The sequence below is a fragment of the Stomoxys calcitrans genome, chromosome 4 (genome assembly GCF_963082655.1).
Source record: "Stomoxys calcitrans chromosome 4, idStoCalc2.1, whole genome shotgun sequence".
NCBI classification, from domain to species: domain Eukaryota; kingdom Metazoa; phylum Arthropoda; class Insecta; order Diptera; family Muscidae; genus Stomoxys; species Stomoxys calcitrans.
This window is the reverse complement of record NC_081555.1, coordinates 25,403,843-25,692,200: the sequence shown is the minus strand read 5'-3', so window position 1 is coordinate 25,692,200 and position 288,358 is coordinate 25,403,843. Positions and strand designations below refer to the sequence as shown.

At 37.0% G+C, this 288,358-nt stretch overlaps 10 protein-coding genes across 15 annotated transcripts; 6 read left to right on the top strand and 4 right to left on the bottom strand.

Annotated features, from left to right (window-relative positions):
• Nucleotides 1-22,433: 22,433 nt before the first annotated feature.
• LOC106090521 (open rectifier potassium channel protein 1) lies at nt 22,434-84,033 on the top strand. Of its 2 annotated transcripts, none has more exons than XM_059366698.1 (7): nt 22,434-22,932; nt 57,126-57,404; nt 67,795-68,096; nt 68,327-68,578; nt 68,679-68,782; nt 76,612-76,759; nt 81,331-84,033. In XM_059366698.1, exons 2-7 carry the CDS (start codon nt 57,260-57,262, stop codon nt 83,482-83,484), a joined length of 3,105 nt encoding a protein of 1,034 aa, XP_059222681.1. In that variant the 5' UTR covers nt 22,434-22,932; nt 57,126-57,259; the 3' UTR covers nt 83,485-84,033. The 2 variants fall into 2 exon arrangements, with proteins under 2 accessions (XP_059222681.1, XP_059222682.1); XM_059366699.1 differs by having other exon boundaries at nt 57,108-57,404.
• A 2,739-nt stretch (nt 84,034-86,772) lies between these two features.
• LOC106090519 (putative ATP-dependent RNA helicase DHX57) lies at nt 86,773-92,111 on the top strand. Its single transcript, XM_013256746.2, has 6 exons — nt 86,773-86,988; nt 87,056-89,157; nt 90,026-90,230; nt 90,293-91,049; nt 91,112-91,310; nt 91,381-92,111. Exons 1-6 carry the CDS (start codon nt 86,918-86,920, stop codon nt 91,944-91,946), a joined length of 3,900 nt encoding a protein of 1,299 aa, XP_013112200.2. The 5' UTR covers nt 86,773-86,917; the 3' UTR covers nt 91,947-92,111.
• Nucleotides 92,112-96,969: 4,858 nt separating this feature from the next.
• Nucleotides 96,970-112,371, top strand: LOC106082921 (protein suppressor of sable). 3 transcript variants are annotated; one of them, XM_059366860.1, is made up of 6 exons: nt 96,970-97,054; nt 103,128-103,857; nt 107,146-108,410; nt 108,487-108,680; nt 108,753-108,871; nt 108,948-112,371. In XM_059366860.1, the coding sequence occupies exons 2-6, from the start codon at nt 103,294-103,296 to the stop codon at nt 110,742-110,744; spliced, it is 3,939 nt and encodes a 1,312-aa protein (XP_059222843.1). In that variant the 5' UTR covers nt 96,970-97,054; nt 103,128-103,293; the 3' UTR covers nt 110,745-112,371. The 3 variants fall into 3 exon arrangements, with proteins under 3 accessions (XP_059222843.1, XP_059222844.1, XP_059222845.1); XM_059366861.1 differs by lacking the exon at nt 96,970-97,054 and adding an exon at nt 97,071-97,909; XM_059366862.1 differs by lacking the exon at nt 96,970-97,054 and adding an exon at nt 98,137-98,336.
• A 5,259-nt stretch (nt 112,372-117,630) lies between these two features.
• On the bottom strand, nt 117,631-130,809 carry LOC106082912 (zinc finger matrin-type protein CG9776). Its single transcript, XM_013245668.2, has 10 exons — nt 130,491-130,809; nt 129,806-130,429; nt 126,568-126,858; nt 125,961-126,148; nt 124,741-125,165; nt 120,823-120,997; nt 120,595-120,762; nt 120,339-120,517; nt 118,771-120,284; nt 117,631-118,640 (listed from the first exon to the last, which is right to left on the bottom strand). The coding sequence occupies exons 1-10, from the start codon at nt 130,594-130,596 to the stop codon at nt 117,937-117,939; spliced, it is 4,374 nt and encodes a 1,457-aa protein (XP_013101122.2). The 5' UTR covers nt 130,597-130,809; the 3' UTR covers nt 117,631-117,936.
• Nucleotides 130,810-131,710: 901 nt separating this feature from the next.
• LOC106082905 (RNA polymerase II subunit A C-terminal domain phosphatase SSU72) lies at nt 131,711-137,098 on the top strand. Its single transcript, XM_013245657.2, has 3 exons — nt 131,711-132,021; nt 132,103-132,361; nt 136,892-137,098. The coding sequence occupies exons 1-3, from the start codon at nt 131,795-131,797 to the stop codon at nt 136,991-136,993; spliced, it is 588 nt and encodes a 195-aa protein (XP_013101111.1). The 5' UTR covers nt 131,711-131,794; the 3' UTR covers nt 136,994-137,098.
• Nucleotides 137,099-139,714: 2,616 nt separating this feature from the next.
• LOC106082911 (glucose-6-phosphate 1-dehydrogenase) lies at nt 139,715-170,319 on the top strand. 2 transcript variants are annotated; one of them, XM_059366459.1, is made up of 4 exons: nt 139,715-140,131; nt 162,035-162,312; nt 168,509-168,726; nt 168,793-170,319. In XM_059366459.1, the coding sequence occupies exons 1-4, from the start codon at nt 140,098-140,100 to the stop codon at nt 169,853-169,855; spliced, it is 1,593 nt and encodes a 530-aa protein (XP_059222442.1). In that variant the 5' UTR covers nt 139,715-140,097; the 3' UTR covers nt 169,856-170,319. The 2 variants fall into 2 exon arrangements, with proteins under 2 accessions (XP_059222442.1, XP_013101121.1); XM_013245667.2 differs by lacking the exon at nt 139,715-140,131 and adding an exon at nt 157,483-157,630.
• A 2,640-nt stretch (nt 170,320-172,959) lies between these two features.
• On the bottom strand, nt 172,960-176,307 carry LOC106082924 (beta-1,3-galactosyltransferase brn). Its single transcript, XM_013245682.2, has 2 exons — nt 175,981-176,307; nt 172,960-174,030 (listed from the first exon to the last, which is right to left on the bottom strand). The coding sequence occupies exons 1-2, from the start codon at nt 176,282-176,284 to the stop codon at nt 173,120-173,122; spliced, it is 1,215 nt and encodes a 404-aa protein (XP_013101136.2). The 5' UTR covers nt 176,285-176,307; the 3' UTR covers nt 172,960-173,119.
• A 1,699-nt stretch (nt 176,308-178,006) lies between these two features.
• On the top strand, nt 178,007-188,666 carry LOC106082923 (sex determination protein fruitless). 2 transcript variants are annotated; one of them, XM_013245680.2, is made up of 3 exons: nt 182,905-182,991; nt 183,087-183,192; nt 185,749-188,666. In XM_013245680.2, exon 3 carries the CDS (start codon nt 185,971-185,973, stop codon nt 187,411-187,413), a length of 1,443 nt encoding a protein of 480 aa, XP_013101134.2. In that variant the 5' UTR covers nt 182,905-182,991; nt 183,087-183,192; nt 185,749-185,970; the 3' UTR covers nt 187,414-188,666. The 2 variants fall into 2 exon arrangements, with proteins under 2 accessions (XP_013101133.2, XP_013101134.2); XM_013245679.2 differs by lacking the exons at nt 182,905-182,991; nt 183,087-183,192 and adding an exon at nt 178,007-178,282.
• Nucleotides 188,667-197,310: 8,644 nt separating this feature from the next.
• Nucleotides 197,311-198,740, bottom strand: LOC106082904 (uncharacterized). Its single transcript, XM_013245656.2, has one exon. The coding sequence runs from the start codon at nt 198,649-198,651 to the stop codon at nt 197,431-197,433; it is 1,221 nt and encodes a 406-aa protein (XP_013101110.2). The 5' UTR covers nt 198,652-198,740; the 3' UTR covers nt 197,311-197,430.
• Nucleotides 198,741-202,250: 3,510 nt separating this feature from the next.
• LOC106082903 (S-adenosylmethionine decarboxylase proenzyme) lies at nt 202,251-203,801 on the bottom strand. Its single transcript, XM_013245655.2, has one exon. The coding sequence runs from the start codon at nt 203,561-203,563 to the stop codon at nt 202,499-202,501; it is 1,065 nt and encodes a 354-aa protein (XP_013101109.1). The 5' UTR covers nt 203,564-203,801; the 3' UTR covers nt 202,251-202,498.
• Nucleotides 203,802-288,358: the final 84,557 nt, after the last annotated feature.

Below are 288,358 nucleotides of genomic sequence, written 5' to 3'. Positions count from 1 at the left end.
TAACGAAAAGAACTATTTTCTAAAAAAGTGCTGTAAAGACAACATTTCTACAAATGTACTGTAAAAACCAGATTTTTGAAAATGTACTGTAACGACAAATTTTCTTAAACATGTACTGTAAATATTTAAAAAAATCCCTAGGTTAGGTTAGGTAAAAGTGGCAGTCTGCCATCAGACTCACTTTGACGTTTTCGTCCATTGTGATACCACAGGAACAGAAAAAGGAAATTCCTTCTATTTCCTACCGTTGAACCATCCAGATCGCTTTAAAAAGCCCAATAACTTGCGAATGTTCACATCCGCTAAATTAGACAGGTTCTCAAAGAAATGAGAACCTAAAGTGGAACTCCTTCTGACCGCCAGTGCGGGACACACACACAGAAGGTGTTTTACAGTGTCTTCTTCTTCGATGTCCTCACAGCTTCTGCAAATGAGAACCTTAAATGGAACTCCTTCTGACCGCTAGTGCGGGACACACACAGAAGGTGTTCTATAGTCTCTTCTACTTCGATGTCTTCACAGCTTCTGAAAAAGTCGTTGCTGGCCACCTTCAGTCTATCAAGATGTTTTCCGATTAGACAGTGACCTGTCATGAAGGACACAATGACTGAGACGTCTGTTCCAGCCAATGGCAGCAAAGCAGTAGACCTCTTCAAGTCTAGATTATGCCATTTGTGACGATCTATTTTGAAAACATAGCCTACGTTTCGCTAGAGCCATACCCACAAATCCCAGTTTCTCTGGAATGTGTAGGGTAGTTCCTAGTCTCGCAAGCACGTCCGCTTTACAATTCCCTGGGATATCTCTGTGGCCCGGCGACCAGAACAGGTGAATTTTGAATTGTTCAGCCATCTCGTTGAGAGATCTGCGACAGTCGAAGGCGGTTTTTGAGTTCAGAAATACGATCTCCAGGGATTAACTGGCTGCTTGGCTGTCTGAGAAGATATTTATGCCAATTATCGTTATGACATTATATCTTCCAAGGATCTCCGCTTGATACACACTGCAGTGGTCGTTTAACCTTTTCGATTTGACCAATTCTAGATCTTCAGAGTACACCCCAAAGCCCACCTGGTCTTCTAGTTTGGAACCATCCGTGTAGAAGTCTATGTAACTTCTATTACCAGGGATATCGTGGTTCCAATCGGTTCTATTAGGAATAGTGGTACAGTATTTTCTCTCAAAAAGCGTCTCAAGCAGGGTGTAATCCACACTGAATGGAAAACATGCCACATGACCAAAGAGACCCTTAGCCTCACGGCAGTGGTGGCAGCAATTTGTATAGCCACAATGTTCAGGGGCATTAGATGTAGCATTTAATTCAGTGCATCAGATGGTGTCGTCCTCAGTGCGGCTGTGATGCACAAACAAGCAATCCTTTGGATCCGGTTTACTTTTGAAGCGCCGTCCACCAGACCACAACACCATATAGCATTATAGGTCTGACAATTGCAGTATATACCAACTGCATGACGCGTGGTCTAAATTCCCAACTTTTGTCAAAGGCTCTCTTGCAGGTGTCTTTCGGCCTTTCTTGCCGTGTCCGAAATGTTGGATTTGAAGTCCAATTTCCAATCCAACAAAACACCCAGGTATTTTGCGCTTTCTGTAAATGAAACATTCTCTCTTCCCAAGAAGACAGGTGCTACTGTAGGTAACTTGTATCTCTGACTTGCACGGATTTACGCCTAGCCTAATTTCGGTAGCTCACTTCGCTGTTGCACGTAAAGCTTTCTAAAGTATATCTCTTAGAGTGCTGGGAAACTTTCCCCTAACCGCAGCATCAGCGTACGCGACCACTTTTACACCTTTTTCTTTCAGAGACAATAATATATTTTTATTGGTTATGTTCCAAAGTAGAGGAGACAGTACACCTCCTTAAGGCGCTGCCGTTATGCATCTTTTAGTAAGCAAGTTATTAATAAACTTTCTTATGGTGGAGTTGATGCCTAGAAACTCCAACTCCTTCATGATTGACGTCGGTTGTACATTATTGAAAGCGCCTTCAATGTCAAGAAATGCTGCCATTGTATATTCTTTGACAGCGAGAGAACCCTCTATGTAGCCGACTAGGCCGAGAAGGGCTGTTTCAGTGGATTTGCGTTTACTATATGCATGCTGATGCCGCGACAGGCGATCTCCAGGGATCTTTGCCATCAACCTCTCAAGAGTCTTCAGCATAAAGGCTGACAGACTAATAGGACGAAAATCTTTCACCTTCCTGTGGTAGGGTTTTCCTGCTTTCGGAATTAAAATGATATTCGTGTCCCTTCATCCCACATGTTTATATGACATGGTGATACAATCAGAGTATATCTCCCTAAGCCAGGGAACCAGTCTATCAGACACAGCTGGTAATTCTAACGGTGATACATCATTAGGGCCTGGCGATTTAAGGAGTCGATATCATAGCCCAAAGGATTTTCGGCTCAGACACAATTTCCCCAATAACCTCCGAAGAATGCATACCAGTGACAATCTCTTCTGGCGCCACGTTGTCCATTAGAGAATTTTCCGGGAAATGTGTATCAACGAGTAGTTCTAGTGTTTCCTTACTAGACATTGTCCATATATTTCTCTGATTTCTGAATATACCCCATCGTAATAGGTCTTGAAACAGAATCTTCCTTAGCCTGGAGGCCTCAGATGTATCCTCCACCGAGCTGCAAAATTCTTCGCAGGATTTGTTCTGAGCCTTTCTCAGCTCGCCCTTATATTTTCTTAGCTCAGCCTTATAGATGTCCCACTCGCGTGGTGCTCTTATGGCTTATGCTCTGATGAAGAGTTTTCTGCAGTCCTTTCTTAGACCAACCATCTCTGGGGTCCACCATGGCGGTCGCTGTTTGCCCCTTGGCTTGGGACTAGGACAAGCTGACACAAGCGAGTAATTCAGGGCCTTCGTGATCCACTTGACCATTATGTCTATATCCTGCGCAGTTGCCACTTCCTTTTCTGGTCCAGAAGGGATAGACGTGCAGAATTTGCGCCAAAATTTATCCCAATCCGCCTTTTTTCTGTTTAGCCGAGAGACCACTTCTCCAGACCGGAATTTTTAGTCCACGAACCATTCCTTCACACACCCATGCTTCCTGGATAAGAAACACGTCAAATCCCCCTGCCATCAGGAGGACCTTTAGTGCATTAAGATATCGATAATTTTGTATACCTTGAAGTACAACTCTGTAAAGTAATTTTATTTACAACCATGTAATTTAATTATGATAGTAGTAGTCGAGTAGTTCAAGTAAGGAGTAAAACGAGTGTTTCTAACAGTGCTGCCGAAGCGGCCTTACAATGGTGGAGATTTATCTGTAGAAACCGGACCATAGTCAGGATTCTAAACTTCCACCACTGTTGTGTTAGCCTCGTCTTCTGATTGCAGCAGGAGTTCATTCTTATAAGATTCGTTAGATCTTGTCATGATGAGGTTCCGTACGCATCCAGGGGCAGGTGAGAAAGCTGTGGAACCACTCTTCCTCAAGACACTGAACACTTGCGGTGTGGACGATTCCTCCTTAGATGCTTCACTAGCTGCTACTGTCGAAGTACTTTTTGAATTCCGTGCTTCCCCGCTGGCGCACACCTTGCGCCCAGTCCATCTGGATGACCCACCCACACAGGGCTTGTCGGGTCCCGTATCGATGCCATCCCCTCCTGTCTCGATTGTGGCGGAGGGATTTTCAGTCTCCTACAATCCGGCAGACCTTAGCGATATGATCGATAATTCCTCATACAAGTGTTCAGCAACAACTGGTGGGTCGTCTTCTGATTCCCCACCGCTTCTAAAGACCTTCAGTTTCAGCTTGTTGAATTCGTAGGATACAACCCCTGCAGACTTGTTGAGGTCTGCGAGACAGCCTGTCTCCGGTCACCATCAGCCTTATCCAATCTACTAATCTCCCATTCGGTGGTTGAAAGATTGGGTTTACATTCCCTTAGTCTTTCAAGTATCGATTCAGGATCTGAGAGAATCCTTGGCATTTCCATGTAGCGTTGATCCCCGGAGGTAATTAGTCTATATCGGCTCCGATACCAGCCTGCATCGTCACAAACTGGAGAAGACCCAGGAAATTCCGCAAGGACATCGGAGTATACTGATGACAGTCCATTTACTTCACTACTCCACTTCAATTATTCGTAGGTATGCAGCCCTGTTCGTCTTCTTGTCGACCACTGCCATCACCAAACTGTCCCTAGCGACATTAGCAAAGGTTTTTTGGCCCATCTTACTGTTGTTCGCCCTAGTTCTTTTAGGCATGGGATGCCCTCCAGGTGACCGCAGCCTTTTGACCGACTGCGGAGCAGTTTCCGAATCTAGACGTGTAGTCTTTGGGGTAGCCTGTGCAGCGAATTCCCGAGCCCAATTTAGGGAGTCTCTCCCTATTAGTGACCGCCTTAGGATCATTCGCACCAAGTCTCTCAATAAACCTGAGAGCGACTTGAGAGCGATGCGTCTTCTATTATTCCAACCTTTTAAAGAGTGTGTTGGTTTGCCGGGGAAGGCCGATGGCCTAGGCCAATTATAGGCATGCGAAGAAAGAATAGGTTCGGCCTTCTCCTTAAGACTCGAACCAGGCGTCTTCGTCAAAAGCCCCTGCTGACCAGTCGGCTAGTAGAGTCTGGAGCAGCCGCTCCACCAGTCGAGGTTTCAGTAGCAGACAACATGCTGCGGCCTCATACTACCACCGCAGCTGTTGGGTCTTTGGAGTCCATTCTAAGCCTACTCCAGAGTTCTAGATCTGCCGATCCACTGGAAACAGACGCAGATCATCAACCGCCTAATGGATACCTCTATCGCAGCTATCCTTGAGTGACTTAAATTTTTCTTCCAAAATTAATGACCCATTAGGAGTTACGGGAGAATTTTTTCGGAGGGATATACAAAACGTCCGCTCCACTCAACGGTTCAAACAAGAATCTCAAAAAAATTCTGACGGAGGGGAATAACAAAACCTCCGCTCTACTCCATTTTGTCCAAAGACAAAATTTCTAAGAAATTTGGTCCAACGACAAAATTTCTAAGAAATTTGGTCCAAGAACAAAATTTCTAAGAAATTTGGTCCAAAGACAAAATTTCTAAGAAATTTGGTCCAAAGACAAAATTTCTAAGAAATTTGGTCCAAAGACAAAATTTCTAAGAAATTTGGTCCAAAGACAAAATTTCTAAGAAATTTGGTCCAAAGCCAAAATTTCTAAGAAATTTGGTCCAAAGACAAAATTTCTAAGAAATTTGGTCCAAAGACAAAATTTCTAAGAAATTTGGTCCAAAGACAAAATTTCTAAGAAATTTGGTCCAAAGACAAAATTTCTAAGAAATTTGGTCCAAAGACAAAATTTCTAAGAAATTTGGTCCAAAGACAAAATTTCTAAGAAATTTGGTCCAAAGACAAAATTTCTAAGAAATTTGGTCCAAAGACAAAATTTCTAAGAAATTTGGTCTAAAGACAAAATTTCTAAGAAATTTGGTCTAAAGACAAAATTTCTAAGAAATTTGGTCTAAAGACAAAATTTCTAAGAAATTTGGTCTAAAGACAAAATTTCTAAGAAATTTGGTCTAAAGACAAAATTTCTAAGAAATTTGGTCTAAAGACAAAATTTCTAAGAAATTTGGTCTAAAGACAAAATTTCTAAGAAATTTGGTCTAAAGACAAAATTTCTAAGAAATTTGGTCTAAAGACAAAATTTCTAAAAAATTTGGTCTAAAGACAAAATTTCTAAGAAATTTGGTCTAAAGACAAAATTTCTAAGAAATTTGGTCCAAAGACAAAATTTCTAAAAAATTTGGTCCTAAGACAAAATTTCTAAGAAATTTGGTCCAAAGACAAAATTTCTAAGAAATTTGGTCTAAAGACAAAATTTCTAAGAAATTTGGTCTAAAGACAAAATTTCTAAGAAATTTGGTCTAAAGACAAAATTTCTAAGAAATTTGGTCTAAAGACAAAATTTCTAAGAGATAAGGTCCAAAGACATAATTTCTAAGAAATTTGGTCTAAAGTAAAAAATTCTAAAAAAATTTGGTCTAAAGGCAAAAAATTTAAGCAATTTTCTTTATAGACATACATATCTAAGATTTTTTAAGATAAAAAATTGCTAAAAACAGTTTCTAAAAACAAAATTTCTGTTTTAATTTTTTTCTTTCCTTCTATTTACTTTCAGAAGCAAACGGAATGCATCATGAAATGGAGTGTAAAACTTTTCAGTTCAAATATCTTCCCTAAAAACAAATATAAGGTAAGCTCCATGCATGCATTTTATTATTCAAACCCATCTTTCAAAATATTTATGAAACTCAAAACCCCATTCTTGTAATTTTTCAATAAAATTTGCCATTCAAGTCATTAACCCTACTATACGAGTATATAGTTCTCTTGAACCATGAATTGACTTGTGCCCCCCTTAATATTTCTTTGATGTGCTTAACATTTTTCCGAATTTCATTATTAAATGATCGATATTAAAATGATTAAACACACAAAAATTTACTACTTAATTAGCATAATGTTGTTCAATTGCAAACAATTATTTAACAATTTATGTATTTAAGAAAAACGTGGTCACAGTTGAAGAGCAAAGGCATTGAATATTTGACAAAAATTTCTATAGAAATAAAATTTTGAAAAAATTTTCTTTAAAGTACAAATAAAAACGCCTTACGATCACCTGCGCTGATATACGTGATGTACATTTTTTTATTAATTACGTTAACATTAGTGAATCTAAGAATTTTTCCGGGGTCTCGGTCTCTATCGGGGAAAGATGTCGAAGGGACCAAAATTACGCACTATTCTTAATTTTATCAAAATCGCCTTACTACGGTGTAATGCAAAATACAATTCTACGAAATTGGGTGAAAATGCATTTTCTATAGGCTCACGACTCTAAATCGATGAGTCGATTTCGACCATACTCGACACGGGTATCTTGAGGTCTAATAAAACTCACCGTTCCAAATTCCAGGGAAATCGAGAAAAAATGTGCCTTCTTGGGCCAAAAAACCCTAAATCGGGAGATTGGTCTATATGGCAGCTATATTCAAATATAATTCGATTTCGACTGCACCTGGACCGAGTATCGTGGGACCTATCACAACTCACTGTTCAAAATTTCAGCCAAATCACGTAAAAATTTTAAATTTTAGCGAAATCACACAAAACCCTAAATCGGCAGATCGGTTTATATGGGAGCTATACCCAGGTTAGGTTGGGGGACACACGACAAGCAACTTCGGTCACTAGCCGCTTCACTCGGAGACCTTAGGTTCCTTGTGTTAACCCCGAGTTCACCCTGGGAGAAAGTAGAAAAGAAGAAAATGGAGAAAAAGTTTATAAACATACACCACAGAAAGATGAAAGACCCCAGCGGGGAAAAGCAGCCACTTGAAGGCCTGATATCATGCCTTGCTTTGCATCCGTAGAGACTGGTCTCCGAATTCCATATTTATATATTTTTAACATTGTTGTGCCAGTTTGGTACTGGCCTTTCACATTAAATACATGCCCTTGAGAGGGAAAAAAATACTGGTTTAAAAAAATCAGACACTAACATGTGTCCCATATATTTTATGGGGTATTTCAGAAAGCATACATAAAGACGGTAGATGCATGCCTTGCCAAACTTTAGAAGTTGCAAGGCTAGTCCTCTTGGAAGCTTACTTTAGAAGTCATACGGTCCTTCTATTAGAAGGCTTTGAAGCGCTATTATCAGGCCTGATTTAAGCAGGCCTTATTAGTTTTTCCACTGGGACATCAAATAATAAAGAAAAACGAAAATAACTCATAAGACAAGAAGAAACAAAAAACTCACCGTTGAGAGTATGGTCCAGCCAATGCAGGTGTCTACAGGAGTCCCAGTTGGCAAAAGGGCTAGGAGCCTGTAGGGTATTCATCGTCTCCTGCTCCTTTTTGTCATCGCAAATCCGGCAGAAGTCTGCCCCTCCCTGCAACCAGCATGACGTCTCAGACCTGACGTTGCAATTACTAGTCCTTATTCGCGCAGTCATCGTTGAAGCTGTACAAACAAGCTCTTAAAGTGTAGGTCTCACTAAACCTATACCAAGACTGCGGCAATCAACGATCCATTGCTGGCCAGCTCATCTGGCACTTCCTTTCCGCCACACCTTCATGGCCTGGGACCCAGCAGAGCCTGACACCCTTTCCCATGGTTCGAGGAAGCTCCCCGCATCTTCTAATCAGTTTCCACTTCACGCAGCCCGAAGCCACACCCTTCAGCACCGAGATCGAGACGATCTGATCGGCCCGCCGCTTCCACATCAACATCGTCTCCAGTGCCTCCAGAATCGCAAAAACCTCCGCCTGAAAGACGCTGCACATCCAGAAGTTTTTAAGATTCCCTGATTCCAAGGAATTCAATGAAGACTCCTGCTCCATTGCCTCTATCCAGTTAAGACCCAACCCTGTATACAGAGGCTTTGGGCAAGGGCGGAATGCCTTCAATCCAGATATCTCTTTTCGGGGAAACGACTTCCAACCCATCAACAAGTAAGGACTCCCCTGGTATATAATCATTCGGGCAGCATATAGCAAGGTGCCAAACGGCAACACCATCGCCCCACAGAGTTAGAGGAGCGCCATTTACCTGACTGTAACAGTCTCATGGCGACCTATGTTGCCACACTCTCAACATATAGGTACAAAGGCATAAGATTGAGCATGGCATTCAGCACCTCTCTCGGGGCTCTTCTCCTTGCCCCAAAGATTAGCACTGCCTCGTTACCCTGTACTTTCTCGATCCAGTTGTCCAGAACTTTGTGCCATACCAGACAACCATATGTGAGAATTGCCCGTACGGCTACCGTAAACATACAGTGCACCGTCCCCAGCCTCAGTCCCCAACTTCTTCTTCTAATCTTCTAATCTTCTAGCCCCAGCCTCAGTCCCCAACTTCTTCTTCTAATCTTCTAATCTTCTTCTAATCTTCTAGCCCCAGCCTCAGTCCCCAACTTCATCTTCTAATCTTCTTCTAATCAGTTTCGACTTCACGCGGTCCGACGCCAGAGCCTTCAGCACCGCCTGACTATCCACGTATATCGTGACGGTCTGATCGGCCCGCCGCTCCTGCATCAACATCGTCTCCAGTGCCTCCAGGATCGCAAAAACCTCCGCCTGAAAGACGCTGTACATCCAGAAGTTTATAAGATTCCCTGATTCCAAGGAATTCACCCTTTTGACGCTTTCTTGGAAGTTTCTTCGAATAAAGCGGTAGCGGTACTACATCCAGGACATGTCAAGCCAAGCCCGTTGGTTACCGCTCAACCGGATAGCTTCCGCACAGTTCCCTGAACGAATTACGTTAAAATAGAGAGGAAACGGCCACCCACCATGATAACGTCGTCCGCGTAGGCAATGACCTTCGCCCTCTCCCATTGGTAAGCCAAAAGCAATAAAGAGTGGATAAAACCCCTCCTTACGGAGTTCTTCAATCCGCTTTCTTCCTAAACCGCCCTCGACTGTCGCACATCTCTCTCTTAACGAGATGGCTGAACAGTTCAAAATTCACCTATTCTGGGCGCCGGGTCACAGATATATCCCACTGTTTTATCGGAAAACATTTTGATAGATTGAAGGTTGCAAGTTATGACTTTTACAGACGCTGTAAGGACGTCGAGGAAGAAGAGGCAAAAAAATACCTGCTGTGTGTGGACGTCGAGGAAAAGAGACTAAAGAACATCTGCTGTGTGTGTGTCCCGCACTGGTATTCAGAAGGAGTTCCACTTTAGGTTCTCATTTCTTTGAGAACTTGTCTGATTTAGCGGAAGTGAACATTCGCAAGTTGTTGGGCTTTTTAAAGCGATCTGGATGGTTCAACGGTAGGTAGTAGAAGGCATCTTCCTACTCCTGTTCCTGTGGTATCACTATGGACGAAAACGTCTAAGCGAGTCTGATGGCAGACTGCCACTTAACCTAGGGGACAGGTGAAGTAAAAAAGACATTAGCCCGAATGGAAGATCTGGACTTGACGTTTTGAGAACCCAAGGGGTTTTTTCACCTAAAAAAAATATTTTGAAGTAAATATTGCATCCGTTTAAGTTGACATATCTCGTTCAAACTTCACTTAAAACACATCTACAATATAAATGGTGATTTTTAAGAGGTATAGGAAAGTTTCTCTAAAAAAAAAACATATAAAATTCAGAAAATGCATGAAATCTTTATTTGTATCGATAGTACGGTCCATATAATTCAATGTTTGAAGATTATTTCATGCAAATGTTGACTGTGACTGCTCCTCAATTTTGGCATACTCTTTCCAAAATTTCGCCCAGTATCTCACGAATAAATGCTTCAATGTTGTCTTCCAGTGCGTCAATTAAGCGGGTTTGTCTGTATAGGCATGAGCTTTAACATAGCCCCAGTTACTTTACGATTCGCATCAACTTTGAAGAAGTACGGTCCAATGATGCCACCAGACCATAAACCCATCAAACTTTGACTTTTTCTGGATGCATTGGTAGCTCTTGCAATGCTTCTGGCTGATCTTCGATCCGAAATCGATAATTCTGCTTATTTACGTAGCAATTGAGCCAAAAATAATTTACGTAGCAATTAAGCGGGTTTGTCTGTATAGGCATGAGCTTTAACATAGCCCCAGTTACGTTACGATTTGCATCAACTTTGAAGAAGTACGGTCCAATGATGCCACCAGACCATAAACCGCACCAAACTCTGACTTTTTCTGGATGCATTGGTAGCTCTTGCAATGCTTCTGGCTGATCTTCGATCCGAAATCGATAATTCTGCTTACTTTCGTAGCAATTGAGCCAAAAATAAGCTTCGTCGCTGAAGAAGAACTTTTTAATGAATTTTTTTTTAAAATTGCACGCATTTTGATAATAAAATTCAATAATTTGCAAGAGTTGTTCGTTTTTAAGACGATTCATGGTTTAATAATAGATCAAACTGATATGAAACATGCGTGTGCTGTTTAAACCAGTGTTGCCAAAAAGATAATAGCTAAAAAAAAACACCTTTTATATATATAATATGAGAGCTATATCTAAACCTGAACCGATTTCCATGAAATTCATCAATAATGTCGAGAGTCAAGAGAAAATCCTACCACCAATTTTCGATAGAATCGTTTAACAAATGACCACATTATTGCAATATTAGTCCAACTCGGACGAACATATATATTGGAGTTATATCTAAATCTGAACCGATTTCTATGATATTCAACCAATAATGTCGTGATTTATAAGACAACCCCTTGTACAAAATTGCATGTGAATCGGTTTACAAATGACGATATAATTGCAATTTCAGTCTACATATGGGAGCTATATCCAAATCTAAACCGATTTTTTCAAATTTCAATAGGCTTCGTCTCTAGGCCCAAGAAAATGCTTGTGTCAAATTCGAAGACGATCGGATGAAAATTTGCGACCTGTACTTTGCACACAAATTAAGGTGGACAGACATACAGACAGACGGACATAGCCAAATTGGATCAGAAAATTATTCTGAGTCGATCGGCATACTTATCAATGGGTTTATCTCTCTTCCTTCTGGGTGTTACAAACAAATTTACTAAGTTATAATACCCTGTACCACAGTAGTGGTGTAGGATATAAAAATAATACACTTTTTTTACACTATTTGACTTCCCAACTGTATAACTTTTAACTGAATTATCGGATGTAGACGGATATTGAAGCAAAGTCATTATAGACATTGTTTCAAAATGAGAATCGAGCCACCAATGCCGTGGTAAATTGCAAAATACCAAATACAATCTCTGTTAAAATTTCAAAAAATTAAAAATGAAAAGGCAAATATTCCCGAAACCCGTGGACATATTGTATACCTCAAGCGGACTTTGTATAGATTTTTTAACACTATCCAGCAAAAAAAGAATTTTGGAAATCGGAACACAAATGAATTTGGCAGACCGAAACATTTTTCGAAATGCCGAAGTGACTTCCTAGGGCATTGAAATTTTGCCACTTGGTCCAAGATCCGACGCTCGCCTAGAAACAGACCCGGTGTTGGCCATTTGTTATTTGAAAGCGCCAATAACATGCCCTTTCATTTCGTGTATCATTGGCACATAGTATTTAAGTAAGGAGTCAGTGCCACCTGACCCCTCACTGAGACTTTTGTCTCGCAATCGCTGACTGCACGCGGCAACATTTGCAGCTACTCCGCATAAATACGAAACGTTTCACTATCCGTAACCTGTGGACGCGCTCGGTAGCTTTCAGCTAAGCTTCCCTTGATAACGATGAATACCACACAAGTTGGAGCTCAAAGTTCCAGCCCGTTATCTCTTGTCGGCCGGGAAAATTTTGAGCTCAAGGTGTCCTCGAGCTCAATATTTCTTCTTTTGAACTTGACGGTGGAGGCCATCGTGGCGCAGAGGTTTGCATGTCCGCCTATGACGCTGAACGCCTGGGTACGAATCCTGGCGAGACCATCAGAAAAACAAATTTTCAACGGTGGTTTTCCCCTCCTAATGCTGGCAACATTTGTGAGGTACTATGCCATGTAAAACTTCTCTCCAAAAAGGTGTCGCACTGCAGCACGCCGTTCGGACTCGGCTATAAAAAGGAGGCCCCTTATCATTGAGCTTAAAACTTAAATCGGACTGCACTCATTGATATGTGAGAAGTTGTTTCGTGTTTCTTAGTGGAATGTTCATGGGCAAAATTTGCATTTTTGAACTTGACTACATTTTCAGAGAAATTCAATTTAAATATTTTTTTAAAAAATTAAAATTTTTTGAAACAAAAATTCATATCAGAAAATGTTTAAGAAAAATATAATAATAATAGATATTCTTCAAAATTTTTTCTGAATTTTGCACAAAAGAGTCCTCTAAAACCAAGAAATAATGGAAGATTTTTTACAAATATTTTTTGCACTCATCCCACTGTGCGACTTAGATTTCCCTAGCTGCTTCATAAAAAGTTTTTCCAATGACTTTTTTTCGTTATAATGTGATGATTTTTTTTTTCTGTGTAGACAACAACAAATCATATCAAATTTGTTTCCCCATATTCTCCTAATCATTGTGACGAAATTCGTTAATCAATCAAACCGAATATTGATTTATGTTCACGGCAATCATTTAATTTCACCTTGCACTGCAGTTATACAATGAATTTATTCATTGAATACACGAGCAATTCATTTACAGCTGAAGGCATCAATCAATGCATCTGGCCAGGCAATTAATTAAAGAGTTATCATTAGCAAATAATTAGACGATATATTTCTTCAGCATGATAAAAAAATAAAATTTTTGGCGAAAATCAAATTGAAGAAATCCGAGCATTTATTGACATTGTCCGACTATTTATCGTCAGCGGAGTTAAAAAGACCAATGAAAAGAAAAAAATTTGATTGATGTTTGAAAAGAACAAAAAAAAAAAATCCACAAAAACACTGAAACACTTGTTCACCTGAGTACGGCGAGGGTATAACCACCTACCATCTGCCTGTATAACAGTTAGCAGCGCCTTGGTTCGCAGTAAAATTTATTTGTTCTACAAATGGCTCTGCTGGAGGTAGGGCGGCATTTTTATGCCTTTGTTTGGCATTTGAATTAAAATCAAACATTTCGAGGGGGATTAGGGTGGATGGGTGAGTCTTTATACTGTGACATGGTTTATTTGTTTTTATTATTTTTCTCTAAATAAAAATTCTATTTGCTTTGCTTAAAGCTGGTCTTTATTCTTGTGACTGTTTAATACCCCTCAACATATTCTAAATTAAGCAGTTTAATACAATTCAAATCGTCAATCAAATGTGCGTTCGAGAAATTTTCGCCAAAGTCGCTTAGTTTCAAAACAAAAACAAAAAAAATATGAGATTGGTTTTATTTCCCATTGTCCTGGAATTTTTCGATTGGTTTCTATTTGAATGTATGTGGATAATGAAATAGAATATGAATTTATTTGAGTGAAGTGTTACGATAACTAGTATAACAGTTATTTAAACATAAAATTGCGTTTTGGAATCAATTGGAGAGTTTGGCCATACAAAAAATAAACAAAATAACATTTTATAAAAGTTATGAAAATCCTATACACTTTGTTCAACATATTCTTAACCAATTTTTGATTTCTGTAGAAAATTTTGCCAAAATTTTATTTCTGTAGAAAATGTTGTCAAAATTTTATTTCTACAGAAAATTTTGTCAAAATTTTATTTCTATAGGAAATTTTGTCAAAATTTTATTTCTATAGGAAATTTTGTCAAAATTTTATTTCTATAGAAAATTTTGTCAAAATTTTATTTCTATAGAAAATTTTGTCAAAATTTTATTTCTATAGAAAATTTTGTCAAAATTTTATTTCTATGGAAAATTTTGTCCACATTTGTTTCTATAAAAAATTTGGTGAAAATTCTATTTCTATAGGAAATTTTGTCAAAATTTTATTTCCATAAAAAAATTTGCCAAAATTTTATTTCTATATGAAATTTTGTCAAAATTTTATATCTATGGAAAATTTTGTCAAAATTTTATTTCTATGGAAAATTTTGTCAAAATTTTATTTCTATGGAAAATTTTGTCAAAATTTTATTTCTATGGAAAATTTTGTCCACATTTTTTTTATAGAAAATTTTGTGAAAATTCTATTTCTATAGGAAATTTTGTCAACATTTTATTTGTATAGAAAATTTAATCCAATGGCAATCCCATGGCAGCCGGTTCTACGCACCGGATTGACCCGATGGAATCCTTCATCGGCAAGGGCTGTCGCCTCATTGTACGTGTTCCTCCTCTTTTCGTCATAGGAGAGGCACATCCCGTAGTGCCTTCTCCGCACGCTTCTGATCCATGCTGAGATTGAAAAGAACCCCGGACCCTGGTTCTGTTCGGTTTACCAGAACTGCCTTCATCATCGGTCGGTGTCGGTGAGGTGTAACAGGTGCATTGGGTTTATACTGCAGTTGTCAAACCTATAATGCTATATGGTGTTGTGGTCTGGTGGACGGCGCTTCAAAAGTCCACCTACTACTCAATATTTAACCAAGTCAAAAGGATGGCTTGTTTGTGCATCACAACTGCACTGAGGACGACACCATCTGATGCACTGAATTTAATGCCACATCTTTTCGAGGCACAGCTGGCAGAGGCACAGTCTTGGATTGACGGAAACCTAGTATTGCCATCTGGAAGATCATGTTACACGGATGGATCAAAGCTAGAGGACAGAGTGGGCCTGGGGGTTTACATTGAGAACCCAGGGACTGAGATCTGTTTTACACTGCCTGACCATAATACGGTCCTGCAGGCGGAGATCCGGGCGATCACGGAATCTTTACCGACAGTAAAATTGCCATAAGGGCAATAACAACCAGGACGGTAAGGTCCCGAACAGTCTTGCAGTGTAAGAAGGAGATTAACGCCTTCTCCGAGGATGGGAAAATCCGCATCGTTTGGGTGCCGGCTCATAACAGAGTAAAGGGAAATGAAAGGGCAGACGATTTGGCGGTGAAGGCTAGAGGACTGCCGTCAATAAACTTGGTTAACCCGAAGCCTTTCGGATCGACGCAGTGGGAGTTAAGAAAGTGGGCGACGAATGCACATGCAACATTGTGGAACAGCGAAACAGTTGGTAGGACGGTGAAAATCCTATGGGGGGATCCAGATCGTGAGAAGACGAGGCTATTACTGAAAGGAAGCAAGAAGGAGGTCAGTGTAGCGGGACACATAGGACTTCGAGCTCACTTATGTAAAATACGTGCAGCAAGTGATAGCATGTGTAGGGCATGCGAGGAAGATGATGAGACGTTGGAGCATTTCCTTTGTCATATTCAGATCTGCCAAAATGCCGCCCTTTGAACTGCGACGGGCTGTCTCTTCAGTTCTCACATGGACCACCTACATCGGGAGACAAAGATCCTATTCGTGCGAAGATATAACTACATGCTGTCTAAGTAATACCTTCTGGGCTGTTAGTGCAGTGACCATCCAAATCATCATCTTGTGGACAGGTTTTCACCGACCAGAAGCCTTAAAGCAGATTTACCTGACTTGGAGCGTAAGGTCCAGCGCTACAAGGGAGAACCTCTAGCGGTGTATCAAGCGGGCCTAGACAACATTCATTCAGGCACGATAGCAGATGCGGTGAATAGCAACCGGGTAAACGTAATCCTTGGAGAACAACCGCATCCCATTGCACCTGAAGAAATTGACCTCCCCCCGCAAACCAGAATGGTTCTGGCACAATTACTATCTGGCAGATGCAGTCGCCTCAATTCCCACAGAGCAAGAATTGATGCCATCGTGCAAGATGTATGTCCCGCTTGTGGCCAGAGACCACACGACACAAGTCACCTATTTAACTGCCCAGCCCGATCTACTCGTCTCAGACCCAGATTCCTCTGGACGCACCTCATCCTAGTCGCAGAGTTCCTGAAGCTGGAACAACAGAATCAAGCAGGTGAAAGATAAACACAACACATTGCTACAACACAGTGCTGCGGAGTCGAGTTTTTGAGACCGGAGTCGGACTTTGCGTGCTCAACTCCGAACCGCTCTCCGACTCCTGCTTAATACTCCGACTTCTCTTTTGCCATACAGATAGACTCTCTTCCATTTGGAAGACAAACAATTTACATTGAATTGTGTTGAAATAAGATAATTATAAACTGTTATACAATTAACTGTTATAAAATCATTTTCATATAGTAATTGTGTCTGCTTCACCTGTTTACTGTTCTTTAAATTAGCTTACAACAGCTACAGATTATTTTTACTTCATTAGCACCTTAATGAAAAGTTATTGACATCTCAGTGCTCTGCCACTGTACGTTTAATAGTGGGTTCCATTTATGCCTCCCTTTTGTCAATTATGTCCATTTAGCATGTGGACAAAGCAAGAGTCGTTTAAAAGCTGGTGCGGCAAACGTGTGAATGTTTTTCTACAACATTGATAGGAAAAATGACATAACCACCAAAAATAAAAACATTTTGTGTACTTTTATGGCTTTTTTAACTTTTTTTATAAATAAGATACCTTTCATGAAATTATCCATGGGGTTGGCTTATTTTTAAGAAATTGTATGAAATTTTATAGAAATGCAATTATAATTTCCAGAAATCTTTGTTACTTCCATCATTGGGCAATCTTGCTTTGCCTGCACCCACAAATGGCTATGAATTAAATTTAGTTGCATTCCATACCATCTTGCCTCAAAGTATCAAATGTGGATTTGCATATGAAGAAGCGTATAATCTGGCCTGTGGGTGTTGGAGAATAATTGTATGTCATTTATATACTAGCCAAACTTGGCCCTCTCCGCTGTGCCTTCGTTTACAATAAGGGGAACAAACATTTCCTTTGTATATTTGTAATCTACATTTATCGCTTTTAGTGAAGTACCTTATAGCATAAAAGTGGGAATCGCATAAATCTTGTATCCAAATTATTGGTATCCATTTTTCTGTTCCAAACGTTGCCAAATTACCTCTGCGCCCTCATTCGATGCTTCAGCTTACATTTATTAATGTTTGTGGTTTGGTTCAGAAGATTGACTTGGGGATGTTGGAAACCAACCAACGGTTCTGATTGGTTTTAACTTTGCAAAATCCAGACCAGGGAGGCCAGGAAGGCCAAGGTAGCGCAGAGGTTAGCATGTCCGCCAATGACACTGAACGCCTGGGTTCGAATCCTGGTGGGAAGATCAGAAAATTTTTCATCCCTTCTAATGCTGGCTACATTTGCGAGATACTTTCCCATTTAAAAACTTCTTCCCAAAGAGGTGTTGCTCTGCGCACGCTGTTCGGACTCGGCTATAAATAGGAGGTCCCTTATCATTGAGCCTAAAATTGAATCAGACAGCACTCATTGATTGGTGAGAAGTTGGCCCCAGTTACTTAATGGAATGTTCATGGGCAAATTTGCAAAATCCAGGCTTATCTTGGCCTTCCTTCATCTCAAATGTGGACACAAACCTCACCTAGGTAGCTACCTTTAACATCTCTTAAGGTAGTGAGCTAAAATATGCCACGTGTTCACCTGTACAACGATAAAAAGATGAGTTGGGGCGTCGGGCTAGTAGCTAATCACAAGGAAAATTTGACAAGAGATTACTTTAATACAAGTAAAAGCGTGCTAAGTTCGGCCGGGGCGAATCTTGGGTACCTACCACCATGGATTCCGCTAAAAATGTTCCCTTATTAACTGAGTTTTTATTTGAATTATTTTGGGATATCTATACTTAGGGGCCTATATCACCAAATTTACCGATTCTGTTAAATCTTGGCACTGATGTTGTAAGTCATAAGATAGGGGTTGGGCCAAATTTCAGCCAAATCAAATGAAAATTGAGGCTTCTAAGGGCTTAAGACGTCAAATCGGGGGATCGGTTTATATGGGGTTATATCTGTTTATTGACTGATTCGGATCATACTTGGCATGGATGTTGATAGTCATAACACAAGTCTTTGTTTCAAATTTTGGCCAAATCGCATGACAATTGAGGCTTTTAAGAGTTGAAAGAGTCAAATCCGGGATCGGTTTATATGGGGGCTATATCTGTTTATAGACCGTTTCAGATCATACTTGGCTTGGATGTTGAAGTTCATAAATCAAGTCTTTGTTCCAAATTTTAGCCAAATCAGATGAAAATTGAGGCTTCTAAGGGCTCAAGAAGTCAAATCCGGAGATCGGTTTATATGAAGGTTGTATCTGTTTATAGACCGATTCGAATCGTATTTGTTATGGATGATGAAAGTCATAACTCAAGACTTTGCTGCAAATTTAAGCCAAATCGGATGGAAATTGAGGATTCTAAGGGCTCAAGAAGTCAAATCCTGGGATCGGTTTATATGGGGGCTATATCTGTTTATAGACCGTTTCAGACCATACTTGGCATGGATGTTGAAAGTCATAACACAAGTCTTTGTTCCAAATTTTAGCCAAATCGCATGAAAATTGATGCTTATAGGGGCTCAAGAAGTCAAATCGGGTGATCGGTTTATATGAGGGCTATAACTGTTTATAGACCGATTGGGATCATACTTGTCATGGATGTTGAAAGTCATAACAGAAGTGTTTGCACCAAATTTTGGCCAATTCGAATGAAAATTGAGTCTTATAAGGACTTAAGAAATCAAATCCGGGGATCGGTTTATATGGGGGCTATATCTGTTTATAGACCGATTCAGATCATACGTGGGTTGAAAGTCATAACACAAGTCTTTGCTCCAAATTTTAGCCATATCGGATGGAAATTGAGGGCTTAAGAAGTCAAATTGGGCAATCGGTTTTTATGGGGACTATACCTGTTTATTGACCGATTGGGATCATACTTGGCATGGATGCTGAATGTCATAACTCAGTTCTTTGTTCGAAATTCTAAGCAAATCGGATGAAAATTGAAGCGTCTAGGGGCTCAAGAAGTCAAATCCGGGGATCGGTTTCTATGGGGGCTACCTCCTAATCTGAATCGATATGGCTCATTTGTAATCCCCAACGAGCTACATCAATAAGAAGTATCTGTGCAAAATTTCAAGCGGCTAGCTTTACGCGTTCAATTGCTATCGTGATTTCGATAGACCAACGGACGGACATGGCTAGACAGACTCAGAATGTCGAGACAATCCATAATGGAAAGAGGTTTTCACGCATTATCCTGTGTCTTCTCCACGCAATTGCGGGACAGTGACACAATAGGTCCTCGACCGTTTCCAACATCTCGTCATCGCACATCCTGCAGAAGTCTGCTTATCCCTGCAACCAGCGTGACGTCAAAGACCTCACGTTGCTATGACCAGTCAGGACACCTATTAGCAATACTAAGTCATCGTCGCAGATCAATATTTCGATCGAATAAACGAAGAAGACTAAAAACGGGTCCCTCCTATGTTGACGACCCCCGCAAACGTATTAAGGACCATGATTTGCGTATCTGCACCAGTAATATCCGCATTCTTTATAAAGAAGGCGCAGTATACGCACTGAATATTTTGGAGAAATACAGGGCCGACATTACTGCCATACAAGAAGTGCGATGGCTTGGGAAGGGCTCCACAACAACACCGAGAAGTGAAGCCCTATATTAAAGGCAAGCACAAACAAACAGGCCAATGATATTTTCTACAAGCACCTAGGAAGAGAATATGATTATCAGCTTTATTTGCGCCCATGCCCCTGCGGAAGACGAGCAGCAACAGACCAGGGATATTTTCTACGAGAGAATATGACCGTTGTCCCGCCCATGACATTAAAATCTTTCTGGAAGATATTATTGCGAAAATTCTGAAGAAAAATATCTTTGGCCCAACAGTCGGAAAATTAAGCCTACAAGAAAAAACTTCCGATTATGAATTGAGGTGGAAAGACTTCACCGCGCCAAAGAATATAGTAGTTAGCTGCACCAGATTCCAACATCGAAGGATTCACACGGCCACATGACTGTCACCCGATCAAAACACGAGAATCCAAATAGTTTATAGTTTTGATAGATAGAAGGCATTCAACTAGCGTGTTAGATGAACGATCGATTCGAGGGGCGAACATCGTTTCGGATCATTACCTTGTTGCAGCAAAGGTTCGCACTAGTCTAAGTGTGGCGAGAAACGAACAATCTGACTCTCACGGAAGCTGGACATCGGAAAGCCGCGAACACAACAGGTGGCTACGGCATACTCCACTCGGTTGACCCAATTGCTTGAAGAAACCACTCCCTGTCCCGATATTATAGCAGCGCAATGGCAAACAATTGTCCACTCCATAAAAAATCCCGTGGAATCCGTACTTGGCTACCAAAAGCCTCCCCCAAAGTACCCATGGTACGACCAGCAGTGCAAAAAATCTACAAAAGCCAATGGTGTACATGGCAAGCTTATCGTGAGAAGAAACGCCCCAGATGAAAAAGCAGTATCGGGAAAAAAGAAACGAGAAAAAACGTCTCTTCCGCTAGAAGTAGAAGAAGATGGAAATTGAAAGACATGGGTGTGAGCGAATTGAGATGTACACCACAATGAAGTCAGGAAATTTTACCAAAAAATCAAACTTCAAATCGATGGCTTTGGTGGGGGCACATACCTCCTCCTGTAGAGACAAAAAAAGGAAATCTGGTACTTTACTTTAACTTCCCCAGCTTCTAGTGCCCGAAAGTTGCGTCGAGGGGTTATCGCAGAACCCATGACTAATAATAGTATAGAATGTTAACCGCCTAGTCAGAATGAGGTCCAAGTAGCAGTGACTCGACTGAAGAACAACAAGGCAACAGGAGCCAATGGGTTGCCACTTGAACTGTTTAAGACCGGAAGTGACTGGCTGAAAAGGTGTATGCATTAGCTCGAACGCGTAAAGCTAGCCGGTCGAAATTTTGCTAATAATGCTAACCTCTAAGCTATGGTGGCCTCCAACTATGCCCTTCAATTAAGTTAATGTGTGTAACTTTGATCAGAATCCATGATGGTGGGTGGGTTCACAAGATTCGGCCCAGTCGAACTTAGTAAGTTTCGTCTTGTTTTTATTTGTTGTACTTCACTAATAAATTTCCTAAGAACATTCTATTTAGGAACAGGGGATACTTTTTCCATATCAATGATTGCAGTCCGATTAATGTTAAGCTCAATGCCGAGTCCGAACGGCGTGCCGTAAAGCACCATCATTTGGTGGAGAAGTTTTAACATGGCAGGATACCTCACAAATGTAGCCAGCAATAGTAAAGGGATAACCACCGCAGAAAATTCAATGACTTAGGTTGTTGTTGTAGCAGTGTGTTATACACTGAGGCGGTTGCCCTTGCTGACGAAGAACTCCATCTGGTCAATCCGGTACGCACAACCGACTGTCATTGGATTGACTGGCTTAGGTACATGCCTTTGTTGTGTTAAATTCTCTAAATAGGCCCCTTGTGGCTATATAATTGCATAATAGATAAATAAAACCCGCATCCTTTTCTTCAACCTTGCCTTATCAAACTTATCCGACAGTTGTTGTTCTTCTCTACAAAAAAAAATTAGGCTTGGTATTGGTGCAGTAGTTTGCTTTTACTTGCTGTTCTCATAGAATTCCCTTGAGAGATTTTTATTGGGGAATCAACAGTGTTGCCTACTTTGTGTTTTTTTTAAGGTAATCATTTTCCTTCAGTATACATACATGTGTGAATGTATGTGTTCTGTTCATTTGACGGTATGCTTTGGTTTGTTTTTGAAAATCACGCTGTGCTTTAAACCCCGAGCTTTGTGTCTTCTCCCGGCTTTAATACTCTCTTTGATTTTTTCGCAAATAAATTGTAACACAAATAAAAAATACAACAAATTTTCGAATTTCGAGTGTGAAATTCCAACAACAACAACAAAGACACTTCCCCATACGTTAGTGATTGCGGAGGTGGTAGTGGTGGGTGTTAGGGCGGTAATAGTCTAGTGCTACTCGTGGAGCCCTCTACACAACAATAAGAACAACCACAGTAAACAAATCACAACGACAATCACAGCAACAACTTTGTGCCGACGATCAGCAAAAAACGCGAAATGGAATTGAATGAAAAGAAGAAACGACAGAAAAACCAAACGAAGACACTACAGAATGTGAAAATCATTTAATGTTCGTAGAATTTGCCCGTTAAACGGCAGTCAGATGACGAACTCCATAACGATCGTACACTAGAAATACACCACACAAAAAAAAAAACGAGCGAAGCGATACGATTTCCGTCAAAGGAAGCTAACGGGGTTTCCGTTTGTAACGGATAAAAATTTTTTGAAACGCATTTCATATATAAGAGAAGAAAATAAAGGAAAATAGAAATTTTACAATAATAATAAAATAAGAAAAGAAATATAGAAATTAAAACTGCAAATAAAGTGCACTCAAAAAATTTTTAAAATTCTTGTGAAAATAGTTTTAAGCAAAAAGTGTCTTATTTAAAAAAAAAAACGAAAAAAAATAAAAGTGTGATATTATAAAAAAATAAAACCAGCACCAATTGTGTTAATAAGGTATTTAAAATTCCTCAAAAAGGCAATGCTACGTAATTTGTCAAAAAAAAATTGCAAAAAGGTTTATGATAAAAGTTTTTTTGTTAAATTTTTTAATAAATTTTATCGTGAAAGGCTTTTCAAATCTGTTATTATAAAATTTTTATTAAATTTTAACCCCATATCAATTGAGTTAGCTTTCATGCAGGAAAAAAAAGAAACTACCTAATAATAAATTATTGCACTCTATTGCTAATTGCTTTGTAGACGAAAAATCCCTGCTAAAGCAAAAGAAGAAGAAAAAAAATGACGTAAAGTGTAAACAAAGATGCAAACAAATATTTTCGAAATAAATGAAAAATCACCTTTTTTCTAAGGTAGATTTTTTTCAGTAGAAATTTCGTTTGCGATTATTGTTCAAATCAAATTTTATAACCCGAACTCGTTTCTAAGTGTGCCTGCCTTTTGGAATATTTTTTACGCTTGAAACTGTAACAGAAAGCGTGAGAAAATTTAGTTTTCGCTTAAATATTTTACATTCTAAATATTTATGTGCTTTGACTTTTATTACCTGTGTTTACTTGTTATAATTGCTCGAAAGAAATTTTGAAATGTATCGAGATGTCTTTCTCAACTTGGTCTTTCCGTCGGAGTTTTGGTCTTCCCCTTCTGTGTGTACCAACAGGTTCTTAGCTGGGGTTTCTTCACACAAAAATTTCTTTAATGAAAAAAAATGTATGGCATCTAAAAAAAAAACAATTTTTTTTTTAAATTTCTAAAATAAAAAAAAGTTCTCGAAATTTCTCTTAAAAATTTTTTTATAATTTTTTTCTAAAAAATTAAAAAAAGTGTTTCCAAAGACAACATTTGATTGAAATACAAGTTAAAGATAACATTTTACTAAAATATTTCCCAACGAGAAATTGTAAAATAAAATATTTTTATAGACAAAATTGCAATGAAATCTTCCCTCCCTAGAGACTCTCCCATCTGCTTTCGCAAGCACTCATCGGAAGCTTCGAAACCTTACAACAACTTTCGTAATATCAGTGTCTTGTATAGTGTAATTTTTCGTCTGTCGTAACTTTCGTCTAACAATTTTTGTCTGCCCTAAGATGACTTGTTCCCAAACCTCGTGCTAAGTCCAAAGTCGCACACATTTTTTTTCGTCTTATTTCAAAACTGGTGCCTTTTTATACCCTCCATCAAAGGATGGGGGCATACTTATCTAGTCATTCCGTTTCTAAAAAACCTCGAAATATTTTTCTAAGACCCCATAAAGTACATATATACTTGACAGTCTCGACGTTCGGAGTCGATCTAGCCGTCCGTCCGTTTTTCGAAAGCACGCTAACTTTCGAAGCAATAAAGCTAGCTGCTTGAAATTTTGCACAAATACTTCTTATTAGTGTAGGTCGGTTGGAATTGCAAATGGGCCATATCGATCCATGTTTTGATATAGCTGCCATATAAATTAAACAGGGATCTTGACTTCTTGAGACAATAGAGGACGTAATTCTTACCGATTTGGCTGAAATTTTGCATGACGTGATTTGTTATGACTCTGAATTACTGTGTAAAGTATGGTTCAAATTAGTCCTTAACCTGATATATTTGCCTATAAACCGATCTGGGATCTTGACTTCTTGAGCATCTGGAGAGCGCAATTCTTATCCGATTTGGCTGAAATTTTGCATAACATGTTTTGTTATGACTTCCAACAACTGTGCTAGGCATGGTTCAAAACGGTCCATAACCTGATATAGTTGCCATATAATCCGATCTGGGATCTTGGCTTCTTGAGCCAGTAGAGGGCGCAATTCTTATCCAATTTGGCTGAAAATTTGCATGACGTGTTTTGTTATGACTTTCAACAACTATGCTAAGTATGGTTCAAAACGGTCCATAACCTGATATAGCTGCCATATAAACCGATCTGGGATCTTGATTTCTTGTGCCTCTAGAGGGCGCAATTCTCATCCGATTTTGCAGAAATTTCTTACAACGATTTCTCCCATGACCTTCAATAAACGTGTCAAATATGATCTGAATCGGTTTATAGCCTGATACAGCTCCCATATAAACCGATCTCCTGATTTTACTTTTTGAGCCTCTCAAGGGCTCAATTCTTATTGGAATTGACTGAAATTTTGCGTTAGTTCCGTCACTTTCTGTTCCGGTTCACAGAACGTTCCGAGCGTTGATACCATCAACTTTTTTCTTTCATCTGATTTGATCTATTATGGCTGTAGAAGCCCGATTTTGGAAAAGGAAAAAGGAAGACTTGGTGAAAAATTATTATAATAAAAAACCTGCCCCACATTCAGTCTCGAAGGGGAGAAAGACAGATGACGAGATATCAGAAATATAGGAATACAATAAGGAGCAAGCGCCTACCCATCACTTCACCATGAGAGTGCTTCCACGGCACATAAGCCCACACTCACTCAAGTATTCACTTGCCAAGTGCCAAGCATTGCTTGTTTTAGCAGTGTGACGGCAGCCCTTGTCAATGAAGAACTCTATCGGGTCAATCCGATACGTACAACCGGCTGCCATGGGATTGGCAAACATTGGTGCTCCGCGTCTGTACATGCATGACAGCGTGTTCAAGATTTCATCGTGTCCCTCTTCGAATTAAACCTGTCTTATCAATGTATCAATTGGTGTTCGATCGTCTCCTTCTCATCCTCTTCTAGACATCGTCCACAGTAGTCGTGTTGCGGGACTCCATGCGCGCTGCCATATGACCTATCGCACAGTGTCCGGGTATGACTCCTGTATAGAAAATATTGATATTTTGATATTTTCGAAACCGGGTTTCGGTTATTTACTTTACTTTCCTTTACTTGGCTATAACAGAACATTTGTTCCACTAGCCGAACGTATTGGGTCGCCCAAAAAGTAATTGCGGATTTTTCATATAGTCGGCGTTGACAAATTTTTTCACAGCTTGTGACTCTGTAATTGCATTCTTTCTTCTGTCAGTTATCAGCTGTTACTTTTAGCTTGCTTTAGAAAAAAAGTGTAAAAAAAGTATATTTGATTAAAGTTCATTCTAAGTTTTATTAAAAATGCATTTACTTTCTTTTTAAAAATCCGCAATTACTTTTTGGGCAACCCAATAGATTAGCGATTCAAGCCCCTCGATCTTCTGCGCTCATTTTATGATCTCTGACATCAAGTTTCGAGGTGTCTCCCACCACTTGGTATTTCTATGAATAAAGCAAATGCAATTTGGCCCAGGAACATTTCTTTGAGCAACAGGGGCAAACTTCTCACATATCAATGAGTACTGTCCGATTCAAGTTTAAGCTCAATGATATGGGGCCGCCTTTTAAAGCCGAGTCCGAACGGCATGCCGCGATGCGACATCTTTTTGGGGAGAAGATTTTACATAGCTTCAATGAATGGCATAGTGTCTCACAAATGCCACCAGCTTTAGGAGAGGAAAAGCACCGTTGGAAAAAATTTGTTGACGTTCTCGCCACGTTTCGAACCCAGGCGTTCATGAAGCTGAGGAGGACATGCTAACCCCTGCGCTACGGTGGCTAACCAACATAAAAAAACGGTTTAACCAAAAAAATCTTCTTTCGGTTTCCGGTTTCTGACCAATTTTCTAAAAACCGATTTCGGTGGAGACATCAAAAAACCGGTTAACCGACATCGCAAAAACCGGTTAACCTACATAAAAAAAAAACGTTTTTTTTCGGTTTCTGACCAATTTTCTAAAAACCGATTTCGGTGGAGACAATCGAAACCGGTTAACCGGGTTTCGGTTTTGACAACCCTACTACTGTAATCGTAATTAGTGACCCCTTGACAAGGGCCATCAACTCCCTCGTCCTTTTCCGAACAACAACTGGCCTGAGTGTCCTGGCAATCTAACATCCATCCATAGACTTATATCTCGCGACCGCCTTCGCACTGAGCATCTCCTTTACTAAAGATGTTCAGTAGTTCGCCAAAAGGCATCTATGTAAGACCAGCCACAGGTCTGCTTGCCGTAGAGGATCCTCTCCTCTCCTGGATAGCGATAACACATACAGCAGCAAATTTTTTGCCACCAATCCAAATCATGCACCAAAATGAAAATCGGGCCACAAATGCCTTCGCAAATCGCCCAAAATTTCAACGAATAACATTTGAAAGTCGAATATCCGCGATGCCAGTGGAGTTATACCTTATAAAGGGTGATTTTTTAGCTATTATCTTTTTGGCAACACTGGTTTAATCAGAATAGACGATTTGGGTTGAAGATCAGTCAGAATCATTGCAAGAGCTACCAATGCATCCAGAAAAAGTCATAGTTCGGTGGCGGCATAATTGAACCGTACTTGTTCAGAGATGATGCAAATCGTAACGTAACTGTGAATGGTGAGCGCTAATATCCAACTTTTTTTGCCCAAAAAAAACAAGAGCTTCACTTGCATGACATGTGGTTTCCACAAGACACATGCAACACAGCACGCGTAATAATGTAATAATGAACTTATTGAGAGGCTAGTTCGGTTAACATTTTATTTCACGTTCGGGACCGGTCAATTGGTCGTCTAAATCGTGTGATTTAACGCCTTTAGACTATGTTTGTGGGGCTATGTTAAAGCTCATGTCTGTACAGACAAGCCCGCTTCAATTGACGCATTGGAAGACAACATTGAAGCATTTATTCGTGAGATACCGGTCGAAATGTTGGTAAGAGTATATCAAAATTGGTGGATGGACCATTTGAGGCGTAGTCACGGTCAACATATGCATGAAATAATCTTCAAACATTAAATTATTTGGACCGTACTATCGATTCAAATAACGATAGCATTTTTCTGAATTTTACGTTTTTTTTTTTTTTTTTTTTTGAAAATAAATCTTACAGCTCTTAAAAAATCACCCTTTGTTTTTGCAAAACTTGGTGCAGCTCGTACGAATGGTAGCGTCTTTTTATTTTGCCAAACCAATATTTCGAGGTGTTACAAACGAAATGACGATGTTTGTATACCCCGTTCCAATGGTGGAGGAGTTAAAAACAAGTAAAAAGGCGTTAAGTTCGCCCGGGCCGAACTTTGGATACCCACCACCTCGGATATATATATAACAAAATATTGGTCTTTTTAGTAGTTATATCTAAAAATAAACCGATCTGAACTATATACCACACAAATTTCAGTGCAATCGGATTCAAAATGCGCCTTTTATGGGGCCAAGACTTTAAATCGAGAGATCAGTTTATATGGTAGCTATATGCAAATCTTGATCGATCTAGACCAAATTGCAGAAATATGTGGAGGGGCTTAACTTAACTCTTTGTCCCAAATTTCGGCAACATCGGACAATAAATGCGCTTTTTATGGCCCCAAAACCTATAACCGAGAGATCGGTCTATATGGCAGCTATATCCAAATCTGGACCGATCTGAGCCAAATTGACGGAGAATGTTGAAGGGCCTAATACAACCCACTGTCCCGAATTTCAGCAAAATCCGATAATAAATGTGGCTTTTATGGGCCTAAGACCCTAAATCGGAGGATCGGTCTATATGGCAGCTATATCAAAATCTAAACCGATCTGAGCCATATTGACGGAAGATGTCGAAGGGCCTAAGACAACTCACTGTTCCGAATTTCAGCAAAATCGGATAATAAATGTGGCTTTTATGGGCCTAAGACCCTAAATCGGAGGATCGGTCTATATGGCAGCTATATCAAAATCTAAACCGATCTGAGCCATATTGACGGAGGATGTCAAAAGACCTAACACAACTCACTGTCCCAAATTTCAGCAAAATCGGATAATAAATGTGGCCTTTATTGGCCTAAGACCCTAAATCGGCGGATCGGTCTATATGGGGGCTATATCAAGATATAGTCCGATATAGCCCATCTTCGAACTTAACCTGCTTATGGACAAAAAAGAACCTGTGCAAAATTTCAGCTCAATATCTCAATTTTTGAAGACTGTAGCGTGATTTCAACAGACAGACGGACAGACGGACGGACATGTCTAGATCGTCTTAGATTTTTACGCTGATCAAGAATATATGTACTTTATAGGGTCGGAAATGGATATTTCGATGTGTTGCAAACGGAATGACAAAATGAATATACCCCCATCCGTCGGTGGTGGGTATAAAAATAGTAAGAATGTAGACATCCTTGACAAACATTAGCCACAATAGACCTGCTTTATTTTTCTACTGCATACCTCAAGCCGTGAATAACAAATATATAACGCAAAATGCAATGTATTTAGAGCACGTCTGTTTATATGATATGAAGTGGTAACGCCATTTACAAACCTGTCACAAAAATTCAAGATAAAAAGTGAAAATATTTTCAAATTTTGTAAACAAAACTTGTAAACCATGTGTGGCATTGCAATGGAATACAATTTAAAAAGATTTTTGCACATAAATTTTATAAATAATTGGTTGAAACTTTTCTCTGCCCTCCACCATAGAGATATTTCTTCGGCAATGTAATGCAAATATTCCCTCGAACCTTCCATTAAGGAAGAGCATTGCTGTGCGATTTGAGTTATAAAGCCATGAGCATCATTTTTATTGCTGGTCAACTGGCAACAGGTCACAAACAGTCTTGGAGGCGAATTTCGTTGCGGTGTATGCACATATCCATTTTCAATGTCCTAACATTCTAGCTCTTTGTGAGACCCAGGTATGTGAGGATTCTGATCCACAGGATTTTCACATCCCTGGTTATCACACTCTATCTCTTTTTATTTCTTACAGATCCCTCGTGGTATATATATATAATGATGTAGTGTTCCAAAGAAGACAACACCTGGATTCACAGGATTGGAACACATATACTGCACTTCGAATTTCTATATAGAAGTCCAAACGCAAAAAGGAAGGCTTCCATGAACGCTCTTTCTGATTCCATTACAAAAATTTTAGAGGGTTATCTGGGCCGTGAAATCGTTGTGGCTGGGGATTTCAATGTTCACCACACCTCCTAATTTTTCCATTCGAGCCATACGTTGAGCTTTTCGCTGCGCACATTGGTTTGGCGCAACTAGTGAACGAACCGACACGACAGGATATTGCTTATCGCTTACAGGTGCTTAGAAAGCATGAATTCGGACTGCAGATAGGCGTCATTTGCAACATCAGGTCTTTGACATAGCCATGGACAAAGGGAGATTTCTACAGTGTGTGCGATGCCGAGGATTTTAAGAGACGCAAAAGCATTTTTTGTGTCACTATCCCGCAATTGCTTGGAAAATAGACAACATAATTTATGAAGAGCCTTTTCCAAACCTGCAATTCCTCGGGGCACTTAGTCATTTGTCTTTGCACCTTGGGATGGTGGTAGTCGAATATAGTCATTCTGTTTGTAACACCTCGAAATATTCGTCTAAAACCCTATAAAGTATTGGGTTGCCCAAAAAGTAATTGCGGATTTTTCATATAGTCGGCGTTGACAAATTTTTCCAACGGCTTGTAACTCTGTAATTGCAAACTTTCTTCTGTCAGTTATCAGCTGTTACTTTTAGCTTGCTTTAGAAAAAAAGTGTAAAAAAAGTATATTTGATTAAAGTTCATTCTAAGTTTTATTAAAAATTCATTTACTTTCTTTTAAAAAATCCGCAATTACTCTTTGGGCAACCCAATATATATATTTTTGATCGTCATGACATTTTAAGTCGATCCAGCCTTGTCCATCCGTCTGTCTGTCGAAAGCACGCTTACTTTCGAAGGAGTAAAGCTAGGCGCTTGAAATTTTGTACCAATACTTGCTATTAGTGTAGGTCAGTTGGGATTGTAAATGGGCTAAATCGGTCAATGTTTTGATATAGCTGCTATATAAACCGATCTCCCGATTAGACTTATTGAGTTTCTAGAGGGCGCAACTCTTATCCGATTTGGCCGAAATTTTGCGAGAGGCGTTTTGTTACGATTTCCAACAAGTGTGCTAAGTATAGGCTAAATCAGTCCGTAACCTGATATAGCTCCTATGTAAACCGATCTACCGATGTAACTCCTTAGGCCCCTGGAAGCAATTGTTATCCAATTTGACTGAAATTTTTGCTCAGTTCAAATCGGGAAATAAAATCTAGGCCGATCACCCGATTTGACACACAGATTAAAATCATTTTGAAAAACAACTTTTGTCGAAAAAACAAAGACGATATTTGTTCATTTTCCTGCAACAATTTATTTCGAATTTCAGCGACCGAAAGTACAAATTTGTTGTTGAAAGGCATTCTTTGCGAGCCAACATATAACAACAACAACAATACAAGCCAAAAAAAACATTTAACCAGCCACCACATGTGCTTTGCTGCACAGCTTCGGCGTGGAGGTGTTTTGTATTTTCCTTTGTTCGGCTCGTGCTGCTTGTCTCGTTCGTTCACTGCTTTTTCTCTCGGGTTTTTTCTCTGTAACTCTCTACTATTACCCTAAAATCCAATTTTACTACCTCTACAATGCCGCCTGCATTAGAAGGGGATAACCACAACTGCAAATTTTTTGTCATTATTTCTCGCCAAGATTCGAATTCAGGCGTTGAGCATTCTAGGCGGACATGTTAACCTCTGCGCTATTGTTCCCATAAAAGCCGATCTCTCGATTAGTCTTCTACGGCCTCTAGAAAATTCAATTTGTGACTTTTTTTCAAAAATTTGATAGCCCAAATATATTTCAACTTGTGTAGGGTACATAAGGAATTTTAAATTTGCGTTTTCTTTAGACAATTATTTTGAGCTTATGTTGTTATTTCTTTGAAGAAAAAAAAAACGTGCACAGACTCTTGGTGACATGCTTATCAATGGCACTTGGCATTTGTGCAATTTCCAATGGGAATGAGCCATTTTCGATGTCATCATTGTTTACAATTAATCGCTCTTATCTCATGCTCGTAATTTTACTTGCGAGCATTCACCTCCAATGCTGCTTCTCATAATGATGACCTGCTTTATTATGGTCAAGTTTGACCATTGATTTACTTCTTTAGCCAGCAAATTTTTTTGTTCATTATTTTATACGATAATATAATATTTGGCTTGCATAAACAATAAATATCATATTTGCATATACAAGATAGCAACAACAACATTAATTGCAAAAAAAAAAACTGATTTAATCGTATTAAGTTAAGATTTTTCATGGAAGTCTTTGGTAGTGAATTTTTAAAGTTTCTTCTCACACTTGAGTTGGGATTTCTTATAAAAGGTTTAGAAAATGCTATTCACAGCCACACTGTAAAATAATTTGTGGTAAGTTTAAAGATTTTATGGTTTGTTTCTCTTTTGAAACGAGCCTAATGATAGGAGATTTTTTGCAATGGAAAATGAAAGCCAGAGATCACAACATACCAACCTTTATGGGTCACGCTTCGTCTTTGGTTAGAAGACTTTTCAACCATATTAGGTGTGGAGGCTTCAATGCAAGATTTTAGACTTCAAGGCAAGATTTTAGATTTTAGTATTTTGTAACATTTTAAGGATAAATTTCCTTTGGCGAAAAAAATTTTACTTGGTGTTAAGGAATAAATAACTAAATTTAAAGATGTATTTCCTCTAATTTTGTAAGAAATAATTTCCTTTGGTGAAAAATTTCTTACATGATGTTAAGGTACAAAGAATTTAAAATTGAACCATCTCTTTTGTAAGAAAAAAATTTTACTTGGTGTTTAGGAATAAATAACTAAATTTAAAGATGTATTTTCTCCAATTTTTTAAGAAATCATTTCCTTTGGTGAAAATTTTCTTACTTGATATTAAGGTACAAAGAATTTAAAATTGAACCATCTCTTTTGTAAGAATAAATTTCCTTTGGTGAAAAAAATTTTCCTTAATCTAAAGAAATAAAGAAATCTAAAGATGTAACATCCTCTGTATTTTAAGAACTGATTTTCCTTAGCAAACAAAAATTTTACTTAAAATTAAGTAATTTTTTTACTAATATATAATTGAACTAATAATGCCATTTTATCCTTTATTCTCCAACTTTCACCCAATCTTTCTTGCATATCTTTTGATATTTCCAAGGTTAAACAAAGGCAGAGCCCAAAACAACATTGTAAACCCACATATCTCTTGTTCGCACCCACGCAAAGTCGTTATCATTTTGAAAATCTGTTAAATTATCTTCTTTTGAAATCATAAAACGTTTTAATTAATCGTGCAGAGATAATCAAAAGCATGAGTATATCAAAGTTTTACAATGGACAAGTGATAATTTTCCAAAAAAAAAGCACCCTCACGAGACCAATTAACAATTTAATCAAATAATAAAAAGTGTTATGACGTATATCAATTCAATGTAGTAAATTATGAGACAACACTTTTTAAAATAGATAGAATATAAGTATAAAACATTTATTTTATTATACACTGTGAAAACAAACAACTAAATAACAACGTCAATCGCCTTTCTAGACCATGCGGGGGTTACCCTTAGATGATGGTATGATTATAAGGAGGGTATGTGATAAGAGAGACGCCTCAAAAAGACAAGTTCTCGCCGATTTTCTGGAGCCTAGTAAAAAACAAAATGCTAATGGATCTCAACAAGGAACGCACACAATCGCAATCCAGGATTTTAAGCAATTACTCTCAACAATTAGAGGCGCTGAGAAAGTAAATCTGATAACTGAGATACCATAATTTAGACTTTCGTTTCTTGATGGGGTTTCTCTGCAATTGTTAAATGAGGTAAATTTCTCGATTTGAAATTATCCTGACAAAGTATTGAGGTGAATAGTAATATGCAAATGAGGGCTGATCTGGATCATATTCGATTCAGGTTCCGGGAGCTATTTTACAAGATTGGTCTATATGACAACTATATCTAAATATAGTCTGATCTGGACCAGAGAATAGCAGCAAGCCACTTTAAAATGGCAACTATATCTAAATATAGTCTGATCTGGACCAGAGAATAGCAGCAAGTCACTTTAAAACGATAGACATGAAAGTGAATGACACGCTCACACCTTATACCAGCAACCGTTGTTGAAGCGTAAGATTCTCAACAACCAAAACATAAAATGCCATTTTATGATTCGTTGAGCAACTAAGTGGTTTTGCTAATGAGCATAAAATGATTGCTGGTCGTATTATACATTGTGAGCAATACTCACGGGGCTCACATGGATCGCAACTGAATAGATGACACACACACACACACACACATACAGCTATAGTTGAAAAAGATCGTTGACATTATAGTGCGTGCTTTGTTTTGGCTTGGGTAAAGAACTCGGTAAAGGTACAGAATAAAACTATGGATGTCGTGGGATCAAATACTGCTACGAGGGGTCTCACTGCTTAAAATTTTAGGAAAAAGGGCGTTAGTCTGATCTGGACCAGAGAATAGCAGCAAGTCACTTTAAAACGATAGACACGAAAGTGAATGACACGCTTACACCTTATACCAGCAACCGTTGATGACGCTTAAGACTCTCAACCACCAAAACATAAAATGTCATTTTATGATTCGTTGAGCAACTAAGTGGTTTTGCTAATGAGCATAAAATGATTGCTGGTCTTATTATACATTGTGAGCAATATTCACGGGGCTCACATGGATCGCAACTGAATAGATGACACACACACACATACAGCTATCGTTGAAAAAGGAGCGTTGACATTATAGTGCGTGCTTTGTTTTGGCTTGGGTAAAGAACTCGTTAAAGGTACAGAATAAAACTATGGATGTCGTGGGTTCAAATACTGCTACTTAACTGCTTAAAATTTTAGGAAAAAGGGCGTTAGTTCTGATATTGACTTTAGCTTGTACGAGTGATAAGGAATCTTTTCGAAATTTCGGAAATACTGGGTAATTAATGCGAGATTTTGTGCGTTCATTAGCTCCAATCGCTAAAAAAATGCTATATGGCAGCTGCATAGAAAAATGGTCAAATCTGGTCCATACTCATACTCAGATGTTGGGGTAGTAAAAGCGCATTTTTTGGCTCATATCCTTAAATAGGGAAATATTTTAATCCAAACTCGGGACGGTTGTCTATTGAAATCGGAACAAAAATACGACTTTTATTAACTCTATCAACTCTTGCTCTATTGCCATATGAAGAGCATTTCTAGCTAAGATTGTTTGATGTGGTATGTATAACACAAGTGGCATTTGAGTGCCAAATTAGGAGTCTCAAGCAGTTCTTTGATTCGGACCATAACTAGTCGGTTGATGGGAGGTATAAAACAACTCACTTCTTCAAGTTTCAGCGAAATCGGGTACATGCAGTTTTTATGGGTTCAAGACCCTTAATCGGCAGACCGTTCTATACGGCAGCTATATCTGAACATACACCGATCTAAACCATATTTAAGTCGCATATCGGGAGGCTTTAATCAACTCATTATTTCAAATTTCAGCGAAATCGGATAATAACTGCGTCTTTTAAGGGCTTAAGACCCTAAATCAGCAGATCTGTCTATATGACAGCTACATCTAAATATGGTCCGATTTTAACCATGTTTGAGTCGGATGTTCGGAGGCTTAAAACTACTTACTGTTTCTAATTTCATCAAAATCGAATGCGCCCGTTACGGGCTTAAGACCCTAAACCGGCATATCGGTCTATATGGTAGCTATTGGGTTGCCCAAAAAGTAATTGCGGATTTTTTATATAGTCGGCGTTGACAAATTTTTTCACAGCTTGTGACTCTGTAATTGCATTCTTTCTTCTGTCAGTTATCAGCTGTTACTTTTAGCTTGCTTTACAAAAAAAGTGTAAAAAAAGTACATTTGATTAAAGTTCATTCTAAGTTTTATTAAAAATGCATTTACTTTCTTTTAAAAAATCCGTAATTACTTTTTGGGCAACCCAATATATGTAAATATATGGTTTGAATATCGGGGCCCCTAGTACAACTTCCTGTTTAAAATTTCAACGTAATTGGACAAAAAATTAGTCTTTCACGGACTTTAGACCCTAAATCGCCAGATCGATCTATATGGCAGCTATATGAAAATATGGTCCGATTTGGCCCATTCAAGAAATTAACCTGCGTTTAGAAAGCTGTAAGCCTACTACTTTTAATAGTAGGTGCGATTTTATGCCAAAGTCATAAAATCTACTTTTCTTCGCTTAATGGTCCGGCTCGAAGGACCATGTACAACTCTGGTAGACCCTTCTAGTGGACTGAAGCTGGATGAAATAAATCTCACGGAAGTGTAAGGAACCCAAATGAAATGAAGAAAAAAGGCACAGTTGTAGTTTCCAAATGTTGAACAGTTTTATTGGCTGATGGCCCTTACCGCTTTCTATCGTTGCTGCTGCACAAGTGAAAGATGGCAGTGGCAAAGATAACCAAGGCGTCGTATAAAATATATCGGTTAACATAAGAACTGTATATCAGCGATTTGAGTTGAAGTTTAAAGGAGACATGTATGTTTAGTACAAGTTAACATGGCTAGGGTTAACATTTTGCAAGTATGAATTCAGATATTGGTAAAAAGGGAAGATTTGGAAGTATAGACAGATGTTGTCGTTGAACTGGGTTCAACACAAAAGTCGGGCTGTGCCGGCTGTATAATACCCTACACCTACCCTATAAGTAAAATGTGGGAGTTATATCCAATTCTGAACCAATTTTGATGGACCTCGGCGGATGTTTTCAGGTGGGTTATTAAACAATCCCTATTAAATTTGAAGCAAATATGTTCAAACTGTAATAACTACGGTTGACAAATGACAACATTATTACAAAATCTGACGAACATATATATGGAAGCTATATCTAAATGTGAACCAATTTGGAGCAAAATTCTCAGATATTGTGGTAGTTGTCGAGAAAAGCGTTGTACAAAATTTTGGCAAGATGATCAATAAATGCGCTTGCCGTGAATCTAGAAATTAAAATCGGGCGATATATATATATATGAGAGCTACATCTAAATCTGAACCGATTTCCCCAGTAATGTTGAGAGTCAAGAGAAAATTCTTCCTGCCAAATTTCGAGAGAATCGGTTTACAAATGACCATTTTATTGCATTATTACTGCACATCGGACGAGCATATATATATGGAGTTATATCCAAATCTGAACCGATTTCTTTTTTCTATTATTATATTGTTTTCAACACATCTTTTCCGTTTTGGTGCTATTCTTCAAGAGTACCGTTAGAATGAGTCAGTCACATTAACAGTCCTAAGTCATGCTTTCTCGGTCCCAGGATAAGCGATGTCCTGTTTCGCAAAATTCTCGCCCACAAGGCCTTTGGCCTGGGACCCAGCAGAGACTGACAGCCTTTCTCATGGTTCAAAAAAGCTCTTTGCATTTTCGAACCAGTTTTGATCTCAGACGGCCCGATGTCGGAGCCCTCATCGCCACCTGACTGTCCACGTATATCGTGATAGTGTAATCGGAGCGCCGCTCCCTCATAAACATTGTCTCCAGTGCCTTCAGGATCGCGAAGACCTCCGCCTATAAGACCCTGCACTCATCCAGAAGACTATAAGATTCCCTGATTCCAAAGAATTCAATGAAGACTCCTGCTCCAATGCCCCCATCCAATTTAGACCCATTCGAGTATACAGAGGTTTCCGGGAAGGGCGGAGTTCCCCCAACTCAAGAGACCATTTTCTCATGGTTCGAAGAAGCTCTTCGCATCTTCGCTGCTTCCGCCCAGAATTCTATAAGATTCCCTGATTCCAAGAGTTCCCCCAACTCAAGAGACCATTTTCTCATGGTTCGAAGAAGCTCTTCGCATCTTCGCTGCTTCCGCCCAGAAGTCTATAAGATTCCCTGATTCCAAGACTCCTACTCCAGTGCCTCCATCCAATTTAGATTCATCCGTGTGTAAAGAAATTTCCGAGAAGGGCTGAGTGCCCCCAACTCAGAGATCACTTTCTCGTAGTTCGAAGAAGCTCTTCCCATTTCGCTGCCCCCGCCCAGAAGTTCATAAGATTCCCCGATTCCAAGGAATTTAATGAAGACTCCTGATCCAGTGCCCCCATCCTCGTATGCAGAGGGTTCCGGAAAGGGCTGAGTGCCTCCAACCCAGAGACCACTTTTCGGGAACATGACTTCCTACCCCCCATTAACAAGGAAGAACTCCCCTGGTATATAATCAGTCACGCCGCATATAGCATGGTACCACGTGGCAACACCTTCCCCCCCGCAGAACATAAGAATGGCCGAATTTAGAGGAGCGCCATTTTTCTGATTCCCTTAGTCTCATGGCGATCTTTGTCCACCAGAGCGCCATTTATGGACTATAAATTCACGTTATTAAAAGCCCATTCTATGTTCCAAAGGGCGTTCAAAGTAAAGTCGCCCATGGCCAAATTCAATTCGATGTAGCAACCCACATCAAAAGGCCACTATCAAGAGCACTACCAAATACAATATGCCTGGTAATAGAAGTTACGTAGACATCTACACGGATGGTTCCAAACTAGACGGGTAACCTTCTCGATATGATCAGTTCTAACTTGTCAGAGTACACCCCAAAGCCGACATGGCTTTGATCATATCGAGAAGGTTACCCGATCACTTTATCAAACGGAGATCCTTGCAATTAAGAAAGTGGTGAAATGGCTAAGATAAAATGTCATTACGACGATTGGCATAAATATTTTCTCAGACAGCCAGGCAGCCATTAAATCCCTGGAGAACGTATTTCCGAAAACCGTCCTCGACTGTCGCGGGATCTCTCATCGAGATGGCTGAACAATTCAAAACAATCCAAAATTATGTGGCCTAATCTAGACTTGAAGAGGTCTACCGCTACGCTTTCACTGGCTATAAAAGCCGTCTCAGTCATTGTGTCCGTCATGACAGGTCACTGTTTGATCCGAAAACATGCTGGCAGACTGAAGGTTGCCAGTAACGACTTTTGTCGAAACTGTGAGGACATCGATAAAGAAAAAACTATAGAACATCTGCTGTGTTTATTCCCACACTGGTAGTCAGTAGGAGTTTCACTTTAGGTATTTATTTCTTTGAGAACTTTTGTTGGGCTTTTTAAAGCTATCTGGATGGTTCAACGTCAGAAACTAGAAGGAATCTTCCTTCTCCTGTTCCTGTGGTATCACAATGGACCATAACATCTAAGTGACTGCCACTTCAACTTAACCTTGCCTTTCTTATTGAATAGGATTGTCCGGTTTACGGTTTAGCACATTGATAGGGGTCAATAATTATAGTCATTAGGTATTTTCATGAATAACTACAGTACTGAAATTATGCGTAAATTTTGACCATATTATTGGGCTGCCCAAAAAGTAATTGCGGATTTTTCATATAGTTGGCGTAGACAAATTTTTTCACAGCTTGTGACTCTGTAATTGCATTCCTTCTTCTGTCAGTTATCAGCTGTTACTTTTAGCTTGCTTTACAAAAAAAATGTAAAAAAAGTATATTTGATTAAAGTTCATTCTAAGTTTTATTAAAAATGCATTTACTTTCTTTTAAAAAATCCGCAATTACTTTTTGGGCAACCCTATAGTAAGGGAATAAACATCAATAAAAATATTTTGAAAACCCCAGACTCGAACCCAAGCGTTTAGCGCCACATGCAGATATTCTCTCCTATATACCCACCCATGTCTTTTTAAAATCACCTAGGGTTTGTGGTAAAGGTTGATATTATCATTTCATAACAAATTTATTGTCACCCATATACATTTGTTCTATAACTGGCTAAATCTAACCACAAGACAATTTTATTTTCACACTAAATTATTGGAGTTTGAAAATTATGCCATAAAATCCGGTTAATGTTAATAAACCTATTGATATTGTAATACCATTATTTACTATGTTTAAAACCCTTATACTGGCCGCCATCTATTTACTAAGCTCTAGTACCTGCTAGTAGTGGGTATTTAGTAGGTCACATGAAACATCTTTGCTGCATTTACCTTTCGTACAATCAATGTGTACTTGTGCTTACTTTTAATACCGATAACAAAAGAATAGGTAACTGGCGACTTACTTTCTTTGGGGACAGACAATGGGGTTTCATTAGCCACCCCTTAAGGAGGAGAGGTTGTTTTGGGGGCATACCAGACAAATGAAGCTCTGTTATTCACCAATCGCCATTGTCAACATGCGAACACGAATAGTATACCCATACAATATGGGGTGAAATAAAGAGATAAACAAAGGCGCTAATATTTTATCATTTGTTCGCTCACATTCCATGTCATGGTTGATGTTGAAAAGAGCTAAAAGCCTACATAGTACCTCGCCTGGTGTCTGTATCAATAAGAGAAGTGATTACAATGCACTTGCACATTATCTGCAATATCAGGAAGAGCCATAACAATGCTGTATAGAGAAATTATGAAATTTCTTTAAATAATAAAATAAATAAAAATAAGTTTCAAAATAAAACAAAGCAATTAAATCTAGGCCATAATCGACTAAAGATTGTTGGTAAATATTTCTGTAGAAAGAAGATGCAGCGGAAACTATAAACAACACAGAAGAAGTTCATTCCACTTTAGGTTTTCATTTCTTTAAGGACTTTCAATCGACTCTAATAGGTATCAGTCAGTGGTACAGTAGGTTTTTATTAAGTAGCAGATCAGATAATGAATAATATGCACCGCCTGGCATATATAAAGTTACAGCAGTACCCGGCCCGCTCTGCTGTGCCTTTATTAGCACCACACGAAAATAAGTTTCTTACTTACTAGCATATGTATCTCCCCAGTACAATTTGTATATCTACTACCAAATACCTTTTATTGAACTCCATATAGCCATGATTGAGAAATATTCACATTTTGGAAGGTGTTTTGAGGGGTAGGCAACCTCCTATCACTTGAACCTGATTTTTAATACCATGTTCATAGTCTACTAGAGAATAACTTTTATTTTAGTCCCATATTATCATGGTCGTCTTATATATCCATTTGGAACGGTTTTGGGGAATTACACTCAATTTTTAATATTCGAAAATCATACTCGTACTCTACTCTCAAATACCATCCATTATAATCCCATATTGTCCCGATCGGTTCACTTTTGATTTTGGGTGGTTCTTTTGGTGCGGTTTTGGGCCCTAGGTACTTGGATTAAATTGTTGACATCATATTCATATTCTACTCCCGAATACCTTTCATTTGAGTTCCATATTGTACTGATTGGTCCCCTTTGATTTTGGGGTTGGGACGGCTCCCCAGATACTTGGATCCAATTTTAAATATCATATTCATACTCTACTCCCGAATACCTTACATTTGATTCCCATATTGTCCTGATTGGTGCACTTTGATTTTTGACAGTACTTTTGAGGCGGTTTTGGGCTTGGTAAGACTCCTTAAGTACTTGAACCCCATTTAAAATATCATATTTATACACTACTCCCAAATACTTTTCATTTGAGTCCCATAATGTACCGATCAGTCCACTGTGATTTTGGACACTATTTTTGGGGTGGTTTTGGGCCTGAGGCGGCTCCCTAGATACTTGAATCCAATTTTAAATATCATAATCATACTCTACTCCCAAATACCTTTCATAGGAGTCCTATATTGTCTCGATCGGTATACTTTTTGTTTTTGGCGGAACTCTGGGGGCGACCCCCTCGGTATTTGAATCCAATTTTTGACATAATATTTCAATTCTACTCCCGAAACCCTTTCCTTTGGATCTCATATTGTCCCGATCGGTTCACTTTGATTTTTGACAGTACTTTTGAATCCAATTTTTGACATGATATTTCTATTCTACTCCCAAAAACCTTTCATTTGAATCCCATATTGTCCCGATCGGTTCACTTTGATTTTTGACAGTACTTTTGGGGCGGTTCTGGGTCTGGATCGGGCCTTCCAGGTACTTGAACCCAATGTTTCATACCATATTTGTATTTAACTCCGAAATACCTTTCATTTAAGTTCCATATTTTCCCAATCGGTAAATATGTCCTGCTGGAGGCTTTTGGGGCGGGAAGGCCCCTCAGACACCAAGGAATAAATTTTTTGTCAGATGTGTACTCTACTTTTAAATACCTTTCATTTGATACCCATATTGCCCAAAACGGTAAAAGTGTCTTGTTGGGTGGTGTTTTTGGAGGTGGGGGACCCCCCGACACTTAGTCTGGCATTTTTGTACCAAGTTCGCACTCTACTCTTAAATGCCTTTCATTTGATACCCATATTGTCCCAATCGGTAAAAATGTCCTTTCGGGTGGGTTTTGGGATGGGGCGTCCCCCCAGGTTATTTGATCCCAAAATTTCATACCAATTTCGTGTTTTTGGGGTACCTTAAAGTGGCATCTTGGAGATCTGACGTTTTAGAAAATTGTGGTAAGGGGAAGGGTCCGCTCCATATATATACAAAAGAGTTGGTAACTGAGAGATTGCTGACTGACTGACAGATCATCGTCCAGCCCAAACGGCTAAAGCTAGAATCACGAAATTTTTGCACGAATGCTGGTAATGGGTCAAAGCCACGACATAAGGCTGGATTTGGTGATATTTGTACGTTCAGATGCAAATTTGTCCAGCGCGAACGGAAAGGGCTAGAACTATGTTCTTGCTCAAATTAAAGAGTGTCTTGAAAAAATAAGGTTTGGTTAAAAAAAAATTTGGAAAATAGTACGTTTAGTATCGCAATTTGTACTTTTTGGTACCTTTTTTGTTAATTGAGCTAAAGCTTTGAATTTTGGAACTTAAGTACACTATGGCAACCTAAATTGGAAGGCAAAATGAGTTTTTGTACTTTTGGACATTTAGGTACTAAAAAGTATAGAACTTCGAAATTTGGCTTAAATGATTGTTGTTGTAAATATTGGGTTGCCCAAAAAGTAATTGCGGATTTTTCATATAGTCGGCGTTGACAAATTTTTTCACAGCTTGTGACTCTGTAATTGCATTCTTTCTTCTGTCAGTTATCAGCTGTTACTTTTAGCTTGCTTCAGAAAAAAAGTGTAAAAAAGTATATTTGAATAAAGTTCATTCTAAGTCTAATTAAAAATGCATTTACTTTCTTTAAAAAAATCCGCAGTTACTTTTTGGGCAAACCAATAGAAAAAATAGTTCTGGAAACGGGGAAAACGTACGTTTAGCACCGTATTTGGTACCATTTCGTACTTTCGTTACGAACTGAACTAGAGCTCTGAAATTTAACATGAAGGTTCAACTATCTGTTGGCTGACTAAGTGATATTTTCACAAATCGTACATTGTGGTACCAAAAAGTACTAAATAGTACGAAATAGCTTACTTACTTTTACAGTGAACGGGGACGGATCATATTAAATAATTTGTTAAAAATTATCGGAGTCTTGGCAAAAATACAATAAGTTGTATTAAGTACGAAATGCCTGAATCGTATCAGGGGTGGAAGAAAACGTACTTAAGAGATGTAATTGGTACTATTTGGTACTTTTTATTATAGATTGAGCAACAGCTCTGAAAATTGGGATAAAGGTACATCTTGAAAGCAAGTACCGGGCGACTAAAAGATTTTTTTGATATTTATACATTTTGGTACTAAAACGTACAAAATGGCACCTTCTTTACGGATTGAGCTTCATCTCTGAAATTTGGAATACGATTACATCTTGGCAATATGTACTGGGCGACTAGAACATTTTATTATTATTCGTACATTTTGGTACTAAAACGTACAAAATGGTACTCTCTTCACAGACTAAGTTTGGAATACGATTACATCTTGGCAATATGTACTGGGCGACTAGAACATTTTATTATTATTCGTACAGTTTGGTACTAAAACGTACAAAATGGTACTCTCTTCACAGATTAAGTTACAGCTCTGAAGTTTGGGATACAGATACATCTTGGCATGAGGTGTTTTGTTATGATGAGGTGTTTTGTTAAGATTTCCAACAACTGTCCTAAGTATGGTTCAAATCGGTCCATAACCTGACATAGCTGCAATATAAACCGATCTTGAATCTTGACTTCTTAAACCAATAGAGAGCGCAACTCTTATCCGATTTGGCTGAAATTGTGCATGAGGTGTTTTCCAAAACAAAAAATGTGGTTTAAATCGGTCCATAGCCTGATATAGGTGTGTATGGGTGGGGTCTTGACTTCTTGAGCCTCTAGAGGGCGCAATTACTATCCGATTTGGTTGAAATTTTTTACAACGGCTCCTCTCATGACCCTCAACATACGTGTCAATTATGGTCTAAATTGGTCTATAGCCTGATACAGCTCCTATACAAACCGATCTCCCTATTTTACTTCTTGAGCCACTAAAGGGCGCAATTTTAATTCGAATTGGCTGAAATTTAACACAACGACGTCTACTATGGTCTCCAACATTCATTTTAATTATGATCGGAATCGGACGATAACTTGATATTATAGCTCCAATATTATAGCAATTCGTTTCTTTTATCATTTGTTTGCCTAAAAAGAAATACCAGGAAAAGAACTCGACAAATGCAATTCATGGTGGAGGGTATATAAGATTCGTCCCGGCCGAACTTTGCACGCTTTTAACTGTTCTTATATAATATATATAAAATTCGACCCAACCAAACTAAACTCAGTTTTACTTATTTTAAGTACATACAAGGAGGCCACCGTCGCGCTAAGGTTAACATGTCCGCCTATGACGCCAAACGCCTGGGTTCAAATCCCGGCGTAAACAGCATCATTTGCAAATAATCGAAAAACGGTTTTGCAAAATATCAATATTTTCGGTTAAACTGAAACCCGGTTTTCAAAACACCATCGGTTTTTGACAATCCTATGAGGTATCCTGACGTGTTAAAACTTCTCGATTAAATGGTGTCGCCAAGCGGCACATCGTTCGGACTCTGCATAAAAAAGGAGGCCTCTTATAATTGAGCTTAAACTTTAATCGGAGTGCACTCCTTGATATGAGAGAAGTATCTCCTGTTCCTTAGTGGAATGTTCATGGGAAATTAAGAAGTTATAGTAGTAAGATTTTGTTTAAGAAGCCTCCCTCTTATTTTAAGTTGCAGGCACGCGCATTTGCTCTCAAATAGAGAACAGAAAGTATATTCCCATGTCTTCTTAAAAAAAAATAGAAATAGAAAATCACTGAAACAATCAACTAACAGTTCTATTAGACTAGACGAAATTTTAGGGTACTTGTACTACATTTAAGTGTGGCTATTACGTTATTTTGGGATTTTTTGCGATCACAACGTCATTAAAATTCTAACGTATAGTCTGAGTTTCGTCATATCCACTTTAAACATATATGTGTGTGTGTGCATACGTACTTGCCGACGTCAACAGTTGGTGATAGTCAAAATCTTTGTTTAAGTACCATACAAATTCGGGTAAATTCTGTTAACAATGATTTGGTATAAAATGTTTGGCTTTTTTATTGACATTCCAGTTAAACTCAGTAGCGGCGAGTGAGTCTGTTGTGGTTGCCAACATGTTATCCATAACAATAAATCATTGTCGCTGATTTGTCTAGGTAAATAAACACACACAATCACACACACATACACGTAAATACAAATAAGTGTATAAGTCGATGCAAGTGTATGTACTTAAGAAATTTATACCAACACGATAAGAGCAGTCAAGGCATAAATTTTTGACGCATACCATTTGACATAAATTTGATTTTAATTATCCCAAAATTGATTCCTGTTTGATTGATTTAAAACTTTTGTTATAGAGTTGGACAAATTAAGACTCTAGCAATACTTTTCAGTTAAGATGTCTTATAATAAGTATTACTGTCATGGCGATATTATACTGGTTTCCATTGAAAACCGTATAATTTATATTTGTTGTGGAGAACTACCTAGCGTATGATTCATATAATTTGGAAATAACTTATTCGAATATGTGGTCACTTACTTATTTAAGGTGTTGTCATATGTTTTTTCAAATGTGGCAACTCTGGAAGTTGTACACCTCCATCGGAGAGAAATGGCTACGTACGATCTGATGGAAAATCGAGGGCAAGATTTATATTGCATTAATTCAGGAGCCATGGACGACCCGAAACAAAGTTTCTGAAAGGAATCATATCAACTGCTAACACTCTCACTTGTCATAAAATTTAAAATTTTATATTTTCCCAAGTTGAGTTGTCAACGTCAGATGCAACAGTGATGAGACGGGGAGATGGTGTAGCATATCTGACTTCACTTTATCTGCCTTTGGACTATCCGACACCGCCACCCACGTCGGAGCTGCAACGGCTGATGGGAAGGCAAAACAGACAGGAAATGACGTACTAATGGGGTGCAATGCGAACTCTCACCACATTTCGTGGGGTAATACCAACATTATTAATTTCATCAAAATAGGATGAAAAATGCTCCTTTTATGAGCTTAATACTCCATATCGGGAGATCGGTCTATAGGGCAGCTATATCCAAATATGGTCCGATCTGGACGATATTCAGCAAAAACGCACTGTTTCAAATTTCATCCAAATCAGATGAAAAATGCTCCTGGACTCAATACTCTATATCGGGAGGTCGGTCTATATGGCAGCTACATCCAATTTAACAAAAAGGTTAAGAGGGGTACCAGAACTCGCTGTGCCAAATTTCTTTGAAATCGGATGAAAAGTGCTCCTTTTATATGCTCATGACACTGTATCGGGAGATCCGTCTATATGGCACCCACATCCAAATATGGTCCGATCTGAACCACATTTGACAGGAATGGGTAAGGGTCTACCAGAACACACTGTTTTATCGAAATAGGATGAACAATTACCAACGTATTGCCTCAAGACTTTAAATCTGGAGATCGGTAAAATATTGGGTTGCCCAAAAAGTAATTGCGGATTTTTCATATAGTCGGCGTTGACAAATTTTTTCACAGCTTGTGACTCTGTAATTGCATTTTTTCTTCTGTCAGTTATTAGCTGTTACTTTTACTTGCTTTAGAAAAAAAGTGTAAAAAAGTATATTTGATTAAAGTTCATTCTAAGTTTTATTAAAAATGCATTTACTTTCTTTTAAAAAAATCCGCAATTACTTTTTGGCCAACCCAATATAACTCAAATCTGATTTTACGAAATCAGAAGATCAGCCTTATATACAAAGAATACGAAATCATCAACAATTTTTTTGAAAAATTTTTTTATACCCAAAATATATGCAAACATATAAATACCCAGCTTTTGGGTATTTACACATCGCCCATCTCTATTCATTTGTGATCAAAATTTAAAAATGAAAATCGAACCACAAATGCATTTGTAAATTGCAAAATACGAAGCCAATCTCGGCCAAAATTTCAACAAATAAAAATTAAAACTCAAATATTCCCGAAACCAGTGGAGATATTGTGCACCTCAAGCCGGGTTCTTTGTAGGGATTTTTGAGGACTATCCAGCAAAAAAAAAGAATTTTGAAAATTTGGACCATAATCCAATCTCGGCCAAAATTTCAACAAATAAAAATGAAAACTCAAATATCCCCGAAACCAGTGGAGATGTTGTACACCGCAAGCGGACTTTTTTGTAGGGATTTTTGAGCACTATCCAGCAAAAAAAAGGAATTTTGAAAATCGGATCACAAATGAAGATTTGTCAGCCCGAACAATTTTTCGAAATGCCGAGGTGACCAACTTAAGGGCCAAGATACGCCCGGACCGCCTAAGGCCTTGAAATTTTGCACACAATCTCGCTAACACCTCAGCCCTAACCATTTCAAATTTCAAAGAGACAACTCTAAACCATTCTCACACGGCATATTTTTTACTAGTTTTTTTTCGATTTTCTCCCACTGTGCGTCGGGGCATGGACGCAAATAAAACTGATATGTATAAAAACAATTTGGCTTTTATACGAAGACTAATCGTCTTTCATTCGACGGAGTAAATCTAAAGACAAGGTGTTTCCATCTCCGATTAACTGTAAATGCAATGCCATTAGAGATGTGGAAAAGATGAATTATGCTGAGATTGATCGTACTTGGACCTGGTGGTAAGCCGTTTGCTAAGGATAGGACTATGTGATATGACATCTGCGGTTTTTCAATGTGGCGTTATGCGAAATGTAGTAATCATTTACCCTGACTTGATTTAATTTTTTTGTTTTGTTAATCTATCCCACTGTGTCTTGGTAAGCACAATTGTGAAGCCTTTGTGGCCGATTGTTTTCAGTTTGAGGCCTTTTATACATCCCATTTTATAATTTCGCAGTTGTTATAAAGTAATTAATTTAGATTATTCTTAATCAAATCAAGTCAAATCGAAATGTTCGATATGATAAGCAATTCAGGGGCAAATTAACTTTAAATGGAAACTTTTAACTATCTGGTTGACAATGGTAACTATTAGGCACAGTTTTTTTTTTTGTTGTTGTGTTGTTAACTAATTTTAGCCTTAAGTAGCACCAAAATATTAGCAACAAACTAAAAAAAATAAAACAGATGAAAACGATAACAGTAAAGAAAACAGGGCCGATTGTGGTCATTGTCCATATATCTTGCTACTCAAGTGAGTTTGATGGCTGTTGTTGTTATTGGGAAGTTTTCCAAAGTGTGAATTAACCTTAAACAATATAACTTAGCCAATCACATCGTAATCGATTGTGTGTGGCGTTCATCGTCACTTGCTTGCAGTGTAAACAAAGCTCGTTGACCACAATACTCAATGCTCTCTTAATATTGAGAGAGAGAGTGAAAGAGAGAAAGGGAGAGAGCATAATCTAAGCCGCAACCTCTGTCAATTTCGGTGTTGTTAAATTTGGCTTTTAATCGCATTTGTACTGTTGTAAGCAGTCATAACAGCTGATACTACAAATTTGTATTTCTTTCTACAACTTGAGATTATTTAATTCATTTTTAATCTGTCATTAAAATGTCTCGCGCCTTATCAGAAAAATTTCAATTTGACAAGTGAAGGAGATAGTATATATTTGATTTTTCTTAGACATTGTGCTAGGTTTACTTAAAATAAATAATGTTATTATCAAAAAAAATGCTCAATCTTATCAAGCCTAAGATCGTATGAACAATTTAGAAAACAAAACTAGAAGCCCAAGAGGTCTAATCGGGAGATCGGCTTATATGGCGGCTTTACCAGGGATCTAGTCATGTCCGTCCGTCTGTCGAAATCACCATAGCGGTCTAACGCATAAAGCAAGCCGCTTGATTAAGCACAGGTAAATTCTATTGATGTAGGTCGTTGGAGACTGCAAATGGGCCATATTGGCTCTGATTTGGATATAGCTCCCATATAAACCTATATCCCGATTTGACATATTTGGCTCCTAGAAGCCGTAATTGTTATCCGATTGGGCTGAAATTTTGCATGTAGTGTTTTGTTACCACGTCCAGCAACTGTGCCAAGTACAATTGAAATTGGTCTATTACCTGATATAACTCCCATATAACACGATCTCCCGATTTGACATTTTGAGCCCGTGGAAGCTGCAAATTTTGTCCGATTTGGCTAAAATTTAGCATGTAGTATTCTGTTATGACTTCCAACAATCGGTCTATAACCTGACATAGCTCTCTCGATTTCACGTCTGCATTCCTTAGAAACCACAATTTCGGTACGATTTGGCTAAAATTTTGCACGTGGTGTTCTGTTACGACCTCCTCTATTATCCTCATGCGTCCGTCTGTCTATCGAAATCACGCTAACTTTCGAAGGAGTAAAGTTAGGCGCTTTAAATTTTGCAAAAATACATCTTATTACTGTAGATCGGTTGAGATCGGACCATGTTTTGATTTATCTACCATATAAACCAATATATGGTAGATAAATTCTTATCTGATTTGGCTGAAATTTAGCATAAGGTGGTTTTGTTATGACTTCCAACAACTGTGCTAAGTATGGTTTAAATCGGTGCATAACCTGATAAAGCTGTCATATAAACCGATCTGGGACCTTGCCTACTTGAGCCACAAGAGGGAGCCATTCTTATCCGATTCGGTTGAAATTTTGCATTTGATGTTTTGTTATGACTTCCAACAACAGTGCTAAATATGACATAAATCGGTGCATAACCTGATAAAGCTGTCATATAAACCGATCTGGGATCTTGACTTCTTGAGCCACTAGAGGGCGAAATTGTGCATGAATTGTTTTATAATGACTTCCAACAACTGTGTTAAGTATGATTTAAATCGGTGCATAACCTGATATAGCACTCATAAAACCCGATCTCCCGATTATACTTCTTTAGTCTCTAGAGGGCGCAATTCCTATCCAATTTGGCTGAAGTTTTGTACAACAACAAGATAAAAGAGTTAATTTCTTTACATTTATTTTAGTCCGCAATATTTGATGACCCAACTTGTTCTTCTTAAATGGCCGCGCAATTTTAGAAGTGTTGCAGTATTATGTATTTAATTTTAAATTAATTAAATATATACGTATAAGAAATGTCATTTTACAATTATTTGCTTACACCTTTACTTAAGTGTTTACAACTTTCGCCAGACCATATATTACATTTTTAATTAAAACCAATTGATAATTGACATTTCATCTCATAGAATTGCTGGTTTATTTATTAATGACGTAGTGAGCTCTCTCATTCTTTCTCACTCTCCCTCTCTCTCTCTCTGTCCTTTTACATTGACACTCAGAGAATTAAATGATAACATTGCAATAGGGGAAAAAAATAACAACAATAATCCCCATGTGGCAGCTATCATATTTGATTGCATTGTCAATGTAGACTACGCCACTTAAAATAATCTTTACAATATATGAATGCATGTAAGTACGTATATCAGGCAATGCTACATCACCCTCTCAAGCTATTTAGACTTCTTTATTTACAATACATTGACCACTACTACCAATGCGTTTGCTACTGCTGCTGCTGCTTCAGTTGTTTGTTACTGTTTTTTGTTTTTGTTTTTTTATCATGATGATGATTTCTATAGCAATTGTGATTGTTTAACACTTTAGGATAACGATCATTGTGACAAATAAATAAACAAATGTACATACATATCGTACATATGTAATGTGTTTACTTTTTTATGCTTCGTTGCTGTTCTTGGTTATAAGAAAAGACAAAAAATTCCTTTAGCTTTTTTTTGTGTGAGAGCAGCTTTACACTACCTCACCACCACCCCCACAATTTGAGTACAATTCACCACTTACCAGTTGACACATTTCTTTATCGAGTTGTTAAAGCGAGTATGTGTGTGTGTGTGTGCTTGTGTGGTGGGTGTGTGGAATTTGTGCAGATAGATAATTTGCAATGGCTGAGAGTTTTTGTGACAAATGAACTCTTTGAGGATTTTGTTATATTCGAAGAAGCTTTCAAATTATTTAAATAAATATGGAAATATTTTGGTTTTTTATCTCAAACATACTCGTGTACTAGTGGACGCCGCCGTTGTTTGTCAATCGAAAAATTTCTCTCTAGATTTAATTTAAAGTTTATTAACACTTAAGGTTCATGCTAAATAGGCATCGCGTTGTTATCGTTTTCGCATTTTGCTTTGATGTATAACTTGTTTCGCAGGAAACCATGAATATTTATCTAGGTAAATAGAAATTTATTATATTTAAATTATCTTATTCTATATGTAAGCTATCGTTGGGAGTGGGTAGGATTAGTGGGTAGTGGGATACATGGAAATTTGCCCAGGAACATTTCATTTAGGAACAGGGTCAAACTTCGCATTTATCCGTGAGGGTTGTCTGATGCCAGTTTAAGCTCAATATTAAGGGGATTCCTTTTTATAGCCGAGTTCGAACGGTGTGCCGCAGTGCGACATCTCTTTGAGGAGAAGTATTTACACGGCCAGCATACCATTTTTTCAAATGGCATAGTACCTCACAAATGTGGCCAGCCTTAGGGGGCTGTTCTCGCCTGGATTCGCACCCAGGCGTTCAGCGTCAAAGGCGGACATGCTAACCTCTGCGCTAGGGTGGCCTATACTGCCAATTAAATCCAATACAGCTAATGATGTTGCCAGATCGATTATAAGACTTCATCCAAAGACATAAAATATGTAAAGATAATGTATATCATTTGCGCTTTTTGGATGCCAGATGTCGTTAGTAAAAATATGTACCATCTTTCAGTTTTATTTTAGTTACATGTAGTGGTCAATAGATGTCGTTGCTCAAAAAAGAACCAATCTGTTTTAGCGATTTTTCTAAAATTTGATCGCTAGGATTCCAACCCAGGCCTTTAGCGTCAGAGCAGGACATGCTAACCTCTGCTCTATGGTGGCCTCCAATTTTCTTATGACCAACTTTTTATACCGCTCCCATTTGTCTCACATAAATGTATCACTAGAACTGTCGATAACATTATAATTTTGTTGTTAAATCTTTCGCGTAAAAAAAAACTCAAGTAGTACCATGCACTATCTTCAACGAAAGCATTGCGTGTAACCACTCTGTAAAGATTAGGAACCTTATTCCTCCGGTGCTTCACGATAACCTACTTCCTTTATACGAAGAAGGTTATTAAAACATAAATAATATTTTTGTTACCATCGAAGCGATTGCCGTTGGAAGCCGCTGAGAAATTTAAACTGATATAGATATAGACTTTGGAGTTGAATAATACTGGCAAAATAAGTACTACGTCATCGTAAATCAAAGTTTAACCATCCCAGCACTGAAGAAAAACATCAAATGCGGTTACCGCCAAAGAAACAAACACTCATGAATTGGAATCACCCAGTGACGTTTCACTAGAACTGTCAACAATGCGATCACTTCGACTTTTATACACCTTATAAAAAAATCACCATAAGTTGTACATCACTCTGCAACATCTGAAATAGTCAAAAGAAATATCTCAAATCTGCACCCAAAAAAAAACGTTTGGTATATTTTGGAGACAAGCAAATCTGTTTTATTGGGGAAGTACTATTTTAATAGTAACTGTCCAGTATTTCCTCCTCCTTTGAAAGTTAATCGTGAATATGCCACATTTTGATGCAAAAGTCACTTCGGTTATGGTAAAACCGCATTTCGTTTGTGGTAAAGGATGACACTTTTACGCCAAAATTCAAAACTTCTTTCAACCGAAAAATTATTCTTTTGGTTTGTTTACATTTTATGTATCTCTTATTTAGCAGAGAGTATACCTAGAAAAAACTTGTTCGGGCGAAAAGTCGAACTCAGTACAAAACAGAGATGGTGTGTATGTCGGTTTTTTAGGTTTTCGACTGTCAAAAAGTTGCAAATTTCGAAAACGTCATATACTTGTATAGTATAAAACGTGTAAAAAGTAGTAAACGTCATAAACCTTGAAAATGCTCCGCCACATGTTTAGTTTCGACTTTATATCATTGTTTAAGATTTGTTTGTTGTTGATATAGCGCCTATTGCAGAAGTGGTGGAATATACAATGGTAGCATTTCTTGAAATTGAAGGTGCTTTCAATAATGTAAAACCGACGTCAATCATGAAGGAGCTGGAGCTTCTAGGCATCAACTCCACAGTAAGAAAGTTTATTAATAAATTACTTACTAAAAGATGCATAACGGCAGGCTTGGGATCTATGAATCTAAAAAGATGGGTCAGCAGAGGAACACCTCAAGGAGGTGTATTGTCTATCATCCTTGGGAATATAGCCATTAACAATATATTATTGTCTCTGGAAGAAAAAGGTGAAGGCTACCGTAGCGCAGAGGTTACCATGTCCGCCTATGCCGCTAAACGCCTGGGTTCGAATCCTGGCGAGACCATCAGAAAAAATTTTCAGCCGTGGTTTTCCCCTTTGTGAGATACTATGCCATGTAAAACTTCTCTCCAAGAGAGGTGTCGCACTGCGGCACGCCGTTCGAACTCGGCTATAAAAAGGAGGCCCCTTATCATTAAGCTTAAACTTGAATCGGACTGCACTCATTGATATGTGAGAAGTTTGTCCCTGTTCCTTAGTGGAATGTTCATGGGCAAAATTTACAAATTTTGGAAGAAAAAGGTGAAAAAGTGGTCGCGTATGCTGATGACTTTGTAATAGCGGTGAGGGGGGAAGTTTCCCAGCACTCTAAGATAATACCTAGACCATTTTCAGTAGCCCACGTAGAGCTAAGGATTGACGCCTAGACCATTTTCAGTAGCCCACGTAGAGCTACTGAAAATAGTCTAGGCGTCAATCCGTGCAAGACAGAAGTAGTTCTTTTCAGTAAGAGATACAACTTACCTACTGTAGCACCTTTCTTCTTGGGAGGAGAGAATGTTCCATATACAGAAAGCGCAAAATACCTGGGTGTTTTGCTGGACAGGAAATTGAACTTCAAATCTAACATTTTGTAAAAAGCAAGAAAGAGCCATTGGCAAAAGTTGGAGGTTTAGACCGTGCGCGTCATGCACTGGATATATACTGCAGTTGTCAGACCTATGACGTTGTATGGTGTTGTGTTCTGGTGGACGGCGCTTCAAAAGTCCATCTACTGTTCAATATTCAATCGGATACAAAGGATAGCTTGTTTGTGCATCACAGCCGCACTGAGGACGGCACCATCTGATGTACTGAATTTAATGCTACATCTAATACTCCTGGACCTTGTGGCAAGACAAATTGCTAAGGGAGCTTTCTCTTCGGCCATGTGGCAGCTACGGACACTGTGTTATCCTTGATACATTGTCCGATGTTCCAGAAAGTGCTGTACCACTATTCCTGATAGAACCGATTGGAACTATGATATCCCTGATATTAGAAGTTACATAAATTTGTATACGGATGGTTCCAAACAAGACGACCAGATGGGCTTTGGGATGTACTCTAAAGATCTAGCAGTGGTCATATCGAAAAGGTTACCCGACCACGGCAGTGTGTGTCAAGCTGAGATCCTCTCAATTAAGGAAGTGGTGGAACGGCTTACATAGATAATGCCATAACGACGATCACTGGAAAACTTATTACTGAACACAAAAACCGTCCTCGTCTGTCGCAGATCTCTCAACGAGATGGCTGAACAGCTCAAAATTCATCTGTTCTGTTGTACGATTTCCTCATTATTTTTCAATTTTGTCAAAAACTGTTTTTTTTTTGCTAGTTGCGGCATGCACTATGCGTCGGAAAAGTATGTCAAATACGTCGAAGTTTCCGACAGACCATCTCTGGTACTAAGACTAAGGGGACAAAATGCTCGTATTGCAAATACCACAAACCAAACAGCTGGCACCAAACGGCGCCAGGTTGGAGACAACAAAAAATTCTAAAGCGCATAGATTGTTTGACAATATTTCAAGCCATAAAGAAATATCCGTCTTTTGTGTTCGTCACAAATTCTTGAGAATTTATCATAAACAAAGTCTCAACGTTTTTCACAAAAGAAGTTTGCTTACCGAAAAGTTTGTTTATGGCCAATTTTTTTTACGCCTAGCTAATATCTAAAACATTACTGAACAACAATTTCACCCAAGATATTTATAAGATATTCTTTACTGTCTAAAACCCTTTTGTGTTACCAATGGCTTGTTGTACTTTCTATTCCTAATATAGAGGCCATTAAGATTATGGCTACGAAAAAAAACAATTGCCCCAAACAAGCAAGCCGATTCCGGAGAAAATTTAATTCACTAAACAACAAAATCGTAACAAAACTACAATTAAGCTTATCAAAGGTTATACAACTTGAGATTTGATAACAAAAATTAATTATCAATTGGTTATAGTTTTATACACAAATATATTCCTTTCAATTACTTAACGGGAAACATGCTTTTACATGATCTGATTTAATAAAAGTACTTAAACATTTAAAAAAAATTGTCCAGGGTTGAGATTATCATATATGGCTTGGCTGAATAAGGTTTTCTTTGGGAAAACTGAAATTCAGCCTGGCTGAATAAGGTTTTCTTTGGGAAAACTGCAATTCAGCTGAATAAGGTTTTCTTTGGGAAAACTGAAATTCAGCCTGGCTGAATAAGGTTTTCTTTGGGAAAACTGAAATTCAGCCTGGCTGAATAAGGTTTTCTTTGGGAAAACTGAAATTCAGCCTGGCTGAATAAGGTTTTCTTTGGGAAAACTGAAATTCAGCCTGGCTGAATAAGGTTTTCTTTGGGAAAACTGAAATTCAGCCTGGCTGAATAAGGTTTTCTTTGGGAAAACTGAAATTCAGCCTGGCTGAATAAGGTTTTCTTTGGGAAAACTGAAATTCAGCCTGTCTGAATAAGGTTTTCTTTGGGAAAACTGAAATTCAGCCTGGCTGAATAAGGTTTTCTTTGGGAAAACTGAAATTCAGCCTGGCTGAATAAGGTTTTCTTTGGGAAAACTGAAATTCAGCCTGGCTGAATAAGGGTTTCTCTTTTGGAAAATTAAAATTCAGCTTTGCTGAATAGGGGTTTCTTTTGGAAAACTGAAATTCTGTCTAGCTTAATAAGATTGTCTGGTAATAATTTGAATTTAGCCTAGCTGAATAACGTCAAAATCATTTCGGCAGTTATTGTTATAACTTCTTGTTCTTTAAGTTTCTATTTTTGCACATTGCAAATAGAAATGAAAGTGGTTTCTCCTCCAGTTTCCCACGACCATGACCTACATCATCCGCCGCTATTTGAATGATTATCTACAACCGCCTGGTAGGCCTATATATTTCAATAATCATTTGGCCCAGACGTGTCACCTCCTCATGGGGGCCGCAAAAAACCCAAACGCAAAAACCAATATCTACCCATATCAAGGTGTATATAGCTATTTACCCCAGCCAAATAAATTTTTGACAATATTGATGAGTTTCTTATAATTTTTTGATAAAGATTTGGATTTTCTTTTCATTTCGGTGTTCGTTCGATGTGAGGCTCTTGCTAATAATTTTTTAATTGGCGTTTGTACTTTATTGTCAGATAACTGTATTATTGATATGATTACACAAAACCATGGGGCCAGGAAGCAGGGAAGGGTAGGACAAGTGTACTAAATTCAAAAAAAAAAAGTGCACAAGAACATAACGGTTCACAATTTGTCTTGTAGCCCATATAGACGGGTGGTATCGTCTGAAAAGTTAAGCTAACACAATCATAGAATTACCAACAACTCCCAAAATAAATTCGAAATAGGGCAAAAATGAGCAAGCCTTTAAATAAAAATTCTAGTCGAGAGTTTCCGTTCAGCTTTACAGTGTGTCTAGTAACGATACGTGATTTTTCTACAACATTTCCCAAGAAATAAACGAGAAATAATCCCAACGGTTTTCAGTTTGCCTTTCGAAGCTATAAAATTCTTTAATACGTTGTTGAAAATATTAAAAAAAAAAACATTTTAAATGTTTTGGTCGTTACCTTTTTGCAATTGCTTACATAAAAACGAGACAATTTACGAGCATTGAGAAAATCTGTCATCGCCTGCCATAAGCAGCCCTACTACCCATCATGGTTAATATTTACTTAGCATTTTCTCGCTTAACAGCAGCCGCAACATCCGCTAAGTTAGCGAGGAATAAGAGCAGGTGTACGACCACATCAACGTATCCTAATGATACGTCATTACTGAATAACTGCCATAACGCCCCATCCAATTCATCAAATAACGACGGCACCACGATGATGTCACCAAAGCGTATGATTTTATTATTAATATTCTATATCTCATATCTGATGTTTGGCGCCAGTATATACTATCACATTGAGCATGGCTTGGAGTACCATAGACGAGCGGAAGAGCTCAAGGAACGTATTGCAATAAATGGTAAGTGAAACATGGATTCAAAAATTAGTTACTAATGGAATGATGGGACAGTGAAATCTAGTTAAAGATATCACTAGATTGAAGTATACGTAGCACTTTCACTATTTAATCTGTTATTGAAAGAAAGTGACTCATAGGAATTGTCCTTCGCTATCAAACCTTATAAAGCTAGACTGAATTTCCCAAAGAAACCCTTATTCAGCCAGGCTGAATTTCAGTTTTCCCAAAGAAAACCTTATTCAGCTAGGCTGAATTTCAGTTTTCACAAAGAAAACCTTATTCAGCCAGGCTGAATTTCAGTTTTTCGAAAGAAAACCTTATTCAGCCAGGCTGAATTTCAGTTTTCCGAAAGAAAACTTTATTCAGCCAGGCTGAATTTCAGTTTTCCCTATAGAAAACCTTATTCAGCCAGGCTGAATTTCAGTTTTTCCTATAGAAAACCTTATTCAGCCAGGATGAATTTCAGTTTTCCCTATAGAAAACCTTATTCAGTCAGGCTGAATTTCAGTTTTCCCAAAGAAAACCTTATTCAGCCAGGCTGAATTTCAGTTTTCCCAAAGAAAACCTTATTCAGCCAGGCTGAATTTCAGTTTTCCCAAACAAAACCTTATTCAGCCAGGCTGAATTTCAGTTTTCCCAAAGAAAACCTTATTCAGCCAGGCTGAATTTCAGTTTTCCCAAAGAAAACCTTATTCAGCCAGGCTGAATTTCAGTTTTCCCAAAGAAAACCTTATTCAGCCAGGCTGAATTTCAGTTTTCCCAAAGAAAACCTTATTCAGCCAGTCTGAATTTCAGTTTTCCCAAAGAAAACCTTATTCAGCACGGCTGAATTTCAGTTTTCCCAAAGAAAACCTTATTCAGCACGGCTGAATTTCAGTTTTCCCAAAGAAAACCTTATTCAGCCAGGCTGAATTTCAGTTTTCCCAAAGAAAACCTTATTCAGCCAGGCTGAATTTCAGTTTTCCCAAAGAAAACCTTATTCAGTCAGGCTGAATTTCAGTTTTCCCAAAGAAAACCTTATTCAGCACGGCTGAATTTCAGTTTTCCCAAAAAAAAAACCTTAATCAGCCAGGCTGAATTTCAGTTTTCCCAAAGAAAACCTTATTCATCCAGGCTGAATTTTAGTTTTCCCTATAGAAAACCTTATTCAGCCAGGCTGAATTTCAGTTTTCCCAAAGAAAACCTTATTCAGCCAGGCTAAATTTCAGTTTTCCCAAAGAAAACCTTATTCAGCCAGCCTGAATTTTAGTTTTCCCAAAGAAAACCTTATTCAGTCAGGCTGAATTTCAGTTTTCCCAAAGAAAACCTTATTCAGCCAGGCTGAATTTCAGTTTTCCGAAAGAAAACCCTATTCAGCCAGGCTGAATTTCAGTTTTCCGAAAGAAAACCTTATTCAGCCAGGCTGAATTTCAGTTTTCCCAAAGAAAACCTTATTCAGCCAGGCTGAATTTCAGTTTTCCCAAAGAAAACCTTATTCAGCTAGGCTGAATTTCAGTTTTCCCAAAGAAAACCTTATTCAGCCAGGCTGAATTTCAGTTTTCCCAAAGAAAACCTTATTCAGCCAGGCTGAATTTCAGTTTTCCCAAAGAAAACCTTATTCAGCCAGGCTGAATTTCAGTTTTCTCAAAGAAAACCTTATTCAGCCAGGCTGAATTTCAGTTTTCCCAGAGTAAACCTTATTCAGCCAAGCTGAATTTCAGTTTTCCCATAGAAAAACTTATTCAGCCATGCTGAATTTCAGTTTTCCCAGAGTAAACCTTATTCAGCCAGGCTGAATTTCAGTTTTCCTATAGAAAATATTTTTTACTTATATTTTTGACTTTGAAGCACATTCTTATTCATCCTATTTCTCTCAAGGTAAACCCATGCTAATTTTAAATGCGCTCATCTACTGCAAATTCCAAATCCCCAGAAAATTGCTAACTTGCTGTATTAATTAGATCATTTTTTATGGTATTTGTATTGACAATTAACACATTGTTTATGGCTAATAAAAAATCAATAAAATCGTGCCAATCAAACTCCACACCGATTACAATCACCATAAAATTTAATATGAAATCTTAAAAAAAAAATTAAACACACAGCTCCCTCAGCAGCAAAGTTACGCACGATTGCCAAGCAGAATGTAGCAGAGTGTCTCGTATACAAACAGCAGAAATCAAATCAAATTATATTGGCAAAATTATCGTTATTGATTTCACAAATTCGATATCGAATCGTTATCGAGAACTTGTGCCACCAGGTTCATAAAATGCTGTTATGAGCTTTTCTTGTTATGGCGCTAAATATTTGAATATGTGGGTGAAAAAGTAACACTTGAGGTGTAAGTTTCTTTTTGGAATGCTGTAATAAGTTTTGTTTTTAATTTGTTCAGACTTAATTAATGACATTATAAAGATTTATATCAGACTTATTTTTAGTTTAACAACAAACAATTTAATTGAAATCATATGATGAGAGTTAGAAAGCGAGAGCAAGAGACAGAGAGAGAGCGAGAGAGAGAATAAGGAAACTTATGTATTAAAATTGAATAGAAAGTTGCAATGAAATCAAGTGATAGAAATTAAGGTTACGATGCCACAGAGTTTATCATTTCCGCCTATGACTTGAACGTCTGGATTCTAAGCTTAGCCAGAACATCAGAAAAAAATTGTCAGCGGCGGCAGGGCCACAGTATTGGCCTAGGGTGCGTATGAGTGTCATTGGTCATGAGGGCATGGGTGCGTATGAGTGTTTTAAGATTCAACTATCATCAAACATACGCCACATGTGTTAAGGGTAACACTAAATAAAGTCCTCAAGTCCTTATTTCAAAACAAGTATTTCAGAAATAGTTGGTTATACCATTTACCCTATATCGATTTTTACTGAGTTCCAGGGTTGCCAACTATTTTTCAAAAATTATGATTATGATTAATCTTTAAACATCATTTACCTTCATTGTCAAATATACTCGTACATGCAAGCATACACTGAATTTGATAAAAATTACTTCCGCTTTATGTTGTGTTCTAAATTAATCAACAAAAAAGACATGCCGCCAAAATAGTAATTAAAACTATTTAATACACATTTAAAAATACACACTCCCTCGCACATCAGAGATAATGAAAAAATCTGTGATTTCCAAAATCTTCTCTCTTTCGTCATAAAACTATACAGAAACGTTGCAATCTAAGGCTATGAACGATTTTGACAATTTTCATAACAAGAAAATAGTCGCAGGCGATTTATGTTCACGAACAAAAAAAAAGGCAAGAAAATAAAAGTCAACAATTTTTCATAATTTACTTAAATTTAATAAAATTCATCATCGCCAGCCATCCTCATCTTCATCATCATAATTTAGCGCAAATGGTTTTTTGGACATGAACAAAATCTGTCCCCCCATTTATTCATTCATGCAGTTGTTCTTCAGTGGATGGCGGTTACTTTTTTCTTTTTCTCTCTTTTTTGAACTCTGACGTAGCTTTAAATGATTTCCCCTACCCTCAACGTGTTTGTTTGTTTTTTTCTGTGCTGTATATCTCAGCTATTGATTCACACTTTTTATGCTTATCAAGCATGAAAACGTTGTAAAGATTTAAATTAAATGGCCAAACATTCATTCAGTGCGATGTGAGTCTCACGCCGACGGTGGTTGTGATGGCATGCCTGATGCCACTGTGTGTGTAAAGGTCGATCCAGCTGGCTATTGCAAAGTCTAGGTAATCCGGAAATACAGTAAATGAGTGCTCCTATAGAGTAGCAACCATGTAACAACACCCGTAGTCATCATATTTTAACGCGAATCAGGCTTTGTTTTATTGCTTACTGGATATGTGTGAGAAAGAAAGATACGAGGATAGATTGAGAAGTGAAAAGAAATATTTTCTTTTTTCAAAATTGTGTAGAAATATGGTTAAAATATTCATCAAATAGGTATATTTTTAAAGTTTTTTATTCTTTAAAGGAATGAGAGTGAACTGAAATGGTTATTTAACAATTGGAGTTTAGATATTACAAGTTTCCAAAATATTGAAAAAATAGTACATTATAGCACAGTACTTTTCCTTCATACGCCTTCAAAATTTCAGTTATTGATTTCAATATAACAGTTTTTTAACTGTTATACATTGTATAACAGTTTGTTTAAGTGTTATATAAGTCTTTAAGACAAATGAAAAAAATAATTATAAAATCTTTATAAATATACTAACTTTTTCACACAGCATAAAAGGTTTTTAACTATTATACGTTGTATAACAGTTTGCATCAGTGATATATATGACATTGGAAAAATAGAAAATATATAAATGCAACCCTTTTTCTCATAATATACCAAATTTTCGCTAGTTATAACAGTTTACCATTTATGGGGCACATATATTCCTATATAACAGTTTGTTATATATTTAACAAACTGGAATATATGTGAAATGAAAGGTATGAAAGATATAAGGAATTTAAAAAAATCATACTTAACAAGTCTCTCCAATGGAATTAATTAAAATCAATTCAATATAATAGTATTTTAACTATTATACTAAGTATAACAGTTTGCTTATCTCCAGTTTTTTCAAAATTGTATTGGAAAATATTGCAATTGTTTTTAAACAGTTATTTTTTTTAATTTTTTTTTGACTTATTAATTTGAGTAACCTGGAGTGATTGTATAACAGTTAGAGTTTAAATATTACAAGTTTCCAAAAAAAAATTTTGAACAAGTTCTACATTATAGCACATTTACTTTTCAATTACACGCCATCCAAATTGCAGTTAACTGATTCAGTTTAACAGTTTTTTTAACTGTTATACGTTTTATAGCAGCTTGATTAAGTGTTATATAAGAGTTTAAAAGAAATAGAAAATAAAAATTATCAACTCTCTCTAAATATACAAATTTTTTCACTCAACATAATATTTTATAACTGTTATACGGTTGCCTAAGTGTTATGTAAGACTTTGGATAAAATAGAAAAAAATATATAAATACAACCCTTTTTCTCATAAATACTAAACTTTTGCTAGTTATAACAGTTTAGTATTCACAGGGCACATATATGCCTTTATAACAGTTTGATTAATTGTTATAAGGGACTTTTAAGAAATAAAAAAAAATAATTAACAACCCTCTCAAATGGTTCTAATAAAATTATTCAATGTAATAGTATTTTAATTGTTATACTTTGTTTTTAACTGTACGTTCACATTAACCCAAAATCGTTAAGGCCACGGTTTTGTGCAATAGTTAGATTGTGTACATCAAATTATAACATATTAAAAATTCATAACACATTACATTTTTCCACGGTAATAACCGAATTTTATATTAATTGATACAATATAATTGTTTTTTTAACTGTTATACTTTTTATAACAGTTTTCTTTAGTCGATTTTACATACTTAGCAACTCTTTTTCTGACGACTAAAATCATAATTTCAATTAAATAATTCAATATACTAGATTTTTAATTGTTATCCATTTTATAACAGTTTGCTTAAATGTTTTAGAAGACTTTAAAACCTTTTTCTACATTCATAACCAATATTTATATTAATTGATGTAAAATAATAAGTTTTTTAACTGTTATACTTTTTATAACAGTTTGCTTAAGTGGATTAAACATACCTAACAACTCTTTTTCTGACGACTAAAATTAAATTTCAATTAAATGATTCAATATACTTGATTTTTAACTGTTATACATTTTATAACAGTTTGTTTAAAAGACTTTGAAAAATGAAAAATCTATAATGAGCAACTCCTTTTCTTAAATTGTACTAAATTTTGGTTTTTACATGGCAGTTTAATATATAAAGCACGCATTTTTGTGGATTGCTCTATTAAAATAGTAACAAGATATCCATTAAGGAAGATCTCTGGACAGAATCACTGTAATGATTCGTGTGTTGCCGATTTTCACCAAACAATAATTTTATAGCTTTTATTTATCTTTATATTAACTCAAATCAATTTTGAGGCTTTTGTACACAGTTAGAGTGTATACAAAGGGTACAAGTTTATAACTTATTTTTTTAAAATCATCAATATTTAAATATAATATATATAATTTAATTCAATATAATAGTTTTTAACTGTTATACGTTTCAAACAATTTGCTTTAATGTTACATAAGAGAGAATGAAATGGTGTTTTTTCTGATGGTTTAAATCAAATTTTCAATTGAATAGCTTAATACACAAGTTTTTTTTTAACTGTTATACATTGTATAACAGTTTACTTATTTCTCATAATGTACAAAATGTTGATGATATATGACAGTTTAGCATTTATAGGGCATATATATAAAGCTCAACTTTCGTGACGCACTTTTTAAATGTCCTAACAGCAATTCCCTAAGGGAAACTTCAGGCCGTTATCACTGTAACACCTGATTTTTTGCACACGTTTGTCAAATAGCTATTTTACAATTTTTTTCCACTTTAACTTTAATTATCTTAAGCTGTTTTATAACAGTTACAATGTGCACAACAAATGCAATTTTATAACACTTTGAAAAAGTACAAGTTGATAGCACATTCATTTTTCCTATATACGTGAACAAATTTTCAATTAGTTGATTCAATGTAATAGTTTATTTTTTAACTGTTATAAACTTTATAACAGTTTGCATAAGTGATATGTAAAGACTTTAAAAGTAATAGGAAAAGCAAAAAAAAAAACTATATGGAGATTGCAATAAAATTTACAATAAATTGTTTCAATTTAATAGTTTATTCAACTGTTATAAATTTTATAACAGTTTGCATTAGTGTTATGCATGACTTCCAAAGAAATATAATAAACATGTGTCCCATCTAGCGGTTAAGTAATTGTTTTCGAAAGTCACTCTACTCTTTCATAGAAACCTTTAAATACATTCCAGTACTAAGTGCAATTTTCTTTGCTATTTCCTTGAGCCCACCAACAAGGTTTGGACGATTAAAATCATTAAATCTCAGATGATATTTTTTTTTTTTGAATTTCAATGTCAATGATTTTGTCGCCACACATATCACATGCAGTGGTGTTTCCCCCACGCCCCATCAAAACATGTTTCCTGCCGTGTTAATGCTCTTAACTCGTTTACCGCTTTGAGCTCAAAAGCGATGAACCTTTTAAATGATCTAAAAAATCGCTTTACATGATTTTGGCGGAAGGCATTCCATCATTTGGGTATTTTCTTTTTGTATCTGATCGAGCACAAGTGATAAGAATCGATTGTGTTGCACTAATTGTTGTACAGCGCCGTAAATTTAGGTGTGTTTTGGTTACAAATTATTTTATTTTAATCAAGTGTAGTAAACATGTGATTTGCAATGATGGTTTTGCTTTTATTGGATTTCAGCTGAACGGAAATAATTGCCACTATATAGTGTCAGTGATAGTTTTTTCTGAGACTTCATTCACAAAAATTCAATTCATTTCCATAGCCGTTAATTTAGTTTTTTTTTTGTTTTCAAGTGATTGACATTGATATTGAAATTGTTTTTTTGGTTTTCGCTAAACATTTACAAACTAATTTTAGTCAGAACTTTTGAAAAATAGCCATGTAATAAACTGGTTACAGAAAGTAATTTTTTTTAGAAATTTTTTGGCATATTTTATTTTTTTATAAAAAAAAAATTATTTTTGTAGAATATTTGGGCAAAATTTAAATTTTTTTAGAAAACAAAGTCATCCTTTGAATATTTATTTTCGACACTCTACTCCCAAATTTTAGCCCCATATAGCTATGATCGGTATGTCCGATTTAGGGACGTTTTGTGGAGTGGGGTGGTCCTCCGTATCGTGCTCTTTTTCAAATATCATTTATTTAGACCCCATATTGCGATTGGGTTTAGGGGCCCAAACACTTGGCCCCAAAATTGGATATCAAATTTTCTAATCACAAATACCTTTCATTTGAGACAATAGTCAGCAAATATGTCCGGTTTGGGCATCAACATCGTAATCTACTCTCTTTGAGCCCCAAAACAACCCCCTATTTGGGGGTTGTTTTGGGGGTGGGATGTCCGTTAGACAGTTGGTCTCGAATTTTGATATCAGAATTGTGCTCTGATGTCCGGTTTGGGGGGAGGAAAAGTTTTTTTGAGGGGTGGGGCGTCCACAGAGTGACTTAGCCCTGAAAATACATATCAGATTCGTGTTCTACTCTAAAATACCTTTTATTTGACCCCCATATTGCAGTGGTCAGCAAATACGTCCTATTTGGGTATTTTTTGGGGATGGGTTGGCCCTATAGCTACTTTTTCCCGCCCCCATATTACTATGGTCGGTAAATGGTGTTGAAGGGGCGGCCCCCCAAACACTTGGTCCTACATTTGGATACCAAATTCGTTTTCTAATCTCAAATACCTTTTATTTGAGCCCCATATTGCCATAATCGATAAATATGTTCGATTTCCAAATACTTGGTCCAACAATTAGATATCGGTTACGTTTTCTACCCTTAAATATCTTTCATTTAAGTTCCATGTTGTCATTATTGGTCTATCATCTCACGGTAGCGTGTTACATTACGTTACATTACGATTCGCATTATCTTTGAAGAAGTACGGTCCAATGATGCCACCAGCCCATAAACCGCACCAAATTGTGACTTTTTCTGGATGTACTGGTATCTCTTGCAATGCTGATCTGCACTCCAAATTCTGCTTATTTACGTATTCATTGAACCAAATATGAACTTCGTCGATGAAATGGAAGAAGCGCGCGATGAACTTTCTTAACAGAGCTCGCATTTTGATAATAAAATTCAATAATTTGTAAGCCTTGTTCGTTTGTAAAACGATTCATGGTTAAATTATAGACCAAATTTAAGTTGTTTGACAGTGAAACAAAACACGAAACCAGTTTTGCCAAAAAGCTAATAGCTAAAAAATCACTCTTTATAAAACTCAGTGTGTTTGTTTGTCTGTTTGTTTCTTCCAAATGGATTCGTAAACAGCTGAACCGTTTTCTTGAAATTTTCACAGATTGTGTAGAATGGTGTGAAAGGAATAATAGGTAATACAATTTTGTGATATCGATATTAAAAATTGGGTCCAGGTGCCTAGGAGACCGCCCCGGCCCTAAAACTCCCTCAAATAGGCATATTGGACGATAATGACAATGTAGGACTCAAATCTTAGATTTTAGAGAGCAGGTACCTAGAGGACCGCCCCGGCTCTAAAACCCCCTCAAATAGTCATTTTGGACGATAATGACAATGTAGGACTCAAATCTAAGATTTTAGAGAGTATATTACGAATATGATCTGGAAGGAGCAATAAACTATAGAATTTGTTGATATCGTAAGGGGACGGACCCTCCCACTTATTCCACAAGCACAATCCAAAAATAAAAGTTGACCAATGGAGACAATATGGGACACAAATGAAAGGTATTTGGGAGTAAAGTACTAATTTGATAATATATATTGGGTCCAGGTACCTAGGGGCCGCCTCGACCCAAAAATCCCCTCAAATAGGCATATTGGACGAAAATGACAATATTGGACTCAAATGAAAGGTATTAGGGAGTAGATTAAGAATATGGTTTAGAAAAAGCAATAAGCTATAAAATTTGTTGTTATCGAAAGAGGACGGACCCTCCCCTTACCCCAAAAGCACCACCCAAAAATAAAAGTGGACCGATGGGAACAACATGAGACCCAAATAAAAGGTATTCGAGAGTAGAGTACAAATTTGATAATATAGGGTTGCCCAAAAAGTAATTGCGGATTTTTTAAAAGAAATCAAATATACTTTTTTTACACTTTTTTTCTAAAGCACGCTAAAAGTAACAGCTGATAACTGACAGAAGAAAGAATGCAATTACAGAGTCACAAGCTGTGAAAAAAATTTGTCAACGCCGACTATATGAAAAATCAGCAATTACTTTTTGGGCAACCCAATAGATATTGGGGCCAGGTACATCGGGGCCGCCCCGACCCAAAAACCCCCTCAAATAGGCATATTGCACGATCTTGACAAAATGAGACTCCAAAACTCCTCCCCAAATGGGAAAATTTTGCCAATCATGACTATATGGAGTAAAAAATAAAGGGTATGGTATTTGAGAGTTGGTAAACAAATTTTTCTGGGGAGATACAAATGGTATTAAAAACAACATGTTTTTCGTGTGGTGTTAATGAAGGCGCAGCGGTGCGGGCCGGTTTCAGTTTTCTTTTTTTATTTTCATTTCATTTTTTACACAATTTTCTACCAAAAAAATTTTTTTGACAAATTTTATTAAAACTTTATTTAAAAAAAGTTTATAAACTACACCTATACAAATACATTAAGAAAAAACATTTTGTTTTTGCTCAAAAAATGTCTATAGGCTTAAAATTTTTTTTCAAAAAAAATTTGTTTTATTTTTGTAATTTTAATTTTATTCTTTTATTTTTATCTTTGCAGAATATATTCTAGAAAATTTGGATGATAAAAATGTTACAGTTCAAAATGAAGTCTTGGAACGCATTTCGGATTATTGCGGCAAACCGGTTACCGATTATCGCAGCGATGAATATGAAATACCCTATACGTGGACTTTTTATCATTCGTTTTTCTTTGCCTTCACTGTGTGTTCTACAGTGGGTTATGGCAATATATCACCCACCACCACACTGGGCCGTATGATAATGATAGTGTACTCGGTAATCGGTATACCCATAAATGGTATCCTATTTGCGGGATTGGGAGAATATTTTGGCAAAACGGTAAGGCAAAAAAAAAAATTCAAGTAAAAAGTAAACTTTATTTAATTTTAATATTCTTTTATTTAATTTTTTGTGTTATATTTTTTTATATAATTTTTAATTTATTTTTTTATTTTTTTTATTTAAATTTTTTATTTTATTTTTTTTATTATTTTTATTTATTTTATTTTTTTTTTTTTGTATTATTTTTTTGTTTTATTTATTTATTTATTTTTGTTTTTACTTTACAGTTTCAATCGATTTATGCACGTTACAAAAAGTACAAAATGAGCCGTGATGTTCATTATGTGCCACCGCAATTGGGTTTAATTACCACAGTTGTGATAGCTTTGGTACCGGGCATAACGCTGTTTCTGCTCATACCATCTTGGGTGTTCTCCTACTTTGAAGATTGGCCATATTCATTGGCATTTTATTATTCCTATGTGACCACAACCACCATTGGATTTGGTGATTATGTGCCCACATTTCAGCCACAACAGGTAATTGTGGAGAAACATTTTTTTTAATGGGGAGGGGGATTTTTTCACAAAATATGTTCAACTAATATGATTTATTTTGTTTTACTTTCCTATTTTTTAGCCCAGAGAATTTGGCGGCTGGTTTGTGGTTTATCAGATATTCATTATTGTCTGGTTCATATTCTCCTTGGGTTATTTGTTGATGATAATGACTTTCATTACAAGGTGAGTGATATCAACTTAAAACATTTTGGGACAAAAAACAATATGGTCATGACTATAACAATTGTTGAACAGTTTAAAATGTGGCTGTTATATACTTTGATTTAATGTTTACACTTGTAGAATTCTTAAAGTATATTTTTATAATGGTAATTCTATCATCACATTGCAATTATAATTTATCAGCCTGGTATAAACTAATGATTATATGACCAAGGGTAAAATATCTGTTTATGATAACAAGCATCTATCTCATCTTCAATGACTACAAACACTTAATAAAAAACTTGCACTTATCTTTTAGGCTCATTAAACTTATACCCTGATACTCGTATAGCACAACCTTTAATCGATTATTTAGTTTCATAATCTTATATTCCACTGCACATTATTACTAAATCACAAATAATATTTTCTAATTTTGACAAAATTTTCTATGAAAATAAAATTTTGAAAAAAATTTCTATAAAATAAGATTTACCAAAATTTTCTACAAAAATAAAATCTTGATAAAATTTTCTACAAAAAAAAAATCTTGACAAAATTTTAAATAAAAATAAAATTTTGACGTTTTATATAAGAATGAGATCTTGACAAATTTTCTATAGAAATAAAATTTTCTTGGAAATAAAAAGTTTGCAAAAATTTTCTATAGAAATACAGTTGAGCAAAATCTATTGGGTTGCCCAAAAAGTAATTGCGGATTTTTTAAAAGAAAGTAAATGCATTTTTAATAAAACTTAGAATGAACTTTAATCAAATATATAATTGCCATTTTGTTCGATAACCTTTTGCCATCTTCCTGGCAAATTTAGTATTCCACGCTCATAGAACTTCTGGCCTTTATCTGCAAAAAACTGAACCAAGTGCGATTTTATAGCCTCACCATTGCCGAAAGTTTTACCATTTTTACCATTTAAGGAGTTCTGCAAAGATCGAAATAAATGGTAGTCTGATGGAGCAAGGTCAGGGCTATATGGTGGATGCATCAAAAGTTCCCAGCCAAGCTCACTCAGTTTTTGGCGAGTGACCAAAGATGTGTGCGGTCTAGCGTTGTCCTGGTGGAATATGACACCTTTACGATTGACCAATTCTGGTCGCTTCTCCTTGATGGCTGTATTCAATTTGTCCAATTGTTGACAGTAAACATCCGAATTAATCGCTTGCTTCCTTGGAAGCAGCTCAAAATATACCACACCCTGCCAATCCCACCAAACAGGCAGCATAACCTTCTTTTGGTGGATAACAGCCTTTGAAGTGGTTTGAGCTGGTTCACCATACTTGGACCATGATCGTTTTCGACTAACGTTGTTGTAAACAATCCATTTTTCATCTCCAGTTATGATTCGTTTTAAAAACGGATCGAATTCATTGCGTTTAAGGTGCATATCACAAGCGTTGATTCGGTTTGTTAAATGAATTTCTTTCAATACATGTGGTACCCATATTAAAATTGACGCCAAACAAACAAATGTAAACAAAATTTCGCGCGCTTTTTTTCTAAAGCAAGCTAAAAGTAACAGCTGATAACTAACAGAGGAAAGAATGCAATTACAGAGTCACAAGCCGTTGAAAAAATTTTTCAACGCCGACTATATTACTACTATATTACCGACAATTACCCAATATAATATTGGGTTGCCCAAAAAGTAATTGCGGCGTTGACAAATTTTTTCAACGGCTTGTGACTCTGTAATTGCATTCTTTCTTCTGTCAGTTATCAGCTGTTACTTTTAGCTTGCTTTAGAAAAAAAGTGTAAAAAAAGTATATTTGATTAAAGTTCATTCTAAGTTTTATTAAAAATGCATTTACTTTCATTTAAAAAATCCGCAATTACTTTTTGGGCAACCCAATATAAAACTCAAAGTGTGTTTGTTTGTTCCGAATATACTCGAAAACGGCTGAATCGATTTTTTGAAATTTTCGCGGATTGTGTAGGACACAAGAAATTTCAAGAAAGAATAATAGGATATACAATTTTTTTGATATCGGACAGGGGCGGACCCTCCCCTTACCTCTAAATCACCACCCAAAAATAAAAGTAGACCGATCGGGACAGTATGTCACTCAAATGAAAGGTAATCGAGAGTAGAGTACTAACTTAATATTAAAAATTGGGCCCAGATACCTAGGGGGCCACCCCGACCCCAAAATCCCCTCAAACAGGCATATTGCACGACAATGACAATATAGGACTCAAATAAAAGATATTAGTGAGTAGATTACGAATGTGGTCTGAAAGGAGCAATAGGTTTAAAGAATTTGTTGATATCGTAAGGGGGCGGACCCTCCCCCTTATCCCAAAAGCACCGCCCATAAATAAAAGTGGGCCGATCGGGAGTTGAGCATTAATTTGATAATAAATAATGACACCAGACACCAAGGGGGCCGCCCCGACCCAAAACCCCCTCAAATATGCATTTTAGACGATTATGACAGTATAAAACGCCAATGAAAGGTTTTAGGGAGTAGATATCGAATATGGTCTGGAAGGAGCAATAGGCTATAGAATATGTTGATATCATAAGGAGGTGAACCCTCCGCCTAACCCGAAAAGTACCATCCAAAAGCACCACACAAATAAAAGTGTACCGATCGGGCAATATGGGACTCAAATGTATGGTATTAGGGAGTAGATTAGGAATATAATCTACTCCCTAATATCATTCAAGTGCCATCCAAAGGCACCACACAAATAAAAGTGTGCCGATCGGGGCAATATGGGACTCAAATGAATGTTATTAGGGAGTAGATTAGGAATATGGTCTGGAAGGAGAAAAATACTCAGCTAAGCAAATTGCAAATTTTACACATGAATATTCCACAGGGGCAAACTTCTCAGATATCATTGAGTGCAGTCCGATTTAGGTTAGGTTGAGTTAGGCACGAAAACGGCTGAAACGATTGTCTTGAAATTTTCACAGATTGTATAGGATGATCTGGAAGGAATAATAGGATATATAATTTTTTTTTTATATCGGAAAGGGGCGGGCCATCCCCCTTACCCTAAAGACCACCACCCAAAAATAAAAGTGGACCGATTGTCACTCAAATAAAAGGTATTCGCGAGTAGAGTATTAATTTGATAATAAACAAAGGGATACAGGTACCTAAGGAGCCGCTCGACCCAAAACCACCTCAAATAGGCATATTGGACGATAATGACAATATAGGACTCAAATCAATGTTATAAGGGGGGTAGGTTACGAATATGGTCCGGAAGGAGCAATAAGCTATATTACATCCAAATCCAAAACCCCTGCCCAAATGGGAATTTTTGGCAATCATGGCTATACGGGGCATAAAGGATAAGTGATTGGAAGTATATGAACAAAATGTTCGGGGCAGATACATATGATATTAACATATTTTTAGCGAGGTGGTAATGAAGGCGCAGGGGAGCGGGCCGGGTTCAGCTAGCATTCTATAAGAAATAAAATTTTGACAAAAATTTTTATAAAAATAACGTTTTGACAAAAATTTTTATAAAAATAAAATTTTGACAAAATTTTTTTATAATAATAAAATTTAGACAAAATTTTATTATTATAAAAATAAAATTTTGAAAAAATTTTCTATAAAAATAAAGATTTTACCAAAATTTTCTATAGAAATAAAATTTTGACAAAATTTTCTATAAAAATAAAATGTTGACAAAATTTTCTATAGAAATAAAATTTTGACAAAATTTTCTATAGAAATAAAATTTTGACAAAATTTTCTATAGAAATAAAATTTTTACAAAATTTTCTATAGAAATAAAATTTTGACAAAATTTTCTATAGAAATAAAATTTTGACAAAATTTTCTATAGAAATAAAATTTTGACAAAATTTTCTATAGAAATAAAATTTTGACAAAATTTTCTATAGAAATAAAATTTTGACAAAATTTTCTATAGAAATAAAATTTTGACACAATTTTCTATAGAAATAAAATTGTGACAAAATTTTCTATAGAAATAAAATTTTGACAAAATTTTCTATAGAAATAAAATTGTGACAAAATTTTCTATAGAAATAAAATTTTGACAAAATTTTCTATAGAAATAAAATTTTGACAAAATTTTCTATAGAAATAAAATTTTGACAAAATTTTCTATAGAAATAAAATTTTGACAAAATTTTCTATAGAAATAAAATTTTGACAAAATTTTCTATAGAAATAAAATTTTGACAAAATTTTCTATAGAAATAAAATTTTGACAAAATTTTTTATAGAAATAAAATATTTAGAAAATTTTCTATAGAAATAAAATTTTGACAAAAAATTCTATAGAAATAAAATTTTGACAAAATTTTCTATAGAAATAAAATTTTGACAAAATTTTCTATAGAAGTAAAATTTTGACAAAATTTTCCAAAAAAAAAAAAAATTTGACAAAATTTTCTATAGAAATAAAATTTTGACAAAATTTTCTATAGAAATAAAATTTTGACAAAATTTTCTATAGAAATAAAATTTTGACAAAATTTTCTATAGAAATAAAATTTTGACAAAATTTTCTATAGAAATAAAATTTTCTATAGAAATAAAATTTTCTATAGAAATAAAATTTTGACAAAATTTTCTATAGAAATAAAATTTTGACAAAATTTTCTATAGAAATAAAATTTTGACAAAATTTTCTATAGAAATAAAATTTTGACAAAATTTTCTATAGAAATAGAAAATTTTCTATAGAAATAAAATTTTGACAAAAAATTCTATAGAAATAAAATTTTGACAAAATTTTCTATAGAAATAAAATTTTGACAAAATTTTCTATAGAAGTAAAATTTTGACAAAATTTTCCAAAAAAAAAAAAATTTTGACTTTCGGAGATGGGTGGTGCGATTTAAAAGAGATTTTGTGTGATCTCTTATAGTAAAATACAAACAAAAATTTGGTACCCAAATTTCGGATGGGGTACCTAGGGGGGTGCCCCACCCCCAAAACCTAGCAAATATATATATACACCAATCACGACAATATGGGACTCAAATGAAAGGTATTTGCGAGTAGTAAACATATCTGATATTCAATTGTCGGACCAAGTGTTGGTTGGGGTGGTCCCCCACAACCCCCAAAACACCCCCAAATCTGACATATTTACCAACCATGGCAATATGGGACTCAAATGAAAGGTATTTGCGAGGAGGATACGAATCTGATATCCAAATGTTGGACCAAGTTTCTGGGGGTCCACCCCTTCCCCAAAACTCCCCCCAAACAGGACTTATTTACTGACCATGGCAATATGGGGCTTAAATAAAAGGTATTTGAGTGTAGAATGCGAATATGATATCCAAATGTGGGACCCAGTGTTTGGTCCTCCTCAAAAACATACCCCAAAAAAGACAAATTTACGACCACAGCAATATGGGGCTCAAATGAAAGGTCTTTGGGAGTAAAGCACGAATCGGATATCAATATTCGGGAAAATGTGTTTATGAGGCCAGCCTACCCCCATAACACCACCCATACAGGAAGTATTTGCTGACCATTGCAATATGGGGCTCAAATAAGAGGTATTTTAGTGTAGAGCACGAATCTGATATATATTTTCAAGGTCAAGTCACTAAGTGGCCGCCCCATACTTCAAAAAACCGCCTAATCTGATATCCAGATGTGGGACCAATTTGGGACCATAGCAATATGGGGCTCAAATGAAAGGTGTTTGGGATAAAGGGAAAAAGTGTCTATGGGGCCACCCCAACCCCTTTCCGAGAACATACGAAATAATTGCTGACCATTTCAATATGGGGCTCAAATAAGAGGTATTTTTGAGTAAAACCCGAATCTGATATATATTTTGAAGGCAAAGTTACTGAGTGGCCACCACATCCCCCAAAACCACCCACCTACCGGTGATGTTTGCCGACTATGGAAATATGGAGCTCAAATAAAAGTTATTTGGGAGTAGAACACGAATCTGATATCAACATTCGGGACCAACTGTCTAGGGGACGTCCCACCACCCTAACAAGCTCCAAATAGAACGCATTTGCTCACCGAGACAATTTGGGTCTTCAAGACAGTAGAGCACAATAATGATAGTTTTTAGGGTCCATACCCCAAACAGGACATACTTGCTGACTTTTCAAATAAGGGGTTTAAATTAAAGGTAATTGAGATTAGAAAACGAATTTCATATCCAATTTCGAGGCCAATAGCAATATGGAGTCCAAATAAATGAGAATAGAGCACGATGCTAATATATTTTCAGGGCTAAGTGTTTGGGGGTCCATCGCACTCCCCAAAACACACCTAAGTTGGGCATTTATACCGACCATGTCAATGTGGGGCTCAAATAAAAGGTATTTGGGGGTAGAGCACGAAATAGCTACCCACATTCGGGACCCATTTCCTGGGTGTCTACCCCCTTTCCCAAAATACCCCACACACAGCAATTATTTACTGACCATCGCAATATAGGGCACACACATAAAGGTATTTGGGAGTAGAATACGAATCTGATATCCAAATGTGGGACCATGTATTTGGGGCACCGCCCCTTCCCCAAAACACCCCCACAAAGGGTAAAAATTTACCGACCATGCCAATATGTGGCTCAAATGAATGGTATTTGAGATTCTAAAACAAATTTGATAATCAATTTTGGGGCCAAGTGTTTGAGCGACGCCTCTTCCTATAAACTCTCCTTAAGCCAATGGCAATATGGGGTTTAAATAATTGGTATAAATGGGAGAAGAGCACGATGTTGATATTTATTCCGGGCCAAGTGAATGGGGGAGCACCTAACCCCCGAAAGCACCCCTAAATCTGACATCATGAGAATATCGGGCTAGAATAAAGTCTTTTAAGAATGGAGTACATCTAACATCCAAATTAAAATGACATTTAACCCTCCGAGCGAATTCGTAGTCCAATAAAGGTCACATGGGATTCAGATAAAGGCGCTTATATTGTTACACTGTTAGTCAAGCGATATGCATATAATATTTTCGTAGCATGTTATTTCACTAAAAAACTCTTTAATTATCAAAAATAAATATTCAAAGAATAATTTTGTTCCATATAAAGTAAAAGAAGGCGCAGCAGACCGGGCCCGGTTCAACTAGTTTTGTATAAAAATAAAATTAAGACAAAATTTTTATAAAAAAAAATTGAAAAAATGTTCTAAACTTTTAAACAATTTTCTCTAGAAATATTGAATATTAAAACATTTTTTCTTAAATTCCCAAAATTATGTTCAGCTAGTTTTGTATAAAAATAAAATTTAGACAAAATTTTTATAAAAAAAAAATTGAAAAAATGTTCTAAAGAAATACAACTTTTAAACAATTTTCTCTAGAAATATTGAATATTAAAACATTTTTTCTTAAATTCCCAAAATTATTGGGTTGCCCAAAAAATAATTGCGGATTTTTAAAAGAAAGTAAATGCATTTTTAATGAAGCTTAGAATGAACTTTAATCAAATATACTTTTTTTACACTTTTTTTCTAAAGCAAGCTAAAAGTAACAGCTGATAACTGACAGAAGAAAGAATGCAATTACAGAGTCACAAGCCGTTGAAAAAATTTGTCAACGCCGACTATATGAAAAATCCGCAATTACTTTATGGGCAACCCAATATGTTCATTTGGGTTGTTTTTACTAACCACATCTAGATTTTTTATCATTTTGAAATAGTAGTCATTTTTGTTTCCTAATTTTGGGCAATCATACACTTCAACTTATCATCTTATGGAAAATCCAAAAACTCAATATTTTGACTCACAAAATTTCTCTAAACTAATAATTTTAGACAAAAAACAAAAAACACATTTTTTTTATACATACATATATATCACATTTCCCTATTATCTGTTTTCTCTCGTCCACAGAGGCTTACAAAGCAAGAAATTAGCTCGCCTGGAGCAGCAACTATCAACGAATATTAAAGCCACTCAACATCGTATCTGGAGTGGTGTCACCAAAGATGTGGGCTATTTGCGTAGGATATTGAATGAATTGTATATTCTGAAGTTTAAGGTAATTATTCAATAATGGTCATATCAAACACTGAAACAAATAATTGCTTTATGTATTTCTATTTTTGGTTATTATGGAATTTTGTTATTTTGAAATGTGAACTTTGTTTTTTTTTTTATTTTTGTGTAAAAGAATGCACTTGGGTTATTTCTATTTTGTGTGTGTAGTATTTTAGTTTTCAAGCACCTTGTTTATAAACTTACAAATGGGGATTTTTTATACTATTCAATTTTTTGGGAATTTAATTTCAACTTCTTCAGCTTTGATTAACATCTTTCAATTGCTCTTAGTTTTATTAATAGCAAAATCATTGAGAGAGGAACTTTTAAAGTAAGTATCTGTATAAAACCTCTAATCTCAATATCTACCTAATTTATACAATTACACACACTAGAAGTATAATTCATAGGCTAAGCAATCAGAAAACAAGTAAGAGCGTGCTAAATTCGGCCGAATCTTATATACCCCCCACCATGGATCGCATTTGTCGAGTTCTATGCGCGGTATCTCTTTTTAGGCAAACAAAGAATATTGAATAAATACTGTAATGCTATTGGAGCTTTATTAAGTTATAGTCCGATTCGGACCATAAATGAATGCTAAACATTGTAGAAGTCCTTGAGTAATATTTCAGTTCATTCGGAAAAGAATTGCGCCTTGTAAGGGCTCAAGAAGCAAAATCGGGAGATAGGTTTATATGGGAGCTGTATCAAGCTATTGATCGATTCAGACCATATTAGACATGTATTTTGAAAGTCATGAGACAAGCCGTTGTACAAAATTTCTGCCAAATCGGATGAGAATTGCGCGCTCTATTGGCTCAAGAAGCCAAGATCCAAGATCGGTTTATATGACAGCTATACCAGATTATAAACTGATTTGAATCACACTTAGCACAGCTATTGGAAGTAATACCTAAACACTACGTGCAAAATTTCAGCCAAATCGGGTGGGAATTGGGCCCTCTAGAGGCTCAAGAAGTCAAGATCCATGATCGGTTTATATGGCAGCTATATCAAAACATGCACCGACTTGAACCATACTTAGCGCAGTTGTTGGAAGTGATACCAAAACACCACGTGCAAAATTTCAGTCAAATCGGACGAGAATTACGCACTCTAGAGGCTCAAGAAGTCAAGACCCAAGATCGCTTTTAATGGCAGCTATATCAAAACATGGACCGATTTGGCCGATTTACAATCCCAACCGACCTACACTAATAAAAAGTATTTGTGCAAAATTTCAAGCGGCTAGTTTTGGCGTGTTTAATCGGCTAAGAATGTCAAGCAGATCAAGAATGTAAAAACTTTATGGGGTCTCAGACGCATATTTCGAGGTGTTACAAACAGAAGGCCACCGTAGCGCAGAGGTTAGCATGTCCGCCTATGACACTGAACGCCTGGGTTCGAATCCTGGCGAGACCATCAGAAACATTTTCAGCGGTGGTTTTCCCTCCTAATGCTGGCGACATTTGTGAGGTACTATGCCATGTAGAACTTCTCTCCAAAGAGGTGTCGCACTGCGGCACGCCGTTCGGACTCGGCTATAATAAGGAGGCCCCTTATCATTGAGCTTAAAACTTGAATCGGACTGCACTCATTAATATGTGAGAAGTTTGCCCCTGTTCCTTAGTGGAATGTCCATGGGCAAAATTTGCAATTTTTTACAAACAGAATGACGAAATTAGTATGCCCCCATCCTATGGTGGAGGGTATAACAAGCAAATAAAAGATTCGGCCGAATCATGGGAACCCACCACCACCATGGATTCTGCTAAAAATTTATACAAAATAAATTTAGTTGAAAGGCATAATTTTATTCTACATATCAAACTTCTGTCAAACCAGCAAAAACAAAAGCTTCGAGGAACCGAAAATTTTAGGAACGAGAGACCGGTTCATATGGGAGCTATACCAGGTTATAGGCCGATTTGGACAGTTGTTGAAAATCATAACAGAACACTATATGCAAAATTTCAGCCAAATCGGACGAAAATTGCGGCTTGTAAGAGCTTAAGAAGTCAAATCGGGAGACCGGTTTATATGGAAGCTATATACAAATTTGAACCAAATCTGAATTAGCGCGCTTAGCTTAGTGCTGACAAAACATCGATGGCACAAGCGATACTATCTATATTTAATATGACTAAATATCGATTGATATTTTTCCGATGGATACTATCGCAAAAGTTAAATTTTTTGCAAAATTAACGATAGTATCGATACTATCGATATTTATTATTAAAACTATCGAAAATATCGATATATGAATATGTTGCGATTATCGATAGTTTACCAGCTCTAGCTTAGCTTGGTATTGAGCGTTGCGTTGAAAATATTCAACTCTTCAAACAAATCCCACAAAACCAAAAGTTAAACAATTTTTCACATGGACGCCTAAAAACACTACTTCACGTATGGCAACAGAGAATGACGCTCGATTTCAGTCGTCAAAATTGAAAATCCTTAAACATTTCCGTGTTGCATATGTGGGATTGTTTGCAGAGCTTAAGCTCAACGCTCTCATTCAGCTTTGGCCTTTACAATTGCTGCGGTAGCTCAGATCTCCGTGGTCTGGCAGACTTTAAAGGAATTCGACTTCTGGATTTGTATTTTAGAACCCTATACTAGAGCTGGCAAAATATCGATGGCACTATCGATATTAAATTTTTTGACTGAATATCGATAGATATTTTTGCGATGGATATTATCGCAAGAGTTAAATTTTTTGCAAAACTAAACAAAAATAAGCAATCTGACGCTGAATGTATCCTTTAAGATACCTTGCATCTATAGAGGGCGCAATTTTCAAAGTGACCGTTACATTTTGTACAATGATTTCTGTAATGACTTTCAACTGACTTTATTAACCTTGGTTTTATTTGTTCTGTGCATTGATATTGCTTCTTTATAAATCGATCTCCTGATTTTTACTTCTCATTTTCATTTCAAATATACGTGATTGGAAATTAACGATAGTATCGATATTTATTATTAAAACTATCGAAAATATCGCATGTTGCGATTATCGATAGTTTCCCAGCTCTACTCTACAGCCGTCCTTTCTCTTGGTTTCGTGTCATCCTTCAAAATACACAGTCACCAAAAGTAGTAGGAGTATCTCTATTATTCGTGCTTCCTGTATCTGGTGTTCGTCCCAGATATGCCGTCAGAAATTTCTGATATTAGAAGGCTGCAGCATGTCAAGCGGGCCCTAAGAAGATTCTAAAGCGCTATGAGATCGCCAATTAGCATCAACCTGCTCTTAGCAAAACCATGATAATACTGATATGCGTTAGGAGTTATCATTCTACTGGGTTATCATTCGCCAGTGGATTGTAATTAAGCATTGCCGTATTCTGAGTCGGTGTACTAGCGAGCCCAGTCGACAGTCTGGACAAACATAGGCTTCTCGCTGGATAATTCTGGCGCGGTATGAGTTAAGGCCAAAATAGAATGAGCGCGTTGAGTAGCGTCGTGTTAAAAATGCAACTCTGCAAACAAATGCCAGCAAATCTAAAAACACTATCTACTTGTGGCAGCACTGAATAACGGTCACTTTCAAGCGTCAAAGTTAACAATTATTTAACTTAACTGCGTTGCTTTTGTGGGATTTGTGCGCAGAGTTGCATTATTTTTGGTACGCGACACTCAAAGACAGCTCAACGCTCTCATTCTGTTTTGGCCTTAGAGATGGAGAACTATCGATAGACATTGCCATCGATAGTCGACGCTTGTAATTTTACAACCATCGACAGTCGACGATAGCCCGCCCACAATAATATACATATTTGTTTTGCAAAGGGTGATTTTTTAGCTATTATCTTTTTGGCAACACTGTCTTAAACAGCTAATGACTTGCATGACATGTGGTATCAACAAGACATTACCACATGTCACACAGCACCCGTAACAGTGAACTTATTGAGAGGCGAGTTCGGTAAACAGTTTATTTCACATTCGGAACCGGTCAATTGGCCGCCTATTGGCTATGTTAAAGCTCATGTCTATACAGACAATCCCGCTTCAATTGACGCATTGGAAGACAACATTGAAGCATTTATTCGTGAGATACCGGCCGAAATGTTGGAAAGACTATACCAAAATTGGTCTAACCGGATGGACCATTTGAGGCGAAGTCACGATCAATATTTGCTAGAAATAGTCTTTAAACATTACATTTTATGGGCCGTACTTTCGATTTAAATAAAGATTTCATCCATTTTTCAAATTGGCTTTGTGTGCCCATTTTTGTGGGTTTTATGACCTCTACATAGGTAATATTAGCGTCCAGTTTAATTTTGGGCAATATAAACGCGGTTTTGGGCGGCTATAACATCCAAAATTGATTTTGGACCTTATGACAGGTCACCGTCCCACATACCAGGCCTTGGTAAGGGATTGAAAATTCAAAAGAACTTCTATTTACTACATTGTTATACCGATTTTGGTTGAATATCCTCCAGGAATTAAGTATCTTATTACACTGAAATTAGACTTTTAAACATATCTTTGCGCAAGCAATTTTTATTAACTTCCTATCTCTCCGTTTTGTTTTCTTTGTATTTGCAGCCGGTGTACACGGAGCCAGCCGAATACGATTATTCTCTATATCGTTCGCTTTCTTGCCCAGAGCTAACCATGTACAGAGTTGATCCTATACCAGTGCCAAGTCGCAAACGTGCATTCTCCGAATGTTATGGCGTTGTAGAGGCTCGTGATGACAACACTCTGTTTACAGTACATGCTTCCTCCGATACCGAATTGAATAAAATCGATCGGCAGAAATCATTTGAAAGTGCTGAAGCTTTCAGACAGACCACCGGTTTATTGGCAAAAGTGGTCAGTGCCTTGGCTACGGTACAGCCACCTCAAGATGAAGATACCACTTTGGGAACCGCCAGCATGTATGGTGGTTATCATGGCTTTTCCGACTCACAGATATTGGCCAGCGAATGGTCATTTCCGGGTGTTAATGAAATACCAAAGCCCAGAGGCAGAGCTTGTTCTGACTTTAATTTGGATCCTAAATGGAAATCGAATGTTGCTCGCCGTTCCACAATGGGTGGCCATAATGAATGGACTTGGAGTGGTGATAATGAACAAATCCAAGAGGCTATTAACATACGCTGTCGTCAAATGGACCGTGAGCGTGAGAATATATACCGCAGCAGTTTGGGACTACCCACTCTGGATCATGTTGTGAATGTGGATGAAGAGGAGTTGAATAGGAAGCCTGCCGCTCAAGCAAACAGGCCAAAGAAATTCTCTATACCCGATGGATTCAGACGCTTGTTTCCCTTTAAAAAGCGTTCATCACAAGTTGACTGGCCCAATGAAGATGGCGAAAAAGGCGACAAACGCAAATTTTCTGTTGCCAGTGTACCCGAGGCTATACAGCACCAAACACCTTCGCTGGATTACTATAGCACAGTAACAGCCAATGCCAGCCCCTCTTATTTCCGCAATGGCAAACCTGTGCAGACTTCCAACGGCAGTCTTAATACTCGTCTTTCCTCATCAGGCTTGAACAACATCAACGAAAATCCACGCATGGATATAGCTCAGTTGGCTGACACTAACACAAGTTCAATAACTACCAACACTTCGTATCAGAGAAATCCTCAAGCTCAAGGAGCCCGCAAGAGAAGAGATTCAGTATTCGCCCAAAATCTAGCCATTTCCAATCGCAGAGCAAGCATGTTTCCCCCCAGCACTGCTGCTGCGGCCCTTAACCAAAGACGTGGTAGTGCATTTAATCCCGAACGAAGGGGCAGCAATGCATCCGTCGCTGGTTTCAATCCACCACCCAGAAGGGGAAGTCTATTTCCGATGGCCTCTAATGCTAATCGTAGGCCTAGTGTTTTGTCTTCAGCTTCCCAAGAAGATATGGAAGTTTTGGAAAATACCACTTTGGCTGATTTGATAAGAGCTTTGGAAGTGGTGCACACCCAGGCAGTACTGGGCGAGCAAGCTGAAGCTTCAGCTCAAGCCAACAAGGCTGGCAATAGTGGCCTTTCCAATTTATTCCGTTCCGATAAAAAGAAACGAAAAGTTGGTAGTGCTGGTCTAGACCCGCCACAGCTATCGCCCATATTATCGCTATTTGGCAACGATGCCAGGGCAATGAACACAGCAGCTGCCAACCGTTTGTATGCACGAAGATCCACAGTAGTTGGAACCTTGCCCCAGACCGCACAACAACTCAATCAAATTTCCATTACTCCCAGTAATGCCAGCAGCATATTAAGCCGACGCCGTCTATCGACAATGCAAATGAAGGATCCACCACCCAGCTACTCGGAAACTGATTCTCAAATGTCGGTAGGCAGCGTTAACTCAGCTCAATCAAAATTCAAACGCCGTTTTAGTGTAAGACCTACAGCATTACAAATTCCTCCAGGTATGGCACCGCCACCCGGAGTCAATGTTAACACAGTAGTTCCGCCGGGATCACCAACATCCTCGCAGACGCTTTTACAGCGCCGTTTATCACTCCGACCATCGCCCTTGGCCCAGCCAACCATAACAGCCACAACACCTGATGGCTCAACCATCAGTCCCACACCTTCGACCAGCAGCACAGCGCGTCTGCTGCCACTTGCGGCTCGTGCTTCTAATACCAGTACTCACTCACCATTATCACGCATAGCGCAAATATCACAAGCTCAACGCAAATCCAGTATGCCCGACGGTTTCGGCTCTCCCAAGACGGACAAACAATAAGTCGGTTTTTCTTTTCATTTCATTTTACTTTTAACAAAGAAGCGTCGAACGTTGTTCTAAAACTAGTTGGTTAGTTTAGCAGTTTAAGACCTAATCAATGCAAACGGTATATGTCATTACATTTCTGAGATGTCCAACAGAGTGCAAGGTCAGTTGAAGAATCCAGAATTGCCAGAGAACACTTGACATTATGCATTGCTGGCAGAAATATGAATCCAGTTATTGAAATCGTATCGTAGCGCTATGTTCTTTATACATTCCAGGCAAATCATAAATTTGCTGGCACACCGGCAACTTATTGCATTTAGGCCTATTATTATCATTGTATTAAAATCATTGAGCTGGATGACACTCAAGTTGGTTCTCAATGATTTAAGAAAAAGTTATGTGCAAGTCTTATATATGATTGTTGTTAATGTAAATGTTTTCCTCAATATTGCCAAATATTTTTAAAAAGCCAATAATGTTTAGTAGTTGTACAAAAACATACACATATTATTATACATAGTATTTATTATAAAAAATCGAGCAGATATGAACAAATTTTTAATAAAGTCCAATAAAAAAAAAACGCTAGAATCAAGCAGAGATTCTGAGTTTTAAATTTTATTAAAAAAATTTTACTGTTGATAAGGTTATGCCACCACCAAGGGAGAGGGTGGAATAGAGGATATATAACCCTACTTCGGGAGTCCCTGTTTCGACCAAGCGTCTCAGCTAATGGCAAAAAAGCATCTATACGATTCTCCTATAGTCAAATCCTGAAATTCTGGCTTCAACACTGGGAACACTACCAATTTTCAAAATATCAGGAAAATAAATCAGCGCCCAAAACGAATTTGGGCTTTGTTTAGGTACCCGCCTCCCGGTTCTTCTCGATTTCGAAGACCTCGACTTATGGATCTTGTAAGAGTGATAGTCATCATATTTTCCTGCCTATGTGTTCAAAATTTGAGATGCCGTCACGCGGGTATCCAGCAGCTGTCTCCAACTCCTGAAGCAAGCCTAGCCGCTGGGAGTTGCAGATTTAACTTGGTTGTGGAGGTCTCCACGAAGGACTCGTGGACTCACACCCCGGGAGGTCCACGCAAAAATGTCTCTTGTGTCCGTCCGACAGTGTGGTGAGTTGGGATCCACAAAAATTATAACCTTCAAGCTGCAGGTGCTGCTCTTCCGACTCATTAGGTTCACGAATTCGTCCCCATTGCCTCGCAGATACTTGCAATAGGCCAACTGTGAACTCAGCTGTGAGCCACCGGGCTCGTTGAGGATAGTAGGAGTAACTACAGTCGCGGACAATCAGCATTATCGAGTGGAGAGTCTTAGTGAAACATCGGCTCTTGGCGAGTTATCTGCCTGAAAAAATGTTCACATGTCAGCTAGTCTCACCGACATACCCATGTTGAGTGTCTGGGAGTATACCCCCAATCCAGTACCAGCTTCTACATTGGAGCCTTGGTGTAAAAACCGTGGATTCATACCGTCACGGTATGGCTTTGAGAAACACACGGTCTGGAACTTTGAGCTCCGATACGTGTGTTGTGTTCATCGTCATCACGAGAAGCTTAGCTTAGAGCTACCGAGTGCGTGCACAGCTTGTGCATAATGGAATGTTCTTTACGAACAATCAGCACCGAGCGGAGTCTCAGCGAGAGGCCGGGTGGCACCGGCTCTTTCTTAAATACTGAGTGCCTATGATGCTCGATATGACAAGGTGAGTTATTGGCGCCTTTAAGTAACCAATGATAATAATTCTCTATACGGAGTAGCTGCAACTGCAGTCGCGGACAATCGGTATCGAGTGGAGAGTCTCAGCGAAAGGCCGGGCGGTACCGGCTCTATCTTAAATACTGAGTGCCTATAAATACTGAGTGTCAATAACCAATGGCCATAATGTTCCCGCGGCAATCGGTGCTATGAACCGGAACGAGCTTGCTCACTTATAAGAGCTTGAAGAGGAACGCTACCTCCACATGGAATGTTGTTAGAGCAACAACCGTGCACTCATCCCCTCAACCACAGCATTTGTATTCCACTCTTGTGATCCCGCGCAGCCTAACCTTTGTCACTTCTGGAAATCTCTCTTGCGAGCCCTTTTCTCGACAACCATCCATCATACCACTGCCCCATGTGTCAGCACTGGTCTCACAATGACCTTGTACATCCAGTAAATCATCTTCGGTCTAATCCCCTCACTACCTACCGACCATCTGCTGCGGAAAAAGAAGGCTCACATCACCTTTCGGCTTCATTCCTTTCGCATTCTTTTTCCAGGACAGTTTCGAAACGAGGACTTAGACTAGATATTTCGCCATGGCGAAACAATTAAATCTGGTCTCATTTGTACAACAACCAAAAATCATATGGTGCAATCCACCATCTTGTCATCAAGCTGATCGACGTTTTGCAAACACACGCAAAGAAATTTATGTTCGTGTGGGCGTACATGAGCAGAGATTATGCGAGAAAGAAGATAAAATCAAAGAGAATGCAAATAGAAATCTGTCATCTTAATACCGTCAAACCTGGCCGGCTGTGAACAGCTGTACGCGTGAGACCACCTTTTTATATACGCCTTGATATTTCGCCTGCAGGTGCTTTTCGCCCATAATCCGATATCTTATATCTCCGAAAGAAGTCATCGACCCATTTTTTCTTGTAGCCCATCTCAACAGTCTTCCTAGACTTTTTCATGATCTCGCTGATCATCGACATAATTTCTTCTAGTATCAGCAGTACGACATCGTCCGCATAGGCTCCGCTAATTTTGGAGTTCTGTTGAGACCTGAATTGGCTAACTGGACGATGCTCTCGCCAGTGAGAGTTTCTCTCTACTCCGTCTGTGTTTCTACTTATCCCTCTTGTGCGTTGGTATTCATATTCCTTCTCCTACGGTTTTTATCTTTATGAGGTGTATCCCTTTCTATTAACTTCTTCCAAGCCGTCCCGAGCTTTTATAGTAAATTAACTAATATACACGAACTGAGCTTATATTTTATCAGCTGATTTGATATCGTATTGCTATCACGTAGTAATAGGTGAGTTCGAACTTGTTCACTACCATATAAGAATGAAATATTAACTCACCTTATTTGACGAATTGTGACTTGTTATGCTTCACCGCTTGCATATCCAGTGCAAATACAAAAACAGGCTTAATATGGGCGTTACAAGTGTTCTTAACACTCTTATACAGAAACAAGTTACCAGATTTGTTAATTTCTTACATAGGGCTTTCTTTTATACCAAGTGCTCGAACAGACCTTCTTTACCACCTGTTCATTTATTTCAAGAATTCATTTCATATTCCGTTTGTGAAGAGGAGAAACTTTTCTTTTATTGTGAAATTATTGGAGCTTTTGTTTCCTTTTGATAAATAATTTCACAAATTTGAGTTTCTGAAACAGCAGTTATTCACACAAACCCCGTAAACATGGACGAGGGCTCTCAACGATTGATTGACGACTGTTTTTTGCGACCCATACAACAAGATGTGCGAGCAACGTAAGTCAAATATTGGAATTGGTCAAATTTTTGCAATTCCAGTGTGCTTACATTTCTTGTCTTTCAGAAATAGACCTACGGAACCTCCACCTTCAAAGGTTACCCTTAAAACTGAAATGCAGGTTTTGCGTCTAAGCGATGACTCCCAAAAAATGTGCATGGAAACGTTGAGATCTATACATGGTGATGATTTTCGTCTAGACGATCCTTCCAAGTACAAAGATCGTGGAGGGAAGATGAAAAAATCATATTGGGAAGATCGTGGAACGCTCGTGGTGCAGTCGGTCACCAATTTTTCTGCCAACACCAATGGTGCCTTGGGCAAAGATGTCGAAAAGAGTCCAGAGAGTCCTGAACAGAGATTGCGTCGCTATGCATTGCTGAAATTGGAAAATTATGGATTTCCTTTGAATCACTGCATAGAGGCCTATGATCATTGCGAGGGTGATATAGATCAGACTTTATATCTGCTGTTTCGTAAATATTTAAAAATTCCTGAACCTGGTGCAGAGGGAGAAAACGTAGCGGACTTCAATGCAGCTGCTGCTGATTTTACCGAAAACGAACTGCTGGATATGAGACGTGATGAGAAGGAGGCATTAGAGTCCATCTATGACAAAGGCTTCGAAGAGAAAGAAAAGAATCTGGTATGGAGTTTAAAATTCAAAATTGAACATTTGCTGCAACATAGTCCCTCGGAGGTTAGAAAAGCTCGTGATGCTGCTGCCAAAGCCTTGCAAGAAGCCAAGGACAAAAGAAATATAAAAAAGCCCAAAGGGCCGCCCCGATGTAGAAACTTTGATGAAAAAGGAACATGTAAATATGGACCCAAATGCAGATTTGCCCATATTAGACCCGAACCGGAAGTTATTGACAAATCTGTGGGCAAGGAAAAAATCGATGAATCCGATGAGAAGTGGTTTTATTTAGAACTAAGATTTCCACCCAAAACCAAATATCCTTATGAGGCTCCCTACGTTTACCTTAAGACAACTTGTCACGACATACCCAACGAGATAAGGCTGAAAATCGCTAGAAAATTATACCGGGAGGCCCAAGAGTCATGCCGCGATGGCATACCTTGCGTCTATAGCATATCAGAAATGCTACAAATGGAGAGTTTTGCGGAAAATATCGATCTAGATAATGAACCTTTCCCCAAAGCCGATAAGTCGCTGTTCCACATTGAAGATGACGCGGAGAAGGCCGAGGACGCCCAGGTCTTTGAAAATCTACCTACTCACTATGAAAAGGGCTTAACCTCCCATGGAGATGGCTTTAGAAAAGACCCCCAGGCATTGGAAAAGGACGATAGACAGTTGCTCAAACGTTTCATGGAACGCAGAAATGACGAAAAATACAAGAAAATGTTAAAGTCACGCCAAAATCTACCAGCCTTCAGTAAAATGATGGACATATTAAACTTGCTGGAAACCTCTCAGATATTGGTGATTTCGGGAGAAACTGGTTGTGGTAAATCTACCCAAGTGCCTCAATTTATTTTAGACAATTGGTTCTTCAAAGCCTCCCAGCTGGATAACTCACAAAAAATGCCCCATGTCGAGGTTATATGCACACAACCCAGAAGACTGTCGGCCATTGGAGTGGCCGAGAGAGTGGCAGATGAAAGGGCCGAAAGAGTGGGTCAAACTGTGGGCTATCAAATACGCTTGGAAAATAAAATATCACCTTCCACACGTCTAACATTCTGCACCACTGGTATACTATTAAGACGTTTGGCCTCAGAGCCTCTGCTGGACTCGGTGACCCACATTATTGTGGATGAGGTCCATGAACGTAGCGAAGAATCTGATTTTTTGCTTATGATACTCAAACGAATATTGCCAGTGCGCCGAGATCTTAAAGTCATTTTAATGTCGGCCACCTTGAATGCCAAATTGTTTTCCGACTACTTTGGCGGGGTGCCAGTTTTAGATATTCCCGGCAGGACATTTCCGGTGGAACAACTATTTCTGGAAGATATCATTGAACGTTGTGATTTTGTAATGGAATGTGATTCTCAATATAGCCGTAAGGTTAGTAAAAAGGAAGAAGAGGAACTAATGAGGGAGTTGGAGTATGCCGATATAAAAGCAGAGAATACAGCGCCTCCCTCAAAGATAAAAGATGAGAAATTGAATTTGTCTGCCATGTATTCACGATATGCAGGTAAGTGAAGCCAAAATTAATAAAAAAAAGGGTTCTAATTCCCACCACCATAGGATGAGGGGATATACTAATCTATTCATTCCTTTTGTAACACTTCAAAATATTGATCTGCGATGTGGTTCTGGCGAGACCATCAGAAAAAATGTTCAGCGGTGGCTTTCCCCTCCTAATGCTGGCAACATTTGTGAGGTACTATGCCATGTAAAACTTCTCTCTAAAGAGGTGTCACACTGCGGCACGCCGTTCGGACTGTAGCGTCAATGTGATCTCGTCAGCTATGTGACACCCAGTGTAATATTATTCAGATCTGTCAGAATGCCGCTCTTCGAACTGCGACGAGGTGTCTCCTCAGTTCTCACGTGGACTACATCCATCAAGAGACAAAAATCCTACCCGCGAAAAGACATAGCTCCATGCTGTTCAAGCAATAACTTTTGGGTTGGAAATTGACCTTTCCCTTCAAACCATAGTGGTTCTTCCTGAATTACGATCAGGTAGCCGCCTAAACTCCTACAGAGCAAGGATTAATGCCAACATGCAAGATGTGTGTTCCGATTGTTACCACAAGACACACGTCACCTGTTTAACTGCCCAATGATAAGGGCCTCCTTTTATAGCCGAGTCCGAACGGCGTGCCCCAGTGCGACAACTCTTTGGAGGGAAGTTTTTTACATGTCACAGTACCTTACAAACGTCGCCAGCATTAGGAGGGAATAACCACCGCTGACAATTTTTCTGATGTTCTCGCCAGGATTCGAACCCAGGCATTCAGCGTCATAGCCGGTCATGCTAACCTCTGCGCTACGGTGGCCTCCTAACTCCTACACGTTTTCTTTAATATTTGTTTACATTTCTTTATTTCTTTCAGACTATTCAAAGAAGACTTGTAAATCCATCTACCTCATGGAACCCATGAAAATCAACCCTGAACTGATAGAATCTGTTTTAAAATACATAGTTGAAGGTGAACATGAGTGGCCACGTGAGGGCACAATTTTAATCTTTCTACCAGGTCTACAGGAAATTCAATCCATACACGATGCCCTTAGTGATAGCAATATATTTGGGCCAAGGTAGCTTGAAACATGGGAAAAATGTCATAAACTACTCTTATACTCCTACCCTCTTTTTTCAGATCTGGCAAATTCATTTTAGTTCCTTTACATTCAACTCTATCCAGCGAAGAGCAAAGCGCTGTATTTCGTCCTGCGCCCAAGGGCAAGAGAAAAATTGTCCTAAGCACAAATATTGCCGAAACTTCGGTGACCATAGACGATTGTGTGTTTGTGGTCGATTATGGTCTGATGAAGGAAAAACGCTTCGACTCTAATCGCAACATGGAATCTCTGGAACTTGTCTATGTCTCGCGGGCAAATGCTAATCAACGTAAAGGTCGCGCTGGTCGTGTTATGCCTGGTGTTTGTATACATTTGTATACACAACATCGTTATAAATACAGTTTCTTGGCCCAACCTGTGCCCGAAATCCATAGAGTGCCATTAGAGCAGCTGGTGTTGCGTATTAAAACTTTACCAAATTTCAAGGGTCTAAATGTTGTGGAAGTTTTGGGACAGACCTTAGAACCGCCTACCGAAGAAAATATAGTTTCCGCTGTTAATCGTCTGCAGGATGTAGGTGCCTTAGATGAGGAACAACATTTGACACCTTTGGGCCACCATTTGTCCGCATTGCCTGTCGATGTAAGGATAGGAAAACTTATGTTGTTTGGAGCCATTTTCCAATGCCTGGATAGTGTGTTAACCATTGCCGCCTGTCTCTCACACAAATCACCATTTGTTAGCCCCTTTAACAAACGAGCAGAAGCTGAGAGACGCAAAAGAGAATATGCTCTATGCAATAGCGATCATTTGACCTGTTTGCTGGCTTATAAGGTGGGTTAAGTGTGCATTCACAAACATTTATGTGGGCTTATACCAATTCCTTTATCTTACAGAAATGGTTGGATGTTTCTAAACGCAACTTTTTTGCCAGCCGCAATTATGCAGATGAACATTATCTATCGCTAAAAACTTTGCAAACCATATCTGAGGTGAAATATCAGTTTTTGGAATTACTGGTCTCCATAGGTTTTGTGCCAGTCAATGTGCCCAGAAAGCGAAAAAATGCCCATGACAATATATTGGAGTTAACAGGTAAGTGTAAAAAATAAAAAATTAACTTAACCAATTTGGGCAATCCTAAAATACCACATTTTTCCTATAGGTTGCGATTTAAACATTAACGGAGATAACAATCGTCTTTTGATTTCCCTTCTATGTGCTTCTCTCTATCCGAATATTGTAAAGATACTAACACCCGAACGCAGTTATATACAAACAGCGGGTGGTGCTATGCCCAAGTTAGCCACTGCCAGAGATTTACGTTTCAAAACCAAAGAAGACGGCTATGTGGCCATACATCCCTCTTCCATAAATGCAGATGTCGCAACATTCCAATCGCCCTTTTTGGTGTACCAGGAAAAGGTGAAAACTTCCAGAATTTTCATACGAGAATGTAGTATGCTGCCTTTAGTTACCCTTGTTCTGTTTGCTGGTTCCGATTTAAAAGTAGAATTACATGATGGTGATTTTCTATTCCTACTCGAGGATGGCTGGATAATAATAAAGGCTCATAATCACGAGACCGCCGAAATGATACAGTGTTTGCGTACGGAACTTTTGAAATTATTGGAAGAGAAAATTCGTGATCCCTGTTTGAATTTGTTAAATCATGAAAATGGTCGGAAAATAATCCAAAGTATAGTCTATCTAATTGGCCACAACAATTAAGGATAATTGCTAAAAGAAATTATTCCCTATAGAGGAGATGTTGTGTTTTTGAGGACTACTAGTATTAATGTAGCTAATTTTGTGTATGTGTAAATATACTGTGCGATCATTATTTTTATACTAATAAATAGATTAATATTTAATTTAATGTCGTCTATAAGACTAGATGAACTAGTATTTTCATTTGTTAGATATGACAAGCAAATAGTTTGTGGGGAAGATGAAATCAAAATAACACAATAAAGTAAAGACATCTAAAAAACTTTGGATACACACCACCTATGAACTCTTTGCAGCTATTGTACATAGTAATGGGCTTGGGAAGAGGAGGATTTCTGCAGGGTATATCGTGATGAGAGGAGTTGGAGATGGTTGAGCATCTGCTGTGCCAGCTCTTTACAGTCTATCGCCCCCGAGACATTCTGCAATTGTGCAAGCATCTGGGATGGTTGACGGGGCGGTTCTCTATAGATGGCTAGAGAGTCTCAGAGTTTTTAGTTTTTATTCTATTTCTATGTTGGCAACTGCATTTACCAGGCGCATGTCCTTTAAACTAACCTAACCTAGATCATTTAGAATTTTACGCGGATCGAGAATATATCGATGGCTTACCACAATATTCCCCCCTTATCTCTCCCAATCTCCGCCACCATATTTTCATCTATTTCAATCTTCTCCATCCCACCATATCTTCAACATCTATCTGCTTAATTTTTTTTCTCCCCTGTGCTTATCTAACATATTGCTGTCACAACTATATCTATCAGTCCTTCCCGTAAGTGCCTTATCTTATCCCTATATATGTTTTACTTTTCTTCCCTTTTCCTATATATACTACCTTTCTCTCCTCTATGTCTATGTCCACTATCCATATCTCTCCCATTCCTTTCTTTCCTATCCCTACTATTTTTCCTTATCTTTACCATCTGTTTTTATTAATCCCTACCACCAGCTATTCCATATTCTCCCCTATCCTTTGTCCCATTATCAGAATCCCTATTCCTTTCATTTCTAATCGTTGCTGTCGGGGACAACCAGCGGAATCCCAGCACGGGATAGCTGTGACCACCACACAGGCTGAAACATTGAGGTCCGATATGTGTGGTGTTCATTGCTGTCACGAGAAGCTTAGCTGCGAGCTACCAGGCGCGAGTAGCTGCAACGATAGTCGCGGACAAGCAGCGGTATCAAGCGGAGAGTCTCAGTGTGAGGCCGACCCGCACCTGCTCTTGCACAAATTCTGAGTGCATATGATGCTCAATATAACAAGGCGAGTTATTGGCGCCTTTAAATAACCAATGGCCAACTTGTCCCCTCGGTGAGAGAACCGGCGATGCCGGCTCTTGTTTAAGTGAGTCATTGGCACCAATGGCCATAACGTTCGCACGGCGATCAATCTTATGGACCGGAACGAGCATGCTCACCTATGAAGCTTGACAAGGATCGCTAGCTTCACATACAAATGTGGCTACAACAACTTTTCCATTTACCTTATCTCAACCTATCCCAACTGTTCTATCCTTATCTCTTTTATCCCTTTATACCACATTCCTCTCTTTAGTTTAATCTTAATTTATCACACCTTTTCGTATACCTTTCCTCCCCTTTTTGCTATGCTGATATCTCATATTCCTGTTATAAATTTCCCTTCTCTACCCTTAGCCTCCTAACTGCCCCTTTCCCTATCAACTCCTATCACATCAGTCTTTTTACATTCTAATCGAAATCATATCTTCCTGAGAGCTATAGGGGTCATCCACAGGTTGCGGATAGTTGTATACTTCGTGTACGTAGTAGCTGCAATTGCATTTGCGGATATTCAGCGATATCGAGTGCGGAGTCTCAGCGAGAATGCCTATAATACTCGATATGATAAAACGAATTATTGGCGCCTTTAGTCTTCCTGAGAGCTATAGGGTGATCCACAGGTTCCGGATAGTTGTATACTTCGTATACGGAGTAGCTGCAATTGCATTTGCGGACATTCAGCGGTATCGAGTGGAGAGTCTCAGCGAGAATGCCTATAATACTCGATATGATAAAACGAATTATTGGCGCCTTTAAGTAACCATTAAGGCCATAACGTTCCCGCGACGATCAACCCTGTACACCGAAACGAGCTTGCTCACCCATGGCGTTTGTCGCTACCTCTATACACAGAAATTTGGTTACAACAACAACAACTCTAAATGATAAAAATCGAATGACGGGATAATAAAACAAAAACAATTAAAAACGCGCTAAGTTGGCACAAGCCAAATTTTCCCAAATGGCATGGTTCCTCACAAATGTCGCCAGCATTAGGAAGGGTTTACCACAGCTGAAAATGTTTTTTTAATGCTCTCGCCAGGATTCGAACCCATACAGAAAACTTTGTTGTTCCTGATCTAACATTGAATCGAAATACACATATTTTTTTTTTTTTTTTTGGACTTTAATCGAAATGGCAGAGTACGACTCTATATGCCAGGTTGTACTTCCGAAGTTGGTGTCCCCACCAACTGTAAATTAAAACACGTGTATTAAAAATACAGAATTAAAACCAATGTACAGTTATAACTGTACTGTGTATAACGATGACTAAGCATCGAATCCCGAAGCGTCCGCTTCAGACGAATTCTAAATGCAAAGTGATACACATATTTGGCCATGACATCGAACTATCAACCATGCAAATTATTTGTATTTTTTGCCATGACATCGTTAGTGAAGCTTTGAAAATCTTACCTTGTTTGAAAGTCGGTCTTCTTGTAACTGCTGCAAATCCCATCGACGAACGAACGCACAGTACTAGATCAACGAAGAATACAACAAGTCTTAATATTTGAAGGGGGTTTCCAACGGAAAAATGAGATCAGTATTGATAACAATTGTTTTTCTTAAAAAGAAACATGAAAAAAACTACAAAAATTTGTTAACGTCTACACTTAGGAGAAAGAAAACAAAAACATTTAAAATTTATTAATTTATTAATATTCCTTTAAAAACAATTTCTTCGTTAAATTCGCGAAGGAATTCTAAATCTCACTGCCTAAGCACAGTCACCGCCGCCGTTAACAATAGTAACCGAGTCGTTAGAGACAGAGTTTAAACCCAATAAAAGAGTCAAGAGTCAGCGTCAATTTGTTTACATAAATTTCACATGGGAAAAAAACGGCTTTATATATTTTAATTTTGAATTTATTGATTCAATACGAAATTAGAAATGAAAACAGACGCACAACACAAACAAATAAGAAAAACGTAAAGAAAACTACTTTGGTAAGCTTATTGACGACAATTCGGCTTATTGCTTTGCTAAATTTAAAGCCTATTACTGATTTCATTTACAGCAAAAATGCCTATTAAATTATTGCGAGATGCGAAAGTCTCTTTTCTTTGACAGAACACAAACAAAAGACAAACAACAACACACAACAAAGACAACAGTATAGAAGCAATTTGATTCGGCCTATTTCGTGTACATTTAATTTGCTATGAAGCGAATTTTTTGTTATCTTCTTTCTCCCAAATTCTCTGCTCATGTACGTACACGTATACACCCACGCACACAAATTTATTTGTGTGTTTGGAAAAACTTCGATCAGCATGATGGCAAGATGGCGGATTGCACCACATGATTTGTAGTTGTTGTACAAATGAGACCACCTTTAATTGTTTTTCCATTTTGATTTTCGCAACTATTTCGAAAGCATAAAGAGTACTCTTCTATAATCAATAGCGTTCGTCCTTGGGCTAAAAATTGGCTTGTGCTCAACTTAATGATAATCGGACAATAATGCGACCTGTACGTTGATTACAACATTACGGGGACAGACAGACAAACGAGCATAGCTTAATCGAATCGAATGTAATTCTAAACCGATCGGTAGACTTAAAAGTGTGTCTAGCTCTCCTCCGTCTAAGCGTTGCAAATAAACGCACTGTATAACTTATGCACTACGTTGTGGTGTAGGGTATAAAAAGACAAAGACAGAATAAGATGAACAGAGACAACAACAGATCACAGAAACAGAAACGGGAAAGAAAATATAATATGTAAAACTGTTCGCCAGTGTTGCCACAACATAATAAATTTACGACCAAAAATGTCCACCTAACAAATCCCAACTTTTTTTTAATTTTTTAGACAATATGTTTATAGTTACTCTAAGGACAATTGTGATTAAAACTTCCCAAAAGCCAACATATTTGATTAAATTTTAAAAAAATATTTTCGTGAAACTTACACTTAGGACAAAATTCTGACAAAAGATTCTCTTATGACAAAATGTTGGAAAAATAATCGTTGAACAATCGTTATCCTAAAACAAAATGTTGATAAAATTTTCCCCAAAGACAAAAAGTTTAAAAAAGAAAGAAAATTCTCTCTAAAAGCTTATCTAAGAATAGGTTCATTGAAATTCAAAAGAATGGATTTTATCAAAAAATCAGCCCAAAAACTTGTTTGTAAATACCAAATGGATCAACCTATGTTTTCCACATATCATCAAATGAAAACTGATAATTTCAAGTGGCCCAGACTTAGAAACTTAGCTGCTAGGTCTAATACCCATAACAGAATATTTGTTTTGGGTATAAAACGGCAATTCTAAATTATACACAAAAATTTTACTGACCTTAGCTTTGTTATTTGTTACAGGAATTTTGAATAATTTTGTGATGTACATATTTAAAATATACTAACTATAACTATATATAATGTGCTGCTAATACCCAAATGTGCTGCTAATGGAATCTACCAAAATCGATCTAAGCCGTCCATTCGAACAATTCCTAAAATTTATAATTCCATCCGACCAAATTTTGTAGAAATAAATAAAACGGCAACACTGCAGCCGCACAATTTGTAAAATGTAGAGCGCACAACTCGAAGAAAACAGAGGAGTGCCGGAAGAGTACTGTTGTCCCTGTCTCTCCGCACTAAACGGCATACGGCATTTTTAAACATTATATGTATATACCATATTATACATATACTAAATATATATAATAGTATAGCAACCAGAAAATGTCTCATTCAAGTTGAAATTGTTGAATTGTTCACATGTTTTTAAATTTTTAAAATTATTAATTACGAAATACGCAAAAGTTGGCAAGCAAAAAAAGTAATCAATCAATAAACGAAGAGAACAAAAAATCTTCACTATAATTATAATCCTAAGTACTGCCTACATAAGGAGACCACTACTTTATTTATTTTACACACATACATACGTACATCTCAGAGAACCATGCAAGTCAATTTGGAATAATTTTTCGAAATCAACGATGCATTTATGTACCTATGTATGTTTGCATATGGAGATAAAGAAAAAACGCAATTACGTAATAGTAATTGCGAAGGAAGGGTTTTCGGCCAGGTCAAGCTTTTATTATTTTTCTCTCGAGCAAACGATGGGGAAAATTTAGCAAAACTTGGTTCCTTTCTTTTTTTTTCCACAAATACAGTACATTTCGAAAATTTTCTGTATGTATGTATGCAGCAGTATATAGTGGTGGTAGGGAGCAGAGAATTTGAAAAAGGCGATGACACAAAGGCAACATATGAAGATGTGAGAGGGACAGAGACAGACAAATTATTCGTATGAATACGAATACACACAAATACCAATGAAGACTGCGAAATAGCAATGAGATACCTACCAGCCAAGCGATTACGAGGAAAACGTTGAAATTCAATTACGCGTTGTTTGCCAGATTACGTTTTTAAAATGTAAAAGATATTGGCTATAGCTTTAGTCCATGCAAGCAAATGTTGAAAAATAATAAGCGATGCTTATGAAGTATTCAAATACTGCATAAAATAATAGTCAATAGTTGTCCGATAATTTCAAGTGGACGAGAGCTAAGAAGCAGCTGCTAAAGAAAAGTTGGGGCTATTTCTGTTAAGTGTGTTTTATGTCCCCCTAAAAAATATCCGAAATAAGCAAGTGTTTATTTAAAAAAATTTATAACTGCAGGTAAAAAAAATCATAATTATTCATCTAATTAAGTTGCTACGGCAACAACAAAATGGTCTGAAAAAAGTACGTCATTGTTTTGTATGTATACCTGCGCAATTTGCAATTATGTGGCATCTCACTTTCTCTGCTGTTTTCATTCTCCTTTTGGTCTCTCACATCTGCGCCTGTTTTTTTTTTATTTAATTTTAGTTCTCGCGTGTTGTTGATTCTCCGACTGACCTCCATATATACCTGCAGATATACATACACACATACAAACCTAAAATAATTCAATCGAAAACAATGTCCAAAAGTGGTTGCTTTGGTTTTTGTTGTATGTGCGTATGTGTGTACGTGGTCCCACTCTCTTTCTCGACAGAGGCATGACAACAATGTTATTCATATACTACATTGCAAAAACAATTGAAAACTTCGTCGTTCGTATGTATGTATTTTTGGTATTTCTATGCAAAAACTAAAAACTCGTAAATTTATCAAAGATGAGTTTTTAGAGAGTGATGTTATAAATTCAATGGTGGGTTGTATACATTGTAAAGTAAACCAACCACTAACCAGTTGTCCTTGGATGTCTAATCATACGTTGTGGGAATTGAATTGTTTGTTGATCAGTACCCTTTCAACATCAAAACAAAATTGAATTAAACTTCAACAGTTATAATATTCAATCCATAAACAGCAGTTGTTTATGCTGTTTGGCCAACAATCTGCAAAGACAATTTAAAGTGTGTGCATGTATGTCATTTCGCGGAAGTGTTTATTTAAATGAAAGAAAAAAAGTGCATAAAAAATCATTTTTCAAAACAAAACAACTAAACTAACTATGAACCAGATGACTACCTTATCTTGCATCTGTTGATGGCCACCAACATCCATCTATATTTTTGTGTTCTGTTTTGCATTCATTTTGTTTGTTTTCTGTTCTGATTTCTTTTCCTTCTTTTTTCCAGCTACATATGCGGTTCATGTCTACGCTAAATAAAAGCGAATGTTCATGCCTTCCATGCATGATGAGAGCTTCACAATCTCATTGTCCCCTGTGAAATGCTATGACAAATATCTTATGATTCTCATGTGTCATTCATTTATATTTTGGTTTTTTACTTATGTTTTTTTTTTCATAGTGCATAGTTTTTATTATAATTTTGTATTTCAGTTTGTGAATTTTATTATTTTTGATGCCATGGCTTTTTAAAATTTGCTTGGCATCTCTGAAGCCTCAACGGCGTTGCCATGTTTCGAGTCAATACGACTCTGTAGTTTCCCCCTATGTAGGTGTAGAGAAAAATGAGATTAAATGCAAGACTCAGTGTGGCCAATAAGGTTTTTTGTTAAAGAAAACTTCAAAATGTTTAAGCGTTTTTATATAAAACGCGTTTTCCACTTGCTACATTCATTAAACATGCTTTTATATGGTTTCTTTTATAAAATTTAAATAATTTAGTACATATTTCAAAACCAGGCCGGAGTTGGAAAGACATTAAATCAAGTTTTGTGCAGGCTTGGTATAGTAATAGTCTTCAATAAGATTCACTTAAACATCTTAGTCCATTACGATATCACAAGAACCGGAGATGAAAGAAGTCTTCTAGCTCTAGAGGCATGTCCACATGTACTTGTTCCCTTGGAATTTGTAAGGTAATTCATATTGCCATAGCGTCTGCTTTAAAAATCCCTGGGATAACTTTGTAACCGGGCTCCTAAAAAAGGTGAATTTTAAACTGTTCAGGCATCTCATTGAGAGACCTGGAATAGACAAGGCCTGCTTTTGAGTTTATAAATGCGTTCTCCAAAGTTTTAATGGTTGTTTGGTTATTTGAAATTGTATTTATCATGGGCATTCCACACCTCCGCTTGATACACACTACAGTGATCGATTAACCTTTTCGATATATCCAGTCCCAGTTCTTCAGTTTACAGGCCAAAGTCCACATGGTTGTCTAATCTGGCACCAGTCGTATAGAGGTCTATGTACCTTCTATTCCCAGGTATATTGTAGCTCCAATGACCACTGTCAGGTATCAGACAATGTGTAGTCTATACTGCCTGTGACATAGAACATTTTATCAACGATAACAACGTACCTATAGCCGATTCTTGATAAGGGGAAAAAACCTTATCCTAAAGGCAGTGGTCGGCAAACACAGAAATACCCGCGCTGTTGCTTAATGGAGTGTTCATGAGCAAATACATATGTTGCATTTATTCTTTCGGCATTGTAAAAAATTTAATTTTATGCATTTTTTTAACAAAAATTTGTTACTGTTAGATAACTTTATAATGCTTTTTAAACACTTTATTTGCATACTGCCATGTATACATATGCTTTGGCAGTTACTGCACGTTCATTTGTGCAATGCTATAAATAAAATATTTTGTTGAATGAGTTGTGTAAACAAAAGATTAATGATAAATAATTACCATACATGCATTGTAGTTAATTAGGGTGGAACGACAAAAATTCAAACACAAATCAGTAATTATTAACTGAAGTCTAACGGCCGAATTCACTAAACTTAATGAAGCCTTAAAATAAATTTTATTTGACTGTTCATAAAGGAAATCTGTCAAATATAATTTTTAATCTACATTAGGTTTTGTGAATTATAACTATTATAAGACAACCCAAATCCCGAATTCGCATAAGGTAAAAAAGTTTTATCAAAATTGTATTTAAATTCCATTGCAGGATATTGTCCGGTTTTAGACCATTGTTTAATGCCTTCTAAAATTCTTGTCTCTTCCACTAATTAATGTTAAGGTCTCAGTAATTTTGATGTTTCATCCATACTTCCTTTAAGCAATCCATTTCGTTCAACTTCTAAGAAAAAATCGTAACACAATGGCTTGTTGCATTGATTCGGAGTCCTCACCAAACGCAAACATTCATATGGATTTAATAGATTGACCCTAACATTTTATACTTTTTCGGAATGCCACTCAAATTTTCAAACTCACGTCATTGAATTTAATACTTCTTAAAAAAATACTAAACTTCACTATAAACTAAAACAGTAACCTCGAAAATATATAAAATAATAGCACACCTAATTGCTCTTCATTCCACGAGCCTAAGTAGATTTAAATCTGGTATCGAATCCGCACTTAAGTGCTGAAGTGTGATTTCTGCAAAAGTCGGGCATTGACATAAATATGTTCCAACGTCCCATCACTTTCCCCCATGCCCTATGCACGGTATCACTTGGCGCATTTTTCTAATTATTCTGCACAATTACTCCTGTTGACCTTTGTGACCCTTTATAATGTAAAGCCCTACTAACCTCCTTTTTATTTACTCACAGCAATAGCCTGGTCATTTCTCAAACTGGGGCCCCGCCCTATGAAGACGCCCGAACCTTTCACTTTTCCACAGAGCTACATGAGCGTTATAATATAAAGCCCTACTAAACTTCTTCATACTTCCTCTCAGCAATAACCTCGTCAACTTACGATCCGGGTCCCATCTAGACCTTACGGGCCGTCTACATGGTGCCCAACATCTGTGATCACTCCTAAGAAATCATTCTGTTCATAAAACGTGGTGCGTCCAATTGGCTAAACTTCGTGATCAGGCAACTTTAATCTTCTGGGCTAACATTCAAAACCCCTAGGTCTAGAATAGTCGTCTGCAAGCCCTTTTCTGCATAGCTGATTCGAATCCCTATCACTTAAAAGGACGGGTTCAAATCTCTCTTCAGTCAGTATTGGTAGAAGGTTATTTATGGAGGTCGTTGTAGTCACATTTGATTGTAGGGGTGGCGATACTTGTAGAGTTGCTATAGGTTAGCAAGCTCGTCCCGGTCCTTAAGACATCATCGCGGGAACGTGTTGTCCATTGGTTATTTCAAGCCGCCAATAATTTGCCTTGTCATTTTGAGCATCGTAAGCACTCAGTTTAGATGCCAGAGCCGATGCTGCCCGGCTTCTCACTATGACTCTCCACTTGATGACGCTGATTGGCCGCGACTACATACAGTTACTCCGTATTGAGCATTCCACTATCCACAACCTGTGGAGGCACTCAGTAGTTCGGACACCTTGTGTGGGGCGGTCTCCACCGATCTCACTTAGGCATGCCGCTTGTATAAGAGCAATTCGTTGGATTTCATACACTTAATCATGGTGTCCACTATACGCGCCCTGGTTTTGTGTTGAAATAAGGTAAGACTTAGGGGAGATCTTGGGTGTAATCACCACCTTTGCCTCCAGCCTGGCCTTCAGAGTATACGCAAGTCCCAGACATGCTGGGAATATAGTAGCTAGGTGGGGCGCCAGGTAGTACGCCTACGCTGCAGCAATGCCGGTAATATTCAAACAGGTCCTGGTGACTCAAATATTTGAAAGCTCCTCAAGGCTTCCTTAATCAAGTGTTAAAATGCGTTTATTTTTCACCCATTGTTTTTTCTAATTTTTGGACCCTGCACTTCTCACATATTAATGAGTGCAACCTGATTCAAGTTTAAGCTCAATGATAAGGGGCCTCCTTTTTATAGCCGACTCCGAACGACGTGCCGCAGTACGACACCTCTTTGGAGGGAAGTTGGCATAGTACCTCACAAATGAAGTCAGCAGAGGAAAATTTTGTCTGATGGTCTCGCTAGGATTCGAACCTAGGCGTTCAGCGTCATAGGCGGACAAGCTAACCTCTGCGCCAGGGTGGCCTCCGAATATAGGGGTATACTAATCTAGTCTTCCGTTTGTAAAATCACGTCATAGGCGGACAAGCTAACCTCTGCGCTACGGTGGCCTCCGAATATAGGAGTATACTAATCTAGTCTTCCGTTTGTAAAATCACAAAATTTTAATCTGCGATCCTATGAAGCATGTATTCGTAATCGTCTTGACATTCTGCGACGAAGTAGCCATGCTTATCCGTCCGTCCGTCTGTGTAAATCACGAAAGCGGTCGAACGAATAAAGATATGAGCTTAAAATTTTGCATCATATATACTTTTAATTGAGGTAGATCGTTATCTTTTATCTGTTCTTATCTGATTTGCGATCCATGGTGTGTATATAAGATTCACCCCTACCGCACTTAGAACGTTTTTACATGTTTTGTATATAGTTTAACATGTTGTCATGACTGCTACCTATGTAAACTGGCAGTATAACAGTACTTTCTTTCAAATTACTCTATCCCTCTCTCTCTCTCTCTCTCTCTTTGTCTCTTTGACTCAAACAGCTCTAACTTCCCTTTTTCGATTTCTCTATTTTAGGATTCAATGTTATAAACAAGTGGTAATGTTGTGTAATAAATAAACCTGTATTTGACATCAGTCCCATGCATAAGCCATAACATACTCGATGTCCCTTTAAAAAAACAACAACAACAAACCATAAGTTGAAACAAACATCATTCCAATTGCCAAATAGAACACAAAAATGTCACAGCTAGAAACAGAAATGTTGCCCAAACCACATGATGATGAAGAGGTTGCAGATGCTGTCGATGAAGAAGAAATGGAAGATGGTGAAATTGATGATAGCGATGAAGAAGCTAAACCCGATGATGATGTAGTTATTATTATTAAAGACTCACCGACTGGTGATATTCAAAAAATACCACAAAATTCCTCCCCCAACAATGTCAACATAAATGCTAACAAAACTAAACTAGACATAATTCCTTCACTTAATGAGCCAGCTGCAAATGTTGTGGCCGCGCTGGCGCAACAACCATTGGCACAGAAATCTAAAAAACCCCAACCAACAGAAGATGATTATGCCATTAACATTGAACAGGCCATTGCCAATGCCCTCAAGAAGAAGGGCATTGAGCCAACAATGCCAAAAATCTTAGAAGCCAAACTTCAACAACAAAATGAACACAGTGATGAATCTGGCCCTGCTGCAGGGCAGGGACAAAGTAAAAGTAGTCGCAGGCGCAAGCGTAAACGACAGCGAGAGGAAAAGGAAAAGGAGAAAGAAAAGGAACGTTTGGAGAAGGTAAACAAAGATTTTCAAAAAAAAAAAAAAAATGAGAGATGTTTTTCCCAAAAACTAAACAATAGCAAGAAAATTTTTATAAAGATCATGACAAAATATTTTTCATAGAAATCAAATTTTGACAAAATTTTCTATAGAAATAAAATTTTGACAAAATTTTCTATAGAAATAAAATTTTGACAAAATTTTCTATAGAAATAAAATTTTGACAAAATTTTCTATAGAAATAAAATTTTGACAAAATTTTCTATAGAAATAAAATTTTGACAAAATTTTCTATAGAAATAAAATTTTGACAAAATTTTCTATAGAAATAAAATTTTGACAAAATTTTCTATAGAAATAAAATTTTGACAAAATTTTCTATAGAAATAAAATTTTGACAAAATTTTCTATAGAAATAAAATTTTGACAAAATTGTCTATAGAAATAAAATTTTGACAAAATTTTCTATAGAAATAAAATTTTGACAAAATTTTCTATAGAAATAAAATTTTGACAAAATTTTCTATAGAAATAAAATTTTGACAAAATTTTCTATAGAAATAAAATTTTGACAAAATTTTCTATAGAAATAAAATTTTGACAAAATTTTCTATAGAAATAAAATTTTGACAAAATTTTCTATAGAAATAAAATTTTGACAAAATTTTCTATAGAAATAAAATTTTGACAAAATTTTTTATAGAAATAAAATTTTGACAAAATTTTCTATAGAAATAAAATTTTGACAAAATTTTCTATAGAAATAAAATTTTGACAAAATTTTCTATAGAAATAAAATTTTGACAAAATTTTCTATAGAAATAAAATTTTGACAAAATTTTCTATAGAAATAAAATTTTGACAAAATTTTCTATAGAAATAAAATTTTGAGAAAATTTTCTATAGAAATAAAATTTTGAGAAAATTTTCTATAGAAATAAAATTTTGAGAAAATTTTCTATAGAAATAAAATTTTGAGAAAATTTTCTATAGAAATAAAATTTTGAGAAAATTTTCTATAGAAATAAAATTTTGAGAAAATTTTCTATAGAAATAAAATTTTGAGAAAATTTTCTATAGAAATAAAATTTTGAGAAAATTTTCTATAGAAATAAAATTTTGACAAAATTTTCTATAGAAATAAAATTTTGACAAAATTTTCTATAGAAATAAAATTTTGACAAAATTTTCTATAGAAATAAAATTTTGACAAAATTTTCTATAGAAATAAAATTTTGACAAAATTTTCTATAGAAATAAAATTTTGAGAAAATTTTCTATAGAAATAAAATTTTGAGAAAATTTTCTATAGAAATAAAATTTTGAGAAAATTTTCTATAGAAATAAAATTTTGAGAAAATTTTCTTTTTTTTTTTTTTTTTTTTTATTATTTTTTTTTTTTTTTTTATTATTTATTTATTTATTGATTTCTTTCAGTTTTACAATGACTTATATGATATATATATATAAATTCCCACGAAGCCATATCGGCTTGTCTGTAGGATGTATATCAGCCAAGCTGTAGTATATGTGTCTACATTAGTAGTATTATATATAAAAAAATATTAAAAAAGACAATGTTAATATAACAAATATCAAAATGGAAAAACAAGAATATTAATACAATTTTTTTTTTTTTTTTTTTTTTTTTTTTTTTTTTAAATTTTTACAATTTTGGTTTAGATTGTGCACTTAGTTTACTATAAGGAACTTTTTTATCAATTTATTTCTTTCAAATTTATTGTTACTATTTACAATATTTTGTGGTAATTTATTTAAAAAGTATGGCAAGGTGACCTCTAAAGATAATTTGCCATAATCGTTCGAATACTTGGGTATTTCGTACTTTCCTGCGGACTTGCTACGAGTGTTTCTACTGTGGCTTATGCGTTTCAATATGGATGAATTGTTGAAGAATTCACGAGCTATAGTTGAATTGTAGATTCCGTCGATGTTAAGTATTTCTAGGATGTTATAAAGTTCTTTGCTTTGTGTGGGTGTTGAGTTGTTGTCCGTTGTTGTTTTACTTCTATTTTTGTATAAAAGCTTAACAAGCCTGTTTTGGTATGTTTGTAGTATTCTGCAGTTTTTTGACTTTCCCCACGCAGTTACGCCATGCCTCAGTTGAGATTCCACCAATGAGAAATATGCCTGTCTAAGCACAAAGTATGGCGCGCAATTGCTAAGGTGGTATAAAGCGAACATACATTTACGTAGCTGTTTTGATAGGTGTTCAATATGCACTTTCCATTTAAAGTTGTGATCTAAATGTACGCCTAGATATTTGTAAGTATCGACGAGTTCTATGGTTGTTTCACAATTATCAACTATAGTCCCAATATCTCCGAAAGTGCAAGATCGGTGAAGGCAATCGAAATTATGGAAAGTTATTTTTACATCAGTTTTTGGTACGTGTCTAGGTCTGATATGCATAATTTTGGTTTTGTTTGCGTTGATTATAAGGCCATTGTCGTGACACCATTTGCAAAGAATGTTCAGTTCATTCTGCATTACTATTTCAGCTTCTTTTAGGTTTTTATGTTCCACAAGAATTGCAGTGTCATCTGCATAAGAAAAAGCAGTGCTGTTTTTTAGCAGTTCAATCATCTCATTTGCATAGATTATGTACAATATCGGGCCTAATTTAGATCCTTGAGGTACTCCGAAATTGACTGGCTTTTGGTAACTCAATTCATTATCAATTTTAACTGTATATTGCCTACAGTTGAGATAATCCCTAAACCAATTTAGACAATTCCCTCTTATTCCACATTTTTCTAAAGTATTTAATAGCTGCACATGCGACAGCGTGTCAAAAGCCTTGCTGAAGTCAATGAATAGTGCTAGGCAGTGATGGCTTTTATTAAGATGCTTGTTTATGTGGTTTGAGAAATATCCAAGAAGCTGATTAATATTTTTTTTGACAAAATTTTCTATAGAAATAAAATTTTGACAAAATTTTCTATAGAAATAAAATTTTGACAAAATTTTCTATAGAAATAAAATTTTGACAAAATTTTCTATAGAAATAAAATTTTGACAAAATTTTCTATAGAAATAAAATTTTGACAAAATTTTCTATAGAAATAAAATTTTGACAAAATTTTCTAAGAAATAAAATTTTGATAAAATTTTCTATAGAAATAAAATTTTGACAAAATTTTCTATAGAAACAAAATTTTGATAAAATTTTTCATAGAAATAAAAATTTGACAATATTGTCTAAAGAAAAATGTTGTATTGCAAGTCAAATTTGTATTTTGTTTTCGTCTGTTCAATGCCTATTTGTCTCTCTTTCCTTAGCGTAAACGCCAGGAAGCCGTCAATGATCCTTTGGGTCCTCCCCCGCTTGGTGATGAAATGGACATGGACGAATTCGAAATGATGAATGTTCGTGGTGGTAGTCCACCTCCACTGCCAGCCCTACCTCCTCCGCCACCGGTACACATCTATGACGATTATGATTCACGCGATGAATCCGGCTCTTCCTATGACAGTTACGATAGCAATGGCGAAGGCAGCAATGGAGAACGCCGAAGACGTCGTAAGAAGGAATCGCGTAGACGCAAAGAAAAACGTGCTGAAAGACATGAGAAACGTTCTCGCCGTGAATCTTTGGATGAGAAGCATCGCAATGAGCCCCGCAAACTGGAATTGTGTAAATTCTATCTTATGGAGTGCTGTGCCAAGCGGGATAAATGCTCGTACATGCATGCTGAATTCCCTTGTAAATATTATTATCTGGGCATGGAATGCACCTCCAAAGATGATTGTAAATTTTCCCATGGCGAGCCGTTATCCGAAGAATTGCGTAACATTTTGTTAAAGCATTTGGAGACGGCTCCCAAGGAAATATTGGGAAACTTCAAGCGTATGTCACGTGAGAATGCCATTAATATGATAACTAAGCGGCATGAGGAGTTATGCAGAAAATTTAATGTTCAAAATGTATGGTCACCCATAAATGCCAATAGCTTGCCCATGTCCAATAATCGCCGTAACAATAACAACAATAATAATAACAATAACAACAGTAATAAAAATAATGACCATAATCAACGGCAACAACAACAACAACAACAACAACAACAGCAAAATTCCAATAATTCCTCAATTCCTTCTTTATTGGACTTGGTGGTGAATCCTCCGCAAAATTTGGATGCCAACAAAAATGCAGCAAATAGCAACAGCGAAACTAAACGCAAATCTCGTTGGGCTGACAGCAGCGGCAGTCCTTCGGCAGCAGCAGCAGCTGGAGCTGTTATACAACCACCATCCAAATCGGCCCCAAGCTATTTGGATTTGAAAAACCTAACCGGTATTTTAAGCAATGAGCACATCGATAAGCTTTCGCAAATGGGCATTGTCAATTTGGAGCAGGTTAATCAATTGACATTCGGGCAGCTGAATCAAATTGGTTTGACCATTGCTGAAATCACTGAGATTCAATTGAATGCCATGAATATGGCAAAAGTCACAAGTAGTGGAGCATTGCCACCATTAAAGCAAAACCTAATCAAGAACTCAGTGAGTGGAGGAAACTCTTCGCCTAAGTCTCAGGAACTTGGGTAAGCACAAAACTTTTAAATGTTACCCCAGTATCCGACTCATTATAAATAGAAATCTTTCTACCTTTCATAACAGCAAAACTTCTAATGGGGATGTGGATATGCGATTCCTGCCTGAGGTTACAGCCAGCACTTCCTCAACTGCTGCTATGGAGGGCCCTGATAAGGATGTTACCACCTCATCAAATTCCAACAGCAGTGGTGTGGTCATGGTTGACTACTCTCAATATCTAAAAGACTCTAATCTCTCCTTTGATAAAGGAGATATTTGTAAGTAAACACTTTGAGGAGTTTATATACTTCGATGTTAAAAATTTGTGTTTTTTTGTTTCTCAACAACAGATGATGACGAAAAAGACGATGAGCAGCTGGTCATAGACGATGGTAATCTAGACACTGAAGAACAAGCGCAAAAATCTTCCAGCCTTGATTTGGCCTCACAGCAACTACAGACTGAAAATGTAAGACTGTTAGCAGAAAAATCTGTAAGCCGAACTGCTTTTACTAACAATTCATCTTGTTTCTCCCCTTCCTTAGAACATCAATACTCATCAATCATATGATAATGGTTTTGCCAACAAACTCCAAAGCACCATGTCCGATATAGTAAAGAACTTCCGCAACCCCTTTAGATCTGGGGGTTTATATGGCTCCGATGCCAAATTGCCTGAAGTGCGAGATACTCAGCGCAAAACCGCCGCCCGTTCCCCTCTAAATGATGATGATCCGTTTTATGCTTCCAGCTACACTAAGCGAAGATATTCGCGTGAGAGTAGATCTCGTTCACGCACTCCTCCCGGCTCACAATCGAATACCCCTGAGGCCTCACAATCCCCTGAACCCTTTGACAGACTGAGATCAGATGATGTGGCATCAAGCGAAAAGGCAAAAGTTGTTTATGAAAGATCTACCATATATGATTTTAACAACCTTAGCCCAGAGGATGAAGATCGCAGGGCGACTAGACTGAAAACCGATAAGGATATGCGTTTTTTGCCTGGTTCACTGCTGGGCGAGTCGTCCACCGGCGATACGGACCTGCGTTTGCCCTTTCAGCCAATGACCAACTATACACCGGCCACTGAAATCGATGGTTCCATAACATCGCATCTGCCCATAACCTATAAGGTATACATTGTGGATGTGCCCCAGCCCAGCTATATGGATTTGAGGCAACATTTTAAATCCGATCAAACCACAGATCCAAGACTGAGAAGAATATTAGGCTTGCCAGAATTGTCGCCTTCCCGCACATCATCGGCATTAAGCCGAAAAGTAAGAAAAGCCAGCAATACCAGCATAGCATCACCCTCGGAGACCGAAGATGCTTCACCTCGTTATTATACACCACCCTCGGCGGAGGATAAAACAAGAAGTTCCTCATCAAGAAGTGATCCCAGAACAGATGCGCGAGGTGCCGATCCACGGACATCGGAAAGAGCCAGTGATCCTAGGTCGCAAAGCGATCCACGCGCTGCATCGGACCCACGCTCTTCAGCGTCGGATCCCCGGCGAAATGATCCACGTTCTACTGGGTCAGAGAGCAGCTCGAATGCCGCCAACCCTGCTGGAGGTCAAAAGCAAAATATCGAAATACGCAATTTATTGCAAAAGTCCGAGTGGTACAAAAATCTTAATTCAAAATTCAAGATAATGGTTAACCAACAGCTGGCCTTGGTTTCGACAGAGCTAAAAAAATTCCATCAAGATCCATCGCCCAACAAAATTTTCGACATATCATTTATTGTCAATAATCAGACATTGCAGCAGATCTTAACCAACTTGGGCATTTTTATAGACGACAACGGCGAAGTGGCCCATCTGGAAAGTGATGGTGATGAGAGTCGAGAGACCTCACCCCAACGTCAGGATATGACAGGTAATGCTAAAACGAATATAACATTGCCAAATCTGTCACAGCCCCCGCCCAATGCTGCTGCTGCTGCACAAATAAATCATAATAACAACCCGCCGCCTGCCTTGGATTTCCTAAGAGCTCCACCACCCAATATGGTGCCTCAGGGTCCCCCACCCATAGCCTTGGGACCCATGTTCCAAAGGCCCCCCATACAGGTGTCACCATTTGCTCGCCCCAGCCTCTTGGGTCTGCCCCCCAGCCAGGGCAACCCCATGAATCCATTTAACAATCCCATAAACCCCATGAATGTGAATATAAATCCCAATTTTCTTGCCGGCGGCCCGCCAATGATGGGACCCTTCGGTGTGGGAGGCGGGGGACCAGGGCCAAACTTTGGCGGCGGCATGCAAATGCAGCGTAATTTCAATAACAACAATCAACGCAACAATCGCAATCAAAATAAAAGGAGAATATAGCATACGGCGGATAGAGCTAGTCCGCATGAACATGAAACCACAAAGGCTGGCACCGCTGCGGCCAAGGCCAGTACGAGCACGAGTAGTAGCACCTGCTCTTCAGGAGTTCCGGAAGAGAGCTCTTCTAAGTGAAATTGTTAACAATGATATTCATACATATATACCTACATACATACATACACATATTGTTTGTAAGATTTTAACTTTGTTTGCCCTTTTTTTCTTCTTTTCTAGATTATGTCTTACTAAGTTTTCTTCTTTTAATACATATATGTAGTAGTATATGCTTCATATTTGAATTAAAGTTTTACTAAGTAAAAACTTAAAAATATTTATAAATTAAATTATAAAAGAAAAACCTATGGTTTCTTATTTGAAAAGCTAAAAACTATCTCTTAGAAAGGATAAAAGTTCTTTTTGGGCTGTTTTAGAAGTGGTAGGATCTGTAAATATAAGAAATCTTCTTAGAGAGAGAACAGAAATAGTAAAGATTTGTTAGTGCAGTTTGTCTTACTAATGAGTTGCATAGGATTTAAATAGGTCAAGGCCTTTAGAAGATTAGAAGTTACAGTGCCGCCAATGAATATGCTACTTTATTTTGAAGGTATGAACTAATATTTGATTTAGTAGGATTTAAAACCTATGGATGACACACACCGAGTCATATTTGGCATAGACATTTTGCACAATTGTCCAAGAATAGTATATGTCTTAAATGACTCTGGGGCGACACTGTGATTTGGGCCTTGGGCTCTCCATTGTGATAATAGACTGAATGTGTGAGTTCAGTAACATCTTTACATAGAAGTTGGGTTTTTTTTATTAATCATCGATTTACATGCTAAACAAAAGGTTTTAGGCATATGTTTGTTAAGTCATTTATTTAGTTTTTTCCTCATAGCCAAACACATAAAAAAACCAATTATGACCAAGGGTCGACTGATGTGCATAAATGAAATGAATGACAAGGTTATGGATTAAAAAAAAATCATAATTTTTCATATCAAGTACTGATATATTTCTATAACACAAAACCTTGTCAACTTTTTTATAGTCCTATAGTAAAAAGAACAGAAAATCATTCCGTATTCCTAACCTCACTCTCCCCAATGACTTAAACGACTGATGTGGAAATGATGAGAAAAATTATGCTATTTGTTGCGCCCATAGCCAACTACCATTTTCCATACTTTTGAAGAGAGCTAAAAAAGCACTATACTCCCAATTACCGACTGACTGAGAAAAGAAAATCTTCCCTTTCCACTGATGTTTTCCAATTTGATTTTTTTTCACCCCCCCTACCTATATAAATGATTGTGTGTTTTATATATCAGACTTCAATCTAGTTGTTAAGTTAGTTTGTAATTTATCTGTTAAGTAAAGCTATTGTACATATAGACTATTTGAAAACCAGATATATATAGGCTGTTTTGTTTTAAAATCCCACTTCTACTTCACTTAAAGCATAAGACTTATGTCCAAGTATCTTAATCTATTCTTTCTGTATAAAACAAACATACAACACTTTGAAAATCTTGCATGAAGAGACATTTTTTTTTAGATAATCTCATATGTAATTGTAACTACATTGTGAAAATATAAAAAATAAATTATTAAATAGAATTTATTTACTTGTGGTTTTATTAAAGGTTTGCAAATATATGTTTTTTTTATTTATAAAAAATAAAATTCCAGTTTTCCAGTAGGCAACTCAGTTGCAGTTTGGTTGTTAGCCAGGTTGGCAACTCAACTGCAGTTACAACAAAACTTTTGCCAGCCAAGTGTTAACTTTAGGGGGCGAAAATGGAAAGTCACGCAACTACAGTTGCGTTACCAGGAGATAAAACCAGTAAATAAAAATAATTAAAAAGGCGTTAAGGTCGGCCGGGATACTCACCACTTCGGGTATATACGTAAACCACCTTTCGTCAAAATCCTGTGAAAAATGCATTCCTTATGCCCCATAGCAGCTATAACGAAATATCTTCCGATTTGGACCAAATACTATCAAGTACAAGTTGTTGTTCAATTGTGTATAACAAAATATTGATCTTTTTAGTAGCCATATCTAAAAATAAACCGATCTGAACCATATACGACACGGATGTCGAAAACCCTAACACAAGTCTTTGTGTCAAATTTCAGTGAAATCGGATTATAAATGCGCTTTTTATGGGGCCAAGACTTTAAATGGAGATATCGGTCTATATGGCAGCTATATCCAAATCTGGACCGATTTGGGCCAAGTTGCACAAAAAAGGTTGAAGAGCCTCACTGCCCCGAATTTCGGCGAACTCGGACAATAAATGAGCCTTTTATGGCCCCGAAACCTTAAATCAAGAGATTGATTTTTATGGCAGCTATAGCCAAATCTGGACCGATCTAGGCGAAATAGAAGAAGGATATCGAAGGGTTTAGCACAACTCACTGTCCCAAATTTCGGCGACATCGGCCAATAAATGCGTCTTTTTATGGGCCCAAAACCTTAAATCGATAGATCGGTCTATATGGCAGCTATATTCAAATAAGGACCAATCTGGGACAAATTGAAGAAAGATATCGAAGGGTTTAGCACAACTCACTGTCCTAAATTTTGGCAAAATCAGACAATAAATGCTCCTTTTATGGGCGCAAGACTTTAAACCGGGAGATCGGTCTATATGGCAGCTATATCCAAATCTAGACCGATCTGGGCCAAAATGAAGGATAATGTCGAATGACCTATCACAACCCACTATCTCAAATTTCAGCAAAATCGGATGATAAATGTGGCTTTCATGGGCCTAAGACCCTAAATCGGCGGATCGGTCTATATGGAGGCTATATCAAGATATAGTCGGATATAGCCCATCTTCGAACTTAACCTGCTTATGGACAAAAAAAGTATCTGTGCAAAGTTTCAGCTCATTGTCTCTATTTTTAAATACTGTTGCGTGATTTCAACAGACAGACGGACAGACGGGCGGACATGGCTAGAGCGTCTTAGATTTTGACACTGATCAAGAGTATATATACTTTATAGGGTCGGAAATGGATATTTCGTTGTGTTGCAAACGGAATGACAAAATGAATATACCCCCATCCTTCGGTGGTGGATATAATTAGCACAAATTTTGAACTTTTTCACAGTTTCATTCAATATTAGTGTTTTGGGCGTTCAGCTATTAAGTTAATTGCAAAAACATATGCTATTTAATACAAAAATGAATATTTCTGTAGCAAATTTTGCCGTTGGCAACTCAACTGAAGCTGGGTTGCAATTCATTATCGAACTATAACTGTATTTTGGGGGGGCCAACCATAAGTCAACTCATTTGCAGTTTGGTTGTCAGCCAAATTGCAACTCGATTGCAGTTTGATTGCTAGCCAGATGGCAACTTAACTCAGCTTGGTTTCAGCCAAATGGCAACTCAAATGCAGTTTTGTTGTCATCCAGAAATCTATTCAAATGCAGTTTGGTTGCTAGCCAGCCAAGTGTACACTTAAATGTATATTGGTTGCCAATCAGTTGGCAACTCGATTGCAGTTTCGTTGTTAGGAAAATGGCAACCCATCTGCAGTTTGTTTGCAAGCCAATAAATAGAAATAGTTAAAATTTCACATTTTATTTTTTTTAATTTTTTTTTTTAGCAAAGGCTAACTAACCTCAAACGAAAATTTTAAATTTTTGATGCGAAAAATTTTTTCGATTGAGTATACAGTATAGAAGATTATGGCAAAAAATAGGGATAAGTGCAACTCCTATGTTTTTTTGTTAGCAAAAAACAAGCTTAAAATTGCATAATTAATATTCCAAAAACTGGTAAAAAATCGATGTGAGTTTGAATTGCTGTAACATCCTTAGTTTTGCGAATTTGAATTTTCTCGGTAATGCATGGTCTGGTCGACTGGCCAATCGACTACAAACGGGTGTGAGTTCCTGGCAAGTCGTGTAATTCTAGTGAACATCCTAACGGCAGGAATAAGAAGACGAATATCCCTGGAACATACGCCATGAAAATAACGATAGAGCAATACAACGCTACCCACATTCCGACGATGTTCAAGAGAAGCAATAGAGTTAGATACTCTACTGTCCCCAATCAACACCATCGCTCTCCCTTGAACCCGGTAAAGTGGCTCCAAGGATGATTTGGGAGCTCCTACCTATATATGAGAGTTATATTCCATCCTCGGCCTGATGTAGGTAGTATAGATATTGAGAAGATCAGAAGAGGTGAAATATTTCTTGCACCGCTTAAGAAAGCCCAAACACTTGAATGCTTCTTTCGACACTTCGAATACGTGTCTGACCAACGGACATCACATTGTATCTTCATGCCCAGAACATCAAGAGCATCTGACTGCTCAATATCTATACCGTCGATAGATATCGACGATTGTAGTGGGTCAGTGAATCGCGTTAAAGTCTACTCAGTTCATTCTACTCCACTCGGAAATGGCCTCATCCATAATACGCCTCCTGTCCCCAATTTCTTGAGGACTGGGCCTATGGTCGAATGAATATGAATGACACAGACTACTGTCATCGGTGTCAATGAGTAGACTGGATTCGAAGTCTGACTCAATAGATCGTCAATGAAAATAAGAAAAAGGGAGGGGGAAAGGGAAAGAACAGAGCCTTGTGACACATCTGCCGTCAATGTATACTCATCTTATGAAAACCCATCTACAACAACTCTTATAGTGCGATCTCTGAGAAATACTGTCTATCGCTAAGAAGGCCATTGGACTCTAAGTATCTGACAAGATGATGGTTAACCATACTCTCCATTACCTTGGAGAGCGCGGAGCATATTTCAATTGGCCGGTGATTCGCCCCACCTTTTTTGGGGATGTGCCAAGAAACTTCCCCCCGAACAGTAACCAAGGTTGAAAAGGTTGCGTAGTGGAGGAACAATCGTCGAAGAACACTTATAAAGGACAAGTGTTGATATACCTTCCGGGCCCTGTAGATTTATTGACGTCGAAATCCGCAAGGATCCTTTTAACTCCACGTGTTCGAAAGAATATCTGAGGCATGGAACTAGGTACACTATCAATCACAGGGAGTGGTTGATTGCCAAACGGCAAGGAAGAATTTCCTGATAACATTTCAGCCAGTAGATAAGTCTTATAAACCGGGTCAGTGAATACATTCTGGAACATTGAGGTCCGATCTGTGTGGTGTTCATTGCTGTCACAAAAAGCTTCGCTGCGAGCTACCGGGCGCGTCCACAGGTTGCGGATAGTAGAATGTAGTTGTAACGGCAGTCGCGGACAATCAGAGATATCTGGCGGAGAGTTTCGGCACTTGCACCAATGCTGAGTGCCTAAGGTGCTCGATATGACAAGGCGAGTTATTGACAATGGCAACCCTGTTCTCGCGGTGAGCTTTCTCACCTACAGGAGCTTGACGAGGATCGCCACCTCCACATGAAAATGTGGCTACAACAACAACATTAACAATTTCATACTATTTTGCACTTTTTGAAAAAATCATTTAGGTTGTTAGGTTAGGTTGAATGAGTTACCCATCAAAGGTGAGTTCATTCGGAGGCCAATTTGGCCCATTGTGATACCCTAGAGAGAGAAAGGGAAGAAAAAAAATGTGAGACCTCGTACTAAAGGTTATACACGAATAAAAGAAAAAGACAGGAGGATTGAAGAAGCCCGAGCGTGGGGTGAAGAACCGCCCGTCTCTACGCAAGCACGGATCTACCTACGCCGAAGCCTGTGACACCACCCGTCGGAACCATTCTGTTCCCTCAACAAACCTCAGGAGAGGTATCAGAGGTACGTTCGCCAGTTCACCCAGATCACAGAAGAAATGGCTCCCCAGAAAGGAAAGCCTACGTCTCTGCAGACTCGGGCAGAAACACAGCAAGTGCTCAATAGTCTTCTCCTCATCGTGCCAACTCCTACAGAAGTTATTATGCGGTATCCCCATACGCGAGGCCATGCGGCCTATGGCACAATGTCCGGTTATGACCCCTGTCAAAGTACTCATCGACCTCTTATCGAACGCCAGCAACTCCCTCGTCCTCCTCCGGTCGATGACCGGCCATAGCGCCTTCGCTGTCCGGCAACCATCTACACGAGGATTATCTCTTTCGTACTATCTTGCACTTTTTGGTACTTAAATGTACGAAATTTGAAAAAAATCATTTAGTCCCCCAATTTTTTTTTCCTAGTACCTACAGACAAATTTCAGATGCCGAGCTCAAGCCGTAAAAAAGGTAGTACCTAAAGGTACGAATATCACCAAACCCCGTCTTATCCCGTGCTTATGACCCGAGACTAACATTTGTGCAAAATTTCATGATTCTAGCTTTAGCTGTTTGGGATGGGCGTTGATCAGTAAGTCGGTCGGTCAGTCAATCAATTACAGAGATTTATAATTTACAGGGTGCGCCAGTGAATTTTTCTTATTTGGAAGGTAAATAAAAAACAATAGTACTTCAGTTATAGTTTTGATTATTTTTTATTTGAGCAAACACTGATTAAGTCGATTTTTCAAAATTAGTGCCCGTTATTTGCAGCAATTCAATCGGTATGTTGGCAATGGTATCGCGAATGTTGTTCTTGAGGCATGTCATGGTTCGTTGTCGATGGACATAAACCAAGGTTTCCCAATAACCCACATAAAAAGAAATCGCACGAACTCAAATTTCAAAGCGAGTGCGGAAGGCACTTTGCGCTGCAACAAGTGAACATTAGGGCTGATCCCTAGACCAGAACATGATGACAATGACTGGAGAGAGAAAAAAACTCTCCAGATGCGCCTTCTCTCCAGCAAACTCATCGCTCGAGAGTTTTTTCAAATAAGTAAGAATTTTCTCTGGCACACCCTGTATTTTATTCACCACATTTTTTGTATTAATCAGCTAGATGTATTAAAACCATGTTTTCTTTAAAACGTTAAAAGAGGAATTTTGGATTTTATTGACGTTTCTTTTTGTTATTTGGAAATGTGAGTTTGTTTTACATTAATCAATTTGCGTGTACAGGTGTTTTATCCTATGTGAAATGTGGGGTATGCATGCAGAATTTTTTGTCTGTTATACACCATAAGAAGGGGGTGTAGGTCTGCCACACATAAACCCTTCTACATACCATACAATTAAATTCTAAACACAAAATTTTGCAGCAAGAGAATTAAATTCTAGTTTTACCTTTTATTACCAACTTCTTGTGACTCCCTCTCAGTCATTCATATACATTGAGCAGCCATATCATCGGCATCAATGCCAAGCATTGCCAAATCATCCAATTCTTCTTGACGTCGATTCTTCTCGCTTTCTGTGGGCGAGGGTGGTGGTTGTGGTATATCGGCGAGATCAATTTCAGTTGTGATTTCTATGTCATTAGCCACCTCTTTCGGTAGGGGCTCTGTATCAGCTTCAATTGTATGCTGTTTACTTTCTGCTATGGTGGATATACTCTCCGGTGTAGGTACAGTTTCTGGTATGGGTATGTGTTTTTCTTCTACAATGATCTCACTTTGTCCAGTTTGTTGTGTGTCATTTGTCATATTATGGTGCAAATCTTTATCACTTGCAAGATCTGTGGTATTTATCGAAATTTCATTTTCGAAATTGGGAGGCATTTCAATTTCTATTTCGTTGACCTCCGACAAAGCTAAAAGTTGTGGTGATGCTTGTTTATTTTCAATAATGTTATTATATGAGTCGGAATCCTCAATTTCCATGTTTGCAGCAACTATATTTGGAGTTGGTACACTTTGGGCATTGTTTGTAGCCGGTCTATTGAAAATCAAAGGTTCATTCATGGACATTTGTGAAGCTTCATCCATGCCCAACTGTGAAGTTTCTTCTAAGGTGACCAAATGTATGCCATCTTTGGCCAATTCTTCGGGTTGAAACTTGGGTTCGTCATTTATAATTTGGGTTTCACCTAAAAATAGTGATATATATTCAAGAGAGTTGTTTTTTAAGATTGATTCATACATACACTGGTTGCAACTTGTAAATACTATCTACAATGTGTTACCGTCATGTTTGTATTATGTGTGTTTGTTACTTACCCTTTGATACTTTAGATTTTTCTTCGTCTCCCTCATCGGCCTTCTTCTCACCAGGGAATATAATGTTCAAAGCCTCCTCTAGGTCTTGAGGTAGATCACCCTTGCCAGGAGGTGGTGGTGGCGGTACCTCCACTACGGGCTTAAACTCTTCCGATTCTTCTTCGTCTATGCCGGGAGGTAACATATCCTTATCGTCACTGTCTGCAGGTGGTGGCGGCGGTGGAACCTGCCCCATAATGTTTACAAATTGTACAGGATCTGGCATTAAATCATCATAGTCAACCATCATGCCAGCATCTGGATGGAATGGTGGCGCATTGCCGTAGGCATCTTCCATCATGGCCATTTGTATTTGCGCCGCTGTGGGTGCAGGAGGCCTAGTCATAGCCGTGTAAGATTTGGCATCCATGGAATACATGTAACCTGCTCCGGCTAATTGCTGTTCGTCAGGTCGCTTATCAGTCTCACTCTGTTGTCCACTTGCCTGTTTTTTGAATACAGGCATTTTTCCTATAAATGGCAATTTCACTTTGCTGTTTGTTGATACTGCGGCTGGTGGTTTGGTTTTTTGTTTTTCTTTCTTCTCTTTACTTTCAGCAGCCTTCTTTTCCTTTTCTTTATCTTTTTCCGGCACTCTTGGCCTAAATTCTGGCTGTCGCACTACGGGTTTCTCAACACGACCCCGACTGGGAGAACGTGTACGTGATCTGGTGCGTCTACGCCTATCATAGGAGCGAGAACGTCTTCTCACAGAACGAGAGCGGGAGCGATCATTGCGTCTTCTGCCACGCCAGCCACCACGACCTCTGCTATGCGATCTGGAACGACGCATATGTCGGCGGTAGTCCCTACCTCGGCTTCGACTACGAGTGGGACTTCGGGACATGGAACGTCTGGCGGTACGTCGATCCCGATTATCTCTGGAATTACGATTATCGCGACGATCGAAACGATCCCTACTGCGATTCTCTTTCTCCACTTCAGTGCGAGCTGCATTAAGAGCCGTTGTATTGTTAGCACTGTTGCCGGCCTTGGCTGGTATTTGTTCAGTGCCTGTCTTATTTTTAAGTTTGCCCTTTAGCTGTTCTAATAACTTCTTTTCACTTTCGCTAATAACAGGTTGTACAGTGTTCCATTCTTGTATGATGCCATCATCCTCCTGATCTTCATTTTTGGAGTTAAGTTTGACACCCTCTTGCACCACAGTCCATTTGCCGCCCATGGGAGCTAAAGGTGCCTCTTTGAGCGACGCTTTCACCGGTTGCGCTCCGCGGGGTACTTCAGCAATATCTGGCTTAATAGCCTCTTGTTTGCGCATTGAAAGGCGTATGGAAACACCGGCAGGATTGGGATTGTCTAAATCTTTAATTTCAATGGGAGGCAATTTCTTTTTCTTAGGTTCTTCCGAGTCCGAAGAAGATGTTGAGTCACTGGATGAAGAATCACTAGAATCAGAATCGCCCTTCTTGCGTTTTTTGTTAGACTTCTTTTTCTTTTTCTTCTGCTTTTTGTCACTGAGGGAGAAATGAGATTTTAATTAAAGACAGAAGGTCTTAATACAAGCTTACCTTTTCTTTTTGCGCTTCTTGGCCTTTTCATCATCCTTCTTAGATTTCTTACGTTCAGCAGCTGTTGTGGATACCGAAGTAATTTGCTGAGGCAATGGATTATGCTTTTGTTCATTCAAAACTTTCTGCCGATCGGCCAGCCAATTGACTTCATAATGGGGATTTTCTTCCAAAAATGTCTAAAATCAATCAAAAAAGGACATAAACTAGGCATACATTCTCTAAGCAACATTTTGTTGTTTGATGGCTAACTTACATTGTATTTACTGGCATGCAATTGAGACTTTAGATGCGTCGAGGCGCAATGCAAATCCCCCATCCAAATACTGCAGAGTTTGCAAAACCAAGAGGTAGCTGGCACAAAGAAGGTTAGACCCCTTATGGGTGTTCTCTTCGTTGGGGCATTCTCATAAGTGGGAAATTGCTGTTAAGGTAAAAACAATTATTGGACTTTTTTGTTTTTTGCTGTTTTTTTTATACTTACATCGGTTATCATATCTGTGTGCCAAGGGGTCTCTATGGCTTCGCGTTCCATATGCTCTTTCGAGTGCAAGTGATTGAGATAATCTTTTGCCGTTTTTGGGAAAATATTACAAGTTTGACACCAATGCATTTCTGGATCATAGAACACATAATTGAAACGTTCCTTTTTCGAGGGCCTTTAAAAGGGTAAGGAAAACATTTATTAAAAATTTCACACAATTACATAACAGCTGTCTTTTGTTTGCAATGACATAAAATTTGAGGCGATCCATTATGGCCATCCAAATAAGGTAACGTATGCATATCCTTGCTGGCCATATTGGACATAAGGATCATCAATCTCCTGGTAAATTATTTTGATGCTGATAGGCAGGCTTATCAACGAACGGAAGAAGGGTTTGGAAGGGATTGGCATTAACCCTAGAAAGACTGTGCTGGGGTTGGGGTACGATAAAGCTACAATATATTGGGTTGCCCAAAAAGTAATTGCGGATTTTTCATATAGTCGGCGTTGACAAATTTTTTCACAGCTTGTGACTCTGTAATTGCATTCTTTCTTTTGTCAGTTATCAGCTGTTACTTTTAGCTTGCCTTAGAAAAAAAGTGTAAAAAAAGTATATTTGATTAAAGTTCATCCTAAGTTTTATTAAAAATGCATTTACTTTCGTTTAAAAAATCCGCAATTACTTTTTGGGCAACCCAATATTAGAACTGCACGAGGACCCACAAAAATACTCAACCAGCAATTGCAAATGGCCTTGCGTGGATCCATTATGGTCATTCAAATAAGGCAACGTATGAATATCCTGGTCGGCCATATTCCCATCTTTCCTGGGAAATTATTTTGACCGGATGTTGATAGACAGGCTTATCGACGAATTACGAACGAAAGAATCGATTAGGAAGGATGTGCCTAGAGGAACTCCGCATGGAGGGGTCTTTTATGATTTTTAGTTTTGGTTAGAAATAAAGGTTGAAGGTCGTTATTTACGCATCGTCATCTCCCGTTGATGACCTTTTCCAGCTTTTCACGCGGAGTTAAGGTAGTTGTATGGATAGGCTAAAACTTGGCATTAACTCTAGAAAGACTGTGCTGGGGTTGAAATGTTCGAAAGCGGAAGAAAAAGGTAAAAAGGGAACTGAAAGGGAAAAAGGGGACTAAAAGGGTAAAAAGGGGACTAAAAGGTAAAATCGTCAAAAGGAGACTGAAAGAATTAAAAAAGACACTGAAATATTAAAAAAGGGACTGAAAGAATGAAAAGGGGACTGAAATTATCAAAAGAAAACTGAACAGGTCAAAGGGGAACTGTGTGGGTCAAAAAGACCCTTTTTGATAGGGAATGCAAGAATCAAAAGGCGACTGAAATGATCAAAGGGGATGAACGGGTCAAAAAAGGATATATGGGTCAAAAGAGGTTTGAGAAGGTTAAAAGGGGACTAAAAGAATCAAAAGGGGACTGAAAGGACAAAAAGGGACAGAATGGATCAAAAAGACACTGAAAGGACCCAAAAGGGGTCTGAACGGGACAAAAGGGGATTGAAAGGGGACTAAAAGAATCAAAAGGGGTAAAAGGGCCTGAAAGGGTCAAAAGGAGACCGAACGGGTCAAAAGGAGACCGAACGGGACAAAAGGAGACCGAACGGGTCAAAAGGAGACCGAACGGGTCAAAAGGGGACTGAATGGATAAAAAGGCACTAAAAGGATCAAAAAGGGATTGGAAGAATCAAAATACGACTGAAATCATCAAAAGGGTATGAATGGGCCAAAAGAGGATTGAGAAGGTTGAAAGGGGACTGAAAGAATCAAAAGGTGTCTGAAAGGTCAGAGGCGACAAAAATTATAAAAGGAGGCCGAAAGGGTTAAAAAGGGACAGAAAGGGTAAAAAGGAGACCGAAGGGGTAAAAAGGGGACCAAATGGATTAAAAAGGCACTAAAATGATCAAAATGGGACTGAATGGGTCAATAGGGGACCGAATGGATAAAAAAGGCACTGAGAGGATCCAAAAGAGATCGAAAGAATCAAAAGGGGACTGAAAGGTCCAAAGGCGACAGGAATGATTAAAGGGTACTGAATGAATTAAAAGAGGACTGAAAGGGTTAAATGGGGTCTGAAAGGTTGAAAAGGGGACTGAAAGAGTTAAAAGGGTACTGAAAGAATTAAAAGGGGACCGAAAGGGTTAAATGGGCTCTGAAAGGTTTAAAAAGGGACTGAAAGGGTTAAAAGGTTACTGAAGGGTCAAAAGGCGGCAGAAAGGACCAAAAGTTGAATGAACGGGACAAAAGCGGTCCAAAATGGTAATAAGGGGACTAAATTTTCAAAAGTGTGAATATGGAAAGTGGCCAAAAATGGAATGGAATGGTCCAAGGAACTGAAAGGTTCAAGAGGGACTGAAAGGGTCAAGAGTACTGGAAAAGTAAAAATGACACTGAAAGTATTAAAAGGTTACTGAAAGGTGTTTAAAGGTTACTGAAGGGTCAAAAGGCGGCAGAAAGGACCAAAAAGGTGAATGAACGGGACAAAAGCGGTCCAAAATGGTAATAAGGGGACTAAAGGTTCAAAAGTGTGAATATGGAAAGTGGCCAAAAAAGGAATGGAATGGTCCAAGGAACTGAAAGGTTCAAGAGGGACTGGAAAAGTAAAAATGACACTGAAACTGTCAAAAGGGGAAGTAAAAGATCAAAAATAGAATGAAAAAATCAAAAGGGGACTGAAAGAGTAAAAGTGCTGGCTCAAGCTGCATAATCTCGATATGGACATTGGTCATTAAAGGCGGCAACAACACGCCGCGTCACATTGAGTAACACAGGCACTCAATACCCAAGCAAGAGCCGGTGCAGCACGGCCTCTCACTGAGACCCTCCACACGATACCGCTGACTGTCAGCGACCGCAATTGCAGCTACTCTGTATACGAAGCATTCCACCATTCGCAACCTGTAAACACGCCTGACAGCTCTCAGCCGAACGGCTAAGTCTTCTTCGGATTGGAGTATCTCTTTGAGGGACCGTCACGACAGGCTGGCGTACAGTTAGACAAGGTGCATACCAGTAGCACGAAACCATCGTAGGCATATAAAAAGAAATTTGGTAGCGAATCAGATTTTACCCTACCCGCGGTAACTGCAAAGACTATGTCTTCTTCGGATTGGAGTATCTCTTCGAGAGACGGCTAAGACAGGCTGGCTGGTACAGTTAGACAAGGTGCATACCAGTAACACAACACCAGCAGAGGAAAAAACTGAAATCTGGTAGCAAATCAGACTTTACTTTACCCGCGGTAACTGCAAAGACTATGTCTTCTTCGGATTTGAGTATCTCTTCACCGTCACGACAGCCTGGCGTACAATTAGACAAGGAGCATGCCAGTAGCACGACACCAGCGAAGATAATATAGTTATCGCGTTTCTATGGAACGAAGCGACTCAGCTCTTCCAAAGGTGCTGGCCAAGAATCGCAAATCCATATGTATGGGACTACTACAATAACAGTTACGCAATCCTACGTGACAGCAAGAAGTCATAATGGACAGGTAGTATGATAAATTGCTAAATTAATGTCAAATCCGCTTATAGAAAACCAGCTTGGCAAACGAATGCTATGTGAGGCGATTTTCTGATCTAGAGGATGCATAAAATTTCCTTCTTTTTACAATGGCCCTAAAGTTTTTTTAAAAAGAGATGTCGCTTCATTGCAGATCTCATTTTATTCCCATTCTTGTTTGCCGTACGTTTTGAATTCCATCCTTTCTCGCTGTTTTATGACAAGCTCTTATATTTATACATTTCGTTCCGCTTCATTATCACTTATAACTGTCACTGTTGGACGACCTTATCTGGCTTTAGCACTTATATATAATACTAACACCATAGTATCGGCTTATTTATAATTCTTAGCATACTCTATTAGAAGGCTACTTACACTTTGACTTCTGCTTTGCGAACAATTTCTTTTTCCTTGTTTTTCATCGATTCAATAACTTTCTTTTTTAAGCGTTCTGGAGAACTATCATCGTCTTCCTCAGCTTTTTTGCGATGGGCATCATCTTCATCCGACGATGATGAGGAGTCTGACGAAGAAGATGATGAATCGGATGAACTTTCTGATGATGAGGAAGAGCTTTGCTTCTTCTTCTCCGTAGCTCGTTCCTTTTTTTCCGATAGCTTTTGTGTGGTAGCCGTTACTATTGAGGATGCTTTGGCCGAGGCAGCAGCATCCTTCAAGAGCTGGTCAGCATCTCCTTCATCCGCGGGCTCATCGTCCTTGTCGATATTCTCATCACCTATTATGCCAGTTAGCATATCAATAACATTCTCAATGGTGCTTAGTTTCTTTTGGATTTGATTCTAAAACAGTAAAAAAGGAAGGAGAAATACAAATAGGTTAAAATCGGTTTGAAGGCAAGTAAATAACAATATTTATTTATGCTTTTAGTGTTTGCATTTTGATGGTGAAGATCACAGGTGCAGCCAACATTGATATAGGGGAGAAGAAAACAAATCCACAAAAGTTCACGCCACCGTTCACCGTTGCCCCAGTTTGTTTAGCCCATTGTCGGAAATCGCCTAAGCAGTTTTTTTTCTGCTAGAGGGTCAGCATCATCTCCTTGGCTTATAACTATGTTTTACAATTTTTGGTTTTGTTTATAACAAAAAAAACAGCCTAATTTACAATATTCAAACAATAGTTACTTATAAAAATATTAGATATACATTTTGACGGCTGCTGGTGCATTTCCACAATTAACATCAAAAATTTGGAGTTCGGCTTTGTTGTTTGTTCGTTGGTGGTTTTTGCCTTCACAACCAGCGGAATTTGACATGTCATAGTGTCATAGTCTCACAAAAATACACATATTGGTATTATACTATGCACACATTTATATTTCTACGATGTACGAGTAGAAAGTATGCATTTTAACAACAACAACAACAATGGTGGGATCAATGGGCTAAAGAAAAATGTCATTATTCAAAAACTATATGGAACCAAAGGCAAGTGCATATTTTTAAGACAATTGAATTGAAAAGAACACAATAGGAAAACAAATTTTATCTCATAGAACACAAATGTGGTAAATTTGAGGCAAACAAAACTATCAAACCTCCAAGGAGACAGACAGACACACACAGCAAACATACCTGCAATTTTTCATTTTCATCGATGAATCCCTTGGTGGTGGGCGATGCAGGAGCCTTGCCCGAATGCAAATCTTTGCGTTGCTCCTTCAACATTTTCAATTCCTTTTTCAAAACTGCGGTCTTTTTCAAGTAGCTGGTGCGTTGCTTTTTAAGCTCATCACGCTGATTTTCGGCTTCCTGGGCAACAGCTAAGCATTGGTTTCATATGGAAAACACAAACAATAAGAAAGGAACAAATTAGCAAAAATCTTTTGGGAGAACTTTTTATAATTTCATTTACGAAGCTCTCTTTGTATGTCTGTTGCTATTGTCTAGCAGCAAGTTATCATGCTAACACACACACTTCATACTACATTGTATGATTGCTCTCAATTGCTGACGCCTCTTGTCTTGTATGGCTTATGGGAGATCAGGTTGAAATACATCAATCAATCAATAGACCTTAAAGAGCTCTGACTAAAGCTATTGCTATACGTTGTTAAATTTACATGTTTTTTGGCAACACGTATTTCAAATATGGATTTTTTTAAATCAAATTATAAATATATATGTATTAGAATGGGATATTCATTTGAAAATTGCATTGAACATATCAACGTTCACATACCATCATGTTGAGGATTGGGATCCACAGTGCCGGGTGCAGCGTCTGGTAATACATGAAGCGATTTTGACAAGGTCGGTGGTGGTGGCACACTTGCATTTGCAACCACAATCGGTTCTTTTGCAATGGGTGGAGCCACAGCTGGTGAGGTGACGGCTGGAGGTTGCGTCTGCGGTGGCGGTTGCGTTTGGGGAGCTGGCTGTTGTTGTTGTTGTTGTTGTTGCTGTTGGGGTGGCGGTAATTGTCGTATTTGTGTTGGTGGTGGTGGCATCCATTGTTGTTGGCCATAAGCGTCTGGAGAAGAAGTAATAAAAAAAAATTATTTAAAAATTGTGTAAGAACAAGGCTGGGCTAGCAGAGAAAGCAGAAACATTTTGAAACAACCAAACAAATAAGTTTTTTTTTGACTAATTATTATTTTTGATTGAAGGTAAGACAAAATCTACAGTTAGAGGCGTTGTATAACACTTATTCATAAACTGTTATACTGTCCTACAAATAATCGAAAACGGTTACACTAATACAACAGTTTTCGTCGAATATTATTATGATAGTATAACAGTTTCGAAATACAATGACTCCAACTCTAGACTTTGTCTAAATTTTCTTCAAAAGGATAATTTGTTACAAAAAGTAAATTTTTGTCAATTTATAAGCAGTGCCTCGCACTCCACCTCAAGTGTCGTCTCAGGTATCCGATTGAAAACCTACCATTCCTTCCAGGCTTCCTATCGCCGACTAGTTTATACCGCGATATTATGACCTGCTCCTACCCTCTATCCATTCTCCCTCGCCTTAAGACTTATAGCCGCAATGACTGCCTCACACTTAATCTATACGTCTATGGGTCGGATATCTAGAATAATCTCCAGTGCCAGAAGTACTGAGAAGGCTCACAGATGTTGGGCACTATGTAGATGGGCCGTAGGCTCGAACTGGGGCCCCGATCCGAGGATAGTCCACCGGATCTACAGAAGCGTGATTCTACCAATACTTATTTACGCCTCAGTAGTTTGATGGACTGCTATGGAGAAGAAGTGCAACATAAGGACCATACAACAGGTTTAGAAAATATGTTGCCTTGGCATAGGCGGAGCGATGAGGACCACGCCCACTAGGGCACTGGAGACTATTCTAGATATCCGACCCATAGCCATACAGATTAAGTGTGAGGCAGCCGCTGGGGCTATGAGACTTAAGGCGATGTAGGAAGGGATTGAGGATGGAAGCAGCTCATACCATCGCAGTAAAATCGAGGCGACGATAGGTACCCTGGAAGGAAGGAAAGAGGTTTGCGATCGGATACCTGAGACGACACTTGAGGTCGAGTGCGTGGCACTGCTTCCTGAGGCACAGTCTTGGATTGAAGTAACCCTAGTACTGCCATTTGGAAGATTTAAAGCTAGAGAACAGAATGGGCCTAGGGATCTACTTTGAGAACCCAGGGACTGAGAACTGTTTTAGACTGTCTGACCATAATACGGTCCTGCAGGCGGAGATCCGGGCGATCACGGAATGCGTGAAATGGTGTGATGCTAACGTGAGGATGTCGAGTGTGAATATCCTTACGAACAGTAAACTGGTCATAAGGGCAATAACAACCAGAATGGTAAGGTCACGAACAGTCTTGGAGTGTAAGAAGGAGATTAACGCCTTATCTGAGAATGGTTTGGGTGCCGGTCATAGCGGAGTAAGGGAAAATAAAAAAGCAGACGATTTGGCAGTGAAGGCCCGAGGACAGCCGTCAACAAACTTAGCAAATCCGAAGCCTTTCGGGTCGACGCTGTCCGTGTTAAAAGCGTGGGCTATGAATGCGCCAGTAACACTCTGTCCAACTTGTCGGCAAGTATGGACTACCCTGGAAAATAGTCGTCACGCCGCATGCAGCATGGCTTCATCCCACCCCATAATCTAGCAGAAAAGAATACCCAAAATTAGATGAACGCCAGCTTCCTGACTCCCTCAGTCTTAGGGCTTTCTTCATACCCAACATACATTTGCAAAGGGATATGATCGGGAATGGAAATCAGAGTATGTCTTGGGGCAATCTTCTTGTTACCAATCATTCTTCGAAGGGCACATAGGTCCAGAGCATAATGCCACTCCTTAAAGCAATTGGTTATTTCGAGTATCATAGGCATTCAGTATTTAAGCAAGTTGCCGAACGACCTCTGACTGAACTCTCCACCCGATATCGCTGATTGTCGACGACCGGTAGTTCTTAGCCGAGCTTCTTATGCTGACGATGAGCTCAGAGTTTCAACCCGTGTTCTGCCCATTCTTTCTGAAATTTATTTCAAGCCCGGATTTAAAGTAGAATACCCCTAAACTGGAGTTTAAATTTAAATCCGACAACACTGGGCAAATTAACGAGATTGGGTGAAGTCATTAGCTTGCAGAGTGGTGGGTTATAAGGGTAAGTATGTGCATTGTATAGGATATGGGATTTACAGGCACTCGATAAACTAAAAAAGTGTTTGTTGTTGTTATAACAGTTTGTTATACACTGAGGAGGCAGACCTTACCGATGAAGGACTTCATCGGGTCAATCCGGTACATACAAACGGTGTTTGTCATATCTCCATATGGTAGGAAAAAAAGCTTTGTCCTGAACGATCAAATTATGTGTGAATGTTTGTTTAGCGGAAAGAAGGGCATTGTGGAATAACAGCGAGGTTTTTTCTATTGGCCTAGGTATAACGTTTAGTCATCACCCTCCCCTTACTAAATATCTATCAAAGTGGAGGTGTTTTACTTATATAAGTATGCTTGTATGCAAGTTGTTGTTGTTGTAGCAATGTTTTACACTGAAGCGGCAGCCCTTGCTGATGAAGAACTCCATCAGGTCAATCCGGCACTTGCAACCGGCTCATATGGGATTGCTTGTATTGAAGTTTGCACGTAATGTGCATATCAATAGACACGTATAATTGGCGAGGCAAATAGCGTATCTTAAAAACAAAGCGATTTTTTACAGTTCGTTGGTTAAGCTATTAAATATGAAACGAATCAATTTGGGCAGATAAGATATGTTTTTATATAAATTAAATGATTTTAAGCACATAATAGATTAAAACGAACTATGAGCTGGCACCATAATTGAATTTAATAACTTATTTTTCTTTTTTTAGAACAGATACAAAAAGATAGCTATGTGCCATATAAAAATAGACTTTTCCAATTCTGTTGAATTAAATTCAATTTAAATCTTTTTAATTTCAAATCTTTCCTTTTCACTTACCTACACCCCATGATCCCGGTGGCGGATAAGCCGCATTGAATGCTGATGTTTGAGGCTGCATGCCAGCATATGTATCACTGGGTTGTACAAAACCTGCTTGTGGTGGTGGTACTCCATATTGGTTATAGCTTGCTGATGTTCCATAGCCATCGCCATACATTTGTGGTGGCATTACTCCATAGGGTGGAGGTGGTGGAGCTGTTGCAGTTAGTGGGGGTGGATGAGACGGCGAGCTTGGCTTCTTTTTGGGCGACCAACGACTTCCACCCCCCCTTCTAGGTGGTGTGGGGCTACGACTTATCGAACGACTGGAACTTCTGCCCCGTCCTCTATAGCGATCACGTCCCTTTCCACCCCTATTGTTATAACGACGACGATCCGGTGAACGACGATTATAGCGACGTCTATCTGGCGAATAATCCCTAAAACGATTACGTCGTGGAGATGGTGAACGACGGTTTCTACTGCGGCTGTGTGGTGGAGACGATGGTGAACGTCGACCACGTGAAACAGATCTACGTTTTCGTGGTGGACTGCCAGAAGGCGACCGGCGTCTGCTTGATTTTTCAGCAGTAGTGCTTTCTTCTTTAAGGGGTGGTGGTTTGGGTGGAGCATTTTTCGTTTCTTAAAAGTTTTATATACTATAAAAAGGGTATACTATCAAACAAATATCCTTAATTCTTACCAAATTCAGGCACATCAAACTCCGCACCAGGAGGACCAGGCGGTAGAGACACATTTTCCCCTAAACGTCGGTCATTTGGCTGCTTTAGCAATAAGTCATCGTCCATTGTTTCTTCTCTATACTCTAATACAAATGCCGGTTTGATATTAATCTACTCAAAGAATTGGTGTGTAGTTGAGTAATTCTTGGTTTAATACCACACTCTTGTCCAAATGTTGTAGAATAGAAGCCTTTTGTGCTTTTATCCCTTTGGAAATTTGGGATATAGCGTTGGCTTTTTTGCACGTTTGATGGATGATTTGATAATTATAATAGAAGTTCTTCTTCTTCTTTTCTATTAATGCAGCTGTCCAACCTCAATGTATATGAAAATCTGCTTCTTCTTAAATGTGGATGTTAGGAGTTTAAACCCAATCAAAGAGTCAAAAGTCATAATCGAAAAAAATCGCTGGCAGCGGAGTCTGGAGTCAAACTTGGGGGATGAGAGAGAAACATGGAGACAGCTGGTAAAGATGTTATTTAATTTTTATAGCTGTTACACTTTTAATAATTTCAAAGTATATAAACTTAATTGTAATTACATCGCTTAAAAGAATTTGTATATTTTCTGTAAATTCAACACACAAACATCTGCAATTTTGTAAATGTCTATTTTTTCATGTAATGTTACCATATTTTTAATAAAAATCTCTGAAAATTGTTGGCAATGTAACGAATTTTTATGAAAAGGTGGCAACATTTTCAGAGAGGTATGTGCTGAGAAAAGAGTTATAGAGAGCGACGCTGCCAAAATGGAATAGAATCTATTTCAGCGGCATGACGCTAGACTCTGAGTCTAGCCGCGGCGGTTTTTTGCTTTCCCATATATAGGCTGGTACTATATACGTATTTCACAGTTGAAAACATACATTTTTCACTGTTACTTTTTTGAAACACTACAACAATCTCAATGAAAACATAATACATATAAGAAATTTTTTTCATAAATATTGAGGGAATGTTCTACTGAATGAAACCAACAAGATTTTTTGCTTCAAAATCTATTATCTAAAAAAATAATCATGAAAAAATTTTGTGAAAAACGAACATAGTACCAGCCATAAAGTGCATGAAAAACAACTTGACGCTGACTCTTTGATTGGGTTTAAACTCTCACATACGTTGCACAATACGTTACATACCTTACGAAATCCAATGATTAACATTGAGCATATGTCAAATGTCATATTTGTCAAAGTTTTCACAATCGTAGAGCCTCATTTCGGAATTTATTTAACAGTTTTAACAATAAATAACAGTAAAAAATGTCCATTAACAGCAATTTATCCATAGCCGTTGTATGCTCATCAAATATGAATCGGTCTATGGAGGCACACAATTTCCTAGCCAAGAAGGGCTTCTATGTACGGTCTTTTGGGGTTGGTCAGACTGTCAAATTGCCCGGAACAGCGATTGATAAACCTAATATCTATGAATTTGGCACCAGCTATGATTACATCTACAACGACCTGAGCAGCAAAGACAAACAATAGTAAGTTGTAATATATCATGTCAACTGGGAAGAGAGTTGGGTGTTTTATTAATTTGTGTTCTTTTCTCCCACATTTTAAAGCTACACACAGAACGGTTTGCTGCACATGTTGGATCGTAATCGCCGCATCAAAAAGTGTCCCGAACGTTTTCAAGAATGCAAAGAAAAATTTGATATAATTGTTACAGTTGAGGAACGTGTATACGATCAGGTTTTGGAGTATATGGAATCAATTGATGTAACTGATAACCGACCTGTACATATATTTAATGTTGATATCGAAGATAACCATGAAGAAGCATTGATGGGCGCGTTTCTTATTGCGGACATGATAATTATGGTAATGATCTACAATAGTTGTTGCAAAACTCAACCATTGTCATTTGAAACGTTCGATGATGAATCTTGTTGTGAGGATATAAATAACAAGTATAAAATAGAGGAAATTCAGCATTTTGTTGGTCTGGGCTTTGTGTGGGTGCTGTGCCTTCTTACTCTTAACAAAGCAGATAAAATATGCATAAATATAGTACATGAGAAAACAATAATTATGAATAATTTGTTTTATATATCTTATAGGTCGCATATCATTGCTAAGAACTATTTCTGAGCTTTCGTTTGACCTTTGGACAAAGTTTTGGCTACATACATGTTAACCAGCCACAAAAACATATCTGTCTGTATGAGCCATAGGCCCAAATTTGTAGACGTCAGGGTAAAATGATGTACTCAATCATCTTTATTCCGGTTGTCGAAGGCGAAATACCACAGCTGTCGTAGTCGAAGTCGAATTCTACATTTCGTGGTACATATTCTGTAACTTATTTGCCTTCGACAGTTTGTTTAAATATATTGCAGTAAATAACAAAATAATGTTAAAGTAAGCTCCATACTGTTTTAACAAATAGGTGTAATGAACTCAAGAGTGCTATTTATTTATACACTAATCGTTTTCGCCAAATTTAATAGTCGCATTCGGCTAACGTGATAACAAAAATACCGTATTGTAAATGTGTCGAACTTCGACTCCGCCACCGCCAACCGGAATAATAGTGAATATCTCAACCTTCAAAAGGCAAAATTCCATTCCATTAAGAAACAGCGGAGATAGTTCTCTCCTATCAATTAGAGCTGTGCGATTCAAAAAAAAATCAATAATAAGCGACCACCTTTTTATTGCCGGTTTCGAAAGGTTGGTCACGGAGCTAATCGCTTATTATGAGGAAAATCTGTTGGTTTTCAAAAAAAGGAAAATAGTTTTATAGGAAATTTTGATGACAGTTTGTCGACTCAAACGCCTTTGCTTTCGCAGAAGGACAAGGACAGAAGCTATATTTAGCCATACATAATTCAGCATTTGATGACCAGAAGAAACCTGAAAATCATAATCACTCTAAAATGAGGCTATCCTTATTGTAATCATTACATCTGCAATATCCAAAGACAATTTTGAATGGGCCGCAGTCACTTCTTGTAAAAAACTAAGTTCAGAAAAGTCCAAAATTTCCAAGTCGTGTAATGATCACGTACGCAAACCTCTCTAAACCAAAATGGTTGTTACAGGTTTTAAGGAATGACCCTTAAAAAGTTTTCAAGTCAATTCTTTTCATTGATCATCTTAAACAGCATACTATTGCAAATTATTGTGTAAGTGCATAGGACATAAGCCCATGGGCTTAGTGTGCACATGTGATAGTGTGCCCAACACTGATCTAAAGTATGCTGGTACTGCTTCAATTGGATTTGACCTTTTTAAAACTAGACATGTACATTTTCTAGTATTATATTCAATTTCAACACCTTATGGATTTGCAACTATTTCTATGAGTGATGATAATGTCATTCAAGTTCATATTTCGTTTTTGTATGTGACCATTGTGAACCAGACGTACATATATTAAAGGCCTACAAACGTCACATTTTTGCTATTGAAAACATCTATCGAAAACCATTGCGTGGCTGGGCGATTCCATCATCAACATGCTGTCAACAAAAAATTATATGTGGCATGATGTCGTAAGGAGGCAATCACCATTGCTTGAGTTTGATGTCGCATTTTCACAACAAGTATTGCATTTATGTGACAGAAATGTTGAAATTTTCAAGTTTGATTTTAAATCATATGAAAAAAATTTTTAGGAAGTTTTCTTTAGGTTCAGGACAAAATTGCTATAAAAATTAAAAAAAAAATTATTAGAGAAAATTTCTTATTTCATTGAAATTTTGTTTTAGAGAAAATTTCGTAAAGAATTTGCCTTTGGAGATATTTTTTTAGGATTTTTTCTTAAGCGAATTTTTTTAGGAAGTTTTCTTTAGATTCAGGAAGAAATTTTAATTAAAAAAGAGTTTTATTCTGAAGACAAAATTTTTAACAAAAATTTTTCTACAGACCAAATGTTTAAGAAATAAATCTAAAAAATAAAAACTAACATTTTACAGAAATCTTGTTTTAAGCGAACTTCTATAAAAATTTTTGTGTTTAGAGGATTTTTTTTAAACTTTGTCTTTAGAGAATATTTCTTAAAAATGTTGTTATAAAATACAAATTTGTTTTTTGAAATTTCTTAAAAATTATGTATTTAAAATAATTTTTTAGAAATTTCGTCTTTAGAGAAAATTTCATAGAAATTTTGTCTTTAGAGAAAATTTCATAGAAATTTTGTCTTTAGAGAAAATTTCATAGAAATTTTGTCTTTAGAGAAAATTTCATAGAAATTTTGTCTTTAGAGAAAATTTCATAGAAATTTTGTCTTTAGAGAAAATTTCATAGAAATTTTGTCTTTAGAGAAAATTTCATAGAAATTTTGTCTTTAGAGAAAATTTCATAGAAATTTTGTCTTTAGAGAAAATTTCATAGAAATTTTGTCTTTAGAGAAAATTTCATAGAAATTTTGTCTTTAGAGAAAATTTCATAGAAATTTTGTCTTTAGAGAAAATTTCATAGAAATTTTGTCTTTAGAGAAAATTTCATAGAAATTTTGTCTTTAGAGAAAATTTCATAGAAATTTTGTCTCTAGAGAAAATTTCATAGAAATTTTGTCTTTAGAGAAAATTTCATAGAAATTTTGTCTTTAGAGAAAATTTCATAGAAATTTTGTCTTTAGAGAAAATTTCATAGAAATTTTGTCTTTAGAGAAAATTTCATAGAAATTTTGTCTTTAGAGAAAATTTCATAGAAATTTTGTCTTTAGAGAAAATTTCATAGAAATTTTGTCTTTAGAGAAAATTTCATAGAAATTTTGTCTTTAGAGAAAATTTCATAGAAATTTTGTCTTTAGAGAAAATTTCATAGAAATTTTGTCTCTAGAGAAAATTTCCCTGGAACGAGGTCATTGATTTATTAATAATTCTATGTTTTTGGTTTCTAATTCTTTTAGTTGATTGACAAATATTGATATTTAATAAACCTTCGTTCATTTTATAAAAGATTTAAAAATTCTAATCTTTGTTTCCCTGGATCGAGGTCATATATTTGTTAACAATTCGATGTTTTTGTTTCCAATTCCTTTTGTTATGTAGTTTTCAAATATTCCGATACATCAACGACGATCATCATCAGGGAAATTTCAACTTTGGCAGAAACAATGAAATTCACTGACGATGATAATCGATGGTGTATCGAAATATTTGAAAACAAAAACAAGTTAAGCAACTAAAAAACAAAAAAAAAAAGAGTTTTAATAAATATATGACTTCAAAACGAATAAACTGCGGCGTATAAAGAGTAAGAGGTCAACTATTCCTCAACAACAAATTAAATTTTATACAACTATTCGACTGAAGCTTTTTTTTGATAATTTTCATACAATTTTTTCAAAACAATTGATGTTTATATATGTTTGGTCATTTTATTTGAATGGTTTTTTAATACCCTCCACCATAGGCTGGGGGTATACTTATTTCTTTATTGTGTTTGTAACACCTCAAATATGCGTCTGAGACCCCATAAAGTATATATATTCTTGATCGTCATGTCATTTTAAGTCGATCTAGCCATTTTCGTCCGTCCCTCTGTCTGTCGAAATCACGCTAGGAGTAAAGCTAGGCGCTTGAAATTTTGCACAAATACTTTTTATTAGTGTAGGTCGGTTGGGATAGTAAATGGGCCAAATCGGTTCATGTTTTGAGATAGCTGCCATATAAACCGATCTTGGGTCTTGACTTCTTGAGCCTCTAGAGGGCGCAATTCTAGTCGGATTTGGCTGAAATTTTGCACGTGGTGTTTTGTTACGACTTCCAATAACTCTGCTAAGTATGGCGCAAATCGGTACATAACCCGATATAACTGCCATGTAAGTCGATCTGGGATCTTGACTTCTTGAGCCTCTAGAGGGCGCAATTCTCCTCCGACTTGACTGATATTTTGCATGAGATGTTTTATTGTGACTTCCAATAACTGTGCTAAGTATGGCTCAAATCGGTACATAATCAGATATAACTGCCATATAAACCGATCTGGGATCTTGACTTCTTGAGCCTCTAGAGTGCGCAATTCTCATCCGATTTGGCCGACATTTTGTACAACGGCTTCTCTCATGACACTCAACATGCGTGTCTAAGATGGTCTGAATCGATCAAAAGCTTGATACAACTCCCATATAAACCGAACTGCCGATTTTGCTTCTTTTATGTTTTTATGTTTTTTCGGGAAAAAATTAATTTTTTGGAAAATGTTTACAAAATATTTTTGAAATTAAGAGAAACCAGAAAATTTAACCAAATTTTGTCAACGATTTTTAAAAATTTTATTCCTACATATTTTTTTTTGCCAAATGTTTTATTTTTGAAATATTTGTCAAGTGTTATTCTTGTTAAAAATTTATTTATTTTTTTAAATCAATTTAATTTTTGCCATTTTTTTCCATTGTAGATGTCAAAATCAAGTGACTTGGATAATGATATAGACGAACTCCTGCAAGAATTTGAATCGAGGCGCAATAAAACCGTTTTACATTCGGTACTCTTCTACTGACTGCTGGTGATATTTATTTCTCAATATGATTTTATTTGATAAATATGTATATGCTATAAGGATTTGTTTATAACCAATAATGACCACAGACAATTGCTGTCGTTAGTTTTTTTTTTATTATGCAAAACATTTAACATTAGCAGCGGCAAAAAAATGTAAACGTAACATTCAAAGTGTGGCCAAGGTTTTCAATTTTTTATTTAAAAACAAAGAATATTTTTTTATAATGAAATTGTGTTAACAAGCAGACAGACAGACATACAAACTAACAAAATATTCGTACACTTAAAAAAAAACTAATAAACAAAAATCATTAACAATTTAATTGGTCAGTTATAGTAAGTGATAACAAAACTACTATGGTACTCGTCTGTTAGTGTTGCTATAGGCACACTAAACTCTATAAACTCTACCTTAATGACAAAAAGTTCATTAATAAAAGCTTACTTTTTAAAAGGATTTATATAAAAATACAAATTATTAATAAATAAATATATGTATATTGTTTATACCAAATAATAATGATAACAGAATAAAAGAAAGTTAGAAACCAAAAACAAAAAAGTGTTGAATTTAATATTGTGAGACAAACAAGAGAATTATTAAAATTTTGTTTCGTCTGAGAGTATTTAAAAAATTAGATAAAATTTCGTAGAAATTTAGTCTTTAGAAAAAATTACATAGAAATTTTGTCTTTAGAAAAATTTTTATAGAAATGTTGTCTTTAGAAACAATTTTATTATTAGAAAAAATTTCCGAGACATTTTGTTTAAAAAAAATTCTTCGAATTTCAGTCGGTTGCACGCAAGATATATATAATTATTGGTAGTGGCAGTTGCCCAACAGCGAAATGGAGTGCATTATCTGTCAAAATTAATGATTAAGGCAACTCTGATTTTGTGTATGTTACTAATTCGCGGCATATTTCGTTGCTTGAGTGTGCTATGGTTCTTAACACACACACAACCAAAACTCGTTGACAAATTTCGTTGTTTACGATACACTACCTGGTTGTTGTTGTTGTAGCAGTTTGTTGTGTTCTATCTTTCGTCTGCTTGATTCTGTTGAGTGTCAAGACCCAGGAACTCTGCGACTAAGATGGAGTGCGTCCACAGGGATCTGGGTCTGAATCGAGTGGGTCTGGCTGGGCAGTTGAAGAGGTGACGTATATCGTTCGGCCCCTGGTTGCATCTTGCACGTCGGTATCAATCCTTGCTCTGTAGGAGCTGAGGCGGCTGCATCTGCCTTCTCTGGTTTGCCGGGGGAGGTCAATTTCTTGGGGTGCAACGGGAGGCGGTGCAAGGAATACACTCACCCGGTAGCCATTTACCGCATCTGCTACCGTATCTGCATGAATGTTGTCTAAACCTGTTTGATATGCCGCTTGATCTAGAGGTTCTCTCTTGTAGCGCTGAACCTCACGCTCTAGATCATGTTCGGGCGGTGTATATCTATGCACAAGATGATGATTTGGATGGTCTCTGCGATAACAGCCCAAAAGGCCAATTGCTTTGTAGGTGGTCAACAAGGTTTCTTTGTCTGCACCCCAAGTACTGTCAGCAAGTGCCTTAAGAACTTTGTTTCTACTTTTGACTTTATCGCAAATTGCTATGGCATGTGGGGGAGAATGTGTAAGAGCTGTCAAATGTGGCGCCAGGGGGCTCAGGACTTCCGATTCGTTTTCCGGGGTTCCAAATAAGGGGGCGTGAAAAACGAATAAAAAATCGGTGTGCGCCCTATAAAGTGCATTTTTCTAAAGATATGTATATGTATTGGGTTGCCCAAAAAGTAATTGCGGATTTTTCATATAGTCGGCGTTGACAAATTTTTTCACAGCTTGTAACTCTGTAATTGCTTTCTTTCTTCTGTCAGTTATCAGCTGTTACTTTTAGCTTGCTTTAGAAAAAAAGTGTAAAAAAGTATATTTGATTAAAGTTCATTCTAAGTTTTATTAAAAATGCATTTACTTTCTTTTAAAAAATCCGCAATTACTTTTTGGGCAACCCAATATATAAGGGTTTTAATCAATACTGCAGGAACTTGCCTTTTTAAAAAACCGTTACCATAAACAGATGTTTACTAAAAGTGGCATCACTGCACTCAAATCTCTATTACAACTTTCTTTCGGTTACGTTCTTTTGTATTTTACCAGATGATATAAGTATTTGCACATTTTTTGTACAACAGGTTCACATTCTCTCCCGCTCACTTTTTAAAGAGTAACCGCAACCGCCATTTGTTTACATTCATAAGCTTTCAATTATTAATAAAAAAAAAAAACAAAAAAAATAGCAAAGTGAGTATGTGTGTTGTTGTATATGCATACAAGTATATAATTAAATAAAAAACAAAACTAAAACCAAGTTTAAGACTTCGACTTTTTTGCTTTAACTACTAAATTACTTCGTACGGTACAATTTCAATGGGTATTTCTTTAGACATATCTCTGCTAGCCGCCAAAATCAAGCAAGCCAGACACACAGACAGACGAACGTGCAAACAAACCAACAAACAATAATACCATGATTCACCCTGAAACTCAGATTTCTGATTTTTGTTTTTACTATTGGACTACTGAAGGTAAGTATTCAACAACGCCGCTATGTTCGTTAGCTGGCTGGCTCGCTCGTTGTGCTTCTTGTCGAACGACGATGGCCAAGTAACACTTGCATGCATTTCAAGACCGACCCACACAACACACACTGATCACAGCAATCATAGAATTTAGTCGCACTATTACTGTGGCGAAGCTCGGTCAGCTTTAGCTTGAGATTACGCATTGTGAATTTATACGGATACGGGGATACGGATAAGTGTTTCAGTGGCTTTCGTTGTTTTTTCGTTTGATTGTCATTTAAATTTGGTATTGCCATTTCGACTATTTTGTGCGAGAAGCGGCGATCGTATGATCAAAACGCGTGTTCTGTTGAAGTGCAACAAAAAGTACATACATACATACATACGTGCTCTGAAGTCAATTCTCTTTCACGATATTAAACATTCGTGATTACAATATTTGTACACGAGCAGAGTGGTGACAAGTAAAATCGGCTTCCAAGTTTATTGTTTGCTTACGTATTGTACATAGTCTAACTTTATTAAAAATGGATGTGCCAAAAGTGAAAACCAACCAAAATGGTAAGTAAACCTTTAACATCACATCTTAATTTGGCCATCTTCATATGTTTCACAAAATGTTGCTCTAGTGCAAACATGTGCATGATAATGGGGTAAATTATTACGTTCGTAAATACAACAACATACTCTATGAAAAAGAATAACAACATTCTTTAGAGAGGGGAATAGCTTACACATCTTGCCCCCCCCCTCGGAACAAAACACTTTTGGGGATATTCTGGAACATATTACTACCCTTTGTCAATAAATTCGACAGTTTGCATTAAGCGAGATGAATCAGATGAAATATTCATAATAAATTCTATTAAAGAACCCCATTATATTAAAGCGTTAGAACAAATGTTATATCTTCACCTCAATATACAGCTGATCTCATTTAGGATAGCATTAGTCGATGCATATTTATGAGAGTAGAAGACTTAGCACAGTGGTATAAAACTGAAAACTGTCAATCAAATAATCATTATTGGCATTTCGGCCATGTCCATCCTTTCGTCTGTCTGTCGAAATCACCATAGCGGTTGCATGAATAAAGATATCCACTTGTTATTTTGTACAGATACTTCTTGTTAATAGGTCTGTTCGCGTACTTTTCCATTATTAATTTGCCAGTGAAAAATTGCAGAAGTATTAGCACAGCCTTTACTCTCTTTTGCTATTTATTTGTATTAAACCGCTGGTTTTCATAAAAAAGCTGTTTGATGCTGCAAATTTCTGCTGGGAGAGAAAACCTCCAGTAGAAATTTGCAAGCACTCAAGTACCAAACTCCTAAAACCTTGCTAACGTACTCTCTCGCTCTCTTCTGCTGGCAAAAAAAGTACATGAACGACTTCCAGTAACAATTTAAGCAAATTCACACAAATTTTTGATAACGCTAACACACATAATAGGTCTGTTCGCGTACTTTTCTAGTAAAAATTTGCCAGTGAAAATTTGCGGAAGAGTAAGAACAACCTTTACACTCTCTTGCTTTTTATTTGAATTAAACAGCTGAATTTCATAAAACTGTTGGTCGATGCTGCAAATTTCTGATGGGAAAAACCCCCAGTAGAAATTTGCAAGCTCTTAATTACCAAACACTCAAAATTGTGCTCGCTTTCACGTAATCTCTTGCTCTCTTCTGCTGGCAAATAAAGTACGCGAACGACTTCCAGTAACATACATAATATATGTAGTTGGGGGGATCAGTTTATGATACATCCTCCAAATAAAATGATCCTTCAATTCTTGAGCCTCTGGAAGACTCAATATTTTCGAGATGGAGCTGAATTTTGGTATACCCACACCAATTTCTGATAGGTCAATAAATAGATATAGCCGCCATATAAACCGATTCCTTAATTTGAGTTTTGTTCTTCTAAACGCCTTTTTTGTATTCGATTTAGTTGAATATAAATTTGTTTTCCATCTTCAGTCAAATCGGATGGGAATTGCGCTCTCTAGAGGCTCAAAAAGTCAAGACCCAAGATCGGTTTATATGACAGCTATACCAGGTTATGGACCGATATGGCCCATTTACAATACCAACCGACCTACATTAATAAAAAGTATTTCTGCAAAATTTCAAGCGGCTAGCTTTACTCCTTCGGAAGTTAGCGTGCTTTCGACAGACAGACGGACGGACATGGCTAAATCGACATAAAATGTCGCGACGATCAAGAATATATATACTTTATGGGGTCTCAGGCGAATATTTCGAGTAGTTACAAACAAAATGACGAAATTAGTATAACCCCATCCTATGGTGGAGGGTATAAAAAGTTCTGCCGGGCCGAACTTTGGATACTCACCACCTCAGGTATATATGTAAACCACCTTTCGTCATAATCCGGTGGAAAATGCATCATTTATGCCCCCGTAGCAGCTTTATCGAAATATGGTCCGATTTGGACCAAATTCGACACGGATATTGAGTGGTCTAATAAGTACAAGTTTTTGTTCAATTTTGTTGAACAAAATATTGGTCTTTTTGGTAGCCATATCTAAATAAAGACCAATCTGAACCATATACAAAACGGATGTTGAAAAGCCTAACATAAGTCACTGTGTCAAATTTCAGCGAAATCGGATTATAAAAGTCCTTTTTATGGAGCCAAGACTTTAAATAGAGACATCGGTCTCTATAGCAGCTATAGCAAAATCTGAACCGATCTGGGCCAAATTGAAGAAGAAAGTTTAAGAGCCTAACAAAACTCACTATCCCAAATTTCGACTGTCCCAAATTTCGAAATCAGACAATAAATGCGCCTTTTATGGGCCCAAAACCTTAAAACTAGAGTTCAGTATATATGGCAGCTATATCCTAATCTTTACCGATCTGGGCCAAATTGCAGAAAGTTGTCGAAGAACCTAACGCTACTCACTGTCCCAAATTTCGTTGAAAGTGGACAATAAATACGCCTTTTATGGGCCCAAAACCTTAAATCGAGGGATCGATCTATATGGCAGCTATGTCCAAATCTCGACCGATCTGGTCCAAATTGCTGAAAGTTGTCGAAGAGCCTAACGGAACTCACTGTCGCAAATTTCGGCGACATCGGACAATAAATACGCCTTTTTTGGGCACAAAATCTTTAATCTAGAAATCGGTCTATATGGCAGCTATATCCAAATCTAGACCGATCTGAGCCAAATTGAAGAAGAATGTTTAATGGCCTAACACAACTCACTGTCCCAAATTTCGGCATCATCGGACAATAAATGCGCCTTTTATGGGCCCAAGACCTTAAATCGAGAGATCGGTCTATATGGAGGCTATATCCAAATCTGAACCGATATGAGCCATATTGCAAAAGTATGTCGAGGGACCTAACAAAACTCACTGTCTCAAATTTTGGTAAAATCGGTCAATAAATGCGCCCTTTATGGGCTCAAGACCTTAAATCTAGAGATCTTTCAATATGGTAGCTATATCCAAATCTGAACCGATCTGGGCCAAATTGAAGAAGGATATCGAGTGGCCTAACACAACTCACTGTCCCAAATTTTGGCGAAATCGGAGAATAAATACGCCTTTTATGGGCCCAAAACCTTAAATCGAGGGATCGATCTATATGGCAGCTATGTCCAAATCTCGACCGATCTGGTCCAAATTGAAGAAAGTTGTCGAGGAGCCTAACGCAACTCGCTGTCCCAAATTTCGGCGAAATCGGACAATAAATGCTCCTTTTATGGGCCAAAGATCTTAATTCACTGTCCCAAATTTCAGCAAAATCGGATAATAAATGTGGCCTTTTTGGGCCTAAGACCCTAAATCGGCGGATCAGTCTATATGGGGACTATATCAAGATATAGTCCAAAATAGCCCATCTTCGAACTTAAACTGCTTATGAAAATAAAAGAATCTGTGCAAAGTTTCAGCTCAATATCTCTATTTTTAAAGACTGTAGCGTGATTTCAATAGTCAGACGAACGGACATGGCTAGATCGTGTTAGATTTTCACGGTGATCAAGAATATATATACTTTATAAGGTCGCAAATGGATATTTCGATGTGTTGCAAGGGGAATGACAAAATGAATATACACCCATCCTTCGGTGGTGGCTAAGCATTCCGACACTGAATGTATTCTTTAAGTTACATTGCGCTTATAGAGGGCGCAATTTTCATCCGATAAGGATAACATTTTGTACATGACTTCCAACTGACTTTATTAACCTTGTTTTATTTGGTCTGTGCATTGATATTGATTATATTTAGATCGGTCTCCGGACTTTTACTTCTAGGTGATGGAAAATTAACGATAGGTACTATCGATATTTGTTATTAAAACTATCGAAAATATCGTATGTAGCTATTATCGATAGTTTGCCAGCTCTACTGAGAAAACCTGCACTTGTATCTACTGCACTGCACCGAGATTAGTATATAGATCACCCTATGGTGGTGGTATAAAAACAACGGAAAAAGTTCACAGCAGATACTTAACAGACGATATTTACCCTTTATTAACAGAGTTTTTTAGTTGAGTGTAATAAAGATAAAGATGAAGTAGCATTCCAACGATTATTCTTTAGAATCAAGTGAAGCACAAAAACTCTATGAACTTAACGATAAATGCATATTAAAAGAAAAAAATATAAAAAAAACAAACAAACAAAGTAGCATTGAATGCATGGGTCACGGTAACTAAAAGATTTTACTCAATGTCGCAATATGCTTATAAATCGTATGTTTTTTATCTCATCATGATCACATCAAATTCGGCAGCATATAAGTTACACTATTTTATAGGAATCATTCGAAGTGAAGAAGATTTTCCGTAGCTTTTGTTTTGCGGTGCTCTTAAGTGAAAAAGAAAGTGAATAAATTATAAGAATATTAAAAAAAAAACATATTTTTGCTGATGTGACATTCGTTTTGTAGCAAACATTAAAGGTATTTATGGGAAATTTTATTAATTTGAAAAAGTTGGATTGCACTAAAAATATAATAACCCTCATTACTCGGTTAAATCTTTGCTATTTGACGAAACATACGTAATATATGCGGGAGCTATATACGTTGGGACGAAAAGTCAAAATGGCAAAAGTAGACTTTTAGACTTTTCGACTTTTTTTTTTGGAAAAAGTCGACTTTTCGACTTTATCAAACGTCGACTTTTGCAAAATGTAGACGTTTCGATTTTTTTGGCAAAAATTTGCACAATTTTCTAAATAAGATATTTCTATTTTCTACAAGTTTACGCAAACTTTTGCCACCAAGATATAATCATTTCTTTGTATTTTTATAAAGGTAAGGTATTAAGAAAAGTTTTCAATGCTAATTTGGCGCATTTTTACCTTAAAACAAACCATTATCTTAAAGCAAATAGCGCTAATTTTTATACCCACCACCGAGAGGTATATTCATTTTGTCATTCCGTTTGCAACACATCGAAATACCCATTTTCCACCCTATAAAGTATTGGGTTGTCCAAAAAGTAATTGCGTTTTTTTCATATAGTCGGCGTTGACAAATTTTTTCACAGCTTGTGACTCTGTAAGTGCATTCTTTCTTCTGTCAGTTATCAGCTGTTACTTTTTGCTTGCTTTAGAAAAAAAGTGTAAACAAAGTATATTTGATTAAAGTTCATTCTAAGTTTTATTAAAATGCATTTACTTTCTTTTAAAAAATCCGCAATTACTTTTTGGGCAACCCAATATATATATTCTTGAGATATTGAGCTGAAACTTTGCACAGATTCTTTTTTTTTGTCCATAAGTAGGTTAAGTTCGAATATGGGCAACATTGGGCTATATCTTGATATAGCCCCCATATGTGTCTTAGGCCCATAAAACCCACATTTATTATCCGATTTTGCTTAATTTTGGGACAGTGAGTTGTATTAGGCCCTTCGACACCCTTCTTCAATTTGGCCCAGATGGGTCCAGATTTAGATATAGCTGTCATATAGACCGATCCGCCGATTTAGGGTCTAAGGCCCATAAAAGCCACATTTATTATCCAATTTGCTGAAATTTAAGAGAGTATGTTCTGTTAGGCCCTTCTCCAATCTGGCCCAAATCGGTCCAGACTTGGACATAGCTGCCATATAGACCGATCCCTCGATTTAAGGTTTTGAGCCCATAAAAGGCATATTTATTGTACGATTTCGCCGAAATTCGGGACAGTGAGTTGTGTTAGGCCCTTCAACATTCGTCTTCAATTTAGCTCAGATCGGTTCAGATTTGGATATAGCTGCCATATAGACCAATCTCTCGATTTAAGGTTTTGGGCCCATAAAAAGCGCATTTATTGTCCGATGATGCCGAAATTTGGGACAGTGAGTTGTGTTAAGCCCCTCGACATCCTTCTTCAATTTGGCTCAGATCGGTTCAGATTTGGATATAGCTGCCATACAGACCGATATCTCGATTTAAGGTTTTAGGCCCATAAAAAGCGCTTTTATTGTCCGATATCGCCGAAATTTGGGACAGCGTTGTGTTGTTGTTTTTCACCGGATTTTGACCGAAGGGTGTTTACGTATATACCCGATGTGGTGGGTATCCAAAGTTCGGCCCGGCTAAACTTAACGTCCGTTTACTTGTTGTTTTACTAAATTTCAAAAATTTCCACATTCCCTCTTGTTTACCCACCCACTTTTATACCCACCACCATAGAATGGGGGTATACTAATCTAGTCAATACGTTTGAAACACCTCGAAATATTGATTTAGGACTCCAAAAAGTATATATATTCATGACCGTCTCGAAATTCTCATTCGAACTAGCCATGTCCGTTCGTCTGTCTGTCGACAGCACGATAGCGGACGAACACGTCGATCTAGCCGTTTGAGATTTTGCACAGATACTTTATATTGATGTAGGTATTTGGGAGTTTTAAATGGGCCATATCGGTTCAGATTTGGATATAGCTCCCATATAAACCGATCACCCGATTTGACTTCTGGAGCCCATGGAAGCCACAATTTTTTTTCTGATTTGGCTGAAATTTTGCATTTAATGTTCTGTTATGACTTTTAACAATTTTGCCAACTACGGTCCAAATCGGTCAAGAACCTGATATAGCTCCCATATAAACCGATCTCACGATATGACTTCTATAGCCCCAGGAAGCCGCAAATTTTCATCCGATTTGGCTGAAATTTTACACATAGTATTTTGTAATGACTGCCAACAATGGAGTCAAGTACGGTCCAAATCGGTCTATAACCTTATATAGATCCCATATAAACCGATCTCCCGATTTGACTTCTTGAGCGCCTGGAAGCCGCAGTTTTTCATTCGATTTGGATGACATTTTGTACATGGTGTTCTGTTATGACTGCCAACAACTGTGCCAAGTACTGTTCAAATCGGTCAAGAACATGATGTAGCTCCCATATAAACCGATCTTCAGATTTGACTTCTTGAGCCCTTACAAGACATGATTTTTAACCGATTTGGCTGAAATTTTGCATATAGTGTTCTGTTATGACTCTCAACAATTGCGCAATATACGGCCCCATTCGGTCAATTTTTGGGTTGCCCAAAAAGTAATTGCGGATTTTTTAAAAGAAAGTAAATGCATTTTTAATAAAACTTAGAATGAACTTTAATCAAATATACTTTTTTTACACTTTTTTCTAAAGCAAGCTAAAAGTAACAGCTGATAACTGACAGAAGAAAGAATGCAATTACAGAGTCACAAGCTGTGAAAAAATTTGTCAACGCCGACTATATGAAAAATCCGCAATTACTTTTTGGGCAACCCAATAACTCCCATATTTTAGCAGAATCCATGGTGGTGGGTTCCCAAGATTTGGCCCGGCCGAACTTAGCACGCTTGTTGTATTTTAATTAAATTAATTTAAAACCCTGGTAGAATATCACATTTTATTGCACACATATGAGTATCAAACTTTTATTCTCTATCACTTCCCCTATAAAACCAAAAAAGAAACACAAAAATATCTCTATTCTATCCGATTTTATGTATCCGGCATTATCCAAGACCATTTTTCAAAAAAGTCGAATTTCCACCATTAAACAGGAAAAATACCGTCTACCCCAAATCGGAGTCTCTCGATTCTTAATTCCATGTCTATTTGTGAAGTGTACTCTTATATGGGAACTACTATCAAATATTGGCCTATAGGAATATACTTTTGCCAGGCCGAGTCGCTGGCAAAATTTTAGACAAATTGAATTAAAAATGTGGATTTCAGAACAAAACATACCGAAAATTGGGGGTACGTTAGTATAGGACTTACACTTAAAGTTGGATCGATACGGACCATATTTGTTATATTAGCATTTTATAGGCTTAAGGTGTTTAATGTGAAGATCGATCTATATGGGTGTTTCATTAAAATATGGACTGGGTTACGTATATTATAACACCCATCCTTCGGTGGTGGCTATAATAAGCATTCCGACACTGAATGTATTCTTTAAGTTACATTGCGCTTATAGAGGGCGCATTTTTCATCCGATAAGGATAACATTTTGTACAATGATTTCTCGCATGACTTCCAACTGACTTTATTAACCTTGGTTTTATTTGGTCTGTGCATTTATATTGATTCTATATAGATCGGTCTCCGGATTTTTACTTCTATGTAGGTGATGGAAAATTAACGATAGGTACTATCGATATTTATTATTAAAACTATCGAAAATGTTGCTATTATCGATAGTTTGCCAGCTCTACTGAGAAAGCCTGCACTTGTATCTACCGCACTGCACCGAGATTAGTACATAGATCACCCTATGGTGGTGGTATAAAAACAACAGAAAAAGTTCACCGCAGATACTTAACGGTGAAACAAATTGTTCCAAACTTTAGTGGTGGTGGACATTAAATACGGCTTTAAGGAGCTGAAGATTTCAAATCTGGAGTACAGTCTATGCGGAGTCGATGAAAAGATGTAGTCCTCTACAGTCCATCCTCGAACATAATGAAGAAAGAAAAGAAAAGCTAAACTTGTATCTCTGTGCAGCTTTCTTTTGGACTTAAAAAATTGTTCGACTTTTTGATCATTGAAAGCCGACTTTGACTTTTCGACTTTTTTACACTAAAAGTCGACTAATCGATTAGTCTAAAGTCGACTTTGGGATCCCTACTATATCGCATCCCTACTAATCGCAATAAAATTTGATCAAATTTCGAGGCAGTGTTCATACATGGATAATATTGCAGTTATGACAATTTTATATACAGTGGGCGAAAAAAGTCTACGTACAACCCTAAATTTTGGTAAAAATCTATAGTTTAGTTTATAACCTATTTTGATTATTTATCGATTATAAAGAGACTTAAAATAAAACTATATCATAACATTTTGCTATAATATCAAGCGATTCCCCAGATGGCTAAATTGGTACGTAGACTTTTGTCGTCCACTGTATATGAGCTTAACGAAAGTGTGGCTTCTCTTTAACCTTTCGTCAGTTACCAATAACCTTTTACCAGTTTACCATATGGATTCTAAATGAGATCATGTAACATTATCGAAAGTAATTTCCATGGCAATACAATCCTATTATGGCAATGAAATGTTATAAAACAAAAAAAACAACAACAAGCCTGATCATTGCAAAATAATAACATACTCCTCATAATGTTAATATGGACAAAAAAAAAATATTTCATAGAATAACTGCCTACCTACTGAAAAAACGCATAAAACGCCATGTAATACTTAAAACATATCACAACGTTTGTGAAAGTAACATATTCTACGCATAAATTATAATTTTGAATGTACTCGCAAATATATTCAAGATTAAGGTCAAGAAAACCACGTACGTCCATTTGTCTGTTGATAAACCAAACAGCGTTCCATTTAAATAAAAAAAATAATGCGTTAACAATTGCTTAAATTCCAATGACCATAGCTAACGACAGACAATGGGAGCTCATGTATTCAATCACTGAGAACGCTCAAAGTCGAGTTATTGTTTATTTTTAAGGAATTGAAACAGTGCATGACTTTTTGATTACCGCATCTCATTAAGGTTGGCTAAGGTATACCAGCAATATGGTAGTCGCAACCGCATAACTCTAGTGGGCTATATGGAAAAATTCCGATTCAGTGAAAATTGATGAAAGATTAGGTTAGTTTAGGTTGAAAAGAGGGTGCATATATATTAATCCGCCCCATGCCCCTATGAATATAAAACTAAGTCAGTCATCGGATTGTTGTGCGCTCTAAAAACTAAAATGTAAGCTCGAAAAAAAATCAAGTTAGGAATTCCTTCTTACTTACAAAATCCTTAATTGTTTTCCATGCCACTCTCCTAAGTTGGTTCATGTCTGGAATCGTGTCCCCACGTAAGTACCGGTGTCTGTTAGCCGCGAATGCCGGGCAATGATATGAGAAATACTCCTACGTCTCATCATCTCCCCCACATACCCTACACATGCTATCACTTGCCGCACCGATTAGCCAACCTTAAGTGAGTTCGTAGTCCTATGTGACCAGTTATGACACCAAAAGCTATACTGACCTCCTTCTTTGGTTAGGTTAGGTTAAGTGGCAGTCTGCCATCAGACTCACTTAGATGTTTTCGTCCATTGTCTTACCACAGGAACAGAAGAAGGAAGATGCCTTCTAGTTCCTACCGTTGAATCATCCAGCTCGCTTTATAATAGCCCAATAACTTCTGCAAAAGTCGTTGCTGGCAACCTTCAGTCTGTCAGCATGTTTTCCGATTAGACAGTGACCTGTCATGACGGACACAATGGCTAAGACGTCAGTTCTATCCAATGACAGTAAAGCGGTAGACCTCTTCAAGTCTGGATTAGGGAAGATAGTTTTTGAAATGCTCACAGTCCCCTCTTTGTGACCATCTATCATTCGTTGTCTTTGGGGCCTGGTCCTAAAAACTTACCGATTTGGCTGAAATTTTGCACGTTGACTTCTACTATGATCTTCAACATCCAAACGAAGTATTGTTCGAATCGTTCTATAACCTGATATGGCTTCAATAGTATGGACAATTTTATGCATTATCTTTTGGTTTGTTTCTCTTTCGACGACAAACTCAATCGAAAAGGAAAACCGCTGATCACAACACACACCGACCACTATGGGATGCGTTTCGTCATTTTGTTAAAATAACTCATCGGCCATATTAGGTGTGGAGGTTTCAAGAGCCATACATTGGTATGTCGTACTTTTACCGAATATACCACGAACACGTGTCTATGATGTAAGCACGACACTAACACCAGTCGGATGCTTTCACACTAGCTGTTCTTTTTGCCATTATCCTTGGTTTGCCTATAAAGAAATTCCAGGCTAAGAACTTGACAAATGCGATCGATGGTGGAGGGTATACAAAATTTGGACCAGCCGATCTTAGCACGCTTTTACTTGTTCTCTCTTTTTTGCTGAAGAGAAGTCCTTTTCTTCCCATACGTCTTGGAGTTTATTCAGACATTTTATATTTTTTTAATCATATTTGTACCTCATACTCCCATTCAAGGCCTTGGATGCATGCATGCTGTTTAAAGAAATCCTAAGTATTGAATTTGGTAATAGATCTTCAATCGTTTTTCAGACTCTATCTTGGAGCTATCTATGGATATCCTGTTCTCTTTGTTCTCAAAACTCAGTATAGACAAGTTTTCCTACTTAAAGCCCCGTATCATACATTCTTCTGCAGAAGTGCCTTACAGATTCTTTCCTCTGTACTTCTTATCGCCCTCTTTCTTACTATACCATCAACGTTTTTCGATCTATATACAGCAAGTCGCCATCTGTACTCCTGTCGTTGGAGAGCTGGAAGGTTCAATTTCTCACTCAAAAGTTAAACATCACCTTCATAGTTTCAATATTAAAGCTCTTCAAGGCTTCCCATGTTTACTTGATTTTTATACCCTCCACCATAGGATGGGGGTATACTAATTTCGTCATTCTGTTTATAACTCCTCGAAATATTCGACTAAGACCTCATAAAGTATATATATTCTTGTTCGTCATGACATTTTAAGTCGATTTAGCCATGTTCGTCCGTCCGTCTTTATGTCGAAAGCACTTTCGAAGCAAATTTTCGAAGGAGTAAAGCTAGCCGCTTGAAATTTTGCACAAATACTTCTTATAAGTGTAGGTCAGTTGGGATTGTAAATGGGCTATATCGGTCCATGTCTTGGTATAGCTGCCATATAAACCGATCTGGGTTCTTGACTTCTTGATCTACTAGAGGGCACAATTTTTATCCGATTTGGCTGAAATTTTGCATAGTGTGTTTTATTACGACTTCCAACAACTGTGCTGAGTATGTTTGAAATCGGTTCATTAATTTAAATAGCTGTCATATAAACCGATCACGGGTCTTGACTTCTTGAGCCACTAAAAGGCACAATTTTTATCCGATTTCGCTGAAATTTTGCGTGACATATTTTGTTATGACTTCCAATAGCTGTGCTGAGTATGGTTGAAATCGGCTAATAACCTTATATAGCTGCCATATATATATCGATCTCGGGTCTTGACTTCTTGAGCCACTAGAGGGCACAATTCTTATCCGATGTGGCTGAAATTTTGCACGAGGTGTTTTATTATGGCTTCCAATAACTGTACCAAATATGTTTCAAATCGGACCATATCCTGATATAGCTGTCATTTAAACCGATCTGGGATCTTGACTTCTTAAGCCTCCAGAGGGCGTAATTATTATCCGATTTGGCCGAAATTTAGTACAACGGCTTCTTCCATGACCTTCAATAAACGTGTCAAATATGGTCCGAATCGGTCGATAGCCTGATATAGCTCCCATATAAACCGATTTCTCTTTATAACTTCTTAAGACCCTAAAGGGCATAATTTTTACTCGAGTTGGCTGTAATTTTACTCAATGACTTCTACTATGGTCTCCAACATTCAGTTCAGACCGGACCATAACTTAACATAGCTCCAATATTATAGCAATTCTTCTGTTTTGTCCTTTGTTTTCCTAAAAGAGATATGGGGAAAAGAACTCGACAAATGCGATCTATGGTGGAGGGTTTATAAGATTCGGCCCAGCCGAACTTAGCACGCTTTTACTTGCATTTTTTAATTTTTTTCGAGTGAACATTCCACAATGGATTTTATAATTACAAATGTACTCATACCTAGTGAATTGCCATTTCAATTCAAAGTTTTAATACGAAGCTTAAAGAGTGCTTTTAAAGTCACCACAACAATAATACCTTATTTCATATGGATATAGTATTACGTTACATCTACAAATAGATTTATATTGTTATTTACATATGAATACATACATGTATGCACTTTAACTAAACAAATAAAAATTGTTTTGTAAATAGCATTGTTAGTTTTAGTTTGACTATAAATATGTTTAGTACATATCAGATTTTAATTATCAAAATTTTACTAAGTTTTTTCTTTACATTTTAATTGTCTAAATGCTATTCCGGAACAAGCACCATGATCTATCATACAGTAGAAGTTCTTGTTCCGCTGCGCCTTCTTTTACTTTATATGGAACAACAGTCACTTGGCCCTGAAAAATATATCAGCTTCGTGCTCTGCTCTCAAATACCCCATATTGCCCTTGGTTTAACGGGAGTTTGTGGGATGAGGCGCCCCCCAAAATTGGTTATCAAATTCGTTTTCTAATCTCAAATAACTTTCATTTGAGCCATATATTGTCATGGTCGGTAATTGTACTCTTTGGGGGGGTGTTTTGGGAAAATGGCGGTGCCACTAATACATGGTATCCACATTTGGATATCGGAATCGTATTCTACTTCCAAATACCTTTATTTGAGCCCCATATTGCGATGGTCAGCAAATAATTGCTGTTTGTGGGGTGTTTTGGGGAAGGGGTTGATCCCCAGAAAATTGGTCTTGAAAGTGGGTATTAATTTCGTGCTCTACTCCCCAATGCCTTCCATTTGAGCTCCACGTTGGCATGGTCCATAGTCGGTAACTATGCCCGATTTAGGGGTGTTTGGGGAAGTAAGGTGGTCCCCAAATACAGCCCTGAAAATATATCGGCATCGTGCTTTACTCTCAAATATTATTCATTTGAACCCCATATTGCCATTGGCCACAAAATTGGATATCAAATTCGTTTCCTAATCTCAAATACCTTTCATTTAAACCCCCTATTGCAAAGGTCAGCAAATATGTTCGGTTTGGGGTATAAAACTATCAATATTGACCTCCACTCTCTTTAAGACCCAAACTGTCAAGGTGAGCAAATACGTTCTATTTGGAGGTTGTTATTGGTCCCGAATGTTTATATCAGATACTTGATCTACTCCCATATACCTTTCATTTGAGACCCATATTTATATAGTCGGCAAAAACTATCAATATTGACCTCCACTCTCTTTAAGACTCAAACTGTCATGGTGAGCAAATTCGTCCTATTTGGGGGTTGTTATTGGTCCCGAATGATTATATTAAATTCTTGATCTACTCCCAAATACCTTCCATTTGAGCCCCATATTTATATAGTCGGCAAACATGTCCGGTTTAGGGGGTGCTTTGAGGGATGGGGCGGTAACTCAGTGACTTAGCCCTGAAAATATATATCAGATTCGTGTTCTACTCTAGAAGACCTTTTATTTGAGCCCCATATTGCAATGGTCAATATTGACATCAGATTCATGCTATACTCCCAAAGACTTTTCATTTGATCACCATTTTGCTATGGTCGTAAATTTGTCTTCTTTGGGAGGAGTTTTTGGGGAGGGCGGCCCCCAAAACAATTGGTCCCACATTTGGATATCAGATTCGTATTCTACTCACAAATACCTTTAATTTGAGTCCCATATTGCCATGGTCGGTAAATATGTCCGATTTCAAGGACACTTGGTCCGATAAAGGGACATCAGATATGTTTTCTAATCTGAAATACCTTTCATTTGAGTCCCATATTGTCATAATTAGTCGGATCTACCTACGCCGGAGCTTGTGGAATCCCCCGTCGGAACCACTCTGTTCCATCAACAAACCTCAAGAGGTACGTTTGCAAGTTCACTCAGATCACAGAAGAAACGGCTCCCCAGAAAGGAGAGCCTACGTCTCTGCAGACCCGGACAGGGCACAGCAAGTGCTTAATAGTCTCCTCCTCATCGAGGCAACTCCTACAGACGTCATTGTGCGTTATCCCCATGCTCGCCGCCATGCGGCCTATGGCACAGTGTCCGGTTATGACCCCTGCCAAAGTACTCATCGAACTCATATCGAACGCCAGCAACTTTCTCGTCCTACTCCGGTCGATGACCGGCCATAGCGCCTTCGCAGTCTGGCAACCGAGTACCGAGTCCAACCGACGTCGCCCTGGCCATCACATCTACTGTGTTCAGTAGCTCGACAAATGACACGTAGGCAAAACAGATGACTGGTACCCGGTCCTCCTGGCGCGCTCTTCCGCCCTCTCATTCCCTGGAATCTCCTCATGCCCAGGATCCCATGTCAGCGTCACATAGTGGGTCCGGAGCCTATCCAGAGACTCCAAACAATCCGCCACGCATCTCGATCTTACCATCCTCGAGCCTACAGCCTTCGGCGTCACATCGTGGATATGGAAACTATCCAGGGACTCCAAACAATCCGCCACGCATCTCAAACTCACCATCCTCGACCTTACGGCCTTAAGCACCGCCATACTGTCCACATAAATTCTGAGTTTCGAGGTTGGTAAATCTCTTACCAGAATTTCCCTTGCGGCCACTGCAATGGCACAGACCTCTCCCTGAATGAACGTGCACTCGTCCGGCAGTCTCAGAGACATACTGATAATGAGTGCATCAGAGTAGACCCCCAATCCAGTCCCTGACTCCATCTTGGAGCCATCGCTATAGATCGAGGTCTCATCCTCCTCTAGTACACCATCCACCATCCATTCGTCCCTCTCAGGAAAACCAATCGCGAATGCCCTCACTCCAGTCGGCACTGGTGCCAGGTAGTCGGAGATCCTCCTCAGTCTACCATCCGATTCCATCCAACCATTCTCCTTAAACCATTCTCCTTCAGCATGACGAGCTCTCTCAGCCTAAGCGTGACCCTGTCGGCGCAGTTCCAAATATAGGCCCTAATGGGCTGCATATCCAGCATCGCCTCCAGGCTTGCCTGCGGTGCGGGTCTCAGCGCCCCTGTGATCCCAACGCAGGACAATCTCTGAACTTTCTGGCACTCCTTCGCATGCGTCCTCTTCCCTACGGCGTCCCATTATACCAGTGCTCCATAGGCCAGTATTGATCTCACGATATCGGTATACATCCAATAATTCATCTTGGGAGTCACCCCCCCACTTCCTACCGAACATCCTCCTGCAGGAGTAAAAAGCGCACAGAGCCTTACGGCTTCTTTCCTCGGTGTTCCTCTTCCAGGACAGTTTCGAATCGAGGACTATGCCTAGGTACTTCGCTTCCTTCGACAGCCGCAGGGTGACCCCGTCCAAGGACGGGAGTCTGAACTCCGGTATCTTATATCTACACGTAAAGACCGCCAGCTCCGTCTTCCCTGGGTTGGACCTCAGCCCATTTCTGGTAGTCCATCGCGACAACCTCCTCAGTGACCCTTTCATGATCTCGCTGATCGCCGACAGAAGCTTGCCTCGGGATCAACAGCACAACGTCGTCCGCATAAGCGATAATCCTCAGCATTTGCTAAAATTTTAGGGCGATGTCATACGAAAATAACAAACAGGTGTGATAGCAAAAATGATAAATCGTATGTAAATTGACAATTTTGACAAACATTTTCAATTACATATGCATACAAAAAGTGAAATGTCATAAGATATTTACATGCCGTGTAATAGCGCCTTAAATAATCCACGCTTTTAACAATATTTACAACAACGGCTCTTTATGATAATGGCAACATTGGTGCATGATTTTGCAAAGTCTTTTCTATCAGTGTAGACAACAAAAACTAACTTTATGATAATGACAACATTGGTGCATGATTTTGCAAAGTCTTTTCTATCAGTGTTGACAACTAACTTAACTTAACTAACTTAAAATATAATGTCCTCGTATATGAACCTTTGTGTCTGAAACTCAAGTAGTCATACGAAAATAACAAACAGGTGTGATAGCAAAAATGATAAATCGTATGTTTTGTTTTGTTTTGACAAACATTTTCAATTACATGTGCATACAAAAAGTGACATGTCATAAGATATCTACATGCCGTGTAATAGCGCCTTAAATAATCCACGCTTTTAACAATATTTACAACAACGGCTCTTTATGATAATGACAACATTGGTGCATGATTTTGCAAAGTCTCTTCTATCAGTGTTGACAACTAACTTAACTATTGTAACTTAAAATATAATGTCCTCGTATGTGTACCTTTGTGTCTGAAACTCAAGTAGGGAGGTTAAGATTTTATTTACGAATCAAAACGCTTCAATTTTGTCAAATGCATATGTACTTGTATATGAGCATGAAGCTGTTAAATGAGGCATTCAAAGCGTCTGAGAAAGTAAAAGTTTATTTTTTGACCAAAGATTCTCAATGATCACGTATGGTTAGTTATTCGTATAATTCACGATGTCATCAACACGTTTTTGGTTTCTTCAAACCCGAAGTAAACTCGGCACCTTACGAGTACTCTTTACTTTTGGTTCATTTAAAAGAGAGTGCCTTAACATGAATGGGATATTTCATTTAGTGCCCTTCTAAGTAACTGCATTCTCTTAATATGTCGCATTACTTTTAATTGCTTCATTGATGTAAGTATGAGGCTAAGTGTTTAGGTGCTTGACTTGATTGTCATATTGATTACGTCAGAGATCTTTCTCCTAGATTGTACAAAATGAACTATTAGTGCACACATCTTACTGTCTATAGATTTGTAATTCTCTCACTTGCACTAAAATCGCAAACCTTAGCTTTAGAAGGGGTAACAAATCTGAAAAAATGTGAATTTCCATTTCGTTACATTAGTAGGCCCTGAAACAGCACAAGATAAAGATTGACTACAGTCACAAAATCGACAACGTCTACAACCAAAATATAGCAATTAACAGTGATTTTTATAAAAAATATATATATATATATTCGAAAGTATTGAAAACGTGTTTGCCCTAGATGGTGTGTATATTGAGATACTATCTCTAAAGACATTGTATGGGTCATTGTATTATTTATATTAGCGAAAAAATTTAACCCCTCTAATTGATGGTAACAAATAAACTCAAAAAACAAATCAATGGTGATGCTTCAGAGTTGAATATGGCATACTTGCAAAACCGCCTTGAGTTATTTTAAGCTGAGTTTTTATTGAAAAAAAAAAATAATAATAATAAAACGTAAAAAAATTCGGAACAAAATTTTTATCTAGGAAGGAAAAATCGATTTTACGGGCCCAAACGCAATATAAGTAACTGATGTCAAAGCTAGATATTTTTATTATATCATAAAAAATGTAAATAATGGATTTGTTTTAATTGAATTCATGTCATGTTCTAGTTTAGTTCTATATAGTGTAAACCACGTGTTATCGGCCGTCTTCGCATGATATCGATAATTTTAGCTATGGAATTTCGTAATATATTTTTGATACATACAGTGTTCACTAAAGAAGGTTAAGTCACTTGCCCAGCTGATGAAATATTGCAATTTCAGAGTTGTATCGAAATAAACAAAATGCAAAATTGCAAATTTTGCCCATGAACATTCCACTAAGGAACAGGGGCAAACTTCTCACATATCAATGAGTACAGTCCGATTCAAGTTTAAGCTCAATGATAAGGGGTTCCTTTTTATAGACGAGTCCGAACGGCGAGCCGCAGTGCGACACCTCTTTGGAGAGAAGTTTTACATGGCATAGTACCTCACAAATTTCGCCAGCATTAGGAGGGGAAAACCATCGCTCAAAATTTTTTCTGATGGTCTCGCCAGGATTCGAACCCAGGTGTTCTGCGTCATAGGCGGACATGCTAAGCTTCTTTTTATAGCCGAGTCCGAACGGCGAGCCGCAGTGCCACACCTGTTTGGAGAGAAGTTTTACATGGCATAGTACCTCACAAATATCGCCAGCATTAGGAGGGGAAAACCACCGCTGAAAATTTTCTGATGGTCTCGCCAGGATTCGAACCCAGTGTTCAGCGTCATAGGCGGACATGCTAACCTCTGCGCTACGGTGGCCTCGAAATAAACTCTTATGCCGATTCCGATTTTAAAGTTTTTTCCAACATTTTGTTTATTTTTTCCCATTGTAATTGTTTTAATTTATAATTTATACGTTTGTAATCGCAAATCTTTTAATTTTTTGGCTGCTGCACGTGCCAATGCAAATAAAACAAGTAAATGTGTGCTAAGTTCGGCCGGAACGAATCTTAACACCCTCCACCATGGATCGCAATTGTCAAGTTCTTTGAATGAATTTTTCAAATAGAAAACCAGTAAGGAAAGACAAAGGTAGGGCGGTTATTATAATGGGTTATTAAACAATCCGTATCACATTTCGAGAAAATATGATCAAACTGTAATAACTACGGTTGACAAATGACAACATTATTGCAAACTACCCAAAATTGGATAATGTGGTACTCGTCGAGAAAAGCGCTGTGCAAAATTTTGGCAAGATTGGTCAAAAAATGCTCTTGCAGAGGCTTTAGAAGTGAAAATAGGGCGATATACATATATGACAGCTATATCTAAATCTGAACCGATTTCTATAAAATTCATTTATAATGTCGAGAAGCAAGAAAAAATCCTTCCAGGATTACTGCAAATCGGACGTGAATATGTATATGAGAGCTATGTCAAAATCTGAACCGATTTCAAGCAAACTTTATAAACATTGTGGAAGTCGTCGAGATAAGTGTTGTACAAAATTGGGAAGATTGGTCAATAAATGCGCTTGCAGTGGCTCTAGGAGTGAAAATCGGGCGATATATATGTATGAGAGCTATATCTATATCTGAACCAATTTCCATGAAATTCAGCAGTAATGTCGAGAGTCATTAGAAAATCCTTCCTGCCAAATTTCGAAGGAATCGGGTAACAAATGATCATTTAATTGCATTATTACTGCAAATCGGACGAACATATAAAGGGTGATTTTTTTGAGGTTAGGATTTTCATGCATTAGTATTTGACAGATCACGTGGGATTTCAGACATGGTGTCAAAGAGAAAGATGCTCAGTATGCTTTGACATTTCATCATGAATAGACTTACTAACGAGCAACGCTTGCAAATCATTGAATTTTATTACCAAAATCAGTGTTCGGTTCGAAATGTGTTCAAATTTTGACAAATTTTGTTCAGCGATGAGGCTCATTTCTGGTTGAATGGCTACGTAAATAAGCAAAATTGCCGCATTTGGAGTGAAGAGCAACCAGAAGCCGTTCAAGAACTGCCCATGCATCCCGAAAAATGCACTGTTTGGTGTGGTTTGTACGCTGGTGGAATCATTGGACCGTATTTTTTCAAAGATGCTGTTGGACGCAACGTTACGGTGAATGAACACATTTCGAACCGAACACTGATTTTGGTAATAAAATTCAATGATTTGCAAGCGTTGCTCGTTAGTAAGTCTATTCATGATGAAATGTCAAAGCATACTGAGCATCTTTCTCTTTGACACCATGTCTGAAATCCCACGTGATCTGTCAAATACTAATGCATGAAAATCCTAACCTCAAAAAAATCACCCTTTATATGGGAGCTTTATCCAAATTTGAGCCGATTTCTATGAAATTCACCTGTAATGTCGGGAGTCATAAGAAAATCCTTCCTGCTAAATTGCGAGAGAATCGCAGTTTTACTGAAAATCGGACAAACATATATGGGAGCTATATCCAAACCTGAACCGATTTTTTCTAATTTCAATAGGCTTCGTCTCTAGGCCGAAAAACATGACCGTACCAAATTGAAAACTTAGACAGACGGACAGACAAACGGATAGACGGACAGACAGACGGACAGACAAACGGATAGACGGACAGACAGACGGACATAGATAAATCGAATCAGGAAGTGATTCTGATTCGATCGTTATACTTATCAATGGGTCTATCTCTCTTCCTTTTGGGTGTTACAAACTAATTCACTAAGTTATAACATCATGTACCACAGTAGTGGTGTAGGGTATAAACACTAGTCAAAGAAAAACACCACCTCCAAAATTTCAGGCAAATCGAGTAATAATTGCGCCCTCTACAGGCTCAAAAATCAAAGTATAATCGGGAGATCGGTGTATATGGCGGCTATATGTACTGATTTAGACCATACTTGACACAGTTGTTGGAAGTCAAAATAAAAAACTTCATGCAAATATTCAGCCAAATCCGATAGGAATTGCGTTCTCTAGAGGCTCGAGAAGTCAAGACCCAAGATCGGTTTATATGGCAGCTATATCAGGTTAGCGCAGTTGTTGGGTGTCATAACAAAATAAGTCATGCAAAATTTCGGCCAAATCGGATAAGAATTGCGCCCTCTAGAGGCTCAAGAGGTCAGATCGGGAGATCGGTTTCTATGGCGGCCATATCAGGTTATGTAGTGATTTGGACCAAATTTAGCACATTTAATGGGAGTCATACCAGAACACTTCGTGTAAAAATTCAGCCAAATCGGATAAGAATTGCGCGCTCTAGAAGCTTCGGTAGTCAAGACCAAAGGTCGGTTTATATGGCAGCTATATGAGGTCATCATCCGATTTAGACCATACTTGGCGCAGTTGTTGGAAGCCCTAAAAAAATAGCACGTGCAAAATTTTAGCCAAATAGGATAAGAATTGCGCTCAAGAAATCAAGACCCAAGCGTGCTTTCGACAGATGGACGAACATGGCTATATCGACTTAAAATGTTATGACGATCAAAAATATATGGCAGCCATATCAAAACATGGGCCGATTTGGCGCATTTACAATCCCAACCGATCTACAGTAATAAGAAGTATTCGTGCAAAATTTCAAGTGCCTAGATTTACTCCTTCGGGGGTTAGCGTGCTAAGTCTGGTTCAAATCGCTTCATAACCTGATATAGTTGCCATATAAACCGATCTTGGGTCTTGACTTCTTGAGCTTCTAGAGAACGCAATTCTTATCCGATTTGGCTGAAATAACGCTGAGGAATGACTTCCAATAACTGCGCCAAGCATTGTCTAAATCAGTCTATAACGTGATATAGCCTCCATATAAACCGATCTCCCGATTAGATTTCTTAAGATTCTAGAGGACGCAATTCTTATCCGATTTAGCTGAAAAATTGCAATCATCGTTGAGGAATGTCTTATATAAACAGATCTCCCGATTAGACTTTTTGATCTTCTAGAGGGCACAATTCTTATCGATAACTTGATATAGCTATCATATAGACCCATCTCCCAATTCGACACTCTGAGCCGCTGGAGGACGCAATTCCTACTCGATTTGCCTGTAATTTTGGAGGTGATATTTTTCCATATCGGTCCATAAAACAATCCATTTTAGGTATATGCTACACTTATTTTAAACATTTTTTCTGAATTTGTTTTTCTTCCTTTCAGGTCACGATCAAAAAAACCACGAAGAAACTCTAGATCGTATTATCAAAGCCCTTAAATCTCCCACCATGGTGTGTGAGGGTACACATTTTGATGGCAAAATTCCTCACACATTTGTGATATTCGGTGCATCAGGTGATCTGGCTAAAAAGAAAATCTATCCTACATTATGGTGGTTGTATCGTGATAATTTGTTGCCAATACCCACAAAGTTTTGTGGTTATGCTCGTTCGAATTTGACACGTGATGATATAAGGAAATCGTGTGAGAAATACATGAAGGTGAGTCCTATGTTAATGTGGCAGAATACAAGTAATTAAATGAAAATAATAGCATGAACTTTGTAGACAGACTTATGATTTGAAAATAATAGCATGAACTTTGTAGACAGACTTATGATTTCCAAAGGTGGGCTCAAGTTTCACAGTGTAAATCAAAAAAAATGCAAAAAAAAAATCTTAATGATTAGAGAATTAATAAAGAAAATTATTATTATATTAATATATTATTATATAATGTCCCAAATGTAATGAAAGAAAGAAAAATGTTCATGATATTAATGATTTTGTCATAACATTTATGAAAATAATGTTTAAATACGTCCCAATGAAACATTTATGAGACACTTTTTATAGATCCCAATTCAATGAAACATGTCATAATATTTATGAAAGTTTTCATAACATTTATCACAAACTTTCGTAACATTATGCGAAATAAGATTTAAGAAAAAAATTCATAAAATTAATAATTATTTTTATTATTATATTCATTTTTATTATTATATACCCTGTTTTACTGATTATAAAATGTTTTCATTACATTTATAAAAAAAAGAAAGATAAAACCAAAAGCTTGGATATTTAGTAAAATTAATTGAGTTAAAATTTGTGCATTAATCCAAGTACTATGTTGTTGTTGTAATGGAGGTAGCGAATCTTGACCCGTCTTTAGGAAGGCTGGATCATTTCGAACCATAAAACCGACGCTGTACACATAACACAAGTGTTCCACAGTTGAAAAAAAAATATTGTTTGACAGTTACCTTTTTTGTATGAATTTTTATGGCCTATCAATAGCTTCACTTTGCAAATTATGTACCAAGTTTTTACGCTTCAATTCCTCGTACAGGCGATAGTCAGTTCGGGATGCTCCTAAAAATGTAAAGATGTGTTATTAGATAATCGAATTCTAATAAAATACCACGGAGGCCACCGTAGCGCAGAGGTTAGCATGTCCGCTTATGGCGAGATCATCATAAAATTTTCAGCGGTGGTTATCCTCTCCTAATGCTGGGAACATTTGTTAAGTACTATACAATGTAAAAACTTCTCATCAAAAGAGGTGTGGCACTGCGGCACGCCGTTCATACTCAGCTATAAAAAGGAGGCCCTTTATCATTGAGCTTAAACTTGAATCCGACTTGAATCGGATATGTGAGAAGTTTGCCCTGTTCCTTAATGGAAAGTTCATGGGCAAGTTTGCATTTGCATCACGTATCCTCAGGTTTATTTTGTGTCGAAAACCAGCACAGCACAAAACTCTATATTAACTCCCGTACTTACTTGTTACACTTTTCACTTCACTGCAAAGTTAACAAGTAAAACCCCGTTAAGTTCGAACTTTGGATACCCACCACCTCTGATGTATATGTAAACCGGTAAAAAATGCATGCATAAATCCGGTGAAAAATGCATACCTGTATCGAAATATGTTCCGATTTTGATCAAATACTTATTGTCCGATTTGGCTGAATTTTAACATGACGTCTTTCATTAAGACTTCCAACAACTGTGCTAAGTATGGTTTAAATCGGTATAAAGCTGCCATATTAACCGATCTTGGGTCCTGACTTCTTGAGCTTCTAGACGGCGCAAGTCTTATCCGATTTGGCCGAAATTTTGCATGAAGTGTTTTATTTTGACTTCCAACAAGTGTGTCCAATATGGTCTTAATCAGTCCATATCCTGATATAGGCGCCATATAAACCGATCCCCCGATTAGACGGCTTGGGGTTCTAAATGGCGCAATTCTTATGCAATATGGTTAGAAATTTGAATAAGTCGTTTTGGTACGACTTCCAACAATTGTTCGAAGTATGGTCCAAATCGGTGAATAACCTGATATAACTGCCATATAAACCGATCTCCCAGTTTGATCTTTTGAGAGTCTGGCGGGCGCAATTATTACTTGATTTGCCTGAAAATTTGGAGGTGGTGTTTTTCTATGACTGGTGTTTTTCTATTTAAAAATATCATTCAAAGAACTTGACAAATTCGATCCATGGTGGAGGGTATGTAAGATTCGGCCCGGCCGATCTAGCACACTTTTTATATTTATGGTAAAAATTGTTAATATTATAAATATTTTCTTAACATGTATGCAACAAAGTTCCATATAAATATATAAGAATTTTTTTTCATAAACGATCATATTCATACATTTTTATCTATGAAGAATTTTCATATTTACGATTTTTTCATTAGTATAATAAAACTTGTCATAATATTTATGAACAAAAGGTTATGAAATTCGATCATTACATTTTTGGAGGAAAATTCTTTCTGTGTATTGAATGAAATCGTCTTTTTAGCCTCAAAATTTGTTAACTAGAAAATAAAACGCTATTGATTTATGATTTTATTATTATTGATTTTCACTGTGAAACACAACTTAGTACCAAACTTGTGAAAGGGGGTGAATATATTGTAAAAACTTCAAACAGTTGCGTGGTTCGGTTTTGACCTTATTCATTTTTGGGGGTAGAAGAAAATCTGCTAGACTATATGAAAGTATTGGACTCTATGATATTCTCAGTTCCACATTTCCTCTAATGATATATAGATTCACGTACTTGCATCTCGAAATTGGGATTTTCTAGTATGGTGAAGATGATGTTTGTCCTACACTTCATTCATGTGTATGCACAACATTTGGTCAATCACCCAGTAATGATCAATGTTTTGCTTTACTATTTTGGTTAATTACAAAGTATAACGCCATCATTGTTATCAGTTTTGTAGACTTAAATGCTACGACTAAATGGAATGAATAGTCGTTCGGAAAATGATTCATGTGCATATAATTCTATATATAATCAATATACATATGAATATGCACATGTGGTATATAAAGATGTTACCTTTTTGTCTACGAAACAAATCAATCAGATATCTCTTGATAAGCTCTCCACGACAGCTTTCCACACCTCCGAATTTAATTAATTGTATATCAAAGAAAGTAGTCGCTAAGATAGAATTCAGAGACCCTTAATCTCTTAGCTACTACATATTTGATAGAAAATAGAAAAAGTCGTCATCAACACGTGGGAAGAATAGTCTATGAATAATCCTGATGAGATGTATTTTTCTTCCATTCTTACATACTCTTCCATTCTTACCATAACTCTAAGGATGCTTCTACACAGGATGTGTAGAAAATAATCTACGTAAATAGTCAAACAGACCGGAAGACGACAAAATAAATGTGATTAGATCAGAGTTAGCGAAATATTGCGGTGAAGTTCCAAGATTTTGGAGGCCGTATTAAACTATAAAACTTGGCATGGGTTGGCTATGAGCACCACAGTGGTTGATACTCTATGTCCTCCGATTTGTTGGTTGTTCATCGTCATAACAAGAAGCTCAGCTGGAAGCTATCCGGGCACGTCCACAGGTTGCGGATAGTAGAATGCTTCATGTACGGAGTAGCTGCAATTGCAGTAGCCGACAATCAGCGATATCGAGTGGACAGTCTCAGTGGAAAGTCGGGCGGCACCGCCTCTTGCCTAAATATTGAATGCACAGAAAAAAATAAAAATTGGTTTCAATCGCGAAATTAATTGATCTAATTAGTTTTTTAATTGAAACTGATACAATCACGAAAATGTTCATATTAATCACAGTTTTTGAAAAAGGTGATGAAAATTTTTTCAATTAAAAAATTGCATATTCAATTAAAAAATGATTGAATTTTTTAATTTTTCATTTCCAATTAATTTTTTAATTGATCCCATTAAAACAAGTAAAAGTGTGCTACATTCAACCGGGCCGAATCTTTTATACCCTGCACCATAAATCGCATTTGTCGAATTCTTTTCCCGGTATCTTTTTTTAGGCAAACAAAGGATAAAAGAAAAGAATTGCTATGATATTGGAGCTATATCAAATTATCGTCCCATAATTGAATTGAATGTTGGAGACCATAGTAGAAGTCATTGTGTAAAATTTCAGCCAATTGGAATAAGAATTGCGCCCTTAAGGGGCTCCAGAAGTAATATAGGGAGGTGCGCTTATATGAGAGATGTATCAGGCTATAGACCGATTCAGACCATATTTGACACATATGTTGAAGGTCAAGGGAGAAGTCGTTGCACAAATCAGCCAAACCGAATATGAATTGTGCCCTCTAGAGGCTCAAGAAGATAAGATCCCAGATCGGTTTATATGGCAGCTTTATCACGGTATGAAACATTTTAAACCATATTTGACAAAACTCGTCGTGCTAAATGTCAGCCAAATCGGATGGAATTGCGCCCTCTAGTGACTCAAGAATTCGTGATTCAAGTCGGTTTATATGCCAGCTATATCAAGTTATGGACCGATTAGAACCACACTTAGCAAAGTTGTTGGAAATCATATAAGTCAAGGTCCCAGATCGGTTTATATGGCAGCTTTATCAGGATATGAACCATTTTAAACCATATTTGACACCGTTGTTGGAAGTCATAACATAACATGTAGTGCCAAATTTCAGCAAAATCGGATAGGAATAGCGCCCTCTAGACGATCAAGACCCCAGATCGGTTTATATGGCAGCTTTATAAGGTTATGGAGCGATTTCAACCGCACTTAGCACAGTTGTTGGAAATCATAACAAAACACATCAAATTTCAGCCAAATCGGATAAGAATTGCGACCTCTAGTGGCTTAGAAGTCAAGATGCCAGACCGGTTTATTTGGCAGATATATCAGAACATGGACCGATATGGCCCAACCGACCTACACTAATAAGAAGTATTTGTGCAAAATTTTAAGCGGCTAGCTTTACTCCTTCGAATGCTTTCGACATATATGGCAGAGTTGTTAGAAGTTAGAAACAAAACACTTTGTGCAAAATTTCAGCCAAATCGGATAATAATTGATCCCTCTAGCGGCTCAAGAAGTCAATATTCGATATCGGTTTACATGGCTGCTATGGACCAATTTGACCCATTTACAACCCCAACCCACCTGCAATAATAAGAAGTATTTACGCAAAATGTCAAGCACCCAGCTTTACTTCTTCGAAAGTTAGCGTGCTTTCGACAGACAGAATGACGGACGAACGGACATGGCTTAATCGACTAAGAATGTCAAGCAGATCAAGAATGTAAATACTTGTTGGGTCTTGGATCAAGATTTCGATATGTTACAAACAAAATGACGAAATTAGCATACCCCCATCCTATGGTGGAGGGTATAATAAATAAATCAAATACATAATTTAAAATAAAAATAATATTTTGACAAATTTTTCATAAAAATAAAATTTTGTCATAAAAATAAAATTTGGACAATATTGCTCTATATAGAGAATATCAAAAAATGACTGAATGAATTTTTAAAACAGTTCAACAATAAACAAAAAAAATAAATTAAATTTTGAGAAAATTTTTATGAAAATTTTACAAAATTTTCATAAAAAAATTTAAACAATTTTCATAAAAAAATTTTGAAAACATTTTTATAAAAAAGTTTTGAAAAAATTTTTTAAAAATTAAATTTGGACAAAATTTTTATAAAAATAAAATTTTAGAATTTTTTTCAAAAAAATAAGACTTTCTACAGAAATACAAATTTTCTATTAAAACAAAATTAAAAAAAAAATTGAAATTTTAAAAATTTTTTAAACTTAAAAAAATTAGAAAATTAACAAAATTTTCAATAAAAACAAAATATAAAAAAATAGAAATAAAAAAAATATAAAAAAATAGAAAATGTAAAAATTTTCATGTTGAAAGAAGTTTTGTAAAAATAAAATTTTAGCAAAATTCATAAAAATAAATTTTTGCAAAATTTTTTATAAAAACAAAATTTTGAAAAAATGTTGACAAAAATTTAACATTATTTTCATTAAAAAAAACTATTGGGCGAAAATAAAATTTTGACAAAACTTTTATAAAACATAATTTTGTAAAAGTTTTCTTAGAAGAACTTTGCACAATGCTCGATTGGATGCCACTGCAATTGCTCATCCAAAGAGCAGCAAGGAATATTACACTCAGGCTCAGGAGCCCTTCAGGAAACCTAGGCATTCCTCTTCTCTACGATAAACATTCTCTTTAACTTAAGCATCGTTCCTTAGCGAGACTGACAAAAAAATGTTTAAAGTGTAGGTAATTTTTTGGCATTATTTCATAACAGCTATTATTGGCATTTTCTTCTTCAGCTATAAAGAATTCCATATTTTCATTTTTTATGCTTTTTCAACTTTCAGGTTCAACCCCACGAACAACAGCGTTATGAGGAATTTTGGAAATTAAATGAATATGTTTCGGGTAAATATGATGGACGTCTGGGATATGAGCTATTACAGCAACAAATGGAGGCCATGGAAAGCAAAGGCATTGCTAATCGCATATTTTATTTGGCTTTACCACCATCGGTGTTCAACACGGTGACAGTGCAGATCAAGGAGATCTGTCTGTCAAAAAAGTGAGTATTGTCTTGCGAATTGTTGTTGGTTATGTCTGTGGTTGTGATTATTTTTTGTATTTTTAGAGGCTGGAATCGTGTCATCATTGAAAAACCCTTTGGCCGCGACGATGCTTCCTCCAAAGAACTCAGCGACCATTTAGCCTCTCTATTTCACGAGGATCAACTCTATCGCATAGATCATTACTTGGGCAAAGAAATGGTCCAGAATCTAATGACCATACGTTTCGGTAATAAAATTCTAGGTTCCACCTGGAATCGCGAGAACATTGCCTCAGTATTGATAACCTTCAAGGAACCCTTTGGCACCGAAGGCCGTGGCGGTTACTTTGATCAATTTGGCATAATACGTGATGTCATGCAAAATCATCTTCTGCAAATTCTTTCGCTGGTAGCCATGGAGAAGCCAGTCTCATGTCACCCCGACGATATAAGAGATGAAAAAGTGAAAGTATTAAAAAGCATAAAGGCCTTGACCTTGGATGATATGGTATTGGGCCAATATGTGGGCAATCCCCAGGGTACTGGTGAGGCTGCCAAGGGTTATTTGGATGATCCCACAGTGAATCCGGATTCTACCACGCCCACATATGCTCTGGGCGTATTGCACATAAACAATGAACGCTGGCAAGGGGTGCCATTCATATTGAGATGCGGCAAAGCCTTAAATGAGCGTAAGGCAGAAGTGCGTATACAATATCAAGATGTGCCTGGCGATATATTCGAGGGCAACTCGAAGCGCAATGAACTGGTTATACGCGTCCAACCCGGCGAGGCTTTGTACTTTAAAATGATGACCAAATCACCCGGCATTACATTTGACATCGAAGAGACTGAATTGGACTTGACCTATGAACACCGTTATAGAGATTCCTACTTGCCTGATGCCTACGAGCGTCTAATTCTGGATGTTTTCTGTGGCTCACAAATGCACTTTGTGCGCTCCGATGAATTGCGAGAGGCCTGGCGCATTTTCACCCCCATACTGCATCAAATTGAACAAACCAAGGTGCAGCCCATACCTTATGTCTATGGCTCACGCGGTCCCAAGGAGGCAGATCGTAAACTACACGAAAGTAATTTCAAATATTATGGCTCCTACAAATGGCATGGCAATAAAAGGCAATGAGCAATTGAGCACCACTTGTAAGATACCCCAAGGACGTTTGTAAATTGTTGTACAAATATTCATTTATATAGTGGCAATTCTCCATGTATTATAGTTTATATTCCCGATATGTTATAATGCAACTCATCACTTTGCTTGTGACTAGGCAGAAATTTTAAATGTTCCCCGTTTTCTGTTGCTAACTACGAATTTATTTTGAATATGCAGGCTAACCCACCGTTCATAGTAACCCCCATGTAATCTCCACCACCCACATTGAAATTCTCAAAAAAGTGTACCTTAATATCCTATGGTAATGTAATATCTCCCTAGATTTCCTCTCAACCCCCTTCCATTTGTTAAATAGACAAGCCTATGTATACGAATTTTCTCTGCGTATATTTATAATAAATGAACAAAAAAAAAACAATTTTACTCATATATAAAGCAAACTATGGATTTATGGTTATTTTTTACACTTATGGTTTACTGAATAAACATTTTATTTAATAAAAATAAATATTTAATGAAAATAATACGAATTTTTATTTTTGAGGTCCGTGTATAATGATATGACTTGACATTTATTATAAAAAAAATAAAAAAAAATTGTCAAAATTTCATTTCTATAGAAAATTTTGTCGAAATTTTATTTGTATAGAAAATTTGGCAAAATTTTATTTCTATGGAAAATTTAGTCAAAATTTTATTTCAATAGAAAATTTTGTCAAAATTTCATTTCTATAGAAAATTTTGTAGAAATGTCATTTCTATAGAAAATTTTGTCAAAATTCGTATTCTACTTGCAAATACCTTTCATTTGTGTCCTATATAGCCAAGGTCTGCCTGTACCACTGTGTCTGCTACATATTTGTCTCTATTTTTTTTTTTTTCATTTTTGTTTCGTAGTCAAGTTTGTCCATCGCTACAATTTTTCCTTCTCTGTCAGCACTTAAAATAAGTATATCCTTATTCTGTTTCAAATATTTTCTTGCCTGTACCACTGTGTCTGCTACATATTTGTCTCTATTGCTCATTTTCGGTTTTCGCAAATGGTCGCCAATTTATGTAGTCAGTTTGGTACTTGCCATCTCTTGATCTTCTCTGCTCTCAACAATCTGTATACACTTCTCACCCTCCGCTATAATTTTTAGTAATGGAAAGTTGGTGTCTGTGTGTGGGAGGGCATGCGAGAGAAAGCTACCACTGTATGTTTCTCGGTATCTCTCTCGATGTTGTGTTCTCAAACCACTCTTCGTTGATAACAATGTTGAGTTCCCTTGTCCTGTTGTTGTCTTAATGCTTGCAGTTTTTTTATCTGTGATTTTGTTTTCGTCGATTTGACTTTCATAAAGACTTTTTTCACTAGCAAGGTAAAGTTTCAAGTTATCTTCCTTTAAAAGCTCTTCTAGTTGAGTTTGTGTTTCTCTTTGTGTGTATGTATTTGTTTGTGTTTGTATTGTGTTGTATGAGAAATTTTGAAAATGTGTTTTTTCAAAGTGTTTGATATTTTTGGCGGGATGTATTTCTTCTTGTGAAAATACTATGTGTATGTTTTGTCGTATTGGCGACAAAATTTGGAAATGCCTGTGCGCTTGCATTTTATTAGAAATGTTACTGATGTTTGATGTATTTTGTTAAAAAACAGCCTATGAAAACTGTTAGATGAAGTCAACCGAAATATCGGAAATAAGTTGAAACAACACCCTAAAACACTTTGTTTTAATTGACCTGTAGCCGAAACCTTTAAGTAAGTCATAAAAATACGAGGAGGCTATAATGGAGTATGGTCTAAGACATTGGTTGGTAGCCTTTTTACTTGGAGACCTTAGGTCCTTTTCATCCGAAGAGAAAAAAGAAGACAAAGGGAGAGAATAGGTTAGGTTAAGGGGTTGGCAACTGAGGAAAGACCTATGGTTTTTTGTTTTCGCCTTAAATAGAGAAGAAATAAGAGAGAAAGATAGAAGTTCGGGAGGGAGTAATTCGCTTTAAGACAAAAAAGAGTAAGGAGCGAAAGGCCGGCGCAGAGACCGAAAAGTTTCACCGTCTAGAGATCCGCCCGGTCAGACGCCTTATGCGGCTCCAGAAGTCTAAAATGACAAAAGAGTCCAATGATTGCAGAAAGCTTAGAGAAGAAATGAGGTGTTTACTTATATTCCCACGCCTTCTCCACGCCATCGCGGGGCGTTTACACAGCAGTTGCTTGACGGTCTCGCAATTCTCCTCATCCAAACCAACACTGCAGAAATCCTCCTGTATCGAACAAATCGCGAAAGCATTGATCTGACATCGCAGTGGCCGGCCAGGACTCCCACCAACAATCCGTTTCCAATAACCTTGGTCACAGCTCCTTGGCCAACCCGCAACGCCAGCCCACGCTAAGTCCGCGCATTCCTCGTAATTAGAATTCACCATACCTTACATCCATCCAAACACCTCGTTCCCCGCAACCCTTGGATGGCCCGGGGCCCAGCACAACCTCATATGACCCCTTCGGCACCGTCTGACAGTGCCGCCACTGCTGACCCATAATTACATCCTGAGGATCGCATAAACCCCAGCGTGAAAGACACTGCATCAGTACAGATATCTCCCCAATTCATAGGAAGTCAACAAAGCCTTCGGCGCCGTCTGACAGTGCCGCCACTGCTGACTCAGGATTACATGCTAGGCCCTATGGATCGCATAAACCTCAGCGTGAAAGATACTCAGTCGAGAAATCTCTCTAATTCCCCGGTGCCTTCAACCAGATTAAATCTATCCGTGTAAACAATGGGACCTGAGAAGAGTCCTTGAAGAACGACCGCCTCCCATTTGCTCCTGAATAAATTGACCTCCCCCGGCAAAACAGAGTAGTTCTGGCTCAATTACGTTCCGACAGATGCAGCCACCTCAACACCTACAGAGCAAGGATTGTTGTCGACGTGCAAAATGTATGTCTCGATTGTAACCAGGGAGGGCTGCCGCGTCAGCCCTTGCCACCCCAAAGGTTAGCATCGAGCATGGCGTTCAAATACAGCTTTCATAGTTATAATTCGAACTTTCTTGGTTACAAATTCAGCTTTTCATTTAAAAAATGGGTTTTTAGCATAGGTTTTGAAATTTTCCAAATTTTCTTCGTTTGTTATTCTTTTGTTTTTGTATTTAAAACTCCTTTAAAAATACTCTTAAAAAATTTATGTAGTAATCTAAAAAGAAAATACTTATTACTACTACTACGATATACGATTAGTATTATATCGGGCCACCTTCACCAACATTGCAGACCAGCTGTCCAAATTTCTATCATCTACCCAGAGAAACCATTTTGATTTCTGCATTGCCATGATCTGGTAAAATCCGTTTAACTGCACCCACGCATGTATTCTTGATGCTCTGTTCTTTTGGTCGCTTCAGACATTCATCGTAGTAACATTTCTCAACATTATGCAGAAATTCAATTAAAAGCTTGGCTTCGCCCCCATTGGGTCCAACATAAAATTCACATTCCATGGCATTGGCCTTCTTCAAATCACGCACGCAACACTGCAGAAAATCAGGATTGGCTGAAAACCAGGAATTTAAACGCTGCAAGGGTATATGCAAGGGCTCTCGCAATATACCAGTCACCCAAGTATCATCGATCCAAAATATTGGCGTGTTATAGGCCTGATCGACCAAACGTAAAGCGGTTTTGGGATTTGTCACATAAAGCCAACCCGAAAGATATGAGGGATACACATTGAAATTGTACTCCTCTGGACTGACATACCATTTATTCTGCTCATTTCGTATGACGGGTTTTTCGTCCAAAATGTAACCGGCTAGTAGAGCATTGGAGGTGGTCAACTCATGATTTTCCAATTCCAAAGATTCCAAATAACGCTTAAGATGAAAAACATCATAGACGATGTCATCGTCGATTTTTATAATGAACTTTGCTTTGGAACACCTTCGTGCTGCCCATTCGAGGCCCATAATGTGTTTGTAGGAAAGATTTCGATAGGCCTCCAAAAAATTGCCTTGTAACAAATCGCCAAAACGCTGTTGCTCGTTAAATATTTGCGATTGTGTTATAAAATGCTCTCTCCGTGATATGGTGGCCAATAGGAAAACTCGCTGCATTCCCATTTCACTCAGTTTGGCTTGGGATATTGCATTTCTATGCGCCGATCGCAGTTCATCGTGGCCCACATAGGAGGTTACAATTATTATGGCTGAAAGAAAAAGAGAAAGCGAAAACTCATATAAAAATGTTTACACTGTGAGAAATAAAGTAGATCAAAAACAGATAAACCTATTGCTCAAGGCGGATTTAAATAACTCAGCCATGCCTATTCCCAAAACCAAAAATATTTTGTCAATCATTTTGGCAAACGCATTGATCGAACTCAGTGGCTTTTATAAAGCAAAAACAGCTGGTTTTAAGGACAAAAAAGGAATGGTTTTGGCAGCTTATGAACCGGATCATTACACTGTAAAAAAAAGGTTAACATTTGCCTGAGTATAGCAAGAATGATAGAAACTGATACGACAAAAAAGTTAAGACTTCGTTAAGCAGTAGTCGCATTTTAGGTAGGGTAAGGTTGGCAATAGATTGCGAATTTCAACCCCCATTCCTCACATCTATGCCCTAGGTAAGATTAGGTTAAGTTTAAGTGGTAGTCTGTCATCAAACTCAATTAAACGTTTTCTCTTCCATTGTGATACCACAGGAACAGGAGAAGGAAGATGACTTCTAGATCCTACGGTTAAGCCATCCTGACAGCTTTGAAAAGCCTAACAACATACGAATGTTCAGATCTGCTAAATCAGACAAGTTCTCAAAGATATGAGAACATGTCTTATTTAGCCTCTTGCTCGACGTCCTCAGCTTCTGCAAAAGTCGTTACTTGCAACCTTCAGTCTGTTAGCATGTTTACCTATCAGACTGTGGCCAGTCATAACGGACACAATGACTGAGCTATCTGTAGCCAGCGACAGCAAAGCGGTAGATCCCATGAAGTGTGTGGCCTAAGTTGGCCTTGGTCTCTTGCTTTAAAACTGGGTGCCTATGTTGCTCGGTAGAACAAGGCGAGTTAGGATGCGAGTTAAGTCATCACAGTTCACATCAATTCCCGCGGTGATAGATCCTATGGACCAGAACCAGCTTGCTCGCTTAAAGGGGCCTAAGGATAATAGCTGCATCCACATACAAATATGTGACAATCCCATGGCAGCCGGTTGTATGTACTGGATTAACCCGATGGAATCTTTCATAGGTAAGAGTTGCCGCCTCAGTGTACAACACACTGCTTCAACAACATCAGCAACAACTATAACAACAACAATCAATTAACCACCCGAGATATCGCCGGCATAGGTAATGTCGTTATTTTTGTAGCAGTGTTTTGTGTTTTTTCTTTCTTCTGTTTGATTCTATTGAATATCCAGATCCAGGAACTCTGCGACTAAGGTGGGGTGCTTCCAGAGAAATCTGGTTCTGAGACGAGTGAGTCTGCCTGGGCAGTTAAACAGGTGACGTGTGGCGCCAGGTCACAATCGGGACACACATCCTGCACATTGGCATCAATCCTTACTTTCTAAGAGTTGAGGCAGCTGCATCTGCCGGATCGTAATTAACCCGACTTTCCCACAGGCCTTGCAGACGACGTCATTTTCCGCACTTATAGAATCTTTAAAGAGCCGACCCACTCGATACTGTAAATATTTAATAAGTGTGGGGGTTTCACATTGTTAAAAGCTTCTTCAATGTCAGTGTACAACGCCCATACGCAAATCTTTGCATTGACAGATTATTTTATCTAACCTATGCACAACCTCTTGCTGCACGGTCCCCACTGATCGCCAATTAACGTGGATTAGACAAATCTAAGTAAAATATCCTGCGGAAACAACAAACGAACGAGACATAGCATCGGCATACTTCAATTCACACAAATAATCCCTTTGGACTTCTGGCTAAACAGGCCTAAATAAATCTCTCATAACTAAATTGTCGGTCCTTATATTTGGGTAGCCAATAGAACCCTCTAATCGAAGTTGAAATGATTTTAAAGGCATTTGTTACATTTTTTGCCTAAGAACTTAATAAGAAACTCATTGTGTGGGTATATGGGGCCCTAGATGCAGCTCTTAACTGTAAACTTAATACAATTAAACATTACCCATTAATTCCTTTTTATAATTTTCACATGAATAGTTGTCCACCATATACTCGAAATTTGTTAAATTTAAAAGCTGCCGTTCCTGTGCCTTAGCTGGTTTAGGTTTTCTTTCATCCAATAAATGCATCTTCGGTGGTGGTTCACCTGGCGTAACAACGACATCATCTTCTTTTGTGTTTCGCAATATTGTTAAAAATTCATCAGAATTTGTTGTATTTTCCGTGTTGTTTAAAACTATCACCAAGGCAATCAAAAACGCGGCTATAATTAAAATAAGTTTCCAGATAATCCTGCGCAGGCGCATTTTGTTTTATCAATGAAAGGAATGTTTACGTAAAATATAAACAAACTATCAGAGACAAGCAGTACAGAGATACCACAAAACTCTCTTCGCCGCGGCGTTATGTAGGGAAATTTTCAAGATGGCGCTGGTAACATAAAAATTTCCCTTCAAAAACGAAATAGGCTATATCCGTTATTAGAATTTAAATTGGAATTTGAAAAAGTTTTTAACTTGTTGAAGCTTTTATTCAATATGGCAGTCTATGATGGCGATTAATAGTGGCCGTTTAATATGAAAACTGGCAAAGAGTAAATAAGCAACGTGTAGCAAGCAAAGTTTGTTTTAAAAAATTGTAATTGTATTAATTTATGCATCATATTAAAAAAATTGTATGAACATTGTTTTAATATAAATAAGAAAAATTGTAAAAATGTCACTGCCACGACGTTGCATTTTTGATTGCAAAAATTCCAAGCACCTCCATAAATTCCCGGAGGAAATGTGATAAAAAAACAAATGGTGTCAAAATTTGAATATAGACCCAAAAAGAGCCTTATGCAGTTACGTAATTTGTAATTTGCATTTTTTGCCGGAAGACTACGGCGAAAAGAAACTATTGTCCAGTACGATTCCAGGTAAGTTGTCGGATTTATCAAGAAGTACACCAAATTTTATAGTATTACATATAGATAAAATTTGGTAAGTGGAGAACATTTATGCCATTTTATATGCACAACAACTCTAAACAATGAAGCTCCTCAAAAATAATAACTAGCAATCCTTTAGCAAATGAGAGCTGCAAAACTAAAATTAAGTAATTATTTTTTTTTTTTTTGAAAATGGGAACTAATGTCCACACTGGCAACTCTGTTTATCAAAAAACCAAAACAAAACAAATCAACATCAAAGACAAAGAGGTAAAAGAAGAAGAGTTGGTGAAAAAGGTAAAGAGGGTGAAAAAGGAGAGATTAGAGCGAAATTCGGTATGACAAGTGACAAAAGTTAAAGAAACAACATGATTGAATTGTTTAGAATATTTCGTTTTTCCAACTTTCAGTTAAAAAAAAAAAACGAAAAAATACAAAAAAAAATGCCTGAATCAAAAGAGAAACCCCCGAAAATGTTTTAACCCTCAATGTGGATCCATTTAAAATACATCGAACAGGTTGTGTCTTTAACGCGATTTTTTTCCCGGTATTGGGAAGACTAAGCAGAAAATCACTTCTTCTCATCCTCTTTGCTGTTAACAGCTGATAGCGCCGGACATCCTTTAAACCGCGTTTACACTGTTCTTTCAAATCTGGATTTAATAGCTTGATAATGTTTTCCCTATATAAAATCAGCTGACGAAAGCTTCAAATCCGGATTTAATGAGTAGTGTAAACGCGGTTTTGTATTAAAACCCAGAAGCCGCAAGGATGAATCACAGCACACTAATACAACAACAACAATGCAAAGGGACCAATTTTTAGTAGCGACATCTGGCATTCAAAAATCGCAATTGAAATCCATTATCTTTATATATTTTGTCTTCGAAAACCTTAAACAGAGTTGACAACACTTGAACAAGTGTTGCCATTTGTTACATACAAAAAAAATCTTAAGAACAAAAACAATAACAAAAAGGATGAAAGGAGGAATAAAACGTTAAACGAAACACACACAAACCCAACTTACTCACACATCCAAATGAGTACGCGCAAACATTAACATTTGATTGTGCGATGCGATGGCGAAGAAGATTAAACATTATTTTTTAACAAAGTATACGGTCGGTCACACGGTCGAAAAAGGAGCAAGACGTCTTGAAGCGAGTGGAAGTTAAATAATTAATGGGTGCAAAAGAATAATATGAAAATAGAAAAATCAATATGAAATTCTAAAAGATTACTGAAATAATTTATAAATATCTAAAGCCATTGTGCAAAAAGGATAGTTCACTTGTGAAAAAACAGATTATATATATTGCAATAAGGAGCATAGAATTAAGTATATAGTACTTGTGTTTTTTAAATGACGGTGAGTTGCTAAATAATGTGATAAGTTTTAATTTTGTAGAATGATTTGAGTTACATACAAAACGGCCAAATTGGTGCCGCAAGAAGTTTTATCCCCAGTTTTTTTTAGTTCTTCCTGTAGACCAAGATTCCTGCGTTGGTGTTATTTTTTTCTATAGTTTTATGCTTTTTTCATGTCTTTCATGCTCTTTATTACAAGAACAAGAGCGACGAATTATAAACTTACATACATATAGCATATATAAATGTACGCCGTTTTTCGCAGTGGCGTATTGTACATATGTATGCATGAATGTTCGTCGCCCTTTGTTTTTGTTTGGTTTGTTTTTGCCATGTTTCATTTTCCCATTTTGTTATTGCGGTTTTTTTGGGGGAGAATGTTTATTCTCTCAGAATGTTAGCCTGCAAGAAATTTGTGAGATTCTTTGCTCTTTGGTTGTCAAACAGCGAGAACAGTTTAGCTGAGCGAACGAGCACCATGGCAGTGTTGTCAGATTAGGAGAAATTTCCCCAAACAGGGAATTTTTTCGTGATTGGGGAACATTTTTTCTCATTTGGGGAACTGGGATTTGATGGGGAAATTTCATCAGTATAGCTTCATAATTAGGTGTGATTTAATAGAAAGCATATTGTACATAATTATAGATATATATGAACTTAAATATAATAATATAATAGCTCCCAAATAAATCGAATAAAACTCTCGATTTTTCATCTTTAATCCTGTAAGGCGCAATTGCCATCAACGGAAATTTAGCTCGCAGTGAAACACCTCTTTTGCCAGAAGTTTTTACATGGCTGCCATACCATTTTCTCATATGGCATAGTACCTTACAAATGTTGTTCTTTGTTCTTGTAGCAGCATTTTCATGTGGAGGTGGCGATTCTCCTCAAGCTCATATAGGTGAGCAAGCTCGTTCCGTTTCAAAGGACCGATCGCCGCGGGAACAGGGTGATCATTGGTAATTTTTAGGCGCCAATAACTCGCCTTGTCATATCGACTCAGTATTTGTGCAAGAGCCGGTGCCACCCGGCCTCTCAATGAGACTCTCCGCTCAATACCGCTGATTGTCCGCGACTGCCGTTGCAGGTACTCCGTACGGAGAATTCCACTATCCGCATCCTGTGGACGCGCCTGGTGGCTCGTAGCTAAGCTTCCTGTGTGGTGCTCTCAGCTATCTCGTGCCGGGATAATAAGTATTTTTCCTTAGGGGAAAAACAATTTTATTTGGGATTTTTCAGGAAATTTTGTTTGAAAGTTTGGGGATCTGTTTGAAACAATCTGGCAACCGTGAGTATGTGTGTGAAATAGAATGCCCACCAATTCCCTTCGTATGCTGCTTGCTTCAATTCATGTTCCTTTTATTTGCCGATGCGGTTTTGTATATATTTAAACATTTTCAATTGAACAAAGAAATTAAATTCACACACACACATACTGGCACAAGACAAGTTTTTGCGAAAAAGGACGCGCGCAGAATTATATGTGTGTATATATCCATTTGTATATATGTATATATACAAATAAAATTAAATTATAATTGCTAATTACATATTTTTCATACTAATTTTAGAGGGTGGCAAGCAAATTGGTAGCAACTACAACAAAAATAATAAAATTCATTTGCAATTTGAAAAAATACGCCGAACCTGCCATTCCTAAGTCCAACATTTTTCAACTCATTTCTCCAAATTGTCTTAAAAGGCTATGTTTACCGAATATAAACAACTTGATCGAAGAAAAGCTTGTACACCATACCTGTATCAGCGGTGGTCTATTCAGCCAATTCGTGCAAATATTATAGTTATTTAAGTTGATTAACCACATCACAACACTGTGTATAGACCATCCCTATCTCCAGTGTCTTAAGTAAATGATTCTCTTAAAGTTTTTTTTGAAATAAAATAATGTTATATAATGCAAGTTGTTGTTGTAACAGTGTATTTTATCTTAATCTATTATTCGTTGGCTAGGTTCTGTTATACGTAGATTCAAATCTGGAAACTCTGATACTTGGGTAGGGTGTGTCAAGAATAAACTGTTTGTAAGACGGTTAGTAAGGCTGAATGGATAAACAGGTGACTTGTGTCGTGTATTGTTGTTGTAACAGTGTTGTGTATGCATCTGTTGGAACACAATTGAGCCCGAACTACTCTGGCTTGCCGAGGGAGGCTAACTTCTCTAGATGCAATGAGTGGTGGTCGATATCTAAGGATTGTGTTCACTCGGTAGCTGTTCATAGCTGCTGCTACCTTATCTAGGTGAATACTATCTAAACCCGCTTGAAACGCCGATTTATCTAGAGGTTCTCTCAATAAGGTTTCTTTGTCAGCACCTCAAGCGCTGCCGGCAGCGACTTGAGGACCTTGTTTCTATGTACTTCTGACCTTGTCACAAAATGCAATGGCGGGACGTCTTGGCACGTATGATTATGACAACGCCTGCGAGTTCTATTGCGCGTGCGGGAAATTGAGCCTCACCTATTCGATCGGCTGGTATATATAAACTAAGGCCATGGAGGTTGCGCATGAAATTGCGCCTGGGTTCGAATCCTGGTAAGAACATTGAAAAATTTTAGCGGTGGTCATCCCCTCCTAATGCTATCGACATTTGTGAGGTACTTTGTCATTTGTGAGGTACTTTGGCAACACATACTTCTAAGAATGGTGGTAATTCATTGAAACGACAGCTGGTGTACTCTTTGAAGCCATTCCAATGGTCTTTCTTTTGATTGATATACTCTGTCGTTCAGAGATTATGCAATTGGTCAATGAAGAGGTGTTGGTAGGGAGGTGGTATTTTCTCAATGAAATGACAAGTTGCAAGGATTAACCATTTAAAAGACCGGGTGATGTAAGGGGATATCTGTAGAACTGGCACTTCGTCATACGTAGACTATTACAAAGCTTTTATATCGAAACAGCAGGAGAATGATGTCAAGAATATAACCTGATCACAGCTACAAACTAGCGGTACGCACACGTTATATTGCTCAATACCCGACTTTCAGACTTGACTGTTGTACCATACATTTTGTCTAGGGGGGTCAGGTCACCACTGTCAAGCACTAAAATTAATTCCCGGTATGGCATAGCTGTGAGGACCAAACAGGTTGGAACATTGCGGTCCGATCTGTGTGGTATTCATTGCTGCCACGAGAAGCATAGCTGGGAGGTACCGGGCGCGTCCACGGAGTAGGAGTAGCTGCAGCGGCAGTCGCGAATAATCAGCTGTATCAAGCGGAGGGTCTCAGTGAGATGCCAGGCGGCACCAGCTCTTGTACAAATACTGAGTGCCTATGATGACAAGGCGGGTTATTGGCGCCTTTAAATAACCCATGGCCACACTGCTCCCGTGGCGATCGGCCACATCCACATGAAAAAGCGTTAACAACTAAAAAGGGTTCGCGAATTTCACATAACTGAAAAAGCGAAGAAAGTGACTAACAAATTTTAAACACCTTCCCTTTTTTTGACGCCCCATAAGTTTTTAGTAAGGTTTACGTCCGATGATTGCGATAGGATTTCCCAACTTGGAAATAGAATTCCGCTAGTATGGAACCAGTGCGTTGAGTCGTTAACTTGGTGAATGAAAACATTTTATTCCCTAAGATATCGTTGTAGTCGACAACATACATTTTGTTCCTAATCCAGAAAATTGGATACGAACCAGATATGAAGGAGTAGCTATTAAATATTTAACTCTCGATGTTCTTCATTTAAATTTTTAGATTTATAAGAGAGTAGCTTTAATATCTATGTAGGTAATTTTGTAATTTATGTTTATATGGGCCATCTGATGGCTTCAAATTACATGTAATCAATAAAATCAAATCAAAATCATAAACCAGCCCTAAATCATAAACGGCCCTTTGTGGGTGATTATGATTATATTATTTGGTTTATCAAGAAAGCCTATCCCCCAAGTGGTTGCCATTGTAGCCGCGACCAACTGCTTACTAAAAGACGATGTAACTTATAGCTATTATAAAAATTAAAACATTTATCATATGAAGTAAATTGAGAGTATTACTTATGTACATAGTTGGCTATAACAGAACGTTTGTTTCACCAGTCAAACTAAGAACTGATTTCTAAGTACTTCGATCTTCTGCGATATATATTTTTCTATATATCTTGGAAAAACCCAATCCTTCGGTTGGTCTTTATTTATTACATTAGATTGGAATTGCTACGTACATCTCCTTTAACTTGATTTTAATGTTGAATTGTATGCTTTTTATAAATATTTTCTGTTCAACTGCCGTATAACTCACTCTCTTTCTCTCGCTCTCGTGTATTATTATATTATTATTCCTGTATATTTCTCCCCATTGAGAAATTGTTGTTGTTGCTGTTGTTGTCGTTTCCTGAAATGTTTATTCAAAGCAATGAACAGCAGAACTGCAGCTCTACTACTATTCTTTAATGTATTTTTGTAGCCTTCCTGAGGAGGATTCTTGTTTTTTTATTTTTTTTTTGTTTTATTTTTTTAGTTTATAGTCTATGTGTGTGCTTGTGTTTGCTATGGCTAATATAGGTGTGCGTTAGTCTGTGTCATAGTCTTTTGTAAATGTGTGGGTTGTTTTTTTCTATATTCGTGTGCGTCTTCTTGTGTTGTTCTTTTTTTTATAAATTTATATTAAGTACAGTGTTCAAAATTGTTGGTCGTTTAAGCTATTTTCTTGGTGCAGTGTTATTGGCCTCTGTGTGAGTGTTTTCTTTTTGTTATGGTTTTTGGTTGTTGTTGTTCTTCTTGGCCTCTTGTTTGCCACAGCTGTAAATATTTTAAAATTACCTTTTAGTGCTCGGCTTTGTGTCTTCCTGGCGTCATTTGTTTAAAATTTAAGACGGAGTAAAATTTGATATTTTTCAAGGCATACATATTGGGCTACTATAAGTAACTAAATTGTAATTATTAACCATAGAAACGTATTAAAAAAAAAACGAAAGTAATGTAAATTAAGATTTATACTGAAAATTAAAATTTTGGCGTACCTTATTTATTAGTATATATTCTATGCTATGCTCATACAACTTCAATAATTCCTTCAAAGAATATTAAGGCAAAGGGAAATTTCAATTCTCAAAAAATAGGTGGGTAGGCATTTAATTCGAATATAAGAGCAATTTCTAACTCTAATTTCAGGTTCGACCTCAATAAACTAGCGTTAAAAAACAAACAAAAAAAATTGGCATCATCATCTGTCAATGTAGGGAAGATAGAGACAGTAATTTTATCATGTTCAACAACCTTTTGTTGTGATGCATAGGTAAATTAAAATTTTTAAAACTATTTGAAGATTATTTAATACAAATTCCAAATGAGTGAAGTATAATACAGCATAGAAATAATAGAAGAATTTAATTTCTCTCAAAATTTGACAGAAAATGTCAAGCTTATAGGTGTCGTTAATTTTTTTATTTTTCTTCAAAGCAAGCAGCTACTGAAAAAACTAAAAACGTCAAATTTAAAGCAAAATGAAAAGAAATAAAAGAAGGAAAGATACATACATATATTGGATTGCTAAGACTGCCGAAACCCTATATACATGCATTAAGCCATAGTTTCCTTCACGGCAAAGGAAATAATGCATATTAGGCATAATAGGGCTACCCCACAAAAAAACTAAACCAAATCTTTCGCAAACTGTTATACTTGTTTACAGTATAAAAGTATGTTTTCTGCTTCACTTCGCCTGTGAAGTTCTGTCTTTTTTTATAGGTTAAGTTTTTGGGGCCATTAAACTGAGAAGGACGAAGAAGAATTTGCTATTGTTCTTGTAACCACATTTGCATGTGGAAGTAGCGATCCCCTTCAAGCATGATGGTTACTGAAAGATGTTAGAAATTGGAAAAGATTTGATATGATTTTATTTAATACATACAATTTTAAGTCATCAGATGACCCATATAAATATTGCAAATTTGCCCTTGAACATTCCTTTAAGGAACTAGGACAAACTTCTGACAAATAAATGAATGCTGTCTGATTCAATTTTAAGCTCAATGATAAGGGACCTCCTTTTTTAGCCGAGTCCGGACGGCGTGCCGCAGAGTGACACCTCTTTGGGGAGAAGTTTTTACATGGGAAAGTCCTCACAAATGTCGCCAGCATTAGGAGGGGATAAACACCGCTGAAAATTTTTCTGATGTTTCTGCCAGGATACGAAACCAGGCGTTCAGCGTCTAGGCGGACATGCCAACCTCTGCGCTACGGTGGCCATACATAGATGTTAAAGCTACTCTCTTATAAAGACAAAAATTTTAATAATGAACATCGAGAAAACAATATTTCAAAGCCACTCCAAAATCAGAATTCTATTTTTTGTCCTCTATATACATAAGTTAGAAAAAACCTAGACACGCGGAAATTTATTAGAGTTATATGACTTTACAACTTTGGGTTTTCGACCTTCAATTTGAAATCTTTGAATAAATACTTGGGATTTGTCCAGAAAACTTACTTTAATATAGTCATATAGCATTGGGACAATTGGGGTTTGAACGATATAGTATAGCATAGTACCTCAAAGATGTCGCCAACATTAGGAGGGGAAAACCACCGCTGACAATTTTTTGAATATTCTTGCCAGGATTTGAGCACAAGTGTTCAGCATTATAAGCGTGTGTGTAAGGTGGCATCCTCAGTTTGTTAAAATCTTTTGTAAATCAAATTGCGGTAGTATTGGTAATTAAAAGGATTACTTTTTTTTTAAAAAAAGAAACTGTTAGGGCATACTACTCACTACCGTAGGATAGGGGACATTTTCATTTAGTCATTCCGTTTGCAACACATCGAAATATTAATTTCCGACCCTACAAAGTGTATATATTTCGGATAGTCGTAAAATTCTTAGACCATTTAACGATGTCCGTGTGTCTGTCCGTCAGACTTTTGAAATCTCTCTACAGCCTTCAAAACTTGAGATATTGAACTGAAATTTGGCACAGATACGTCTTTTTGGGGTACGCTTGTTAAGTTATTGAACGGGCCAAATCGGACCATATTTGGCTATAGCTGCTATATAGACCGATCTGCCGATTAAGGTTTCCCGACATCTGACTATGGTCCAACTATGGTTCAGATCGGACTATATTTATGTGTGCATATAACAGCACACATATACACATCTGCCGATAAAGGGTCTGAAGCTCATAAAAGCTTTATTTATTACCCGATTTTGTTGAAATTTTAAATACAAAATTCAACAGTGACATATATTTATTAGACCACTCAATGTCCGTGCCGAATTTGGGTGTACAAGTTATCCAATTTTCACCGGATTGTGACGAAAGGGGGTTTAGATACACATCCGAGGTGGTGGGTATCCAAAGTTCGGCCCGGCCGAACTTAGTGCCTTTTTACTTTTTATTTCCTAGAAAGAGCAATGAATTATTCCCAATTTTTAAAAATTATGCAAAATTATTTCCATAAACTAATCCATTTAATGTTTCCTTTTACAGAATTTCCAAAGGGTGACGACGATAAAACAACGACATCCGCAAATCACCGAATCTTCCGCCATACAATAGACAACCCTTAACTAGGGTTAACTTCCTTTTCTAGTCTTCAAGAGAGTAATAAAGAAGCGCCAATTTTTATACTACTACAGCCTAAACTAATTCAAACATACGCTTCCCATACAAATATAAGCACGAAAAGAAACAGAACATTATTGACAACATATGACGAGAACAAGCAAAATGTCACCCTCACATCGACAGGAGTTTTGTGTGCGTTGGAACAGCCACTTGGGTAGCATTGGAGCGGCATTCCCTCAACTTTTGGCCGGTCAGAGATTTGTTGATGTCACTTTGGCTTGTGAAGGCCATCAGGTGCACTGTCATCGCCTGGTCTTGGCTGCCTGCTCATCGTATTTCGAAAGCATTTTGGCCGAAAATCCTTGCAAACATCCCGTTATTATTTTACCCTCGGAAATAAAATTGTGGGAAATTCAAGCCTTGGTGGATTTTATGTACAAAGGGGAGGTCAATGTAACACAGGCTGGCCTGCCGCAATTGCTGCGTTGTGCCGAACAACTGCGTATTCGAGGGCTTTATGGTTCAGATGCTGCCCTAAATCTCAATCAATTGAAAGCTTTAACGGGTAAAGCGCCTCAACAATCCAATAACATACGATCGAGTTCGGCTCAATCAACAGGTCTACCGGCCGATAGCAATGATGAGGATACAGCAACCAACTCAACAACTACCACGGCCACAAGTACAATACAAACAAACCCGCAAAATGTGGTAATAAAAAAGGAACCCGCAACGGGTAACCCCAACCAGGGGCAGCCCATGTTAACGCCAGTTTCCTTAAATACACTAATGGCCAATCCCGCAGCGATAGCGGCTAACTTTGCAGCTCAACGCCACGACTCCAGCGATGAGCCAACATCATCAAATGCCTACGAACAGTATGAGAATTGTCAAAACGCCAATAATGCTCTAAATGCTGCAGCTTCCCAACAACACAATACTATGCAGCAACAAAGTGTTGCAAATTCAACACCAACGTCAACGCCAATCCCGCAAAACATATCAACACAACATATGGATTCTACCATAGAGGATGATCATAATTATGTGGCACATGATGAGGATGATAGTTTTGCTGGTGTTATGGCTGATTCGGAACACGACTCGACAGCCAACAATTCTATGATGCAAGTATCCATGGATCATAATAGTTCCTTAAAACGCATACGCAGATCTGAGGAATCATTGGAGCAGGCGGCGAAGTGTGTGTCCAAGGGTCAAACTTTTCAAACAGTTAGTAACATGTACAACATACCCGTGTCAACGATACGTTTCTATATGGCCCGCAAAGGCATTTTGCCCAAACGCAAACGGGGCCGTGGTGCATCTTCGAGTGCAGCAGGGGCAGGCAATGGTTCCGGAGCCATGATGGCTCTCGGTGGTAGCAATAATGTATTAGGAGGTAATGGTATGGGAGGTGGTGTCATTGCCCCCAATCCTGCAGCTTTGGCCATGTCACATATGTCTCAAGCTTTGGCTCAAATGAAACAGCAACGAGTGGATAGTCCCAATTCTGCACAGTATTCCGAAGAGGCGGCCTATCATTTGCTCAGTTACAAAATGAAAGAAGCGCCGCGTTTGGTATGAAACCAACGAGCTGACTAAAGTTGTTCTAAGCTAAACAAGGACTAGAAATAGAACGACAATTGCCGAAATCATTTTAGAGCTAAGAAGAAAATGTTGTGAGTTTCTAAAACTAAGATATACATACATACTAATTGCACACTAACACGCCACATATGCATGTAAAAATACCAAGAATAATTTTCATAATATTCAAGGCTAAAGGAAAACATTTGATTAGAACGATGAAGATGATGCTTTAACTGTATAGAACTAAACATTTCTTACTTCTGCTCGATAGATGTAATGATAAAGGCGCATCGTATAGCCATTAGGTGAGGCTATATTTATTTCATGGTTTGGCCTTTTTGTTTTCAAAAAAAAAAATGGTAGCTACATTAGTATTTATTCGAAATTCAATCGATTTTTAATTGCCATAGTTTGCTATACTTTTTAAAATATCTTCAAAGAAAAATTTGTAAACATTTCTCATATGTTATATAATGTTTCGTTTGGCCTTTAAGATCTATTCAGTCGTATATACTTTTCTATCTGTATTCTTTACTCTTATTCCCCAAAGAAAGTTGGTCCAAGAAGCTAGTTGGCAAGGAAAATGTTGTAAGACAGAGGGGAATGGTTTTCATACCCTCTTATTGAGGAGGTATAAGCAAAGAGACTTTGTAGCAAAAACGAGAGAAGTAAATTTTTCCAAGCATTTAAGTCTTGTCTGCTTCTCCTATAATTTCTAACAAGGAATTTCGAGACAACTTTCTAATATCATAAAAAGAAGAATACATGCTTAGAAGAAGACCTGCTTAAAAAACTGCCATGCCTTTGCATGCGTTTCTGAGTTGACTTGGCCGTTCAAAGATTCAAACAGATGTCAACCATTTTATCACCACCAATGAGCGGGGTTGCCACCCCATATATAAATAATTTACTGTAAGCGCTTTGACCTTGTTTACTTCTTTTTTATTTTTTAAAACATAGTTTCGAGATATTTTCCTTCACTTCATTTTAAAGTCTTCGACTTTTTACTTGAACAACTGTCAAAACGTATTGTAAAAAAAATTGTGACAATGAAAATGCGAACAAGTTTCATTGAAGTGGCACGAAATGGACACCAATCATCTCTGCTTCAATGTTTTGTTTGCGTTCCGACCAGGAATAAAGTCCGTCGGATTTCGCATTAATAATAGGCATTTTCGCTGCAAATAAATCCATTATTAGACTTTAGATGGAAGTATCGATCTTCATTTCATATTTCAGTTAAACAGATTCCATTTCCATTGACCTCCTTCTGGCTTAGCAAATGTTTCAACTATATTATAGGCGGTGGACATGAGTCACAAGGGAACTGATGGTGACTCCCAGACCCAACGAAGTTAACTTCTTTAAGTGCTTTGGTATTATATGCTTCTTCTTCAATTTTTAACAGCAAGTTTCAAAGGGGTTTCCTCCACATTATCTTTTGGTCAAAGCTTTCATAACTTTCTTGAATACTCCAAGAAGAACTGTTTTATCTGCTTTCGCAAGTAGCCATCCTTGCATGCTTACAAAGAAGGAATTATTTTCCTAATGTTTCTGAAATGAAATTGCAGCTTCCGCTGATTTAGGGTCATTGTTAGAAACTTTACTCGAATAGCAACCCATTTATGATTTCGATCTTTCTTCTAAAACAAAGTTTACATGGTACATCATGATCGTACTCATCGCGTGTACGTGTTGATTACAGCTTTTGCCTAAAACGGTACATATATTTTTTCTTTTCTTTGATTTTATTCAATTTTTCATACTTTACTTATCGATTCTTAACCTTATTTGTCACAGAACGTGTTTTTTAATATCTGTCAATGATTACACATTTCTTTGTAAACGTTAATCGTTAGACGTCATTCATCGAAAAAAAATCAAATGATTTTGATTTCTCAGCCATGACTAAGGGTTATGTGTACATGTGACGAATAAACCTTTGTTTTCACCAATACTATTACAATGACCATACATCAGATGTGCCATGTAGACTTAGCATAAAGCTCAAAAACTGCCTTATCTGCTTCGGCAACTAACTATGCATGCTTAGAAAGGGGAGATTCTTTTTCTTAAGTATCTAAAAAGAAGTTCCAGTTCCTGCGTTACCAAATCTTCCAACAAAAGCATTGCGAGCAGAACTTATTCACAAAGGTTCTGGTTGTTGTTGTTGTAGCCGCATTTTCATGTGGAGGTGGCGATCCTCGTCAAGCTCCTGTAGGTGAGCAAGCTCGTTCCGGTCCAAAGGACCGATCGCCGCGGAAACAGGTTGGCCATTGGTTATTTAAAGGCGCCATTAACTCACCTTCTCATAACGAGCATCATAGGCACTCAGTATTTGTGCAAGAGCCGGTGCCACCTGACCTCGCACTAAGGCTCTCCACTCGATACCGATGATTGTCCGCGACTGCGGTTGCAGCTACTACAATGAACACCACACAAATCGGCCTGTGTGGTGCTTACAGCTAGCCCGTTCCGGGAATTGAGCATACATTCTGCATGTTGGCGTTTTCTCTTGCCAAAAGGATTAACTTCTGAATCTACCGGATCGTTCTTGGGCAGAATACTTTAGTGTGAAGTATAGAGGTTTGCTTCTCACTCGTCGTCATAAATGCTGTGGTTGTCTGCATGATACGTCGCTTTATCAAAAATCCTACTTTTATGGAGCTAGAACTTGAAGATCTAATCAAGATTTCAGGGCGGCGGCCGCTTTTCTTGGTGTTTGGGACGGCTGCCGGACATAGTGTTGCGACTTATGGGTTTATTCCTACTCCTGTGGAGTAAATACTGCCAAATTTGGCGTCAAGTGTTTTTGAAGAATTGCCCATTGTTCCATTAAGGAACAGGCAGAAGACTTCTTGCATATCATTGAGTGCCGCCCGATTCCACTTTGAACTAAATTATAAGGCACCCCTTTTTCGTATCCGAATCCGAACAAAGTGCCACTTAGCGACATCTTTATACATATGGGTCTAAGAATATTAAAATATGAACCACATATTTTGAAACCTATGTATATACATATACCAATTCTAAAATGCCCGTATTTGGTCAATAAAACCGAAAAACTTATGCAAATCTTCTATGGTGGGTACATGACATATTGAAACCGGGAGAACCTAACAAAATTTCTACATGATTTTGATGAAAAAGTGAAAAATAATTTCCGTACATTTTAAATTTTTCGTAAATAGTAAGAACTGGCGCCATTTTTTATAAAACAAGTAAATGTAAAATTAATGTACTTGCTCCCTTTCATTTGATTGGGGGAATTTTTCCCAAGTTTTATCGTCTCATTCTCCCTTTAATTTCGATTCAGAATAGCTACTTTTCCTTTCTCCCTGGGAGATATTTTCCTTTTTCGAAGATTGTTTAGTTTATAAACTCCCAGTAAATTGTTATTCAGAATAGGCGAAAAGAGTGTAGGGAATAAACTCCCAGGGAATTGTTATTCAGAATAGGGCTGTTTAAATATTCCATTAAAATATATTTCTTTGGCCCAAGATTTTCATTTGGAATATATAATGTAGACATTTCTATCATATCCTCAAAATATAACATAAAGTACTTAAACTCGGGCACTTTATTTTTTACTTAAACCTCAGAAAAGTTAAAACAAGTGCTCTAGCGCATTGAAAACTTGGTTAAACCCTGCTTTATTTCGAATACAAGAATACGAACTTTAAATTATTTTTGTCTATTTTATCTATTGATAAAGAGAACAAACAACAAACACAAAACCATAAACACAACACCCTTATGAATGCCATATTCTATTGATATTCTTGCTGATAAGTTTAAAAATTCATTTACCATATATATATAGAGTACATAAGCTTGTTTAAAGGGCTACCTCCCTGCTGCCTAAACCCGTTCCTTTGTATATGCAACCCCTAATTCAGTATGATGTTACATTAACATAACATTTTTGTTTTATAATTGTTATTTTACTATGACATATATATAATTTTTTTATATATCTTAGTTGTAAGTTTTAATTTATCCCTATATTGCATAAAGTTATATACATACATTAAATATAGTTACGTTAAGCCAAGTCAGTATGATTAGTATTTAAATTTGATAACTTCGTAAATTAAGAGAAAAGAATTTTTTGTAGATTAACCTATATTTTTTAATAATAAGAAGAAAACTACTAATTTCCAATTTTAAAAAAGTTTTTAACTTTTCAAAAAAAAGTAATTTTAAAGGAAAATAAGTTCCAAACAATTTATCATTAGATTCTAACCATAATTGAATTGAATGTTGGAGATCATAGTAGGTGTTGTTTAAATTTTCAGCCAATTCGAATAAAAATTGCGCCCTTAAGGGGCTCAAAAAGTAAAATAGGGAGATCGGTTTATATGGAAGCTGTAACAGGCTATAGACCGATTCAGACTAAATTGACACGTATGTTGAAGTTCATGAGAGAAGACGTTGTACAAAATTTCAGGCAGATCGGATAATAATTGCGACCTCTAGATGCTCAAGAAGTTAAGAACCCCGATCGGCTTATATGGCAGCTATATCAGGTTATTGACCAATTAAAAACATATTTGGCACAATTGTTGGAAGTCATAACAAAACACTTCTTGCAAAAGTTCAGCCAAATCAGATAAGAATTGAGCTCTCTAGTGCCAAATCGGGTAAGAAATGCGCCCTATAGAGGCTGAAGAAGTCAAGACCCCAGATCGGTTTATATGACAGTTAGCCATATTCAACACAGTTGTTGGAAGTCATAATAAAACACCTCATGCAGAATTTCAGCCAAATCGGATAAGACTTGCGCCCGCTAATGACTCAAGAAATCAAATGATGTACAAAGCCTAAAATTTCAGCCAAATCAGATAAGGATTGCGCCCTATAGACGCTGAAGAAGTCAAGACCCCAGGTTTTGACGCAGGTATGGTTGTTGGGAGTCATAACAAAACACCTCATGCAAAATTTCAGCCAAATCGGATAAGAATTGCGCCCTATAGAGGCTGAAGAAGTCAAGACCCCAGATCGGTTTATATAACAGCTATATCTGGTTATGGACCTATTTGAACGACACTTACCACAATTGTTGGAAGTGATACCAAAACACCTCATGCAGAATTTCAGCCAAAGACTTGCGCCCTCCAGTGACTCAAGAAGTCAAGATCCAAGATCGGTTTATAGGACAGCTATATCCAAAACAGGCCACCTTATCGCAGAGGTTAGCTAGCATGGCGCTGAACGCCTGGGTTCGAATCCTGGCGAGACCACCAGAAAAAACATTTTCAGCGGTGGTTTTCCCCTCCGAATGCTGGCAACATTTGTGAGGTACTATACCATGCAAAACTTCTCTCCAAAGAGGTGTCGCACTGCGGCACGCCGTTCGGACTTGGCTATAAAAGGGAAGCCCCTTATCACTGAGCTTAAACTTGTATCGGACTGCACTCATTGATATGTGAGAAGTTTGCCCCTGTTCCTTCAGTGGATTGTTCATGGGCAAAATTTGCATATGCAATTCTGTTTGATGTATCTTAAGATGACTTCTTAATTCCCGTGGCTAGAAAGTCAGAAAAACCGGTCAAAAAGAATCCGATTAGAAATTTTGTTTCTGTCCCTCCACTTAAATTCTATTTCCATTTAATGTTTGAGCCCCGGAAGACAAAATTTTTGTTTAATTTAGCTGAATTTGTCCATACTCGTATGATGTACTGTTACGTCTTTCAATATGCATGCCATAGTCTCCATAGTGATAGAAATCATCCATTGGGAAAGACATGTACCGAACTTTACACCTTCATAGAGTGTGCCACCATTTAAGAACAATTATGCTAATTTTCGAACGAATGTTATTTTTTGTGACACTTTTTTGAAATTTACCAACGGTAATGCTGCTGCCGGTGAGTTATAACATGCAACAACAAATAATAAGAAACGACTAAGGGTTGGTATTCTATTCTGCTTTCGGAATAGCCGCTGCAATTTGTAATTGTTTCGCGAGCGAAATTTGACAGAAATCAAATGTTTTTGTTTCCATACCAAAACACGTTTCTTTATCTGCACTTATTATTTTCTCTATTTTTTCTCAAATAAATAAAGAAATACGAACCATTGAAACAAACTAAAATGATGCCGGCAGTAGTTTCAAGTGTTGCCACTATAGTGTTTTTTCTTTGCCGTTTTTCCTCACTATAGACAGAGTACTACTTTTCCGCCGATTTTCAGCCAATCTTTCGCCGACTTTTTTTTATATGGAGTTGACAGCATTTCGCTAGAAAAACTGAACTGAATACTCAGCTCAATACTAAAATAAAACAAATCAATTGAAAATTTTAAGCTATTGCCAACAAACTCCTTTAGAAATTTTTTAAACGGCAAAAATTTGATAAATTCTGTACTCAGTTCACCATGAACCCTAGCCTGTATAAATATATCTTGTGATGAACGCTGGATGTTTTCCTGGAATTTCATGCCGGCTTATTTAATTATGGATAGCTTGAACAAAGTCCTGTTATCTTGAATGACATTCTATTATTAGAAAAAAAATTAAAAACGCTATATTTTCTTTTCTCATAAACCAAATGCTTCAGTTTTCATAGGTTTCCTATACAAAAAATATTAATTTGATTACACTCATACATAACTTTGTTCAGTTGAATGTTAATAGTGCTTCTTGATTTGCAAAAAAACACAAAAACTCATGCACATAAAATTAATTAAAATAAAAGCTCCTTCATGTATGATAATTTACATTAAGTTCATAAAGCTCTATAAAAAGTCTACATTAAGAAAAAGGACAAAATGAAGATTGAAAACTCAGTTTAGAAGTCATGTAGGAGTACATATTATTTAATGCTCATAGAAAATAAAGACGCAATATAAGCAAAACTTATATAATTATCGAAATGAAACAAAAGCCATTGAATTGTTTATGGATTAACCAACCAAAACAGGATGAACTCAAAATGAAATAAAACAAATAAGGGCTAGTTCTTGGTTCTCCCTTTGCCTTTCGCCTTTAGAAACAATGAGGGACTCACAAGAGTTATGAAATAAAGCCTAAGATTTGTTAATATACCAAAATATTTATTTTGGTAAATAATTTGTTTCTAAAGGTGTAAGGAACTGGGAAAATTAAAACAGACCCAAATACAATATCATTTAAACTTTTTTTCTATATATTTTAAGTTTTACAACAAACGGACTGCTTTCATTAAGAATCTGATATTTTTTACTAATTATTTATGTATGTATGTATGTCAAACAATGCATTTATCATATAATTTACTTAAGTTGTAATATTCCCATAAAAAATTTAAAGTACAATTTGTGCAACACAAATCTAAAAACAAAAACATGTTAATTTTAAGTTAAAACTTTTAAATTATATATGTTTCTTTGCAGATAAAAATACTTTATATTGTCATTTATTGTTTAAAATACTATGACAAAAAGCAAAATAACTTAATTGAAATACTTATTGGTATTTTTCTCATATTTTTTGTTTCCCACAAAAGTAACAACCCACAGCCTTAAAGAAATCTCAATAAACCGAAACAAAAAACATTAAAAATCACATACCTCGTAACAGAAACAAGATTGCATTAAATGAGAAAAAATAGCCCTTTAAAGAGAGACGAAAAATATTATATATATACACAAGCGTAATCATAACTATATATAATTATAAAAAATAACCTCTTGCATTATTAAGAAATAAATGTAAATAAATAAAACAAAGAACATTAAGAGTAAAGAAAATAAAATGCAATTTTTTTCTTTTTTCAATATGGAATTGTAAAAATCTCATTGCAGTCAACAGGTGAATATGGGTTAAAATCAAGAATTCACAATGGCATTATATAAAGCATCTTGCAATCCCATGGTAGCCGGTTGTACGTACCGGATTGAACCGATGGAGTTCTTCATCGGCAAGGGCTGCCGCCTCAGCGTATAACACACTGCTACAATAACATAAAGCCTCTTGCTGAGATGCATTTCGCTAACTAATGTTTTCTGAATGACCTTTATGGTTGGTATTCTATTGTGCTTTCGGAATAGCCGCTGAAATTTTGAAATTTTTTCGCGAGCAAAATTTGACAGTAATCAAATGTTTTTGTTTCCATACCAAAACACGTTCCTTTACCTGCACTTATTGTTTTCTCTATTTTATATATTTTTTTCAAGTGTTGCCAATATAATAGTTTTTTGCCATCACTATAAACATAGTACTACTTTTCCGCCGATTTTCAGCCAACGTTTTTTTATATGAAGTTTGAGAGCATTCCGCTCGAAAAACTAAACAGAATACTCAGCTTTACTGGGGATGTCCAGAATGCACTCAGTAGATGCATGAAGAAAATGGCTTTGGTGCAGACACATCCTCGTGCAGAGATATAAAGGATATTTGGTAACAGATACAAATAGTGTGCTTAGGATATGACAAGGTAATTTTTTCCAACTGTTTTTTCCAGGAGCCGAGAGGTTGCCAGCTCAACTATTTAAAAAATGACACGGAGACCTTAAGTACGTTGTGTTTGCCGCAGAAGAAGGTAGAAGGGAAAAAGAAGACTAAGAAAAAGCATATAGATGATTACCATATAAGGGAAATAGGTATGCACCACAGTAAGGTGCAAATCAGCAGAAACGATACAAAGAAAAAGGTAAACCCTGCACAAAGCGTATAAAATAAAAAATTGGCATTAATGTCGAATTGAGTGTATACAAATTTAAATACCATGAAAGGCGAATCAATGTTTCAGAAGAAATTGTTGAAGTCGTTATAAAGCCTGATTTTTGGCCCGCTAAGGCATTTATCCGAGTGCATATCTTCAAGGAGACGCCTCGATCTGATGTTGTTTTCCTCCCAACTAATTCTAACTCTGAAATTAATGCAAAAAACTGAATTTTTCATTTTCTGCTGATCACATATCTCTAGTATATCAAAATGTTAGAGGGTTTAATACAAAACTCTTCACTCTCTCTTCACTTTAAGCCTCTTTACTCAGATAGCATTTATTCCGATTATCATATTATCGCTTTTACTGAAACTTGGCTTCAGAATAAGGTATACGATTCTGAAATATTGTAAGTCCTGAGGATAGGCATTATTCGACACTCAAATTGCTTGAATCCTATCCCACTCTTAAAGCTAAAAGAGATGTAGCAATTGAAAAAGTGTACTGTTTTGCTAAAACTGATTACATCAAACTGAACTCACTACTCTCATCTGTTCATTGAAAACAAATTTTCAGATCTAAAGATATCGATGGAATGATTTCAACTTTTTATACTGTGCCACTTGACTTTATTCCTCAATCTGTCCCTAAAACTACCTTTTGCAACGCATCTGGTCCTCCATGGAATATAACCAATCTTTTTGGGCTGAAGAACAAGAAGAATAAATTATATAAAAGGTTTAAAGGCTGAGGGTTAATTCTTTAGCAAGATGTGAATATAATAAAGAAAACAAATTGGCATATGGTAGTTATTTGGATTAAATTAGAAATCAAATCCTTAATCTTTTTACAAATTTTTGATTTCAAAGCGCCGTTGTAATAGTTTACCGTACTTTCTTAGATATAAATCTAAAATAGCTGATAACGATTTAGGTATTACCGACATCTTCGTAGACTTTCTAAGCACTAATTATTCAGATAATTATTATGATTTATGTGGAACATATGAATACACAAATAAAAAGGAAAATTATTTTATATTTGTAAATATATTGTTATATTCATTATCTATAGACTTAAATATTCATTATCTATAGACTAAAACAAAAAAACAAAAATTGGTCTCTTCAAGGTCTTAAAGACAAAGGATGAGAGACAGATTAGCCTGTAATCCTTGAGCAGGAAGTAGCCAGGTTTTCCCGCCTTGGGTATGAAAACCCAGTCAAGCAAAACGCAGAAATACTTTTTGGTAGTTTGTACTCTTCCAACAGTTTTCGAATACTTTATTTAAATATTACTTATAACGATTTATATAATATTAACAACCAGTGCAAGTCATTGAAATAAGAGTTCCAAACTTTTATTTTTTATCCTCTACATCTTCGTATAAATAATCCTCCGATTCATATAACTGGCGCTGCCGGCTAGACAATATGTTGTCATCCTTGAATTCATCCATGACTCCATCAATGGCATGATCGGAGACACGATATTTCTTACGTTCGGGTGTGTTTTTACGCTCTCGTCTTTTTGCCAAGAAGGCTTCAAATTTTTCTGCATTTTCAGCCGCTTTTAATAGTTTACTATTTATTTTATTTAAATCACCAACCGTTGTGGTTGACGTAGTTGGTGTTGTTGGCGTTGCTAGTTCTGCATTGAGTTGCGAGTTATTCCTAGTTTGTTGTTCATGTTGTTCCCAAGCTTGTTTAGACTTTCGCATTTTGGTCAATATTTTTAACATTATGCCCTTATGATCCAAACCTAAGACATCATGGCGCATTTCTGGCACTTTAGTGTTTATACTTGAGGCCAATTTTTCCTTCTTTGTTTCTTGTTCAACACTCTTCAGCTGGGCAACAGTCTCTATGTATGTTGTCTCCGGCTTATTACCATAAAATTCGTTTTTGACAACATTTGTGGCATTTTTTAAATACTCTTCCACTTCCTTGGCATTTTCTTCGTCAGGCCCAAAATCCATATTTCTCAGCAATGCCTCCACTTGGTTAATATTCGACATCATTTTATCTTTTACAAACTTTATGCGAGGTACTACACCCATTAAGTCCAATTGTGATAGTTCATGCCTTAACAATCCGGCACAACGGTGAAGTTCCTGCTCTAGCAATGCATCATTGCCCACATCACCGGTTGTTAGCCAATAAACATTGACATAAGCAAAATCTTGAGAGATTTTAACTCGCGAAACTTGCAATCCTTTGCCTAGAACTTTCTCAGATATTTCCCCTGTGGCTAGTAAATCCGTTATGTGGGTCATAAATAACTTATTCAGCACAGTCATGCGGCGTGAATCATTTTTTCCGCCACCGCCAGTAGTGGGTGTCTTAGCACCAAACGGCGACTGTTTGAAGATAACATTAACTGATGTGTCTGAGACGGGAAACCAACGTTTTTTGCTACCAGTCACACGATTACCAAATAATTTGCCCATAATTTTGCCTTGCCGAAATATATTGGCAGAGTTTTTATTTTGTAGTCCATGTTGTTGCAGGTGAATAAACTGTTTCTGATAGTTCAAGCACTTTGACAGGCATTTGCAAGATGATCTTTGGTTTCGTAACATTTTTCTTTGTCTATAGTTTTTCTCTAAATCTACAATATAATATAATAACGCTTTGAGGAAAATTGTATCCTCAAACACTGTAGGTGGTGGGAGACAAAACAGCTGTTTAATGTTTATATTTACAAAACAATTATTTAGTGTTGCCAGTATGAAATACAAAACGACTAAAAATGGTAAATCTGGTATGTTTGCACAGTAGTAGAACTTAATAATTTTAGGGCACTTTTTTGAGAGCTAATAGATAACATAATTGTTATTATTAAGCGTGTTTTATTTGGCAAGCTGACGTATCCACATGGCGAAACAATTAAAGGTGGTCTCATTTGTACACCAACCACAAATCATAAGGTGCAATCCGCCATCTTGCCATAAAGCCCTCGACGTTTTGCCAACACACATAAATAAATTTGTGTGCGTACATGGCAGAGAATATGCGAGAAAGAAGATAACAACAAAGATAATTCAAACAAAAATCTGTCATCTTAATACCACCAAAGCTGGCCGGCTGTAAACAGCGTGAGACTTTTTAAATCCACCTTGATGTATCCATAAACCAAATTTTGAATAAAACAAGTTCCACAGTGTTTACTCCTTCAATGTGTAAATGCGAAACACGTTTCTTTAAATAAAAAACGTTTTATTAATGTTCCAAAAAAAACATCCATCCATACTGGCATCAATTCTAGCTCTGTAGAAGTTGAGGCGGCTGCAATCGGAACCGAGGTTCCTAATACAACTTGATAAAAATATCTTTATTTCAGACATTATACTCATAAATCGAATTATCATGGACGAATTCGAATCGAAATCATAAAAAGTACCTTTAAAGTGTTTTTGATTTTTACTGTTTTCTGCTTTAAGAATTTAATTTATGGACTTTTGTATGTATGAGGAACCGGAAAGACCCCTTCAGTTAGTCGCTTGAGAGTTAAGGTATTCTAAAAAATATTTCTCGCAGTATTTTCAGTAACATTACCAAAGACACTATAACTAAAATTAAAGGATTAAGAGCAATGGTAAGCCCAAAATTTACAAAATAATCCGAAAGGTCAATTTCTCTAGAAATACAATTTTAAAATATATAATTTCTATTGCTTTGACAAAAAAAACTTTTAACAGATTTTTCTTCAGTATACAATATGACTATGAGTGACTTGAGGATGTTGGAAACCAAGCAATGGTTCTGATTGGTTTTGAATTGGCAAAATCCAGGCTTATTTTGGTCTTTTTTCATCTGAAATGTGGACACAAACCTTCCCGCGGGTCACCTACCTGTAACATTCGTTAGAGGTAGTGAGCTAAAATGTGCCACGATTTCACTTATAGAAAGATAAAAAAGTAGGTTGGGTCATTGTGTTTGTAGCATATCATCCGGAAAACTTAAAAAATTACTTTGAAAAAACGAAGAAGAATACAAACGGATTCCCCATATGTGACGACCGCCGCAAACATTTGAAGAACCATGATTTGCGTATCTTCACCTGGAATGTCCGCATTGTTTAAAGTGAGGGTGCAGTGTACTCACTGGCGGATGTATTGGACGGAACAGAACAGGGTAGACTTTACTGCCATTCAGGAAGTGCGATGGCTCGGGAAGGGGTCCATAACAACGCCCTGTGTTATAGCTGCCATGAAACGAGACATGTATTTGTGGTTAATTGGAGACCTAGTGTCCAGGTTTAATCCGGTGGATGCGAGGCTGGCCACAATCCTCACAATCCTTGTCCACTCCAAGGAAAGAGCCGCTACATCCGTACTTGGGTTCCAAACGCCTCCCCCAAGGAACCCATGCTACCACCAGGAGCGCCAAAAAGCTACGGAAGCCAAGAATGTGGCATACAGGGCAATATTACAGTCAGAATCAACGCGCCAAATGAAGGAGAGGTATCGGAAGAAAAGGAGGGAGAAAAAACGTCTCTTCCGCAAGGGTATAGAATGTCTCTGAAAAACAATAAGGCAGCTGGGGCCGATGGGTTGCCGGCTCAGTTGTTTAAGACAGGAGTTATCCTGGTACGGGATAACTATGAGCATCGCACAGTGTGTTGTTCGCCGTTATCACGAGAAGTTAAGCTGGGAGCTACCGGGCGCGTCAATAGATTGCGGCTTGTGGAATGTTCTATACGGAGTAGCTGCAACTGCAGTCACGGACAGTCAGCGGTATCGAGTGGAGAGTCTCAGCGAGATGCCGGGTGGCACCGGCTCTTGCTTAAATACTGAATGGCTATGACTCTCGATACGACAAGGCGAGTTATAGGCATCTTTAAATAAGCAATGGCCATCATGTTCCCACGGCTATCGGTCAAATAGACTGGAACGAGCTTGCTCACCTATAAGAGCTTAACGAGTATCGCCAACTCCAAATGCAAATGTGGCTACAAACAACAAGACCGTAGGCGACAATCTGATAAGGCGTATGCATCAGCTCGTCTGCGCAATTTGGCTAGAAGAACACATACCCGATGAAAGGGGAATAAGAATAATTATAAGAGGAATAAATGCCCAAATGAGCTTCTTCTCCAATTTCTGACACCCAGTTTCGAGATGTCGCTCTCTACTTGGTCACTCCATCAGAGTTTTGGTTGTTGTTGTATCAGCCCTTGCCGATGAAAGACTCCATCGGGGTTTTGGTCTTCCGCTTTTGCCTTTTTTTATGGTCGCCGCCGTACCGCAGAGGTTAGCATGTCCGCCTATGACACTGAACGCCTCTGTTCGAATCCTGCAGGAACATCAGAAAATCACCTCCTAATGCTGGGGACATTTGTGAGGTACTTTCCCATGTAAAAACTTCTCTCCAAACAGATGTCGCTCTGCGGCACCCCGTTCAGACTCGGCTATAAAAAGGAGGTCCCTTATAACTGAGCTTAAAATTTAATCGGACATCACTTATTGATTTGTGCAAAGGTTGCCCTAGTTTCCAATGGAATGTTCATGGGCAAGTTTGCATTTATGGCCGCATTCAAAAGACTTATTTGGTGGAGCTTCTTCATACATTCTGACAACATGATCTAGCCAACGCAAACGTTGTATTTTGATGCGATTTACTATGCTATCGTCGTCATAGAGCTCGTGAATTATACTACGCCTATATTCTCCAGGTCCACATTTGAGATGAAGGAATGGCAAGATAAGTCTTGATTTTGCCACGCAAAACCAATCAGAACCGTTACATGGTTTTCAACATCCCCAAGTCACCCGTTGTCAAACATGATTATTGAAGAACGGTAATAAAAATGGGACAATCCTCAAAAAAAAGGTTCAAATTGCATAGCGCAACAACACAATTCAATGAAAATTGAAGATTCAAAAGCTCTAAGTAAAGGTATTTAGAAAAATAAATTAAAAGAATAAAATAGTTTTCTTTAGAAAATATGGTCACAAACCCTTAGCCTAAGATTTTTATAACATTGTTGTGTTTGATAACTGATAACCTTTATGAACTCGTTGCTCGCAGTGTCTGATAACACCATGAACAGGCAAAATATTTCTTTTTCAATTAGATAAGGCACAGAACAAAAGTAATAAAACCATCTTAAATTAATACTCAATTTCATTCCTACTTTTCCCAGTGACCAACTTGTAAAAAATGTACATATTCATGCTTATAGGTTTGCTTTAAAGTTTCACTTTAATTTTGTCACATTTCTGCACATTTTTTTCTTTTTGGTATTTTAAACTAAATACATTTAGTTAACTTAATTTTAAACAAACTAAAATTAAACAAAAACATAAAATGAAGCATGTTTCAACAAGTGTACACCTGCGACTGCCTTAGTCTCTTAGGCTCATTTACTGATAAATTCCATTATGGCCCACTATCTCGTTCGCACCGATCGATCCAATGGTAACATCAACATCCGTTTTCAATTTTTTCATTTCGACATGCTGTATAAGTTGCAAACAACAGGTTGTAGGAAGGAAAATTACAGCATTGCATTTCGGCTCTCTGCCACTGGACATAGTTGTTGTACTCCAATTCACGTATGGTGGCATAAGCCTCTGAAGTTTTGTTGGCAAATATGGTTATAATGAATTTCGATGGTAAAAATGTGTGTATAACACGCGTTATTAATTCCGTGTAGTTATTCATAGAGACGTTGCTTTCAAAACTCACATAGGAAAATTCTTTTTCCGGTGTAATGTGAATTGTCATGTATTCTCCATGATTATTAATTCCGTTCATTGAGTATCCGCAGGGTTCAAATAGGAAATCGTCAATAACCATGTCGGGAAGAATTTCATTAATCTTACTAGTCATTGTAGCATCCTTGCCATCTGTGCATCGGGTTTTTGTGAATATATTCATTATATTAGGATCAAGATTTTCCATTATAATTTCTATAGTTTGATCAGGTTCATATAAACCTTTCATCTCTACTTTTGGCAATTCAATAAGGGGCCTGTCATCATCTCTGCCTCTCTCGGGATGGCTCAAGGTGTACAAATACCAGCAATCTTTGTTGATTTGTCCCAAACAGTAGGTCTGGCCACCCTCAAAAATGGTATCCAGGAACTTGACTTCCTCACAAAACAAACGATGAGGTAAATGTTGCAGGTCAGGTCGAGAAAAATTCTTGCGGGAATAGAAAAAGTCGGAAATTTCGGTAAAACCCATTTCAGCGGCCAACTTCATCACTGGTTTCAAACAATTTAACGGGGTAGTAGTGCCGCAGGTCTTCAATATCCACCTGCGCTTTGAGATAAACATACTAGATTCGCTGAGAACATATGCATCCACTTCATCATTTTTTGTGAAACTGATTATTTCACATTTTACGGCTTTTAGCAATTCATCCCATACATCTTTCGTAATGGTTCTTAGATCAACATTTTCTTGGTCTCCTGGAGGGTCGACAAACCATACTTCCACCAGTTTCTCTACACCTTCGAAGTAATGTCCCCCATTCTCTTCCATGACTGATTTCCGATTAGCACAAAACACCTAATAGGCCGGACCTTAAATGGATGAATGAAGAGCTGGGCAACGTTCTTATCAGCTATAAGCTCGCTCGATCTTCGTATATTTAATTTTTCCCCTTACTAACTAACTTCAATCTTGATTAAATACTATACTGAGACACACGAACACATTTATTTTGTTTGTAAATAAATATATATAAGATTATAATGTTAACCAGAAACAAAATTAATCCGAAGCCGAGAGCGAGCGGCTGGAATAAAATTAAACGGCGCGGCAGCTCTTAGGCTCAGCCGCCGATTCAAAAAATTCAAATTGGGCGGCGTCATTAGATTCATTCACTTGGAATGGGTATCCTCGAGGCTGCACGCAAAAGTTAAAAAATTATAACTTCGACGACTAAAAACTATCTAACTGCATATTAAAAACTACGTTGGCTGAAAATTGGCAAAAAGGTAGTACTCTGTGCAGTGAGGAAAATGGCAAAAAACTACTATAGTGGCAAAACTCGAAACTATTGCCGGCATCATTTTAGTTTGTTTCAATGGTTTGTATTTATTTGTTTATTTGGAAAAAAATTCATAAAATAGAGAAAACAATAAGTGCAGATAAAGAAACGTGTTTTGGTATGGAAACAAAAACATTTGATAACTGCGAAATTTCGCTCGGGAAACAATTTCGAATATCAGCGGCTATTCCGATCGCAGAATAGAATACCAACCCTTAAGCTGGAGTTACATACCACGCGCAACACTTAAGCGATCAGATGCGCCCACATGCGTTTTTTGGGTTGAGTTACATACCATGAGCCTTTGTCCTCAAAAGAATTTCTAAAAATTTACTTATTTATATCAGTTCAAAGGTTTACTTCAATGAAAATTGTTAATAATGTTGTTTAATATTAAAATTATAAAAGATTTTCCCTAATATATGGACTGCAAAAGAATTTTTGGTAAACATATTCAAATCATATGTTTTGCGCCCTGAAACGCGTTCAAAGTTGAGAGTTAGTTGGTAATGGCTAGACTATGTACGTTTTTCATTGCTGAAAACCCAGGTTTTTCGACATTTTTGAAACATTACAAAAATCTCAATGATAAAATAACAATATAATAAAAATTTTACCATATGTTATAAGGGAATGTCCTACTGAATGAAATCGGCAAGTTTTTTTTGCTTTAAAATCTATTATCTATAAAAAGTAATCGCCGAAAAATATAGTGAAAAACGAATATAGTGTGAATATAGAACTGACATCTTAATACCGGCCGGCTGTGTTCAGCTTCTCACGTGAGATCGCCTTTTTAGGGTAGAGTTACATACTATGCGCGAGTATTAAAATTTAACTCTGCAAACAAGTCTCAGACGCAAAGTGCAAAAGTTGACAATTTTTTAACTTTGACGCCATGATACAATTAAGATGTTGCATCATTCGCACAACAACAAAATTCTACCCCCAACGAAACTACCTTGAGTGGTAAATGCCGTAAATCGAAATGTCAAAGTGGTTTTAGAAATTAACTTTGTTTTTCAACTTATCTTCTTCAAATGTGTTTCATATTTCTATTTTAATTTTTATAATACTGTTTTGTTGCTTATGTGTGTAATATCGGATCAAATAGAATTTCATTTTAAGATTTTAGAAAAGAATCACAGACGTGTAATAAAACATATAGCAAAAACTGTACTCAGCTGTTCGCATGACCTCACAACGTAAAGAACACTTTACGTTGAAAATTCTTTAACTTTTTCGCGTCGCTTTTGTGTGATTTGTTTGTAGAGTGGCATTTTAAATGCGTGTGCATAGAATCGGGATTCACTAATAGGTTAGAAGGTTAGGTCACTTGCGAAAACATAAAATGGGTAGGCCCCATGAACATCATTAAGAATGTCAAATCTGCCGATTGAAAATGTCATCATATAGGAGAAAACGTAAACAAAGATTGAATGTTAAAATAGAATATGTTGACATACTCAATGCCAAGTACTGCTAATAATGATCGGCTGATCGCTTAACGTAACCTTATTCAGTGAATCCTGGCATCCTATAACAGCTGATATCAAGGACTTTTTTTTTGACAGGCCTGTTATTTTTTGACGTTTTCTCTCTTATACCATGATATTGACACGGGGCAGCTGAGAGCACCACACAATCTGGAACTTTGAAGTCCGATCTGTGTGTTGTTCATCTCTGTCACGAAAATCTTAGCTACGAGCTATCGGGTGCGACTGCAGGTTGCCGAATACTCCATACGGTGTAGCTGCAATGGCGGTCGGGGACAATCAACGGTATCGGGCGGAGAGTCTCAGTGCATTAGAACTGAGTGGCGAATTGGCGCCTGTTCTCGCGGCGATCGGTTCTTTGGACCGGAATTAGCTTGTTCACCTACCCGAGCTTAACGAGGGTCACCACCTCCACATGAGAATGTGACTACAACTATAACAACATCGATTACTACCCAGCATTACTTTGCACTGAAATTTAATCTAGAACATCTGGATACGACTAATATAAAACACAACAAGTATTATTGACATACACTTTGGATTAGGTTCGACGTTGCAAATTTGACGTTTTGTTTTTCATTCTTGCAGCCCATTGCATCATTACATTTTCGTAAAAAAGAGACCACCCCACCCTATCCACGGTTATCGTACCTTTGTTCTTTGGAGAAAATGGAATAGCTATATCGTTAATGATAGAATAGTGAGTTTATTACGAAATACCAAATACCGAATATACAAATACCAAGTACACAAAAAATTTTTTGTCGTGTTTTCTGATTTTCTGAGTGAAAAAAGAAATTGTTGAATCCCCACAAAGTAATAAAGTAATAATAACAACAGCGGTATAACAAATATCATTGAAAATTGCTAAAGTGTTGATCTGTAATGCATTTAATTTTATAAAAATCGATTTGCAGTAGATTTGCCCGTTTTTCTTCGGTGTCTGTGTGAATGTGAAAGCAGCATAAAACAAATGTTTGAGTGTGAGATGAGAACTCGGTTGTGTGTGGTGCAAGTGAAAATTGGAAAAAATATATAAAATTGATGAAGAAAATATGAAATTTCATTTGGATAGCAACTAAATATGTTGTATGAAAGAGAGAAAAGAAAAAAACTTAAACAATCTACCCTAATGGCAGGCTAAGTATTTTAGTATTCTCAAGTGTTTGCGACAAAAAGATAGATGTCATTCTAGTAATTGAAGAATGTATAAGAATTTTTTTCTTGAATATCCTTGAAAAAGTTGTACATACAAAAAATGCATCTCAAACGTATGATTTTAGTGTTTTTTTCGATTTTCCTTCCCCCTTTTTGTGTGTGGATATGAGCCTTTTGCCTTTGCTAAGAAAAAAGTGGCACCACTAATATCATTGGGCCCTTGAATTTATCCAAGAGAAAAAGAAATAGCTAGTGATATATGCTGTATGTGTTGACTGAAAGCCAGGAAATACAACCCTGTGTAATTAGACGTTATATATATGTGAGTGTATGCAAGTGTATGTCACCAAGAAGAAAGAAATCAAAGAGAAGAAGAAGAATGCATTGACATGAGGAACCAGGAAGAAAAAAAATGAAAGAACATCCCCCCTCCCCCAATAGCCACAGACAAATGAAAAATAATTAAAAATGTTAGAACAATAAGCAAATGTGCCAAAGTGTGTTCACACAAAGAAAATGTTAAGAAAATTTATAAATTTTCAATTACTTTTCAATGAATCGCGTGTTTTAGCCAAGGCGACAACTGTTGGAATATGGGCACTTATAATGTGATATCTGTCTGCTGCTGTGCCAACAATACGTATTTTGTTGTTGCCCTTGAGTGTTTGTGTTCTATCTTGAAAAGTTGAAAACTATTAATTGCGTCGTAATGTACGGATGTTCGTTTGCCACTGCAGTCTCTAGTACAGAGTTGTTATCGAACTGTTATAGCTGTCATTTCAGACAAGTGTTATACTTTTTTTTATAACAGATACGAGGGTTTGGTTGTATTCCCACAACTAAAAAAGGAACAAAAAATAATTTATTTTATCGCAAAGCCTTTTGTAGTCTATATGTAAGCAGGACTGAATTGTATACCACCCTAAAATGGGACTAGAAATACAAATAAGATTTTAGTTTTTGTTTTTGTGCTTAAGGGGAAACCAAAAGCCCCAAATCCTCATTTTGTGTTATATTACCAAAAAAGGTGCTTTATTCATAGAACAGTATTATGTTATAAGAGCACTACAAACTAGGAACTACTAAGAAGACAATTATGTAGACAAGTTATATGAATATTATTCCCATTTCAAGGGAACTATCAAATATGCAAAAGCACCTTGTTGCCGAAGTTCTTATACCTCTAAATGAAATTTTAGGCATATTGGCCATAATTTACTAAACTTTCAATACTTCAAAATCATGAAGTCAACTAGTTGGGATGAAAAATCGGGCTGATACTACATCTGCAAATAGTATCATTTAACACTACTGTCTCGATATAATCATATTGTGCATGATATATTGGATGACGTTAATCGAGTTTTTTAGAAAATTTTATGGCCAGCACACTAAGGCACAAGAAGTTTTACCAGTATATGCAGCTATTAAAGAAAGAAACCTCATGGTCTCTCGCTAGACTCTTATAAATTGTTTAAAACACCTAGCCTCATAGTATCAAAGGGCTCTGCTTACATTCATTGCCTAAATATTTTTAAATGTCACCACAAGAAGTCCTACGAGTTCACATTAAAGTTGATTATTTGTCCGCAACACGCAATACTTAATTTCGTACTGTGACTTGGAATGCAGGGTGATGTATAAGCACATGGCCAAAAAGCGGCCATGATGTAAATACATACAACATTTTATTAATTTTTTTCTTTTCTAGATTTAAAAGAACTTCCGATTGTTCATGTTCCGGTTACATGGTGAATTTTCTTTCCAAAGCCCATTTGTGAGACATTATCACGAATTTTTCCTTCACCCACATGTTTGTTGATGTTGACAATGAATGTGGGTATATATAACAATAAATACCCTCTTTTAGCCGAGAAATGTTTTTAAAGGCTTGCATATAGAAATGATCGAGAGGCCCCCAGGAGGAAAGTCATAAATATCTTCTCAAAGAAATATCTTCAAATTTCTATCAGCGTTAACTGCAAGATTGGCAAGATAGAGGTTTAACCCAACGAAGATGTCATAAAGAGGAGCCCACAGCCATTACCATACAATCTTCCACATATGATACTCAATCCCGTATGGAGGGGTTGGGTAGAGGAGAGGTAAAACAGTGCCGGAGGTATCAACCTTCAATGGGGAACTCCCTTTTCACTTTACGGAGTTTCAACTTCTTATCCCCATTCCTTATTCCACAAACAAATGACGGCCGCACGACTAATTCATAGTCTATCGTTTCAGGCCTGGTTGGAGGGACATGGAAATTTCCTCAAATGACTGTGTCGAATCCCTTCGATAAGTCCACGGCAAATGTGTGCAATGATGGCATGCAAAGCGGTTTTTGTGCTATGCAGTCTATGTTAATGATCAGCAAATGGAAATTCTACAACGAGGCTTGGGAGGAGTAGTACCTCAAGCGTCTTGGCTACTTGTGATAGGAGGGAGTTCGGTCTGTACGACTCCTCCTGGAGATCTTTTCAGGCTTCCTCACTAGTCAAGCGGGCAGCCACATGACCACGATTTCTTTTAAAACAAAACGTTAAGAACTGTTGTGAGGATTTAGTAAATATCCTCAAGAGATATGCCTAATTTTTTACTTTTTTCAGTTTTATTTTTTAATTAAAAACTGAGGAAGACAACACAAATTAAAACCACAAATAATCGCGTTATGGCAGCATATAATGTAGCTTTGAAATATTTCAGAATCTATTTTAGGTTTCAGTAGCAGTGAACAATGAGCATTTATTTGAAATTTAACTTATTTAAGAAATAAAAAAAAATTGTGAATGTTGTTGTCGTTATCGTAGCCACATTTTCGTGTGTAAGTGGCCGTCCTGTGTGAGCAAGCTCGTTTCGGTCCAAAGGACCATAAATATCTACTAAAACAGCCAGATAGCCATTAAATCTCTGGGGAACTCATTTCTGAATTCAAACCCCGTCCTCGACTGATGCATATATCTTAACGGGATGGCTGAAAAGTTTAAAGTTTATCTGTTCTGGGTGCTGGGCCACACAGATATGCCAGAAAATTGTAGAGCAGACGGGATTAGGAACATCCTTAAACATTCCAGTGGAACTAGAATCTGTGTGTATGCCTCGAGCGAAGTGTCAATTAAGTCTTCAGGATCAGTTCCGAAGGGCAACGAATGACAGATGGTCACAAAGTTGGGGTTGTGAGCATTCCAGGAAGAAGAGATTATAAACCATGTCCCGCACTGGCAGTCAGAAGGTGTTGCACTTTAGCTTATTATTTCTTTGAGAACTTCTATGATTAAGCGGGACATTTGCAAGTTGTTGGGCTTTTTAAGGCGATCTGGATGGCACAATGGTAAGAACTAGAAGGCATTTTCCTTCTCCTGCTTCTGTGGTATCACAACGGTCGAAAACGTCTTAAGGGAGTCTTCAGAATGCCACATCAACATAACCTATCTATACCAGGAAAGTTTTGCTACGTCTATTGTAAGCAATTCCGTCCTCTCGTTGTCTGTCCAATCCGTAAGGCCAGGGACAGCAGGGCCATACATAGATTGAAAGCTCGTGCCGAGAGGAGCTTTTAACGCTGCCTGACAATTACAGAATATGTAGATATGTAATCGGTACGGGGTACCGCGGCGAAGCTGATTTCTGGATCAAGGAAAGGCGCCGAGGCTCATTGTGCGAAGATCGGTATTATATTGAAACCCCGTTTATGGTTTTCAAACCTTAGACATTTTTCAGTTTTGTTGGGGATGGCTATGGGATGTGGTAGCATGTTATATGCAGCACAACGGGTCATATACCTGAGTGCTCCTTCCTTATTGGCGGTTTCGAGTCCTTTTTCCGAAAAAGTATCTCTGGGCCGGGATACCCCGCCCTTCCCAGGACCTTTTGTGTACACGGATGGGTCTAAATTGGATGGGGCCGCCCAGGCTCTTGAACAGTCAGGCGGCGCTAAAGGCATAAGTTTCTCGACGCAAGGACCTGCTTCGAACCATGGAAAATGCTGTCAGGATCAGCTGGATCCCGAAAAGCTGGTCAGGAGTGGATCGCTGTAAGTATGGATCGTAGTACGGTATCAGTGAGCCCTATCCTGTGTAGTACGGGATAACTACAAATAGGCTGGAACTTTGAGCTCCGATCTTTGTGGTGGTCATATGTAGTTATCACGAGAAGCTCAGCTGAGAGCTACCGGGCATGTCCACAGTTTGCAGATAGTGGAATGCTTCGTACGCGGAGTACCTGCACCTTCAGTCGCGCACAATCAGCGGTATCTCAATTCCATGGCAGCCGGTTGTACGTACCAGATTGACCCGATGGAGTTCTTCATCGGCAAGGGCTATCGCCTCAGTGTATAACACACTGCTACAACAACAAACACAACAAACACTGGGTGGCACCAGCTCTTACTTAGATGCTGAGTGCCTATGATGCTCAATACGACAAGGCTTTTTTGACGCCTTTAAATAACCAATAGTCATCACGTTCCCGCAACGATCTGCCCTATGCACCGGAACGAGCTTACTTATCTTCAGGCGTTTGACTTCGGCCGCTACCTCCACATGCAATGTGGCTACAACAACAACAGCCCTAACCTGTGTGACGTTCTTGGTACTATGACCGAGAGAACAAGGCGTGGTGCTGTTGCTATTGCAGGTGCTGTTTTTGGAGCGTGGTTAAGACCCTGTGGTCGACAATGCCATGACCTGTTGAGATTTTTCAACGGCAAAGGCTACAGCCTCAGTACACAACACACTGCTATAACAACAACAACAGCCCCATGGTCGAATATTTCGCAAAATATGACTTCACTTATCCTCTTGCTGAGGAAGCATGACTTCTGACTGCTTATATAAGACCCGAATGGTCATGGAACATAACACTATCCGCAATTTACTTATGCATCCGGTAGCTCTTAGTTAAGCTTCCCATGAGAACAACGAGCACCACAAAGATCAGAGCTCAAAGTTCCAAACTGTGTGATCCCGTGCCGGACCTACTTCTTTGTCTTGTCCGTTGGTTTAGGTTTTCCATCTCTTTTTTTCGTTTCTCTATCTTCCTATTCCCTTCTACCTTATTCTAGGACGTACGCAGTTGGCCTAAAGTCTTTGAGTTGATCTTAAATCTTGCTCTGTAGGAATTGAGGCGGCTGCATTACTCGGATCATAATTGACCAGAACTACTCTGGGCGATAAAGGTCAATCTGTTCGCCTTGTCGTATCGAATATCACTGGCACTCAATATTTAAGCAAGATCCGGTGCCGGCCGCCCTCTCACTGAGACTCTACAATCGAAACTGCTGATTGTCCGCGTCTGCAGTTGCAGCTACTCCGTATCACACTATGCGCAACCTGTGGAAGCGCCCGGCAGCTCCCCGTTTAGTTTTCCGTAATTACGACGAAAACTACACAAATAGGAACCGAGAGTTTTGACCCGTGTGAAGCTCATAGTCATCTCGTGCCGAGTGCTATGATCGTACAATCGTCCGCATATGATACGATGCAGTCTGAAGGGTATGGAATAAAGAATAGGTAAAGGTCGAACTGTGCCGGAGATATCACCCCGCCTCGGGGAACTCCCTGTTTCACTCTACGGTGTTTTGATTTCTTATCACTAAGTTCCACAAATGACTGGCGACCACACAGCTTATTTGTGACCCAGTGTTTCAGGTCTGGTTGGAGGGATGTGTTGATTTTGTAATCAAATTGTTTGACATGGCTGACCGTATCGAATGCTTTCGATAGCTCCAGGGCCACGAGGACCGTCCTGTCATACGGCCTGGTCTGATTGAAGCCTTAGCAAATGTGTGTGGTGATGGCATGCAAAACAGATGTTGTGTTATGCAGTCTTCGAAATCCATGTGAGGAATAGTCCCTCAAGCATCTTGGATTTTAGTGAGAGAAGGGAGATCTGTCTTTAAGACTATCATCCCTCACTCGGATCCTTTCCAGGCTTCTGTATCGAGATCAATCAGCTCATCTTCCAGATATCGGGTACAATAAGAGTGTTCAAAGACAGGTTGAGGACAGTTGTTATGTGCTCGACTCCAAGTAGATCCAAATTCTTCAGCATCAGATTTCGTCGTAGCCGCACGCACCGTGGCGCCAAGTCATTTGAGTGTACAAGAAAAATAAAAGCATAGGTAAAGAAGGGTTATTGTCCTTGACTATAGTTTAAAAAGGTTGCATATCCGGCTAAGATGTGTGAGTGTGTACTTGCCAAAAACTTGCGCCCACATACTATACTATGACATAAGTATGGAGAATTGTTTGGTGTCCTCTATGAAAAGCATGATGTATGTGGCACATTTGCAAGTTCTCCTATATAGCACCAACATATAACCGGTTTTTAAATAAATAGAAGGTAGAACATTTGAGATATTTCAAAAACTTGGGTTCAGCTTGACGTACAATGTCCACCGCTTGCACGTTTGCATCTGTCAATACGTTGGATCTTATTTTCGATGACTTGGCCACACATTTCAGTCGAAATGGTCGTTATTTCCCGTTCAATGTTGGCATAGACCAATGACTTGACGTAGCCCTAAATAAAATTGTCTAGAGGCGTCAAATCCCACAAACGAGGCGGCCAATCGACTGGACCATTTCTTAAGATAACACGCTCTCCAAACTTAATCTTCAATAAATCGATTGTAGCGTGTGCGTGTGGCTTTCGGCACTTCCCTGCTGAGACCACATATTTTTCAGGTCCATATCGTACAATTCAAGCCAAAAATAATCAGTGAGCATGGTGCGGTAGCTTTGTCCATTCATGGTAACGTGACGATTAGCATCGTCGACAAAGAAGTATGACCCAATGACGCCGCTGGCATGACAACCGCAACAAACAGCATTTTTTTGTGGATGAAGTGGTGACTCGTAAAGCACATGTGGATTTTCACCTGACCAAATACATATATTTTGCTAATTGACGAACCCATCAAGCCAAAAATGAGCTTCATTACTGCAGATGATATTGCTCTTTAAGTAGAGATCCCTGACTACGAATTTCGGTAGTAAGTTTTTATGGTTTGCAGACGTTCTTCATTCGTGTACGTTACCAAGATGAAAATGGTGAGTTTACGAAAAAAAATCGACAGTGACAGTTCGATGATTAGTGCAAGGTGCTTTCGGAAATTAAATTCAAAGTTGTCAAGTCCCTATTGCAAAACAGTTTATAAGTAACTTCAAATGTCAAGGAACAAGTCTTTGTCGATATGGAAGCCACCGTAGTGCAGAGGTAAGCATGTTCGCCTTTGACGTTGAACGCCTGGGTTTGAATCCTGGCAAGAACATCAGAAAATTGTTCAGCGGTGGTTATCCCCTTCTAATGCTGGCGACATTTGTGAGATACTTTGCCATATAAAAACTTCTCCCCAAAGAAGTGACGCTCTGCACGCCGTTTGGACTCGGCTACAAAAAGAAGGACAGCAATCTTTGATTTGTAAGTAATTTGCCCCAGTTCCTTAATGGAATGTTCATGGGCAAATTTGCATTTGCTGTCTTTGTCGATTTCGGTTCAAGATTCTCCATATAGTCTCTGCTGATGTACTATAATATCCGCCATAATATATGGCACACTACAGTAGCCATAAGATTTTTGATTTATAACCGCAGAAGTAGTTTTAATTATTTCCCATGCACTTTTTTGCCCATTTAACACCAAATTTGAACGTTATTGTTTTTTCTGCAAGCTTTTAGTGTTGACAACAGTATCTAAAGCCAAGAATCATTCACTTCATCGAAACCTCTAGCAATTACGAAGTAGTGCTCTTTCGCCATGTCATTTAATATTCATTCAATTCACCTTTAAAGTAAGCGACCACTCACTGGTTTGACGCTTTGAGAAATATATGCATGACGTAGGAAAATTGAAAATTGAAAACTGAATGATGCAAGTTCTGAAAATTACAAAAAAACAAAATTTTTTTTTGTTATATGTAGCTAGAGAATATTGGAATAAAGTAATTACATGCAAATGGGAAAATGTAAAGTGGCGCGACGGTGACGTTGAGTGTGATATTTGCTATACGGACCTTTGTGTTGTTATACGCTGCATAATAGGTATTCAATTATATTTGTGCTTTTTGTATTAGACCAAGTAAGTCGATGATGTTGAAAATGTCTGTGGAAGATTGCTTGCTATAAGCATTTATTCACAACAAAAGTTCCTGGAATTCTGTAATTTACTTGTCATTCTGTCAGCTGTCATTAACATTACGAAATTATTGGTATTATTCTATCTAGGAGTAGTTTTCTCAGTGTGTTGCTTGGTATTTTTTCTAGGATACAATCTAGTCCTTATGCATATATGGTTGCCTCAGGAAAATAAAATCAGATTTTTTTTGTTTGGTCTTTATCAGGATTTTTATTGTCCTGCAGTCTTTGAATGAATCCATGCGTAACACCTTAGTGGTCTAATGTTTAAAATTTCTTTATTACATTCCTTTGTGTTGTGACATTTATTTAACTTATTCCATAGAACCCATAGTATCTGTTCGACATATCGAAGTCTTGCTTTTTCCTGTAGTTTCTCTCTTCATTTTCTATTCCGTTCACATTTTTTTTATATCACATATGTTCTCGAGGAGCATGCGCTGCTGCCAAATGTTTGCTCGCCTGTCATTGGAAATTTTGTAACCAAGGGCCGTGTTTTCACTTTGATTTCTTGAGCCTTGTGCAAATGTATGTTAAAGAGCATGAAAGACATGCAGTCATGCCAAATTCTCAAAAGGACATGCTTTATATCTTGAGAAATGTCTTAAATTTTGTTTGTATATACATACATGTATGTTTAACAATGTATGTATATGAATGTGGTGGTGTGGTGCTACAAGTAATCTTGAAAAACGATGGAATTGCAAAAGAAATCAATAGAGCAAAAAAAAAACAAAGGCAAAGCCTAAAAGTAGGCTGCACAATTTACTTGCTAAAGGGATATAAACCCTTTGAAATAGACTAGATATTCATAGAAGTGTAGCATGTATATATGTGTGTTGTTGTTGGTTCGCTTTTGCCTTGCTTCTCTGTTTTGGGTGGGGGCCAAACAAACAATTGAAACGTGTTTCAACACATCTTCGTACTGTAGTAGTATAGTGCACGTAACGTGAAACTTAAATATGGTGATGTCGTTATTTGACTGCAGATGATTTTTTGTTTAAGAATGATTCATTTTGTTGAGTCTCAATTGATATTTTAATAATGTGTGATGTTTTACAAATTTTTCGTTTATAATGGGAGATGGATGCAAGGTTGTAAAAGGCAAAGACATACCAATAAATTATCGTATGAAGGAACAACTAATGCTTCCACATCTATAAGTGATGCCCAATTAAGTTTTTGCGAATTGATGATACATTACAACAGCCCATCTGGGAATCTTTAGTATTAAATCGGTCCATGTTTCGGAAATGGCTTCATATAAGTCTACCATATTTCATATGAAACAAAAGTTGTTCGACCGTCTCCAACTCTAAGTCATCATTAGAGTCCGGATTTTTATGCAAAATCGAAAATTTTGGTATATTGCATACTTACTAGCAGAATTATGGCCTTCAAGTCAATATAAGTTTACAAAAAGTAAAAACGTGCTAAATTCGGCGTCGTCGAATCTTTTATACCCTTCACCATGGATCGCATTTGTCAAGTTCTTTGCCTAGGAGCTCCTTATGTTATAGGCAAACAATAAAGGATAATGGAAAAAATTGCGAAGCTATTGGAGTAATATCGAATAATACCGATTCGAATAATACTTCGTTTGGATGTTGGAGACTATAGTAGAAGTCATTATGCGAAATTTTAGCCAAATCGGATAAGAATTGCGCCCTCTATAGGCTTAAGAAATATTATCGGGAGATCGTTTTGTATGGGAGCTATATCAGGTTATGAACCGTTTACGACCACACTTGGCATAGTTATGGAAAGTCAAAACAAAATACATCATGCCAAATATTAGCTCCAAATCGAATGATAATTGTGCTCTCTATAGGCTCAAGAAGTCAGTATTCGAGATCGGTTTATATCAAAACATGCCCGGCACGGTCATATCGATCATCCATTCCATATCAATAAGTGCAGTCTGATGTTAGCCTAAAGATAAGCGACCACTTCTTGCCGTGTCCGGAAGCGCTGCTTAACGGCATTTCTTCCTGAAAATCCTAAATGACTGAATGCATCACATACGTGTGATATCACATTTTTTTTTAGCTTCCATCATAGGATGGGGGTGTACTAATTTCGTCTTTCTGTATGTAATTCCTCGAAATATTCGTCTGAGACACCATAAAGCATATATATTCTTGATCGTCATGTCATTTTAAGTCGATCTAGCCATGTCCGACCGTGTGTCTGTCGAAAGCACGCTATCTTTCGAAGGTGTACAGCACGAATACTTCTTATTTGTGTAGGTCGATTGGGATTGTACCATATCGGTCCATGTTTTGATATAGCTGCCCTATAAACCGATCTTGGATCTTGACTTCTTGAGTCACTAGAGGGCGCAATTTTTATCCGATTTGGATGAAATTTTGCATGAGGTGTTTTATTACGATTTCCAACAAATGTTTTAAGTGTGGTTCAAATCGGTCCATAACTTGATATAGCTTTTATATAAACCGATAGGGGGTCTTGACTTCTTCAGCCTCTATAGGGTGCAATTGTTATCCTAAATTTTGCAAGAAGCCGATCTGGGTTCTTGACTTATTGAGCATCTAGAGGTCGCAATTTTTATCCGATTTGGCTGACATTTTATACAACGACTTCTCTCATGAACTTCAACATACGTGTCAATTATGATCTGAATCGGTCTATAGTCTGATACAACTCCTATATAACAGATCTTCGTATTTTACTTCTTGAGCCCCCTAAGGGCGCAATTTTTATTCGAATTGGCTGAAATTTTACACAAGGACTTCTACTATGGTCTCCAACATTCAATTCATTTATGGTTCGAATCGGACGATAAATTGATATTATAGCTCTAATATTCCAGTAATTCTCTTATTTTACCAATAATATTCGCCTAAAAAGAGATACCAGGAAAAGAACTCGACAAATGCGATCCATGGTGGAGGGTATAAAAGATTCGGACCGGCCGAAATTAGTACGCTTTCACTTGTTTTTTTACTTATTTTAAAAACAATCTTAATGCTAACGTACTATAGCAAATAGTTTTCTTTAAAATTATACATATATTCGCAAAAATTTAAGTTTAAGTGCTTTTTTACTCTTTTTGCATTACATTTAATTTTTGTTTGCTTTACATTTTGCTCTTTTTAATTTTTAGAGCGCACAACAAGGCGATTACTGGCTTAGGCGTATGTCCATAATGGCATGGGGCGGATTAATATCACCACCCTCTATTCAACTTAACCTAACCTACTCTTTTTTACAATTTTTGCTACGCGTTTTGTTGGCATCACTGTTTTATAACCTTATATAGCTCCCATATAAACCGATCACCCTATAAGTAGTCTACGACCCCAAGAAGATTTAATTTTTAGCTTATATGTTGATAGTGGCATGGGGCGGATTAATTTCCGGCACCTCTTTTCAACCTAACCCCCTTTTTTTTACAATTTTTGCTATGCGTTTTGTTGGCATCACTGTTTAATAACTTCATAAAGCTCCCATATAAACCGATTACCCCATAAGTAGTCTACGACCCCAAGAGGATTTAACTTTTAGCTGATTTGGCAGAACCTATTGATTTTGGTGACCTATTGAAAAAAAAGTTTTTCTATAGTGCCTTCTCCAATTCTAGATAGAATATGTTTTGAAATTAGCAAAATATTCTTTAAGCGATTTTTTTAGATAGTTACAGACACCAAGATCTTGGAAAATGCAGTTCAAATCCCAAATTTGCCTGTGAACATTCCATTTAGGAACAGAGGCAATAAACTCTGCTTGTTTTTAAGATTTTAGTTTTTTTTTTACTTGAATTTTTTAGTTATTCTCAAACAAAGGACAAACTAGCTTTAACGCCCAAAATATGTGTTGCCTACCTTAAGAATGATATGGGGCAATATAGAATTTTTGATCATATTGTGCTCCACTTTAAACTCATGCCTCATATGGAGGTCATTATGACGACTTTAAGTCTCCTTAACGATGACGTCTATTACGTCATCAATATGTGACTGAATTTAGTGTGTTGGTTTGCTGGTTCGTTGGTTGGGTGTGTGCGTGCGTGTATGTGAGCGTCTCTTTGCTAAGAGAATGAAGTTGTTCGAAACACCGCATAACAATGTCACACACAGTGTATGCATCAAACAATTTACAAAGTCATACAAGAGCTTACCTTCTAAAATACCTCTAGAGCAGCCCATACAGTATGTGGGCCCTTTTGAAATAAAGTTACTAGCAAATAACCCCACACGCCTATACGCGCTATACAACATTCAGCGAACATAAAGAGATTAGACAAACAAAAAGAGTTTGGGCTGCCATATTTTATTTCTCTTTTGGGAGGAATTGTAGATATTGTGACAGTTTTGTGAGAGACCATGGCATGAACCTGTGACAGTGCGTGGTTGTGTGTGTATATATGTGTGCGTGTGCATGCATGCTAGTGTGTGTGCTTTCTCCTTTCTCGAAATCATTTTCCGTGTAATTTCACATTAGTAGCTTTCTTGGGTTTCCTATAAACTGCTGTATAACTGAATAATTCCTCTTTTTGAAGTAGAAAAAAATGAAAATGTGAAAATTTAAGATAAAAAGAGTGCTTACTAAATAGGTTTTTCATACACAGTCCATTGCAAAATTCAAAAAATTTGTGTAAAAGCAGAAAAAAAAGAAAATTACTTAGAAGAATATTACGATGGTATAAAATTCTGTGTAGTTGAAAAACTTGCGAAAAGTTTCCTTTTATATAAAATTTCCAAGTGGAGTTAGAGAAAGCCAATACCTAGAGTGTTAATTTTTAACTAGAAAATTTCTTTTCTTGTTATGCTAAATGGAGTGAAATTCAAACCTGTTTGTGACCTCTTCGTCAAAATGTGAAGGTAATACGTGACTCAGTTTATGATAACCAATTTATTAAAGTGCAAAATTCCAACTTTTATTAAATCCCCAAAAATTGTTCATATACTGCATTTGTTAATTAGAAGAAAATTCTATTTTCCATGATTTATAAAGCGCATGCGCCATACTGCCACTCGCGCTGTATGGATGCCCAGCTATCTCTTAAATTAATGACAGTTCTCCAAAGTGTAAAACACTGCTGCTCTCTTTTGATTTGCTTGCTTAGTTCTCTTCTCTATGTGGCATTAACTACTTAATTTCTTCGTGCGAAAAAATTCCTAACGAAAATTGTGTCATTGTCATATATCTAAAAAAAGTTTGCTTTTTCCCTTTAGTGCCTGTGTACCTGACATAGCCACCTTGCAATCTCCCCCTAGGAATTATTCCCCTCTTGTACAGTCTTTAAACTACCACTCACTCGTTCTTTACGCGTTAAATTCATTCTGTATTTTTAGATTTTGAGAAATGATGTAGCTGCAAGATTCTTTCACATTTTTTTTTATCAAGAGCAGCTTGGCGTTACAGCGTGTGCTAGCAACGTAAACAAATGTATTCCTATGACAATTTGTCCCAGTTTTGAAAGGGGTCAAGCGGCTTTTGGAAATAATTTACAAAAGCAACTCTTATCTCGTTTGTTTGGTCAATAGCCATGGCGATAGGATTTATGTATGGAACTCAAATAAGTATTAGGCACATCATTTTGCCATGACTTTTTGAGAGAAGCAGTAAGCAAACACTAGATTTAGCTTTTATACGATGAGCGTAGAACTTAATAAGAGGGGTTTGGGTAAATTTGGAAGTTAGGTAAGGTAGAATTAGGAGGGCACGATTCACATGGAGACCTTAGGTCCATTGGGTTCACCCTAGAAGAGGGTGGAAAAGAAAAAGAAGCCAAGAAAAGCACTTAGAGATACACCGTTGTAAGTGGAAAAGGAGATGGAGATGGAAGGAGGCAAAAAGTAACCAACGCACGGACAAAATCTCACTCGAACGCTGAATGCCTGGTTTTCAATCCTAACGAGAACGTCAGAAAATATTGTCAGTGGTATTTATACCCTCCTAATGTTAGCTTTGTGAGCTTTTAAGTCACGTTTCGGAAGAAATTCAATGAAAACTCTTACCCCGTTGATCCCATCCAATAAAGACCCATCTGTGTATGGGTATCCTCAGCCCAGTTATATTTTTTTCGGTAAAACGACATCAAGCCCGTCAACTAGGAAGTTCACTCCTGATAAGTTATCCATCCGCGTCACATTGCCAGCTCCCCGACAACCGCAGTTTTGGGACCGATTTTCGTTGCCACCTACTCAAACTTAAGAAACTAGGCGGACCACGGAGAAACTGTCGCCGCTGAGAGCATCGTCCAGTCAGCCAATTCAGGCCTGTAAAATGCACTGTAAAAGGTGCTAAACTGCCACCTTGGCGTAGAGTTTAGCTTGTCCGTTTAAGATGCTGAATGTCCGGGTTCGAATTCAGGCGAGAAAATTAGAAAATATTTTCAGAGACATTAGATATATATATTTCTCTGATTCCGAGGAACTCAATGAAAACGTCTGCTCCGGTGCCGCCATCCAATATCCCAGAATTTCATTTTCGGGAAGACGACGTCCACTAGAAACCTGTAAAATAATTTATCGTGCTAAATATAGCATGCCACCCCGTCAAATTAGCATCTTTCAGCAGAACAGAAGAAAGTCGAAAGTTTGAGGTCTGACTTCTTCAGACCCAGGACCCAGCAGAGTGTGACACCCATCTCCATGTTTCGAAGAAGCTTCTTGCATCCTCTAACCAGTTTCGAACTCTCATGGTCCGACGCTAGAGCCTTAAGCGCCGCCTAACTTTCCACCAATGTATATCGTGACGGTCCGATCGGGCAGTTTTTCCGCATCGGAATCGACTCTGATGCCTTGGGAATCGCAGAGACTTCCGCCTGAAAGGCGCAACACTTGTCCAGATGCTGATAAAATTCTCTGATACCGTGGAACTCAATGACAACTTCTGGTCCGGTACCCCCATCCAATTTAGGCCCCATATTAAGGGGGAAAAAAAGAAATCCCTTTTCGGAAATACGACATCCAACCTGTCAAGAAGAAGGACTCTTCTGATAAATAATCTATCGCGCTACATAAAGCATGCCCCTAAATCCCAGCAGCCGTGGTTTGAGGAACGCCTGGTTCCTGACTCCCTCACGTCCGGGACCTGATGAGCCTGACTCTCTTCTCCATGCTTCGAAGAATCTTCTTGAATCTTCTAAACAGTCTCTACCTATCACGGCGCGATGCCTTAAGCCGCGTCTAACTGTCTACCCATATCGTAAGGATCCACTCGGGCAGTAGTTTCCGCATCGAAATCGATTCTAATACCATTTCCACTGAAGAGACTCCCGCCTGAAGAGCGCAGCATCCGTCCTATATGGTTCCCTGATTCCGAATAACTCTATGAATCCTCTTGCTGCGATGCCCCCATCTGAATTAGACCCATCCGTGTAAACAGAAGGTCCAGGGAAAGGCGAGTCACCTTCAGCCGAGAGATCTTTTTCCCTCCTAGTAAATAGTCCCTGGCGAGAAGATCAGAAACCATTTTTAGCGGTGGGTATGCCCTTCTAATGCTGATAACTTTTGTTAACTCACCTCAATGTTAAAACTTCTCCCAAAGAGAGGTCTCGTTCGGACTCGGCTATAAAAAGGAAGCCCCTTTTCATTAAGTTTAAAACGTGAATCGGACAGCTCTCATTGATATGCGAGAAGTTTGCCCCTGCTCCTTGTATGGCGCCACGTCGCTTCGTCATTGCGCAACAGAGCAGAACAATATTCAAAGTTTGAGGAACTCCTGGTTTCTGAATCCCTCAGTCTTAGGCGATCTTCGTTGACACACACTCTACATAAGGTGCGAAAGCCTAAGATCGAGCATTTCATTCAGCTCTCTCGGGTCATTCCCTCTTATTTTACAGATCAGCACTGCCGCGGTATCCTTTACTAATTCAGCTCGACATCAGACATGCATTCGTGAGCATCGGGCGAACGTTTGCCGTAAACATACAGTGTATTGCCCCGAAATTAGTTGCGAAAGCAGCAAACGCTTTCAGTTTCGTTTTTAAGACTTTCCATCAAGTTCCGTCTTCGGTTAGTTTCTGGTTAACAATACCTCGGTACCTACAATCCATTAAGGACAGGTCCTTGAAAAAGTTGCTTTCGTCTTCTAGTGGAAAGTTTCTGCTCGTTCTAAATACAAGGGGCGTTGACTCTAGTCCATCCAGATAGCTTCCTTAACACTCGATGAACGAGGTTCGTATTACTATAGAGGAATCAACCAAACACCATGGTATAAGGATATGTTAAAGACTCTATGCCAATTTAATTTTCTCCAATCTTTCTTCGGTTGGTAATAAAAAGTTTCAAGTGAACTCACCAGTTGGTGACCTACCCATTACACCTACCATAACATAGCCTTGCGTAAAGTTTGCTGAAGTAGATATTCCGTTTTATCTCCTCGGATCTCTTATGTAGATCTTGTCTGACCTGTCTTAGTGGGGGATTGATATGAATTCGTTTGTTTTTAATCTTTGTCCCCTGTGTGAGATTTGTGCAATCATCAGATGATGATTATAAATAGAATAAGCATTACTATCCCAACATTGGGAATGTCCAATTTAAATCTGCGTGGTTTAGACTCATGGACTCATGTATCTAAATTGCGCGTGCAATTTTTATTGATGTTGTAGAGGTGGCGATCCTCGTCAAGCTCTTATAGGTGAGGAAGCTCGTTCCGGTGTATATGACCGAATCTTGCCTTGTTGTATCGAGCGTCATAGGCACTCAGTACTTAAACAAGAGCCGGTGCCACCGTAACTACACAAAGTTCCAGCCTGTATGGTGCTCACAGCTATCCCTTGCCAGGACGTTCAATTGTAGTATACCCGAATACCTTAGAAATTTTACCAGAGTTTAGTATTACCGCCGTTAACGCTAAATGACAAGGTGCAAGTCTTGTTCAGAACATCAAAAAAATTTTTCAGCTAAGGTTTCCCCTCAGGGGTTCTGAACAAGACTTGCACCTTGTCATTTAGCGTTAACGGCGGTAATACTAAACTCTGTACAACTTTAGTCCTTTTGTTTACTCTTTGGAGAAAAATGGCCAGTCCAAAGTTAACTATGCAACGCCAGTTTGGACTGGCTAGTTTCTTACAATGAAGTTAAATACAGACCTGGCAAAATGATGTACGAACTGCTACAGGATGTCTTCTCAATTTTCATGTACACAACCTCCTTGAGGAGAAAATATCTTTCCTATACGAAGACACAATTATGTGTTATCTCTGCAGTACCTACTGGGCTAATGTGGCAGCAACCATCCCAAATATCATCTAGTAGATGGCAACTGGCGCTAGAGACTTGAACTTGGTTTTTTTAAATAACAACATCTGTCTAACAAAATATTTCATCTCTTCCATAATCCAATCAAAGTAAAATAATTGTAATCACCTAATCGCATGACACAAACTTAACAAGCGGTGCAACCTGGTTTGGTCTGTTGCGTGTTAGAGACTTCCTTCCAATCCCTTGTTTAAACGGGAACAAAAGTTCCATGTATTATAAAGCAATTAATTCGAGAACTTGGAAATTGTTGCTATAGTTAAGAATTACTCAACCTGTGAAAATACATGAAAAGGTCAAGAAGTTTCAATGTTTATACACATAATGATTTTTTTCAATATTTTTGGGTATTGGCATAACACTTTCGTTTACTTTCTTCTCATGGGAGGTGCCCTCTAACATGGCAGATGGAAAAACTTTTCCTGTACATTGTGTAATAAGGGTAAATTATTACACCTTTCTGTTATAAAAAAAAGAAAAGAAAACGAAACCAACAATGCCACTGCTCACAACCGGCGAAACTGGTAGTAAAAGTGATTTATATGCTGCGCCTAAAATTATACTATGCATAATTGAAGCAAATGTAAAGCATTCATATTGTGCTTCCTTATGCCAATAAAAATGCAAACAAAAAAAGAAAATCAAAGCCAGAAAAAAACCACCTCGACACTCTCTCTCGCAGTTTGTCTTGTATAAAACACTTTTGTTTTTTTTTTTAGATTTTATTTTTAGGAATTCTACCAAATGTCAGTCAACAGTTGCCAACAAAATATTGAAGGAATGAAAAAAAACCCCCAAATGCAAAACAAATGCTGCAAATGTTGTAGCTAGCCACATACAAATATCATCCAATAGTGTTTGTGCCAATCGTTTAGACTCCCTGCCAACATTTCTATAGCGTCACTATGTCTAACATTGTTTTAGCTGTACATTGGAATTCGGTATCAGCTGATTTAACAATTTCATACATTTTTGGCAGAACAACAAATAAATTAGTAACTTTGAATATTATAAATCATATACATAATAGCACAGGGTGTTTGGGCAAAAGTGAATAATGTTTAATGAATCACAAAGAAAGGGACTCTATGGCATTGTGTAACTGTAAAAGCAGTATGAACTCTGCAACATGGATGGAGAACGTCTAGAGCGGTGATGGGCACAATAACACAGTTGCAAATGCTGTATTGTGATTGCATGATGGGCAATAAAACTCGAGCGATGAACTTTTACAATAACAATATTACGCCAACTGAACGAAGCTACACGAAGTTGCTTACCCTGTACGTTTGTCACTGTTCGCTATTGCCCGCGGGCGGTTTTGCGGTTGTGAGTTGTTGTCATCTACGGTCTAGAGCAGTGATGGGCACACTAACATAGTTGAAAATAATAAATAAAGTTTTTATGAGGGGTAGTAAATCCCGACGAATTAACCAAGTGCTTAATAACAACAATGCTATGTGAAATAACAACAATGCGTCGATCGAATGAAGGCAGACGAGTTGTTTACACTAATTGCGTCAATCCCATTGTACGTACCGGATTGATCCGTTGAGATCCTTCGTCGGCAAGGGCTACCGCCTCAGAGTACAACACACTGCTCCAACAACAACAACTATCTGCGTGCTTCTGTTCCTTTTTCCTATGTCTCTGCTCCTTTTTCCTATGTCAAAGGAATTTATTTGCGGTTGTATGTTGTTGCCCATCTAAGTTCTACTCTGATCTGGTAGTTAGTTGAGATGGATTGGTTGGGCAGTGGAACATGCGGCGTGTGGTCCCTAGTTGGAATGGTGGCATTAATCCTAGCATAGAAGGAATTTAGGTAGCTACATCTGCCGCCAAAGTGTCTAATCTATTGGCGAGAGAGGGGAAATCAGTTTGAACGATTCTCTCTTGGCGTCAGTAACGTGATCACTCTGTCCATTTTCCAGACATCGGAAACTGCAAGAGTGTTTAGGTACAGGAAAAGGGTCTTAGTCAGATACTACATCGCACAGTGGGATAGAATTGAGAAAAATCTGCCGTTTGAGAACGGCTTGAGATAACTTTTTGAAATTTGAAATGATTAGAGCCGGGGTGTTAGAGTGTTAGAAAAAGAAAAATTAAAAATGTACTGCCTGTCCCACCAGGTCTATTGCTTCTATTTACTCGAAAGCGATCAGGCAAACAGCTAATCGGGTGAGTGGCAGTGCAAAATAAGACATAAGCAATTTACTTTGAAATCGAGTATCGCTATGGGTGTATTGGCATCAATTATACGAAGACAAGTATCAAAATAGTTCACTTGCATTTGGCTTTCTTGAGCTAAAGAAATAAAAAACTGAACATATTTTGATGAAATTTGAAACAAGTTTTGATGGGAACATATCTAAATTTGAACCGATTTTTTTAAATCAATACTGTTTGTCCTTGAGCCAAAAAAAAGAGACATGTGAATAATTTATTGCGGATTTTGTGAATACTACTTGTCTGTTTTTTACGTTTTTTAGTGATTTTCCTTACCAAATGTAGGTTTTTTTTAACTGTATACCTGGTCACATTTTTCACTTACGAAACGTAAGGACCTGTATCACTATCTAGTATAAAATTATTCGCATGAGCTTACGTTTTGTGAGTGAGAGAAAGAGCGGCCAGATCTACAGTTAAGAAAAAAACGTACACTTGGCAAAGAAAAACGCTAAAACAGATAAAAGAACAGAAAAGTAGTTTTCACTATTCTGAACAATTGGCACAATATGTAAAAAACAAATACAAGCGAATGTTTAAAACTCGCGCTGTTGTTAGGAAAAACTAAAAAGAATGCATTTTTCAGTGGTGGTGATTTTTTTTAAGAAAGAGAAGAGGAAATTCCTTGTATTTATTTGCGGGACAACGCTAATGTGTTTCTAATTTTGCCATCAATACAAGTCATGCATCAAATAGAAAATCCAATGATAACCGCCATCGTAAATCGCAAAATACGAAGCCTCTCTCCGCATTCACAAACGCTCTTTTTTTGTCCCGATAGGTCCACTTTTGATTTTGAGTTGTGTTTTTGGCATAAGGGGGAGGGTCCGTCACCCTTCCGATACCGTACACAATATGCGAAAATTTAGAGAAAATCGGTTCTGCCGTTTTTCAGCCTGTACGGAACAAACAAACCGAGTCCCATATATACGTGATTGGCTAATGTGTACATTTTGGGCGTTTTTTTGGGGTTGGGGTGACCCCTTATACTTGGACATGAATTTGTATGCCAGATTCGTTATCTACTCCCTCATACTTTTCATTTAATACCCATATTATACGTATCGGTGCACTTTTAATTTTGGATGGTGTTTTTGGGGTAACAGTGGAGGGTCCACTCCCTTCCGTTAATCATAAATTGTAAAGCCTATTCCTACTTTCCGACCATATTCGCAATCTACTTCTGAATACCTTTCATTTGAGTCCCATATTGTCATGATCGTCAAATAAACCTATTTTAAGGGGTTTGTACCCCCAAGTACCCTCAGGTACCCAACTTTTATTATGAAATTCGTACTCTGCTCTTATATACCTTTCATTTGAATCCCATATTGTCCCGATCGGTCCACTTTTATTTTTGGGTAGTACTTTTGGGGTATGGGGGAGGGTCCGTCCCCCTCCCGATATCAAAAAAATTATATAGCCTATGTTTTCTTCCAGACCAAAATACAACAATCTGTGAAAATTTCAAAGTAATCGGTTCAGCCGTTTTTGAGTCTATACGGAACAAATAAACAAACCGACAAACAACACAAATTGAATTTTATATATACAATAAGATGTCATTTTTGCATTTCCTTTTTTTCGAAGTTGCAGTCTTGTCACATCTTTTTGGTGGTTAGGTTTCTTTATGTTTTAAATAAATGACACTTGCAAAACGGTTGTAGTACTCAACACGAAATTCCTACATTCTCTCTCTCACACACTCACTCAACGATAGCTTTATGAACTCTCTCAAACTCATCGATTTAAAATGCCTCACATTCAAACACATTGCTCATCATATTTATTGTTGTTTTATAATGACAACAAAACATGTTTGATTATTCGTTCTAATAATTTATTTATCTTTTCTCTTTATGTTTACAGATTTACAAAAGCTGAGTAAAATAAATTAATTTGCATTTTTCTCATGCTAAAGCTTAACGGCGGAACTAATTTGTTTGTTGTGGCCTGCTACAAAGAAATAATTAAAATAGAGAGAAAGCAAATAAACAACAAGTCATCAACAATTTCGCTATAAAGTTCGGTTTATAATAATTTGAAATAATGTAAATAATTTAGGCTAATTTCCTTCGGACGTCGAATATCGTTTGAAATCCAACTTCAATGAGATTAGAAAAAAGGGTAGTGTTAAATGAACCCAAAATACAAAAATAAAATACACCAAAACTCTTTTCGAAAGTATTCATCGCCGTCGTTATAACAAATGAAATTAAAAAGTATCTTTAAAAATTAATAAAAGAAACAAAATATTTGTGCAATCATAAATTATTAGTAAAATATAACGAAAGTCAAAACTGCGGAGATTAAGAAAAACGTTGAACGGGAAACATACTTTTAATAATATATGTGAGTATTAATAGAAACCATACCACATTTTACTGCATGTAAAATTTTCTATAGAAATAAAATTTTAACATTTTTTAAGAAAAACTAATAAACAAACGTTTCTAAAAAAATGAAATTTTGTAAATAAATTATATAATCAAAATTTTGCAAAAAAAAATTATAATTAAAGTTGTATAGAAAATGAAAATAAATGTTATATGGATATTAAATTTTACCAAAAATATTCTTAAAGTAAAATTTTGCCAACATTTTTATATATAAAAAAATTTAAGAAACAAAATTTTTGATACAACTGGATTTATTAAGATTCCATTGCAGGATATTGTCCGGCTTTAGACGATTGTTTAATGCTTTCTATTCAAAGAATAGTATAGTAAAAGAACATTCAAAAAGTCACCAAATGTGTTTTGTTGCTAGAAGCATTTGACTGATTTCCTTTATCGCGATTTTATTTTCAACCAAGAAAAATCATCAGAAGGAGATGTCAAATCAATCATGGTGCTTTACAACCATTCCAACTTGAGTTAGTTGTAAAGCACACATCTGAATTTGAACAGGGCTCTTTAAGTCGACTTGTCTCATAAGAAAACAAATCAAATCTTACCTTCCTTATTCAAAAATCGTCAGAAGGAGATGTCAAATGGATCATGGTGCTTTACAACTATTCCAACTTGAATTTCGTTAAAAAATTCTATACGAATAGAAAGGGAAACAAACAAAAATAGTAAAATTTAATGATCTCGCCCTTACAGGCAAAAAAACTCGAAAAATGAAAAATTCGGCAGAGCCCGGCCAGGATTCGAACCTGGGTACACTGAGCAACTGCGAGAGCCATTGCCGTTGTCTTAGCGTTAGAAGCCATCAATACAACTTCCAACAGATAAACAAAATCATGTGTAGTACGGAAGAAGTGTAATTTGCCACCGACAGAATGTCTGTCATTACACAGAAATACATGCATTGGGAAAAGTACAGCTAATAAGCAGGGTTGTCGAGCTTGGTTAATGTGGTAATTGTGTCATAGATACAACATACCAAAGCACGCCCCTTGAAGCCATCACACCTATTGTCTTCTAACCAGAGACGAAACGCGTCCCAAAGTGGTTGGTGTGTGTTGCTATCTTTGACTTTCCTTTTCCATTTGCATCTCAGATCATTGAGCTTGTTTCGAATGAGAAACTAACAAAATTGTAAAATCTAATGATCTCACCCTAACAGGTAAAAAAAATTGAAAAATGGAGAATAGAATATTGGCAAAATTTGTTAAGAAATAAATTTTCATAAAATTTTTTATATTTAATCTATGACAACATTTTATATAAAAATAAAATTGTGTCAAAAAAAATCCATCGAATTTTTGCCAAAATTAAAAAAAAAAATGTAAATTTAATTATAATTTAATAATTTTTTCAAAAAAAATTTATAAAAATAACATTTTCATAGATATGACAAATGGAGAAAAAATGTCATAGAAAAAAAAATTTTTAAAAATTTTTATGAATATAAAATTTTGACAAAACTTTTTAAGAAATCCAAATTTTTAGTCGAATTTCCCGTAAACGATATAAACATTAAATTTTTAGAAAATTTTCTGTAGGATAGGTTGAAAAGAGGGTGCAGATATTAATCCGCCCCATGCCACTATGGGCATACACCTAAACCAGTAATCGGCTTGTTGTGCGCTCTAAACTCTATAAAGTAACCTCTAAAAAGAAAATTTTAATTTAGGAATACCGTGTTACTTACAAAATCCTTAAATGTTTTCAATACCACTCCCATAAATTCATGTCTGGTATTGTATCTCCACCTAAGTGCCGGTATCTGTTAGACGCGATAGCCGGGCAATGTCAAAGGAAATGCTCCAACGTCTCATCATCTTCCCCGCATGGCCTACACAAGCTATCAATTGCCGTATCGATTTTAAATAAGTAAGCTCGTAGTCCTATGTGTCCGCTATTGGTATTGCTATTGGTATCATAGCTATCCTAATGTTGCATGCGCATTCGTCGCCCACTCCCTTAACTTGGGCTGCGTCGACCCGAAAGGCTTCGGCTTAATCAAGTTTATTGACGGTAGTCCTCTGGCCTTCATCGCCAAATCGTCTGCCCTTTCATTTCCCCCTACTCCGTTATGGCCCGGCACCCAAACAATGCGGATTTTGCCATCCTCAGAGAAGGCGTTAATCTCCTTCTTACACTGCAAAACTGTTCGTGACCTTACCGTCCTGGTTGTTATTGCCCTTATGGCAATTTTTCTGTCGGTAAAGATGTTCATACTCGACGTCCTCGCGTTAGCACAACACTACTTTACGTATTCCGTGATCGCCCGTGTAACATGATATTCCAGATGGCAATACTAGGGTTCCGTCAATCCAATACTGTGCCGATGGCAGCAGTGCCTCGCACTCGACTTCAAGGTTCATCTCGGGTATCCGTACCTTAACCTCTTCCCTTCCTTCCAGGTTTCCTATCGTCGCCTCGATTATACCGCGATGGTATGAGCTGCTCCCAACCGCAATAGGCGCATGTAAGTATTGGTCTAATCACGCTCATGTACACCCAGTGGACTATCCTCGGATTCAGGCCCTATTTGTAGACGGGCCTACATAGTGCTCAACTACGCTACTGAATGTGACACTTCCAATTCAGTTTCCTGAGTTTGACCTTGTCAGATATCGAAATATTCTTATTGGGGAAACGTGGTGCGTTTCATGCGGCCCACTTTCATCTTCCTCGTGAACGGGCATATTTCAGTCTTCTCTGGGTTAACATTGAGAGCTCTGGATGTAGCCCAGTCATATGCCATATGCAAGACCCTTTCGGCCCTTCTGCATAGCTCGTTCGGATCCTTACCTCTTAGAAGTATTATAACATCGTTTGCGTAGCAGATGGGTTCAAATCCCTCCTCAGTCAGCATCCGTTATAGGTCATTTACGGTGGTCACCCATAGGAGTGGCGATAAAATGCGCCCCTGTCGCGTGCCCTGTGCCACTTTCTCCCTTGTATTTATGCCACACAATTTATCCACCTGTTCCTTAGCATATGGTTTATCCAGTCTCTTAGGACCGGGTCCACCCGGTACTGGTCTAAGGATTGGATCAGTGTGTCGTTCCGCACATTGTTAAACGTCTCCTCGATGTCAAAGCATACCGCCAGGGTGTACGTTTTGGCATCGAAGGATTCTTCTAATATTTTATGCACAACATATGCATTCACATAGGCATGCTGTTTGTATTTGAGCAGTTCGCTGGATGTCCTACTCTTTTTCATGGTGTCCACAATACGTTGCATGGTTTTGAGTAGGACGTAAGGCTTATGGGTCTGTAGGCCTTTGGTGGCGCATAACTTGCCTTGCCGGGCTTGGGTATAAATACCACCCTTGCGTCCTGCCAGACTTTCGGAGTTTATGCAAGTCCTAGTCACTGTGAAAAATTTGGCCAGATGGGGCTCCAGATAGTCTGCCTCTTTCTGTAGTAACGCCGCAAACATTCCATCAGGTCCGGAATAAAAATAAAATTTTAACAAAAAATAAAATAAGAAATAGGAATTTGAAAAAGTTTTCTGTAGAAATAAAATTTTGACAGAATTTTGTATAGAAATAAAATTTTGACAAGAGTTTCTATGAAAATGAATTTTGGGCAAAATTTCTGTAGAAATAAAATGTTGGCAACATTTTCGGGGGAAAAATAATTTTGGCAAAATTTTGCATAGAAATAAAATGTATACAAAAATTTCTATACAACTAAAAATTTGACAAAATTTTTATATGAACCATTTTGCAAAAAAATATTTAAAAAAAACAAAAAAAAGTATTTTTTTAATTTTTTTTTTAAATTTTTTTAATTTTAATTTAAAAAATAATACTTTTCAAAAAATTAAAAAAAAAAACAAATTTTTGGCAACAATAATCAATAATCTAAATTTTATTGTTGTTAAAAATTTGTTTCTTTTTTTTTGGAAATAAAAAACAAAAAAAAGAGTTTTTTTAATTGAAAATTTAAAAAATAATACCTTAAAAAAATCCAAGAAATAATAATATTTTTAAAAACAAAACAATTTTGTTTTTTTTATTGAAAATTTAAAAAATAATACCGTGAAAAAAAATCAAAGAAAAATAATATTTTCAAAAAAAAAATTTTTTTTTTGGAAAATATTTTTAATTTTTTTTGGAAAATAGTTTTATTTTTTTTTTTGGAAAATAGTTTTATTTTTTTTTTTTTTTTTGGAAAATATTATTTTTAATTTTTTTCTTTGGAAAATATTATTTTTAATTTTTTTTGGAAAATAATATTTTTAATTTTTTTTTTGGAAAATAATATTTTTTTTTTTTTTTTTTGGAAAATGTTATTTTATTTTTTTTTTTTGGAAAATATTTAAAATTTTTTTGGAATTTGAAAAAGTTTTCTATATATGTATATACAATTTTGACAAAACTTTCTATAAAACGAAATTTTTTAAGAAATAAAATTTTGCAAAAATGCTCTTAAAAAACAAAAAATTGATTAAATTTTCTATTGAAATAATATTTTAACAAAATTCCATAGCGTAAAATATTTTTGACAACATTTGCTATAAAAGTAAAGTTTTGAAAAAATTCTATAATAATTTCTTCTATTCAGTCTTCTTTAAATATACGAATTAAACAAACAAGCTTATATCTATTCATTCTCTTGTTTAAAATATCTTTCTTTCCTTTCTTTGACATGTTACAGCTTTTACGTTTCCCGCTTTACGTCATTTTATAATTCCAACGAAATTGAATTTATGATAACAACAATATCAGCAAACGTACAGAGGCGGTAAATAAAACAAACAACAACAGCAGTAATCAAACTCTATTCCAACCACAACTTAAGACAAAACAAACGCATTTGATACCCAAGTAATTTTTTTAAATTACAAGGTTTTTTTTTACAAAGTAACGCAAAATTGTTAGAGAGAAACGTAATACGCTAAACAACGTTACCATACTTCGTTGTAACAGTATTGTAGAGATTGTCGAACGATAAATTCGTTTGAACAAAATACTCAGCAGAGCAGCAGCAGCACAGTTAATAGAGTGCAACAACACGGCAAACTAAAAACACCAGTTAATAATTAAGGCTACCTGTTATTAGTAACTTGATCATCACCATTTTGTCATCATTATAACAGCATAAGAAGTTTAGTAAACACTCGAAAGCATCAACATTTGCGGCGACAGCAGCCAACAACAACAACCCCCCATTTGTAATATATTTTTTCCCCTGGGTGTTGTTAGTAAAAAACCGCCAACACGCAGGCATCAAGCAGCAGCAGTGACAAACGCCCGAAGGACACCACTGCTTTAGGAGTCGACGACGCGGACGACGATATGAGTGGGCGTCCAAGGACAACCTCATTTGCCGAGGGCAATAAGCAGTCACCAAATCTAGTATTGGGAGGCGTCAAAACAAGCAGTAAGTTGAAAAGTTCCTTTATTTCTCTTTCTCTGCATGACTCTATTATATCTCAAGACATTTGCCTTTTGTTGTTGTTTTTTTTTTTTTTTTGAGTTTAACCTTTTGTTGGGTTTGTTTGTCCAGGTTCTTATTGTTGTCATTGCAAAACTGTTTAACCCACATACATACATCATTTCCAAGGATTGTGGGTTTATGTCATTAATATAAGAATTGATTGAATAACAAGATACGTGGGAAGGAAATATTTGCCTTTACAAGATTCTTCAAAAGAGATATATATTCAATGTTTTAACAAACGTCATATTCGTATTTCCCACCAATATTTCCTTCTGAAAAGTAGGGGAATCTCCTTATTTTATTATTTTTAGCTCAACAATACGGCCACCGCATGTCATAGTGAAAGCAGATAAAAGGCCTATGATAAGAGGCCTAATTTTTATAGGATATTTCGAATAACGTGTCAACTCTGGTAGATTTACCAGAAAAATTTTAATGATATATTTGGCATGAACGGGGATAGACCATAAATAAAGTTGAGACCAGTTTTGGTACTTTGTGATACTATAGTTAGATAAAGTAAGGTAAAGAGCAAGAACGTGCAGACTGTGTATGAAGATGAATTCAGACTGTAATAAACAGAGATAGAGAGCGCGATAGTAGCAATCGTAGTATCTGAGTTTTTTTGAGAAGTTAAAAGAGTTCTAGGCCATTGTAGAAAGCGGTTTGTGTCTCTGATAGTTTCTGCTAGTTATATACAGAAGTTATCTTCACACACACACACACTTGTGCAGATCCCCAGTTGAAATAATTAGTTTTAAGTTTCAGGACAGAAAAATGACTTGCGCAAGTGACGAGTTAGTCCCGTCACCGCATAGCTATAAGCACCACACAGTCTGAAACATTAAGGTCCGATATTTGTGGTGTTCATTGCTGCCAAAGAGAAGCTTAGCTGCGAGCTACATAGGTTGCGGATAGTGGAATGCTCCATACGACGTAGCTGCAATGGTAGTCGCAGACAATCAGCGGTATCGAGCGGAGAGTGAGAGGCCGGGCGACACCGGCTCTTGCACAAATACTGAGTGCCTATGATGCTCGATATGACAACGCGGGTTATTGGCGCCTTTGGACTGGAACGAGCTTTCTAACCTACAGGAGCTTTACGAGGATAGCCACCTCCACATGAAAATGTGGCTACAATACAAGTCTCTCACCTAATTTCGGACTCCATTGTACCGGCTAAAATTCCACTCTGTGTCACCCTAGGCGATTTATTTCACCTCGGAACTGTTTTCCCCTTACCTTGAGGTGGACTCCATATCTGGTGATTATCCATAAAATCTTCGTTGTGGCTGAGTCCAGACCTCCTCCGCGAGGTGGAATTAATCACCCCAGGGGATTAATTCCAATTTCGATTATTTGCTTAATTGATAATATTTCATTTCCAATTGTTCGATTATTCGAAAGTTCACAAATTATCGATTAATCGAATAACGATTATTCTAGTGTATACCTTAGTAAATACGACACCTTAAAAACGAACAATGGGCTCGTCTCGGAGGAGAGACGGACGGGAGTTGTGGGATTGGGATGATGTTCACATTAATAGGCAAGGAAATTTGAAATGAAAAATTCGGTGGAGCCCGGCCGGATTTCAAACATGGGCACATGAAGCATCAGCGTGAGCCCTCGCCGTTATCTAGCGTTGGAAGCCATCAATACATCGTCTAAAAGGCGCACAGAGTCATGTGCATGCCATGGGAGTAGCGTAATTGTGTAGACAAGATTTCTGCCATAACACAAACACATGCATTGGGAAAGGAACATCTAACGGACAGGGTTGTTGAGTATATCATAGAGGCGCGTTTTCGCGATAAACACGATATAAGTACAACATACCAATGTACGGCCCTTAAAGCCTTCACACCTAATATGTTTGAGAAGTCTTCTAACCATAGACGAAAAGCGTCTCATAGTGGCTGGTATGTGTGGTGATCTCTGGCTTTCCTTTTCCATTGCAGGGGAATCTCCGATCATTGGGCTCGTCTCGGTGGAGGGACGGACGAAAATTAACTGTAGTTGATGTTGGTGGGAAAACACTTTTAAATAAAATTAGCCACACCGTCCGTTAGTTGGATTGCTAAATCATCCCTGCCATATTTTTTCTCACATGAACCACTGACCATCATGTAACAAATAAACGAAAATAAAAAATAATATCATAATAATTGTGGCAGGGCAATGTCGCAAATATTTTAACTTCAACTACTTACCCTATAAACATTTTATTACAACAAAACATGACATGCCATGCGTTATTTTCCTATTAAATTATTGTTAGCCTGTATCCCTCGCCACTTTCCAATCATCCAATGTAATGTGTAAGCAGACGGGGGATTGCCAATATCAAATGACCACCCAGATGGATTGACCCTTGTATGTAGCTAATGTATGAATTCTGTTGTTGGCTTTGCACATTGGAAGAAAAAAATTGATTATTTCTGAGAGAGAGAGAGAGAAAGCGCGAGTAAGAGAGGGATCGTCTCAGATTGAGAGAGGTAGTGTAATATAAAAACTCTTCACAGATATGAGACAGCACTCACTTCTATAAGACTTTATAGGATAAGAAGACGTATAGAATATGGTAGTACGGCATTAATTACGATAAGGGAATAGGTGGGAATTGCAATGTGAAACATTGATGCCAAGGAAACAGGAGAGGATCGGAGTGAGCTTAGCACAAACAGCATCTGGAAAATGTCGGTACGAGGAAACAGGAGAGGATTGGATTGGGTTTGGATCAAACAGAATCTGGAAAATGTTGTTACAAAAATGGGTAGAAGCTACGTGAAAGAATGGAACCGTTTACATTAGAGATTTAGATCCAGAAAGTAACTGTACTGTGCAGGTGGAAAGGTTTAACTAATATATATCTAGTACATTTGAAAACCTGCTTACGGATAGCTTATGACTTAAATGGGGAGATTATGAGTGGCAGTCCACAATGGAGATGGGTAAAAGATGTCGTAAGAAGTTGAACGGCAATTGGGGGATCCAGACTGTTTGCAAAACTAAGCGATAGTAGGGAGGAGATTAGTACGTTTCAACTTGTTTGTAAACTCTTTTGAACCAAACCTAACCTGGTGTCCCCAATTAGTCACACGTAACTGTTGTTCAAACATACATACGACAAAAATGCAACGTCGAATGGTTTCACATATGTTGGTATTTTGGATGATATTAGAATAATTTATTTATTCAAACAATAGAACATAACGCCCACTGTGCCGCCATTCAAACAACCCAAAACGCTGACTGACAGACATAGCAATTCAAATTGTTTTTGTTATTGTCGTTTCATTACGTTTGATTTCAATTTTTCTTAAGTTTTTCTATTTCATTGACGTTGCATGATTACGTTTCGTGCATTTATGAAAAACAAAAAAACCTGAAGAAAAAAGAAAAGAGCGAAATGAACGACAGACTTGCGTGCAATTTATTTTTATAGATTACACCGCCACTGGCTGCCTAATACCACTAAGCACACTGCGAGTTTTTATGGGTGAAATTATTTTGAATGATTCAATTTCTCGTAATTTATGGCAAAAAAGTTATCTTAATTAGCATTGGAGCACTTGTATACAAAACTCTCTAAAGGAAATGAAATTTTCCCAAAATTTTTTATAGTAATATAAATAAAATGCCATAATTTTTTAAGGAATTTGACAAAATTTTCTATAGAAATAAAATTTTGGCAAAATTTTCTATAGAAATTAAATTTTGGCAAAATTTTCTATAGAAATTAAATTTGTGGATCGTTGGGGATTGTAAATGGGTCATATCGATTTAGATTTGGATAAAGCCCCATATAAACCGATCCACCGATTTGACTTGTTGAGCCCCTAGGATCCTCAATTTTCATCCGATTTGGCTGAACTTTTAAACAAAGACTTGTGTTATGGCTTCCGACATTCATGCCAAGTATAGGATCCTACTTGGCATGAATCGGTCTATAAACTAATATAGCCCCCATATAAACCGAACCCGGATTTGATTTCTTGAGACCCTATAAGCCTAAATTTTGTAACAAAAGATTTGTGTTATGACTTCCAACATCCATGCCAAGTATGATCCGAATCGGTTTATAAACAGATATGGCCTCCATATAAACCGATTCCCGGGTTTGAGTTCTTGATTCCCTAGAAGCCCAAAATTTCACCTGATTTGGTTGAAATTTGACCCTAAAACCTATCTTATGACTTACAACATCAGTCCCAAGTTTTATCCGAATCGGTCAATGTGGTGATATAGACCCCTTAAGTACCGAAATCAATTTTCGATTTGATTGCTACAAAATAATTCAAATACAAACTCATTTAATAAGGGTACATTTTTAGCGGAATCCATGGGTGGGTGGCCAAGATTCGGCCCGGCCGAATGTACCAAGTTTTTAGTTCTTATGTCTTCTAAATACATGGGGTTTTTTTTTGTTTGCAATATTTGTAGCCTTTGCAGCAAATTTACTTAAAAACTTCGATTTTGACATGATCTTTGCCCAAAATGTGTATTTTAGGGACTTTGTATTTGTGTAACAGCAGGTACCGCCCGGTCTCTCACTGAGACTCTCGGCTCGATACCGCTCATTGTCCGCGACTGCCGTTGAAGGTACCCTGTATGTAGCATTCCACTATCCACAACCTATTTACGCGCCCGGTAGCTCGCAGCTAAGCTTCTCGCGACAGCAATGAACTCCACACAGATCGCACCTCAATGTTCCAGCCTGTGTGGTGCTCACAGTTATCCCGTGCCGGGACGTCGTCTTAGTATTTTACTACTGCGATCCTGCTTCCGATCATTTTGTCTACAACATATTCTGGAGTTATTGACCCTATCTGTCTTTCAAGGGACACCTGTGGTTCCTCCCCTCGTTTGACTTGAAAGAAAGTATGTTCAGCATCAACCAGGTGTTCTTCATCTTCGTAGTGGCAAAAAGGAGTACTGCACTTTCCCATTTTCCTAAAATATCCGTGTCCGGACAGCATTCGCGTTATCTTATAGTTTACATCCCCATGCTGCCTATATAAAAAGTTATTGTTATCTGGGACTAGTTTCGCGCTCCATCTCCCGTATGTTTCGTTCTCCCTCCGTATCCGCCACTTTCTTGTAGTCTTTTCTCTTATTTCATTTCTGTAGTCTTGAGTAGGTTTAGTGTTGTTCACTCTTCCCTTGAAAAATGTAGAGCGCTCCTCGGTTTGCAGGTCTAGCGGTGTAATTCGTCATATAATCTGCACCGCAGCAGCTGAAACGGTCCGATATGCCGATGCCGATCTTAGTGCAGAGGTTTGCAGAACAATTATAAGCTGTTGTGATCTGTGCTGCCAGGTCTTTCTTGTAAAAAATCGTCAAAATAGTAAATTTTTTTCTTAAATCGTCATAAAATTGTCACACGACTGGACGCTTAAATAATGAGGACTGCACGATTTGGGTTACTATTACTTTAAATAAAATCAAAAAAAAAAAAAAAAATGATCATTAAACACTAACTATCAATGAAATGTAGAGTCAAAATTTTAAAATTTCCTTAAACACAAATATACAATGAAATCTTTCAAAAATGTTTTCAAAAATTTCTCTAAGTACAAAATTTCAATGAAATGTTGACTAAAGGCAAACTTACAAAATGGTATGCTAAAGAAATTTGATTGAAATTTCGATTTTTTCACGTAACTTATTCGTCAAAATGAGGTTAATCGTCAAATGACGTAAAATCGTCACGTCTGTCAGTCCTGTCTGTGCCTGAAATGAAAGCTATTTGTCCAGATGTCGCACCCGTATTCGAGGATGCTTTACAAGCTTCCATTAAAAGTTACCTCTTTTTGGGTAGCGGCTCTCCTATGGTCGCTATAAGTCTGCTCAGTTGGGCCGTGATTCCAATCGCATTTTGAGCAGATTTCCAAGGTAATTTAACGCTTTCCTTGTCGTGATGACTACGTCCTCGAATCGTCTATTTCCAGAGGAATTCGACGTGTTGTTAGCGGAACTAGGTCAATCTTGTGTGTGGCCAACTCTAGCCTGCATTCGTGTTGCCAGTTCCTTGAGCGGATCATTATTGATCATTGATCCGTGTTTCCCGCCGGTATGACTGCCGCAATATCGCCTGCTTAGCCTACGAGAAAGGTTTCGTCAAGCAACTTCATCCTTAGGATGTCATCGTTGCTGATGTTCCACAAATCCGGGTCCAGGATGGACCCATGAGCTGCTCCTGACGTTATCTGTAATATCTTTTTGTTCCAAAACTCGTTACGCAGACCAAACTTCTATCTCTAAGGTAGCTTTAGATTACTCCTAAAAGGTACACTGGTATTTTAAACTTTCTTTGTAGGGCGTCTTTCCACCTAAGACGGATAAAATCGTTCTTTACATCCAGGGTAGCCAAAAGTTTCATTGATGTTTTGTTTTTTTTCTCGTGCACGTAGAACCTCGTGCAAAACATTTTTTAGTGCGCCGATAGTTGATTTTCTTGGGCGGAAGTCCTGCTGCTTTGCAGATAACCCTTCTCCCGTGTTTATAGCTTCTTCCACTCTAAGCGTTATGAGTCTCACGAGTAGTTTACCGGGGGTTTCAAACATGCATAGAGGTCCGCCTATTTGTTTCGGCACCACTGTTAATATCCCAACAAGACCTGGTGCTTTCTTATTTTTAAGTAGCCACATTTAGTTCACTGTGAAAGGAACAAAACATCGTGTATTCTCGATAGCAGTAATCTCTACACCTATGTCGTATATGGGGAACAACCTGTTTACAATATGTTTTCTCGAACTCGAAATTTTTTGCAAATTTCCACAAATTGTTACTGAAAGTCGTTCGCGTACTTTATTTGCCAGCAGAAGAGAGTAGGGGAGTGCGTGAGAGCGAGCAATATTATGAGAGTTTAATAATTGAGAGCTTGCAAATTTCCACGTTGAACATCTGTTTTATGAAAACCAGCTGTTTAATTCAAATAAATAGCAAAAGAGGCTAAATGCTTTCTTACTCTGCCGCAAATTCCATAACATTGAATTCTACTCATTTGAGCTGGTAGTTCACTAATAATTACTTGGCGTAGGATTTCTTTAGGAATGAGGGGGTCCCTTCAATTAAAGAACTGTACAGTAATGTCCGGCAACACTTTTTGTCTCATGGCAAAGCACGCTTTTTTGCTTGAGGGGTGTTACACGGTATGCAAATGTACCTAGATACATACCACCTAGTATTTATATATCAACCAATTGACTTTCTGTTGGGATCTTGATCTTTTCAATTAACTCACTTCTTTTTGGTACTTTCAAAATGCCATCGCGTTTTGTGTAACACCAGTTAGCGTTGTCCTCTGCTTGAGCTCCCGCTGTTGTAGTGTTATTGTTTTTGTCATTTCCATAATCGAATAGTGGTGATTCTTTTTATTCTTTTGTAGTCTTCATTGAAAATGCTACATTTAGTTGTTGTTCTGCTGCCATTATGACAATGGTATGTTATTGTGCACCAAGTGAGTGAGTTGATATGAGATAAAAAGCGCCTTCTTTGTGGGGGTTCATTTCTAACCCCCTTAAATCAAGTTGAACTTGTGTTTATTTCATTGATTTTTTTTCATTCTCGGACTTTTATGTTGGATGGATGGATGGTGTCGTGCGTTGTCCGTCGTTGATGTCGTTTGACGATTGACTGGCTTTCGAAACAAATTGTCTCTCTGGAAAATAAGCTTCTCCTATATCATCTTCTACTCTCCCTCTCTGTTAATTGTCTGTAGTTATCAGTATTAGTTTAAATTCGCGTTGGGGGTTTTGTTTGTATTTGTGTGTGTTAGTGCTTTTGTTTTTGACGTATTACACGAGGCGACATCAAAGGCAAAGTATATACTAAGAGTTGCCATTTGTGTGCTTGAATTGTGATCCCCAAAATGTTTTTCAGAAATTTAATTTTTGGTTTTTATTGAATTTTCCATAATTTGTAGTTCAAATGCCTCTGAGTCAGCATCAGTCTGCTAAATATCTGAAATGAGTAATGATAGCTCTAGTTATGATTCGATTTATCAAAGTATCGTCTTTAGTCGTAAATTGCTCAGACGCAACTCTTCCGTTTCGGCTGTTATACTTTACCCAGGGTACTGCTATTGGCAATTTTGGGTTACACCTTGTTTCTGTTTTTGTTGTTGTTGTAGCCACATTTGCATGTGGAGGTAGCGATCCTCGATAGGTGAGCAAGTTTCTTCCGCTCCATCGGGTGATCGATCCCCGCGGGAACGTTATAACCATTGGCTATTTTAAAGCACCAATTACTCGCCTTTTCATATACAAAATCACAGGCTCTCAATATTTCAGCAAGAGCCGGTGCAGGCCGGCCTCTCACTGAAACTCTCTATTCGATATCGCTGATTGTCCGCAACTGCAGTTGCGGCTACTCTGTATACGGATCATTTTACTATCCGCAATCTGTGGACGGACCCGGTAGCTTTTGGCTGAGCACCTTGTGATGACGATCAACACCACCCAAATCGGAGCTCAGACTCTCAACCCGTGTGGTTCTCATAGCATGCCGTGACGAGATGGTAGGTCGCAGGAAGTCGAATAGCTTAATTCCTTCTTTCAGACAAACAAATGGCTCAGGACGACAAGTGAGTCCAAATGGTAATTTGAAAGAAGAGTATGAACTTGACTTAAATTGGGTTTAAGTTGCGACTTAATCCCCTAAACATCCGAAATGATTATGTGTGGACATTTTAAAAGTCTCTATTTTTGAAAGGTCATTTCATGGTGTAGCACGCACACCACCACAACTAGTTCCTTACAAATAAAAAAAAAATGTTTTGTTAACAAGTTTTGGCATTACTTTTAATTTTTTTATGTGTTTTGTTTAGAAGATACATTTTTTACAATTGTGTACAATTCTTTTTGAAGGTTATTAATTATTTTTATTATGAAATTGTCACTAAATACAATGCATCCTATTTTATTCCACTTGTATATTTACCATACAAAAATCTAATGGGCAACTCTATCATTTGACAAGATACTGTCGTATATTTTGGCGTTTTCCCCATTTTTATACTTTAATATGGGACACTTTTTTTTTTGTTTTATATTACTTTGTTGTTGTCTTTCGCCCCACAATGACAATTGGTTTTGCTGCTGTGCGCTCTGGGGAGAGTTGCTCCCGCCACGTTATGAACGATTTACTCTTTTTTTTTGTATTGCGCTTTGCTCGTTCCGTTGGTTTAGGTTGATGAGTTTTTTATTGGGGCAATTTTACTATAGCGCGCTGCCGAGACGCTCACACTCTCTTGTTTTATTTCTTGCTTTTCAGTTTGGCTCTCTATGGGTTTGCATTTAGGTTTTTTTTTCGTTTGGCTTCTCCTTTCTTATGATTGTTTTTTCGTAACCATTTCGTGTATTTCTTTCACAAAAATATTCAGTTTTATTAATTGTGACCGACGTGCACACAAAATGTATCGCGCCTAAAATACTATTGGGAACGTTGTTCAGTTTTTCGCAACTCAAGTGAAACGAAAGAAAACCACAAGAAAAACGTACGCACAATAAAAAAAATCGTGTACAAAGTACATAGAACAAAAAAGAAAAAAAAATTGCTTGGAAAAAAGAAGAAAAAATTCATGAAAATTTAAAGTCAAAAAGAAAAAAGTGATTTTTTGTTGGCCGTTGCCGGCCAACTGTGTCATAATCCTAGGCATTTGAAAAGATATGCAAAAGTTAACTACCTTCCCAATGTGAAGCAAGTTTATTTGTGAAAAAAGAAACGCAATTGAAGTGTAACATCTGCATTTGTGAAAATTGAAATACTGAAATCTCACCCCAGCTGGGCAGTAGTAGTGGTGTAGTCATTTTCAAAGTTAGCCTCCAGTGCATTGGGCTGGCAATCAATTTCGCAACGCTTTGTTCTGTGTGAATCGAATGCAGTTTTTGTTTTCACATATCGTCTAAAACATGCTCGTCAATCGTGGTTCAATTAATGAAGGTAAATGATATAATCACAAATTGCAGTAGTAGTGTTAATCGATCCCGTTTTTCGGCTGCTTTGTTTTATTTTCGGGAATTTCAATTATAAAAAAAAGTGTGTGCCGTCTATTATGGATTAACCTCTTCCCATCGTAATTAAGTGTATATACTCCGTGTGATAGTGGTGGTCTGTTTTGTGTCATACTGACAGTAACCACGAACAAAAAAAAAAAAATAAAGAAAATAAAAAAACTCGCTAATTTATTTCTAATCGGATGCTAGCTCATCTCTCTCAATGCGCTAGAGAAAGAGAGTTTCGGACAACGTACTCTCACAAAATGAGTGTTTAGCAACTCTCGTGCATTGCATTGCCTTCTCTTCGTATGAACTGAACACAACGATCTGTCAAAAAGAATGTATGAATGCGGGGGTATGTGCAAGTTAGAAAACCCAATAGGAATATATACATTGTAGTAATTTGAAGGAATGTCTGTAAACTAATTTTCAGCGTTTTGCTGTGAATGGTGGCTAATAACAATAATATAAATTTAATTAAACTGTATTTTTACTGACTTATTTACTGGATTTTCCCACAATAAAAGGACCAAGGGGACTCGAAAAATGGAGCTTAAATAATCGAAGCTTGTTTGATGTTACAAGTTAATTTCTAACAAACTCCACATTATCAAAAATTGTGAATGAACCACATGTGCTTCATTGTGTGATACAAATACCAAACTAACAACATTTTAGTGTTCGTTTTCTTTTCTAAGGTATCAGTAAAAGTGATTTTATCGATAACGATAATAAAAGTGTTTTAAATGCAAACTGGTGAATACGTGAGTTTGTACACGCGAGTATATATTTTGCAATTTTATGAAATTTAAGTAAGATTTTTTACTCCTTTGTGTTCAATTAATGATTTCTTTCTTTATAAACCCAGAAGAAGAACGACATCTATTGGTGTTTCAAGTTATAATTCCCCAGAATCGTTAAGTTCTACCGATAAGCAGTCGCCGAGTTACTGCTTACATGTACTAGTAAAATCGTTCAAAATCTCTCTATTGTGAATTATGCATTTTTTTATTGGACGAGAATTTTTGAAATTTAGGAACGCAAAATAAAATGTGTATAAAAGTAGTTTAACATCCATTAAATGCGAGATAAAATTGCATTCAGTACACAAGCGCTCTAGACCAGGTATGCGGTACTTCAGCCCAGGGCTGCCAGATTTGCGATTTTTTGCTTCAAAAATAGCAAAGTTCCTATTTGCTGATTGGCAGATTTTATTTAGAAAAAACCCACCACCGAAGAAACGATTATTAATTTTGTCAATCTTTTTTTCCAAGATATCGAAGTATCCATTTCCAACCATACAATTTATACAAGGTACCTGACACGGAATGTTACTAACTCAAAAAACCACTTTTTTTGTGTGAAAATATTTTTTTTATTGATTCATGTGACAAACATTTTTGAAAGTAATCTAAATTCCAGAATCCATTCACTTTTGCTTAATATGACCATCTTTTGCCTTGACTATTGCTCTGAGTCGGCCAAGAAACGAACTGTTACCTACACGAATGTAATCTGCCTGTATTTTGGCTCATTCCTGTATCTTTCTCTCTTAAATGGCCTCAATAGAAAAGTGTGGACATGGAAATTAAGTGGGATACATGATTTTTTACCCAAATGTTTGCGTGCCCACGATTCCGAATGGTTTCCCGATAATAAGTAACATTTACTTTGAAGCCAGGATCGAAGAAAACAATTGGAGAGCGGCCATCGCCGGTCACTTACTTCGGGTTGGCCGTTCGTAAGCTCAAATTCTCGTACATGCGTTTGGTTAAATAAACACGATGGTTTTGGGAGTTTACGAATTGCTCAATTGGGAAATTTTTCTCGTCAGAGATCATAAAGTTTTCGTATACGATATAATGAGCTATTCATGTATGTATACCTGTGAGATCTTCCCATTGAACTTTTTTTTTTTGCAAATTTGCCCATGAACCTTAAGGAATAGCGGGAGAAGTTTTTACATGGCATAAACCTCATATGAGGGGATTAACACTGCTGAAAGTCTCGCCGAGAATTCAACTCATGTGTTCAGCGTCAAAGAAGGACAGACCCCGGACGCTTCTGAACATGAAATTTCCCATTCGGCCTCCTATCCAAGTCTATGTCTCTCTTCAATTTTCCAATCAAGAAAATGACATATGTCATTTTCAGGGCTTTCTCGACTTCCGAAATCCATAAAGTTGTCTGCATAATAGACTGATTAAAAACTCTCCCTGCTACGAATCCTCAGTATACTATTTATGATGGTCATTCAAAGGATTGTTGCGGTGTGGCCTACACAGCTGTGTACCTAAGGTTAAGGTGAAGGATGCGCTTGCAGCAATCACGATTGCTTACTAGTCGCCTCGAAGGCCTACAGAGGTTTGTAGAAGAAAGGGCAAATAAGAAACCATGCGCTTGCCAAGAATGAATGGAAGCGCACCCTATTAAAAATGACAAGAAAATTTAATGTCTGAAAAGAATCTATACAAAATCTACGCTCTAACTTCTCTTCATCCTACATATGTCTGTCTCTTACTGCCTCCAAATGTCTACCACCTTGCATTGCAGTGGGCCATATCAGCAACACTCTTCTCGATAAACCGTGCTACAAGGACTTGTCTTCGCATCCAGAGACCGCAATAAAACAAAAATGTTTCCCTAAAAAACGCTGTGTAACTTGGTAAAAACTTCCAAACCGGTTCCCCCTTACAGACTGGATCCATATGTGTAATACCAAGGGTTCAGGAAAGGGACAGTCCCTTCATATCTAGTCCTTACTAATGATATCCACAAAATTCCCGAAAAATTCGACTTACCGCATAATTCGACTATCCTTTGTCTCCCGATACGCATTTGGAGGCCAGAATTTACGTCGATAATATTCCACACAATCCTAATGACGGCTAAATTATTTTTAATCCCCCCACAACAGGATGGGGGTATACTAATCAAGTCATTCCCTCGAAATATTGATCTGTTACCCCATAAAGTATACACCCAGAAAAATAAGTTTGCTGATGTTGTTGTTTTTGTACCAGTGTGTTATACACTAATGCGGCAGCCCTTGCCGATGAACTCCATCGGGTCAATCCGGTACGTACAACCGGCTGCCATGGGATTGTTTGATAAGTTTGCTGAAATCAGCTAACGGCAAAAATGCACTTTATGGGGCGCACCTCCGATTTCTCTGTTGTAGGTTGACCCCAGGAACACGAATCTGAAGACATTTTTTGGGGTAAAGGCCCCTGGATCCCTCTAGGGGCCAAAAATCCCCCTTTGCGGGAAGTGGTCTGACCTAGACAATATGGGTATCAAATGAAAGGTAGTTTCAAGAAGATTTTGAATATGCAAAATCATGTCCGAAATTTGGACCCGGGAAGAACCTACGGTTCTTGAGAATTTCAAACCCCGCTAACCCTAGACAATATGGTTATCAAATGAAAGGTATTAAAGAGTAGATTACGAATATGCAAAAATATCTCTAAAAATTGGAACCGGGAAGATCTTACGGGGTCTTGCGAATTTTGAACGCTGTTACATAGGCAAAATGGGTATCAAATGAAAGGTATTAGCGAGCAAAAAAAATTTTTTTTTCAAAAAATCGCGCGATTTTACGCCCCTCTACATGCACCGTTCATTTAATTTTTAAAATTTTTTCCCGAAGTCATTGTGACGTGGTGGTTGGGTGATAATATGAGATAAACTGAGCTATTTAATCATATTTTCTTCCATATTCGTAATATACTTTCAATCACATTTTAATTCCTAATTCGTAATATACTCGTTAATACCTTTCATTTTATACCAAAATTGCCTATGTTGACAGGGTTCAAAATCCTCAAGACCCCGTAGATCCTTCCAAGGTCGAATTTTTAGACATGTTTCGACAATATCTTTCATTTGATACCCGTATTGCCTAGGTTAAAACACTTCCATCAAAGGGGGTTTTTGGCGCCCAGGGGGCCCTGGAACCTTTACCACAAAATCGGATTTCAGATTCGTGTTCCTGGGGTCCAAATTAGGAGGGTGCAAAAAATTAATAAAATCGGAGGTGCGCCCTATAAAGTGCAATTTTTTCTCAACAAACAATGTTCGCTGATTGTAAATTAGAAATTTTAAAACTTTGAAGGATACACCTTCAAATTCTTGAACATTTAAACGATAGTTAAAGTTTTAGGCCTTAATTTGTCTGGTTGAAAAAATATTGTTGACGTTTTTGAAATATTTTTTGACATTTTGGGGCTACAACCAATATTTGAAGGGCCATACCGGCTTAGATTTGGATATAGCGCCCATATAAAATGGTCCTTCACCTTGACTTCGTGGGGCCCCAGAAGCTGTAATTATTATCCGATTTGGCTAAAATTTTGCTTGTAGTGTTTTACCATGACTTCTTACATAATTGCTAAATAAGGTCTAAATTTGTCTATAACTTCATACGGCTCCCAAATTAACCAATCTCCCGATTTAACATCTTGAGCCCCTGGAAGCCTTATTTGTTACCCGATCTGCCCGAAATTGTGTACTTAGTAATCCGTTATGACTTTCAATATCTGTGGTAAATATGGTCTAAATCGGTCTACAAATTGATATAACCCCCATATAAACCGATCTCCCGATTTGATATATTGAGCGTCTAGCAAATCGTAGTTGTTATCAGATTTGGGTGAAATTTTCCACGCAAAGTTCTGTTACGACTGACAACAACCCTGACTAGCATGACTTCTAACATACGTGCCAAGTATGGTCTAAAGTGGTCTATAACTTAATATGACTCCCAAATAAACCGATCTTCCGATTTGACATCTTGAGCCCTTGGAAGCCTCAGTTTTTACCCGATCTGCTTGAAATTGTGTACGTAGTAATCCGTTATGACTTTCAATATCTGTGGTAAATCGGTCTATAGCTTGATATAGGTCCCATATAAACCGATCTCCCGATTTGACATCTTAAACCCGTGGAAGACGCAGTTATTTACAGATGTGGTTTAAATTTAGCCCTTTGTATTACGACTTACAACAGCCCTGCTCAGTACGACCCAAATCGATCTATAACCTGATATAGTACTCATATAAACCGATCCTTAGATTAATCTTCTTCGTTCCCAAGAAGTTTAAATTTTTGTCAGGTTCAACAGAACACGACTGTCACGACTTACAACAAATCTGCTAAGTGCCATATATCTCCCATATAAACCGATTTACCTTTTAGTCTTCTACGGCCCCAAGAAGCTTAAATTTTCGTCTGATTTGGCAGAAATTTTGTCCTTAAAGTAGACATGTGCCCATCAACTTAGTTCGTTTGTGTAAATTTTTAGTAGAAATCATTATGGTGGGTTTCCAAGATTCGGCCTGGCCAAACTTGGCACGTTTTTCCTATTTTTTCTGATTACATTTTCTTATTTTATTTATGCGTATGATTTATTTAAACTAAATTACATTACTTATACGCTCTAATGGTTTGTGTAATAATAACACTCATACTACACATGGGCCATATTGTCCTATTCCATATAACTGAAGTTTGTTTACCGTTTCGGAAAGTGTAATGGCGACGAAATGAATCATACATTACCTGAGGCCCATGAACAGCTCACGGTCTGTTATTTTCTTTTTAAAATTTTGCCATTAAAATTCTTGTTCAAATTTATAATAAACACAGGCACTCATTTAAAACAAATCAGGCCAAGTTCAATACTTTTGCGTTATGCACAAAATCAAAATTGAAATATTTTTACCATGAAAACTGGCCAAGCATTCAGTTGTTTAATTTTTCTAGTTTTCTTTATATTTTTTCTTATGTTTAACAAGATTGTATCTGCATTTTGTTTTTGGTTATTATTTTCTTCTCCTCTCCCCTATTGGAAAGGTATTATTTTGAGAATCATTATAAAATACGAACCTATTTAGTGAAAACAGATTATTTTGTATGTTTTGCTAAAAATAAAAAAAAAATCTAAAATAATGGCTATCATCATCATCACATTCACTCACCTTTTCCATAACAGCGGCTGTGTTTTCTGTTGTTTTTTTTAGTGTTTAGTGTTTGGTATTTGGTATTTTTTGTTTTTCAATATAAGATATAATCATAAATAATGAAAATAAATTTGATTTTTGGTTACGTTTTCGTTATTCGTTTCGTTTCGTTTGATTTCATTTTCTTTTCATTTCAAATCGTTTTTCTTATTTTTGTCTACATTTTGGCAGACGCAAGTTGTCTCGCCCAACCGCCCACTTGCGCCTTTGTTTTGGCTGCCTGTCGTCGTTTCATTCGTTTTTGTTCTTTGCGTTGACACAGTCATTGTTTTTGGGATCAGTTGGTGTCATTTGGCTTTTCTGTTCCTACATTATATCCGTTTGTCTTTGTGATAGGTGACGACAATGGCAACGGAAACCTGACAGGGCAATGATACCGCTGTACGAGTATTGTAAATCCGTAAGCATTTCTATAAAATGGTGGACAATTTGGCAATTACACTGCCCTCTGCTTATAGCAGTAAATGATGAATGTTGAAAAATATACAGAAAATGCTTAAGGGAGTAAATGAAACAAAGGATAGATAAGATTTTGATTTAATAATGAGTATCTTATTTATGGTGAAATATTGTCACTAATGTAAATAGAAATTGACAGGGGCTAAAAGTGCAAAGTTTGATAAGAAACCCCCATTTGTCCGTCCCATAGTAAAAAAAAATTGGCTAATGCTATAGAGAGAAAGAGAATTAAAACGATGACGCTTGAGAGAATTCAATGACGCAATGGCGCGTATGATTAATGCTAAGTGCAGTGTCATTATTTATACGTTAGGGTGGTGATACCCTACTCAACCATACGCCATTATGATTGAATAATAATTTAAATTTTAAACAGACTAACTTCCGTCAAAAATACTTTTTATACCCTCCACCATAGGATACTACCTATTAATTTCGTCATTCCGTTAAAAAATCATCGAAATATTTATGAGACCCAACAAAGTTTATATATTCTTGATCGTCTTGACATTCTAAGTCGATCTAGCTATGTCTGTCGCTAGACGCTTTTGCACGAATACTCTCCCATTAGTGAGGTCTGTTGGGATTGTAAATGGGCTACATTGATCCATGTTTTGATAAAGCTGCCATATAAACCGGTCTCGGATCTCAACATATTGAACCGCTAGTGCCTGCAATTATTATCCAATTTGGCTGAAAATTATCATTAAGTGTTTCGTTTAAACTTCCAATAACAGTGGCAAGTATGGGTTTATAATTTGATATAGCTCCTATATAAACCAATCTCGGATCTTGACTTCTTAAGCCGTGAAGGGTTTTGTTATGACTTCCAACAACTCGTATCTTTATTTCTTGAGTCGCTAGAGGCCGCAATTATTGTCCGATTTGGCTGAAATTTTACATGAAATGTTTTGTTATGACTTTCAGCAACTGAGACAAATATGGTCCAAATCGGTTCATTAACTGATATATTGGGTTGCCCAAAAATAATTGGGGATTTTTCATATAGTCGGCGTTAACAAATTTTTTCACAGCTTGTGACTCTGTAATTGCATTTTTCCTTCTGTCAGTTATCAGCTGTTACTTTTAGCTTGCTTTAGAAAAAAAGTGTAAAAAATGTATATTTGATTAAAGTTCATTATAAGTTTTATTTAAAATGCATTTACTTTCTTTTAAAAAATCCGCAATTACTTTTTGGGCAACCCAATACAATAGCTCCCATATAAACCTATTTAAATCCTTCAGCCACCAGAGGGCGCAATTTTTATCCGATTTGTCTGAAATTTCGCATGAAAGAGTTCGTTATGACTTCCAACAACTGAGCCAAGCATGCTCCAAATCGATGCATTACCTGATATAGCTCTCATATAAACCTATCTCGGATCTTGATTTCTTCAGCCGCTAGAGGGCGTACTTATTATCCGATTTGTCTGAAACTTAGCATGAAGTAGTTTGTTTTGACTATCAACAACTGTGTCAAGTATGGTCTGAATCGGTCCATAAACTGATATAGCTCTCATATAAACCTATCTCGGATCTTGACTTCTTCAGCCGCTAGAGACGCAATTATTATCCGATTTAACTGAAATTTTGCATGAAATGTTTTGTTATGACCTCCAATAACTGAGCCAAATATGGTTCAAATCGGTTCATTACCTGGTATAGGTCCCCTATAAACCGATATCGGATCTTGACTTTTTCAGCCGCTAGAGGGCGCAATTATTATCCGTTTTGGCTGAAACTTTGAATGAAATTTTTTGTTAGGACTTCCAACAACTAAGCTAAATATGTTCCAAATCGGTATGGTCCAACCTTTTGAGTCGCTAGAGGATGCAATAATTATCATACTTCTTCCATGACCCTAAAGATACGTGTAAAGTATGGTCTGAATCGGTCCACAACCTGATTTAGCTCCCATATAAACAGATCTCCTGGTATTATTTATTGCGGCATTATAGGAGCAATTCTTATCCGATTTAGCTGACATTTTGCAGCATGCTTAATAGCCCCAATCGGTTCATAACTTGGTATGGCTCCAATAGCATAGCAATGCTTATCCATTATCCTAAAGATATATCGGGCTAAGCACTTGACAAATGCGATCCATGGTAGAGGGTATATAAGATTCGGCCCGGGCAAACTTACCACGACTTTATTTGTTTTATTTTCTTTTATTTCTAAAGTATTTTTTTAAAAAATTATAATTTCTAGAGAAAATTTTGTTTCATTGAAAAAGTTAGTTTAAATACACTTTTCTTTTGGGAAAGGTTTTAGTAAACTTTCATTGGAAAAGGGTAGTTTTAGTATACTTTCCTTTGAGAAGGGTTAGTATACAAATTTCCTTTCCGCCTATGATGCTGAACGCCTGGATTCGAATCCTGGCGAGAACATCAAAAACAATTTTCAGCGATGGTTATCCCCTTCTTATGTTGGCTCCATTTGTGAGGTACTTTACCATGTTAAAACTTCTCCCCAAAGAGGTGTCACTCGGCAATAAAAAGGTGGCCCCTGATCATTGAGCTTAAACTTGAACCATTGAAGCTTGCCCTTGTGCCTTTATGGAATGTTCATGGGCAAATTTGCATTTTGCATTTGGATTCCTTTGGTTAGGGCTAGTTTAAGTACACTTTCCTTTGGCAAAGGGTAATTTTAGTACACTTTCCTTTGGAAAAGATAGTTTTAGTACACTTTCCTTTATGAAGGGCTACGTTTAGTTCTCTTTCCTTTGAGAAGTGCTACTTTTAGTACACTTTCCCTTGGGAAAGGCTAAATTTAGTACACTGTCCTTTGGGAAAGGCCACATTTAGTACACTTTCCTTTGGGAAAGGCTACTTTCAGTACACTTTTCTTAGGGAAAGGCTACTTTTAGAACACCTTCCTTTGGGAAAGGCTACATTTAGTACACTCTCCTTTGGGAAGGCTACTTTTAGTACACTTTCCTTTGGGAAAGGCAACATTTAGTACGCTGTCCTTTGGGAAAGGCCACATTTAGTACACTTTCCTTCGGAAAAGGCTACTTTTAGTACACTTTCCTTTGGGAAAGGCTACTATTAGTACACTTTCCTTTGGGAAAGGCTGCATTAAGTACACTTTCCTTTGGGAAAGGCTTCTTTAGTACCATTTCCTTTCAGAAAGGCTACTTTTAGTACACTTTACTTTGGGAAAAACTACTTATAGTACACTTACCTTTGGGAAAGGATACTTTTAGTACACTTTCCTTTGGGAAAGGCTACTTTTAATACACGTTCCTTTAAGAAAGGCTACTTTCAGTACACTTTTCTTTGGGAAATGCTACTTTTAGAACACTTTCCTTTGGGATAGGCTACTTTTAGTACACTTTCCTTTGGGAAAGGCTAATTATAGTACACTTCACATTGAGAAAGACTACTTTTTGTACGCTCTCCTTTGGGAAAGGCTACTTTTAGTACACCTTCCTTTGGGAATGGCTACTTTTAGTACACTTTCCTTTGGGAAAGGCAACATTTAGTACGCTGTCCTTTGGCAAAGGCCACATTTAGTACACTTTCCTTTGGGAAAGGCTACTTATAGTACACTTTCCTTTGGGAAAGGCTACAATTAGTACACTTCCCATTGGGAAAGACTACTTTTTATACACTCTCCTTTGGGAAATGGTACTTTTAGTGCACTTTCCTTTAGGAAAGGCTACTTTTAGAACACTTTCCTTTGGGAAAGCCTACTTTTAGTACACATTCCTTTGGGAAATGGTGCTTTTAGTACACTTTCCTTTGGGAAAGGCTACTATTTGTACACTTTCCTTTGCGAAAGGCAACATTTTGTGCACTTTCCTTTGGAAACTGTACTTTTAGTACACTTTCTTGTATACATGAGGTCCAGGTAAACCTTCACCCTAGAGCTTCCTCTTGAGAAAAATTTCTTCCAATACATCAGTTATACTTTAGTTTCTGCATATAAAGGAAAACGATGCAAAGAATTTGACAAATCCAATGCATAGTTGAGAGAATATACAGTTCGTTCCAGCCGAACTTACACGCTTTTGCTGGTTTTATTTTTTAAGATAGAAGCTATTTTTGCCAATGTGTAATAATCAGTTTATTTCCATAAAACTCCTCAATCTGAACACAACAAAATAAATGAAACGTTTCTGCTACAAAATCAAGCAGGCCTATTACACACCCCCATACAGACTGACGCCCTCATAATATTTTATAACTAACGAAAAAATACGACGGGTAACAGTGAGCGCCATTGACCGAACCACAACGTTAAGAGAAAGAGAGAGGGACATTCACACAAGACATGGTGCGAACGTGTCTATAATTCTGATGATTTGTTGTTGCCTGACGACAGCATTCTACTGTCAAGTTATTGACCCACATACCTCAAGACCTACAAATACAAAATGACAAAAGTAAAAAACCGAAACACAAACCTCAATTACGAATTTTTGTATAAATTTGTGTTAAATAGTAGGCACTAAGTCAATCTGGAAAAAAACCAACAACTGAGTATGCATTTTTACTAAATCTCTTTTGTTGTGCGATAAATCTGCACTAGTGAGGTTGAAAGACAAAAGGAGAAAGAGAGATAGAGAATGAGAGACATTCCTCACTTGCCGCAGCATTCATTGAGATTAAATTGTTTGACTGAAATGAAAATCATTTTTAATATTTATGTTATTGGCTGCAAAGCCAATTTTGGACTCTTTAATTTTTAAAGGGATACTTTCTTGCTATTTGACATTTTTTATGTAAATGTATCCCGCTTTTTCTAAATTTTCGTCTTTTTTTTGTTTGCGCCAGAACTTTTTTTCTTCATTGATGAATCTTTGGGTTTTTGCTTTTGTTTATTTTCTCACTCTTATGAGGAATATGTGTGTGTGTGTGTGTATCTTATTTACGAATTTTGTTGCTCTTGCGCTTCTTTGGGCTATCGATAATTTTTTTTTATTTTGGCTTTCGTCCAAAATTTATTGAAATGAGTTTTAAGGTTTTTTTTTACTTTTTCGTTTTTGGGGATACGAAATATTTTTTCTATTAATACATTTTTGTTTTATAATGATGTTTGCCCGAATAACCGAGTGTGAGAGCTTTAATTTGTGCAATTGTTTTACAAATCATATGCAAAGTTTGTACAATCGTGATTTATTTAAAAAAAATTCAAAATTTTTCAAATTGAGATGAGGTGGAAATTTCCCTTAGTACCATAGTAAGTGTTTAAGGGAAATTTGCTTTAATTGTAGTAAATAACCAGGTTATCTATCCTTACATTTTGTTGTTGTCTTAAAACAGAATTATTGGGTTGCCCAAAAAGTAATTGCGGATTTTTTAAAAGAAAGTAAATGCATTTTTAATAAAGCTTAGAATGAACTTTAATCGAATATACTTTTTTTACACTGTTTTTCTAAAGCAAGCTAAAAGCAACAGCTGATAACTGACAGAAGAAAGAATTACAGAAGAAATGCAATTACAGAGTCAAAAGCTGTGAAAAAATTTGTCCACTCCGACTATATGAAAAATCCGCAATTACTTTTTGGGCAACCCAATATTTACGTTGATGCACCTGCAGTTGAAACATTCCCATGAAAAGTGTTTTTGATCGTTTGATGATATTCGTTGTAAATAAACAAAAGACGAACCAATCTATACTATAGTTTGTACATTTCTTATGGTTTAATGGGTTCGAGTGTTAATGCAGGTGTTATTGATATACAAAATTTTTGAAAAGTTTGTTTTTGGCTTTACTAACTTACTTAGCCGAACTTTGAATAGATTTCCAATTGCTTATGGTGATTTCGATTCTGAAAAAAAATGTTACACTAATGTTGCACTTATACGGGACAACATTTTGGGAATGCTGCCTTATCCCTCTCATAGTTTTACACTTTTTACATTTTCAATCGAACATGTTAATATGCCCGTATATTGTAATTTCAACCAAATAATGCTGTAAAATGTAGCAATGCATCTAATATGCCGTTAGCTAAATAAAACGCGATTACTTTTTCCTTTTTTTATGTATTTCTTTTTAATATTTTGCCAAACATTCTACAAATTGTTTTCTTCTTCTTCTTTTCAACCAAAATTTGCTTGAACGGTGGCATGCACATGAGATGATAGCAGCTGATTTAAAGTGCGGCATTCTCCATCCTAGCCTAGCCACGGTGTAGAAAATGCAGCATTTTTTCACTTTCAGTGGGCAACACCATTACAAACGAACATTTACCCGGTGGTGGGGTTACACTTTTTTGGAGAATCGAACACAAAATTTCGATCTCAGTGCAACATGTCGAAAAAATGCTGCACTTTTTTTTCACAATCGAAATCACCATTAGACTATTCTGCACTCATTCTCAAATAACACATAGACTTTCTCTACCTGGTGTTTTCATCGAGTGTCAGATTTCCCCTTCTGCGTTTACCAGGTTCACTATCAAATGGCTCCTCAATTGGGGTTTTTTTAATTAATTCTAACAACTTTTGCCCATGAACACTCCATCAAGGAACAGGGGAAAACTTCTCACATATCAATGAGCGCTGTCCGCTTCAAGTTTAAGCTCAATGATAAGGGACCTCCTTTTTATTGCCGAATCCGACCGGCGTGGTCCTCATCCATTGAATATAAATTGGCCGCACGATTACCACAAGGCTCTGTTCTTTTTCTTACTTTCATTGATGATCTTTTTGAGTCAAACTTCGAGCCCGATCTACTCATTTACAACCTCAGTCAATTATTTGCTTTCGACCATTGGCCGAGTCTTCAAAAAATAGTGTACAAGAGGTGGATTGTGAAAGATACAACACTACCAGGACTTGCTGGACATTTCGGAGTGGGGTCGTTTGAACAGAGTAGATTTTAATGCACGTAAGTCCCAGTACTTTTTGTTGTCACATAAATGATTCACTGACCCTTTACGATAGTCATTATCCATCGGCGGTATAGGTGTAGCGCAATCAGATGCTCTTGAGGCTCTAGGACAAAAGTTGCGTCTTGTAAGGGCTCAAAAAGTCAAATTGTGAGATCGATTTATATGGGAGCTATATCTGGTTATAGATCGATTTGAACCGTACTTGGCACAGTTGTTGAAAGTCATAACAAAACACTACATGCTTAGTTTCATCCAAATCGGACAAAAATTGCGGTTTGTAAGGGCTCAAGAAGTCAAATCGGGAAATCGATTTATATGGAAGCTATATCAGCAAAAAACACTACATGCTTAATTTCATCCAAATCGGACAAAAATTGAGGCTTGTAAGGGCTCAAGAATTTAAATCGGGTGACCGGTTTATATGGGAGCTATATCAGGATATAGACCGAATCGGAACATTCTTGGCACAGTTGTTGAAAGTCATAACGGAACACCTCATGCTTAGTTTCAACCAAAACGGACAAAAATTTCGGCTTGTAAGGGCTCAAGACGTCAAATCGGGAAATCGATTTATATGGGAGCTATATCAGTTTATAGACAGATTTGGGATGTATCTATCTAAATTTCATCCAAATCGGACAAAACTTGAGGCTTGTAAGGACTCAAGAAGTCAAATCGGGAGATCGGTTTATATGTGAGCTATATCAGGTTATAGACCGATTTGAACCGTACTTGTCATAGTTGTTGGAAGTCATAAGAAAACAATACATGCTCAATTTCAGCCAAATCGGACAAAAATTGCGGTTTCCAGGGGCTCAAGAAGTCAAATCAGAAGATCGGTTTATATGGGAGCTATATGTAAATGAGGACCGATATGGCCCATTTGCGTTCCCCAACGGCCTACACCAATATTGAGTATCTGTGTAAAATTTCAAGCGGCTAGCTTTACGCGTTCGACCGCTATTGTGATTTTAACAGACGGACGGGCTGACGAACAAGTCCAAATCGACTCAGAGCGTCGAGACTATCAGGATTATATATACCTAATGGGGTCTTAGACGAATATTTCGAGGTGTTACAGACGGAATGACTAGATTAGTATGCCCCCATTTTATGGTGGTGGGTATAATTAGATTCGGATTCCATTATAAAATGAATGATTCAATTAAATTTTTAATTAAAAACATTTTTATTTTCAATTAAATTTTTAATTGAAAAAATTTTCGTGATATTTTTTTCTGTGTAGAGAGAATAATTCTTGGCCAAATATATACGAATCCACGCGTATTTCTTGTAAAGATTTACCTTTAGCTTCGCAATCCATGGTGGAGGGTATGTAAGATTCGTCCCAGCAGAACGTAGCACGCATTCACTTGTTTTATATTGGAGTAAAAATAAAAACAAACTCAACAACAAAAATAAAAAAGGTTTAATTTTTGCATTGGAATTAATATCTCAATAAAAAATGACCTCAGTGTAGCTTGCTGCTATATGCAATATCACGAAAAATGTATCCCATTTGTAGGCTAAATACATACGTACTGTATTGTATTTTCGCCTTTGTATTTTAATGGCATTTCGTTAAGAGCAGATGTCAGGATGTTTCACAAAATGTGTGTCATTAACACTTTGAAGTCTTTAACAGAAGAAATATGGGACTATTTTCATTTCTCAACGCCGTAAGGCGTTAATAAAATATTATGATATTAATGTCGTTAATTGATCAGAATACTTTATGGCTATATTATATATTTTAAACTTGAATTTAGAGATACATACTTGTAAATAAAATAATAAATCTACTATACAACACATTGTGTTAAAAAAGAGGCATGCCTACTATTGTTTTCGAGTTTTTGGGTCAATAACAAAAATAAAACAATTTTTCTTTGCCACTACTATTTCCTATGACATTACCATATAATGAAAACAAGTAAAAGCGTGCTAAGTTCGGCCGGGCCGAATCTTATATACCCTCCACCATGGATCGCATTTGTCGAGTTCTTTTCCCGGCATCTCTTCTTAGGCAAAAAAGGATATAAGAAAAGAGTTGCTCTGCTATTAAAACGATATCAAGATATGGTCCGGTTCGGACCACAATTAAATTATGTGTTGGAGACCTGTGTAAAATTTCAGTCAATTCGTATAAGAATTGCGCCCATTGGGGCTCACGAAGTAAAATAGAGAGAACGATTTATATGGGATTTGTATCGGGCTATAGACCGATTCAGACCATAATAAACACGTTTGTTGATGGTCATGAGAGGATCCGTTATACAAAATTTCAGGCATATCGGATAATAATTGCGACCTCTAGGGGTCAAGAAGTCAAGATCCCAGATCGGTTTATATGGCAGCTATATCAGGTTATGAACCGATTTGAACCTTATTTGACACAGTTGTTGAAAGTAAAAATAAAATACGTCATGCAAAATTTCAGCCAAATCGGATACGAATTGCGCCCTCTAGAAGCTCAAGAAGATCCCAGATCCAGATCCCAGATCGGTTTATATGACAGCTATATCAGGTTATGGACCGATTTCAACCATACTTGGCACAGTTGTTGGATATCATACCGAAATACTTCGTGCAAAAATTCATTCAAATCGGATAAGAATTGTGCCCTCTAGAGGCTCAAGAAGTCAAGACCCAAGATCGGTTTATATGGCAGCTATATCACGTTATGGACCGATTTAAACCATACTTGGCACAGTTGTTGGGTATCATAACAAAACACGTCGTGCAAAATTTCATTCTGATCGGATAAGAATTGCGCACGCTAGAGGCTCAAGAAGTCAAGACCCAAGATCGGTTTATATGGCAGCTATATCACGTTATGAACCGATTTGAACTATACTTGGCACAGTTGTTGGATATCATAACAAAACACGTCGTGCAAAATTTCATTCCAATCGGATAAGAATTACGCACTCTAGAGGCTCAAGAAGTCAAGACCCAAGATCGGTTTATATGGCAGCTATATCAGGTTATGGACCGATTTAAACCATACTTGGCGCAGTTGTTGGATATCATAACATAACACGTCGTGCAAAATTTCATTCTGATCGGATAAGAATTGCGCACGCTAGAGGCTCAAGAAGTCAAGACCCAAGATCGGTTTATATGGCAGCTATATCAGGTTATGAACCGATGTGAACTATACTTGGCACAGTAGTTGAATATCATAGCAAAACACGTCGTGCAAAATTTCGTTCCAATCGGATAAGAATTGCGCACTCTAGAGGCTCAAGAAGTCAAGACCCAAGATCGGTTTATATGGCAGCTATATCAAAACATGGACCGATATGGCCCATTTACAATACCAACCGACCTACACTAATAAGAAGTATTTGTGCAAAATTTCAAGCGGCTAGCTTTACTCCTTCGGAAGTTAGCGTGCTTTCGACAGACAGACGGACGGACAGACGGACGGACATGGCTAGATCGACATAAAATGTCGCGACGATCAAGAATATATATACTTTATGGGGTCCCAGACGAATATTTCGAGTAGTTACAAACAGAATGACGAAATTAGTATACCCCCCATCTTATGGTGGAGGGTATAAAAATCTACTTATTGCCATCCTTAAACTGATATTTAGAAATTTGTACTTGTTTGACCCGAGAGCTAGTCCAATTTCTATCATACATTACATCTAATGGTTTAATAAATATGCAAAATAAAATTCCACCCATTTGCATTAAATACTGTTTTTCACCTTGTGATGTTAAACGTCATTTTTCCCACAACGGTATCCATGTAAGCAAATCGTATCGGCTTGTTTTGACAGCATCATTGCAGGGTCATTCTTATCATTAATCACAGAGACCGTTATCATTGAACAATCATCTCAATGTTGTGTTGTCACATTTAGATTCTTCAGTCTCTCTCTCTTTCTCTTTCACGCTCTCTGACCATTGATTTTCCCACAGTGTTATTTACATTTTACTTATTGCCTCAATCAAATTAGTGGTGCAGCGAGCAAGCAGTTGCTTCTGCTAGTGTTTGTTTGTTGCAAAAATTTCCTTTATAAATTTTTGTTTTGGTTTAACTTTGGTTTCTGTAATATCGGCTATACGTGTTTTATCAATTTGTCCCTGGACAAGTGGCATTGCAATGGCTGGCAATCACAACGACGTTATATAGAAAAACTATGAATCTGCTAAAAACCTTTTTAGTTACATTTTTAAAGGGCGTGCATAACTGTAAAAGGTCAACACGCCCTCTTGAGGGATGTAATTAAAATTTGAACAGCAAATAACAAAAAAAAAACCTTGGAAAGTTTTTGAGTGGTATTTTTTTTTGTTTGTTTTGTATGTAATGAACATTTTTTTTGTTTTTGTATATCCTTTAGAAAATAGTGTTGATTAATGAATAATGATGTTTAATAATTGATTTTTCTCTATCTTCTCTTTTTAGGTAAGTGTTTTTGCATTTTTAATAATAAGCTTTTACTATGAGTGGTGAACTTAATTATATGGGCATATCGCAGTGTGTCAGGGTAAGCATTAGCATACATACATGCTCATATGTTTTAATGTGTTTTAACCCATTAACGCCGAATGGGCAGAAAAATACCCAAATAATCCTAAAAAATTCTAACTTGAGTTAGTTAAGAGGTATAATAAAAAATTAACTAGTCAAAAATCAGCAATTTAACAAAGTGTAAAAAATTTATGTTAAAATCTTTAAAAAAATCTATTTTATAAATCAAATCAAAACATTTGAACAATTTTATACCCTCCACCATAGGAATGGGACAAACTAATTTCGTCATTCCCTTTGTAACACCTCGAAATATTCGTCTTAAGACCCCATAAAGTATATATATTCTTGATCGTCATGACATTTTAAGTTGATATAGCCATGTCTGAAAGCACGTTTACTTTCGAAGCAGTAAAGCTAGGCGCTTAAAATTTTGCACAAATACTTCTTATTAGTGTAGATCGGTTGGGATTGTAAATGGGCCATACGGTCCACGTTTTGATATAGCTGCCATATAAACCGATCATGGGTCTTGATTTCTTGAGCTTCTAGAGGGTGTAATTCTTATCAGATCCGGCTGAAATTTTGCACATATCGTTTTGGTATGACTTCCAACAACTTCGTCAAGTATGTTCTAAATCAGTCCATATCCTGATATAGCTGTCATATAAACCCATCTTGGGTCTTGATTTCTTGAGCTTCTAGAGGTCGCAATTCTTATCCAATTTCGCTGAAATTTTAACACATATAGTATGACTTATAACAACTGTGTCAAGTATGGTTTAAATCAGCCCATATCCTGATATAGCTGCGATATAAACCTATCTTGAGTCTTGACCAATTGAGCTTCTAGAAGGCGCTATTGTAATCCGATTTGGCTGAAATTTTGTTATGACTTCCCACAATTGTGTCATGTATGGTCTAAATCAGTCCATATCCTGATATAGCTGTCATATAAACCGATCTCCCGATTAGACTTCTTGAGCTTCTAGAGGGCGCAATTCTTATCCGATTTGGCTACAATTGTGCACATATTATTTTGGTATGACATCTAACAACTATGCTAAGTATGGTCTAAATCAGTCCATATCCTGATATAGCCGCCATATTAACCGATCTCCTGATTAGACATCTTTAGTATGACTTCCAACAATTTCTTTGTAACGCCAAAAGAAGAGTACCGATCGACTCAAAATCACTTTCTGATTCGATTTTGCTATGTTCGTCTATCTGTCTGTCCATGTTAATTTGTGTATAAAGTACAGGTCGCAGTTTTCATCCGATCGTCTTAAAATTTCGTACAGACATGTTTTTCGAACTAGAGATGAACCCTATTGAAATTGGAAAAATTGGGTTCAGATTTGGATATAGCTCCCATATATATGTTCGTCCGATTTGCAGTAATAATGCAATAAAATGGTCATTTGCTAACCGAAACTCTCGAAATTAAGCAGAAAGGATTTTCACTTGGTGGAAAACCCATCTGAAAACGTCCGCCCAGGTCCATCAAAATTTGTTCAGAATTGGATATAAAGCCCACATTGTACTTATAGGGTAGGTGTAGGGTATTATACAGTCGGCACCGCCCGACTTTTGCCCTTCCTTACTGGTTTTATGTGACTTGTACGGCATGACAAGTACAGTCCATGTCGATCAATAACTTGATAAAGTTCATATATTTTTGAAAAAGTCATTCAAAGAACTTGACAAATGCGATCTATGGTAGAGGGTATATAAGTTTCGGCCCAGCTGAACGTAGCACGCTTTTACTTGTTTTTATTAAAATTGTAAGTTTTTTTTAAGTTTTTAACTCTTTTTTTTAATTTTACGTTTTTAAGGGATTTTACATTTTTTAAATTTGAATTTATTTTAATTTTATATATAAAAATATATATATTTACAATTTCATTGAAATCGAACAAGGGAAACGAGAGTCAGGCGTAAAAGGGTTAATTTGATACTAGTACAATCGAGATTCGATAACCATTCCACAGCCTTCAACCCTTTTACTACTAAGTTCTTGGGTAATCAATATATTTAATTAATTTTGCTAGAATAAGTCTGGACTTGAGTAAATAATAAGAACGTTTTTATATGTATATGTTTGTATATAATATTTAAACAGGGTATCATGGTGCTTATTTTACTCTCTGCTCATATAGCCAAAACTAATTTGAACACAAAACAAATCTATTGTTCGTTGTGTTTGCCTATTACCCTAATGTTGTTTAGTGAAATTAACAAACTGTCAAACCTTAACACAAATAATGTGTACTTGTTTCGTATTTACTTTCATTAAAAAGAAATTTCATTAGGGATTTCTTATTTATTCAGTTTAATTCATCGCTTCTAATGTGGAAAACTAGATGTAAGCTTAGATTTTAACAATCATATGGCTGCCCTCCTCGAAACCATTGTCAAAAGCGCAGCACTTACACTAGGTTTTACCGTTTGATGATATACTCATTAGTACAACAATTAATACCTTTCTCTAACTATGTATATAATCAACTTTAGCACACTCACTGAGAGCATTAGACGACCATATATCTCTTATATGCAATTCATATGGTGAAGTATTCGAATAGAAAACAAATTAACTATGAGACCACTACACTAAACCACTACCACTAAAGGCTATACACATCACACACTTATGTAAAAATGTGCAAATTCATCAATGAACCCTCCATTAAGGAACAGCTGGGAGATGATCTTATATCAATAAGTGCTATCGGATCTTATAGTCAATATAAAACTAAATAAGAAATGTATAGTATTGGCTGACACGATTTAATTTTAGCTCAGTTTAGCCAATTCAGAACCGCGGCCAACTCTTTATAGAGCAATTTTTAATGGCTGAAGAACTCCCAGAGGCCGGCAATGTTAGTAAGGGGATAACCAACACTAAAAACTTGTTCTGATATTCTGGCCAGGATTCGGCATCGTAGGTGGATATGCTTATACCTCCGCCAAGGTAACCTCCATGTGTCTCACTATGCCCTTTATTCCACATCTATTTACAGCCCATCGCTTTTAAATGTAATCACTGGCCTGCCAGCTAGATTTATACGCGTGAGTCGTTGTGGCACACGAGAATCACACTTGAGCCTCGTAATTCGTGAGCAAGATGCAAAAATTACACGATTGTGCGTGTCATTGATTGAAAAAATCTTCTTGCATGAGCACGAGTGAGTCAAATCAAAACACGGCAGGAATCACAACTCACGAGAAAAATCACGACTTACTAAAAAACTTATAAATAAATATTTTTTTGCAAGGCTAATAGTAATTTCTTATGTGTGTTTCACATACGGTGTTTTAACGTACGAATTGAATTTGTGAATCTGTACACAATCTACTACCTGACGTTTGTTAGTAATATGCCACACATTCCCTTTCTTACAAAGCAAAATATAGCAGTCACTTTTCTATTTCTTTACTTCCCACTCTCCCTCAAACTTAATTCGACCATAACACATTTTTGTTTCTCTAGTTATGCTATACTCCACTTTTACTCTCTCTTAATCTCACTCCCTCTCTCTCTCTCTCCCTCTCCCTCTCTCTCTTTATATAAAGTTCAAAGGCTTCGTTTTGAGCTATGTTACACTACTTGGTGTTCATTATATGATCCTTGAGCTTATTTCTCATAAATAATTCTCAATTGTTTTATTGAAAATATTGTCATTGATTGGCGACAAAGCAAGCAGATCGGTTTCTCAGTTTTCACTTAATAACAACAATTAATCGTTAATACTATAGATCAATATGAGTTATAATTAAATTTATTCGATTATGACGGCTTTGTGATTTTTCCTACGTAAACCGACAATCCATTTTTTTATGGGTTATTCATTCATTGAAAGCTTATCACATTGTTGTGCTGACGTATTAGGGATGCCAGATTTGTCATTTGAATGATGACATTAGAAGAAAAATATGTATACCTATCAGGTTAAGTAATGGGTTAACAAGGTTGAAGTGAGATGTTTGACATTGTGATTAGAATGAAATAATAGGGTGTGAAGTACAAGATTTGTTAAAAAAAACATGGAAAAGGATGTGCGTAGAAAAGTTTTCGATCATTTTTGAGGAAGCCAATCTCAGTTTGAATTATTTAGTAGCAATCAAATCTGGTAATGAATCAGGCTTCTAGGGTCTAAAGAAGTCAAATCCGAGGATCGGTGTGTATGGGTCTATATCAATTTATGGATTTGTCTGGATGGTATTAAGTGTGAGTATTGGAGATGATAAATGTCTTTTTGGGGCTCAAGAATTCAAATAGGGGTATCGGATCATATTCTGCCAAAAATGTCCTCAAAAGAACTCAAATGAAGTGCATATTTGTATCTTACGTACCAAGTGTCTGTCAAATCAGGCAAAAGCTTTAAGCTTCTAGAGGCCGTAGCAGATTACTCAAGAGATTGGTTTTTATGGGGCCTATATCAGCTTACACATTTGCACACTCCGTGGATGTTGGAATTCATAACAAAACACTACATGTAAAATGTCAATCAAATCGAATAACAATTGAGGTTTCCAGGGGCTTAAAAAGTCATATCGGGAGATCGGTTTATATGGGAGTTATGTCAGTTATATCGGTTTATATGGGAGTTATGTCAGGTTTCCATGGTGCTTGGTATAGTTGATGGAAATTGTTAGAGAACACTACCCGCAAAATGTCAGCAAAATCAAACAGTAATTGAGGCTTCCATGAGTTCCAGATGTTAAATCGGGAAATTGGTTTATGTGGGAGTTACATCTGGTTATGAGCAGACTAGGACAATAATTGCCACTGACGTTGGCAGTGATAACGTAACGCCCCGTGCAAAGTTTCGGCCAAATAAGATAATTGCCGCTTCCTGTGGCTCAAAAAGTAAAATCGGGAGATCGGTTTATATGGAACCTATAACAAAACACTCCGTGAAAATTTTCAAGCAAATCGGACAAAAATTGAGGCTTCCAGCGGCGCAAGGAGTCATATCGAAGTACAATTTTATATGGAAGCCATATCTAAATCTGAACCAATTTGACCCATTTGCAATCCAGAACGACCTACATCCATAAGAAGTATCTCTGCAAAATTTCAAACGGATATCACCTTTCGTTCGACCGACTTAGCATGTCAAGACGATCAAGAATATATATACTTTATGGGGTCACAGATCAATATTTCGAGATGTTTCAAACGAAATTACCAGATTTGTATACCTCCCATCCTAAGGCATTGGGTTTGTGTAAAAATCCCAAATACTGGCAACATTGGCTGGAAGGTATTAGAGATGCATGCCCCTGAAAATGTTTACAATGGCTGGGCCGGTGTACTTGGCTACACCCTTAAGTATTTCCGGACTCCTTTTGACGTGGTCTAAATTCTAAAATAATTTATTCTGGTGTATAACTCTAAAATAACTTTCATTATAATGCCGTATTGTCCCGTATGGTATGCATGCCCATTTAGGACATAATTTTGGGATAGGACGACTCCTGAGGATTGCCCCACATTTTTATAAGTTTCGTATTCTTCTCTCAAGTACCTTTCGTTTGAATTCCATATTGTCCCGTTTGGTGTACATTCCCATTTGATAATTATAATTTTGGGATGTGGCGACTCCCTAGAATTGACACAATTTTTTATATAAATTTCGTATTCCACTATCAAGTACCTTTCGTTTGATTACGTGTCCGTTTAGGGGTGGTTTTTGGGTTAGGGCGTCCCCCTGGGACTTGACCCCAAATTTTATATAAATTTCGTTTTCTACTCTCAAGTTCCGTTCGGCGTACATATCCTTTTGGTGAATAATTTTGGGTTGGGGCGATTCGCCAGGGAATAGACCCCAAATTTGGATTTTGCGTTTTTTATCAGGTAACTTTACCTTAGTTTCGTTTTCTACTCTCAAGTTCCTTTCGTTTGAATCACATATTATCCAGATTGGCCTACATGTTCTTGGTGAATAATTTTGGGGTCGGGCGGCCTCCAGAGACTTGACCCCAAATGACATTCGTATTCTACTCTCAAGTACCTTTCGTTAGAATCCCATATTGTGCCGTCTGGGGTACATAACCATTTGAGGCATAATGTAAGGGGGGGCGACTCCTGGGAATTGACCCAAATTTTCATATAAGTTTCGTATTCTACTCTCAAGTACCTTTCGTTTGAATCCCATATTAACCAGATCGGCCTACAAGTCCATTTAAGGGTGGTTTTTGAGTAGGGCGTCCCCCCTGGGACTTGACCCTAAATTTTTATTTAAGTTTCATTTTCTAATCTCAAGTCCCTTTCGTTTGAATCCAACATTGCCCAGATCGGCGTACATGTCCTTTTGGTGAATAATTTTGGGATGGGGCGGTCCCCTTAGGATATGACCCCAAATTTTTATGTACGCTTCGTATTCACTTCCAATTACCTTTCATTTGATACCCATATTGAGCCAATCGATAATCATGCAATTCTTGACCGTTTTTCGGGGGTGGGGCGGGCGCCCGACATTTTGGGGTTAAATTGTAGATCAAATTTGTACTCTAGTCTGAAATACATTTCGTTGGATACGTCCCCCACGATTATATGGCACCAATCTTTTATAAAAATTTTGTTGTTGTTGTAGACGTGTGTTGTACACTGAGGCGGCAGCCCTTGCCGATGAAGAACTCCATCGGTACGTATAACCGGCTGCCATGGGATTTGATACCAATTTTGTTTGTTTTTGGTTTGGGTTGCCATAAGAGGGCATACAACATTTCGCCGTTTTTGGGTCTACTCGGAAAAAAGAAAACGTACAAACAAAGAAACAAAGCGCAACACTTTTATTTCTATATAATAGATAGATTCCACAATGTGTGCATAAAGATGGAGCAATTATATCAATTTCTATCAATTTTAAATATTTTAATAATTAGCTAAATACATAAATAATATTTTAAATACCAGCTATTGTGCCATTGAAAAAAAAATATCATGGCAACTCTGGCAAAAATGATTCACACGCACTCACTGCGTTATTTACAAGTTCTTTTTGGTATTTCCCCTTTCCAATGAATAAAAGCTTTTTCCCATTCCCATTGCCTTATTCTTCCTCCCATCGTCAGTTCAAGTGCCCCATATTTAGTGCACTAAGCTTTCTGTTTCTGTCATTTTCAGAAATATTTTTGTGGCATATTTTTAGGATGTTATGATTAATGACACCCAATTGTTTGTTGGTTTGATGCAAAGGCTAATAATATGTTGTTAGCGAATAGTTATAAATTGTTTTTAACTTTACCTGATAAATGACGCACGCCTCCAATTTGCAAGGCATCATATCGTGTGACCTTATTACAAAAAATAATCTGTAACGATTTTTTTTACACAATTGACAGGCAACACAAAGCTAAGAAATGTCAAATACCAAGAAAAGTTGTTTAGGATTTGGGCATATTTATTATACTTGCTAGGTTCGTGCAATGTGAGTGGTTTAATTCTATACAAATTTCAAGATTTTACTGTTTAGCCTATAAATTATGGTTGTATTCATTTCTAAATAGAAGTCATATATTTTCTGTTGTGATGTTTTCTTGCCAAACAATACGAAAGATGCACATAGTAGCTAAATGCAAAAATACATATTTGTGCGACAGCTACATATTATTCATAGCTCTAGAAGCATACGTAATTTATACTTTGCAAAACATTTCGAATATTTTGGCAAATTAGATAATGCGTAGAAGATTGTGAACTATAAAACTCACGTATGTTAGGGAAGCAAGGATGCCAGACCGGTAGAAACTGGATGGATGAAATATTTTGCAACAAAAACAAATAAAAACTAGGCACGCTATGAAAATAGTGGCCAGATAGTGGGCCTCCTTTTGTAGTAGCGCCTGAAATATTCCATCAGGTCCGGGTAAATTAAATGGTTTGAAGCTCCTTAAAGCTTCCTTGACCATAAATTCTGTAATAATAAGCCTTCGATCAACCTTATTGTTTCAAGATTCGGGTGTCTCCGTGTGTCCCGTCGTATCCTGTGGAAAATGCGTTTTCACCTAAACCCTCAACATGTCCTCCGTTGTCTCTGCTCTCACTCCCATGTCGTCTGCTAACGTTTCAGTTCGGAGATGGATTTTTGGGAGAAACTCTTTCATCTTGACGGCGTCATTGACGCTTTGGACCTATATGCAGAAAAGCTTCCAGGAGGCACGTTTTGCCACTCTGGTAATCTTATTGTATTTTTTGAGTCGAGTGTAGTACACATCCCAGCAAACTTCCGTTTTTTTACGATGTGCTCTGTAGAAAAGTCTGCGGACCTCTTTCCCTATGTTACTAATCTCCCCGGTCATCCAGGGGTTTTTTGGGCTGATTTCCTTTCTCTATTGCAGTCGTAATTTTGTTGACATTGCCATCAATGTCTTCTATGCTTGGGCAGCTGTTGTCTGCAATGAAAAATTCAACGTCTCATCTTAACAATGGCTGCTGCGTTGATAAGAGTCTTAACCCAATCAAATAGTCAAGAGTCAAAGACATAAAGAATCGCTGGCGGTGGAACCAAATAAGAGACGCGGTGTCTGAAGTCAAATTTAAGGGATGAAAGAGACACAGCGAGACTGGTGGTAAAGATGTTATTTATTTATTACAGTTTTTACACTTTTGAATAATTTTGAAGTACACGAAAATGCATTTAAACTGTATAGCAATTTTATCACCCAAAGGAATTTGCATTTTTTTATAAATTTAACACAAAAATCTGCAGTTTTGTAAACATGTAGATTTTTTCATATAAGGTTACGATATTTTAAGTAAAATTCTCCGAAAATTGTTGGCAACGTAGCGAATTTTTATGAAAATGTGGCAACATTTTCAGAGAGAAATATGCTGAGAGAAGAGAACTTTGAGAGCAATGCTGCCAAAATAGAATAGATTCTATTTTATCGTCTTGACGATAGACTCTGACTCTAACCGCGGCGGGTATTTTGCTTTCCCATATAAAATGCATGTTAAACAACTCTCTATATGGCTTCTCCCTCTCTCTCTATATATATATCGCTCATTCTCTCTCTCTATATCACTTATTCTCCCCCTCTCTCACTCCCTCTCAACCAAACGATTATGGTCTGACAACAGGTCAGAAAATAGGGTAAGGAGATTTGCTCAGTACCAGTGTTGCCACTCAAGAAAATTATTTTCTACCAAAATTTAAGAAAAATCATACCAAACCCAACGAAAACCTAGCAAATGTTGTGCAAGCCAAAAATGTGCTATAGAGTGTATTTTTACCCATCACCGAACAGTTAGCCATTTTGCCATTACATTTGGAACACATCAAATTACCTTACAAACAATTTCAACGCTACAAAGTACTATATCGTCGTTATTCATAGAGAATATAGATACGCCCGTCCGTCTGTTTGATGAAATCTTAATCTTAACGATTATACAGAAACGACAAGGAGTGATTTTTTCAGTAATTAATTTCAGGTCGGCCTACCAACCTACCAAGATAATAAAAATCTACCAATTTTGGTAGGAACCTACCTCAATACCTGCTTAATGCCTGGTCTGATCAAACTAACCTAGTTTCCATTAGTTGTTCCATTCTCGTTTATCAGTTGAGCCAGCCTAACTGCAACCCAGTAATCACATGCTGTCGCTTCATTTTTCCTCGCTCTCGTTTTTTAGCAATCAGCTGTACACATTGTTGCCACGTTTAGTAGAGCTGGGAAGCTATCGACAATCGCAACACTCGATATTTTCGATAGTTTTGATAATAAATGTCGATAGTATCGATACTATCGCTATTTTTCCATCTAGTATATTTCAAACTAAAATGAGAACTAAAAATCAGGAGATCGATTTATATAGAAGCAATATCCATGCACAGACCAAATAAAACCAAGATTAATAAAGTCAATTGGAAGTTATGAGAGAAATCATTGTACAAAATTTTAGCTAAATCATATGAAAATTGCGCCCTCTATAGGCGCAATGCTTCTTAAAGGATACATTTAGTGTCGCATCGCTTATTTTTGTTTAATTTTGCACAAAAATTTACTTTCCGATAGTATCCATCGGAAAATATCAATCGATATTCAGTCAAAAATTAAAATATCGATAGTGCCATCGATATTTTGAAAGCTCTAATATTAGCAGTGTTTTCTTCAAACAATGATTCTAGACAGACCCAACAGTCTAATGTCTTATTTCTGGTATTATTTTGCAATTACGTTCCGGTTTGTAATTGTCTCGCTTTGCTCACACTCTTGCCTTTCCCTTTATTAATGCATTTTTTTGTTATACAAGAATCTGTTTAACTAAATTTTGTATAACACATTAAAATTCTACTGTATTATAATTTGGTAATGATTTATTTATTTCAGTACCTTGAGCTTGTCTACAACAAGGTTACATTTTCGACAAAAATGTCTGTTTGTAAAATCATTGTATTCTTTTTTTTACACATTTTCTGTATTTATTTCGAATTCTGTCCACCTTTATTCAGGGTCAGTTTGAACATGTTTCTCGTGGCGTTTCCACGGAATTTTGCGTAGTTTTTTCAGTTTCTGTACTGTAAACTCCTATAAAACTCTTTTTTTTAATTCTCTATGTTGTAATACAAGGCCTTCTTCTTTTATCGATGCCTGTCGTCGTCTACCTATTTTAATTTATTTTTCTTTTCAATATATGTATGCATGTGTGCGCAGACAGTCTGCCAAACAGACAGACGAATAGACCGATATGTAATATAGCTTTACTGTTATCGTTATAGGCCGCCTTGTCTGTCATTTGGTGCCGCCTTTGTGTGGCTGACTCCCTATGCAAGTGTTTTGTTTTTGTTTTTTTTTTTTTGTGTTGACCAGACATCTGGTCTCATTTTGTGCTGTTGGCATTGTAGCAACTAAGTGAGAAAGAAATTTTAAACACGATCACTATGTTGCGCACCGGAAATCACGCTTTGTGAATAAATGACTGGGACAATAAATACATAGATGAAATTAATATTGCAGAGAGTAGAAGAGATTAAGTAAAGATTTAAATTAAGAAGTTTTTTTCGGTGCAAAATTAAAAATCAATAGTTATTATTATATTATATTATTTATAAATATCAAAAATAATGAGCGTAACTTATGTAAACCATTAACACATTTCGTAACACTTGTGATCTAGTGTCATATCATCTGCTTTTTATCCATTTCGTGACTAATTGAAACTACAATAAAACACATCATAACCCATGTTGAATTCGATTAGAGAGCCCTCTACTACGTCACCTATCTGTGCTGGTGCATCATATACATACAGCGGTCAAAAAAAGTATTCATCATTCAATGTTTTTTTTTTAATAAGTCTACAAAAGACAATTGGAATAAAAACATATTAAACTAATGATGCAGTAGTGCTTGTGTGATATATATGTACACAATTTCATTGTTTTTAAAGAAAAAAATAGTATTTATTGGAACAAAAAGGGCCATTTTACAGCTGAACACAAAAAATTAAACAAAAAAAGTATTCATCATTGCAAAAAAACAAAAAAATAAATAACATAATTTAAAAAAATTAATACTTTGTTATTCGACCACCGCGTCTTATAACTTCTTTTAAACGGTTTGACATCGATTGGACTAATTTAGCGGTTACATTTTGGTCTATATTAGTCCATTCCTCCATTATCACCTGTTGCATTTGACTCTTGCTCGAAAAATTGCGCGTTCTCAATTTGCGTTCGAGATGTTCCCAAAGATGTTCAATTGGGTTCAAGTCGGGACTTTGAGGAGGAGTTTTAATGACTTTGGGGCAGTTATACAGCATCCACATCTTGGTATTTAAAGCAGAATGTTTGGGGTCATTATCTTGATAATATTGAAAGTTATTACCAAGCCCAAGTTTTACAGCACTATCTTTTAAATTCCTCTTTAAAATGTCAATGTAATACTTATGATCCATTACTCCATTAATAATTTCAAGATTTCCCGCTCCTGAAGCCGCCATACACCCCCAAACCATTAAACCACCTCCACCATGTTTTACAGTAGCAACTGTGTTTCGTTCTTCAAGCTCTGTATTTGGTTTTCTGTACACTATGACCTTTCCATCGCACCCAAAAAGATTAAACTTGCTCTCGTCTGCAAAAATGACTTTTCCAAAATGATTCGGGCTGTTTTACATACATTTTTGCGAAGTTTAGCCTTTTCACTCGGTTTATTTTATTTATAAAGGGCTTCTTACGTGCAGTTCTTCCTCTGTAACTATGCCTTTTGAGTGTATTTCGAATTGTTTGTGTAGTAACTTCCTTCCCTAAATATTCCATAGTGTTTTTACGAAGAATGGTCGCATTTGTCTTCGGAGTTTTCTGAACTTGCCGCACTAGCCAACGCACATCTCCAACTGAAAGTGCTTTTGGTCGACCAGATCTTGGTTTATTGTCAACAGTTTTCGTTTCTGTCCACTTTCTGATGATGGATTGTATAGTAGATCGTGGTCTATTTAATATTTCACTGATAGTTTTTTGAGTTAAACCATTCCTGTGGTGTTTTATTATCAAAACTTTTACCTCATCAGAAACCTCGTTTTGCTTACGACCCATTTTGACAAAAACTATATTTTCAATGAAATTAAATATTTGCTGTCAAGGGCAAAGCCTCCTTTACTAAATAAAACAGAAAAGGGGGATTCCCAAATAATATTTGAATTTGACTTTGATGATAGCACATCAATGATGAATACTTTTTTTGTTCTGTTTTTGGTGTTATTATATAAAATTGCATTTTTTGCGCTAATTAAATTTATTTTTTGAATTTATTTTAAAACATATTACGAAAAATAAACTATTGCATAAAACTGCATTATTTGTTTACTTTAAATTTTCTTCAATTACCCAAAATAAGTGAATTTATTATCAATTTTGCTAATGATGAATACTTTTTTTGACCGCTGTACATACATTTATCGAAGAACCAAACATGCTCAAACGTGTATATTATTGATCACACATCAATTTCTCCGAATAAAAGAAATGACACTCAGTGTTTGATGTGTAAGCGCTGATTGTGTACGTGAATGTGTATACCTATGTAAATGTAAACATCATACACTCACACTCAGATCAAAGTTCAAAATTTCTTTCAGCCATGCTGTTAAATTGTCTGGGCGGTGACGCCGTCGGCGGCAAACGCTTTAGATTCACTTAATGATTGTTAAACAGCAAAAATGTGTCAAATGTTGTTGGTGACTTCTTTGCAGAGGAGAGTCTGGAACCTTTGTTTTATCTTCCTTAATATGTTTTGACACTTTTTGCTCTACTTATTTGAATTTGTGTAATACAATACTTCCTTCTCAAAGTTGGTTAGTTATAAAGGTTTCAAATTTTCTATCTCTTTGCCATACCTATCCTCTTTTTTATTTAGCAAATTTCATTTTTCTCTCACTCTTTTTGGTTTATATTATGTATGACACATATATTTGTTTAAAAATTTGCACATATTGTATATATGGTGTTTTAAAGGCAATTAACACTTTACAATTCTATTGCATGTAAATTTATGCCAACAATTATTAGCTCTTCTACAAATGCACTCAACAAATGCAAGAGAGTAATAATTGGCAGCAAATGCCATTAAGTACAAGTTTCTGTGGGGAGAGTAAACATCTCTTTCTTCTTCTCTCAATGTCTAACTAAAATTGTGTGCTTGTTATTTTTAGCTTGGTTTTCATTACCTATCTCGTCTAACATACCATTTGAGGTAAAATTGGCGCCGCATTACTGAAAAACAGTAGCGTAGGATTTTTTATATCCACCATCATAGAAAGGAGGAGGGGGTGGGGTATACAAATGCAGAAATTTAGTGATTCACCTCGAAATTTGTATAACCATCACCATGGAGGAGTGGGGGTAGTATACCAATGTAGTCATTCCTTTCGTACCAACTCGAAATTTGTATATCCATCACCATAGAAAGGAGGGGGGAGGAGAGAGGGAGGATGGAGAGAGTTTTACAAATATTGTGATTCCGTTCGTAACACCTTAAAAAACTTGATCTGCGACCCCATAAATAATATTGTATATACTAGGCCGGGATTGATTTATATGGATGAGAAAAAAATTAAAAATCGTGCAGCAAAAACGTTAATTACATACAATTCTAAGAAGTTTCCCCGAGGAAGCTATGTATCTAAAATAAAATCCTAATCCGCGCCTCTCGGCATCAAAATTATTTTTTCTGTTCCTTTGATATTCTTGTAATCAAGGTTATTGTTAGATTATTAAATTAGAGTTTGTAGTTAATATTCGATTTTCTAAAATTTCTATTAAGAATAGAAAGCAAAATACAAACTTCTCTTAAAAAGTTAAGGCAAAATGTGGAGTACTACAAATGCATGGGGCAGGCTATGGAGATTGCAATTTTGAAGCTGACAAAAGCTTCATCATCAGTCCTCCAATCCTCAAAAAGATGACATGCTTTCATCTACAAATTAATTAGTGAGCTGTGCAGTTATAGACCCATGCCTCTTTGAACGGAAATTGGATTATATCAGGATACTTTTCTTCGAGCACAATAAAAAAAGAAACCACTAACCGCCAATATCTCTACCTAAAAAACATCTAAGCAACACACACAATAGCCAAAACCTTTTACTCACCAATCTTTGATTGTCAAAGAGTAACATTCCAATGTGTGCGTATTCCAGCATACACATTTATTGGTGTGCCGTCCGTTCACTCATCTGTTTTTGGACTTCGATTTTCTACCAAAATAGGTAGTTTCTTTTTATAGCTTTTTGGTCCAACAGAATCCAGAATCTAAGAGGCTTTGATTTTGCTTCTGTTTAGAATAAAAAGCAAACATAAAAGCATTTTTAAAAATTAAGGCAAAATGTGGTTGCATTTTTTTTTATTTGTAATTTCTATTTTTTATTTATTTTCTATTTTTTATTTTATTTTTTTATTTTATTTTATTTTTTTTATTTAATTATTTTTTTTATTATTTTTTATTGTTTAAAGTTTTTTTTATAGTTTTATTTTATTTTTATATTATATTTATATATTATTTTTTATATGAAAAAACTTTTTTACTAATTTTTATTTTAATTAATTTTTTTTTGTTTTGTGTATTTTAATATTTTTTTTTTAATTTTTTAGATTTTTATTTATTTTTGTTTTTTTGTTTTTTTTTGTGTATTTGTTTTCTTTTAATATTTTTTTTTTGGTTTTTATTACATTTTTTCCAATTTCTTTTTTATTTTTGTTTTATGTATTTAATAGCACTGTTTGAGGATATGAATATAGAGCTGGCAAACTATTGATAATCGCAACATTCGACATTTTTAATAATAAATATCGATACTATCGTTAATGTACCATCACCAATATTTTAAACGATAATGAGAAGTAGAAATCGAGAGATCGATTTATAAAGAAGCAATGTCAATACACAGACCGAATAAAACCAAATTTAATAAAGTCATTTGGACGTCATCGGAGAAATCATTGTATAAAATTTTAGACCAATCGAATGAAAATTGCGTTTTCCATAGGTACAATGTATCTTAAGAGATATATTCGGCGTCTGATAGCTTATTTTTGTTCAATTTTGCAAAAAAAAATCAACTTAGCCAATATTAATGATAGGAATATATCAAACATTTGCCTCTCTACCTCTACGTGAACGGCAGCCGGATCGCTCTAACAATTTGCCACGCCATACCATCGACATAAATCCTAGGAATAGTGGGTGGTAAATCCCTCTAAAGGATTTCGATTATCTGGTGGTGTACACACCAGTGGTGGGCACACTAACAAGCACGCGGTTTTCAAGCTAATGGGCTTGTGTTATTGTGTACGTACACAACCATGTGCAATAGTATGTGTATATTTGCCCACCACTGCTGTACACTGTCAGGTTATCTTAACCATCCTGCCCAGTATCCACGATTTCATATCCTCCTCAAGCGCAATACCAGCTACCCAAGCATCTCTTTCTGTGAAATAAATGAAAATATTATCCCGCATAGCTTCCAAACCTACATTCAAATTATTTTTATTACTTTTTGCTGTTAATTTAAAGTTATTTTTTTTAATTTAAAATTTTTTAAAGTTTTTTGTTCATTTTTTTTATTTTTTATTTGCAAATTGCAAATTTTGCCCATGAACATTCCACTAAGGAACAGGGGCCAACTTCTCACGCTGAAATTTTTTTCTGATAGTCTCGCCATGATTCGAACCCATTCGTTCAGCGTCATAGGCGGACATGCCTCCACCGTATTTTTTTATTTATTTTTTATTTTTACATATATATTTATATATATATATATATATTTTTATATATATATTTATATATATTTTTTTTATATATACATTTTTTTTTTTTTATTTTTTATTAATTTAATTTTTTTATTTTTAGTTTTAAAGTTTTTAACTAAAATTTATTTATTTTTGGTTGGTCTTTTATGTATTTTAGTTTTAATTTGAATTGTTTTTATTTTTTACAATTTCCAAACCCACTCTCAGTATTAATGTTAATGCCACGCTTCTGTTTAAGCTTCTTTTTCGTATTTTTCATTCGCAATGTGTTTATTTTTTTCATTTTGTTGGTTTAATATGCCGACATATGTTGTGTTGTGTATTGTTGTAGTCGTGTACTTTACTCTTTACTTTAAAAGACAAGTTATATGTCTGACTATCTGAACGTTTTTCTGTTCGTCAGTCTAGACGGCGAAGAGTTAGTCAGTCAGTCAGTCAGTCGGCTAATAAGCCTGCTTCTGACTCTCCCATCAACCATAGTATTGAGGTGATATTGTGTGTGGTACTGCTGCTGCTTTATAGTGGTGCGGTGGCCATAATGCATAAAACATTTTTCGTACTCTAAGCAGAGCTCCCCCAAATATATGGATTTTAGTTTACTTTTGAACGTTTAATCAATCGCACCTCGTATAAAAGCGTTGCGCGTGTTCCGTGCGTCATACGAAGAAAACAACAACAAAAACAGAAGAAAAAAATCCGAAAAATACTCTTTAAATGAAGCGAAGAAGAAAAAAGTTTATGTTCGCATAATTTTCTGTGTTTTGTGCGTTTTGTTGTATATAGAAAAAATCATTTATCGGTATACAAAGAAATAAAAAGTGGGTTTCTAAAAAATATTTTTCAAAAAAAAGTGAAAAAGTTTCAAGTGCAAAAATATAATTATGTATGTGTTACAAGTTTAAGTATAAATTTGGGTTTAATGGCACCGTATACATGTTTTTTCATAAATTGGTGGTTTTCACGAAATCCATGGCAAAAGAAACGTTTAAAATTTAAATCATTTTTAAGGATTTTTTTTTTATAAAAAAAAATGTGTTTAGAAAATAGTTTTGGAAAAAAAAATGTTTCAAATGTTTGCTGTATTTCATTTATGGTGGTTTAAATCTAAGCTGCTGTACATAATAAGGCAATTTGAAACAGATGGCAACTCCATGACAATGCCTTGCTGAGAAGAACAGCTGCTTGGCTGTTTCGGCAAGTGATGTTAATGGTCCCATTCTTAAGTAGTAAGCTTCAAAAATAATAATTACATATATGAATTGATTAAATAATATTTTTATTTAATATACTTTTAAGATTTTTGGGCGGTTGGTTGGTTTAACTCTTTAAAGCTAAAAACTATTTTGCATTATTGATTAAATAGACAGATATCTTACTCTTATAGGGTTTAGCAGATATGGCAACCCCATTCTTATTTATTATAACTGTGAAAGTACGGACATTCTTTCCGGATTTTGTTCTTTTTTTCTATTTTAGAATTTGAAAACTGATAAGTTGTTTTCATACAAAATGTGGCAGCTGTTATGTATCTTTTAAAAATTCGTTGCCTCAATGACAAAATGACGCACGTGATGGAAATTTCGCAGTAATGCAATTTTTTTTAACAAAATTTTTGGCACTCTACAACAAATATTTGAAGAGTTATTTGTCTCGCGTTCCCTGATATATATTATTAAAATGCTAATTTTTAACTGTATATTTACCAAGGTCCACAAAAAAAGTCAACAATATTTCTTTTGACTGGGAGATAAGAACACTCTTCCTCAATTATTTTTTAACCTATTGCAATAACTCGAGTGAGAGGTGTTTGGGATTGTGTTTTTGGCTGCTACTTCTTCTCTTTATCTCTCTCTCTCTCACTCTATGTATACTCACTTTGCAAAAAATGAATTTCATCATTCCCACGAAATTTTAATGTGGCTGACTGTCGTCGTTTGTCGTGTGGGGAATCTTGTCTCTGTATTGGTGGTAGTTATCAATGGAAAATTTTCTGCAACATTCTATCCCTTGCCGGTCCCAACCACCCGCCAAGCCCCCAAGACAGACAGAGCCAGCCCACCAAATCTCCTCCCCTCTCTTTGACTCATCCGTCTTCTTCAGTCATTCTCTAAACCATAGTTTCTGTTGTTGTACGGCTATGTAGTTGGTGCCAAACTTTTCTTGGCGTCTGCTTTAAGCTGGTATCTTTTATTGGTTTTTTTTGTTAGCTGCGAGTAGCAAAAATGCCAAAGAAACCACAAACCAGACTTGCAAAAATGTGCCTTATTTAACTTTGGATGAGTCGTCGTCGTTTTCGTTCGTTGTCTCGGTGAATAACGTTATGTGTACGTATTGATGACGTTGAAAAAGGCGCGCTTGCGTGCCAGCTTTAATTTATATTGAGAGTACGAGTTTTATTGATAATATGATTCGTGTCTCCTTCATATGGGCCTCAGTTTTTTCTTTCTTTCATTGATCTTTTTTATGAAGAATTAGGGGATTTTGGTGTTTTTGTTTGAGATATGCTAATTAAGTTTTCTGGAAAAGACTTATTTTAATATTTATAGAATTTTTGCGACTAAATTAAGTCTTAATCAGCTGAATAAACTACAGAATGGAAAATTTGTATACATACTTGTGAAATAGTATCCAACAGTATCGTTTATTCAAAAGACGTTACAAAGGGTGGGTACATTTTTTTTAAGTTTTACTCGTATTATTTTTTATACCCTAAACCATAGGATGGGGGTATACTAATTTCGTCATTCTGTTTGTAACACCTCGAAATATGGACCATGTTTTGATATAGCTGCCATATAAACCGATCTTGGGTCTTGACTTCTTGAGCCGCTAGAGGGCTCAATTCTCATCCGATTTGAAATTTTGCACGTGGTGCTTTGGTATCACTTCCAACAACTGTGCTAAGTAGATTCAAATCGGTTTATAACCTGATGTAGCTGCCATATAAACCGATCATGGGTCTTGACTTCTTCAGCTTTCATAGGTCCTCAATTCTTATCTGATTTAGCTGTAATTTTACATGTGGTGTTATGGTATTATTTCCAACATCCTGGTATAGCTGCCATATAAATCGGTATAGCTGCCATGGATCTTGCCCCTTAAGCCGCTAGAGGGCGCAATTCTCATCCGAAATTTTGCATTTACTTTCTTTTAAAAAATCTGCAATTACTTTTTGGGCAACCCAATAGATCCAATATCATAGCAAATCTTTCCTTTTATCATATGTTTGCCTAAAAAGAGATATCGGGAAAAGAACTCGACAAATGCGATCTATGGTGGAAGGCATATAAGATTCGGCCCGGCCGAACTTAGCACGCTTTAACTTAATTTTTATAAACTTTTTTTATATATTTTTTTTAATTTCGTTTTATTTTCCTACATTTTTATTTTATTTATTTTTTTATTGTACTTATTCTTGGTTTTTTATTTTATTTTCTTACATTTTTCTTTTAATTATTATTTGTTTTTTATTTTTCGTTATTTTCCTCTTAATTTTATTTATATTTTTTCTTTGTTTTTTATTTTTTTTTATTCTTTGTTTTTTGTTTTTTTTATTAATTTTATTTTTTATTTTATTTTATTTATTATTTTATTTTATTTATTCTTTATTGTTACTTTATTTATTTATTTATTGTACTTTTTGGGTATTTTATTTATTTTTTATCCATTGTATTAGTTTTTTCAATATTTAAAATTTTTTGTATAAATGCTGTTTTTGATTTAAATTTTTCATTATTTTTTAATACTTGTTTATTAATACCTTTTTTTGTTATTAATATATTTATTTTTTTATTTTTTTGTTACTATTTTTATTTTTTATTGTTTCTCTTCTTAATTTATTTTTTTTAATCTATGGCTTGTTTTATTTTTTTGTTACTTTTTATTATTATTTTTTTTTTTTATTCTCCTGTTTTAGATTTTTTTTTTGATTTTTTTTTATTCTTTTATGTTTTAATTTTTTTCTTAAATTTGTATTATTATATTTTATTTAATTGTTTTGTCTCAAATGAATTGGGAAATAATTTTATTAATCAAACCTTTTTCGTTAAGATTGCCAAATAAGCCATAATAAAATTCTCTGTCTTTATCTTTGAGAGAATCTCCTTTGATACATTTTGAACATAATGTTAACAATAATCTGTACCATTTATTATTGCTAAGTAAGTTTATAGTCTCGTGCTCTTTCACTCAAGCTCTCTTTTTGGTCTGTACACGTACACTGTCGTATCTATGAAAACTTAATGCTACGTTGATTTTTTTCTCATGTATATGTTTGCTTTGGAGGCTGCATAAGGCCTCTTTTAATTGCAGCGCGTGTCATCCCCTCTCATGCCTCTTGCCAATTGATCATGTGCCCATACCTGACCAAACCATATTGTTGTAAGATTTAGCATTGCATTTATAATTGCGTTAAGCATGAGTAAGCTCACTAACGTTGGCGTTTGAGGCGTCCTCGTCTTTGCCTTGCGTGTTGTGTTTGATGTATAGCAGTGATGGGCATAACTATGTAGACATTGTGGGCGGTTTTTCGAATAGTAGACTGATCTACCTACTTCTAAAAGAGATTGCAATTGCAAATTTTTTGGCATATCGAAACTAAAGGTATATGGGCACGCGCACTGAAAAAATTTTTTTTTAAATCTATCAAATTTCTTTACAAAGACCTATAGGCCAAGCTAATATCTATGAAAACTGATTGTTTCTGATTAACTTGTCATTATAGCATGTTTTGCCTTTTTTGCATAGTTTTTGTGTGTAATTTTCGCTTAAATTTTTAGTGCCAAACAAGCATATCTTATTTTCATTACATAAGTCAATAAAAGGCAATAATAGGCTTTTAAATTCTGGCAAGTGTCACGTAACTTGTTCCGTTTTTTGTATGTACAACTAAAATATTCTTTGTGCCATGGAACTTTTTCGGAAATTTGGTTGTATTTTTATATGCCTAATTACATAAATTAAAAAGTTAATTTATTTTTCATTTCATATATTTTAATATTATATTTCATTATATCGCTTATCATATATGACCCACCTATTTAGCTTGCACTGCACCTTTACCTACTACATAACATTTTAGGCATTTCAATGCCTATTTTAATTTTCGCTTTTCACCCGTCATGCAATGGGGGGTTTATTAATTCCCCGAACCCCTTCTTTATTGTCTTAAAGGTAGTTCGTGGACACTGTCTTTAAGTGTAATTTCATGTTCTTCGTCAATCTATTTTAGTAGTCTGGTCTCTCTCTCTCTCTCTCTCGCATTTTCTCTTTCTATTGTTTTTGCTCTTGGACAGTTCAAAGGCATTTTTGCGGGATCTCTCAATGTTGGGCTTTTGAAAATGTTAACATTAGTCTCATAAAGATAAATGCTCTCTTTTTACATACAAACACACATTTCTAACATATTTCTGTATAGTAAAACGTGTCCATGCCCATGCATATGCTTCCACGCTGCTTGTCATAAACTGTTTACACATGGTCTCAATGATTTCCTCCACTCTTGGCCGCTTCTTCTTCAATTTGGTTATTTTTTTTGTAAAATTGTATTTATTTTCTCCGAATTCTTATGATTTCATTGATTACTAAGACGCTTGTCAAAATTTTTTTGCACTATTGGCTTGCCATCAATGGTCGATAGGAGGAAAAAGAGACACCGAAGTGTTTGGCGGGGCTTACAAATAATTATTATAGTGGAGGCGGTCGATGTTCTTTTTATTCTTTTGGTTTTTTTGTGCTCGCCGGTATTTTTTGACTTATCATTTTGGCCAATTCTTGTGTGTGGTTGTTGTTATATTTCGTATTCATACGTTTGAAGGAATGCTCAAAGCATTTTTACTATATTTGTATGTATCGTGCTCATATTGTTTTTTCTCTTGCGCTTGATGTTAGAGTTGCCACTTTTTCAAAACAATTGTTTCTATACTAGGGATATGAGCATTTAATGTGGGTAATATGAACCTTTCGTAAAAACTATTCATATTTTTTTTGCTTTACTTTACTTTTTCTCTATGTTTTTCTTAAACGTCTATGCCATTAAAAATTTTAAAAAATTTGTTTTTTCAAAAATTTAAAAAATTTGTTTTTTCAAAAATTTAAAAAATTTTTTTTTTCAAAAATTCAAAAATTGTACAATTTTTTTTTTAAATTTTGAAAAAAATTTCAACGTCGATATAAATGCATTAAATAATGAATATGTGAATCATCAAAATCGGACAAGCGAATCGGAGGGTCCGTCGTTAATGGGTTAAGGAAGAGGGTCAAACTTCCAAGATCACTCCTAAGTATTTGTCCTTGTCGCATATCACAATCGTTTTGTGGAGGAAATTCAGCGCGTCAGATTGGCTTACGTTCATCTTTTTCGTCAATAGACAGATGTCAGTCTTTTCTGGGTTAACAATCGGACCCTTATATCTAGTTCATTTGTATGCCATCTCCAAGACCCTTTCGACCTTACTGTATAGCTGATTTGGCTTCTTACACCTTAAAAATATTCAAATCCCTTCTCCATCAGAATCCGTAGTAGGTTATAGATGGTGGTCACCCATACGAGTGGTGTTGATAGGCATTTTTCTTTCTCTATCCAACCTTAGCCCCAAACAAAGAGTTATGTTTTGTTTTGTACGAAATTAGCTTTGAGCATAACAAATTGAAAACAATTGCCCCAAATACATTAACTACATTGCAATTCATAAAAAATATATCACAGCAATAATGAAATCAAACTGTTTCATCTTTATAACCGACTGCAAATTCTTAAATGTCATCATATGAAGGCCCTTTTATAGCAGTACCTTTTCTCTCTCTCTCTCTCACTCTCTCTCGTTTAACTCAGGGTGTGCAAAATATCCACATGCAGGTTACCAAATTGTCTTTCAAATGTTCATATGAAATTACAGAAGAATGTTGGAGTTTTTTTTCATATCTTTTAAATTTTTCGAGAAAATAATCTGGCAACTGTATTGATGTTTATGTTTCATTTTACTTTTTCTCTGTTCTCAGTTGTTGTAGTTGCTTTGAGCATGAATAATCAAAGGCATTTGTGTAGATACTAAAATATCTCAAAAATATGCGTGTATGTATACGATTTCAAACATGCAAAAGGGTGACTCAATTGGGGGCATACCAAATAGATATGTATAACCCGAAAGTTGGCAATGCTGAAAAAAACTGTATACTGACAATACCGGGTTCAATATAATATCCATTCAGTGTCATAATAACAAAATTTTTTGATTAAAAAATCAGAACATTGACACAATTAAAAAATTTCTGTTTAATAAGGCTTTAATTTTATTATTTTTGTTTTTCTCAAAATTATCACCCTTTTTTTTTGCTTAGGTTTTTGTAAGTTTATTTTTTTTGCATACTCATCGATCGCTCATACTACATATTCATAAAGAGCAGACGAGACGCAATGTGACGTTTCAGTGGAATTTTCCATTCCATTTCCCAAAGTTTGGTGTATGTTCTGGTTTTCTTGTTGTTTTTTGCTTTTCGTTTTTTTTTGCATGCAATTTTTAAATGCTTCCTCTTTTTTTAGCTGCATGCCGGAGAATTACGTGCAGTGGAATTTTTTTCGGTTTAAGAGTTTGTTAAGAGGCCATGGTATTGCTGAGGTGTGCTGTTGAGTTTCTTTTTTTTAGCATTAAAATGAAATGCATTTTATTTATAATGACGAAATTCCAACGAAGCATTAAAAATGGCAATGAAATGAATTAAAATTATAAAAAAAAACAAGTTAAAAATAATATTGGTCTAGAAAGGAAAGGGAAATCTTAGAATTTAATTGACAAAGCAAGGAGCTGTATTATAAAAGTATTTTAATTATCAAAATACTCGTACTATGGAAACGAATCTTGGGCTACGGTCTAAAGGTTAAAATTTGATGAAGATAAGACTTGCAGTCATTTGGGAGCTAGGTTATCGATGGGGAATATACCAAGACCTTTGTCATGTATGCTTTCGCCTAGAGCAATAAAAAGTCACACTGTGGTTTGCCAGCTCTCGAGAAGTTTTTGTATTAAAATTTCAAAAACTTAACTTGAATGGTGCTTTAGTGGTCTGTGTTTAATTTCCTCTTAATTTTCGTAATAAAATTTTAATTACATGCAGTTTACGAGGCGATAAGCCGGTTCAACCCCTGAATCTTCTTGGCCATCTCGCCTTGAATATATCCATCAATAATTAATGTGAAATGGTTTTGTATTTTACATTCGTACACACCAAACCTGATGGGGCGGCTACGGCATAAAACAAAAGTAACAAAAATGCAGTTTCAATGTCTTTTTTTTTATCATAAAGGGTGTGCTGTTGAGTTGTTGGGCTTGCAGCTCAAGGACAGACAAATGTTGTTACCACAGATATGGATGGCAGGGCGGGCGGACAACTTTGTAATGGTGGTGTCATATAACGTAAATAAATTGCATAATCATCAACAATATCATCATCGCCAGCGTAGTGGATGAAGGCATTCTAGAGCAGGAGTTTTGTTTGTCCGGTCATTAAAGTCCAAAAATATTGCATAATTAATATGAAATTATATCCCACTCTCAAAGACAAAAAATAAAAGCTATTATTCGGTTTTTATAACTTTATTTTGTATGCCATTCTCTTTTTTTAAAGCTATGAGAGCAATTAACAATGAAGATGAACATTTGAATATTTAAACAAATTGAAACAGTTCTGAGATTTTTTTTTTAGAATTAAACTTTTTTAACTTGCCATCGAACTTGTAGTGTTGCTCTTGATTACCTAGATAGTTCTGCATTTTAATTACGCATTTCATATAGTATTTAGGTTTGACTTTTTGGATTTTTTTTATTAATTTATGCCCGCCATGCTTAATTTAGACCAGAAATTGCTCTTAATGTTGCACACATGAATAAAATTTGCGTAATTCGAAAGTTTGGTTATTGGCATTTTGTGATTCTTTGTCGATGTTTGCTAATCAATTCGTTTGAACTTTAAAAATGCTCAGAGATAATAATTAGGTGATAATTTAAAATACTCATACGTACCAGGGTACTGCAAATGAAGTTTAAATATGTTTATAATCATCACCATTAGATTGGAGGTATACTAATCTAGTCATTCCGTTTATAACATATTAACACCCCACAAGTATACAGTGACACAGAAAAGTCGACATACCCCACTCAAAAAACACGTTTAAAAATAACAAAAATTTTTTACGAAAAAGTTTTTCTGCTAAATATGGAATCTTCTTAAAATTGTCTACCATGGTCAGTAGTGTTATGACTAATTAAAATTTATTGGCCTATATCATAATCTCAATCCGTAACTGCCAGTTTGTTAAACTACAATTTTCGAAATGGTATGCAGACTTATCTTTGCCACTGTAAATTCTTGATCGTCTGGGCATTCTGAGTCGATCTAGCCATGTTCGACCGTCCGTCCCTCCATCTGTTTAAATCACGATAGCGGTTGATAGCGTAAAGCTAGCCGCTTAACATTTTGCACAGATACTTCTTATTGATGTAGTTCGTTGTTTATTTTTATCACAACTTCAGTAGTAGATTTGGGTACAGTTTGTGTTTGTATAATCAATTCTATATATACGTGTACTTATTTTAACAATTTCATGCTAGTACCTAAAATACTCAACTGGATTCCTTATCTTTAAACGTTCGCCATAAAATTTTATATTTCGCTTGTTAGGATCAAAAGAAAAAACATGTAAGGACGGGCTAAAGTCGGTTGAAGCCCGCCTTTTGATACCCTACACCACATTGGATATGCAGGCTAAGTCGTCAAATTTAAAATTTGCTTAAATTTGATTTTTTGTGAAGATCGATTGATAAATGGGTTAGCAAAGGCCTTAAATGTTAAAATCGGGAGATACATTTATGGGAGCCATATCTAAAACTAAACAAATTTCTATGAAATTCATCACTCTTCAGGAGAGTTATAAGAAAAATCTTAGACCTGGGGCCGAATTACCGCTTACGTGAACGAGAAAAATCGTGCGAAATCTCTCTATTGTGAATTATGTATCTCTTTATTGAACGGGAATTATTGAAACTTAAGAACGCGAATGTTTAAATCGAACATTATTTATAAAAATTTGGACATAAAAA

Excerpts from the sequence above, each read along its gene's own strand:
- LOC106090521 (XM_059366698.1), top strand. The coding sequence starts at position 57,260 with ATGATGTCACCAAAGCGTATGATTTTATTATTAATATTCTATATCTCA. Across the intron at positions 57,405-67,794 it reads GGAACGTATTGCAATAAATG|AATATATTCTAGAAAATTTG; the intron begins GTAAGTGAAACA and ends TTATCTTTGCAG. Across the intron at positions 68,783-76,611 it reads ATAATGACTTTCATTACAAG|AGGCTTACAAAGCAAGAAAT; the intron begins GTGAGTGATATC and ends TCTCGTCCACAG.
- LOC106090519 (XM_013256746.2), top strand. The coding sequence starts at position 86,918 with ATGGACGAGGGCTCTCAACGATTGATTGACGACTGTTTTTTGCGACCC. Across the intron at positions 90,231-90,292 it reads AGCAATATATTTGGGCCAAG|ATCTGGCAAATTCATTTTAG; the intron begins GTAGCTTGAAAC and ends CTCTTTTTTCAG. Across the intron at positions 91,050-91,111 it reads CCTGTTTGCTGGCTTATAAG|AAATGGTTGGATGTTTCTAA; the intron begins GTGGGTTAAGTG and ends TTTATCTTACAG.
- LOC106082921 (XM_059366860.1), top strand. The coding sequence starts at position 103,294 with ATGTCACAGCTAGAAACAGAAATGTTGCCCAAACCACATGATGATGAA. Across the intron at positions 108,681-108,752 it reads CTTTGATAAAGGAGATATTT|ATGATGACGAAAAAGACGAT; the intron begins GTAAGTAAACAC and ends TCTCAACAACAG. Across the intron at positions 108,872-108,947 it reads AGCAACTACAGACTGAAAAT|AACATCAATACTCATCAATC; the intron begins GTAAGACTGTTA and ends CCCCTTCCTTAG.
- LOC106082912 (XM_013245668.2), bottom strand. The coding sequence starts at position 130,596 with ATGGACGATGACTTATTGCTAAAGCAGCCAAATGACCGACGTTTAGGG. Across the intron at positions 120,518-120,594 it reads TGCATGCCAGTAAATACAAT|ACATTTTTGGAAGAAAATCC; the intron begins GTAAGTTAGCCA and ends GATTGATTTTAG. Across the intron at positions 120,285-120,338 it reads AAGAAGCGCAAAAAGAAAAG|TGACAAAAAGCAGAAGAAAA; the intron begins GTAAGCTTGTAT and ends TTTCTCCCTCAG.
- LOC106082905 (XM_013245657.2), top strand. The coding sequence starts at position 131,795 with ATGTCCATTAACAGCAATTTATCCATAGCCGTTGTATGCTCATCAAAT. Across the intron at positions 132,022-132,102 it reads AGCAGCAAAGACAAACAATA|CTACACACAGAACGGTTTGC; the intron begins GTAAGTTGTAAT and ends CACATTTTAAAG. Across the intron at positions 132,362-136,891 it reads TTGCGGACATGATAATTATG|ATGTCAAAATCAAGTGACTT; the intron begins GTAATGATCTAC and ends TTTCCATTGTAG.
- LOC106082911 (XM_059366459.1), top strand. The coding sequence starts at position 140,098 with ATGGATGTGCCAAAAGTGAAAACCAACCAAAATG. Across the intron at positions 140,132-162,034 it reads AGTGAAAACCAACCAAAATG|GTCACGATCAAAAAAACCAC; the intron begins GTAAGTAAACCT and ends TCTTCCTTTCAG. Across the intron at positions 162,313-168,508 it reads CGTGTGAGAAATACATGAAG|GTTCAACCCCACGAACAACA; the intron begins GTGAGTCCTATG and ends TTCAACTTTCAG.
- LOC106082924 (XM_013245682.2), bottom strand. The coding sequence starts at position 176,284 with ATGCGCCTGCGCAGGATTATCTGGAAACTTATTTTAATTATAGCCGCG. Across the intron at positions 174,031-175,980 it reads TTATAAAAAGGAATTAATGG|CCATAATAATTGTAACCTCC; the intron begins GTAATGTTTAAT and ends TTTTTCTTTCAG.
- LOC106082923 (XM_013245679.2), top strand. The coding sequence starts at position 185,971 with ATGACGAGAACAAGCAAAATGTCACCCTCACATCGACAGGAGTTTTGT.
- LOC106082904 (XM_013245656.2), bottom strand. The coding sequence starts at position 198,651 with ATGTTACGAAACCAAAGATCATCTTGCAAATGCCTGTCAAAGTGCTTG.
- LOC106082903 (XM_013245655.2), bottom strand. The coding sequence starts at position 203,563 with ATGGAAGAGAATGGGGGACATTACTTCGAAGGTGTAGAGAAACTGGTG.